Source organism: Mustelus asterias, chromosome 20 (assembly GCF_964213995.1).
Source record: "Mustelus asterias chromosome 20, sMusAst1.hap1.1, whole genome shotgun sequence".
Taxonomy (NCBI): domain Eukaryota; kingdom Metazoa; phylum Chordata; class Chondrichthyes; order Carcharhiniformes; family Triakidae; genus Mustelus; species Mustelus asterias.
In genome coordinates, this window is record NC_135820.1 from 58,117,634 (window position 1) to 58,405,991 (window position 288,358).

The 288,358-nt window shown below is 41.2% G+C and overlaps 3 protein-coding genes and 1 long non-coding RNA gene across 12 annotated transcripts in view; 2 read left to right on the top strand and 2 right to left on the bottom strand.

The window, feature by feature from the left end:
- Nucleotides 1-7,453, top strand: part of tm9sf4 (transmembrane 9 superfamily protein member 4) — a 46,884-nt gene extending 39,431 nt beyond the window's left edge. The window contains exons 17-18 of the mRNA XM_078236623.1: nt 4,684-4,773; nt 5,206-7,453. Of these exons, the coding sequence (XP_078092749.1) occupies nt 4,684-4,773; nt 5,206-5,355 (240 nt within the window). The 3' untranslated portion in view covers nt 5,356-7,453. The remainder of the gene's footprint in view (nt 1-4,683; nt 4,774-5,205) is intronic.
- On the bottom strand, nt 1,172-1,402 carry LOC144508561 (uncharacterized). The gene is made up of 2 exons (XR_013500303.1): nt 1,354-1,402; nt 1,172-1,284 (listed from the first exon to the last, which is right to left on the bottom strand). It is a non-coding gene; the product is annotated as an uncharacterized LOC144508561 (long non-coding RNA).
- A 16,887-nt stretch (nt 7,454-24,340) lies between the features above and the next one.
- plagl2 (pleiomorphic adenoma gene-like 2) lies at nt 24,341-151,878 on the bottom strand. Of its 5 annotated transcripts, none has more exons than XM_078236638.1 (5): nt 151,652-151,878; nt 55,603-55,729; nt 54,537-54,787; nt 46,482-46,612; nt 24,341-29,818 (listed from the first exon to the last, which is right to left on the bottom strand). In XM_078236638.1, the coding sequence occupies exon 5, from the start codon at nt 29,812-29,814 to the stop codon at nt 28,573-28,575; it is 1,242 nt and encodes a 413-aa protein (XP_078092764.1). In that variant the 5' UTR covers nt 29,815-29,818; nt 46,482-46,612; nt 54,537-54,787; nt 55,603-55,729; nt 151,652-151,878; the 3' UTR covers nt 24,341-28,572. The 5 variants fall into 5 exon arrangements, with proteins under 5 accessions (XP_078092764.1, XP_078092761.1, XP_078092763.1 ...); XM_078236635.1 differs by having other exon boundaries at nt 46,176-46,612; XM_078236637.1 differs by lacking the exon at nt 151,652-151,878 and adding an exon at nt 122,377-122,501 and having other exon boundaries at nt 46,176-46,612.
- A 78,839-nt stretch (nt 151,879-230,717) lies between these two features.
- On the top strand, nt 230,718-264,044 carry kif3b (kinesin family member 3B). Of its 5 annotated transcripts, none has more exons than XR_013500305.1 (9): nt 230,718-230,778; nt 239,322-240,774; nt 243,719-243,820; nt 248,632-248,754; nt 250,983-251,101; nt 252,561-252,682; nt 254,409-254,514; nt 254,754-254,941; nt 260,183-263,571. XR_013500305.1 is itself a non-coding variant. In XM_078236625.1 (9 exons), exons 2-9 carry the CDS (start codon nt 239,374-239,376, stop codon nt 260,262-260,264), a joined length of 2,241 nt encoding a protein of 746 aa, XP_078092751.1. In that variant the 5' UTR covers nt 230,718-230,778; nt 239,322-239,373; the 3' UTR covers nt 260,265-264,044. The 5 variants fall into 5 exon arrangements, 3 of the variants coding, with proteins under 3 accessions (XP_078092751.1, XP_078092753.1, XP_078092752.1); XR_013500304.1 differs by having other exon boundaries at nt 260,180-262,208; XM_078236625.1 differs by having other exon boundaries at nt 252,561-252,677; nt 260,180-264,044.
- The last annotated feature ends 24,314 nt before the right edge of the window (nt 264,045-288,358 follow it).

The window sequence follows — 288,358 nt, forward strand, 5'->3', positions numbered from 1 at the left end:
AGATAAATGTGAATGAATCATTTATAATCGCATTTTTAATGTGGCAAGCGGGCATCTGATTTGTAGAATAACTTAGCTGAGTAAGTTATTATTGTGGCTTAAAGCAGGGACCAGCTAAAGAGATTAATTAGATTTGCTTTAGAGAGGGTACAGAAAAGATTTACCAAGATGTTGCCTGGTATGGAGGGCATTAGCTATGAGGAGAGGTTGGAAAAGCATGGTTTGTTCTCACTGGAACGACGGAGCTTGAGGAGCGACCTGATAGAAGTCTACAAGATTGAGGGGCGTGGATAGTTGGAAGCTTTTTCCCAGGGTGGAAGAGTCAATTACTAGGGGACAGAGGTTTAAAGGAGATGTACGAGGCAAGTTTTTTTAACACAGGGTGGTGGGTGCCTGGAACTCGCTGCCAGGGGAGGTAGGGAGGTAGTGGAAGCGGATACGACAGTGACTTTTAAGGGGCATCTGGACAAATACAGGATGGGAATAGAAGGACATGGTCCCCAGATGGTTAGGGGGTTTTAATTCAGATGGGCAACATGATTGGTGCAGGCTTGGAGGGCCTGTTCCCTGTGCTGTAATTTTCCTTGTTCTTTCCTTCATTGGCATTTTTTGCTTTTCTTAAAACCTTTATATTGTTTCTCCCATCTCCCCATATCTCCACCATTGGCTACGGCCCACTGGTAGTTTGCCGAAGTGACCATTGTTTTTGAGAGTCAAAACAGTAAGTTTGGCAGGCTGGAGTGTAGGAGTTATCATGGTGACCCCGATTCTGCCCTCATACAAAATTTATGTGTGAAACATATCATCACTTCCCTATTTACCTGTTCGGCCCCTACCTCACACCCCCCCCCCCCCCCCCCCGCCACTCCCAACCCAGAGGCTGAGGCCAATTGCACCTTTATTGAAATCAGATTCTCCATTCCCTGGGTTCAAACCTGGGACTTTCTTGGTCTGTATAGTAAATTCGATAATGTGGAGTGAGGCACACTTTGTCCCAGTGAAAAAAGACTTGGTTAGATACAGCATTAGAGTAATGGCAGCTGCCTTTGCTGAAACTGAAAGAAGTGTGAATGTCAGACTTGACTGTCATTTGTTTCATACTCAATTCAGCATTGGTAGAATACTCCTGAGGTGGATTCAGATTTCTTTTGACAAAATGTTTAGAACAAAGAACAATACAGCACAGGAACAGGCCCTTCGGCCCTCCAAGCCCACGCCGCTCCCCGGTCCAGGATTGAATCCTGAATCCAGGATCCCCTCCCAATTTTCCAGCCTATCTACATACTAATATCCTATCCACCGAGCTGTCCCTCACAGCTACGATGCTTTGTTCATCACAACCTATTAGCTCACCCCCACCCCCCCATTCCAGACCATGTGATCTCCAGGGAGAGGCGAAAACTCAGAGTGAAAACCCCAGGGCCAATATGGGGAAAATAAATCTGGGAAATTCCTCTCCGACCCCCTGAGGCGATCGAAACAAGTCCAGGAGATCACACTGGCCCTGATCGGAAAATGCTTCCCAACCCGATTCATTTCCACTTCCACGAACACCATATGAATTCCCTGCCCCCGAGACAGGTTCCCAACTATCCGCAGTCTCGCTCTGTACTGGCACCAACAAGTTGATCATAGAATGAAGCCTTGAAACGAGAAACAAAGAACAATTAGCCCGCGTCACTCCCTGGTCCAAACTAAACCACTCTTTTGTATCCCTCCATTCCCACTCCGTTCATATAGCTGTCTAGATAAGTCTTAAACGTTCCCAGTGTGTCCGCCTCCACCACCTTGCCCGGCAACACATTCCAGGCCCCCACGACCCTCTGTGTAAAATATGTCCTTCTGATATCTGTGTTAAACCTCCCCCCCTTCACCTTGAACCTATGACCCCTCGTGAACGTCACCACCGACCCGGGGAAAAGCTTCCCACCGTTCACCCTATCTATGCCTTTCATAATTTTATACACCTCTATTAAGTCTCCCCTCATCCTCCGCCTTTCCAAGGAGAACAACCCCAGTTTCCCCAATCTCTCCTCATAACCAAGCCCCTCCATACCAGGCAACATCCTGGTAAACCTCCTCTGTACTCTCTCCAAAGCCTCCACGTCCTTCTGGTAGTGTGGCGACCAGAACTGGACGCAGTATTCCAAATGCGGCCGAACCAACGTTCTATACATCTGCAACATCAGACCCCAACTTTTATACTCTATGCCCCGTCCTATAAAGGCAAGCATGCCATATGCCTTCTTCACCACCTTCTCCACCTGTGACGTCACCTTCAAAGATCTGTGGACTTGCACACCCAGGTCCCTCTGCGTCTCTACACCCTTTATGGTTCTTCCATTTATCGTGTAGCTCCTCCCTACATTATTCCCACCAAAATGCATCACTTCGCATTTATCAGGATTGAACTCCATCTGCCATTTCCTTGCCCAAATTTCCAGCCTATCTATATCCTTCTGTAGCCTCTGACAATGTTCCTCACTATCTGCAAGTCCTGCCAGTTTTGTGTCGTCCGCAAACTTACTGATCACCCCAGTTACTCCTTCTTCCAGATCATTTATATAAATCACAAACAGCAGAGGTCCCAATACAGAGCCCTGCGGTACACCACTAGTCACAGGCCTCCAGCCGGAAAAAGACCCTTCCACTACCACCCTCTGTCTTCTATGACCAAGCCAGTTCTCCACCCATCTAGCCACCTCCCCCTTTATCCCATGAGATCCAACCTTTTTCACTCGCCTACCATGAGGGACTTTGTCAAACGCTTTACTAAAGTCCATATAGACAACATCCACGGCCCTTCCTTCGTCAACCATTTTGGTCACTTCTTCAAAAAACACCACCAGGTTAGTGAGGCATGACCTCCCTCTCTCAAAACCATGCTGACTATCGTTAATGAGTTTATTCCTTTCTAAATGCGCATACATCCTATCTCTAAGAATCTTCTCCAACAACTTCCCCACCACGGACGTCAAGCTCACCGGCCTATAATTACCCGGGTTATCCTTCCTACCCTTCTTAAATAACGGGACCACATTGGCTATCCTCCAATCCTCTGGGACCTCACCTGCGTCCAGTGACGAGACAAAGATTTGCGTCAGAGGCCCAACGATTTCACCTCTCGTCTCCCTGAGCAGCCTTGGATAGATTCCATCAGGCCCTGGGGATTTGTCAGTATTTATATTCTCTAACAAACCTAACACTTCCTCCTTTGTAATGGAGATTTTCTCCAACGGTTCAACACTCCCCTCAGAGACACTCCCAGTTAACACATCCCTCTCCTTTGTGAATACCGACGCAAAGTATTCATTTAGGATCTCCCCTACTTCTTTGGGCTCCAAGCATAAGTCCCCACTTTTGTCCCTGAGAGGTCCGATTTTTTCCCTAACAACCCTTTTGTTCCTAACGTATGAATAAAATGCCTTGGGATTCTCCTTAATCCTGTCTGCCAAGAACATGTCGTGACCCCTTTTTGCTCTTCTAATTCCCCGTTTGAGTACTTTCCTACTTTCTTTGTACTCCTCCAGAGCTCCCTCCGTTTTTAGCTGCTTGGACCTAACATACGCCTCTCTTTTCTTTTTGACCAGTCCCTCAATTTCCCTGGTTATCCACGGTTCTCTAATCCTACCCTTCCTATCCTTCTTTTTTACAGGCACATGCTTGTCCTGTAGCCCTAACAACCGTTCCTTAAAAGACTGCCACATACCAGATGTGGATTTACCCTCAAACAGCCTCCCAATCAAGAGCTGCCAATTTCTGCCTGATCCCAATAAAGTTAGCCTTCCCCCAATCCAACACCTTACCCTTGGGACACCACTCATCCTTTTCCATCACTATCCTAAAGCTAACAGAATTGTGGTCACTATTTGCCACATGTTCCCCTACCAAAACTTTGAAGACCTGACCGGGCTCATTCCCCAGTACCAGGTCCAGTATAGCCCCCTCTCTAGTCGGGCTGTCTACATATTGTTCCAACGAACCCTCCTGTACACATTTTACAAATTCTTCTCCATCCAGAGTCCCTGCCCTCAGCGATTTCCAGTCTATACCAGGGAAATTGAAGTCTCCCACTACAACAACCCTATTTTTCCTGCACCTATCCAGTATCTCCTGACATATCCATTCTTCCACTTCCCTTGGGCTGTTGGGGGGCCTGTAGTACACCCCCAACATAGTGACTGCGCCTTTCCTGTTTCTAAGCTCCACCCAGAGTGACTCGTTACACGACCCCTCTGAATTGTCCTCCCTCTGCACCGCTGTAATGTGCTCTCCAACTAATACCGCTACTCCCCCACCTCTTTTGGCCCCTCCTCTGTCTCGCCTAAAACACTTGTATCCTGGAATATTCAGCTGCCAGTCCTGTCCCTCTTTCAACCAAGTTTCTGTCACCGCAACCACATCCAAATTCCTCGTGCGCATTAAGGCCCCAAGTTCGTCTGTCTTACCTGCTATGCTCCTTGCATTGAAGTATAAGCACTCCAGACCTCCAGGCTCAGTGAGGTCGTCCTCCCCCAGAGTGCTCTTCTTCTTTGCCAGCCTTGTCCCAGCCCCAAGCTCGTCCCCAGCCTCCACACTTATAGACCTATTTAGTTGAGAAAGTCTTGGGATGTATTAAAAAAAACTTGAAATTTTTGTTTTAGTTCTAATGAAAACATTAACCTCTTTCTTTTGGCATTTCAGGATTATCGATGGTGGTGGAGAACATTCATGGTGTCTGGCGGATCAGCATTTTATGTGCTTGTTTATGCCATATTTTATTTTGTTAATAAGGTACGAATGACAAATTAAAACTTGATTCAGTTCTACTTTTAATTTTAACATTATGAATTTGTTAATCTACAGTTTCAGGATATACATTTTGAAAACTTTATTTTTCAGCACTGCAATTCAAAACTGTTCATTTAATCGGGGTGGCACAGCGCCAGGGACCCTGGGTTGGATTCCTGGCTTGGGTCACTGCCTGTGCCGAGTCTGCACGTTATCCCCGTGTCTGTGTGGGTTCCCTCCAGGTGCTCCAGTTTCCTTCCACAGACCAAAGAATATGCTGGTTAGGTGCATTGGCCATGCTAAATTCTCCCTCGGTGTACCAGCACAGGCGCCAGAGTGTGGCGACTAGTGAATTTTCACAGTAACTCCATTGTACTGTTAATGTAAGCCTACTTGTGAGACAAAAACTTAAAACAACTTTTTATTCTTTTCTAGCTGGATATTGTGGAATTCATCCCATCATTATTGTATTTTGGCTACACAACTCTGATGGTGCTTTCTTTCTGGCTGCTAACTGGAACGATTGGATTCTATGCTGCATACATGTTCATACGAAAAATCTATGCTGCTGTAAAAATAGACTGAAAAGACCAGCGCCACACTTGGAGTTCATGTATACGATGGGCCATCTAACTATAATGTTAATGGACATGTTGGCAAGCACCTCTTGATTCCGAAGAATATAATTTTGAAAAATTCCTTCAATTTAGGTATAATTGCACAATGTTCACTTTCGGAGCGATAAGGCAACAATATTGGGGGTCTTAAAAGGAAGTTTTTATATGCCAGTTTTGTTTTGAAAATAAATGCCCTTTTTTTTTGGAGAACAAAATATTCTGGATGCTACTTAAGCATTAATTATAGAAAACATTGATATTCATCCCCACCTTTGTTCCAGTATGTGTCATTGTGAGCATTCTACATAAAGAATTAAACTAGCTTTTGCCTACTTTATCACTGAGTGTTATTGTGCTGGACACTTTAAAAAAAAAATCTATTACTGGAAATATTTGTTGCCTCTTAAACAGTTGTATCTTAAAAGTTCAACCATTTGCAGTTAAGTCTGATATGGAAATTTTGATGTACAAATGCAACTATCAGATGTGAAGCCAGAGCCAATTCACAAAGGTCCATAGAAAGTCTATTGAGTGCCATTGATCAGTGAAATTCATTAATTGTACTTTCTATGCAGCTCCACTAAGCAGGAAAAAAATGTTCTTTTTAACAAGAGGTAGAGAATACTGGTAGCTGAAGAAGCAGCAGAGTGACCTACTTAAGTATATCTATAAACAGACAATGCCCATTCTATTTGAGTACTTTGAAGAAAGCTGACTTGCTCACAGAGAGGAATGACATGGGAATATGACGCCGAGGATTTGGCTGAGAGTTCTGATCGATGGATTTCCCACTCACTCCTAACATTTTCACAGTCAGTTGAAGAGTACCATGTCTGAACACATATGTTATTATAATCACAGTTGGGCCAAACAACTGAAGTGGACTATACACCAAAAAGCTGATTACAATTATTGTTCAGATGTAAATAAAGCAAGTTTTTTAAAATGTTTCTTTTTGAAGTAATTAAGTAAAAACCACGTAAACAGGACCCTTAGAATGGAAGCCTTTAAATCACTATAGGTGCAGATTCAAACCTGCTGCAGATTTGTGGGTTTGAAAATTCAAAAGTGTGGTTTATTAAGAGTTTGAAATCGCCTGTACTGTACTGACTAATGTTTTGGTTTGGACCTCAATTTACTGAGGCTGTTGTGCATTTTTAGATAATATATGTAGGCATAGCTGCAAAAATTCAGTAGAAGTATTAAAGTATTACCAAAGGCCTGACCGAATTTATATTGTTTATCACTTCCTTGATGGTTTATGTGATGGCTCATAAATAAAGCACTGAAGAGCTGCATTCAGAACAAACATGTTGCACTTTGTTGTCTGTATGCAGTGCATGTGCAATACAGATAGAGCAGTTTGTTCTTTATTTTAAATACTTAAGAGCTCTATAATCTAAACTGGCTTTTTGCATTGTGCACCTCGAGCCCTTTTCTTTTTTAAAAATTGAAGACCCAATATGCATTTTGTTTGGTCTCAAAATTTGGAAATGTAGGAAGACATCATAAACATCTTTTATTTGTATCTGGGCCTGCGGTCAAGATGGATGAGAAAATGAAGACAATAAGAAATGGAACAATTACCTAAGTGGCTGCCACCATGATTCTATTTACTAGTTTACTGATGAAGTATTACAAAATACTACACTGACTTCAATCAGTACAGACACATCTGAGTCTTTGGCTGTTCAATATATAATAAACCTGTTGATTTGCTTTTCTTGTACATTTTTCTCTAACAATAGTGGTAACATAGTCCTTGAGGGAGGGGGGAGAAGGGGTGATATGAAGTTTACTGTGATTTCAGTTTTAAGTTTTGTACATTTCTAAATATTTAAATACTTTTTTTGTAATTCTGCATTACATTCTTTTTTTCTTCTGTGGTTTCATGGGATCCATTTAATTTTTGTGTGACTTTAATGCAATGGTGTAAATAAAAGCAGTTTTGTACTTTTGCTTTTTGGTCATAGGCACTGTATGGACTGATTATGTAATTGTTTCAAAAGGCATGTTACTCTTTATATAATGTCCAGTATAAAATAAAGTGTGTAAACTTTCCTTTATACATTGTGCTGTGGTGTGTCTTGACATTGTGTAAATACTGTGATAGTAAATATCAGGGTAAAATGTTTGGATAGGCTTATGAAATTATCACTTTCTGGGTTTAGACAAAGTATACATTTCTCTAAACCTGTATCTAAGGAAGGATGTACTGGCCTTGGAAAGGGCCCAGAGGAGGTTCACAAGAATGACCATAGAAACCCTACAGTACAGAAAGAGGCCATTCGGCCCATCAAGTCTGCACTGACCACAATCCCACCCAGACCCTACTCCCATATCCCTACATATTTTACCCACTAATCCCTCTAACCTACGGCATCTCAGGACACTAAGGGGCAATTTTTTAGCATAGCCAATCAACCTAACCCGCACATCTTTGGACTGTGGGAGGAAACCGGAGCACCCGGAGAAAAAACACAGACACGAGGAGAATGTGCAAACTCCACACAGACAGTGACCCAAGCCAGGAATCGAAGCTGTGAAGCAGCAGTGCACTGTGCTACCGTGCCACCCATCCCTGGAATGAAGAGCTTGTCGTATGAGAAATGGTTGAGGACTCGGTCTGCACTCATTGAAGTTTAGAAGGTGGGGGGGGCTCTTATTGAAACTTACAGGATATTGCAAGGCCTGGACAGTGGACGTGGAAAGGATGTTTCCACTAGTAGGGAAAACTAGAACCAGAGGGCACAACCTCATCTAAAGGGACGATCCTTTAAACCAGAGATGAGAAATTTCTTCAGCCAGAGAGTGGTGAATCTGTGGAACTCTTTGCCGCAGAAGGCTGTGGAGGCCAGGTCAGAGTGTCTTTAAGACAGAGATAGATAGGTTCTTGATCAATAAGGGGATCAGGGATTATGGGTAAAAGACAGGAGAATGGGGATGAGGAAAATATCAGCCATGATTGAATGACGGGGCAGACTTGATGGGCCGAGTGGCCTAATTTTGATCCTATGTCTATGGTCTTATAAAAGAAGTATGAGTTTAACCCATTACAGTGCAAACTTGACCTGTCTTCCAGGAACAAAACTGTGTAATTTGTTTCTGCAAATATTGGTCAACATAGTAAAAACTGTTTTCAGCTAGGGAGGTACAGTGTGGAACTAATTTTCATACAGAATTAGAATATTGCTGATCTGAGATGTAGGAATGTATGTCTGTCACTCAGTCATTGCTTCATATGGGTGAGTTTGGTTTCTTCTTGGTATGCATTTAGATGGATCACTTTAGAAAACTGAAGCATGCGAATTTGGATCACTTGCTGTCTCAAGAGTTATCGTGAGGAAGCTGGAACAATGGGACTTTATACCCAAATGCTAAGATGCCATCTGGAATATGCACTTCATCTAAGCTCGATGTAGATGAAAGGAACAAAGCAAGGTCATATGCCCTTCTCAAATACTTATAAAATCAATTTTAACAGATTTGTTGAAGCCCATGAAATAAAAGGGATAGTGGCAGCATGGCTGAGCAATAGGAAATAGAAGTGGTGAACATTGGAGAAAGATGCACAGTGGGGTAGCCCAGGTGTTCGTGTTTGATCTATCTTAATGACTGAGACTTTGGTGTAAAGGACACAACTCCAAATTTGCATGTGATGCAAAACTTGGAAATATTGAGAACTGAGAGGATGATAGTGATAAACCTCAAAACAACTTAGACTGGTGGAATGGTCAGACAAGTGGCAGCTGAAATTTAATACAAATTTAATCTTGTTAGAAAGGAAAGGCAATATACAATTTTATAATGGGTGCAGGAGCAGAGGGACCTGAGGCCATAGTAAACTTATCCAGCATTTATACCAAACAGAATTTTGACAGTACAATTTTTTGTAATAAGTCGATCACTTTGTGTTCAAGTAATACATTTTTAAACGAAAACTAATAATAAATGGTAACACTATAGAGCTATTCTTAGGTTTTACATTGAAATTAAATTAGAGTTAATTTTGTTTATTATGCCTGAACAATATACCACACTTTGTATTGTATGCAGAGTAATATAATTCTTGCATTTTTGATTAACTGGCACCACCCATGGATAAAGATTTTACTGTATATGTTAAATTATTTAAGGTTGCAGGGCAGATTCAGAAAGGATTTAATAAAACATGTGGAATTTTGGACTTTAAAGAGCGGCACAGAATACTGAAAGTTCTGATGAGCCAGTACAAAGCCCTGTTTCAGCCTCAGCTGGGATATTGTGTCTAATTCTGGGAACTATGCTTGAAGGACAGGAAAGCATTAAAGGGATTGAAAAAAACGGGGGTAAATCATGAGGGTTCTGGACAGCGTAGATAAGGAGAAACTGCTATTAATGAAAGCTTTGAGAACCAGTGGAAACCAATTTTGGACGATAGAATGGGCCAAAATGTGCTGTCCAAACTAATGGCACTTGCCATTACATATACTTAAAACAAGCCCTGTGGACCCTGCAAAATCTTCCTTACAAACATCTGAGGGTTTGTGCCAAAATTGGGAGAGCTGCCTCACAGACTAGTCAAACAACAGTCTGACATAATCATACCTTCCAGATAATGTCATGGACAACACCATCATGTTTCCTGGGTACGTCCTGTCCCACAGGCAGGACAGACCCAGCAGAGGTGGTGGGAGGGAATTGGCTTGGGAGTCCTCAACATCAACTCTGGGCCCATGAAGTCTTATGGCACCAGGTCAAACATGGGCAAGGAAATCTGTTGATTACCACGGATCGTTATGCCCCCCCCCCAGCCGACGAATCAATATTCCTCCATGTTGAACATTGCATGGAGGAAGTACTGAGGATGGCAAGGGCACAGTGGTCAGGGTGGGATATTTCAATGCCCATCACTAAGAATGGCTCGGTAGTACCACCACAGACCAAACTGGCCAGTCCAAAAGAACATAGCTGCTAGACTGGAGCTACAGCACGTGGTGAGGGAACAAGAAAGTAAAACATACTTGACCTCGTCATCACCCTGTATCAGTATCAATAGGAGTGACCACCACCCAATCCTTGTGGAGACAAAGTACCATTTTCATATTGAAGATACACACTATCTTGTGTGGCACTGCTACCGTGTTAAATGGGTTAGACTTCAAACAGATCTAGCAGCTCAAGACTAAGCATTTAAGAAGCACTGTCGGCCATCAGCAGCAGAATTGTACTTGACCACAAATCTGTAACCTCATGGCCTGGCATATTCCCCATTACTACCAAGCCGGGGATCAACCCTGGTTCAATGACGAGTGCAAGAGGGTCTGCCAAGAGCAACATCAAGCATACTAAAAAAATGAGGTGCCCATGAAACTACAACAGGATTACTTGCAAGCCAACCAGCAAAGACAGCATGAAATAAAACTCAGCAATCCCATAACCAATGGACTGACAAATCCCCAGGGCCTGATGGAATCTATCCAAGGCTGCTCAGGGAGACGAGAGATGAAATTGCTGGGCCTCTGACGCAAATCTTTGTCTCGTCACTGGACGCAGGTGAGGTCCCAGAGGATTGGAGGATAGCTAATGTGGTCCCGTTATTTAAGAAGGGTAGGAAGGATAACCCGGGAAATTATAGGTCGGTGAGCTTGACGTCTGTGGTGGGGAAGTTGTTGGAGAAGATTCTTAGAGATAGGATGTATGCGCATTTAGAAAGGAATAAACTCATTAACGATAGTCAGCATGGTTTTGAGAGAGGGAGGTCATGCCTCACTAACCTGGTGGAGTTTTTTGAAGAAGGGACCAGAATGGTTGACGAGGGAAGGGCCGTGGATGTCGTCTATATGGACTTTAGTAAAGCGTTTGACAAAGTCCCTCATGGTAGGCTGGTGAAAAAGGTTGGATCTCATGGGATAAAGTGGGAGGTGGCTAGATGGGTGGAGAACTGGCTTGGTCACAGAAGACAGAGGGTGGTAGTGGAAGCGTCTTTTTCCGGCTGGAGGCCTGTGACTAGTGGTGTTCCGCAGGGCTCTGTATTGGGACCTCTGCTGTTTGTGATTTATATAAACGACCTGGAAGAAGGTGTAACTGGGGTGATCAGTAAGTTTGCGGACGACACAAAATTGGCAGGACTTGCAGATAGTGAGGAGCATTGTCAGAAGCTACAGAAGGATATAGATAGGCTGGAAATTTGGGCAAAGAAATGGCAGATGGAGTTCAATCCTGATAAATGTGAAGTGATGCATTTTGGTAGAAATAATGTAGGGAGGAGCTATACGATAAATGGCAGAACCATAAAGAGTGTAGATACGCAGAGGGACCTGGGTGTGCAAGTCCACAGATCCTTGAAAGTGACGTCACAGGTGGAGGTGGTGGTGAAGAAGGCATATGGCATGCTTGCCTTTATAGGACAGGGCATAGAGTATAAAAGTTGGGGTCTGATGTTGCAGTTGTATAGAACATTGGTTCGGCCGCATTTGGAATACTGCGCCCAGTTCTGGTCGCCACACTACCAGAAGAACGTGGAGGCTTTGGAGAGAGTACAGAGGAGGTTTACCAGGATGTTGCCTGGTATGGAGGGGCTTAGTTATGAGGAGAGATTGGGTAAACTGGGGTTGTTCTCCCTGGAAAGACAGAGGACGAGGGGAGACTTAATAGAGGTGTATAAAATTATGAAAAACATAGATAGGGTGAACGGTGGGAAGCTTTTCCCCAGGTCGGTGGTGACGTTCACGAGGAGTCATAGGTTTAAGGTGAAGGGGGGGGGAGGTTTAACACAGATATCAGAAGGACATATTTTACACAGAGGGTGGTGGGGGCCTGGAATGCGCTGCCAGGCAAGGTGGTGGAGGCGGACACACTGGGAACGTTTAAGACTTATCTAGATCGCCATATGAATGGAGTGGGAATGGAGGGATACAAAAGAATGGTCTAGTTTGGACCAGGGAGCGGCACGGGCTTGGAGGGCCGAAGGGCCTGTTCCTGTGCTGTATTGTTCTTTGTTCTTTGTTCCTGCCACATCCAGCCATGAATGGTGGTGAACAATTAAACAAATCACTGGAGGAGACTCCACATATATCCCCATCCTCAATGATGGGGACGAGCCCAGCACATCAGTGCAAAAGGCTGCAATATTCACAACAATCTTCAGCCAGGAGTGCTGAGTGGATGATCCATCTAGGCCTCCTGAGTAGGTCCCCAGCATCATAGATGTCTGCCTTCATCCAATCGCTGAAGACACTGAATACTGCAAAGGCTACAGGCTTTGACAATATTCCAGTAATAGTCCTGAAAAACTGCACTCCAGAACCTCCTATGTCCCCAGCCAAGCTATTCCAGTGTATTTACAACACTGGCATCAACACGACAATGTGGAAAACTGCCCAAGTATGTCCTGTACACAAGAAACAGGACAAATCCAACCCAGCCAATTACTGCCCCCACAGTCTATTCTCTATTCTCAGTAAAGTGATGGAGGGGTCAACAGTATTATCAAGTGGCATTTACTCAGCAGTAACCTGATCACTGACACAGTTTACATTCCACCAGGGTCACTCAAGTCCTGACCTCATGAAAACCTTGGTTCAAATATAGACAAAGGAGCTGAACTCGAGACGAGGGGAGAATGATCACCCTCAACATCATTAGAGCATTTGACCGAGTATGGCAGCAAGAAGCTCCAGCAAAACTGCCATCAATGGGAATCAGACAAATCCCTCACTGTTTGTAATCATACCGGACAAAGCAAGATGGTTGTGGTGATTGGTGGTCAATCGTCTCAGTTCCAGGACATCACTGCAGGGGTTCCTCAGGGTAGTGTCCCCATGTCCAACTTTCTTCAACTGCTTCATCAATGACGTTCCTTCGATTTAAAGGTCAGACATGGCGTTCAACACCATTCTCAACTTTCCATGTCCAAATGCAGCAAGACCTAAATACTATGCAGGCTTGGGCTGATAAGTGGCAAGTAACATTCGCACCACACAGGTGCCAGGCAATGATCATCTCCAATAAGAGATATCTAATGATCGCCCCTTGACATTCAAAGACATGACCATCACTGAATCCTCCACTATCAGAAGATATAGTAGTAAGAATTAAGGGCTATGGGGAGAGAGCGGGTAAATGGAGTTGAAATCAACCATGATTGAATGGTGGAGTGGACTCGATGGGCCGAATGGCCTTACTTCCGCTCCTATGTCTTATGGTCTTAAGCAATTTGAGTCAGCTGCACCATTCAATGAGATCATAACTGATACAAGATAACCCTCAACTCCTTTTTCCTGCCTTATCCCCACAGTCCTTCATTCCCTTACTGATTAAAAAAATGATTCGGCCTCTACAGCCCTCTGCAGTAAAGAATTCCACAGATTCGCTGCTCTCGGAAAGAAATTCCTCCTTATCGCTGTCTTCAAAAGGTGACCCCTTACTCTGATATTATGTCCTCTAGTCCCAGACTCTCCCACAAGGGAAACCAACCACTTAGCACCTACCCTGTCAAGCCCCCTAAGAATCCTATATGTCTCAATAAGGTCACCTCTCATTCTTCTGAACTCCGAGTACACCCTAACTTACTCAATTTCCTTATAAGAAAATCCTTCCGTACCTGGGACTAACCTAGTGAGCCTTCTCTGGACTACCTCCAATGCCAGTATATCTTTCCTTAGATAAAGGGGACAAAAACTGTTTACAGTATTCTAGGTGTGGTCTAACTAGTGCCTTGTATAGTTTTGACAAGACTTCCCCATTATTATACTCCATTTCTTTTTAAATAAATGCTGATATTCAATTTGCCTTCCCTATTCCCTGGGCGGCATGGTGGCACAGTGGTTAGCGCTGCTGCCTCTCAGCGCCAGGGATGCAGTTTGAATCCCGGCTTGGGTCACTGTGCGGAATCTGCACATTCTCCCAATGTCTGCGTGGGTTTCCTCCGGGTGCTCCCGTTTCCTCCCACAGTTTGAAAGCTATGCTGGATAGGTGCATTGGCCATGCTAAATTCTCCCTCAGTGTACCCGAACAGGCACCGGAGCGTGGCGACTTGGAGATGTTCACTAACTTCATTGCAGTGTTAATGTAAGTCTACTTGTGATACTAATAAAAAATTACACGCTGAACTTGCATGCTAACTTTTTGTAATTTATGCATGAGGACCTCCAAATCCTTCTCTGCTGCAGCTTTCTGCAGTCTTTCTCCATTTAAATCCTATTTAGCTCCTTTATTTTTCCTACCAAAGTGCATAACTTCACATTTTCCTACATTATATTCCCTCTGCGAAGCTTTTGTCCTCTCCCTTAACCTGTCTATATCCCTCTGTAGACTCTCTGCATCATCCTCACCACTAGCCTTCCCACCTACAAGCTTGGCAATAGTATAATCACTTCCCTCATCCAAGTCATTAATATGTATTGTAAATAATTGTGGCGCCAGCACTGATCCCCAATGCACTCCACTACTAACATTGCCATCCTAAAAATGCCCTTCTTATCCCAACTCTCTGCCTTCTATTAGTTAGCCATTTCTTTACCCTTGTTAAGATACTACCCCAAACAGCATGGACTCTTGGCTTATTAAGTAGCCTTCTGCATGGTAACTTATCGAATGCTTTCTTCTCTAAAATGTACAGCTGCAATTTTCTCTGCACCAACATGGGCGGAAACCTTGTAGTGGGAAACTGCATTCACCATTATCACTCCACTGAAATTGACAGCAGCTTGAGAAGTTCATACATGCACAGAAGAATGTGGCAAATCCAGAAGTTACAGTCAATGATTCCATCTCCCAAAGGCATGCTCAAGGCACTCAGACTGCAATCGATGGGAAATCAACTGAATTGACAAGAACTTGTTAACCCCATTCTGGAAACACTTGGAAAGTTTGTGTTTTGTTGAATGAGCTTCAACTGGGTTAACAGTGTATTAACTTCAGAATTGAGTATGTCAACAGCATTTTGCTTTTCACATTTGTCAGTCGCTACCTTAGCTGGGGTTTCTTCTCTCCAATAAATAAGGAGAATGCAGTGGGCTATAGTCGTTGTATTAGTGCAGTATTATGGCTTTCCACAGCAAAAGGAGATGATCAATCATTGTTTATTGATCAGAATATACAAGCATCATGCTTTGTGTTGTTGGATACTTATTCTGATAAATGGCAAGTGAGGAAAAGTGTGTTTCAATCGGACAATGTGCAAGATCTGGGACTAAGTTTGGGAGGTGGGGAAGTGTGACTTGCACTAGCCTGTAACACAACCACATTAGAGGAATCAACGTGACTGCAAAAGCATTCATACAAAAGGCGACTGATAACAAGCTCAGTAAAGACTTGGGCAAAAAGCCCAGTGTATCATTGGGATTGCATCTGTAGAACGTTACGATGATCGACATACTGCAAGCTATCATTTATTACTTCACACTGAAGACTTTCAGATAACTGCTTCAGGTTTCGAGGTGCCCAGATTACCAACACTCTCTCCAGGTCCCGCCAGGTCGACGCTGTAGTTAAGAAAGCCCCACCAATGCCTCTACTTTCTTAGAAGGCAAAAGAAATTCAGCATGTCCACTACAACTCCCACCAATTTTTACAGATGCACCATAGAAAACATCCTTTCTGGTTATACCACAGCTTGGTATGAATGTAGCCCAATCCATCACACAAATCAGCCTCCCATCCATTGACACTGACTACACTTCCCGCTGCCTCAGAAAAGCAGCCAGCATAATCAAGAGCCCCATGCCCCGGACATACTTTCTTCCACCGGGAAAAAGATACAAAAGTCTGAAAATACGTACCAACCGATTCAAGAACAGCTTCTTCCCTGCTGCCATCTGAGTTTTGAATGGTCCCATCATATATTAAGCTGATCTTTCTCTTCACCCGATCTACAACTGCACACTACATTCTACATGCTCTCCTTTCCTTCTCCCCAATGTACTCTATGAACGGTATGTTTTGTCTGTATAGTGCGCAAGAAACAATACTTTTCACTGCATGTTAATACATGCGACAATAATAAATCAAATCAAGTAACACAGGTGAGAAAATTCTGACGGTGACATGCAACTCAAAATATACACCTGCATGTTAAATTCAGTGATTCTCTGATTAGTTGCACGGAGGTAAGCAGCTACTGCTGAAGACCATCTAGACAAGACCCATCCAATTAGTTTCCTTATCCACTATTACTTCTTTAAATACATAACAGACTTACTACATATCATGAATAGTTAAGCATGATACTTAGAAGTGCCAACTAAAGTGTCATCAATACGAAAAATGGGCAGGAGTTGACCATTCGGCCCTTTAAACCTGTTCCATAATTTAAAAGATCACGGCTGATCTGATAGTAACCTTAAATTTGCATCCTGCCTGTCACCACCTTGCTTACCAAGAATCTATCCAACTCTATCCTCAAAGTATTCAAAGACTCTGCTTCCACTGACTTTTCAGGAAGAGTTCCAAAGACTCACAATCCTCAGAAAACTTTACGCCACATCTCCCTCTTAAAAGGATGACCCCTTATTTTTAAATAATGTGACCCATCGTACTAGATTCTCCCAAAAGACTAAATATCCTTTCCACATCCACCCTGTCAAGATCCTCTCAGGATCTTGTATGTTTCGATCGAGGCTCCTCTTGCTCTTCTGAACTCTGGCAGTTACAAGCCCAGCCTGTCCATTCTTTGCTCATAACGCAACACATTCATTTTAGTTATTAGTCTGGTAGACCTTCTCTAAACTGCTTTCAATGCATTTACATCCTTCCTTAAATAAGGTGATCAATACTGCATACACAAATCCAGATGTGGTCTCACCAGTGCCCTGCATAACTGAAGCATAATCTCCCTACTTTATTCAATTCCCTTCCTATACCTGTATGCTAGTCTTTATGCGATTCATGCACTAAGACACCCAGATCCCTCTGCATCTCAGAACTCTGCAATCTCTCACCGTTTAAATATGCTTCTCTTTTACTCATCAAGCCAAAATAGACAATTTCACATTTTCCCACATTATACTCCATTTGTCAGATCTTTGTTCACTCACTTATCCTATCTATAACTTTTTGTAACCTCTTTATGTCGTCTTCACAACTTATTTGCCCGCCTATCTTTGTGTCATCAGCAAATATGGCAACCATCCCATCCACACCTTCATCCAAGTCACTCATATAAATTGTAAACAGTTGAGCTCCTAGCACTAGTCTCTGTGGCAAACCACTCACTACATTTTGCCATATATGTCCACTCTGCTTTGTCAGCCAGCCAGCTAGCCAACCCTCTATCCATGCTAATAGGTTACCTCCATGAGCTTTTACTTTCTGCAAATAATGCCACTGAATAAATCAGTATTTCCAGTAGGTGTTCAGTACCCCCCTGGAACTTACCGAAGTTGCCATTCTTCATGCAAGTGCAGCTAGAGTATTTGCAGGTTATTTTGGTTGGAGAAGAGTTGATCCTGGTCCCTGTAATCAGATTCATACTTTACAACAGATCACAAGTTGTTTGATCATTTATGATCACTGGTGTTTTTCCCTTCAATCTGATATTTTGAGTCAATTATAAAGAATGCCACTTGAGAGCTTGGGGGAATCTGCAAAACTGGACTGAATTAGAAAAAAAAGGGCACAATTTAAAGCTGAGCAACAGTAAGTACATTTATAAATAACCCATGATTATTTGATCAAAAGGAATGAAATTAAAAGTAGAAGATATCAACATTAAAGGATCTTAATTTCATTAACTATGAGTATAGAGTATACATAATTCCTATAAGGCAAGGGGGTAATTTATACATCTATAAATTAAACATTTAATTGAAATTGAACAGCCGAGACCACAACAAACAATTAGGGAAGAGATAAAGGTACATGGAGAACTTGAAGAGACAATCAACATTTAAATAAAAGTGCAGTTCTGAGATCAGGCAGGAGGAATTGAAGGCCGGATAAGATGGGTTTGGAGTGAATACATGCAAATACACAGAGCATGGTGAAAAAGGCTAGTGAGCTGCTGGCACAAAAAGCCACGTGACATGATGAAATAGAGACAATAATGAAGATCTGACTCAAACAGGAGGAGGAATGGGAACTTAACTTTATTGGTTACAATGTATTCAGGAAAGAGAAAACGGGGCGATGGCAGTGCTGGTCAAAGCTACAATTACAGTGTAGAAAGTGGTGATAAGGATTCAAGAACAGATTCTATTTGGTTAGAATTAAGGAAGAATGAAGTAGCTATTGTATTGCTGGGCATACGCAATAGGGGACCAAACAGAAGGAGACAGAATTACAGAAAGACACAAGTACAAGAGTCATAATAAATGGGTGATTTCAACTAGCATAACAATGACTTAGAAGATAACATGGTGGAATTTCTGAAGGGTGTATGAGGACTTCCTTAATAAGTAGGTCTCCAACCCGAGAGAGGATGCACTGCTCCATCTATTTCTGGTTGGTCAAGCGGTGCATATTTCAATGGGGGAGCATTTTGAAAACACTGATGGCAAAATCATGAGGTTTAAAATAAGCCATGGGAATGGACAAGGAAAAGCCAAATATGAAAACATTCAAATGGCGCAGAGGTAATTTCAGTGAGATGTGAAGGACCTGACCTTCAGGTTTGAATCAAGATTGGCAAATAAATGAGCAATGGGAGGCCTTTAAAAAGGAGATAGTTCAGATCCAGAGTAGACATCTTGAAGGGAAAGGGGAAAGGCATTCAAAACCACAGATCCCTTGGTGACAGGGATTAAACTGAAACAGGAAAAGCTTTTAATAAATATATACAGCCAAAGGAAGAGTTGGGTTAATTAGGGACCAAAGTAGATTTTAAGAGAATAGGTCAAAGTTGAGATACTAAATGCACCATCTTCACTAAAGAAGAGGAAGTTGTCAATGTCACAGTAAAGGAGGGAATGGGGGCAAAACTGAATAGGATACAATAAAGAGGAGCTAAGTAAAAGGCTGGCAGCACTCAAAGTAGAAAAGTCATACTGTCCAGACATATCATAGGTTGGAGGGAAGTAAGGATGGTGATTGTGGAAGCTATAGCCAGAATTTTCCAATCCTCAGGTTGTGGAATAGTACCAGAGGACTGCAAAATTGTAAATGTTTCGCCCCTGTTCAAAACAAGATTGAAGGGCAGGTCGTACTCATCAGTCAGCCGAACGCAGATAATAATCAAGGAAAAACTAACTGGCAACGAGAAATGTAATTAATAAAAGAAAGTTAACATTGAAAGGCAAATGGTGTTTGACTACTATGATGAAATTCTTTCATGAATGAAGAGGTTGATCTTGTGTATAGGGTCTTCAAAAAGCATTTGATAAAGTGCCAGATAATAGACTTGTTAACAGAATTGATGCCCATGGGATTAAAGGAATGGTAGCTGTGTTGATTTAGCTAAGTGACAGAAAGCATTTGAGTTTGGGTACACAGACTGGAATTTCAAACTTTGCAGACGACATGAAACTCAGAAGTGTAGCAAAAAGTGAGTGGAATAAACAACAGATTTAAGGTGAAATGGGCAGACAGTTGAATTTCAATGCAGAGAAGTGTGAACTGATTCAATTTGAGGATGAATGAAGGGAGGCAATATAAGCTAAATGATACAATTTTTTTAAAAAAGGGTGCAGGAATAAACAGACCTGGGGTAGTATGTACACAAGTCTGAAGGTGGAAGGACAGCTTGAGAAGGCTGTTCAAATGGCATCCATGTCTTTACAAACAGAGTAAGAAGTTTAACAACACCAGGTTAAAGTCCAACAGGTTTGGACCTGGTGTTGTTAAACTTCTTACTGTGTTTACCCCAGTCCAACGCCGGCATCTCCACATCTTTACAAACAGAGGCATACGGCACAAAGCAAGGAAAATATTAAAATAGTATCTAGGCCCCAGCTGGAGTATTCAGGCCAATCCCAGACATCACATACTCGGGGGATACCAAGGCCTTATACTAAGGGGAGGTGAGAAGTTTTATTAGATTGGAACAAGAGCTGGAAGATTTCAGCTATTCAGGGAAACTGGAGTTATTTTCCTTAAGAACAGAGAATAAGAGGAGATTTAATAGTGGTGTTTAGAATCATGAAGTGTTTGATAAAGTAACGGAGGAGTGACTCTTTCTGGTGGCAGAAGCATGAGTAACCCAAGAAAGGAATTAAGGTAATTGGCAGACTTGACATGAGGAAATGTATTTTCATACAGCGAGTTATGATGATTTTAAATGCAATACTTGAAAGGGTGTTGGATGCAAATTCAATTAAATTCCAAAAGGGAACTAGATAAATACTTGAAGAAAAATGTGTACAGATATGGGAAAAGGCTGGGAATGGGACTAATCGGATAGGTCTGCTAAAGAGCAACCTCCTCTGCGCTGCCCTGGTCTTCAATTCTACCTATTGCAAACCTAGCTAAGAGCAGCTAATTTAGCTCAGAGCACAGATAGGATTTGGGCTTGTGCGGGCTGTTTTATTAAGCTGCACAGTGCTGCTAATAAATGAGGCACGAGGGAGTGATTTTTTTGTTTCAAAATAAATGCAACCTGAATCCCGGTGATTTGGGATGGTGAACACAGCCTTAAAATATCTCTATCCACCCACATTTAAAACTCCAGGAAAAATGTACAATCAACTTTCTAAAATGCAAACGTGTCAACCTACAATACATCCCCAATGACAACCAAAAAAAAATGTAGAACTGAGAAATCAACCTCAATTAATTACTTTCCCCGGGTCACTGCTTCAAGGTGACCACCAATTCTAAACCTCTTCAATGCTTTGGATTTTAGAATCTTTATTACAAAATTACATTCTGCAATTCAGTTTGTTTTCCTGCTAAAACACCTAGATATCAGAGACAACAACAAAATCATTATAGTGAGTGCAAGAAACAGACAAGAAATTGTCATGACTTACACCGCAACTGTCCAGACCCAATGTCCAATCAGTTGTATGACTGGGGGTGGGATGGGATGGTGAAAGGTATGCAAGTGTAATTTTTGAAGTAAGAATCATAAGGGTCATAGAGCTTTATACCACAGAAAGAGGCCCTTTAGCCCATCGTGTTAGCACCGACTATCAAGCACTTATCCGCTCTAATCCCATTTGTCAGCACTTGGCCCATAGCCTTGTATGCTACGGTGTTTCAAGTACTCATCTAAATGCTCCTTAAATGTTCTGAGGGCTCCCGCCTCTACCACCCTTTCAGGCAGTGAGTTCCAAAATTACACCATCGTCTTGGTGAAAAAGCTTTTCCTTAAATCCCCCCCTAAATCTCCTGTCCAAGCCTAAGCCCCCTAGTTATTGATCCCTCTACGAAGGAGAAAGGTTTCTTCCTATCTACATTCCTCAATTATTTATACCTCAATCAGGTGCCCCCCTCAGCTTTCTCTGCTCCAAGGAAAACGACCCCAGCCTAACCAGCCCAGGCAACATCCTGGTGATTCTCCTCTGCACCCTTTCTAGTGCGATCACATCATTCCTACAGTGTGGCAATCAGAACTGCACGCAGTACTCTCGCTGTGGCCTAGCATTTTATCCAGTTCTATCATAACCTCCCTGCTCTTATATTCTAAGCCTCAGCTAATAAAGGCAAGCATCCCATTTGCCACCGTAACTAACTTATCTACTTGTCCTGCTGCCTTCAGGGATTTTTGGCTATGCACCTCAAGGTCACTTTGGTCCTCGCTACTTCCTTCCATGGTGGATTTAGGAATTTTTGAAGATCGAAAAAATAGCTTTCGTTGTGCAAAATGTATTTAAGGGGTACTGGAGACATGTTGACTTGTTGATAACGTTTTAGTATATTTTCCAACGTGAACATGTTCTCTGATTCTTTTGACCTTCCATCGTTGTTATAGTCTTTCCCTTTTCAATTTTAGATTATATTGACATGTTGAAATTCAATCTAATCATGCAAGTTAACTCTTTGCATGCACGGGGCTTGTACGTGTGTGTTCCTTTGAACTGTGAGCAATGTCATTGGAGGTTGAATTTGCAAAATTAGAAAACCGAACTGAATTCATACAGGCTATGTCTGAGGTAAATCAAATGAACAGACCAAATAAAGTGTGCAGGAAGAAATGCCATCGAACGAACTATTTCACCATTCAGCTAATTTGAAATTTAACTGAAGTTTGAATCAAGTAATAAATAAGATGGAAATAAGGCTGCTACTCTTTTTTTTTGCAGCACAGTTTCTCCAATTTCAAGTTTTGTTTCCTTAGTGTAACTGCCGACACCTTCAGTTATGATGATTCATGGAGGAGATTTAGCCCCTTCCCCAGCCATTTAAAAATAGGCAAATATACATTACTGGTACAGACAGGAAATCCAAGCTAGCCACATGTACAGTAGTGAATCACTAACATGTATAATAGCATTCAACATTATTTAAATAAAACCATAGGTGTGCAAATGTGCTATTGCATCTAATAAATACAACATACTCATAGCTAATTAACCCTTGAGCACTACTATTCTCTTTTACATCAAATGAAAATTACAAAGCTGAAAGCTGTCAAAAAGAACATGTTCAGTATGGTTATATGAATGAACTGCATTGACAATAGAAAGAGGAACAGGAGTAGACAATTTGGCTCCTTCAGCCTGCTCCGCACTAAATTTCATCATGGCTCATCTTGACTTCACTGTCCCACTCACTCCAATGACGGAACGTCTGCATCCTCTGAGGTAGACAACTCCAAAGATTTGGATTTCCAAAGGCTCTTGAAGTTTCAATGTTTTGACGTTCCGATTGAGATTATTATTTCTCATTAGGAAGCTTCCTCGATGACGTTATCAAAACATCACACTATTTGAATTCTATAGTTCTTTGAAATGTACTGAAAACTTACAATTTGAAAAGAAAATGCAAATATCAAACCTGACAAAACCAAGAGGTTCGCAAGATTATTCCTCAAGTCAGCAAAGTAACATCACCCACAGTCAAAGAACATTGTGGAATGCCAGCTTCCCGATAACCGCAATTCCCGACAATGCCCAAGGATAGAGTATGAGGTGCATATCCTGTTTGTCCTTTTGCAATTCCTGTGAAAACTGAAGATGCAGAATATATCCAAGGGCTGACAAATAGCAGGCTTGCTGACTCCTTGCAAACAGCCGACTGTCCGTGCAAAATGTGAATGAAAACCACCAAACAGCAACTAGACTTAAGAACTTGGGAAATGAGCAAAAAAGAGACCCATTAAGCCTGTCAAGCTACTTTATGGTGTTGGGCTCATCCTCTAAATTGGCGAGTACAGCATTTCTGTGTCAAGCAAGGGAAGACAAGACAGATTACGAAAGAATACGCTTTCTGGCTTATCTACGGAATGTTGTTTATGCATTGTAATATTAAATTAATATTCAAGAATTTTTCTAACGACTGAAATTGGGGAAATGTTCTTGTTGGTTCACATGTAGTTGCTGACATTACTGGAATGGTGCCAGAGGATTTGAATAGCTTGGGTTTATCCAATGATCTGTATTGGGCATTCCGGATAAATATAGATCAATGCTGCAAAAAAACATCTCAGATCATTCCAAACAGAACAATTAGGCCCAATTTTCACAAAAGTAAAAAGTGCCAGTAAATAAATCAAGGCAGGCTAAATTAATGGATTGTGGGGAAAGTTGATCAAAAACAGATGTTTGCCTTGGTTCCGTGAATAGACAGGATGGATCTTTCTGGATGCAGTTAAAGGGATTTTACAGTCAAGGGCTGAATGACAGACGGGCAAAGTGTGACAGGTCCAGCAGAGAAGCTAGGGCTTTTACACAAAGAAAACCTTCCATCAGCAATCAAAACAAAGAGTCGCTTTAATCTATTAAAACTCATCGGATGATTTCCTTCCTTGACATCAAAATTGCAAAAAGGTTTGCATGTTAATATGTCACGCAGCACTTTCCACCTGAGATTAGGTTTCGCCTTCTCATAAAAAGTGATTGGAATCAGAATGAAGATAATGAACACTTAGTAATTCAAGCTCCATAGTTTAATTGCTCAAAAGTAACATGGTAGCAGTCAAAGTATAATGTACAATAAAGTAAAATATGTTTGCCGAAATATTTCTTTGGATCTACCAATACAAATGTCCAACAAAATTCAACTGCAGCAAATGAAACCTGATAAAACACTCATGTAAAAATATGTGATTATGTTGCTCTTTACCTGAAATACATTTTGTACAAATACCAGTAGTATGTAAATAAAATGCTATATAAAAATAATGATTACCATATGCAACAAGCATCCTGCTGTAACAGAATGCAGCATTCAAACACAAAATGCAGGAAAAAAATACTATTTACTACACAATGTATAAAGGACAGAAATTGCCTGCAGTTTTTCCAACTGCAATAATGTTTTACTATCTATTACTAATAATCTATTGACACTTTACGTGGACTTCATGCATTAAGTGTTTTACACATTCACTTTAGTCCTGGATGAAGATTGGCACATGGAAGTTTGAGGGGGAAAAAAACCATCTGAGCAGTATTTAGTGATTTGTGAAGGAGCAAAGAACTGTTTACAGTCTTCAGTCATCCACTGCGGAACAATCCAGCAAACACCATCATGTTGATTGTACCTCCATTCCCTAAGTCTGTGAACTTTCTTTAGGGGGGTAGGCACACTTATTTTTGAAAAAATATATATAAAGTGGGCAAATTACTTTACGTTGATCTGCTTTCATTCAGTCCCAAAATATCAGTACAAATATAGAACATGACACTTTTAATTGTAAAGAACTTTACAAAATACAGAGAAATTGTGCAACTATGGAAGCACACTGTCTATTGGCCATCTGATGTATAAACCATCGGTAAACATTGGTTAACACAGTGAAGAGAGATGTAGCGTGTACAACTCACAAATACAGTTTGTAAATCTTTGAACGCTGATGTAGAATTTCAGCATGAATTGGAACAAATCGGAGATTCCAGCACTCAGAATTAATCGTGAAAGAAAAAGATGAGAGTAGTTGTGGTTTTTACATTAAGTTGGTTTATACATCAGACATCCTACGTATTAAAGTACAACACAGAGCAGCTGAATGATAGTAATACAAAACACTGTAATGCTCTTTTATCATAATACTAATACATCTAACAAAACTCTAATGGCACTTAATTTTATAAAAGACTCATTACCAGTTTACGGTGCTGAAGAGATAACTCTCCTATAAAGGTTTCTGAAAGTGCTAGAACATAGTGAATTGGCCAGCCATAAGGGGAACTATTAGCCTTACAATGAATACAGCAATTAAAGTTCATTGAAAAATGCGTACTTGATCATTGTGCAGTTGCTCACCTGTGTGAATAAATTGATATGGTCACTTTGGACTTAAACCAAAGACATTTAAGGTGAACTAGGAAAACGTCTGTCCACAGGTAGTAGAGAGTTGCCCTCACTTGTTTGCTTCCAAGACAGCTATGACATAAACTATTTCCTTTTGTTGCAGAATAGAACGGAACATGGAAGTAATTCATAATTTTCCAATTGGTACCACAATCGTCTACATTTTAAGTTTTTCCTCCCAAAATAGTGAACTGAGGAAATCCACTCAAATATTTAGAATAGAATGTTTAGTAATGCCACACTACAAATATTGCTGTCACAATTTATCTTTTTTTAATCCCTCTTAGCTAGGAGAGGAATAACATTAAAATTCTGCAATAGAGCATTTTGGCAGTGATTTTAATCATTCCCTAATTTCATAAAAAATAAGATTTTATATATTAAAATATAGATATGGTTGATTTGCAAGAGTTTTCTTTATTGAATATTGTCATCCAGAACTAGCTTATTTGTGAATCAACTTCGGCAGTTTTTTTTCTGATGTTGATTCTGTACCAGGGGTGAAGTTGTGTCCACATTCACTGTAAGGCAAGTTTGGTTTTCTCCTAGGCTTAGAGCAAGAAGCATGCAATGAGGTGATGTGTTGTGTCTTTGTGAGTTCCTGCTCAGAGAACTGTGAAATAAGGATTCAAATAACTCAAAGCCTCTGATGGCCAGAATAAGGCACTGACAGAAGAGGCAAAACGGTAACAGAACTAAAATCTTTACATTAAAAACACAAGCATAACATAAAAATCTTTCTTGACGAGACCCTGACTTAATATAATCAGGGCATTCTTAAATCAAACACCCTGTTCTGTATCCTTTCTAGATCTCACAGCTCCTAAATACAAGGAAAGGAACAATATTTTCAAAGTAAATATTCACTACAATAAAAGTCTAGGTGATACTCAATGGACTTTAAAGGTTACTACGTCTGCAAGCCAAGAATGCACTTCTTGCAGACGATGGTTAAGAATTTTAATTAGTTTGATGTGTTTTAACTACTTAATTTGGAGCTAAATCTTCTAAAATATGCATTATAGTATTATACACAGATGTATATCATAATGTCTTTCCTTTTCTTGAAGTTACGTCTGGGGTTTAAATGAATACACAAAACAAAATTTAGGATTATTACTCAGATGTAAAAGGCAGGATGATTAAAATATCAGAAGCATTTGCGTTATAATTAAGCCACAATATCTCCCCATTAAACGGAGAATTGAGGATAGCCATTGTTGGTTTCTAAAGCTGATTTTTTTTTAAAAAGGCAAAATTAGTGTTGGAAGGAAAACGGCATCACACATTTACATACTGGCTATTGTGTCATTTCGCTTTATTGCTGAGTTTTAGGGTATGCCACAAATCTGGAAGCAAAGAATAATTCTGCAATAGTTTAGGAAAATAGAGCCAGACCTCTGTAAAAATAAATGTGCATCAAGCTAACTTTGATCAATTGGCTGTGACTATTTTTGTGCAATTATGTACCTTTGTTAGAAACTAATGTTCAAGTCTACCTTGCTTTAGTTCATTCCTCTTTCGACGCTGTTTGCTAAGACAGCGAGAAATGCATTTACCGTTACTTACAGGGAACACAAACAGGGGTGCTCCTGAAGCTAGTACTGAACAAGGTCATTGAGGTGCTTATTCTGTACCCTAGATAAGTCAGCAGTGAAATTTAAACCGCTGATTTTAACAACATGTTGCAACATTTAAGCTTTGCTGTAAATAAGCTACTGTTAATGTTCAAAAACTTCTCATCACGCCGCAGCAAAATAACTTAACGTATGAACCATGGATTAAAGTATTTGATCATAAATAGGTGATATCTATCCTCATGAGAAAAATGAAGCAATTAAGGAAATAAATAGGGATCGCTCCTGGTAAGATGAAAACTTTCGTACACCCCAGTATGACAAACGCAGCTGCAACAGAAAAATTTGCAAGGCTCGAAATTACTGCTGCCAACATTAGCTACTTAAAGTGTCGATTGAATTTTTTTTTTTGCCTGCTATTTTAACCTGTAATGACCATTTACTTAAAATACGTTAATGCCACCATTAAAATAACGAAGTGAGAAAGTCGTATGAATGAATATGCCAAGTATTTGCTCACCAATATTACCAACAGTAATTTCTGGGTGCTGCTCTTTGAACAATTACACAGGGTCAGCGCTTCCTGGCACATACAAAATGTCTGAATTTGTGGGGAGCCAAGGGTATTTTAACAATTTAGCAAGTCAATACTTTATTTGCAAAAGGACAATTGACTGGGCACATCTCACATTGGTGAGCATAATTTAAGTTTCACTGTGCAACTTTTGTTTCATGCAGAGACCTGTGTGTGTGACAAAATATGGTTTCAAAACACAATATGGACAGACAAAGCAGAGATTAATACACATTGCATAATGCTATAATAACTATATTACTTTTTTCCCATCCTTCACTAATTTTTTTCCCTGTAATTCTATTGCAGACTTTTAGCTCAGGAAGCAACTTCTCAATCGTAACAGATCTCCATGTATATTAGAAATAAATGAAACATGTAGCTATCTGGGGAGTAATTTTCACATTAAAACTCATCCACGTCTCAAGAGTTCTGATACGTTCAGCCCTCCTGTGGATTTGTATCCATGTTAGAGTGTAGAAAGCAAAAGACTTATTGTTTGTACATGCCTTGTCAGTTGCTAATAGATTGTTTTTTTTTAAAAAAACCCTCCATATTATGGATTAAACTGAATAACGGAAACTGCCTTATAAAAGCTTCTTCAAAGCTTGAGCTTCCTTTGAGTCCTTTGAGAAAGCTTTGTGCGCTTCATTAAAATTCCACTCCAAGCACAGATTTATTGAATAGAAGATCCAACAGCAGTTTACTGGAAAGCCTGGTGGAAACGTGGCAATGTTGTTGTGTTCAGACTGGTGGTAAAGACCGGAGACAATGGGTGAAGAGGCCCAAGGTTCAGACCGTTTCCAGATCCTTGGGAGTCCTGCAGCTGAGGCTGAAGAGAGGCAAGTAAAGACTGAGGCTCACTTTGCGCATAGCCCATTACCAGCCCCCCTGCTGAAACGGGTGGATTGTACGTAGGGTGGTTCAGTGGTAAGAAGCTCAGTAAATGTGAGAAGTCCATGTTTGCTGTACAGAGGGATTCAGTAATTATAGCAGGGCTTTTGGAAAGCAAATGTTCACCAGAAATGTCATCCAGAGGGCCACTTTGTGAATCTAAGCCTACTTTAGCTGGTGAAGACTGAGATTCATGGGATGAAAGTGGCAAACTGCTGTGCAAGTCCATTAAGTAACTTTCCGTTGGCTTTTCAGGCAAGCCAGTGGCATATGAGGTAGATCCAAGCTGATATTTAGAAGGGGGTTGAGGGGGTGCTGAATGAATTGAGGATGGGGCCTCCAATTGGCAACCCATTCCCATAGCTAGAGAACTAGCGACCAGACTATGTGATGATCCTGAATTTGTCATGGCTTGAATGTGTGGACTGTACATGCTCATTGGCAAACTAGTAAACGGTTTACCTACTGTCTCTTTAGAAGCCATGCACATCATTGGACTAAGTTCTTCCTTCACTGTTACGGGTGGACTGGAGTGAAGGAGACCCATCATATCGGATGGTTCAGTCTTAATTTTCAACAATTCCTGCGAATGACTCTTCTTCATGTGTCTTGTCAGGTGGTCCTTTCTGCCAAATCTCTGAGCACAATACTGACAAAGGAAATCTTTCCTGCCTGTATGGACTACCATATGTCTCCGAACATCTTTCCGAGTATAGAACCGTCGGTCACAGTGGTCGCACTGGTGCTTCTTCTCCTTAACTCCACTCGATGACTTGCCCGAATGCGTTTTCAAGTGCTCGAGCAGAACCTCTGTGCTCTCAAATGTCTGAAGGCACACTTTGCAGGTCAGGTCGCCACTGGTGGCAGCATGCAGTGCTAGGTGGCGCTTATATCCCAACTTGGTGTTGTAGTTTTTGCCACATTCTTCACACTTGAAAGCCTCTTTATTTGGGTCATGCGTCTGAAGGTGGTTCTTCAGATGGTCTTTCCGGTGGAACATTTTTTCACAGTAGGTGCACTTATGTGTTTTTTGTGGTGAATGTGTGGCCATGTGCCTAAATAAAATAATAGTGAAAATAATCAAGACTACGCACATTTCTCACACTAGCTTAAAATAAAAAATAAGTAGATCACATTAGATTAGATACATTTAATGCTGATTACAAATCAGTGCCAACTTGGTATTTAATCTCAATTATTTTCCATATGCTTATTGAAAGCAACCCTATCAAGCGATAAGCATAAAACATGTATATTCTTACGGATATTTTACAAAATAATAGTGTACAATTCAGTGCAATTATTTTGCCAAATTATTCTAAGCAAAAATACATAATGCAGTTTCTCAATTGTTACAACATGCAGCAAAAGATTAGGGAAAGCTTTCAACACTTTGAAATTAAAATGGAAAGCAGCATTGCATACTTTCCATCTCTTAAATCAAACACTTTCATTAATTACATTTTTTCCCTGAAGGAAATGATATAAAGATCTGGAAAAAGGAACAAAAAGCAGAACAGCAGAAAAATATCTTATCAGCTTCATGGTAACTCAACAAAGCAAAGTAATTTAATGTTCAATAACAGTTGCGTACATCACAATATTAGAATTTAGGCCTCTATTTTCAATACATCTGCAATTTAGAAAACACAGGAAAAGGTAGCCATGCAGAGCGAGATAAAGGGTGCCTACAATATTGAAGATAGCAAAGGAAGTGTAGACAGGGATCATTGGATACAAAAAGAGAGTTTGGGCTCTCGGGTAGCTGAATAATTTGATTATAGATTAAGCCAGGTGACATATCAGGGCATTTGGTTGTCAAGCTAGATTTCCAAACTAGGCCCAAATACCAACCAGATTTGTCTGCTGTTGTAGATAACCATTGTTTTACATTCCAGGCTTCACTATGTTCTGCCTGATATTGTTTTCCATGCCAATTTTATCATCCTCGCCTGAAGGTCTTGACTTTTTCACCCACAGGCAATTATAGCATTCTGAAGTGGCCATTATTCTTGTGTGAACATTGGCAATGACTAAGCATTACAGCTGAGCCAGATTCAGTAATCTCAATATTCATACATACAAACTTTCAGCACATGTCGCTGAATAATGGCCAAGATTGAAAATTTGGCTGGCAACTTTCCCAACTGTGAGACAAGGTGGTCAGTTGGTAACATCTTTACCTCCATACCAGTGAAATAGGCTGAATCAACATAGACTGGGGCCAAACCTGATTTGAAAAGCTTATGTAGTTACTGGATAAACTCATCGAATCACGAGGGGATCAGAGAGTTGCTCTAAGCTGATGTCGCACTCGCATTCCCTTCCAAGAAACACATTCAGCAGCAAATGGACAGACTCTCTCATAAAGAGCACCAGGAAAACTACTATCATGTGACACCAGAGGCAGTTGATAGCTTCACATATCTAGGTTCCACAATCACCAGCAATCTGTCACTCGATGCGGAATTCAACACATATATAACAAAGGCTGCAGCTGTTATGTCTAAGCTGAACAAGAGGCTGCAGAACAACAGCAGTCTGATGGCAGACAAATTTCTAGTCTAACAAGCCTGCATTCTCAGCATACCCCTATGGACAACATATACTAGGCAAGAGAAAAGGATGAATGGTTTTCACGTCTGCTGTTTCAGGCATATCCTCAGCATCCCTTGGCAGGACTGTGTCACTAAATCAGCGGTCCCAGAGCATGTTTATTCCATCAGCACGCACTTGTTGTTAAGCCAACTAAAGACTATTGGCTCAGCTGTGTTCATCAGATGTAAGATGGCCGAATACAAAAAGACCTACTGTAGAGTGAACTGGTGTCCACACCCCTGCTACAAGGACACCACCTGCAAGTGGGATATGCAGATGGCACTTATTGACACTGACAACTGGGAGATGGTTGCTGGCAGCCATGAGGGCAACACGTGACACACTGCTGCCTCACAGCGCCAGGGACCCAGGTTCAATTACGGCCTTCGGTCACTGTATGAAATTTGCATGTTATGTCTCCGGGTCTGCGTGAATTTTCTCCGGGTGCTTCGGTTTCCTCCCACAGTCCAAAGATGTGAAAGTTAGGTGGATTGGCCGTGTTAAATTGGCCCTCAGTGTCAGGGGGGCTAGCAGGGTAAATACATGGGATTACAGGGATAGGGTCTGGGTGGGATTGTTGTCGGTGCAGGCTCAATGGCCTCTTCCTGCACTGTGGGAATTCCATGATTCGAAGATCTCCTGGGACTGACTGTTTTGGAAGGGCATTGGGAGAGGACAGTAGAAATAAAAAGCTCAGTTGGCTGAGGAGAGGGTCCAGAGAGAACAAAGTCCAGTGAATCGTGCTGCTCTCAGCCTACTGTCTTCCTCTGCAGGAAAGGAGGCAGAAAGTGCAATCCCAGAGTGGGGCTCCCGAGCTACACCAGGTAATGCTCAACACAGAGGTGAGCACTGTGGCACAAATCTTCACCTCATGATACAGAAAGCTGTCATTAGGGCAAGTCTTCAAATGATGTTTTTGATGGTGGTTCACCAAACTCAACTCATTTTGATTTGGCATGGATATTTGTCTGCTGTCTAAATTCAGTGAGCAAGAGGATTGTATTTTGTCTCATGCGGGAAAATTGCTAAGAAGTTACAGTCGCCACAATAAATTTGGACAATTCTATCACAAAATGTTTTGGTGGGAAAATCATTGGAGGTTTGAATGAACAGTCTGCAGATTATGACACTGTTAAGACTGTTGTGCTTAATGCACACAAGCTGATTCCAGAAGCTTATAGACAAAAGTTTAGAAACTCGAGGAAGAAACAGATCAGTTTTTGTGAAGGAAAAAGGACGATGTCTAACTGATACAGCTAAGGTGGAACTGGGTTTTGAAAGTCTTAGAGTGGCATTGTTAATGGAAGAATTTAGAAATAATATTCCTTTTGGAGGAGCTACGGGATTTGGAAGATCATCTTGATCAAGTTAGCCGGAAAGACAATCTCTTGATCAATGGGACAAAACAAAGGTGGTGGGTAGAAAGACCGACAAGATTCTGATTAATGGAGTTCAGCTTGAACAGACTGATAACCGTCAACCTCTATCTAGATACCTCTAACTTGGGTCATTCATCATGGAAGATGCAAAGACTACCAAAGGAATCTGAGCTAAACTTAACAAGGGTCATGGCATTGTGAACTCACTTAAATGAGTATGGAGTGGCTACAGCATCTCAATTACAACAAAAATCTGTCTTCTGAAAGCTCTCATGTGGTCGGTGACAATGTACGGCTGTGAAAGCTGGACCATTAAGAAGTGATGAGCCTTGAATAAAAACATTTTGAAACAGAAGAGGTTTATGCGTGTTATGGATGGCCAAGTGGACAAATGAGTGGGTGCTCGAGGAAGCTGGTATTAAGAGGAACTTGTTTGATGCAGCGTTGTCACGGAAGCTAACATATTGTCAACTCGTGATGCGAACATAAGGGGACTGTTTGGAAAGAGGTGCTGCACCTGGGACAATACCTGGAAAGCATGCACAAAGGAAAACCTAAGATGACATGGACAGTTAATATTAGTGTGGACAGGTGTTGAGGGCAGTGGAGAACAGAATTTGGATTCTGTTTTGGAATCAAGCACCCTTTAGAAGATCATAAAGTTTCCAAAAAAACGGAAGCTGCAGTTTTGGTTGATAGTTACAAGTGGTCCCACAAACACCAGGTTGCAGCAAACCAGTGTTATAAGGACACAAAAACTGGAGAAAGAAGTCGACACTGAACAGAGCACTAATTATCTTGAAAGTGAAAAAGACAGATACTTCTCAGAGTAGTGAAAGAGATAAATGCAGCAGATAAATATCAAGGAGACTAAGATGTTACTTTTGCCATAAAACAGGGCACGTAAAGCCGATTGCTAGAAGTTGAAAGTGAAACTGGTAGCTTTTATGTGGGTGTCTAACGCTGCTCCAGTGAGGGAACCTTGTAACAAACTAAAATCTAATGTATACAGAGTGGGTGCAAATCAGAGCAAAAAATATGAGTTTTACATTTGAAGGTGAAGTAACAGCGGTTTGTCAGATAAGTGGATGGAAAATGTTATCTTTTGGCTTATAGGGTCAGCTCAAAGCTGAATGCTAACACAAGGTGTAGGTTTCTCTCCAAAGAATTCATTAATTGAAAGTATTATTAGTGGGCATTGATGGAAACTGTTTGCTTGTTCTAAAGTGTAAATTTAACCTGTGCTTTAGTCAATAAGTCTGTTATTGTTGGAGTGGTGTCTAACTTGTCTACTGACAATGTCAATTTCATTCTAGGAATTACCACGTGGGGCAGCGAGTGCTACCGTCATCAGGCAAGTCCATTAAAACTCTCAATATACTAAAGAATTCAGACACTCTGTAATCTTCTTAGAAAGTACTGCTAAAATCAAATATTCAGACTGAGAGTAAAGAACCCTTGAAACCTCCAACTGGCAATGAAGAGTTAAAGTCAAATGCAAATGAGCTGAATCTGTCTCTATTAAACATGTCTTCAGATTCTAAACCATGGAGGTCAAAACAGAACACAACAGCAAACTTCCAGGCTAATGGGTAAGTAAAGAAATGATGTGGAGATGCCGGCGTTGGACTGGGGTGAACACAGTAAGAAATCTCACAATACCAGGTTAAAGTCCAACAGGTTTATTTGGTAGCAAATACCATAATCTTTCGGAGCGCTGTTCCTTCGAAAGATGGACATTTCCACTCCATCTGACGAAGGAGCAGCACTCCGAAAGCTTATGGTGTTTGCTACCAAATAAACTTGTTGGACTTTAACCTGGTGTTGTGAGACTTCTTACTAAGTAAAGAAAGACTGCTTTGAAGCAAAAAGGCTTGTCGGTAGCTAATGCTGATGCAATGGAACTACGAGCAATATTAAAGTTTTAGAGTGGAAAGTAAAATTTCAAAATTAAACAGTTTTGACTTTTGTTTGGAAGGAATGGGACAAAGCTGAGTTTGAATGGGAAGACGCAAAACAGTAAGAGTAGAAAACAGAGAACTAATTTTCTTTTTTAAAAAGTACCTGGATTTTTAAAAAATTGGAATTTAAACAATCGCAACAAAATTCTGAAAGCAATGAAGGAGAACTAAATATTCTGCATTTAAACAGAAGACAGACAATTCGGATCGTTGGCTAACGGAGACATTTTTTTCAAATTTGGACATTAAAGAACCTATATCTCTGGAAAAGAATAGAGATCAAAAAGTAAAATCAAAACAGGATGGCCCAAAGACATTGTTTAAAAAGTCAACACCCAGAATGACAGCACAAGATCAGGCTTTTCAAAGGAATGAAAAGAAATGGTGAATCCAGTGGGTAAAAAGCATTGCAACAGCAAATTTCTACTGAGTCTCCAATTCACACCTGATGGGATTTAAAAGCCAGAAGGATTTTCAGAAGTCAATAATATTGTTCTTGACAAAATTTCCCAAACTGAATTAATTGTGCCACACACTAAAATAATGTGAACTTTGATCCTTATGAGAAAGGAGCTGCTTGTAACAAATCATTTCTCAGTCACGAGAGAGATTTTAAGAAATGTTGTATAAGAAATCTTAACTGGTACATGTATTGGATTGACGCAGGTTAGCAAGATGGACTGTTTAATGACAAAATTTGACAGCATGTGGAAGAGTGTTACTTAGTCCAAAGATGTGCGGGTTAGGTTGACTGGCCATGCTAAATTCACCCTGGTGTCAGGGGGATTAGCAGGGTAAATATGTGGGGTTACGGGAATAGGGCCTGGGTGGGATTGTGGTCAGTGCAGACTTGATGGGCCGAATGGCCTCCTTCTACACTGTAGGGATTCTATGATTCTATTATGTTTGTTGTGAAATAGTTATAAGTTGTGATATTTTGGTTAATGCCTATTTGATAAAGCTCACCATTATGGTAGTGACTTTTCATTCTTTAGGCGGAAAGTGGAACATTTATAAAATTTACAAGATTATGTTTTGGGACAGTTTTTCAAATTTAGGGTGAAATGAAGGGGGTCATGTGACCTGTTCTGGATCCAGGAGAGGGGGAGCAGCCCGGGACCAAAGGGGTTCTATGGTGTACTGTGCAGGAATGAGGGCAGAGGCGAGCAGTTGGATGGAAAACATCAAATTTGTGGGGGATTTAAAATGAGGCTGGAGGAATTGCCTAGCTTGGGCTAGAGGGAGAATCCCCAGGAAAAGAAAAGCTGTGAAAGACATTTCTAAGATTGTAAGCTACCAAGTTGAGAAAAATAAAGAACAGGAATGAACCCTCGGGAACTAAGTAATAATTGGGACTGATTGTCTTTTATATAGACAGTCAGTTTTCCCACAATGTATTCATGGCGTGTGTTTTTTTCATTTGAGCTAAGATAAGAAGGTATTCCTTTATGTGGTTTAAAGTATAGGTTGCCTAGAAAAAGAAAATGGACTTTGCCAATGTTTTTTATTCATTTGTTATAGGAGAAGTTTTAAAATGTGACACAAAAGCCCTGATTTTACCATCCTAGCCGCCTCGAAATTGGGGCAGGCGAGGCTCGCAGAACGGCATTCGCCATTGGCCTCGGGCGCGATCTTAAGAGCCTCAGGCAACCGTGCCGGTAAAATCAGGGCCAAGAAGTTTAAATCAGTCTCATAGCAAAAAACAAACACAAATAGAATTGGGCAATCTGAGATGCTTGGGCTATACTCAGTCACAGCCAATAGTTTGTATTGTGATTTTGTTGGGTTTACAGACAGATACATGGATATTTGACGTGGTTGATGAAACAACGCAATCACTGAAAAATTATTTCATTTTTAAACTTTCATTTAAATGCAGGTGAAGAGCAAATAAATTAGGAAATGGTTATTGTTTTGTGCAGCCAACATGGTGGAAATTCATGGATTTACATTCCAAGTTTTCAAAAATTCCAATGTTACAAAAACCAGCAATCCAGGTCACTCTGAACTTTTTAATCACTGCCTTGTCAGTGATAGAATTGTATAGTTCTGAAACAAGCCATCTGCTTCTACAAACTTGTAGGAACCTGACTAGCCTACAGAGTCTAGTAAAGTCTATTTGGAAGCAGCTTAAAGCTCGACTTTCAGACCATTTCTTTAGTTGTAAATGTCGATGAGGCAGATTACATGGCCATCTTAAAATCTTCTCTTACAGAATACCCAAGCTTCAACGTATCCCTCCTGATTAAGTATCCTTATTGCGAAGCTGTTCCACTGAATGGTCCCTTAGCATAATTCACTGGTTCCGAGTAAAGAGGTCCCATTGTATGTCCAATCGGTTGAAGTAGATGTATGAACTTCATTTGTGAAAACTGCAGAGTGTGGATGGAAGCGCAACATTCCTCTGTGAGCAACTTTAGTGACAAGACTAACCTAATTAGTTTGTACAAGTGACTTGATTCATTAAGATAGCAGATAGATGAATATCATGTCAAAGAATTAACACTAATATCACCATCTTAAATTTGTGCCGGTATCACTAAAGCCAGTTCACAAATCAAAGAGGGCATTCTCTTTGTGCTGAGTTACTTTTGGGGAAGCAATTTCTCATTCAGAAGAAGTTACATCTGAAAGGCAATCTACAACAATGGAGCCCAAACTCCAACCTTAGCAGACAGTTCTGGTCATAGCAAAGCAATGCTTTGAACAAGTGCCATAGTTTGGTAATTTCTTGAGGCCTATTATTCATCATGATTGCTTCATTGCAATCTCCATCGTGAGAAAGGGAGGGAGGCAGGATCAGCTTTTAACATCCACATCAACTTTCTGCAGAACAAGGGTCAGATAGATATAAAAAGCGTTTTTGTGGCAGCAAATCATTTGGAACAACAATATAGCGGAGAAAAAAAACAGTAATAGTGTTTCACACAATATATGGAAAGAGTGGGGCAATGTCCTTTGCACATTTTGTGTAATAAATTAATAAACCCATTTACAAAGAGTTTATGATTTTGTTAACTAGTGCAAAACAGAAAACTCATGGCAACACGGAACTGATTAGAAAACAGTCTAGAGTTCTAATTAATCAGGGATCTAGTCTGCATTTGAGGGCAATTTTATGGCAATTCTGGAGGTGAGGCATGTAGGTACAGCTGTGACACAGCTGCATTACTAACAGATTTCTTCAGGGATAAAAGCAGGTCAATTTTGGAGAGGGAGGGGGACTTGAAATGTTTTACTGGACTGTAATCTAATCAGTCTCAATTTTCAAACAATGTTCCACAATGAAAGTCCGTTTATTGGTCGGTGTCCAGGTGATTTTGTTAAGCAAAATTCGCAGCGCATTCCTACAGCTGGATAAAATCTTCAATTAAATTTGAATTTCAAACGATTAATGATTCTCCCAACAAATTTTCCGGTGTTATAATCTCTTCAGCAACTATTTGTCCAATTCTAAAATAGTAAATTGTCTGACTGGGAAAGTGTACATACAGAAAGCTTAACAAATCCCCATTACATTCCGCTATGTGCAAACTTACACAGGCTTCAACTCATTTTAAATGAACAAGGCTTTGCCTCTGTAAAAAATACCCACACAGTCAAGTAGTTCAAAGTCATTGAGATTTCACATTTTAACTTTGCTCGTTTAAACTTTTTCCCTCAAATCTCCTGACCTTATAAAACTGACCCATTTCAATGCTGGTTTATGATACAGAAATGCGTAAACTGGAAGAAAATAATGAAATACCAAATATAATAACCAGGATCTTATCACATTACAGTGAAATCTAGCAAATTGTACTAACATTTGCAGCATTTGATCTCATCCCCAGTCTGAAACGAAAGCAACTTAATTTTAAAAAAATGCATCTTACATTATTTCCAAAATTCAATTTAGTGGAGAAGCGAAATCATTCAAATTAGCAGCTTGTTTAAAAAAAAAACTAATTCTGTTGATTGTTCTTTGATCATCTGGAAATCTCCCACAGCAAAGCTCACAATAAGTCAGAAGGTGGGGGTTAGCTGGCAAGAAAAAATGATTGAGGTTTGGGATAGAAACAAGGTGAGCAAGGCAGGGGATCGGGTTTATAATAACAAATATGGTTATGGATGGAAAAATGAAATAAATAACCAGAGTGAAAGGAGATCCTGGGGGGGGGGGGGGGGCACAAAATAAATGATGAAACTGAAAAGGGGTAGTTTTTTTTTTTGTTACCAGAGAAAAGTAAAGAAATAATAAAGGTGGCAGAGACGGGACAGTTGCAAGAGGATTAATGAACGATTATTTTGTGATTATGGCCTCTAGTTTTGGAGCCCTTCATAGGAAGAAACATTCTCTCTATATCTATCCTATCTAACTCCTTTAGAATTTTAAAGACTTCAATCAGGTCACCAATCAGTTGCCCCTTTTCTGAAGAGAGATCCCACCTGTTCAGTCTTTCCTCAGAGTAATGAGTTAGTCTTTGGATTGGTTGGAGTTTGGAACAGGATGTTTTCTAGGTTAAGGCTGGGAAGTCATCATTCTTCCATTTAATTAATTTTTTGGATCGGAAACCAAAAATGCAATTGGTGTTTTTCCTCCCGATAAAGGGACAGGGCAAGGAAACATATTTTCTTTAAAGAATTGGCTACTTTTGGTAACTGCATCTTTTTTTGTACTGAATGCCGTTAGGGCAGGGAGCTCTGATGCAGTTGGATCAAAGAGGTGTAGGTGGCGGCAGCAGCTGGTCAAAGATAAATGAAGGAGCTATGGGGAGAAGAAGAAAAAGATACCAAAGGCTACACTGGAGAGAGACATATTGGGACCCAGAAGAGCAGTCTCTGAACTCAGAGGGCCATAAGTGAGGGGCTTTGATGTTTTGAGGTGAGTCAGCGGGAGATTCCACTACAACATTTACTCAGATGGCAGCAGGAGTAGGGGCAGGTTGGACAGAGGTGAATGGAGAAATGGAACTGCGAACAGGACATCACACATGCGAACAGTGAGGGGGTATAGGAGATGCAAGAGAAACATAGTAACAATGAATAAAGATGTAGCAGGCAAATTGTGATACATTAAAAATCAGCAGGACCTCAAGAGGTGCCTTCAGATTTGCAGCTCTTGGGAAGTAGGAAACAGAGGGAGAAGCAACACCCCACTACTACATTTGGAGGATCTGTGTATTGAGAGATTGAGGAGGAACCAAATTGTCATAAAGGCTCAAGGATTTTAATACGTTTTCGATTACATCTATTCTGCTTGTGGCAAATTCATTCTGTACTCAACTAGCCACATTTACATAATCTGTTTAAATCTTGCCCAATACATTAAGTCACTTGGCAAATGATCGCTCAGGTGTGACATGTTTTCGTAAGTAAAGCAGCATGGAGTAATCTCAACGCTTACATTTCCACAATGTCTGCATGCATAATGGTCCAATGGCAAGTCAAAAGGCAGTGTGCAGGTGCTTTTTAATGGTTGTGCGCTTTAACTTTGTGGTTACCATTTATGGATTATTTGCTAAAATGGCATGCAACGTGGATAAAAATGTCAGCCTTCAGCACAATAAAAACACCAGCGACATCATGCAGAGGGGAGCTGCTATTATAGCCAGCTCAGCCAACAACTTCTCCTGGCCAAGAGAGCAAAAGCAAACCCAGTCAATAATGAATGGCTCCAATAGGGCATAATACAACTAAGAGTGAACAGCTTCAACTAGGTTCAGGATGGAGAGAAGGGGCAGGTCCTTTGGTGCAAGTCAACATGCAGAGTGATCATGCTGAAGGAGGTGAAATGCTGTTTGCAACTACTGACCAAAAACTTAGAAGTTGCATTAAGATATGCTGTGTCTGATAAACCCATGCCGGAATTCCAAACTTGGGTGAACAGGGAACTGCAAAACTTTGCACTTTATAGCAGTAACTGCTTGTTAAGGAAATATGAATGTGGGAATACGTTTAGCTGTATTGTGAACATGATGGTTTCTACTAAAATCAATGCACGTGACTAAAAAAGTGGCACTGCAACCACCCTGTAGCTAATCAGAAATTTCTATTGAACAACACTGCTCAAGGTGCTTCATAGAGATATAATCAGACAAAAAGAGATGCTGATCCAATGAAAGAGGTAGTAGGAGTGGTTAGCGGGTTGGTCAGCTAGGTTTTAAAGGAGGATAGAGTGAGAGGTATAAAGACAGAGAATTCCAAATCATCGAACCAAAACTGCTTGAGGAATGACTGTCAGTGGCCGTGTGTGTCTGTTTTTATCTGTGAATATGGAAGCCATACATGACAGTGATGATAAGTAATACTTGGCTAGGGACAAGAAAGAGTTCTGGTTGAGCTAGAGTTTAGAGAGTGTAAGAGGGTGGAACATTGGCCAGGATGGCATTGAAATTGCAGAGACTGAAGGCGATACAGGCAATGGTTTAGAGATGAAGGAACATGGCTGAACCATGGACAGGGGGAGGCAATGCGACAAAGGAGCAGACAGACCAAATCTGAGAGTAATAGGATATGCAAACTGGAGCTCAGCCAAGGTGGCAAACAGTCTGATTCAACCTTAGGGAATGGTCAGGAAGACAAGAGCCAGATACAAATCTCAAGTCTATTCTGCCATTTCCAGGTTTCTACATCATGGCTCTACACAATAAAATGTTCAGTTCAGTCTTAAACATTTCAATTGACCCAGCATCCACAGCCTTGTGGGAGAGCGTCACATTTACATTTACGTGAAAAAGTGCTTCTGAACTTGACTCCTGAATGGGCTACCTCTAAATGGTCTCTCTCTAATTTTAAGACTGTGGCCTCTTGTACTGGAACCACATCCTCTCTCCTCCCACACATACTAGAGGAATAGCTTCTCCATATCTACTTCATCAAATTGTTTAATTATTTAATGATATTAATGCAAACACCCTCAACTTTCCAAACCCAGCAGAATCCAAACTAAGTTTGAACTACCCGATCTCATAATTTAACCTTTTTATCCCCGATTTCGTTTTTGTAAATCTATGGCCCTTCTTGGGCTAATTTATACTTGTGGAAGCTTAGTGTCCAGAAATCAATGTAACACTCCAGATGAGGTCTGGCCAGTGCTTTGTACAAATGAAGCATGTTATTCTCCACTGTGAAGTCTAATAATGAGAGATTGCCAAAAGAGTAGAAATAAGATACCAGGATATGGAGTTTTGGGCACCAAAGTCAATGGCTTCAGTTTTGTCAATATCTAATACAAAGGAACATGCAGCTTATCCAAGATGGAATGTTGGTTGGGCTGTCTCAGCCTTGAGACAACCGATGGGTTGAGAAGTGGTGGAGAAACGGAGTTGATGACATTGGTGTAGCTGTGGAAGCTGTCATCACAGGGCAGAATGTAGGATACAACATAGAAGGGGTCCAAAGATCGATCCTTGGGAACTCCAAAGGATAATGTGGAGACAAAAAGGGAAGCCACTAATGAAGATTGTTTGGCTATGATCAGAGAGAAAGCAAATAATGACAGTGCCACAGAGTTGGAAATGGAGGACGATGTGATCCACAGTACCAAAGTCTACAAAGGGGTAAATAGGGATGAGGGGGGGAGAATGCATCACAGTTATAGAGAGGATGTAATGTAATTTGTGACTTTTGTTAGGGCTGTTTCAGCACTGTGGCAGGGGACAGAAGCCTGACGGGAGAGATTAATAGATGAACATATGAACTAAGAGGAATAAGCCCCTCGAGCCTGTTCCACTATTCAATAATAGCCTGCCCCCAATAACTTTTTCACCCCCTTGTTTGTCAAGAATCTATCCACCTCTGCCTTAAAAATATTCAAAAGCTGTTTCCACCGCCTTTTGAGGAACAGAGTTCCAAAGACTCTCCACCCACTGAGAGAAAGAAATTCTCCTCATCTCTGTCTTAAGTGGGCGACCCTTTATTTTTAAACAGTGGTCCCCAGTTCTATATTCTTCACCAGGAGGAAGCATCCTTTCCACTTCCACCCTGTCGCGACCATTCAGGATCTTAAATGTTTTAATCAATCAAGTTGCCTCCAGTGGATACAAGCCTCACCTGTTCAACCTTTCCTCATAAGACAACTTACCCATTCCTTAGTTTAGTAAAACTTTCCTGAACTGCTTCTAATTCATTTACATCCTTCCTCGAAAAAGGAGACCAAAACGGTACACTGTACTCCAAGTGTGGTCTGACCGGTGTTCTGTGTAACTGAAGCATAACCTCTATGCTTTTGTATTCAATTTCCCTCAATAAATGATAAAATTTTATTATGTTTCCTAATTACTTGCTATACCCGTATACTAGACTCTTGAAATTCATGAACTAGGACACCCAGGATGTGGAGATACTGGTGTTGGACTGGGGTGGGCACAGTGAGAAGTCTCACACCAGGTTAAAGTCCAACAGGTTTATTTGGTATCATGAGCTTTCAGAGCACTGCTCTTTCATAAGGTGAGTGGAGAATTGGGTTCACAAAACATGGCATATGTAGACTGAGACTCAATTGCAAGATAATAGTTGGAATGCGAGTCTTAACTGTCTTGAGAGGGATAATCCCTCTCTCCACTCACACTGTCTGTACCTGTAAAGACTCACATTCGAACCATTATCTTGCAATTGAGTCTTGGTCTATGTATGCCGTGTTTGTGAACCCAACTCTCCACTCACCTGATGAAGGAGCAGTGCTCCAAAAGCTCACAATACCAAATAAACCTGTTGGACTTTAACCTGGTGTTGAGAGACTTCTTACTAGAACACCCAGGGCACTCTGCGTCTCAAGAGCTCTGCAATCTCTCACCATTTAAATATGCTTCTTTTTTATTCTTTCTCACATGGACAATTTCACATTATTCTCCATTTGCCAGATTTTTGCCCACTCGCTTATGTCCCTTTGTAACCCCCTTATATCTTCTCCACAACTTACTTTCCTACCTATCTTTGTTGTCAGCAAATTTAACACCATACCTTCCGTCCATTCATCCAAGTCATTTATATATAAATTGTAAAAAGTTGAGGCCAGCACTGATCAATGCAACACACCACTCATTACATCCTGCCAACCTGGAAAAGACCCAATTATGCTAACTTTCTGCTCCTGTTAGCTTGCCAATCTTCTATCCATGCCAATATGTTAGCCCCTACACCATGAGCTTCTATTTTCTGCAATAGCCTTTGACACTGCACCTTATCAAATGCCTTCTGGAAATCTAAAAATAGTACATCCACTGGTTCCCCTTTATTCACAACACATGACTCATTCAAAGAACTCCAATGGTTAAATAGAACTTCCATTTCACAAAACCATTTGCCTGAGTCTCTTGAATTTTTCTAAGTATCCTGCTACCACGTCTTCAATAATGGCTTATATCATTTTCCCCACGACAGCTGTTAACAGGCCTGTAGTTTCCTGCTTTCTGTCCCCCTCCCTTTTTGAATAAAGGAGTTATGGAACTTTCCCTGAATCTAGGAATCTGCGTGGAGTCAAAGCAAACATAGTCACAGATTTAGGAATAGGTAACCATTTCAAGGGCTTGAAATAATCTGACATTTATTGACAAAATGGTTACAGCACGGAAGGAGACCAGTCTGCCATCATTCTGTGCTGAACCTCTGAAGGAGCAATTTATCTAGTGTCACTATTCTCCCTGCCTTTTTAAAAATTCATTCTTGGGATGCAGGCATCGCTGGCTAGGCCAGCTTTTAGGAAGCGAGTTACCTACCGCCAAATTCTTAGCTTTGACCTACTCTTTTAGCCACAATATTTATATTACCCTTTCAGTTCAGTTTCTGGTCAATGGTAACCCTAGGATATTGATAATAGCGGATTCAGCCATGGTAATGTCATTGAATGTCCAAAGGCTTTTCCCCTTAGCCCTGCAAATGCTTCCCCCATCAGATAATGACTTAATTCCCTTGATATAATTTCTTTTGAAATTTTTGTTATACAAATGACCAATTTTTATTATACATTATTCATATGCAGGGTCCTGTCCTCAAACAAAAAGAAGATGCACAGAGGTCAAATTTAACAAAAACATGGGGGCCAATGGTTCTTTGATGCATTCTCTACGGCAACACTAGATTTGATTTGCCAAACAATCAGTCTTCTGTTTGCAGCATCATAAATTGGTGCTCCCATTTTTATTATTTGATATTCTTGCTTCTATCCTGATGAATTTAAAAAGTTCAACAGCATGACTTTTTTAAAAATGAAACTGTACATTGCTGGTGGACATTAGCCGTGTTCCTACAAATACCAACAGACAACCTGTGGTTGTTGGGTTAGGAGGTGCATCTTTGTAATGTGCATCACTGTAAATAAAAGCTTAGAGTTGTGTGTCAGGCTCCAGTTCAATCATTCAGCACCCGGATTTCTGGAACGCAACAACTGCTGGTAGAGAGTGGAACCGCCTGACATTCCAGGTCGTAACTGCACTCCTGCATTAACAGTAAAGCTTCTGAGATCCCCAGAAAGTGAGATCCCATCTTAAACTGTCAGTGATAGGGAGCTTTGGCCGAGGCTCCAATAACAGAGCAACTAACATTGATCTCTTAAAAATATTGAAGACAGCTGCACAGTCTACAATTTCCAGGAATACCAATGCTACACTGCTGAATCCTGGCTTTTGTTGTGCCATTTTTCTCTCCTTGTTATAACAGCAACGCAATTTTAAGTGGCACCAATGTTGCCTTTTTTCCAACTGACCTTTTTCCCCCTGCCCTTCACCTCTGTCACCTTAGAAATAAACTCGCTGTGAATTTTGCATCCCAGTATCACCTGGTACAAGAGTAGAAGCAACAAATAAATTGTATTAAATCGAATGCTGCCATTCTGGTTTGAAATATTTTCAGTGTATATGCTATGTGGCTAACAGGTACAAGACATGAAGTGGAATTTCAAGACATTGATCTGAATGAAGCCCAATATTTCTGTGATATGATACACTGTTGACTAATCAGTATGGTTTCTCATTGGATTCCAAGTCAATGCATTAGGCACAATTTGAAAGGCACATGTTTTGAAGTCATTTTTTTTTTTACACAATGTATGCCAGGAAATAAATTTAAGGTTTAATTTGTAACGATAGCCAAACAGCATATTATATCCTTGCTGTATTGTGTGACATCACTTTATGCAAGAAATCGCTGGAGCAGGCAATGGTCAGAAGTGGAGTGGTCTTTAGCAGATGGCTTGCAAGAATCCTCATTAAGCCTGAAGGAGGTGTAGATACTTAAGTTAATCCTTTGAGGACAGCAGTGGCATTTCTGTAACATTCTTTAAAAAAAATGAGTGATGTGTGAATTTATTACTAAGTAAGTATCGCTAGAGTTCGATAATATTGCAATTAAGTTTGGTAATTTGTTTACAATATTTCTTTCGAAACCATTTCAAAAATCTAAAGATTCACAATTAGCATCGAAAGTTGCGTCCTCAAAGGATTAAATACATTTGATAAACAGGTTTCAGGGCACTTTTCCCATTCAGCTTCCCATACCTGAGAAGTTTATACTTGGACACAAAGGCTTTAGTGCACTCCGGGTGTGAGCACGTGTAGGGCCTCTCTCCTGTGTGAGAGTATGAATGGACTTTAAGTTTGTCAACACTGCTGAAGAATGCTCCGCAGATCAGGCACTCAAGGGTTCTCCTTGGCTTTGACTCCTTCCCTTTCCATTTGGCTTCTAAAACCTTCTGCGTATCTTCCTTCTGTTTTGTTATTGTGATTTGACTTAGGTCATCAGTGGCAACAGCTGCCATTGCAGCCTTACAGGCCAAGTCCCTAGAAAAATGGGGCTTTACCCACCTTCTCGCTACCAAGTGTATTTCCTGTGTTTTCAGTCTGTGTATTATGATCACTTCCAGTTGATAGATACCTGTTGCATCCAGAGTTTAAGGCTGCTTCAGCAATGTGGGAGGAGTAGAGAAATTTTAGGCCTAAAAGTCAAATTAAATACAAAGATTAACATTTCTAAACATGACAATCATTACATTTGTGTACCTTCATTTATTAAATGTCTTTGGGCTAGCTATGACCAAAGATTCTACGATTCTCTGATAATCCAATGTGTTCAGGCTCCCATTCTGTTCTCATGAAGAAATGTATTTTTTACCAAAGGCAATTTTATACAAAATTATGTACATCTAGATCTGAAACTCATACTAGTCCTCTGTTAAAGGTACACGCACACCAGACTTTGTAAAAGCCATCTTCACTTAACATGCATCCAAGTAACTCATTACGAACATGCACCAGAGGTTGGATTGGATTGTGAACCAATTGACTCATGTCCAGAAGTTTTAGGAGTTGGTTCCTTTATGTACAATGAGCAAAATCATGCCGAAACATCAGAAAGAGGCCTGGTAGGTGTCTCTCCACATGGGAAAAATAAAATTAGAGACAAGTAACATACAAGAGCAAGTCAACTTAGGCTACCTTTTCAGCATCTCAGATCATTACACTGGCATAACGATACTGCAATGAGCTTGCTTATACACTGCTGTTTGGTTGGAAATTTAAAATGCGTGGAAACTACCTTAACATAAATAGCAAAATAACAAAGACATAAGAAGCATATACTGGAAATTTAAACAATTTAATCTAAAATAATGCACATGTTCTAATCTTTGAGAAGTGAAATCTCAGATTCTTCTGATAAAATTATAGCAGTATTTTTGAAGAATAAACTACTCCACAAAAACAAAATTGAAGTTGTTGCAAAATAATGAACAAAAGACATCAAACACCTTTCTACTGATAGCAGATGGGGATCAAGTCTTTCGGCATAATCCAGGAAAACATTACAGTACTTAAGTGCAGTTCTTTCAAAGCTGTCACCTTTCAGATGAGACATCAGGCATTGTTGACCCTGATGGCTTAAGTGCCATGTCACTGTTCAAAGAAAAGCAGAAAGTTCTGCTGATATTCTGGTTATCATTCCTCCCTCAACCAACACTATAAACAAGGTCACCCATCTCCGTGGGATATGTTTAATGGCTACTGTATTTGTTAATTTAACTCTCATTGCCCTTCAAAGGAACTAATTCAATACCAGAGGTTAAAGAAGCTAAGTAGTTATAGAAACGCAAGTCTTTCCTTTTGATCATCTGAACAGAAATTTCTGAATTTGCTTACTTTGGATATGGTGCTGAAGTGTTACTGGTGTCCTGGTCCAGAGGACAGGGAGGAACATACATATTATATGTGTGTGTGCGTGTGTGTATATGTACGACATCAGAGAAGTCGGCTGTTATCACTAAGACGACTCTAATGCCCCTTCCCGGAACTGCGCAAAGTCTCTTGACATTTCTCCTGAAGAATTCTGGCTACTGGAAATGGTTTGTCTGCAAAAGACAAAAGAAAACCTCAGGATTCCAGACCTGGGAAATGTATCCTTTTTCCATCACCCAAGAGAAGTGGGAGGTAAGTCACACGACTTTATCCAAGCTGTTAGAACCTGTAATTTTGCCATTCAGAAGAAAATCCACTATTTAACCTCAGAAGAGGACTCCAGGCAAACAGCCTATCTCAGTCTATTGTTTTACCATCGAGCAGATGGCAGCAGAAAGAGCACTGACCAGGCCTCATCTATAATGTGAACTACTGGAACATTGGAACTTTTGTATTTCTGCCTTCAAGACTAATTCAACCCTACACTCCTCCTCCCATTGTGGAAGATCTCACTCTGGTTTGCCAGGTCATCCAGCGACAGTTAGCATCTGACGGAATACTCCATTGGACTTTTCATCCTGGACTCAGATGAAACCATAATTTTTATCATGGTCTGCCTGATTCCCTTATCCCTCTTCCAGCATACGAATGCAAAAGGGGCGGATGTTGCAAAACCCCTTTCCCGCATTTCCTGTGTGTGTAAAATCAACCAAACCTCTTATTTTACCATGTCTCAATCTTGGAACACTCCAAACTGGAGAGTTCCGAAAAATACCCCACCACTTTTAAAAGGGGAAATCAGAAATCAAAAACACCTACCTGTTCACAGACAGGTGGTGAAAGGAAAGATCAGGGCTATTTAAATTAATCCACATCCTGTCTGTAAATCTGGCACTTAATGTTAATTTATGAGATACTGTATTGCTCTGCGTGCAAAGTTGAGGAATGTTTGATCTAAAATTCAGGGAAAGGATTGATCTTATGCTAATGGAAAAATCAGACTCAAAAATGAGAATTTGTTGCTGCTCTCAATATGAGCTACGAGATTCCAGGAACTTCAGCGCTGGTTTAAAAGTTTGAAAGATTTTGTCTTCCTTTAAAAACGTATTTAAATTGCTACTCACTTTTAATTCCCAGTCGTTTTTTTTAAAAACACACACTAATCCTTAGAATGACAGTAAATTTATTACAAGGACACCATCAATATGACTAAGGAATTGGTTGTTCGGAAGTGAGAATGACTTCAGCTGAATTGGTTTTCAAGGTTCCAATCTTCGTTCCTTGTCTGTGCAAGTGGAGTTATCCAATTAGCTCCATTACATTATAAAATTGTTCCTTTTTAAGTATTTGTAGGGGGAAAAAATCCTAATAGGTTAGAAAAGATTTTAAACTATTAGACATTACGACACAGACAGAACTACCAGCACTAAGATTAATGATTTTAAATCAAACTTATAAGCTAACAAGGGAGCAGTCTGCATACATATGATATGCAGTAAGAAATTTAAACAAGTGATAATGATTTAAGACGTATATGTTGATATTTTGAACGTATTAAATTACTTTATAAATGTATTTTTACAAAACTCATTGCTCGCTTTGGCCAAAGACATGATCATAGAGGGTAAAAAGACAAAACTACATCCAAAGGGAATAATGAAACCTTGGAAATATGCAAGTTTTTAAATCAGTAGAGTGTCTAATGGTAAAACATTAAGGACAAGTTCATGAATAGGATTGATTCACTGTCCAGATAGGATGGATGCATGCCCAGACACGGGACCTGGAGGGGAACGCGTGGGACGGTCAACTTTGAACTTAGTGACCAGGCGTCTGGTTACTAAGGGATACGGAAGGTTGAGTTAGCCAAAATGGGAAGATACACCCAGACTTTACGAACTAATTAAACACCATTATGTCAGATGGTGCAATTGGCTGGAGTATATGACAGGTATTATTGATGTATATTGAAGATGATTGATTCAAAGCTAATGGAAGACGGATGTATCTGATAAGAATATAATAGACCTTTCCTAACCATTGTACATCAGAATTCATGGGAGAGGTCAGGCTGCTCTCCGTTTGGAAGAGCCCCAACCCTTGGGCAACTTTTCCTAGCGGCTGCTGGTCAAATAAAAGATCCGTCTTTAAACTGAGACAGTGGCTTCGTGAGTCTTGCATTGTCTGAAGTTTCAGCAACATCCGGTCAACTCGCAAACTCTGTATTAATTAAATTATTTGTTGCATGTTAAAATTAAATTTGCTTCCATCACTCTTTTCAGTCAGTGTATTCCAGATTGTAACAACTAGCTGTGGGAAAATTGCGTTGCCTTTTTGCCAATTACAAAAAAATCTGTGTCGTCTGGTTATCAAAGGGTCATCCGGACTCGATACGTCAGCTCTTTTCTCTCCTTACAGATGCTGCCAGACTTGCTGAGACCTTCCAGCATTTTCTCTTTTGATGTCAGATTCCAGCATCTGCAGTAATTTTCTTTTATCAATACTTTTGCAAGGTAAATACTTTCTCTTTATTAAAACCATTCATGCTTTTGAACACCTCTATTAAATCTTTTAATCCGCTCTGCTCATGAGACAGCACCTCCAGCATTCCCAGTTTACCCAGATAGCTGATATTCCTGACTCCAGTATCATGCTTGTAAATCTTTCCTGTTCCGATGCCCACAAAGCCACTCCTTCATGGATCGAGACCCCTGGGAATAATGCCAGGCAGCAATAAAAATCCTATCAATTCATCAATTGGCACGCCTCTCTTTGAATGCCTTTTATAATGTTGTTTTCTTGACTGAACCTTTTCCGATTGCGTTTACCATGTTTTAGAACGTTGGCTTTAGAACAGGAGAACCATCCTCACTCAGTTGACAGCACAGAGATTTATGCTTGTAAAAATCATTCATCAAGTATTACAGTAGAAGGAAATTGCTCTCATTATGGTGTCAAAGGTAGCAGCCATTACAACCCTTTAATAATCATGAACAGATCTCCTATGGTATTGTTCATGGGTCGTCCGGATTTGTGATACTTCCATATTAACCAGACCTGCCCCTTTAAAGCCACTGCTCAGATATTACCTGTTGGGAATCCTGGTAACTGAAGTGTTATAAATTGGTGAGATCAACTGGAGCTCAGCAAGGTATTAGTAGGTTTCAAGGTCCAGATGAAAGAAATTCAGGATTTTGTTTTGTTTTCTTTCTTTATATTTCAAGTGAGAGATTTGCTGATTTATAAGTTTAGGAACTGGTGCAAACCATTAAAGTTACAAATTAATGTTAAGGAAACTTGAGTTCATGCCCATGTCAAGTAAGAGGCCACAAACATTCTGTCTCTGAAAAGTCTTTCTCAGAGCACCCCCCAATTCTTCATATTTTTGTTTGAAATGGGACACAGAAGATGGAATTTGACAGACAGGAAATGCAAATTAATGGGTTTGCAGATTTTGCAATCTGGACAAACCCATCAGAGGTGGTGGCACAGTCACCAGTCGAGAGGGAGTGCCTTGGGGGTTCTCAACATTGTCTCCAGGGGTTGTATGAAGGAAACCTCCTGATTAGCACCCACTACAAGTTGATGAATCGATAGTCCATCACATTGAATAAGCATCGAGGGCAACAAGGGCACAGAATGCACTCTGGATAGGAAATATTGTCCATCATTAAGAGCGGCCATTAATGGCCAAATTGACCAAATCCTGAAGGGCATGCAACAAGACCTTGACAATATTCGAGCTTGGGCTGATAGTGGCAAGCAACAATGTCCTATCCAAATGTCAGAGAGTGACCATCTCCAAGGAAAGAGACAATCTTACCATTTCCATTCGATGGCATTATCATCACTGAATTCCCCCAACATCAACATTGACCAGAAATCTAACTGGACTCGTCATATAAATACTCCAGCTACACAGGCAGGTCAGGAGCTGGGAATTTTGTGGCGAGTAATTTATTTCCTGACTTCCCAGTGTTTATCCACCTTCTTCTACAAGGCACATATCAGGAGCTTCCACTTGCCTGGAAGCAGATCCAACAACAAAGTTTGATGCCATCCAGGACGAAGCAGCCTGTTTAATTGGCACCCCCTCCACCTTAAAAACAAACTTCATTTTGTCCAAAATTATGCTGCTTGTGTCCTGTTCACCCATTACCCCTGAGCTCTTTCACCCACATTAGCTCCCAGCCCAGAAACGCCTACATTTTAAAATCCTTATCTCCAAGTCCTTTTGCTGGTTCACCCACTTCTTATCCCTGCAGCCAACATTCCCTGCAAACTGTGTGGCCACAACCTTAAAGTTCCCTTTTAAGTTATCACATGTGTACAGCCATGCACAACATTTAAATTGGCTGCACACTTAAACAGGTCACCCGCACACTTCAAAAAATGAGAAGGAATGATGCCTGTAACCTCATTCAACTGCATAATGCTCAAAAGCTTTGCCTCCTCCAACTCTGGCCTTCTATGCATACCTGATTTTAAATGCTCCATCAATGGTGGCCTTGCCTTCGGCTTCCTATGCCCTTGCTTCCTAAGTCGCTCCATTTCTCTACCTCCATCGCCTCTGTTAAAACCTCTCTGACAAAGCTGATATCAGCTGCCCTAATATCTGCTTATGTGACTTGTTGTCAAATTTTGCTCGAGAATTATTTTGCAAAAGCCTCCAAAAGTGCTTCAATGTTAAAGGCGGCATACAAATCCAAGTTGTTATTTTAAGGCATGTGCCTTTTGTCCACTGCCAGCGCTAAGGAAGTGAAACTTGGGCAGTCATCAATCAGATGGGAAGAACGAGCCAGGTAGGGGTGGCAGAATGAGCCTGCCTAGTTTAGGCTAAAAGCTGGCTGCAATCACTTGCGATTGTGGTGTGTTACACAGGAAGTGGCATTTGAAGAGTTACAGATATGTTGCAGGAACAAATTGATCATGATGCATACTACATGCAAAGAAAAAGCATTTTATCTGATGTAATTGCTCACTGATATTCAGCACAACTTAAAAAGAGAGGCGACCAAATGTTGAACCTACTATATGTGTTGATTTAAATATCAGCAGGTTGTCGGGCCTTCCCAATGATTTGTTTGAAATTCTAGCTGAGAAACCGGGCAGACACTGAACAAGGCTGAGATACTTGTACAAAGACACATTCTGAAGGGCACCCACAGTATACTAATGCATCCTTTGTAAGTGACAGAGTAACAACAGTAGATATCTACAATCCGGTCACCTACTACCCCCTTCTCAATCAGGGACAGGGAAAGTGAAAGCTAAACAAAAAAAAAGGGGGTAATGGAAAACACATGAATGAAGTAAAAAGACACATGGGAGGAAGGAAGATTTTGTATGCTGGAAACAGCTAATACAAAATAATGAATTATGTTTGATGAGGCTGGAGTGCATACAAATGAACTCATTACGTCTCCCAAAACACCAGGGAGCCAATGTAATGTTATTCCATTCCTTCTCCCACAGCTGAACCGGAATGTCAAAAATACTTCACTCAGGCTGCATTTCTTGAACTAACTGCATCTTGATTATCTGTACCCCAGGTCCAATGTTTGATCAATAACTAATCCCAAATAAGATTCACGGATCACCATTTCCTATTATTAACAATATTTTGTGACCCAGCTGGTTGACTGGTACAATATCACCATCACTTCCTTGGATTCCATTACATCTTACATTATTTTACGAGTCGGCCATGGCTTAGTTGGTCGCACTCCAAGTTGCAGATTTAATTCTCATGCCAGAGATTTGAAACACTGGGCTAACGCTCCAATGTAGAACTGAGGGATCAGTGCACTACTGGAGGAGCAATCTTCAGGACCTTTAAACCAAGGGCCTCTCTCAGATGGGAGCAAAGGATCCTGTTTGAAGTGCAGAGGAACTGTCCCTGGTGTCCAGGCCGATATTTATCCCTCAACAACTATCACAAAAACAGACTGTCTGGTCATTATCACACTGCTATTTGTGGAAGCTTGCTGTGGCTATTTAGCTGCTGTGTTTCCCACATTGCAACAGTGGCCACAGTCCCAAAGTACTGCACTGGCTGCAAAGTGCTTCTGGGACATTGAGGATGTGCAAAGTGTATAAATGCAAGTCTTTCTTTTTGTTCCCATTTTGAAACTCGGCCCTTTCTCTCCTGAGAGCTTTTTTAAAAATGGGTACCACATGCGTGGCCACTTGTTAGGTGACGGCTGTTGCAGTTTTAAAGGAACATCCTATGGTACGTCTACAGTGGCCTTACCTTTTGGTAAGGCTCGGACGAAGGCTCATCCAGACTCCAAATGTTGGCTCTATTCTCTCGCCACAGATGCTGTCAGACCTGCTGAGATATTCCAGCATTTTCTGTTTTCGTTTCAGATTCCAGCATCCGCAGTATTTTGCTTTTACCTTTTGGGTCTTGGCTACAAAATGTATCTAAAGCCATAAGGCAACCTCATCCTGGAGTATTCGTCTAAGAACGTGCTGCACATGATTACTATGGAGTGTAGGCTCCATGTTGTCCTTAATGGTTGTATATTGCCTACCATTCCTTGGCTGCTTGCATGAAATCGCTGCAAGTGAATCTGGGCCTTTATCAAGGAAAATGCCAAGCTTCGGTGTTAGTGAATGTGTGCTTACGTTAACAAGATATTTTTTGGATTAATTACAATGTGGTGAGAGGATAACGACCAGACTTACAGTGTAGTGGAGGCGTCATGGAGTGGAGGAACACAGGTCGAAATTCACCCCTGTACAATTATCCAGATCAGTCATAACTCTGTGGTCAAGTATTTGACCTGCACTTGGCATCTACCAAAAGAGGTAGAGTACGTTGCCAGGCCACCGCTCTACACTGCTGAACAACCACTTATAATTGGAAACAGCGGAGGCCTGGGAGCCAATTGCACGCCTTCTCTCTCAGTCACAGGAGATACATGGCCCAACACGATCTGCACAGGGAAAAACACAGAGATTTCAATCTGCCTCATGCAAAGAAATTAACCACCTAATGTTCAATGACCAAACTTCTTTAAATTTTGACTTTCAATTCCTGCGCAAGTGTAAGAAAGAATTATACCACCTTCTCAAAATGCAGAAAGGGCCCTCAATAAAATGAAACAGAATTACTCAGCACTGGAACTAATGCCTGACTGACAAGGAGTCTTTCACACACAAACAATATTGATTTGTCTCAGTTGGGTGACCGGTTGGTGATGAAGGCAAGGGTGCCATCCACGAGGGCTATGTAGCTTGAAGAGTCAACCATCCATTCTCATAAATCTTGCAGACTATTGAGATCTTTACTAGGAACTCTATACTGTCACAAAGCTTAAATGAAAAACTAGTGGCAAGCCTGAATTCTTTGGTATCCTATTACAAAAGAACACGAGGACAGGAGGAGGAGTAGACCACACAACCCCTTGAGCCTGCTCTTCCATTCAATATGATCATGGCTCAACTTCTGCCTCAACTCCACTTTTCTGCCACTCCCCATTTCCCTTGATTCCCTGAGAGACCAAAGACCTATCAATCTCAGCCTTGAATAGGTTCAATGATGGAGCATCCATAGCCCACTGGGGTAGAGAATCCCAAGATTCACAAACCTCCGAGTAAAGACATTTCTCCTCGTCTCAGTCGGCCTTTCCAGTTACGAGCAGCACAAATCAACTAATTTTACATTCAAAATTAAACGTGTTCCTTCAAGGACATTCTCTGTATTTTGGTAAAATACAAATGTGCCTATAACAGTAATTGACGAACTCACCTTTGGCATGACTTGCTCCACATGTACAATAATCTCCTTTAGCTCTGCCAAGACTATCCCTTTTCAGCCAGTTCCAACAATTCTCGTTGGAGGAGACCAGGAAGTGTTGCTGCACATCTTTACTGATCTAGACAGAAAACAAATTACCATCAATTAGAAATGTTGAATGATTTTCTTAATAAGCAGCAGGAAAGCGGCCCTGTTTATAATGTAATATGGTTATTTGTCATTGTTTCTTTTGAATGCACCTCTCAGTTACAATGCTGATTACATTACCCTGACAACACAACCTCAATCCTAAACTTATAATAGGCTCTTAATTAAATAATATCTTTGAGCTAGAAACGTTTTCACAGAGCCTTTCAAATGGGTCTCTGTTCCAACAAGAAAACCTCCTACCCCCAAGACCAAAGGAATTAGTTTCAAATATGATCCCTGATAATCATCAGAAATTGTGACCACTATTATCATTCACTCCGCTTTCTTTAAACACAAGGATAATTGCCAATGACCCATACCTCTACTTTCTTTGTAACCCAGTGCGGACAATTTGTCATGAGATATGTATAGCCACTTCCCGGATTGACTCATGCAAAACAAAATAATATTGGATTTCAGTTATCAGCTCAAGTCAAGCTGTAAAACAAAGAAGAACAACAGTGGGCTATTGCTAGCAGTGCTGCAAGGAGGGTCTTCGTTCCAAATCCCTGAGAGAAACCCAGTCGACACTTGCTCGTGACAGGATCACTTCCGTGATCTTGGAGAAACTCTCAGCTCTGCAATCCAGTCAAAATTCAAACTTTTCATTTTCATAAGCACTGCAATGCACTGCCAATCATCATTGGCTTTATCATATGACTGGCGTTCCTTTATAGGATTCAAACAGGACAGACATTTGCTCAAGTGGGGACTTTTGTGTTAACAAGATTCTATTGTACTGTGCTTCTTTATCAAGGAAACAGATCAGAGATCCCCTCTCAGACCGATAATGCTGCTGTTCTTTGGGTACATTTGCACATTTACAAATAAAATTGTATTTTGTGCAGCTTATGCTGTAGTTGAAGTCGTGCGTGATTGTTACATTGTAGTAACAATGTGGGGTACATATATATCGTGTTATAACATAGTTTCAACTGGAACAGGAAGAGTTATCTAGACCCACAACATCCCAGATCGCACTAAGTTTAATTCACCCTCCAAAATGGCCAATTCTTTACCTTCACTGCTGTTAGATCCAGAATAAAGAAATGAATCAAGGAATGAAAATAATCATTCAGTATATTCACTAAGTGCCGCCAAAATTGTTTTGGAATACCAAAAATAGATCCTGCAAGGATTTCAACAACTGGTTTTAAAAGGAAAATCAGAGTTAAAAATACAACACATTTTTCAAAATTTCATACACAAACCACCATGTTTCCCATCTTCTAGCCAAAATTTAAAAGCACCGCACTGGCACATTTGGCATGAAAACTTCTTTAAAAAATCTTAACAAGACATTTCCTAAAATTGTGCCAAGTACTGAATATATTTCCTGTTTCTGTTAATAGCACATTGTCTCCACTAGGTGGTAGGAGAACTGAGTGGATACAATTGCGAGGAAATTCACTACAGATCTCGGCTCAACTGTACTGGGTGCCACAAGGTGGTCATTAATTACATGCAAGATGAAGTCAAACCGAAATATGAATTTATTAGCAAATATATATATATGTGTGTATCTGGCCCCTTGAGCACCATGAATTTTGTCACTCCACCATCGGCAACCTCGGCCCCAGCCGATGGAATTCTCTCACGGTAGCACAGTGGTTAGCACTGCTGCTTCACAGCTCCAGGGACCTGGGTTCGATTCCCAGCTTGGGTCACTGTCTGTGTGGAGTTTGCACATTCTCCTCGTGTCTGCGTGGGTTTCCTCCGGGTGCTGCGGTTTCCTCCCACAGTGCAAAGATGTGCGGGTCAGGTTGATTGGCTATGCTAAAATTGCCCTTAGTGTCCTGAGATGTGTAGGTTAGAGGGATTAGTGGGTAAATATGTAGGGATATGGGCGTAGGGCCTGGGTGGGATTGTGGTCGGTGCGGACTCGATGGGCCTCTTTCTGTACTGTAGGGTTTCTATGATATCTTCAAGAGGCTATTTGAAACCTACCTCTTCGAAACCTACCTCTTTGACCAAGCCTTTGGTCACCAGTTCCACAATCTCAAATGGCTCAGTGTCAAATTCTGTTCGATATCCTTCTTGTCAAACACCTTGGGGCATTTTGTGTTAAAGCTGCTGTTTAAATGCAAATTGGTGTTGTATACCATTGTACATTTACATCTAAAATTGTGTTTTGTATAGCATATGTTGTAGTTGAAGTCGTGTGCCACTGTTACATTGTAGTAACTATGTGGGGTACATATATATGGAGACAATACACATCTTTTTAGCCTGTCTTGATGCTCTCTCCACTCCCATTGTTTTGTTTCTTAAAGACTGGATTAGTTGTAAGTATTCGCATTCCAACCATTATTCATGTAAATTGAGTCTGTGTCTTTATAAGTTCTGTTTGTGAACAGAATTCCCACTCACCTGAAGAAGGGGCTTAGAGCCTCGAAAGCTTGTGTGGCTTTTGCTACCAAATAAACCTGTTGGACTTTAACCTGGTGTTGTTAAACTTCTTACATATATAGAAGCCAGAATTCTCCCAAAAAAATTCGAAGTGTCGAATTCGCGGGAAAACTGGAGCAATCCACACTGACTTTTTTTTTTCAGTGGGAGTTCACACTAGAATCTCTCACACACAGTGCAATGCAGAGGCCACCAGCGTGAATATCATTACATGTCAGTGACCGGGGCCTATTCCCACCTGGGAAGCTGAAGCCAGTGGGCCTCTGCGCATACGCAGTGGCTGTGAACTGTCAGCCTCTGGTTTGCTGGCCCCCCCCACCTCCCCACACGCCTCTGCCAAAGCCCGATCGTGGCCCCCATGGCCCGATCGCAGCGCCCCCCCCCACCATTCCCTGCTCTCCCCCCACCCAGTCTTCACCACCCCCCCCCCCCCCCCCACGACCATTCCCTGCTCTCCCCCCACCCAGTCTTCACCCCCCACCCCCGGCCTCAATAACGATCCTTGGTCAGAGCTGGTGAAGGGTCATCCAGACTCGAAACGTTGGCTCTATTCTTTCTCGGTGTGGAGATGCCGGCGTTGGACCGGGGTAAACACAGTAAGAGTTTTAACAACACCAGGTTAAAGTTCAACAGCCAAAGTCCAAAGCTGTTGGACTTAAACCTGGTGTTGTTAAAACTCTTACTCTATTCTCTCTCCACAGATGCTGTCAGGCCTGCTCACGTCTTCCAGCATCTTCTGTTTTTGTTTCAGATTCCAGCATAGGCAGTATTTTGCTTTTATTACAAGAATTACAGGGTAGTTATTATGAAGTAGTTGGTGGAATTAAGTAGCACAGATTGAGTAACAGAATGTACAGCTGTGTAGTACATGTTTCATAGAAATATATGTTTTAAGAATTTTGTTTTGCAAACAGGTCCTGTTATGGTGGGTCTAACACTGGGGTCATCTACTGGGTGTGTCATCTACTGGGAGGTGTTGCACTATTATAGGGTTTTAAAATTAAAATGCAGCTCTGTTAAAAGCTGTCAAGAAAACAGAATGATGCAACACATTTTTTCCCAAGTCTCGGGAGGGCTTCAAAAGGTAGACGCCGAGAGGTTATTTATCGGACTCGAGAATCCTGAACAAAGGGTCATCGTCCCAGAATAAGCTGTCAACCTTTCACGACTGAGATAAAGAAGTTTCTTCGTTCAGAGGGTTGAGAGTTTTTGGAGTTCTCTACCCAGAGGGCCATGTAAGCTCGGCTATTGAATATATTCCAGATAGAGATTGATAGATTTTTGTAAATGAAGGAAATCCAGGGATATGGGGCAAGGTACGGGAGTAAAGTTGGTGGAGATGATGATTCATGATCTCATTGAATGGCAGAGCAAGCTACAGCGGGTCAGATAGCCAACTTATACTTCAACTTCTAATGTTGGTAACAACTGTTGTGTGCATCGTCCATGTAACATTTAAAAGATCCACGTACGCATGTTTTAGATTTTTTATGTTGGTCAGGCCTATGCACATGGTCAACAGAACTTGGGAGCTGAAGACAAGGGTCCCATGGGCGGCACGGTGGCACAGTGGTTAGCACCGCTGCCTCACAGTGCCAGGGACCCAGGTTCGATTCCCGACCTCGGGTCACTGTCTGTGTGGAGTTTGCACATTCTCCCGGAGTCTGCGTGGGTTTCCTCCGGCTGCTCCAGTTTCCTCCCACATTCCAAAGATGTGTGGGTTAGGTGGACTGGCCATGTTAAATTGACCCCAGTGGCAGGGGATTAGCAAGGTTGCAGGATGTTGCGGGATGTGTTGGGATTGCGGGAACAGGGCCCGGGTGGAATTGTGGTCGGTACAGACTCGATGGGCTTCGATGTGCCCACACAAAAAGTGAAAACACAAAAAGGGCACAAAAAAAACTCTGGGAGGCACGAGAGAGCAAAGGGATAAATAATGTCATCTGCTGTTCCGAAAATCACAATATTGAAACCATGGCAGCAAGTTGTTCTGTTTAGTTAATACCTAGATATGAGATTAGCATTATGCTGTGACTTCTGTCCTGCAATCTTGCTTTCTCCTCTTTTTAAAAAAATTATGTTACCACTTCTTCCTTTTTCCACCTGAGATAATAGTACTTGAAATACGAATACAAAAGCAAAACACTTCAGATGCTGGAAACCTGACACGAGAAGAAATAAATGCTGGAGAACTCCGATAATCAGGCAGCATCTGTGGAGAGAAACAGTCAACATTCATGTTGATGACCATTTCAAAATATCAAACCGTATATGAACTGGATGAATTATTTGTGAACTGTGTTTTTAAGGAAGTCAAGGTCCCCATTATACAGTTTACATTTATCTTGTATTGTTTACAGTTTTCCAAGTCAATGGCCCAGGTTTTGCGATCGTTGGAACTGAAGCCATCAGTGCTCAGCATTATTATGGTGGAAATCAGATTTTTGGCATCCACACATGCGTAGTAAAACATGGAAACCCGAGTTCCCCGATTCTCACCAGATTTTCCGCCCCAAGTCGCCGTTCTCTCCGACAGTGAGCACGGGCTGATTATCACCCAAAACATATTTTACTAAAGGTCAGTTGAGAGAAAATAGGAGATGTGCCTCAAACGTTTTTTTAATATAGTGTATAGAGGTGTGCCGTGATATACAAAAAATGTTGGGAACCACTGAAGCAGCTCTGATTTGGATACCCCATGAAATCTTCCACGATTAAAACAGCTAATTCGAGAAAATATGTCAACACCATTTCTCAACGACGACTGTAAAAGCCAATCAGAATCACCAAGATTGGTCAATCGCAGGGCTAAAGGGATGTAGAAAAAAAAGAGATCTAGTGGAAGCTGAATAATCAGGTATTATTTTCTGCTCCTTTTGATGGCACAAAAACCTCCGTTGGAAAGGCTTTAAGGTGTAGACTTTAGCATCCCAGTTAATCACTCAATCCACAAGATAAAGTTACGAGTTTGGAGAAAATGGTGTTTTCTAACCTTCAAAAGGAGGTGATGGAGAGAGGGCCAACTAGAAGTGCATGATATTAGCTAGTTAAATTTCAAGAGTGTTATTAGTTTAGCGACCCATATCTCGGACAAAACCCACCCAAATTTTTGTTGAAATTTATTACGTTTCAGGAGTAATAAAACTGTCAGATATTTGCACAAACCAAATGGTTTATTAATGCCCTTTATACGGAAGGAAATCTGTTATCGCCTATTAAAATGACCAAGTTAAAGAGCATAGCCATTGTTGAAAAAGGCTACCTACATGTTGGTCATGACGTCAATCCAAAATAATATGAAATAGTATAAATAATATTAAGAAATCCCCTCCTTCAGCCTCACCAACACACTTCTCCTTGCAAGATCCTCCTTAAAACTTTCAGTCACTTTCTGAATATGTGCTTCTTGGGCTTGGTGTCAATGTCTGTTTGATTGCACTTCTATGGGGTGCCTTGGGATGTTATTGCAGCGTGTAATGATGTTTATTTCCAGTCTAAGTAAAGGGCCAAGAGAGCGATGTAAACTAGAAATTGCTGTTGACAAAAAGACTGGTCGAGCTTCTAATGAATTGTGAGACATTGGTTTTAATGGGCTTATTTTTTAAGAAAGGTTGAGTGACTCCACTAAAACAAAAGAGGAATGTCATGCAAGTGTTCATTATTCAAATCACAAACAGCAATTCAAAGCCTTCTGTTCCATGATTTCAAAATCAAACGTTTAAAATGCATAGCTCCGTAGCGAGGAAAGGAAAGATTCCCATTCCAAGACTGCTTTTGACAATATTGGTTCACCCGTAAACCAAGCAAAAGCTTCTTCAGCATAAAATCTGTTTGATTAGCACACTCAATCTAGATAATCTCCCACCTGTTTCTGGGCTGCCATAGGCTCCACAAGAGGGACACATGCAACAGTGAAATCATCTTGTATTGGGACTGGAGCAGGAACTAATGGAATTATTGTAGATGCATGTGGCAGGCTTCATTCACAATTTATCTGGAATTAGAATTACAGTGAAATAGATACATTTATTTTCATCCTTAAATTTCTATCATTCTCCCTGGGGATTTTTTTCCTTATTTAGACAGAATTGCAGTAATTGTCTAACTTTAGGAAATGCATCAAATAAAGTGTAAAATTCAAATTGGTGGGCTGGAACATTCTCACAAATCTTGCTAGAAACAGAATCTCCTGCATTCAGCCACTCACATCCTCTGCATTAATCTCCAACTTTATCACATCTGCAAACTGCACTTCTGGGTATTTTAAACTTTGCCTCCAAAAAGTATAGATGTTGACCTGAACTTAAATCATTCAAAATCCTTCCTACATTACCCATATGAAATCTATAAACGATAAGGAAATGGCGCTTTGATATCCAAGTGCTGTGGGACTCAAAAGCCATGAAATGCCACCACAGGTGCCATATGAATGTCAAAGCAGGCGGCGGCAGCGGCAATCAGAGCAAAAATGTTCACCAAATTCAATGAGAATGTTATGCGCTAAGCACAAAATTAGCGAATACGTAACAGCAACTAGATCATGACTCCTTAAAGATTAGCGGCTCAGAAAAGTGAATCTAATAATGAGGACCGGTCCTTACACTGTTTAATTTCACTTAAATTTAAGTTCATCAAGGCAAATGAAAAACAAGAAAAAAACACACATCAGGGGAAAACATGTGGCCACCTTTGGTTCTCCTAAAAACAAAGATGGTATCAGGTTAAAATTGAATGCTATATATTATCTCCCCCATTGCTCTATTGAACTACCAAAGACTCATCAAGAAATGTTCCCTGGTAAGAATTGATAAAGCTAAATCTTGCTGGGGAAGGGAAAAAAAATAACAAATTTATGAAGCACCCTATCATGTACTCAGGATGCCTCTAACTGTTTCACAACCAATTAATTATTTTTATAGCGTAGTGGCTATTGTTATTTAGATATGTGTGACCAGTGCAACAACTAACTCCCTGCTCTTTAAATACCCTCATTGGATCTTTTACAGACATTGGCATCAGTTTAACATCCCATCCAGAAGACAGCTAGCCCAATGATGTAACTTTACACTGGTTCTGCATTGTAGCATCAGCCAAGGTGAACCAAATGGTCATGTCTTTGTTCTATCATTCTCTTATCTAATGCTCAAACATTCGAGGCCTAATCCCACAACCTTCTAGCTTGGAGGCATTGACATTTGATTTGGAAAGAAAACTTAATTTCTTGGGTTGTTTTGAGGTAAAAACAAAACCCAATATTACATTACACCTGTTCAGTTTCAAATTGAAAGCGATCATGTCGATTTTCATTTACGCTGTTTCAGACTAATCTGTCCGGAATGGCCAGAAAGATCATTGTATTGTCCTAAATTTCTACCCTCCCAATTTTAAGATCACTTTTACTTTCTGCCTTTTGACTAAAGCATTGGTATCAAAACTTGCAGCCCCCATGACTCCAATTTCTCAAACTCATTCCTAAAGCACACTCGCTCTCCTTTCAAAAATCTTCCCAAAATCTTTGCAACCATCCCTTAAGTTATCTTACTCACTCCATCCACGATTGTGTGCATGTCCCTGTCAATATAAACTACCACAAGACTCCTTTTTGCATTACATCCATTGTATAAATGCAAGTTATTGCAACTAGCACATTGATTGCTGACAATTTTCAATCGGAATGTCCTACACTTTGCCTTTTTCTTCATTAATTTCAGGCATTTAAAAAATTTAAATGCCGGTTGGAATACAGACTTATCAAAAATATATTTTTGGGCAGCAGACTCTCTGTAAACAGTAACATCTGCTCTGGGCTTCTCTTTTGTTTATGGTCACATAACCAGCTACTTTTGTCTTGCACAATAATCACTTTCGTCATTTAATTCCTGTTGTCCACCCTTTCACACAACTTCCCTTTTATTTTCTTCCCTGGCTCTGGTGTATTCCTGGTGTTGTTACTTGCTCATAAACTTAAACCTAACTTCTTCCAGTTGCGCTGAAAGGTTATCGACCGGAAATGGTCCCTCTGTTTCACTCTCCACTGCAGCTGCCTAAGACTTCCGGCATTCGGAGTATTTTGCCACGGAAACTACATTGGGCACCCAAATAAAAAAGTATGATGTGTGTAGAAAATATGTTCATTCATATGTTCAGCAGAAGTATTGTACAAGTAAATCAGAAAGTAAATACAGATTGTGGTCTTTTGCCCAGTAAATGGTCAGAGTACACATGGCTTTGTGACGTCCCTAGGTTCCATGGGCTAGTTTGAAAACATTGGCTGTAATCTATGTTGAGCCCATCCTTCTGCCCATCCTTTCCTTTTTCCCAGTATCCTTACCCTTGCTCTTGCGCAATTTCTATCCGCTACTTGTCCCACTGTCCCCACTACCTGGTCCCTCCTCCCTGAACATCTCTTTCCACCAGAATCTCCTCCCCCTCTTGCACATTTGATTCAATTTGAAGTGACCCTCAAGGAAGAGTTCCCACCAGGGATCGATAACATATCACAAATAGCAAGTGTCCAAAAGTTCTAATGGTATGTTGCCTGGGAGGAGCATTCTCGGGGGTCAAGTTACGTGACACCAGAAGTACAATGAGGCTAAACGAACGCTGTGCCTGTCCCACAGTACAGATATTGAAATCTGCCAATATGAATTTCACCAACCCGTTAATTCCCCTTTTTCATTGTTACCTTGATATTTTCAGAAAGGAACTGAAATTTCTGCATGGAATTAAGAGATATTCTGTGGGAAATGTGCGCCTTTCAGTAATGAGAAGAAAGTTGAAGATCACATTTAGAAGTCAATCCAGTTGTAGCTCCCACAGGACCAAGAGTAGGACATTCAGCTCCTCAAGCCTGTTCCACCAATTAGATGAGGCCAGATCACCAATGACTAGGTTGACTGAAAGAGCATAAATGAAGGGCTGAAAGCCTCAATAAGTCACTTCAGGGTAAAAATCAGATTCAACAGCAATCAGAAGGGTAAACTGAAAGCATGTTTCAGACTACAAGTGATCAATTTTTTTCCCCCCAATCTGTCTTATTGTAAAGACCTGTCACTTCCTTCCTCAGTCTCTGCAGCTGGAGTTCCAGTGTTGATGTAAGATTGTCTGGTTGACAGGGCCGCTGCTTAACTCCTCTTTCTCATTGCAAGCTAATGTCAGGACGAATAATGATTCTTCATCCTCCTCCACAACTGAGGCTGCTAAGCTGACTTCACTGCAGTAGCTCCTTCAGATGATTTTAATGATATGTGACTACCCATTAGCCCCTACCTCCTTTCCCTGTACCTTCTTCCCTCCCCAGCCCAGTGACTGCCTCAAAGATGTGCAGGTTAGGTGGATCATCCATGGAGCTATTAGGATAGGTCGCTACTTCGACGTTATGTCACGGGAGATGGACTTACACATGCTAAAAAGTCAGTTCAGCGGTGCGGAAATGAATCTGTTAGATAAAACTATGTGCAAGACAAGGTGCAAAAAGATGCAAAATACTCAGTAACCCTTAACGATGTTGCACACTTTTGTAACTGTTAGCTTGGTTCATTTGGTAATACATCTGAATGAGTCAGGAAGTTGCGTGTTCATGTCTTGCGATGTGTTTGAGCATACAATATCCCTTGATACATCTATGCATTACTGAAGGACTGAAGTCCTACCGGGAACACAGCTTTTCAATAGAAACACTGCTCAGATAGTTACAAAAAGTCAAATGGTACAATTTGAAGGGCATACATATATGCCATATTGACTGATATCTCCTCTTCCACCAAAAGGAAACAAAGATTATCTGGGCATTCATTTATTGGAGCCTGATAGTACAGAAATGAGTTATGTTTGCCCACATAGCAATACAGTTCAAGAGCAATCTATTGCTGTGAAGCCAGAGAAGACATTCTGAATATAGAGCTACATAAAAGCATTTTCTTTCTTTTGGCTAATAGGTCACAATAATTAATCTCTTAATATTTGAGAAAGCTTTTCCTTTCTATTACTAACGCAGAGATAGGAAATTCAACAATCTTAGCACCATTATATCCTACATTCACTCTAATGCCGGCATCTATACTTGGCAGTAAAGCTGTGACATTTTACATGCTGCACTAAGTTCTGCTTTTATGTTTGCAATACTATCACAGTCCTTGATTGAAATTGAAAAAAAAAGTTGCAGGATAACCCAATATTGTGACCACAGTTTCTTGAATAAAAACTTCTGGTCATGACTCAGTCCAGAAGCACAGCTTACCCAGTTGTTTAATAGTTGCTGGAGCAACTGACCACACATCTACCACGTCTCATTCAAAGCACTCCAGAACATCCACCTCATCGTTCGTTACACTAACTCCGCCACTAACACTGGAAGAGGAACTACAACCCCCAATATGGTCCAAAGCAGCTTTTGTTCACTGAAGCAGAAAGTTATCTTTTTCCTGCTTAAGAACTTCCATTTCCTCAGCTGGATTTTGTTACTGTTAGTCTGCAGCATCTTTTAACATTATTAGCATAGCAATGTTGGTTCGAGAAGCTTCTTTCTTCCCCACCACTCCCGAAGCATGGGCAGTGATAGCAAATGTTAAAACGGAATTAACTGCAGCTCATGAAATGGTTCCACAACCAAACAGATTCTGGAACTTGGGCAAGTGCAGAATATGACAGCACATCAAAGACTAAGCTTCAGAGCAAGCCGATACTTTAAATGCTATGAGAATAATCGCGAAATGTATCACTTCTTCAGAACCATGCTGCTGCAGCAGCAAAACTGTATACTTTGCAAATCAGTAAACCTCAAATTAATTCTGACAATGGCAATATTTGAAAAAAACGCAGCACAATTTTGCTTCAAAGAACTGTTTAAGGAAGAACTGTACATTCATATCCTGGAAGAACAGGTGTTAAATAATATTTGCAAACTGCTCCTGCTGGAAAATATTGCCATTTGATATGATTGGGTCACTTTATCAATTACCGGAGAAATTAACAGAGGAATATTTAACATAATCATCAGACACTTGTCTTGTCTTGTCATTTTAAGGCACGTATTTGAAATCAGTTAGTGTTTCTGCTGAAACAGTGGATAGAGGATAATCATACTTTAGCCTGTGGATATTGACAACATTGGCTGACATTGCCAGTGCTCCTGCTGTGTTGAATTCAGGTTTACCTAAAAATACATTCAAAACAAAAGAGATAGAAAGAAGAATACTAATTCAGTTCACTCATCCAAGATCAAAATAACGTTCCGAGATCATTACTATAGAATTCCTTCCCCCGCCAAACCCATCTTTTTTCGACTCTTTGAATCAGGAATTTGTCAATTTATTTTTTGACTGTTCCAATCACATTTAGTTCCAGCCTCATCCAGCCCAATTTGCTATTTTAACAACTTGTATCACCTTCAGTTGCCTCCCCGATCTCCTTTAGTGCAGTCAGGGTTGACTCTATCGCAGTCCAATCTTATTTCCCTTCTTCAAAGCTGTTTATTGACTTTTTTTCTCATTAAAGTTCGATACACCAACCTACTGTCATACAGCAGTAAAAGATACTTAATGTGCTTATATCCGTAAAGAATCCCCGTCAGCCTCAAGAAGTTGTCTGCTTTTAAATGCCAAGGCATCAGGGCCAAATGGATTCTAGTACACCAGCTTTTCTTTTATGACTTCAATCTTCCTTCCACTATCCAACTCATCATCTCTTTCACGAGCCATAGAGATTGCAGAACCAACAGAGCCCATTCAGCCCGTCATGTCAATGTTAGGTCTTCTTCTTTAGCTATCTAATCCGTTAGATAAATTAGATTAAAGTGGGAGCATTTGAACGGACTTTTTGTCCAGAGTATTAATGTTGAATTCTTTACGATAGTAGATGTTATTACTCAGAACTTGCAAGTAAACCTTTGCAAATGAAATGGCACTCTGAGCTCCACATTGCTTTGAATGGATCTGGTAATATTGGCAAGCTGTGTGTTACGTATGAATCATCTTTGTTATTTTGTTAACAATTCACCCAAAGGCAACTCTCCACATCAGACTCTCAATGGAGAAATGGCAAGAAACTCAAATTTCTACATGATCATTTCCACAAGTTGCCCTTTCCCTCAGTCCAGAAAAAAAGATCACCAATGGGGTTAGAAGAGCAGACCAAAGCACGCAGGAAGCAATGATATAATTGAAATCAAGACCTCTTAGGCAGCAGCAGCACTTCCTGTCGGCAGTCTAAAATTCCTCCAAAGCTTTAAGGAACTGATTTTAAACAGGAACATCAATGAGGAACAAGCTACAAGAGCTGGTCTCCAGCAGCAACAACCGTAACCTGTTTGAAGTAATGTGAAACTGAACAAAATTCTCAGGCCAAAGCTACAAACAAATGAAAAGTGGCTCGTCCCAACAATGCTGTTGGGAAGTAGCCTCAGTTCTGTTGAAACATCAGATCAACACGTACCCACAGATTGTTCACAAGGTGAATCTCTTCCCTGGTACAACACTGCTCAAGAAATCCAAGTGCCTATCAATATCCAAGTTCGTCTGCTTTTCTTAAAGTGGAAATATTCCCCTTGAATCTTGTACATACAAGTGTAGAAATCCCCCAAAAATTCTAACATTTTCCTCTCATCACCAATTTGTGCAGGAATATTATCACTGGAGAATTAAAGGGGCAGCACGGTGGCACTGCTGCCTCACAGCACCAAGGACCTGGGTTCAATTCCCGGCTTGGGTCATTGTCTGTGTGGAGTTTGCACATTCTCCGTGTCTGCGTGGGTTTCCTCCCACAGCCCAAAGACATGCTGGTTAGGTGCATCGGCCATGCTAAATTCTCCCCCAGTGTACCCGAACAGGCGCCGGAGTGCGGCGGCTAGGGGATTTTCATGGTAACTTCATTGCAGTGTGAATGTAAGCCTACTTGTAACACTAATAAATAAACTTTACATTTTGACATGCAATGCCAATCCAGTCGAAGGTTTGCATGACTTTACAGGGAGTATTTATAATGTTGGAGTTCCGTATTTGCTGAATTTACCAAATCTAACTTGCAATAAAGAGTACATAAAGCAAGGACCCAATGTCTGCACAATATAGATACAACAATACTGCCCCAGTTTGGTATCTGGCCACAGGACCAGAGTGTGTTGCCAGAAGTTGTTCAATTGCCTCATTTGGGTGTTCAAATGCATCTTCAAATACAATCTCTTAAACACAGTATCAGCAATCTCACATACAGCTCAATGCACCATACCCACAGCATTGATCAATCGACAATTAGGACTGACGTCCAACAACCAAATTCTTCCACCTTGCCCCTCACACACTAACGCATGCTGCCAGTCTCGCACCGATGTCTCATAATCTCTACATACTTGCAACTAATTCAGATTAGAGGCGCAATGCTCAAATATGTTGCAACACACTCATTGATGCTCTCCCTTGTGGGACACGGTTACATATAACAAAAGGGAGCAGCTGAGGTAGCTGGGAGACAGGCACAGCCACATTTCCTGAATCCTTTGCAGGAAACACAGCTTTGAATTAGCGTGCCAGCAGTAATGGAGGCTGTTACACTGGCATCACCGAGAGCGCCCAGGAAGACAGTACATCTTATTCACCTGCTGAAACCCAACTTCAACCTCATCCTGCTACCTGGCATGAAGTGCGAGCTACAGATGATGTGACCACGCACTCTTGCTCTGCACCCAAAACCCCTCCCTTATGCATTTATGTTTCCAGATATCGAAGATCAATTGTCTGGCCAGTCAGCACAACCTCACCATGAAGAACGCAAGAACACCTGATGAAATAGCATCATCGGCTGTCCCTCAATTGTGGATGACATCGACACAAGGTCACAAGTTTATGCTATGGGTCTTCATGTGGCTGAACAGGTCAATTCTCAACCAACAGAAGTGCAGGATTTGCTTTCTTTTCTATCCTTCTTGGCTGTTGTGTCTCAACATTAAGAGGCTGGAACACAAAACATGATGCAGCTTTGATAGATTGTCACCATTTTGAATAATGGAAGGAGTTGTTGCCAATCAATGTCAATGCTGCCACTCTTCAAGGAAAGCCTCAGAGTCTTTGAAGAGTTCTTCGTCCTCCCGGGAGCATTGCCCATTTGAGTTGAGGAAACCAGGTGGGGGAGATGCTTTTCGATCATCAGGATACAGCATCCCATGCATTAAAACCGATTTTTGCCCGTCTGCTTGTGGGGCGGACAGTCTTCCCGCTGAACCTAGAAACACGGCAGAGACAGTGCTGGTGGAATTCGTGTTTTTAAGTATCAGTGAGTCTCACACCCCTCTGGCATGGAACTATAATTGCCTTTCTTTCACTGTTGCTGGGTCAACATCCTGGAACGTCCTCCTTAACGACACTGTGGGTATACCGACACCACATGACTGCCACAGTTCAAGCAGGCAGCTTACCATCATCACCACCTTCTCAGGAGCATTAGAGATGGACAATAAATGCTGCCCTAGCCAGTGATGCCCACATCCCACGAAGAGACAAATAATACTTAGTATAGGTCTCACAGGAATGTGGTGCTGACAACTGCTTTATACATTAGGACTTTTGTTGACTTGGAGAGGTCTTTGTGGTTAAACAAACATTCATTGCTGTAGTCTGTAGGAGGCTGAGCTGACGTAGCTATTCTGGGTTAGATCCCATTAATGGTAGCCTTTTAAGAAAGGTTCCTGCCAAGGAATGTGAAGTGCTCAATATATTCGGATGTCTCTCCTTCAACAGATAGTGACTGACCAGGGATGGGTTGATATACAAGTTTTGCTTTGGCAACATTCAACAACAGGCCCAGTTTCTTGTATGGAGAACGGAAAAGATGAATAGTGGCTTGCCGATCTGGTGCAGAGTGGGCAACGACATTGCAGTCATCCACAAACTGTGGGTTGCATGTGTTGATGGTCAGTTTAGTTTTAGCACAGAGGTAACTGAGGTTAAAGAGTTTTCCAGCGAGGTGGTGTTTAATATTGAGAGCAGAGGGCAGTTGTTCTTTGATGAACTGAATCGACACTATCGAGTAGATTGCAAATACTATGATGTGGAGATGCCGGCATTGAACAGGGATGGACACAGTAAGAAGTCTTAGAACACCAGGTTAAAGCCCAACAGGTTTATTTGGAATTATGAGCTTTCAGATCGCTGCTCCTTAGACTTCTTCCTGTGTAAATATTATGGGGGCTTTCACAGCCTTACTTGACTCCATCCTGGATTTTGAAGGCATGAGTTGCAAATCTCCCAAGACACTTACAGTCATATTATGAAGCAATGGCAGGATTGCGTTGAAGTTTCCAGCAAATCCAAATCTTTGGTATGCAATCCACAAAACCTCACTATTTATTAAGTCAAATGCTTTGGTCCAGACAATGAATAGAATGAATAGTTCCTGCTGTTGTTGTTGACAATTTTCTTGGATTTGTCTCTAACAAAGATCAGCTTGAAGGTTCCTCTGGCAGGTCAATAACCACACTGCGCCCCCTGCCACTGGAAGTAGGAGATTCAAGAGTGCGTGGGTCAGGATTCTCCTAGCTCTGGACAAGAGGGAACTACCTCAATAATAGGTTCCACAACATGATTTATCTCCCTTCTTTCAGATAGTTACAATGTCACATTTCGAAACTTGGAAAGGGGGGTGTAGTCACAGGGGAGTTTTCTTTCAATAGTCCGGAGGATGAGTGCATGTCACCTTAATGTGAGCAAAAATCCCACCATTTTTGAAGACCTCAGCCGGAATACCCAGGGATTCCGGCTTGGTTGTTTTTCATCCGACTGTGCTCCAAACCAAGGATTCTACCACAGGGCACTAAGAAATATCCTGGCAAGTATCTGCTGCCACTGTGGTTTCATGGTTGAGTTGTCGAAATGTTCTCTCCAGCACTGACAGATGGCACAATCATCCTTAAAGAGAAAAAGACATTCTGTGATGATGGGGATTTTGTTAGTTTGACCTTGTGGCTTCAAAAACATTTTGCTCGTCATGGTGGTCGGCATATTGTTGGATCTTCCCACCACATGTCTTTTATCTTCAGGATTTGTCAGTAGGCGCCAGCCTTGAGCTGCTGGAATGCTGCCTTTGTGAGTTGTGGCGTTGGGTTGTTCTGCCAGGAAATGAAGGCTTTCCATTTTCCACAGAGGGGAGCGCAGAGGCAGGATTTAACACTTGGTGAATCACTGGGCACGAACGGGATGCAGCCAGGGCTTGGCGAAGGGGAAAGGGTTGTATGTGTGCCAGTTCAACAGAGGGCAGATAAGCTAAACGGCAGTGGACTCAAGATGATTGACTGGCATCCCAACCCCCATTCCCTCCATCTGCAAAATCGACTGGAATAACTCTTCCGGGCTCCCGCCAGCTAGAAGGACAATGGCAACAGGCACATGGGAACACTGCCACTTGCAATTACTTCTCTGAATTGCACACCATCCTGATTTGGAAAATATCACTGTTCCCTCACTGTCACTGGGTACGTTGAGATGGAATAACAGAATATGCTTACAATCAATAACTTTTCCTCTACAAAGAACAAAGCTATTAATAAAATTTATGCCTGCAAGTGAAGGTTCTGTGTTTAAATTATGTAACAGTACCTCCCTTGCTACTGCGAGTAGTTTCTCGTCTGTAAATTTAATTGAAAAGATGATAAGACTTCTATTCCCATTGTTCATGAAGTTCCAAGAGGTCCCATTGCCTTCACTGCACTCGAGTCAACTCACGCTTCCAACAAGTTATGGCATCAAAACTTTGAGCCGAAGGGCCCAAGAAAATCTTTAACACACACATTTCGCATCCTGTGCTACCCACTGTCTGTCTCCCCTAAACACCATGACAAGTCTGCTGTCATTGCCCGACTGCTTACTCTTTTAATCATATTGTGCTACAAGGGCACAGTATAATGTCATTTCCATAAATTCCGACACCTCCACTAAGTTTATTACTGTTACCTTTATGATCTGTACTTTTCTAGCTCTGCAAATCTTAATATTCAGAAATCAAAAATAAAACCACCCCGGCCTTGCATTAAACTTGTCCTCCCACTTATTGTTTCTAAATTTTTATCCTTTTTTCAAAGTAACGTGAAAAACTTTCACTCCTGGCCGATAAATAGGCAAATAAACAAAATTAATATTTATGCATATGTACAGATATCCAAAATAAAGTTTTGAGATTTATCCTTCATTTCTGGTGTCACACTTAAATCTCTGTACCACACTTCAAAACTAAATTAACGGAGGATCTGGTGCGGACAATTAGCGTAAACATACCTGAAGACAGCACAGCAAATAAATGGTGTGACTCTCAAGTGTTCCATCATCCTGTTCTTACAGATCAGCAAATTCTCCTGCAGCAATGTTCTAGGAAATCCATGAATGTGCACTAGGGATATGGCATCAACCGCTTGGCCTTTTGGCTAAGATCAAGCGTCAGAACAAGCCCAAGATGGAGTGCAATGCCTCAACTTGCCAGCTTGGATCTTGTTTGTCTCTCTTATGGGGACCATGAATTGGATTCAATTTGAATTTGATTTTTGGAGCAAGCAAGGAATGGATTTGGGTTTGCCCGGTCCATTCTGAGCATTGGCTTTGTACCTTTCAGGATGGAGTAAAAATTTTTTTTAAAAAGACATGGCATCAACTAAGTTAAAGGCGCTTTTTGGACTGCCCGAAACCTGTTGATCTTCCAGTGCAATGAATTGTCCTCAAGGGAGTGTTGCAGACTGGCATATTCCTAAGTTCACACACTCAAGTTTGGGATGGGGAAAGGCCACTATATAAGGCCATTCAGCCAATGTAGACCAAGGGGCCAGTAACCGTGTAAAACCTCTCAGACTGTATGCTGAATCCAAACAATATGTAACTGCATTGAAGCACCTCAGACTGCAACATGACCGAAGTATATAGTTTGAACAGAATTATACTCTAAGTAAAATACTGAAATGTTTCAATTACTTAATTGAAGCACCTGAAAGTGCATCTTGATCTCTGCAGAAAATATGAATATCATTGCACTTCATGACAATTTGAAATGTTTTGTAATGTCTCTTTCACATATTTTATGAATAAAGTATATTTTTGCAAAAAATGGTAGCATTGTGGATTAGACTTGGAGTAACAATCGGGATTTGAGTGTCAAAATGGCACCACAGCACTGGGGGGCTTTAATTACAATTAAATAAATAAATCTGAAATACAAAATATCGGGAATGATGGCCATGAAACAACCGGATTTGTCCAAAAACCCCATTTGGTTCACTAATGCCCTTTAAAGATAAAATGCCATTTTTATCCAATCCAGCCTATGTGACTTCGGACCCACAGCACAATTGTTGACTCCTAACTCTCTCTGAAATGGCCAAGCAAACCATTCAGTAGTATTGAGATAGACAACAAATACTAGCCTTTCCTAGTCTACAAAAAACGCAGCGCAACATATTGGCTCAGAAAGCTGTGAATTCTACATCTAAATCACCTATCTTTTGCATCCTTCATCTGATTTGAACCTCAATTCTCTTATCACAGATCTCTATCTTCTCTCCATTGTTTTAGATAAATAGGGGAGTTTACCGTTTCTTTATGTTTTGAATCGCTTGCTGTTATGACAGATGAGATGAACATTCTTTGTAGAATACATTATTGACCATAAACTGCTTACAGTTGCAGTGCCTCCCTTGTACAATGTATTCAACCATTTCAAGGCTGCTTTCAGATTTCATCCATTTGAAGGGGGTTATTAAATTTTGAGTTGTGCTGAGTAATAACCACAAACAGAAATTCAGACAGCAAATTCCCAAAGTAAATTGAAACGTAACGACGCAGTGCAGGGTCCCTCCCAACTGGATTCTGCATTGTTTATGCCAATAGATTGGCAAGGTTGGGACTTTTCTCCTGGAGAGAAGGTGACAAAGAGGAGACTTGATGGAGATGTGCAAAATCATAAGGGGGCTGGACAGAGTGGATAGGGAAAAACTGTTCCCGCTTGTAAAAGGATCAAGAAACAGGACACAGATATAGAATGATTTGCAAAAGATGCAAATATGGTGAGAGAAAAAACTTTTTCACACTATGAGTGGTTTGGGTCTGGAATGCACTGCCTGGTATGGTAGTGCATTCCAGTGGTTAGCACTGCTGCCTCACAGCGCCAGGGAGCCGGGTTCGATTCCCGGCTTGGGTCACTGTCTGTGTGGAGCTTGCACGTCCTCCCTGTGTCTGCGTGGGTTTCCTCCCACAATCTGAAAGACGTGCTGGTTAGGTGCATTGACCTGAACAGGTGCCGGAGTGTGGCGACAAGGGGAATTACACAGTAACTTCACTGCAATGTTAATCTAAGCCTTACTTGTGACTAATAAATAAACTAATTTAGGAAGTGTGATGGAGATTCAATTGTTGCATTCAAGAGAGCATCAGATGCTTATTCGAATATAAACAATGTGCATGAGTGTGGGGAAAAGGCAGGGGAAATGGCACTAAGCTATGATGTTCGTTTGTAGAGCCAGTGTAGACACAATGGGCCAAATGGTCTCCTTTTGCATTGTAACAATCGTGATTCTATGAATAGAAACTAAATGAATGCACAAACTCATGCTTGCATCTTGACAATTTGGTAGAACTACTTTGCAGACCGATTCAACAACAAATAACTCTTGCCTCTTGATTAGCATTACCCCACTCCTGAAAGTATAAAATAGCGTTTCTCATTTATTCATCCAAATGTAATGCATCACCTGTGCAAAGTTGTCATAGCAACGACTATGCTGTGACCTTCTTGCACCATAATAGGGTGTGCAATTGCAGCTGCCATCTGATCTTGGAATTCACGTATACTACAAAAGGGAGTTGGAAATTGGGCTTTTGGTTGGTAACAACAGAGCAGCAAACTGCCGAACTATCCACTGTCCAACATAGTTTGTGGCAGGAACACACATGAAAGGAGAAAAGCTGAACTACAACGGCTTATATAAATCACTTAGACATGCTTGCTTTTATGCATGTCTTGGTTTATCATTATAAATAGATTGATAATAAACTTCCAAAATTGCTTTGGGCTTTTTGGCAGAACGTTTTCAATAAAACAGACCCTGTATATAGCACATTATCAGTTCTCTCAGAAACATCCCAAAGTGGTTCACATACACAGTGAATTACATTGAGCGCTGTTGTGTATTCGTTGACATCGATAAAAGTCATCTATAATCTGAGTATTAGTCTAAACTAAGTTAACAAGAAACAGTGTAAAATTCCATAGATAGAAAGAAAAGGAAACTCTTCCATCGTGAAATCAGAAATCTCAGTTTATGAATTGTAACTTTTTCAACAACAGGTTCAAGCACACTTAACTTGCAAGTTAAAATACTTTTAAGTAGAAATAGAGCAGTTACTAATGTGCCGTCTAGATTTAAAGAAAATGCTTGCATTTATATATCATCCATCACATCTGAGAAACAACTTAACACACACTTTTGAAGTGCAATTGCTAGATAAGCAAATGCAGCAATCAATTTGTGAATAGCACAGTAACGTCCCACAGAAAATGAAATGATGAACCACCAGCAAATTTATTCTGGAGATGCTGGCAGGGGGGGGGGGGGGGGGGGGATTAATGTTGACCAGAACGCCAAGAGTATTTTCGGCTCCTCTTTGATAGTCCCACAGAATCTCGACATCTGACTGTGCCAACGGATAAGAACAGAAGAAACAGATCAAGAATCTACCGAGTCTCAAATGTATTCAACAATGGGGCATCCATAACTATCAGAGGTTAATAATTCCAATGATTCACAATTCGTTGTGTGAACAAAGTTTTTCCTCATCTTAGTCTGAAATAATCAACCCTTATCCTGTCGCTGTGCCTCTGTGTTCTAGATTCCCAGTAAGAAGTTTAACAACACCAGGTTAAAGTCCAACAGGTTTATTTGGTAGCAAAAATGCTACCAAATAAACCTGTTGGACTTTAACCTGGTGTTGTTAAACTTCTTACTGTGTTTACCCCAGTCCAACGCCGGCATCTCCACATCTAGATTCCCAGCCAGGAGAAACAACCTCTCAGTGTCTATCCTATCAAGCCCCTTTGGAATATTGTATCTTTCAATGTGATCACCTCTCATTCTTCTAAATCCCAGGCAGTATAGGCCCAATTCACTCAATCTCTCATCATAGGATAATTTTCTCATATCTGGCACCAATCTAGTGAACTTTTGCAGCACCACCTCCAATGCAAGTATATCCTTCCTTAGATAGGAAGAGAAAAATTATGCACAGTACCCCAGCAGTGGCTTCACCAGAGCACTGTATAATTGTAGCAAGACTTTCTTATTCTAATGCTTCTCTCGCAATAAAAACCAACATGCCATTTGCCTTCCTAATTGTTTGCTGCTCCTTCCTGCTGATTGTGTTCTGAACATCAACATTTACAGAGTGCACACCTTTAAAAAAATGTTTTTTCTGTTCTTACATGAATAACCTCTCATTTCCTCACGTCACCTGGTTGCCTACAACCTGTATATCTCTCTTTTCATCCCATCTCCTTCTCACAGCTTGAATGTCCACCTAGCTTTGTATAGGCAGCAAACTCAAATGCATTACTCTCAATATCTTTGTCTGCATCAAAAAATGCGGATTGTAGATAGCTGAAATCCCAGCACTGATTCTTGCAGCATTCCACCAGTTATGGCTATCAACTTGAAAATGCCCTGTTCATCCTTACTCTCTTGCTTCCTGTATGTTAACCAATCCTCTATTCATACTAATAGATTATTTCCACTTTATGCAGACTTATCCTATGTATTAGCTTTTTGTGTGGCATATTATTGAATACATTTGGAAATCTAAGTCTACTAAATCTACTGGTTCTCTTTTACCTACAGTATGAGTTACATCCTCAAAAATAACTAAGAAATAGCCTTTGGTAAAATGCTGTTGACTTTGATCAAACTATGATTTTCTAAGTGCATTGTTAAGACTTCCTTGTTAATAGATGCCAGTATTTTCCCAATGACTGATATCAGGTTAACTGGCCTGTGGTTCCGTTTTCTCTCTCCTTCTTGTTTGAATGGCAGTCTTACGTTTGCCAATTTCCAATCTGCTGGGACTGTTCAAAAACATAAGAAATTTTGGGAATTTGTAATGACTATTTCCTCTAGAATGTTAGGATGTAGGTCATGGGGATTCGTCGATTTTTAGTCTAAGTTTCTCCTGTATTTTTATATGCTGGTATTAATTACCTTAATTTCTTCAAACTGGGTTACATCTGTCTCTTTTACTGTGAAGACAGATAAAAAATACTTGTTGAACATCTCTGCCATTTCCTCAGTCCCCATGATCATTTAGGCTGTCTTTGCTAATGTACAAATGTTTATTTTAACTATTCTCTTTTTTTTTAATGTACTTGTGAAAGCATTTACAGTTTAAATTGGTGGATAATTTACTCATTTAATTTTATTCCCCTTTTCATCTCTGCAATCACCCTACGCTGGCTTTGAAAAAAAAATTCCCAATCCTGGGCCTTATTACTATTCTTTGCAACATTACAAACTCTAACACTATCTTCAGCTTCCTGAGTAAGCTAGTTAAGGATCTTGCTGAGACTTTTTCTCCCCTCAGTGGAATGCATTTTGATTGAACATTTTGAGTTGTACCTTTAAATATGCCCCACCATTTATTTGCCACCATACCCTTTTCGCCCTGTGGAGGTTTTGTGGTTGAGGTAGCACCCTGTCTCTGATCCAGAAGCTCTGGGTTCAAGTTCCACTCCAGGACATGTTGGCCTGGAATGAGCATTCATATCATTTGAGAGAATTGATAATCAGCCTCTAATCCTTCCAACTTCTCCTTTCTATTCCTCAAAAGGAAAAAAAGTGCAAAAAGGGTGGCACAGTGGTTAGCACTGCTGCCTCACAGCATCAGGGACGCAGGTTCGATTCCCAGCTTGGGTCACTGTCTGTGTGGAGTTTGCACGTTCTCCGTGTCTGTGTGGGTTTCCTCCGGGTGCTCCGGTTTCCTTCCACAGTCTGAAACACATGCTGGTTAGGTGCATTGCCCCAAACAGGCGCCAGAGTATAGTGACTGGGGGAATTTCACAGTAACTTCATTGCATATTAATGTAAGCCTTACTTGTGACTACTAAATAAACTTTACTTTTATAGGAAATAAACAAATCTTTTTGTCTCTGACAGTTATCCAGACTCAAAACATTAGCTCTGTTCTCTCGCCACAGATGCTGTCAGACCTGCTGAGATTTTCCAGCATTTTCTGTTCTTGTTTCAGATTCCAGCATCCACAGTAATCTGCTTTTATTTTAGATTTCTTTTTATTCTTTTAGTTTATGTAGTCAATCAACTCTCGCTGAAACCTATATAAATTGGCTTGGTTTGCGTTCAGGGTTCTTGTTTGGGACTGGAGTATGCCACTTTCAAATTTAGTATGGGATTCAATTATATTATGATCACTTTTCCCCAGAAAATCTTTTACTGTGAGATTACTAATTAAACCTGTCCCTCTGTTTAACGTCTCTTCAGGAAATGTAGCACACTCAAAAATACACTCAAGTGATAGCTTAAAGAAGAACTTGAATTTATATTGTGTCTCATCATATCTTGTGCTTGTGTATCATGAAGTGCTTCTCAAGCAGTGAATGAATTCTGAAGTGTAGTCATAGTTGCTACTTGAGCAAATGCAGCAACTAATCTGTGCACAAGGACCCAGAAGCTGCAAATGATGTAAGTGACCAAGTTTCGATCATGTTGATTGTGGGAAAAGTACAATGAGATATGATCCGAAACCAGCAAGCCAGCCTTCCATCCATTTACTCTGTCTACACTTCCCGCTGCCTCGGCAAAGCAGCCAGCACCCCGGACATTCTCTCCTCCACCTTCTTCCATCAGGAAAAAGATACAAAAATCAGAGGTCACCAACCAACTCAAGAACAGCTTCTTCCCTGCTGCCATCAGACTTCTGAACGGACTTACAGTCATAGCGAGGGTGCAGAGAAAGATCAACTGAATGCAAGGTAACACTACATTCTGCACCCACTCCTTTCCTTCTCTATGAACGGTATGCTTTGTCTGTATAGCAAGAAACAATACTTTTCACTATATGTTAATACATGTGACAATAATAAATCAAATAAAATCAAAAACTTCCACATTCGCTACACAAGTTATAATAAATACTGCTGTTTTAAGTAACTATTGATGTATTGATTAATATTGTCCTGGGATTTTTTTTTAAGTGACAGCTATGCTGACCTCACTAAATGAAGTGCAGGTTCCTACTTTAACATCTTGTTAAAATACAAGATCTGCTATTTGCCTCCAAATGGTTTCAGTTCTAAAAAACCTTTCGTAAATTCACAGCAAATGATATCGGCTGCTCAGCAAAAGCTTTGCAAAAGAAATGCTCTTGCTTCCATGTACCACAGAATGAGTTGCCCTGCTTTTGATTCAAATAGCTTACGGCAGCTTGTTTAATCTGCGTTGATGGCAGGAAAGCATTGAAAATAGATTATTTATTGCTCTACCGAGTTTCAATTCCAGAGATGTTTGGGACGTGCCGTACAAGAGAGAAGCAAGCTTCCGACAAGACAATCGGCCAGCTGTGATCTCGGGCAAAAGAACATCTCCTTAGAACTGCCACAAAAGCAAAACACTGCGGATGTTGGAAATCTAAGATACACTAACAGAAAATGCTGGAAATACTCAAGTCAGGCTGAGTATTACTGGAGCATTAACTCTGTTCCTCCCTCCACAGATGCTGCCTGACCTGCTGGGTATTTCCAGCATTTTCTGCTCTAAAACTGCCTCACTTAACTATGTTTTCAATATTGTTGAGGACAATTTGTTTTTGGATCGTAGAACTAATTCTACCAGAGGGAAGATTCTTGCACGTCCACATGCTTATACAGAGTGAAAGCTGGTGTGAATAGGTTGAGGAACTTACAGCTCTGCACTACATGTAAATAAAACAGTACCACATTTGTAAACTACTATAAAAGGGCAGAAGCATAAGATTTTCTTGATTGACTGATTGGTCTATGGATCACACTAGATCATTGGCTTCGGATTCACTGCTTCTCAGATTTTAATCTCAGGAGTGGAAATAGGATCTTCGACAGTTTGGGTTCCAAGGTAGAGATAATCATAGTGGGTAAATCTTCAAAGCAATGCGTTATTGTATTGATACAAAACATTAGAAGACTTCAAACCGATTTCAAAATCAGGAAGGAAGATTTGGAAGAACAAGTGTATAATGGCTCCCCCAAGCTCTCTACACAAACCTGTCAAGACATACCATTTAGTTCAGGGCAGCACAGTGATTAGCATTGCTGCCTCACCTGGGTTAAATTCCCAGCTTGGGTCACTGTGTGGAGTTTACACATTCTCCCCGTGTCTGCATGGGTTTCCTCCAGATGCTCCGGTTTCCTCCCATAATGCAAAGATGTGCAAGTTAGGTGCATTGGCTATGCTAAATTCTCCCTAAGTGTACCCGAACAGGTGCTGGAATGTGGCGACTAGGGGCATTTCACAGCAACTTCATTGCAACGTTAATGTAAGCCTACTTGTGACCAATAAATAAACCTTAAATTAACTTTAACTTTAGTTGAGGGAAATATAAAGCTACTTTTAAAAGTCAGCTCGTGAGATTTGTCAGATAAATTTGCTGGATTTCCTTTGTTAAAAAGGTAGCCCAGAAGATGTATTATTTCTACTGGCCCTTCCCAACTTTTGTCAGTCTTCTTCGGAGCAGGAATTGCTCTGTCCCATTGGTAGCAATGCATGCTGCTTTCAGTCTGCAAGTCACAACGTCATGCTAAACAGCTATTTTCTCTATAATGCTGACATGCATACCAGCCAAAGCATGGCCATTTTGTGCATGTGGAGATTGCTGAGCCCCATATGCAGTTTATAAAACCATAATGGCTTCACTTCAAAAGTAATTAACTGGTTGTAAAGCACTTGGGGATATCCTGAGGAAATGCTATTAATGTGCATTTATCCTTTCCTGCAGCACCTGCTGTAACATATTGCTGCTAATCACCTTTACTATACATAATCTCAGAAAATAATTGCCAATTATATTTTCCAATAATATTCACCCAAAATATGCAAGTGGGTACTGTATCTTTTGGGAAAAAATATTAATGGCGCATGTAAATATATATGCCCAGAAGCTGGACTAGAATGATAGAACAATGTTAAAAACCTCAACATTTAAAATAAGTTATACTACTATATCTACATTGTTCTTGAATTTAATGATATATCTGTATATTGTTAGAATAAACTAGCTCTCTTACGCTCGTGTTTTTGGATAGTCTAATCTGCAGTCTCAACATGTTGTTCTTTGCTACAATGGGAAAAGCCCCAGTATTTACTCATAGAATACCTGCAATGCCATTCGGCCCATCAAGTCTGCACCAACTCTCTGACAGAGCATCTTACCCAGACCCACCCTCTGACCTAACCCATAACCCCACATATTTGTCCCTCTATCTCCCTTAAACTGCACATCTTTGGAGTGTGAGGGGAAACCGGAGCCCCCGGAGGAAACTCACGCTGACACGTGGAAAACGTGCAAACTCCACACGGTCACCCAAGGCTGGATGGTTCTCTTCACAAGTGCAGTCGTCCTTGGTGCCAGTTAGTGAATCTACACAAATGCTCACTGTGGTTTAAACATCCTTCCTATAAAGAGGCCCCAAAAGTGCAAATAATTGTCTTCAGGTCTGGCATGCGCAAAATTACCACTTCTGCTCTTGCAATCTGGGTTCCACTTTATAAAGGCAAAGTTATTTTTATTTGTTCACAGGATGCAGGTGGCACTGGCAAAGCCAACATTTATTGCCCATGTAATTGCCCTTCAAAAGGCACCAGTGAGTCATTTTCTTGAACCCCTGCACTCTATGTGATGTAGGTATACTGCAAGTGCTATTGGAGAGGAAGCTCTAGGATTTTGACCCAGCGACAGTGAAGGAACGATGGCCAACATTAGTTGCAGATCACTGTGTTATGTGGTTTGGAGGGGAATTTACAGGTGGTGATGATCCAATGCATCTGCTGCCTTTGTCCTTTGAGATAGTAGAGTTGCAGATTTAGAAGGTGCAGTCGAAGGAGCCTTGGTGTGTTGCTGCAGTGCATCTTGTAGATGGCACATACTGCTACCACTTTGCGGAGGGGGTGGATGTTTATAAATGGGGTCTCAATCAAAGGTGCTTTGTCCCGGATGGTGTCGAGCTTCTTGAGTGTTGTTGGAGCTGCACTCATCCAGGCAAGTGGAAAATATTCCATCACATTTCTAACTTGTGACTTGTAGATGTTGGACAGGCTTTGCGGAGTCAGGAGATGACTTACTCATCACATGATTCCCAGCTCTGACCTGGTCTTGTAGCCATGGCATTTATATGGCTAGTCAAGTTCAGTTTCTGGTCAATGGTAACCCCTCGGATATTGATAATGGGGGACTCAGTGATGATAATGCAATCCAGTGTCATGGGGAGATAGATGTCTAGATTCTCTCTTGTTGGAGATAGTAATGGTCTGGCACTTGTGTGGCGCAAACGTTGCTGCCAATTATCAGCCCAAGATAATGACAAACTATCGTATTAACATATGCTGAAATATTCTGCACCTGACTGAAATGTAGTGTTCTGGGAGCCGCAGGTACCAAGTGTAATTAGCAATTTCTTGAAGACTGACAAACGCTGTCTTTGGGAAAAATACCAACTGAAAGCCCAAGCTTTTGAGACAGATCAAAGGCACAACTTTAATGACGGTACTCCTGACAATGCTGAATTTATGCTGCATGCTGCATGTGCTTTAAGTCGATAATTAAGAACAGTTGTCCCCAACTGAGGAGGGATTAGAGGTTCATTACTAGAACACAAAAAAGGTGCTCAGACACAGAAAGTAGATCTTGGTGGGCAGGGGGCAATTTCAAAGTTTGTGGCTGACACAAAACTTGGAATTATTGTAAACTGAAGAGGACAGTGTAGAATTTCAAAAGGTCATAGGTTAATGGAGGGGGCACACTGGTGGCAGATGTAGTTCAATGAGAAGTGTGAGGTGATGCATTTTGGTAGGCAGAACATGGAGAGACAACATTAATTAAGATGTAAAGTTTTTAAGGGGGTGCAGGTGCGGAGGGTGCTAAGTGTAGATGTGCATAGATCACAGAAGGAGGCAAGAAAGGTGGAGAGAGCAGTTAATAAAGTATATAGCATTCTGGGCTTTATTAATAGGGGCATAAAGTACTCGCGCAAGGAGGTTATACTGAACAAGACCCTAGTTAGACCTCAGCTGGAATATTGTGTAACATTCTGGGTGCCACACTCTACGAAGGATATGAATGCATTGGAGAGAGTCCAGAAGTGATTCACAAGAATGATTCCAGGCATGAGAAGCTTCAGTATATTGGAGAGGTTGGGAATGCTCTTGGAGAGGAGAAGGCTAAAAGATGTTGAAAATCATGAGGGGGCTGGACAGAGAGAGGGAGAAACTGTTCCTGATCAAGAACGAGAGGGCACATACTTAAATTGATTTGCAAAGAAGCAAATGTGATGCGAGAAAAAACCTTCTCACACAGCCAGTGGTTCAGATCTGGAATGCACTGCCTGGAAGTTTAGTGAAGGCTGGTTCAATCGAGGCATTCAAGAAGCAATTAGATGGTTGCTTGAATAGAAACAATGCGCAGAGTTACGGGGAAAAGGCAGGGGAATGGCACTAAGTCATAACCCTCGTTTGTGGATCCGGTGCAGACACAATGGGCCAAATGGCCTCCTGTGCTGCAACAGTTCTGTGATGCTGTGAATTGGAAGCCTCTGTGTATTTACTCTGCAGTCTTGCAAAGTGGTGTAGAGACGGAAAAACTTTAACCTCAAAATCCCAGAGACTATATTGTGCGTGCATTTCTCATGTCAACGGACTTTTTGGTTTTGACGAGCATTCAATTTCATTGCAAAGACTCACTGTTAGACCAAATTTTCACCGGGGATTTTCACAGTAACTTCGTTGCAGTGTTCACGCAAGTCTACTTGTGAGACTAACAAATAAAACTTTAAAACTGGCTGCTGCCCTGAAAAGGTTTTGGGAAAGCAGTCACTCCCAACTGCTTTCCTCTCAAACACAAGACAATCAAAGAACAAAGAACAATACAGCACAGGAACAGGCCCTTCGGCCCTCCAAGCCCGCGCCGCTCCCCGGTCCAGGATTGAATCCTGAATCCAGGATCCCCGCCCAATTTTCCAGCCTATCTACATACCAATATCCTATCCACCGAGCTGTCCCTCACAGCTACGATGCATTGTTCATCACAACCTATTAACTCACCCCTACCCCCCCATTCCAGACCATGTGATCTCCAGGGAGAGGCGAAAACCCAGAGTGAAAACCCCAGGGCCAATATGGGGAAAAAAAAATCTGGGAAATTCCTCTCCGACCCCCTGAGGCGATCGAAACGAGTCCAGGAGATCACACTGGCCCTGATCGGAAAATGCTTCCCAACCCTAGTCATTTCCACTTCCACGAACACCATATGAATTCCCTGCCCCCGAGACAGGTTCCCAACTATCCGCAGACTGGCAGATCATAGAATGAAGCCTTGAAACGAGAAACAAGGAACAATTAGCCCGCGCCGCTCCCTGGTCCAAACTAGACCACTCTTTTGTATCCCTCCATTCCCACTCCGTTCATATAGCTGTCTAGATAAGTCTTAAACGTTCCCAGTGTGTCCGCCTCCACCACCTTGCCCAGCAACACATTCCAGGCCCCCACGACCCTCTGTGTAAAATATGTCCTTCTGATATCTGTGTTAAACCTCCCCCCCTTCACCTTGAACCTATGACCCCTCGTGAACGTCACCACCGACCCGGGGAAAAGCTTCCCACCGTTCACCCTATCTATGCCTTTCATAATTTTATACATAATTTCATAATCGGGCAGCACGGTAGCATAGTGGTTAGCACTGCTGCTTCACAGCTCCAGGGACCTGGGTTCGATTCCCGGCTCGGGTCACTGTCTGTGCGGAGTTTGCACATTCTCCCCGTGTCTGCGTGGGTTTCCTCCGGGTGCTCCGGTTTCCTCCCACAGTCCAAAGATGTGCGGGTTAGGTTGATTGGCCAAGCTAAATTGCCCCTTAGTGTCCCGGGATGCGCAGATTAGAGGGATTAGTGGGTAAATATGAGGGTTAGAGGGATTAGCAGGTAAATATGTAGGGATACGGGGATAGGGCCTGGGTGGGATTGTTGTCGGCGCAGACCCGATGGACCGAATGGTCTCTTTCTGCACTGTAGAGTTTCCATGGTTTCCAAATGCAATAAAGCAAAAGACAGGAGTCTCCACTGTTACTGAAGTTCAGGATCACCAAAACATTGGATGCAGATTTCGGTACAAAGTCAGGATTGTTGATAGGTCGTCTGAAAAGTGTTGCACTTTTATCTCATTTGAGAAACAATTCACAAAGCAGGTCTATATTAGCAATTGTAGGCACTTGAACCTGAGAAATCCATGGGGAATAATTAGTCAGTGTGATTCTAAGCATCATTATGTAACTAAAGGCCCTCGGCAAAAGAATCGTGTTTTTGAAGCAACAGATAATGCCAACACCGAGAATGATGGTGGCAACTGCGTGAAGGAATTGCACTGGTCACTGAGAATGTGAGTCTGGTGCTAGCAGCTGACGAAGCACCATGTGCATCACATACTTATATTCTGGGGTGCGAAGCCAGAGGGACAAGATATGATCGGTCAGGAGTGAGCTATCGATAGAAAATCTGACCCTGATCAACAGAAAGGGGCCATTTTGTACAGAGGTCAGGTGCCTAAAATGGGTTCCGGGTGTTGTACCATCCAGAAGGATCAGATAAAGGTGGGACAGGCCACAAAATCTACTGGGCAAAATAAGAATGAACTGAAAGTCCAGGATGATGGACAAGCAAGGAAGGTCATGGGCTGGGAGAACGGAGTACAAGAAAATAAGGAAGCACTGCCCAATTTTTAATAATGGTTTGGGCGATTAATCCCAGGTAAGGACACATTCACGTACAGTGGACAGGGCCTCAGGCAGGGTTTACAGGGGGTTGAACAGTAGGGACCCAGAAAGGCTTTAACAGGTAAGATGGGGTTGCAACTTGGATGAGACGACATAGTAGAGTGGTGAATATTGAAGACAAATGAGGCAGTAGCAGGAGCCCCATGACTGAAAGTTTTTTTTGGTCACAGCTGTAGCAGAGAATAAAGATATATATGAGGCTAAACAAAAGGAGTTGGAGTGTTATGGGGGGAGTTCAGTCATTGTTAATGGTCCCAAATCAGGATCCATTGGCCAAATCAGGGGCCAAAATTATTACAAAACAGTATGGGTCTAAGATGACTTTACACCAATGATTGTATTTGGAGAGCAATAGCCCACCACAGTCAGGAGGGCGAGGAACTCAGAGAGATGCTTCTGGAGAGGAGACAGAGCAGCTCCAAAGTCTGATTGGACAGATGGGTTGGTGAGACACACAGATAAGGCTGGAGGTAAGCTTTGATGTTCTTGAACTGAGTACTACATCAAACATCCAAACGACATGATATCTGAAAGGTGAACAAATTTAAACAATTATAGATGGAGAAATGTGGATTGAAGTTTCCATATTTGGAATCTAGAATTGATTGTGTTCAGTGACATCTCTCTCGCAAGCCTTGCTGATTGGGTACAAGTGCAGTGGCTTTCATAATATTTCTTATGGGGGTAAAATACAAAGTTTTGTTCCTTGGCTTGGGAAGCAGAGTAACAAAGCGAATAGTAAAGAAGCATCCTGGCTGCAGAGACTCTCACGCTAGCTGCTTGACATGGCATTATTTATACATAAAACTTTAGCAGTAACACTGCAGGGAGGAAACGATAAAGGAAATGTCCCAATAGAAAGTGATGTTGACAATCAATTCCTTTGGGGTAACGTACACTCCACGGGGTGTGAGAGCAAAAGAGGGTTGCAAATTGATTTCACAAGTCCTAAACAAATGGCGGAGAGAAAGGAAATCTCTAAGCTCCAATGGGTTGATGCAAGGCATCAGTTATCAGATTGTTTCAGCAAAAGGATTGCTTGTCGTCAAAGCAATTGTTGGGGTTATTTAGAAGAGGGGCGTCTTAGGATGTGAGACACGAAAATGAGAGGCTTACTCTTCTGTCCTCAATTTCTATTCTTGATAATTATTTTGCCTGAAAAGAAAATACACTTGTATTTTTTTTCCAATAGGAAAAAGGAAGGGAATCATTTTCCTGTTAAAATGGTGCTGCAATGAAGCACTGGCTTGAAGTTGGGAATTAAGAATAGCTGTCCCCAGTTTCTGAGGAGGCATCGGGGCTTCATTATTCAAGTATTGGGCGTTAGAGGGGACTGGAAGAGTCAGTGTAGTCTTGGAAATAAACTTGCCTGAAGATACAGGCTGGCTTCAGACTCTCTCTTTCTTCAGCTTTGCACTTAACATTCAAAGACAGAAAAGCGATTTTATAAGCAAATTTGATTATGTACGTGGAGATAAAATTATGGACGTTTTAAAAGCTTTGTTGCAGAAAAATATTGACTCAATTAATTTTTTAAAGCATTTGCAATTTGCCAGATTAAGTTTAAGGGAATTTTTAAATGCAAAACATGTTTCCTTTGGGAAAGTTTTTTATATTTCACCCAATCAAGAAGCATGGTCAACATGAATCACACCAAATGCCATTACTTTTATGAATATAAACTTTTACATCTCCTGCGGCATTGCTCATGCTGAATCAGTCATCTCTTAAGTTCAGGAGGGTTACAAAATGCAAAAGTCTTGACACAAACTCCTTTAAAGGTGTAAAGTTTATTGGACATGTCAATTAAGAGACTGCAAAATCCTGGTCTTCATATTCTGGAGAGCCTCTTACTATTTTTCTTGAAGTCTGACAAAATTAACAATTAAGTTTAAAACATTTGGCAGAGAAAATATATGGTGTACGATTTTTATATAAAATACATATATATTTCACAGAGTGGCATGGCTGGCACAGTGGTTAGCACTGCTGCCTCAGCGCCAGGGTCCGGGCTCAATTCCGACCTCGGGTGACTGTGGAGTTCGCATGTTCACACCGTGTCTGCATGGGTTTTCTCTGGGTGCTCCGGTTTCCTCCCACATTCTAAAGATGTGCGGGTTAGGTGCATTGGCCAATATAAATTCCCACTTGGTGTCAGGGTAAATTTGTGGGGTTACAGGCTCGATGGGCCACATGGCCTTCTTCTACACTAGGGATTCTATGATTTCAACGGTAAACTGTAGTATTATTTTATGCTCAAATGCAGTCAGCAAAGAAGCAGCGGCCACAGAATGATTTGACTTCAAGTTTATGTGAAAGCTAAAGATACAAAACTGTTAGTGAAATCCAGCAGCATATAATAATTATACACTAACAGTGCACACCAAGGTTCACATGATGCTAATCTAATAGCTGCATTTTGCCATTTGTGGCTGTGTTTTGTAGAAAAAACCCATTTTTATTCTTTATACTACACATCAAACCTAATGTCTGCATTCTTTGCACATGGAATTCTGTAATTCAAGTCCAACTTCACTTTTTTTCCCCCAAAGAATTAGATAGAAATCACAATAGGTCATCCCACTCCACTAGTTCACATTGTTATTTATGCTCTCCACAAACAGTAGGCCTAACCCTGATCTGCCCGTTTCCATATCCCTTTTAACTCTCTTTTTAACCTATTCCCAAAAGTTGACAACTTCTGCTTCAATCACCAACTACTGCACTATTTGCAACTTCCTTTAACATGTTGCAGCAAAGGACTCATCACAAGGAGAAGGAACATCAAAAACTGACAACTGACCCAAGTCAGATTTGTAACCGAATAAAAATATTTGCTTATGTTGTTAATGAGGGGGTCAGTCTACCTGTCCAACATCCAGTCTCAGGTGCATTAAAAGTTCCTTTCAATGACGACAGCTCCTCTCCAGCCAGTCTTTGAGGCCAAATATGACCATCGATAATACTGGCATCCAGTAAAATTCTGGAATTTAGTTTTAAACCCCAGCTCAATCCAGTACAAAACTGTTTACAAGATTGCCAGCCTGCACACCCAGAAACTCTTATACATACACCCCTGTGCCATGATCAGTTTCAATTATGGTAACAGTATCTGTTTCCCTGATGTCCCCCCGGTGTTAATGGCGGTCCTTGACATCAAGGCAACATTTGACCGAGTGTGGCATCAAGGAGTCAATGGGAATCACGGTGAAAACTCTGCTGGTTAGTGTCAAACCTGGCACAAAGGTGGTTGGAAGTCAATCATCTCAATTCCAGGACATTACTGCAGGAGTTCCTCAGGGCAGTGTCCTAAGCCCAACCATCTTTAGCTGCTTCATCAATGACCTTCCTTTCATCATAAGATCAGAAGTGGGAATGTTCAGTTATGATTGCACAATGTTCAGTATCATTCGCAACTCCTCAGATACTGAAGTCATCCATATTCAAATGCAGCAAGACCTGAACAATATTCAGGTTTGCACTGACAAGTGTCAAGTAACTCTCATGCCACACAAATGCCAGGCAATGACCATCTCCTTCGAACCAGGGTGGTTGCAGAGGGTGGTTTTTCAAACTGGAGGCCTGTGACCAGTGGTGTGCCTCAGGGATCAATGTTGGGTCCACTGTTATTTGTCATTTATATTAATGATTTGGATGAGAATTTAGTAGGCACGGTTAGGAAGTTTGCAGATGACACAAGATTGGCGGCATAGTGGTCAGTGAAGAAGGTTGTCTAGGATTGCAATGGGATCTTTATCAATTGGGCCAGTGGGCTGACAAATGGCAGATGGAGTTTAAGTTAGATAAATGCGAGGTGATGCATTTTGGTCGATCAAGCCAGGGCAGGACTTACTCAGTTAATGGTAGGGCACTGGAGAGAGTTATAGGACAAAGAGATCTAGGGGGACAGGTTCATAGCTCCTTGAAAATGGAGTCACAGGTGGACAGAGTGCTGAAGAAGGCATTCAGCATGCTTGGTTTCATTGGTCAGAACAGTGAATTGCACTCTAATTAGTATTCTGTAACTTGATGTTGTGTCTCTGTGCACTGTTGAAGAACAGATTTTCACTCCATCTGACGAAGCGCTCCGAAAGCTTATGGTATTTGCTACCAAATAAACCTGTTGGACTTTAACCTGGTGTTGTGAGACTTCTTACAGAACAGTGAATACAGGAGTTGGGATGTCTTGAAGTTGTACAAGGTAAGTCATAGAAATCATAGAAGTCATAGAAACCCTACAGTGCAGGAGGCGGCCATTCGGCCCATCAAGTCTGCACCGACCACAATCCCACCCAGGCCCTGCCCCCATATCCCTACATATTTACCCACTAATCCCTCTAACCTACGCATCTCTGGACTCGAAGGGGCAATTTTTAGCATGGCCAATCAACCTAACCCGCACATCTTTGGACTGTGGGAGGAAACCGGAGGAAACCCACGCAGACACGAGGAAAATGTGCGAACGCCACACAGACAGTGACCCAAGCCGGAAATCGAGCCCAGGTGCCTGGAGCTGTGAAGCAGCAGTGCTAACCACTGTGCTACCGCGCCGCCCATAAGGCCATACTTGGAGTACTGTGTACAGTTCTGGTCACCTTATTATAGAAAGGATATTATTAAACTAGTTAGAAAAGATTTACTCAGATGCTACCGGGACTTGATGGTTTGAGTTATAAGGAGAGGCTGGATAGATTGGGACTTTTTTCTCTGCAGCGTAGAAGGCTGAGAGGCAATCTTATAGAGGTCTATAAAATAATGAGGGGCATAGATCAGCTAGATAGTCAATATCTTTTCCCAAAGGTAGGGGAGTCTAAAACTAGAGGGCATAGGTTTAAGGTGAGAGGGGAGAGATACAAAAGTGTCCAGAGGGGCAATTTTTTCACAGAGGGTGATGAGTGTCTGGAACAAGATGCCAGAGGTAGTAGTAGAGGTGGGTACAATTATTTCTTTTAAAAAAGCGTTTAGACAGTTACATGGGTAGGATGGGTATAGAGGAATATGGGCCAAACACGGGAAATTGGGACGAGCTTAGGGGTTTAAAAAAAAGGGTTGGCATGGACAAGTTGGGCCAAAGGGACCTGTTTCCATGTTGTAAACCTCTATGACTCATTGCCCTTTGACAGTCAATGGCATTACCATAGCTGAATTCCCTATTATCAACATTTGGGGGGTTGCCATTGAATAGAAACTAAACTGGACTAGCCAGTTACTATGGTAACCAGATCAGGTTAAAGGTTAGGAATCCTGCGGAAAGTAACTCACTTCCCGACTCCCCAAAGCCTGTCCACTATTGACTAGGCACCAATACATAGTGGGAGCCGTGTGTACCATCTACAATGTGCATTGCAGGAACTCAACAAGCCTCCTTAAACAATACCTTACAAACCCAGAACAGCTACCATCTAGAATGACAAGGGCAGCAGACTCATGGGAACATCACCACCTGGAGGTTCCCCTTCAAGTCACCCACCATTCGGACTTAGAAATATATTGCTACTCTTTAATGTGTTGGGTTCCTGAAACACTGAACACAAGGACTTGCAACGAACAGTAGTTTACTCACTAGCTAAGCAGCTACTACATGCTTTTATCTGCGTGTTTTGGAGACTTTGTGGTTTTGCTGCTTTGGTCAAGCTCCAATTCATTCATCTTACTCACCAGCTGCCATGTTCATGGTAGCAGAGGAAGGCTGCTGTGGTTTGATCTACAGCATGTAGCAAATTGATTCCATTTTCCACACAAGCAGTTCAATTAAGGGTGTTACCAATACCTGTTGGAGCTGGGCGCACCCTGTACAGCAAACACTACTGTTTCCCACCTGAAATCTGTGCTTATTTTTCCGATTGTTCATTTAACATGCAGATGCTAGTGGCTATTTATAATGTAAAATCTCTCTCTCACAGCAGCTGTTTGCAGACTAGATCACTGTGGGCCCCGCAGACTATCTGATCTCTGACTAGTTCATCACTGAGGGTGCTAAGTGCACATTTCTTTGCTAAGACTTTCAAAGTGGTCTTGTACATAAGAACGAGGAGCAGGAGTAGGCCATCTGGCCCCTCGAGCCTGCTCCGCCATTCAATAAGATCATGGCTGATCTTTTTGTGGACTCAGCCCCAATTACCCACCCATAACCCTTAATTCCTTTACTGTTGAAAAATGTATCTATCTTTGCCTTAAAAACATTCAATGAGGTAGCCTCAACTGCTTCACTGGGCAGGGAATTCCACAGATTCACAACCCTTTGGTGAAGAAGTTGCTCCTCAACTCAGTCCTAAATCTGCTTCCCCTTATTTTGAGGCTATGCCCCCTAGTTCTAGTTTCACCCGCCAGTGGAAACAACTTCCCTGCTTCTATCATATCTATTCCCTTCATAATCTTGTATGTTTCTATAAGATCTCCCCTCATTCTTCTGAATTCCAAGGAGTATAGCCCCAGTCTACTCAGTCTCTCCTCATAAGCCAACCCTCTCAACTCCAGAATCAACCAAGTGAATCTCCTCTGCACCCCCTCCAGTGCCAGTATATCCTTTCTCAATTGTAGGATTACATTGACTCACCTGCTCTTTCGTTTGTTGAATGAAATGAATGCGTGTTGACGATTACATTTTATACCCAAAAGACAAATAGTCTCAAATTTTGAGGAATTATTTCAAGCTTCTCTTTCTTTCCGAAAACAAATGAATTTCTCAACAGCTTCGAGCCCACTATGTTTAACGCTGTGCAAGCTCGTTCCTTTTTCAACCTGTCAGATAATGCAGCACTGCAGTAAATGCGCCACTCTGTTGAACTTCTCCAACCGTTTGCAATGTTTTCATCCAAGACGGGCGGGTCGATGAGGCAAAGTCCTTGTGTCATATTGCCTGCTCCTGACACCATGCAAATGTGCTGAGTTACATAAACATTGACAACGAGGACTTGTAACAAACAGGAGTTTGTTCACTAACTGAGCAGTTTACTCCATGCTTGTACTCTCTCCTCTTGCTCCCTGGGAGAATTCCTGCACTCCTACCACCCATTTTGTCGCCGCGTCATCATGTGACCACTTTGCTGACACGCTCCTTTACTGTCGCTGAGCCAAAAACCTGGGAGTTCCCTCCCTAACAGCACTGTGGGTGTACCTACACCACACAGGACTACAGCGGTACAAGGCGGCAGATCACCATCACCTTCACAAGCGAGAGAATTAGGGATCGATAATAAATGATGTCCGAGCCAGCGATGCCACATTCCATAAAAACTCCTTAAGCTTCAAAGTGGCCAAATCCCACCAGATGCAGTCACAAGTAAGTTTGATAGTTGAAGCAGTCAAGCCCCTAATGCCACTGAAGAACACTTTTTTGAACAAATTATTTTTGTGCAAGTTGTCCTTGCATAGCATTATCTGAGGTGGTATATTGAACAATTAAATTATTCCAAGTTGTTCCAGTAAAGATCAAGTTCAGCTCCCACAGCTAGCTCGAAGCTTGTGATTTACAGACTGTACATGGAATTGCCAATGACATGTAACTAAATGGGGGCTGAAGCCATTATCAGGAATGAAGATGCTTCTTTCCATTCTGCAGCACCGTACATTCCCCAGGGTGGTGGTGAAATTAATGCAAATGTAGTTTTAATCAAACTTGCATTTTTAATATAAGTTGTGCTTGATTTTCAAATTCCATTCAGGGGCTGAAATGTTGGTGTGATGTTTTTAAAAATTCCAACATGGACAGCTGAGGGACTTGCGAAATAACCTGCTCCCATCCCTTAACTCGCAAGCAATAAGAATGCAAAACGTAGCCCAGCTACAATTCTCTCGGCGACTTTGTCAGGAGATAACTCAGAATTAGCAGATACCGTCTCAAAGCAACACACAGAATCCCTACTGTGCAGAAGGAAGCCATTTGGCCCATCCAGCCTGCACCGACCACAATCCCAGCCATCCCCTATCCCCATAACCCCGCATATTTACCCTGCTAATCCCCCTGACATTAAAGGGGCAATTTTAGCATGGCCAATCAACCTAATACGCACATCTTTGGAGTGTGGGAGGAAACCGGAACACCCGGAGGAAACCCACGCAGAAACGGGGAGAACGTGCAAACTCCACATAGACCGGCGACCAAGGCCAGAATTGAACCCGGGTCTCTGGCGCTGTGAGACAGCTAATCAATGTGCCACCGTGTCACCCAATATTGCAATAAAATTACTGCTGATTAGGGAAGAAATAAGTCCTCTTTCTTGGCAGTGCATGTCCGCATCCTTGTACGCTGCTACAATGTTGCTCCAAAAAAAAATCGATAACATTTCTTTCTGGTTGCGGATGCTTCTGACTATTCATTTTTAATACATTATACATACAAGGTTTGAGAGCGTCCATCTCACTTTGAATATCACATTTCAAGGTTCAGAAATATTAAAACAAAAATACAATAATCTCATGATTAAAAACAGAACTGGCTAATTGCTTTTGCTGCCATGGTTTACAGGTTGATCTGGAGCCAGAAGTGTACATGCCTCTGAAATCTGTAAACATCCTTCACCAGTGTTATGGTTCCAGCTATGAGACCGCTGGACAAGCTGGCTTGATAAACCATAGTTATTTAAAGGTGATCAAATGTGGATGGACCAAGGATAAGGAAAGAAGCAGCAGGACTCTTAAGGTTAAACTAAAACACCAAAAGGATCTTTACAAACTTGAACAGAATAAACACAAGCAATGATGTATATCTCATTTGCTCAGTGTTCCTATTTAATGATTCTAAATAATGTGAGCTTCTACCTCCAACAGACTTAGCCCAGCTTAACCTTTTTACTGTGGCTTTCACTCTTTTAAACACTTGCCTTTTGCTCCAGGTCTGGCTGCACCGCTTGATGCTATTTCCCAATGGCAAGTCAGATATTGGGAATTGTACAATATGTGACTCACATACTGTAGATGGACTCACCAAAAAACATCCCACCATCTACAAAGCACAAGTCAGGAGTACGATGGAAGACTCTCCACTTGCCAAGATGAATGCATCTACCACAAGACGCAAGGAGCTTAACGCCATCCTGGACAAATCAGCCCACTTGATCAGCACCCCATTCCAAACATTCATCCCCACAGCTATTGGCACACAGTGAATGAAATGTGTACCATCTACAAGATATACTGCAGCAACTCACCAAGGCTCCTTCATTAGCAGCTTCCAAACCTGCGACCTCTATCACCCATAAAGACAAGGGTAGCAGACGCATTTGGAACACCACCATCTGCAAATTCCTCTCAAAATGAACAACATCCAGACTTGGAACTATATTGCCATTCCTTCACAGTCACCGAGTCAAAATCTATGGGACTGCATCCCGAACAGCATTGTGGATGTGTGCATCATACACCACGTGGACTGCCATTGTTCAAGAAAGTGACTCACCACCACCTTCTTTAAAGTTAAAGTGTATTTATTAGTCACAAATAAGGCTTACATGAACGCTGCAATGAAGTTACTTCCCCTTGTCGCCACAGTCCGGCGCCTGTTCAGGTCAATGCACATAACCAGCACATCTTTCAGAATGTGGGAGGAAACCGGAGCACCCGGAGGAAACCCACGCAGAAATGGGGAGAACGTGCAAACTCCGTACAGATAGTGACCCAAGCCGGAAATCGAACCCAAGTCCCTGGCGCTGTGAGGCAGCAGTGCTAATCACTGTGCCACCCCAATGGCAATTAAGGATGGGCAATAAACATTGGCATTGCCATTGCTGCTCACACCCCAAGAACAAATATTTTAAAAATCACACAAAGGAAAGAATGATGCAGGTCGTACAAGATAAATTAGCAGCATGGAATTATTGTAATTTACGAGATGATAATTTTGTTCCCTCAGCATGGACTCGTTGGCCAGTTTCTGTGCTATACATTCTATTTAAGGATTTCACATGGTTGAACATTTGCTGGAATTCCGGTCAGAGGTCAGGATTGTTAAATCATAAAATTTTCCATAATCGACTTGCCTTAAACACCCAGTTTGCTTAATTACCCCCAAGACAGTTACCTCAATCTTATGGTGAGTACTTAGTGATTATGGAAAAATCAACAAGGAGGAAGGAAGTATTATAAGAATTAGAAATGCTAGACTTTATGTTTTAAATTGTCTCCTTTAATTTAAGGTAACATGGTTTGCAGAGGGAGACAAACCCATCTGACCACGGGCACAGGAGTCTCGGTCAAAAATTATTGAAAGTAAGGTACAAGTTTTACATAAAAACTAGACACAAAAGATGAGACAGCTGGTCTTACTGTACCCAGATCCAGTCAGACAGACAGATTTGGGGAAGCCATCATACAACAGGTGCAGCTATGACATACAGAAGCAAAGGTTTGATTTTGGGTTAACCATCAAGCACAGTGCTGGTGACGATGGATTCCCAGTTCAAGAAATTATACTTCTGAAGATTTAAAGATAAAAGGAGTTACAGCGTTGCCTTGTTGCTATGATATCTTTGCAGGACAAAAACACTGTTACACACGCATGGGGTTCTAAATTGAACTGGTTTATCCTGGTTTGTATTATATACACATACGTACAAATAGGCACAAAAGGGTGCCTTTATGCTTCTTCCTCTTTCGTGAAAAAGTTACACAATGTTCAAAATCCATCCAAATTAAATACATTTCTTGCATTTTTTAATTTTGTACAAATCATACTTAACTACTGGTTTCCCATTCCTTAAAGAATATTTGCTTTCAGAACATGGGGAAGGACCTTAATCTATCTGGGCCTGAATCTGATCACAAGTTTTCTTCAAAAAGAACTGATTTACCCTTAACTTTCAATTGAAATTTCCCTTTCCCATGACTGCCTGGCTCTGATTGGAATCTGATTTGGTTTCATATATATCTTGCATTGCAATGATTTTGGCACTCTAATCACGCACCAACTATCCAATTCATCAGACCCGTATTGATTCTTCCCAACTTCCATTTCCATTGTGAACCGTTTGAAGTTAGAACGTGATCTATACACACAAACCTAACATTTCCCCTGATAAACCTCTTGACCAAATATGTGCTAGGATCACATATTTTCAAGACTCTTCCTGGTAACCACTTACGATGATGCTGATCTTTCACCTTAAACTTCTGATTCAACTTCTGACTTCTTTCTCTCACTCTGACCCTATCACAAATCTCTTTCTGCCTGGGTTGTTTCTACAGACTGTGTTAAATGCGGCTTCGGCAATGAAAACTTCCTTCTAGGCTGTCTTCCAAGAAACAATTCAGCTGGCATGCTGCCGGTAACAGCGTGTGGTGTGTCCCGATATACAAACAAACATTTTTGCCAGTTTGTAATTCAATGACAACTGACATTTTCTTCCAATTTGTAACTAGCAATTGCTTCACAAGAGCATGATTAACAATTTGTATTGTGCAGTCTGCTGCTCCGTTTGAAGCAGGGTGATCCGGTGAAACTCGAGTGCACTTTACCCAGTTTCATTCTCATGAATTTTACAAATTCCTCTGAACAAAACTGAGATCTATTGTCGGACACAATTTCCTCTGGGAACCTATAAGCAGCAAACTATCGACACAAAAGATTAAGCATTTGGCTAGCTTTTTTTAAAAAACTTAACTGGAAACTTTTCAGTCCACTTCGAACAGCTGTCTATCACAATGAATAGCTGTTGCCCAACAAATTCTGCAAAATCTACGTGCAACCTCGGCCATGCTCGAGCTGGCCGTTTCCACTGTTGCAAAGTTAGCGGTGGCAGCTTCTTTTCTACTGCTTGACATGAGCTACACTGCTTTACTGTGTCTACCATGTCCTTATCTAACCTTGGCCAAAGATGGCTTCTCGCTCAACTCTTGGTCAAGCTCATCCCTGAGTGTTGATCATGAAGCATCACAAAGCAACTGCAATCTGCAGCCATCAGGAAGTTCAACCCTGGCTCTACCATCTCAATCCTTATCCACTGACAACTCATTCGTATGCATACCAAATGGAGTATCTGTGTCAACTACGTGTGCAAAGAAAAAAAACATCCACCCTGTTGGGTTCTAACTCAGATAGGGCTTGAAATCTGGACATTGTATCTGCATTACAATGATCTTCTGATTATCAGTACGACATTATGTACAGACAAGCAGACAAAAATCAGAGCCCATCTTGGCAATCAGGTTGCAGCTCAAGTGAGCACTGGAGACTTTCGATTCAAAACAGCTGTCAGTGGCTCACAGAAACTACCAAATCAAACTGCAAAAAAGCAAAGACAGCCCGAATTTTACCTCCCCGCCGCCACAGGAATTGGACCATGGATAAGTCCGTTGTCCTCGGGTGGGATTTTATGGGTTCAGGGCAAGCAAGGCCGTAAAATCCCGCCCATAATCTCATGTTCTATCGGAGCATAATTTCACCCACTGGCAGAGTGAGTGAAGCAAATACAGTAGTTCGTTCCTCATGACCATTATCCAACACATGAGAAATCACAATACCTACTACATTTGTGGAGGCATCATAGGCCAGCTGAATTTTTTTGGACACATTGGTACACTGCCTGTGCATTACATCGAGTAATTGACTTTTACACATCTGAAACGCTCCGTCACATTCCTTTGTCCAATTCCACAGAACACCCTTTCTCAAGAGTTCACCCTATGGCTGTAATAAGGTTGTAAAATTTGAGATGAATTTACTTTGGCAATTCACAATACCCAAATACAATCTGAGTTCAGAGATATTCTGGGGGTGTGGCACATTTCTTGTTGTTTGAATCTTACTCTCAGTAGAGTAATCCCTACCCTATGACCTAAATCTGTACCATTTTGTGAAATATTTCGCAAGTGTACACCTTGTTTTTCCACCTTTTTCAATCTGCGCTCAAGAATCTGCCTGTTGAAGCTGAAAATGTACGGCGACCAAACAGTACACTACTCGCTGAATTCCTGCAAAGCCTGGTTCATCACCCATTGGAAAATTCCAACGGCTGATGAAACACCAAAGGGCAGCCTATGAAACTGAAAGAGACTCATATACTAATAGTCAAAACTCAAGCAGCAGAATTTTCAGATCGAACTTTGAAAAAAAAAATCTGGTTTTCTGACCATGTTGTGAACAGATTCTCCTTGTTGGGTAAATATTGGATGGATGACATTCTGCTAATCAGTTTCTTCTTAACAAGGCTCCCCATGTCTGCGTGGGTTTCCTCCCATAGTCCAAAGAAGTGCGGATTAGGTGGATTGACCATGATAAATTGACCCTTGGTGTCAGGGGGATTAGAAGAGTAATACGCGGGGTTGCAGGGATCAGGCTTGGGTGGGATTATTATCGGCTTGATGGGCCGAATGGCCTCCTTCTGCACTGTAGAGATTCTATGGTCCTGAGGCTGGGGTTTTTCACTCTTCACATTAATGGGCAATTTTGGACACTGCTCCTTGTACATGGATCTGACATGCTTCCTATTTTGTGTACTTTTTTCTCCTCTGTAACTTTGTAATTCTGTATGATTTCTCCAGCTGATACTGACTCATCTTTTCATAGTATAGCGATTCTGGAATCAGAAACTAATGCTCCCATGTTGATGTCTCCATGTCTACCTGCGCTCCATCCAATGTTACTTGAACCAGGATGTCCTGCGAATTTCCACTGGACAGCATTGTGCTTTGGATCATATGGGGCTCAAGTGATGCATCATTAACACGTTGTTCGACAACTGTATGCAGTGACTGCCATCTCCTCCAGCCAGCGGCTTTCTCTATTTACATTCCTTCAACATGCTTTGGCAAGGTGACCCATCTTCTCACAGTTGTTGCACTCTGCCTTTAGAAATAAACAATTGTGCGCCTAAAGTTGGCCTAAGCACCACTAACAGGACTCCAAGTACCATAACTACTGCTACTGTTGGGGCCTTAGGCTTACTCCATTGCAGCTTACTCACTTCAGCAGATGACTGGTGGTTGTTACTCCGACTTCTCTCGAGTAATGTTCCACTTCGCCCATGGACAATGCTGCTTGGCAAGCAATGGCGAAAGCTAAATTAGGCAATATAAGCAACATATTGCGATTGTGCTCATTTTTTTCAAACCAAACACAAATCTGTCCCGCAATTCTCCAATTCTACAACAGATGGACTTTTTTTTTAAGTCTCCAATGCCCCACTAGGCAACAATTCCTTATTCCAAACAAATAGTTTTCAGCAATCTCCAATGGTTTGAGATTATAGTGCTGCTCATAAAGTGTTCAAAAGTGTTTTATCTTTTGGCTTAGTGGTGACGAGCAAATTCTTGAGTTACAAGAATTTGCTCGTCACCTGCGGTGAGCAGGTTGCCCAATGGTGAGAGGCTGAGTAAACTGGATCTACACTTCCTGGAGTTTAGAAGACAGACAGGTGATCTCATTGAAAGACACAAGAGGCTGAACAACCTTGACAGAGTAGACACAGATGCTGCTTCCACTGGCTGGCGAATCTAGAACATGGGGGCACTGCCGTAGGATAAGAATTCAACCATTTAGGATCGAGGGGTTCTTCACTGAGAAGAATCTTTGGAATTCTCTACCCCAACAGGGTTGTGAATGCTCCACCATTGAATATACTCAACACTGGGATATGTTCATCTCTCAGGCAATCAAGGGAGTGAGCAACAAAGTGGAGTTGAGACAAAGATCAGCCATGATCATATTGAATGATGGAGCATACTCTAGAGGCCATATGATCAACTCCTGCTTCAAGATCTTATGTTCTTAACAGAATGCGGAGATAGCAGAACATATTGCACCATGAGCTAACAACAGAAATAAAATTGTTGTGTCAATGGTGCCCATGGGTAATACAAGATAACATTGTCAGTGAAGAATTAACCAGATCAATGTGTGATATCTACATACAAGGCAGTGAATTACAACATAGCAAAAGAAAAATAATGCATAACCAGACATACCACAGGTTCCAGTTCATGGATCAAAGACAACGTGTGGTGCGAGGTCACAAATGCTATTTTATTTTAGGTCCTACCAAGCATGCCATCTTTAAAATGTAACAAATATCCCAGTAAGACTTTTAAAGAAAATTAATCATGGCCTGAACAAGTGTTAACAACTGCAGCTTGATGCAATAATGCTACCTCTTGCTGACTAGCTCGGGTTCAGATAATGAAAGTGAACCACATGAACTGTATTCATATAGTTATGTGGTCTGAACCTCTTGCCACCTTGTAATTCATGCAATTATCCATTCAGCTATACAAGATCCTTCTCAAATTTCTATATTCATAATGTGAAAACGAATGTCTTTATTTTAGGTCAAAAGGTAGGACGTGGTTTTTAAAGATATTAAATATCCAAACACTCACAGGATAATAGATAGCAGAGAATGATTACAAGGCTGTCATCAAATCAAGATGATCAGATGGCATCATGCACCATGGGAACGAATCTCTTGCAGTTTATAAGTGTTATTTGAACCACGCGATTACATTTCAGCTTTGAATTGGTCCCTTCTGTATGTTGTTGTTTGCGCGACATTTTAGCTTCCAACATTAAGCTCATAAGCCTTATGATTTTGTCCGTAGCCTCAAGGTAGGAAGCGGCAGACTGGTTTCATGTGGACATGATGTGGAGATGCCGGCGTTGGACTGGGGTAAACATAGTAAGAAGTCTCACAACACCAGGTTAAAGTCCAACAGGTTTATTTGGTAGCAAAAGCCACTAGTAACCACACTATCTGTAACCCCCACAACTTGCCTGGGCTTGCAAAATCTCACTAACTGTCCTGTCTGGAGACAATACACATCTCTTTAACCTGTGCTTAACCCTCTCTCCACTCACATTGTCTGTACCTTTGAGACTTTATTACCTGCAAAGACTCGCATTCCAACCATTATTTTGTAAATTGTGTTTGTGTCTTTATATGCCCTGTTTGTGAACAGGACTCCCACTTCCCTGACGAAGGAGCAGCGCTCCAAAAGCTAGTGGTTTTTGCTACCAAATAAACCTGTTGGACTTTAACCTGGTGTTGTGAGGCTTCTTACCGTGTTCATGTGGACACTCAGCAACCATTCTTGTGAAATGCATTTTTCAAGTGAGATGTGTCATCATGTTGAACCAACCACCCAAAAGAAAAACACCTACTGCCTCATAAGCTTTAAAAAGGGAGTTGGCCTTCACATAGGATATTTCCTATGATCCTTCATCCAAATTTTGTGTTGCTGCTTTTTATGATTCATCAATAACTGACTGAGGTTAATACCTAAAGGCATCATTATCAGAAGTTTCCAAAGGAAGTTTGTTCAATGTATTGGGAGGGGAAAAAAATACATATCCAGTATTTTGCAACGTGGTCACATTTTCTTGCAACAGCTATAATAAGGGACGGGATTTAGCAAAGATTCACCCCTTTTGGAATAACTAATACATTGTTGAGAAAGCAAAATATTGCAGATGCTGGAAATCTAAAATAAGGCATTGCATAATGTTTAGGATCCTGGAATTAAATGAGAACATTAACCAAGACTCGCCTCATTTAGATTAGAAATTTCAAGTTTCTGTTGTTGCCAAGTTCTATTTCCCTCAAGTTCAAATGCTACTGTGCACATACATGACACATGCCTACATACATAACATTGTAAAGCCAAGAAAGCAGAATTGTGCATATCCCTTCTAACTGCCCGAGACGCATTTAAGATACTCTCAACATCTTTCAACTTGCACATAATCAAACTACCATTTATAGAATGCTTAAATCATTTTGCAGAAACCTCACATACAGTAACTTGCAAGTGCAATCGCTCTTGCTCGGCAAAAAAAATGCAGCAGTAAATTTACATACAGCAAGACCGTATAGGCAGCAATGAGGCAAAGCAGCAGACGATCCAATTTTGTACAGTATTGATTCAAAGGAATAATGGCCAGGAGAGCTCCCTGAGCCTCTTCAAGTAGTGCCAATGGTCATTTTAATTTATTTGAACTATCTGAAGTAAGGCTAATGTCTCATCATTAATAAATAACCCAAGGGCTGAAGATAGGCCAGATGAATCCGAATTCTCTTCAGCCATTCTGAAATAGATTTTCATGCTGAATTCATGGCACCATGGCCATGAAATTGCCATTAACATCCCCATGCACACAACAGCATCAAACTTAGCCAACGTGGCAGGACAGATCATCATAGACTCATGAATGAAGGAAAGACTTCCGCGGAGCTGATTTGTTGCAGCGAAAAAAAATAAACATTTCATCGAAAAAGTTGTAGAATCCTGTCCATTTATAAGAAGAGTTTCCTGAACTGTAGACTGACGGCTGAATTATTGCATCCCATTAACCTCAAGTTCTTCATTAATGCATTCAAAATCAATCCACAACTGCTGCTAGAACTGAAAGTTAAAGGGGGCAATTCTCCCAGCCCGCTGAGCTGCTTCAGCAGGTCAGGGGACTCAAGCGGAGTCCTGGGCTCCCTGCTGGGCGCCATGGCCTCTGCGCGTCTCTGGCCACCAGATTTCCGGCGCCGTCAGCTCCGCGCCAAAAATAGGCACAGAGCTTTATAAAATTATTCAAATGAGAATTACCATCCCATCTGCGGCCTCGGAGAGAGGCCGGTGATCGGGGAGCCAGAGATCGAGGTGGGCAGGGGGGGTTGAGATTGGCCCAGACATATCCCAGAGGCCAGCAATTGGGAGGGTGAGGGGTTTCCACGGCCAGCAACGTGGGGTTGCGGGGCTGGCAGTGCGGGGCTACCGCGCATGTGCCAATCTCCACCATGACAGATCGGTGCAAGCGCAGTGGCCCGCTCAGCGCTCTGCTGCCGGCCTCTCCAGCAGGAAGCGGCCCTGCTCCCAGATTTTTTATGAGATCCACGCTAGTGCACTCTGCGGTGCACACAGTGAGGGAGAGTCATTTTGAAAATCCTGCCCAAAAAAAAGTGGCGTTTACCCCTGTTTTTACGCCAATTCGACACTTAATTCTTTTGGGAGAATCCCACCCAAAAAGTTTGTTCTGTGCTGAAAATGGTCTGCAGATCAGGCAGCATCAGCACAAAACAGATACATTTTGGACTCTTCATCAGAGTAAAACACGAACCAAACAAGGGGACATAGGAATTAGAAGCATCAGGAGGCAGATTCAGCCCTTCAAGCCTGTTCCGCCATTCAATCAGATTATGGCTGATCTCGCCCTGGTATATCAAATCCACCTCCCTACCTGCTCCCAATATCCCTTTTTATTAGAAAAACATTTATCTCAACATGAATTAATGCCCAATCTATTATTAGATAAATAATTATAGTAAAGAAAGACCTTCAATAAATTTTAATCGGCATAATTAGCATTTTATTAAAAACATCTGAAAATATCTCAGGACTGGGATCCAAGGCTCCTGGGGCATTCTCAAGTGAATGATGATTATAGCATAGAAATTAGATTATCACCTTCCAAGAGTGAAATCACTGACATGCAGGCACATCAACAAAACAATTAACACTAGTAAACCCAAGGCAATCAATGCCAATGACAGAATAAAGTGCAAAACACCCAGTGTCTTTGAGGCATCCAGCACTGGACTGATTGGCTGGGGTGATATTTCTCAGAAGACTAAGGAAATTTGGCATGTCAGCTATGACTCTCACCAATTTTTACAGATGCACCATAGAAAGCATTCTTTCTGGTTGTATCACAACTTGGTCTGGCTCCTGCTCTGCCCAAGACCGCAAGGAACTACAAAAGGTCGTGAATGTAGCCCAATCCATCACGCAAACCAGCCTCCCATCCACTGCCTCGGTCTACACTTCCCGTTGCCTCGGCAAAGCAGCCAGCATAATTAATGACCCCACGCATCCCGGACATTCTCTCTTCCACCTTCTTCCTTCGGGAAAAAGATACAAAAGTCTGGGGTCACGTACCAACAGACTCAAACAGCTTCTTCCCTGCTGCTATCAGGCTTTTGAATGGACTTACCTTGCATTAAGTTGATCTTTCTCTACACCCTAGCTATGATTGTAACACTACATTCTGCACTCTCTCCTTTCCTTCTCTATGAACGGTATGCTTTGTCTGCATAGCGCACAAGAAACAATACTTTTCACTATGTCAATACATGTGACAATAATAAATCAAATATCAAAGGAAGGAAATCGAGTAGAAATGCAATCACACTTGCCATTCAACTTGTTTTAAATTAAAAAATGAGTTTACAGTTTGATTCCCAATATCCTATGTTTATGTGCTTCTTTAATCCAATAAGGCATTGGAATTTACCAGTGCATTCATGGGGTGCTTATCACAATGTCACGATGACATGTCAAGCCTAGAAATGGGCTGTCTGCTGTCTTAATTAGTGGCCATCTAAAGAAACAATAATTTAAAAAACAAACTACCTTTTATCGCTCAATGAGTTTCCTCATTTCACCTCAAAATGGAGTTAAAACCCCTCAAATTAATTTTGTTATCACATGTGTGTGTACTTGGGCAAATCAGCTTTGAAGATCGACAGAAAACCAAGTGCTATGAAGATAAAGCAATTGTTAAACATAAATTGGAAGAGAATATAAAAGCAATGGATTCTTTTCTGTTTGTAAAACTAAAGATAAAGAAGGACCAGATTCATTCTTTCACCCTGACAGTGTTTGTGTTAGGCAGTATATCAATGAAATGAGTCATCCCGTAAGTACGATGATGATTCAGACATTGCTCAGTATTTGATGATTGAGAGGAAGTGCAATTTACCGTGACCACTCTTATCAAATTCAGAAATGTAAACTGTCTGGCTTAAGAGATACTAAGAATAAACTGCCTTCATTAACTAAAACTTTCCAGGCTTGAAAAGCTTTGAGCTATTTCCTTCACAAAAGGACAAGTTGCAGAAATTCTTCTGTTTTTGATTTTCAAGAGCCTTGTTTTAAGTTACGCATCACACTGACATCAAGTATGAATTTCCTGGCGCAATTACTTTCTGAATCAGCACTACCCACTTACTGCTGAGTTCCGCTGTGACTAATCAGACACTAATAAAACGTTTGAAATTCAGGAAGTAACCATAACAGTATATTTTACTACAGCCAGAAAAACAAAACTGATTCATCATATTCACGTTTCATAATTTTGATTGTTTTTTAAAGGCACAATGTATTGCGCACTCTATCCTGCTTCCTGCTTGTTAAGATGGCACATCACCACAGACCAGATGGGATTGGCCTTGGTTTTGTTTTCCATTCCCCTAACACCCACAAATGTTCTTCCTTCCCTCTGCAGGTGATAATTCTTGCTAGTGTAGAGTTCAATTGGCATGCACAGCCCTTGGCCATCTGAATATTCTTTCTCGGCCAGCCCGGAGAGTTCAATATTAGCAGGCTGTCCAGCCCCAGAGATCATCATAGCTAACCACGATTCACAGAATCCCAACAGTGCAGGAGGCGGCTATTCAGCTCATCGAGCCTGCACTGATAACAATCCCACCCAGACCCTATCCCCATAACCCCGTGTATTTACCCTGACACGAAGGGTCAATTTAGCAATCAACCTAACCCTCACATCTTTGGAGTGTGGGAGGAAATCCACACAGACACGGGGAGAACATGCAAACTCCATGCTGACAGTGACCAGAGGCGAGAATTGGACCTGGGTCCCTGGCGCTATGAGGCAGCAGTACTAACCACTGCGTCACCATGACTCTTTCCTCCATCAATGTCTATACATGGACTATACAGGAGAACCACAGAAAAGATTAACTGCTGTTAGAGCGCCAAGTGGCAAATTGATGTTAAAGTGCAAGAAAGTGATAGTAAAGTAAAAGATAGTAAGAGTAATAAGAGGACCTGGCAACAGTTGTGATAGAAAACTATAATATACAGTACAAATCCCTATAAGTTAGCAGGCACGAGAGAATACAATATTCATACGGTATGGTGTGGGTAGGAAGGATAGAGTAGACTGGAAGGAGATAGGATAGTGTTATATGTTAATAACCTCTTTAGTCGAACAGAAAAATAATCCTGGTTGAGATAAAATGTTGCTTGGACTGGACAAAAGATGAAACGAATGCTAGCGATAGGTTGACTTGGCACGCTTGCAGCAGAAGGAAGACAGCTGGTTTTCAGAAGAGATAAAAGTATGCAAAAATAGGGAAGTTCTCTTGGGAACTTCAATCAACCAAATATAAATTGGGAATACCCAAGTGCTGTGGAGCATCAACTGGTAACCATAATGCAGAACTGAACTGTAAGGGAAGCCACAGAGTGCACAGCTCAATGCATTAACTGCATAATCTCAGGCAAAAGGTGGGAATCCTTACCTTACATCCTTTCAGCACTCACTCTGTTAAGACACCTCTTCAATGAGATCGACTCTCATTTTCTAAACTCCACCAGATACAAGCCCAACTTATTCCAACCTTTCCCCTTAAGATATCAGCAGTCAGTCAAGTGAATCTTTTCTGAACTGCATTGAATGCACTCATGCAGGATCAGTAAATTTGCTGATGACACTAAGATTGGTGGAGTAGTGGATGAGGTGGAGGGCTGTTGTAGGCTGCAAAGAGACATAGATAGGATGCAAAGCTGGGCTGAAAAATGGCGAATGGAGTTTAACCCTGATAAATGTGAGGTGATTCATTTTGGTAGGACTAATTTAAATGTGGATTACAGGGTCAAAGGTAGGGTTCTGAAGACTGTGGAGGAACAGAGAGATCTTGGGGTTCATATCCACAGATCTCTAAAGGTTGCCACTCAAGTGGATAGAGCTGTGAAGAAGGCCTATAGTGTGTTAGCTTTTATTAACAGGGGGTTGGAGTTTAAGAGCCGTGGGGTTATGCTGCAACTGTACAGGACCTTGGTGAGACCACATTTGGAATATTGTGTGCAGTTCTGGTCACCTCACTATAAAAAGGATGTGGAAGCGCTGGAAAGAGTGCAGAGGAGATTTACTAGGATGCTGCCTGGTTTGGAGGGTGGGTCTTATGAGGAAAGGTTGAGGGAGCTAGGGCTGTTCTCTCTGGAGCGGAGGAGGCTGAGGGGAGACTTAATAGAGGTTTATAAAATGATGAAGGGGATAGATAGAGTGAACGTTCAAAGACTATTTCCTCGGGTGGATGGAGCTATTACAAGGGGGCATAACTATAGGGTTCGTGGTGGGAGATACAGGAAGGATATCAGAGGTAGGTTCTTTACGCAGAGAGTGGTTGGGGTGATGAATGGACTGCCTGCAGTGATAGTGGAGTCAGACACTTTAGGAACATTTAAGCGGTTATTGGATAGGCACATGGAGCACACCAGGATGATAGGGAGTGGGATAGCTTGATCTTGGTTTCAGATAAAGCTCGGCACAACATCGTGGGCCAAAGGGCCTGTTCTGTGCTGTACTGTTCTATGTCCTTTCTTAAAATCAGAAGACCAAAACTGATGCGGCCTCAACATTACAACTATAGCAAAACATGCCCTCGTCATATTCTATTCCTCTTGCAACAAACACCAATTTGCCTTTCTAATCACTTGTTGTACCTGATTACCAACTATTTGCAAGACTCATCAGTGATAATCAGCAGGCAGTTTCCTTGCCCATATTTAACCTAATACCATTCAACTTTATGGGGTCTGCGGTCATTGTTGAGGAGTAATTCCCACCTGGCTGCATACCAGTGTGCCGCCACCTCTGGTGGGTCTATCCTGCCAGTGTGACATGACATACCCAGGGATGATGATGTCTGGGACAATGTGAGCTATGATTCCATGAGTATGATTATGCCAGACTGTTGTGTGACAAATCTGTGAGACAGCTCTCCAATTTTGGCACAAGTCCCCAGATGTTAGTCAGGAAAACAGTGTCAACAGGGCTGGATTTGCAGTTGCCATTTCCAGTGCCTAGGTTGATGCAATATATTCTCATAAAATCCCTATGGTACAGGAGGCGGCCATTCAACCCATCAGCCTGCCCGACAACAATCCCACCCAGGCCCCTTTCCGTAACTTCACGTATTTACCCTGCTAATCCCCCAGACACTAAGGGGCAATTTAGCATGGCCAATCTACCTAACCTGCACATCTTTGGACAGTGGGAGGAAACCGGAGCACCCGGAGGAAACCCACACAGACACGGGGAGAACGTGCAAACTCCACACAGTCAGTCACCGAAGGGCAGAATTGAACTTGGGTCTGGCACACCTGCGGCTCCAGACGCACAGCAGCTAAGGATGGCAGATTTCCTTCCTTGACATCAGTGAACCAGATGGATTTTTCCAACAAATCGAAAATGGTTTCGAATCATCATGACTGAGACTAGTTTTTTTGATTTCAGATTTATTTTTGAATTTAAATTCCACCAGCTGCTCTCGTGGAATTTGAAGACAAATTTTTTAAAACAATCGACAGTGGTTTCCAAGTACAAAAGTAACCTCCTTTAGTTTGCATACCAAAATGCAAAACCTCGCATTCAAATTCATTTGAACACAGATACATCCATTCTTAATGTTTAATAATATCTTTTTGTATTTTGTTGCAGGAACAGGCCATTCGGCCCACTGGTCTATGCTGGATGTTTACATGCTACACAATCCTGCTATTCCATCTGCCTCATCTCAGCCTTTCAGCACATCTTTCTACTTCCTTTCTTTTCAAGTACTCCCCCAATTTATTTTTTTTAAAACAGTATCTAAGCTGATCGTTGTACTTGGAGGTCAATCATCTTCGTTCCAGGATGTCACTGCAGAAGTTCTTCAGGGGAATGTCCTCAGTAAAATCATTTTCAGCTGCTTCATCAATGACCTTCCTTCCATCTTACAGCCAGAAGGGGGGATGTTTGCTGACAATTGCACAAATGTTTAGCACTATTCACGATTCCTAACACCATTCACATCTTAACTATTCTCTTCTATTCTAAAGCAATTTTCCGACTGGATTTATTGGGAACTATCTTGCATGTATGGCACTTCATTTTGGATTCTCCCACAAGTCGAAACATCCTCTCTACAATTACCTTGTCAAAATCATTCCTAAATTTGAACAGGTCATTTATTTTCTAAAGAGAAATTGCCCAATTTGTTCAATCTTGTTTGATAACAATAACATCTCAGTTCTGGTACTATCGCTGCAAATTTTATTTTGCAAGCTTGTTTTCTCATTTGCTTAAATGTGACCTAAACTATCACCGAATGCAGTCTCTTTAAGAAGGGTTGTAGAAATAAGCCAGGGCGGCACGGTAGCACAGTGGTTAGCACTGCTGCTTCACAGCTCCAGGGACCTGGGTTCGAATCCTGGCTCGGGTCACTGCCTGTGTGGAGTTTGCACATTCTCCTCGTGTCTGCGTGGGTTTCCTCCGGGTGCTGCGGTTTCCCCCCACAGTCCAAAGATGTGCGGGCTAGGTTGATCGGCCATTCTAAATTGCCCCTTAGTGTCCTGGGATGCATAGGTCAGAGGGATTACTGGGTAAATATGTCGGGATATGGGGATAGGGCCTGGGTGGGATTGTGGTTGGTGCAGACTAGATGGGCCGAATGGCCTCTTTCTGCACTGTAGGATTCTATGATCTACAGACCAGCGAGTCTCACATCACTGGTAGGGAAACTATTGGAGAAAATTCTGAAGGAGAGAATCTATCTCCACTTGGAGAGGCATGGTTTGATCGGGGATAGTCAGCATGGCTTCATCAGAGAGAGGTCATGCCTAACAAATTTGCTAGAGTTTTTTTTTGAGCAGGTGGACAGGTATGTAGATGAGGATATTGCAGCCGATGTAGTTTATGTAGATTTCAGCAAAGTCTTTGACAGGGTTCTACCATGGGAGACTTATAAAGAAGGCAAATGCATATGGAATACAGGGTAATTTGATACGGTGGATTCAAAATTGGCTTAGTTGTAGGAGACAGAGGGTGATGAGAAAGGCCTGTTTAATGACTGGAAGCCAATGTCCAGTGATGTACCACAGGACCTGTGCTGAATCTCATATTATTCATCATTTATATAAACGACAATGATTATGTGAGGGATAGGATTAGCAAATTTGTAGATGACAAAGATTGGCTGGGTGGTTAACAGTGAGGCGGAATGCCTTGGGCTGCAGGAAGATACAGGTGGGATGGTCAAATAGGGGGATAAGTGGCTGATGGAAGTTAACCCTGAAAAAGTGAGAGATGATGCACTTCGGAAGGAGTAATTTGACAAGGAAGTATTCAATGAACGGAGTGACACTAGGAAGTCTGAGGAACAAAGGGACCTTGGTGTGTTTATCCATAGATCTCTGAAAGCGGAAGGGCATGTTAGTAGGGTGGTAAAAAAGACATATGGGACACTGGCCTTAACACGCTGTCTGGGAGGGTGGTGGAGGCAGGTTGTCTCACATCTTTTACAAAGTATCTGGATGAGCACTTGGCACGTCACAACATTCAAGGCTATGGGCCAAGTGCTGGCAAATGGGATTAGGTGGGAGTTCAGGTGTTCCTCACGTGTCGGTGCAGACTCGATGAGCCAAAAGGCTTCTTCTGCGCTGTATGATTCTGTTGCATTTATAGAGTTGGAGATATACTTGAATTGCAGAGGAGGGCTGTGGTTCAATCACAAATGCTAAAAACTTAAGAGCACAGAAAAAGAAACTGTCGCTTTGTATATATCAACTCGTGGAAAAATATTTACAATTCAGCGAGGGAGTTCAGCAGTTATATGGTTAAGATTACTGCTGTGCTTCGAGGCAATTAGAAACATCAGCAGAAAATGACTGTGCAATTCACAGGGGAAAGAGTGAACCGAACGGACTTCCACTGAGCATAAAAATTAAGAGGGAAAGAACAAAACGGGAAGTGTTTAACGCAGCTTGCCGCACCTTGCAATTCACCGCTGGTCTCATCTCTTCTCCTGAAGCTTCTTTTAACAGATATGAAACTTTTTCATTGGAGCATGCCGGCTAAATACTTTGGCAAGCACCATCGCGGCTTCTATTTTTGATCAGCGTGGTATTGTTTGTGCTCAGAGCAGCTGGTCGATGATTACATAGCTGGGCACTGGTTTGCAGATTGAGACATTTGTCACTGATTGGATCCAGCCCAACTTTACAATCTTCTCCATATCCGTACTGCTCAATTCTGGCGATAAAGAAACAAGATTTCCGTTTCCCTGGAGAATGCTTCTGCTTTGTCCTTAATCACCTCTGGGCTGAGCTGCAGTCATCGTCGTCTTGGGTGCGAGGAGTTCACTGCAGTTGTGCCCTTTTAAGGTCTCCAATTACATCCCCTACATCAGTGAGAACACGGACTTGTGGTGGCGCAAGCAGCCATGAAGTGGGGAACCCCACAACGTTTAGCAATTGCTGGCGCGTAAAACTTTAATTGCAGCACTTAGAAATTTCCTTTGCGTACAATGCCAACCTAAACAATGTCAATCACCCTGCTCATTTATCCTTTTATCTTCTGATGCCTAATGCAATTTCCATACTAGATATCAACCAACATTACAGTATTGCCTTTCTCAAATATAAAAATAAACTACATTGTGGCGCTCCAGGGAAGAACAAAGCATGCTGCTTTATGCAACAACCCAATTACTCCTTGCAGCCAGCTGTGTTCTCCCCTGGGCTGCACATCTGTTTCATTAAATGTACCAAAATGTGTTTTGGAAAAAAACAAAAAACTTTACACCAATCACTTGTGCAAAAATGTTTTCAAATTGTGAATTGCCTTTTGCTTATTTAGCAAATTCTTTTTGTATCATTGCCTTTTGGCAGACAACTTATGTAAACAGTTTGCACCTAAAATATTCTGGCCAACATTCAGGGAGTGTACACTTTCTGTGATTCAAGTTGGAGAATCCCACTTTATTCTCGCACTGAAATCTACATGGGGAGGTTACCCACACACACGCAGATGGACGTGCATATACAGATATACACGCACACATCTGCACACGCGCACATGGACATACATATACAGATATATGCACGCACGCATGCATACGTATCTGCACATGGACATGCATAGACAATTATATGTGCACACACACACTTGCACACAATATATAGATATGGCAATCAATTTTGAGGCATTACAGTCGATCCAAGAGTGTACACAATTCTAAAACCCGAACATTCACAGAGCCAGTTATGAGTTTCACTATATTGATGAACATTTCCTGACTTCTGATAAGTAGGAAATGTGTATGCAACTGTCCTCTAATGACAGAGCAAATTGAAGGCCAGGAAACGGTAACAGCACTCGAAGTCAGCAACGTGAATTGTCAATTTTATTACTGCTGCCAGCAACTTGAACCAGATTTCCAAGCAGCATTAATGAAGGGGCCATTTTACAACGACCCTGCTGAGCTACTGCTCTTGCCATTAAAGACCGACTGATACCAATTCTGCCGAGCCAAGATCAAGGAAGCCGTTTTACAGGAACTAATGTATTACACGAGCACTGCAATAATGGTTTTACTGTACTTCAGGGCAATGCCGTGATTGAAATACTCTGAGGTTTCATCTCTCAGCTGATTGCTCATTCTGAATTAGTGCATTCCCACGTCTTTATGAATTAAACACAGGCTTCCTTCAAATTAGTGAAATACCTACAGCAATTACTATATTTATCCGAGTGTAGATCGAGTAATATAAAATTCAATGACTTTTCGAAAGCTGTAGTACAAAGCTTTTCATCAGACAATTGATTTCACTGATCACCATGACTCGATGAGGTGAGACTGACTGCCCCTGGCATCATACAACATTTAGCCGTATGTAGTCTCAAGCAGCCCGAGCAAAACTGGAGTCAGTGGGGATCAAAGGAAAACTCTCCACTGGTTGACACAAAGAAAGATTGTGGTGGTGGTTGGACATCAATCATCTCAGCTCCAGGACATCACTGCAGGAGTTCCTTAGGGACTGTCCTCAGCCCAATCATCTTCATCACTGACCTTACTTCCATCATAAGGTCAGAAGTGGAGATGTTTGCTGACAACTGCACAATGTTCAGTACCATTTACAACTCCTCAGATACTGAAGCTGTCCATGTCCAAATGCAGCAAGACCTGGACAATATCCAGGTTTGCACTGACAAGTGGCACCAAAGTGCCAGACAATGACCATCTCCGACGAGTGAGGATCTAACCATTGCCCTTTGACATTGTGACATTATCATCTCTGAAACACCCACCATCAACATCCTGGAGGTTACTATCAACCAGAAACTGAACTGGACCAGCCATTCTGCAACGAGTAACGTACTTCCTGACTCCCCAAAGCCTGTCCACCATCTACAAGTCGCAAGTCAGGAGTGTGGTGGAATACTCTCCACTTGCCTGGATGAACAAAGCCCAGCTCCAAAAGCACAAGAAGTTTGACACCATCCAGGACAAAGCAACACACTTGACTGGCACCCTACCACCAATGCACAGTAGCAGCAGCGTGTGCCATCCACAAGATGCACTGGAGCAACTCACCCAAGCTCCTCCAACAGCACCTTCCTAATGTGACCTCTACTACCTAGAAGGACAAGGACAGCAGATGTATGGGAACATTACCACCTCTAAGTTCCCCTCCTCCATGCCATTCCTTTACTATCACTGGTTCAAAATCCTGGAACTCCCTCCCTAACAGCACTATGGGTGTACTTACACCACATTGACTAGAGATTCAATAAGCTGGCTCACTGCCACCTTCTCAAGGGCAATTAGGGTTGGGCAGAAAATGGTGGCCGAGCCAACAACACCCACATCCCATGAAACAATCTTTTTTGAAAACCATGATTTCGAAATCAATCTCAACCAATCTCAACCTTAAAGGCGGGTAACTATAGGCCGGTCAGCTTAACGTCTGTAGTATGGAAAATGCTGGAATCCATTATTAAAGAGGAGATAGCAGGGCATCTGGATAGAAATGGTTCGATCAATCAGACGCAGCATGGATTCATGAGGGGAAAGTCGTGCTTGACGAACATGTTGGATTTTTATGAAGATGTGACTAGGGCGGTTGATGGAGGAGAACCGGTGGATGCGGTGTTTTTGGATTTCCAAAAGGCGTTTGATAAGGTGCCCCATAAAAGGCTGCTGAAGAAGATTAGGGCACACGGAGTTGGGGGTAGTGTGTTAAAGTGGATTGGGGACTGGCTATCCGACAGGAAGCAAAGAGTCGGAATAAATGGGTGTTTTTCCGGTTGGAGGAAGGTAACTAGTGGCGTGCCACAGGGATCGGTACTCGGGCCGCAACTATTTACCATTTATATAGATGATCTGGAGGAGGGGACGGAGTGTAGGGTAACGAAGTTTGCAGACGACACAAAGATAAGTGGAAAAGTGAATCGTGTGGAGGACGGAGAAGATCTGCAAAGAGATTTGGACAGGCTGAGTGAGTGGGCGAGGATATGGCAAATGGAGTATAACGTTGATAAATGCGAGGTTATACACTTTGGAGGAAATAATAACAAATGGGATTACTATCTCAATGGAAACAAATTAAAACATGCTACCGTGCAAAGGGACCTGGGGGTCCTTGTGCACGAGACGCAAAAGCCCAGTCTGCAGGTACAACAGGTGATCAAGAAGGCAAATGGGATGTTGGCCTATATCGCGAGAGGGATAGAATATAAAAGCAGGGATGTCTTGATGCACCTGTACAGGGCATTGGTGAGGCCGCAGCTGGAATACTGTGTGCAGTATTGGTCCCCTTATATGAGGAAGGATATATTGGCATTGGAGGGAGTGCAGAGAAGGTTCACCAGGTTGATACCGGAGATGAGGGGTTTGGATTATGAGGAGAGGCTGAGGAGATTGGGTTTGTACTCGTTGGAGTTTAGAAGGATGAGGGGGGATCTTATGGAGACTTATAAGATAATGCGGGGGCTGGATAGGGTGGAGGCGGAGAGATTCTTTCCACTTAGTAAGGAAGTTAAAACTGGAGGACACAGCCTCAAAATAAAGGGGGGTCGCTTTAAGACAGACTTGAGGAGGAACTTCTTTTCCCAGAGGGTGGTGAATCTCTGGAATTCTCTGCCCACTGAGGTGGTGGAGGCTACCTCGCTGAATATGTTTAAAGCGCGGATGGATGGATTCCTGATCGGTAAGGGAATTAAGGGTTATGGGGATCAGGCGGGTAAGTGGTACTGATCCACGTCAGATCAGCCATGATCTTATTGAATGGCGGGGCAGGCTCGAGGGGCTAGATGGCCTACTCCTGCTCCTATTTCTTATGTTCTTATGTTCTTAAACAGTTAGAATAACCAGACTATTAACAGGCCTGGGTAAGTCTGATTTAGTTATGCCATTGGGCATCAGGAATCAAGATCATGTTCAGGGCTGGAAAGGATAGAGAAAGGAGGGGGGGGGGACAGGGCGAGGGACAATAAAGGAGGAGCAGAAGTGGGCAATATCCTTCATCGGCCGTGTGGGTTGAAGGTAATAATTTGGATTCTTACCGGAGCCACAAACAAATTGGCACAGGGGGAAAAAATAAAATGAGTTGAAAGCATAGCTCACAGATTAGAGTCGGAGAAGTGGGCTTTGACTCATGTGGCACTGGCACCAGTACTGAGAAAGAGTGGGCTGTATCACTGGGATGGTCTTCACCTGAACCATGATAGGATCGGTATAATGGCGAATCATGTAACTGGGGATGTAGAGAGGACTTGGACATAATAGTAGGGATGAGGGTTCAAGACGAGAGATTGGAAAGATAAAGAGAAACCCAGGGTAGTGATAATAATCAAATTGCGACAGGAAGGGACAGAATGTACAAACTGCAGCAGCAAATAATCTCAGGGTTGGGAAAACTGGTAAAAAGACAAAATTGAATCTTCTTGACCTGAATGCAGGCAGCATTTGGAATGAGATAGATGAACGGATGACACAAATAAGTATGATATGATACCATTCCACGACATGGTTGTCAAGGTGATCAAGACTGGGACCTGAATATTATGTGGCATTGGGCACTTCAGAACATCAGGAAGCAAGGAAAAGGAGTGGGGTAGCTCTGTTAATCAAGGGTGATATCGGTATGGTGGCGAGAAATGATATTGGTTCAGAGAGTCAAATTGTACAATCGGGTTGAGCAGACATAAGAAATAGGTTATGGGGACAGGCAGCAATCCAATCAGCCATAATCTTATCAAATGGGGGCATAGAATGGAATGGCCTACTCCTGCCCCCATTTCTTAGGATCTTAATAAAGATCAAACCTTCTTATTCCTAAAAATTCCACTCCAGTTGAGGAGAAAAACGAGATTCTCATTGATACACAATACACATGAGCAGTCTGGGAATGGAGGGATACAAACGAATGGTCTAGTTGGACCAATGAGCGGCACAGGCTTGGAGGGCCGAAGGGCCTGTTTCCTGTGCTGTACTGTTCTTTGTTCTTTGAGGGCAGGGGGCCCCCCGAGGAGAGAGATATAACATACCATGGGCCACAAATCTTACGTTATCACATTCTTAGGTTTAGCCATGCGTGGGTAAAGGCAGGGGGTGCGGTTGTTGCAGTTAGTATTTTACTGTCAGATAAAGTTGACAACATTTTAGTGGTGATGGAGGTGAACTTGGAAGTGTCACAGAAGGGTTTGGTACATAAGGGGTTAATGCAGGGCTGAGTGCAGTATCACCCATCTGTCGGAAGGCACCTGACCCACAGTCAGTCTGGAGATGGACACAGTCGGGTTAAGACCTAGAATGGGGTCAGCTCCACCCCTACACCTTCTACAATAAATATCTACATAGTTATGAGTTGCTAACAAAGACTTGCTGCTAACATACTCCAGGCTCGGAGCCTATTTCAAGTTGTCCAGAGCGGGATTCTTTAGAAAAGGTAAATACAGCAAACAGACTCAACACGATTAGGGCTGTGGGCTGTTCTTGAGGGATAAAAGATGTTCACTCTTGGAACTAGCCAGGAAAAGGAAAGCTGGGAGAAAGTCAGAAGTCTTAAGTTTACATCCAAAATCCCTACAATCTCATTTCCGTGTTTACTTTCACAAATTACACTGTTAGACTTCACCAATAATTCCGAACATTTTCCTCTGACTTCAGTTAAAGTGGAAAATAGGATCATTCTGCTGTGCAGCCACCTGGTGGCTGGGGTGCAGTACTGCAAGATGCAGCAACACTGCGCAATTTCTGACCTAACAATGCAGAGTACGGCAAAGCCCCACCACAAAGTGCCAATTACACATGTGGCAGAACATGAGCACATGTAAAACCTTTTAAGAATGATTTCTGCCCATGTTAGAGCATGATACAGGAGTTTCAATGGATTTGTAAATGGAAGGTTATGACCCAACTATCTTAATGTTAGACAGAGGGGGGGGGGGGGGGGTGAGAGAGAGGGGGAGGGAGTTGACAGAAATATTCCAATTATATAATTTAAATCATTTTGCTTTAAATTGCCCAGACAACCCCAGCAGCTGACATGCAATGTAGTTGGTCCACAACACAGCATGCAGCATCTCCTCTTCCACCATTATGCTAGTTTCCATTGAGACCATCAGCACCTGTGTGCAGTTGAGCAAGAGCTTTACACTCCTGTCCAGCAACTAAATTGTTATCCATTTCCAGAAATTTGTTGTGATCTGTTTCCAGAACTTTGTTCAGTAACATTTAGTGAAAAGCTTCAAAATCTGTTTTCAGTCATCCCGAGGCTAAACGAGTTCGCTGGCAGCACCGTCCTTATTCCTGCTGCTCCTGCCTGCACCCGCTCCTGCCTACCCCCGCTCCTGCCCGAACCCCGCTCCTGCCCGACCCCTGCTCCTGCCTGTACATCTGAGGTGTTTAAAAACCATGAACGGCACATGCCCATGAGAAAATGTAACAAGTGTTTTTCACTGTGAAATCACCAGTCAGCTGGCTCATTCATTTTGATTCCACTCATGTGAACTGAATAATAAATTAAATGCTCAAGCTAAACTAACAATAGTCAGGAACCGCATAGCCTTGATGAATTGCTGGACTGAATCAAGCCATTTCTCAAACGGTTAAAAAAACAAATCCACCGGTCTGTCCTAAACCCTTCTTAAGCTGAAGTTGGCAATTTGATCAGAGTGCAGTTCCCCATAGGTGTCCTCCATCATCTCAGCCACATCAGCACAATTCTATGAACCTTGTTTGAATCTGGGGCGTTCCAGACCCGCATGTTTCACTGCACGAGTGGTGGCGGCGGTGGGGGCAGGGGGAGAAGACCTCAGAAAACATTAAGGACAAAAAATAGATGAATGCACAATAGCAGGAAAGACAACTCCCAAAGGAAAAAAGGCAGGTCAGAAAACAACATGATAGAGATTCGAAAGGAAACCTGCTAACAGTGCATAGATGGAATTAAAAATGCAATGAAGGTTGATTGTTTAAATAAAAGCCAAGATGCTGGAAAATATTCACCATCATCACCATTGGCGATATTTTCTGATGTTGATTTCTTGTCACCTTCCCAAAGGGCTGGAGCTGGGGATTCGCAAGCAGTTGCCAATCAAAGGGAACTGCCCCAGGAAGTAGCCACTTCTGGGCCCAATTTGTTACACCTCTTCCCCAAGGAAGGTGCACTGGACGGGACAGGAGAGGTCAAATGGGCAAAGCTCGCAAGACAGAGAACTACCATTTAGCAACCCCCCCCCGCCCTTACTGTATCCATCATGCTTTATCTATTTGCCCGAAGGCAGCATATCCAACTCTCATTCAATGTGAGCAGTGCCACAGGGGGTGGACGAGTGTAAAATTTATAAGAACAGACTTCTGACGATTGCAAGCTCAGAGGGCTGCCTGTTGTTGAGTGCAGAGAACCAGAGCTTTATAACCCAACATTAGGCATCTCCAAACCGGTCATGCTCCAAGTTGCCCATGCACATTATGGTAATATCTACAGTTAAATAAAAGGCTTATTTGCAGCTGTACTGCAGGCTTTCCGCCATCGGTGGTAGCCACTCGACTTGCTGAATTTTAATTTAACCCCTCCACTGCACCCTTTGTACATCATGAAAAGCTTTCAAAGTTGCATTTTCTCAGTGGTATTAATGCATGAAGAAGCGCTTTCATTTGCTGTCAGACCAGACTGTTTGAAATGCATGTCTTCATTGCAAACTAACCTGCGGCATTAATCAATACCTCATTTAATAGTTACCCATAAAATTAAATTCCACGAAACAAAAATGACATGCTCAATTTTATCTGAAAAAAGATATTCTTCTGAGATTGACAGCTAAAAGGCCTGCCCGCCTTCTCCAACGTACAACCTGGAGATTACTCAGTGAAATCATCCTACAAGCCTTTTGTCTGGAGGATGGGATATACAGGCTTGGATTTGCACTGCACAATTTGCAGGCAGAGATCTCTGCACAATTATCAGAAATGGTCATGCTTTCCCTTTCCTGACTCAAGAGCCCCCAACTGTTGTTGTGTGCAACTCAATGGGCATCAAACCTAAACTATTCTTTGTCTTTTAGGCTCAGGGATGGAGACTGGGGGAAGGGGGAGGGGCGCAAAGAGAGATTTCCTGGCTCTCTCCACAGTGTGGGGGTGGGAAGCGACTCAGCGTTGCCCATTGGCAGAGCCTTCAGGCCCCTGGCACTGCCAATGGGATTTCCCATAGATTCTACCACCAGGAAACTCACTACAATTGAAAAACCATTTAATAGCTGATGCGATTAGTGCATCACCATCACCATCGCATCACCAACCTGACTTCTGACTTGCAAGTCTGTAAGTTGGCTTCTGTAATTAACTTTATGGTTAATTAATTATTCTACTTAATGATATTTTACGGTAGTACGGCCAAATACAAATGATTAAATGAAAAACTGCTGCAAAACCTCCACCCTATCCCCTGCAAACATGAACACCAGTGTTTTACTAACGTCTGATAAACAGCATTAATGCTGCAATGGAAACACTGCAACTCATAGTGCAGATGGAGGCCACTTAGCCCACTCAGTCTGCACTAACTCGCCAAAAGAACATCTTTAGCCAGGCCCACCCCCCCCCGCACAACCCCATTACCCTGCGCATTTACCATGGTCACTCCACCTAGCCTGCACATCTTTGGACTGTGGGAGGAAATGGGAGCACCCGGAGGAAACCCACACAGACACAGGAAGAACCTGCAAATTCCACACAGACAGTGACCCAAAGCCAGAATGACTCGATCTCTGGTGTTGCGAGGCAACAGGCATTTGTGGCAATAAATCACAAGTTTTCAATGCAAGTATACAGCTACAGAAAATACTACATCAATGAATAATTAAAATAAATGCAAAAACCTGATGACGGGCACATCATGGTGGTACAGTGGTTAGCACAGCTACCTCACAGCACCAGGGAGTTTGCACGTTCTCCTTGTGCCTGCTCCAGTTTCCTCCCATACTCCAAAGATGTGCAGGTTAAGTTGGTTGACATGCTAAATTGCTCCTCGTCAGGGGGACTAGCTCGGGTAAATGCATGGGTTTACGGGGATAGGGCCTGGGTGGGATTGTCGTTGGTGCAGGCTTGATGGGCCGAATAGCCTCCTCCTGCACTGTAGGGATTCTATGAAAGTCTGATGGCTTATGGAAAACTTTGGATTCCCAGACTCGAATATATCAGCTCCAAAGTTGGTGATTTGAATTCAAGACTTTTGAAGGAGCAGTGGCTCTGACTCCAACAAGTGCTATTTACTCTCAGAATCTCACAAGAAAAATGACTGCTCGGCACAAGCTTCAACCTCGGTTAATGTTATCCTTGTGGTGTTTTCTTCAAAGCTGCGTATAATACAAACTTATACTGCTTCAATTTCTGCAAAGGAAGAAAACATTTATAGGGCCAGTGTCATTTTCTAAATAAGCTGCTTTGTAACATCTGCATCAACAGCTGCCAACTACAACACCCTCTGAATGCACCTGCAGTATGTTGACCATTTCCCTGAACTCATTTCTGGTTAGAGTGGGTCACTTTTCCCTGTCAGTATTTTGCACAGTCTTAAGTATCAATAAATTGTTTTCTTGAATTGATCATTAATTACATTAATTGCGGAACGGTGGCACAGTGGTTAGCACTGGTGCCTCACGGCACCAGGGACCCGGGTTTGATTTTGCCTTGGGTGACTGTGTGGAGTTTGCACATTCTCCCACATCTGCGTGTGTTTCCTCCCACTGTCCAAAGATGTGTAGATTAGGTGGATTAGCCATGGTAAATGCGTGGGGTTATGCGGAGAGAGAGGAGTGGGCCTGGGTAAGAATTATAGAATCCTACAGTGCAGAAGGAGGCCATTCGGCCTATCGAATCTGCACCAACCACAATCCCACTCAGGCCCTATCCCCAATAACCCCATGCATTTACCCTAGCTAGCCCCCTGACACTAAGGGGCAATTTAGCATGGCCAATCCACATAACCTGCACATCTTTGGACTGTTGGAAAAAACCAGAGCACCCGGAGGAAACCCACGCAAACACGGGAAGAATGTGCAAACTGCACACAGACAGTGGCCAAAGCTGAGAATCGAACCTGTGACCCTGGCGCTGTGAGGCAGCAATACTAACCACTGTGCCGCCCCGCCACCCTGAGATGCTCTTTTGAGAGAGTCGGTGAAGACTCAATGGGCCTAGTGGCCTCCTTCTGCACTGTAGGGGTTCTATGGCTTATATAGTTAGATCAAAGCAAATTAGTTATCATTAAAACTGTATAAGATATAACTCAACAATAACGTGATGATTTAACCCAGAAAGCTGTTCTGTCAGCTTGAGGGAGGGCAGTTGGCTACAACATAAAAACTCCCTAACCTGTGGTAGATACAGTAAGAAGTCTAACAACACCAGGTTAAAGTCCAACAGGTTTATTTGGAATCGTGAGCTTTCGGAGCGTTGCTCCTTCATCTGGCGAGTGACTCACCCGAGGAAGGAGCAGCACTCTGAAAGCTCGCGATTCCAAATAAATCTGTTGGACTTTGGTGTCATGAGACTTCTCATCTCCACATCTGTGGTAGATAAATGCTGTGGGATCTTGTACATCAAACTGAATACAGGGGATCAGCTCTTCATGTCTCATTCAAAATATGGCGCCTCCAAAAGGGAACATTCATCATTAGACTTAGAATTCCAGATTTTTTAAAATTCAAATTTCACCATTTGCCGTGGCAGGATTTGAACCCGGGTCCCCAGATCTTGCTCAGTGTCTCTGGATTACTGGTGCAATGACATTTCCACTGCCTCTCCTAAATCAAACAAGAGATACTCGATAGTGTGACAACTCATTACACTTGAGTCGACAAACATGGTAATTTCTGGGGTTGTAAGAATAGGAGAAAACAAAAAGTTCAATTAATTGAATTAAGATCCAAAGTACACAAGAATAAATTAACCATATCATAATTACAAACACTAACGATTAAATTTGGGACATTGACTCCAGTACTCTGAATTTATAAATATCTATTAATAACAGACAAGGCTAGGGACTGCTGGCATTTAGTCCTACAGGCTTTCATTTAGAGAACTGAAATTCATGACACAGCAATCTAACAGCAGCCTAAATCAAGATTCAGCACCAAAAGCAATGAAAACCAGAATGTGCAGTGTAAAGCAAGCAGCAGCTGTAAGGCAGACTGGGGAAGTGATGGTCTAATGGTATTATCGCTAGACTATTAATCCAGAAACTCAGCTAATGTTGTGGGGACCGGAGTTCGAATCCCGCCACGGCAGATGGTGGAATTTGAATTCAATTTTTAAAATCTGGAATTAAGAATCTATTGATCGCCATGAAACCATTGTCGATTGTCGGAAAAAACCCATCTGATTCGCTAATGTCCTTACGGGAAGGAAATCTGCCGTCCTTACCTGGTCTGGCCTACATGTGACTCCAGAGGCACAGCAATGGGGTTGACTCTCAACTGTCCTCTGAAGTGGCCGAGCAAGCCACTTAGCTCAAAGATGACTAGGGATGGGCAATAAATGCTGGCCAGCCAATGATGCCCATGTCCCATGAAAGAATAAAGAGAAGAAAAAAAATTTGGTTAGCTCATTTTGCCATCTTGTGGGGTGCCCCAAGACGCAATTGGTTTGCTGACAGCAAATGAAAATGTTAAATTCTGCCCAACAGCATCTGTCCCATGTTTTTTTTTGGAAACATAGAATGTTTCTTTTGCCATTTCCACAAAAGAGAAAATCTAACAACAGGTTTATAGCATCCGTAAAATATTTCTGGGAGCAGTGAAGACATTGAGTGCGTCACATTTTATGTTTCAAGGTGCAATTTTTTCATTCATCACTAAGCCTGAGTACATAAATTTATTTTGTGGTGATTTAGGGTTAAAAACACAGCATAGGCCAACTGAAAGACATGAGACTGGAAACGGGACATCACGCAAGGTAAACCATCTGATGGGCAAAGACTTCTAAATATTACCTAGAGAATCCTCAGATGCTGATGTTTTGAAATGAAAAATGGGATTAAACAGAATGGTTAGAAAGATTGACATGTGCCAGGCTAGATTTTTAAGTCTGAATCTCTTTCAATAAAGTTGAAGGAAATGATTGCTAATTTCCTCCCCTCTTCTCCCAAAAGATGGCTCAGAGGATCATTGCTTCACTGGGATTTGCAAAGCTCCATCACCTTGCCATTGTGCAAGTGAGCAATGGTCGTGAGAACTGGCTGCCTGTCCTCTGAGATGGGCAATTGTGGGAGAGCCTGATGTTATCAACAATTGTTTTTTTTTGTTGTCAACAGTTGTTTCCTTCTAGCAGACGTTACGAGGTAACAAACAGCAGCAAGAATCCAGGCCAATTTTCTTGCCAACTCCAAAACCAATCGCATCTAACTTAGCCTGGACTGGAAACTTCACCTGCAATCTCCCGGGATGATATGACTCAGCTCCTTGATGGGCAAGCTTGGAGAGCTTTGGGGAAAGTTCTATCAATACAGATTTTTAAGACTTTCGCTCAGTTGGATCTCAGCTTTACTCATTTAAAGACAAAAACAGCAACATTTCAAATGATCAAAAGCGCATCAACCAGAACCTGCCCAATTTTCCCCCACAGGTTAACATGAAAACAGATTAGACATCGATCAGCCTCTCATCTTTGGATTCGAATCTAGTCCTTAGATTCTGAGTAAAAAGTCTCTTATGTCGGCCAGAGAGGATTTTGAGTAGTCTCAGTCAGGGCAATAACTCGCATCATAAAACTGCTCTGAATTCAGCAGTAATTGGGAATGCTCACAGATGGAATCAACGATGCTTAGCCCCTGAAATGGAGAAACGTGGTGCAGTGGCAGTGTTTTACTGGTGGATTTAACTCACATTGTTGGAGCGTGCATTGGGCCAGGGAGTTCCAGAAGCTGACACCACCCCAATGCAAAGAGTTATGTTCCCCAGCACTAACATCCGCCACGTTGATCGGAAAAAACACGAGACAAATCGCAAGATGTTTTGCAGCCTGGGAACAAGTGCAAGTAGCATCACCAGGCAAGCATTCTTATTTTTGCACGCAAGCAAGTGTGGAATTCGCTACCCCAAAGTGCAGTGGATGCTGAGACAGTGAGTAAGTTTAAGGAGGAGTTAGACAGATTTTTAATTGGTAATGGGTTGAAGGGTTATGGGGAGAAATGGGGATGAGGAGCATGTCAGCCATGAGCAAATGGCAGAGCAGACTTGATGGGCCAAATGGCCTAATTCTGCTCCTATATCTTATGAGCTTATAAGCCTCAACGAGTTTTATGTGCAAGTATATAATCTTCAAAACATAATACCAACACCTGAATCAAATTGCTCTTTCCTCCATTTTAATGAAGACATTTACCTATTTTAAACAAATAAATGGGTTAATGCCAGTCTTCAGATAAGAGGGGAACATGACATAAATGCATTGTGTTTATCGAGTATTACTCAGAGTTCCAGGCTTTTATATATTTTACTAATTGATTAAACCAAATTGATGAAACACTGAACTGGAATTATGTTAGCACAGTACATTTCTGCACATGACTATTGTATATTCATTCCTGTTGCCAAGTTTTACAACACCACTGGAATATTGTACAAACTCAATTTAATTTCCAATCTGTTTTGTGGCATATTACAAAGGAACTACTGCCTACAGGGACGTAAGCTTGAGGGAAGCAAGGCATCATTACCTCATTTGGCACTATTTAGCAATACTAACAACTACTGGTGGTAACAAAAAGCCAAGCTCTTGTAACTCGATTTGTTCCATGGGTAATGGGAATTGGTGGTGTGTTGCAGAACATGAAGTTTGATGACAAAATTATTTCCAGTCCCATTCACACAGCATTACAGCAGCATCAATTCAATTTGAAAATCTGTATTTGTACAATTCGTTACTATTTCTCTTAGGAAGATACTTCAAACACAGTGGAAGTGCAGATGTTGGTACATTAGTCAATGTTGTATACTGTGTCTAAGGTGACATACAAGAGTTGAATGATGCATTAATTTATTGTTGCTGTGTTTTTTTTGAAGATTGTAGAGTTGCACCTGGAAAACACCTTGTTCCTCTTCAGATAGCACAGTAAGAAGTCTCACAACACCAGGTTAAAGTCCAACAGGTTTATTTGGTAGCAAAACCTCTTCAGATAGCACATAGGACCTTTTATGCCCACCTCAGCAAGCAAAGAAGACTCGAGTTTAATCTCCCACTTTCTTAAGGTGGATCCTCTGAGGGGATCCTAGAAAATCATGGGGATTTTCACAGTAACTTCATTGCAGTGTTAATGTAAGCCAACTTGTGACAATAACGACTAAAAACTCAGCGTGGTTCTGAAATACCATATATGCAAGTCTTGGAGCGATATCATGAACCCATAATCTTCTGTTTCAGAAGAAATTTTCCCTACAAGAATCCAAACTGACAAATAAAAATTGGCATGCAATTAAGTTTAGATTTTTAAAAATCAAACATGTTGGAAAGCAGGCAAAAGTTAAAATGCTGACTACAGTGGAGCTTGGTATTGCATTTTATGCAAAAGTGGCTAAACCACAGCCTGTGCACCAAGTATCAGTCCAGGCTTAAAGCCTGCGTCACTAAATTTTAATGTCTTTTCATATTCCTTACTTGCTGTTTATCCTGTTTGAATATTGTGGTCCAGAAGGTTCATAATGAGCTGATCTTAGCATTGTACGTTCACAACACCCAGCTCCAGTATCTACACCACCCCCGTATTCTAATGCCGTAGGAGTCACAATCTCCCCCCCGTTAAACAGAGGAGACCAAAGTCATTGTCTTTGGTCCCTGTCAACTCCCTGCCCTCACCACTAAATCCATAATGCTCTCTCCGACACCCATTTCAGAGTGAACCTGGCTCTTGACAAAAATGGCCACCTCCTTTCATCTCTGTGACACTGCTAAAACTCATGCTTTCTGGCCTGTAGTTTCCTGTTTTCCCTCCCCCTCCCTCCTTTCTTGAACAATAATGTTACATTTGCCAACTTACAATCTGCTAGAATTGAGGGAATTTTGGAAAATCGTAGCCAGTACATCTATTCACTCTGCAGCTCTCTCTTTTAAAACCCGAGGATGTTGGCCATCAGGTCGTGGGAATTTGATGGATTTTAGTCCCTTGGGTTTCTCTGATGTTCATTTCCTCACTCTTTTCTGCCCCCAGATTACCATTTATTGCTGGTGTGCAACTTGTGCCTTCTGCTTTGAAGGCAGAGACAAAATATCCGTTTAACGTCTTTGCCATTTCCTCATTCCCCATGGCAATGTCTCCTGTCTCTGCTTCAATGGGATCAATGTTTGCTTCAGCTACTCGCTTCCTTTTTATACATTTGTAAATGCTCTTACAATCGATTACGCTCATTTTATTTTTTCCCTTTTTGGTTAATTTCTGGTGGCTCTTTGCTGGTTTCTAAAACACCCCTAATCATCGAACCTGACTACCTTTTCCTGCAACATTATAAACCTTTTCTTGAATCCAGTACAACCTTAATCTCCTTGGTGAACAACGGGATGGATCCTTCTTAATGAGTTCTTTGTTTTTCAATGGAAAGTACTTTGTTGGAATATTTTGAATTGTTTCTTTAAATGTTTCCCACTATTTATTCACGGTCATACTATTTAATCGATTTACCCAAACAACAGCTCTGCGCTCAAATCCATGACATTGGCTTTATTTTTAAGACCTGATTGGTGATTGGAATATTTGAAGTATTTTGCATTGCTTTTGTTATAAACTTTGATATTTTGCTGTTTAATGCTTTATCCAACTGCCAACCAACTACGAGGGGCCTATAAACTACTCCCACCAGCATTTCCTGACTCTTGCTACTCCTCATCTCCAGCCAGACTTACAGAAAATAAGGCATAAAAATAAATTGCTGCAGAGTGAGGTGAGAGTGGCGAGGAACACGTCAGATATAAAGAAGCGGGGCTCATCTATGGTTCATGGGGTGGCACAATGGTTAGCACTGCTGCCTCACAGTGTTAGGGATCCGAGTTTGATTCCCGGCTTGGGTCACTGCCCGTGTGGAGTCTGCACATTCTCCCAGTGTCTGCGTGGGTTTTCTCCGGTTTCCTCCCACAGTCCAAAAGATGTGCTGGTTGGGTGCATTGGCCATGCTAAATTCTCCCTCAAGTGTACTCGAACAGGCGCCAGAGCATGGCGACTAGGGGATTTTCAGTGATTTCATTGCAGAGTTAATGTAAGCCGATTTGTGACTGCGAATGAATAAACTTAAACCCAATTACTAACCAGGCCCACCCAAAACCCTACCCACATGCAGGGAAAATACAACACCAGCAAAGAAATGTAGCAGTGAGGTACAAACAGGAGGATGAAGCACAGCCTAAAAGCACACTTACAAAAGAGGAAATCCAGGCAGACTCGGGGAGAACGTGCAGACTCCGCACGGACAGCCACCAAAAATGGCGCCAGAATGACAGTAAGAAATGGATAACGAGCAGATTTGGGGTGAACTGTGACATAAACATCTGGATCGGCTTCTAAAATATTTCAAAATTATGTCTACTGGGGTGTTAGGGAGAGGGCAAAATTCAAAACCAGGTGCGGACTTGCATCATTTGATCACTGCCTTCCATATTTGTTAGGTCCAAGCAAATTTACATTCTGAGCGACATCACTGAGAAGGTGGTGCGAGAAGTTCTTGAAAACTTTGGGCTCAAGTCAGACTGGGGTAACAGACAGAAAAAAGGCTTTGGATATTAAGGTTGTACATAGGGCAAGATCAGTTAAATAAGATCACAAAGTAACTTGCATGTATTAATCGGTACAGAAATTCTCAAGTACCCTCCGATTGTTATAAACAGGGACATTGAACTCAGAGGAGAAGCACTCCCCTGGTCTCCATTCAGTTATGGAGACAGTCATTTAGAAATTCTATCTTTGTGCCTCATTTCCATTTCTCGTCATTGTTCACCGTGTTTGGGTGCATGCTGAGAGAAACCATTTTGAATACAAGTGTTAATTAAAATTCACCCCCAGAACAAACCCATTTCCTTTTTCTAAACAGGATACAATAACTCAGTTTGCTAATCTCCAGCAGTAAACTGGGGAACCCTCCTCAGAAGGGAGACACAACGACAGATGTGCTCCAGCAGTGATTGTACAGCTTCAGGCACACTGCCAACAGGCACTCCTCCAAGAGAGTCAGCTCTGTATCAATAGTGGATAATGAAGCCTTCTTCAGGCAACAGCATAAGCTAGCAATAAAATGGCATAAAGCCACTCAAAAACTAGAAAATTGCTGTGTTACTTCGTGCCAGTTGCAGAACTACGTAGAGACAGCAAAATTAGGTTGACAAAACTGAAGCCGTTCAAAACACATGGGACCGCTAACTTGTATCACTGTCTAACAGCGTATTGGTGAGTTAAGGTCATCTGACTGTCTGGCAGAGAGAAAATAATAGAAGTCTCTTGGAGAAGGGCAGCAACCATTGGACACAGACCAAGATGCCACTACCACACACAGGGTCAGTATTGTTCGCTATTATTCATCTTCTCTCTCAGTGCATTTATCATTCAATTAAGTCTGTGTTCACACCAAGCTCAGCAGAAAAGAGCCTTCAATCAGACAGCAAACCTTACCAACACCATACCTCAAAGTGGTTCATAGTTGTCACTTGAGCTTTGTCTTTCAGCAAAAGAGTACTGTTTGCAAATGTTTGGCAGCTGTTTTGCTCCTCAAGGGGGATATAGGAGTGTTTGTCTATTACAGCAAAATCTCATTGCTTTTTAGTTGAGGAGTTTAATTCATTCAATTTGATCACTCTAGCCTTTATGCGTTTTGTTTTTCAGATCATTGTACTGTACATACTTCAACAGGAAAAGTTTCAAACGCACAGATACTGAAATAAAAGGGTCTGGAATATAACTGCTATACCAAGATGCTTTGGAATGAAGAGGTGCATTTTCAAAAAAATGCAGATATTATTGCCTGATAAACTTCAATGAAGTTCCAAACAAACCTTTGAAACTCAAAGAATGCTTTAACTACAATGCAGATCTACAATCAGGTCATGTTGGACTCCAGGCACGTGCAGTTGAGGACAAAGCTACATAAACAGCCCGAGTACTTGGCAGAGAAGTTAGACAGTGTTAACAATCTAGAAGCGAAATGTGAAAATCTTCCACGTTAACTAGTGTGTAGCTTTTTTGTCAAACTGGCAATATATTGGGCTTGGATTCAATATTCGGTCTTGTCTTTCACGAATTTAGCCTAACCCTGGTATAATCTTAATTTTCGGTAATACGCTTCAGGATGCATCACTGTCACATCCCAGTTGATAAAAATGAAACAATTCAGTCTTTGCTTCGATATCACAAGATGTTAGAACGTTGAAATTATATCATGAAAGAATAAATTTGACATGATTACTCCCTGCTACTTTGGTGTAAATGTATTCAAAATAAATGAGTTACGTGCCTCAACTGGAGTGAGAGAGTGCGGAATTTCAAATGACTTGCGTGAACCTTTCTGTTCTCATGACAAATTAATATTGGTGGCAGTGAAAACATTTAGATTTCAGGAGACCCAATTCTGGTATTACCAGATTTCCCCGCAGTTGCAGCTAGCTGAAAGCCAAATGCAAAAGCACCAGGACTTGTTAAGATTGAGTACCACAAGGACCAGCTGCTGAGCTGAGCAAACTCTGCTGCCTTACAGTGGGCTTGGGAGTCAGTTGCACCAGACCTGCAGTTGGGTAGCCTGCACCATTGAAGCAACTTTCCAGACAAGTGCATCAGTACAATTACTGAGCCTAACCATGTGAAGGAGTTGAATGACAAGATTACTGAATAACTAGCAAGTAATAAGCAGTTTTTCTTAAAAAAAACCTTGAGTTTGTCTTTATGTCCTTTTATGATAAGTTAGTGTTTCTGGTTGAAGGCATCTTTTGATTGACTGTTGAAATACTTGTTGGGTTGATGATTACAACATTGAAATTAGTGTCTGATATTATTATTACTGAACACACATGGATCAGATTCCTCTGTCCACTATTTTCAGAGATGTAAAGCTACTTAGTATAAAGAGAAAACACTGTAGGAATGCAGTTGCCTTCTAATATCGGCGACAAAAATTTCTAACTTTTGATCCACTGCTCATTCAGGTTCTTCCATTCTCAATCAGTTCCATCAAATTACTCGGGTCAGTAACTCGCTCTTTTCTCCCCTGGTCCCCCGGCAGTCACTGCTGTCATGAAATGTTCATCATTTAGACAAAAATAACAGACGGAATCTGTGTTATGATGAACTCTTTTCGGTACTTGAAGTATTGCTGGTGAGAAGACTCCCTCCATGTCACCTTATATTTGTAGAAACATCAGACTGGAGCAACTCTGAAACAATTGCCTTGATTTTCTTTGCTGCCCACTTATCAAATCATTACTCCATCATGGCAAGAGTAGATATCAAATACGATCAAGCACAGTCTGTTCGATCAGTTAAAAAAAGACTCTTTACTTTGCACTCCTTGAACTGCCAAATTTCCTCCATCTTGTGTAAGGGTCTGTAAAATCTCCAACTCATTTACCGAATCTGATGTTTCTGGATTGTATAGCATTCTGGTAGCACATGTGCTAGTGTTTTTTCTGCCCACTTTCATTGTCTCCTTCTTTCAAACAGCCATCTCATGCCCTTGCAAAGGAATTGATGGATTTTGCCTCAATGACATAACTACCTTCAGTAAATCAAATCTGATCTCACCATAATTCTTTTTATTTAAACGTTGAAAGTTTATTGATTAGTGTCACAAGTAGGCTCACATTAATACCGCAATGAAGTTACTGTGAGGATCCCCTAGTCGCCACACTCTGGCGCTTGTTCAGGTACACGGAGGGAGAATTTAGCATGATCAGTGCACCCAACCAGCACATCTTTGGACTGCGGGAGGAAACCGGAGCACCCGGAAGAAACGCACACAGACATGGGGAGAACGTGCAAACTCCGCACAGACAGTGTCCCAAGCCTGGGAATCGAACCCAGGTTCCTGGCGCTGTGAGGCAGCAGTGCTCACCACTGTGCCGTCCCAAATGTGTCTTATCACAATCTCACTGCCCTGTAGAAACATCGCATCACTATTCACTACTTCCATTTCGACTTTGGATAGTTGCCACTTATCTTTGGTCAGTGCTGAGCCTGAAGCTGAACCCTGCACTCTGCTGCTATTGTAGAGTTGCTCGAAACATTAAAATCAATCACACAGCTCTAATTATTTCTTCGAACAAAAGAGAATGGCATCAAAAAATACAACACAACCACAAGTATTATCGAGATAAATAAGCTTTTCAAACAGCAGCTTTCCTCGGATCCGGGTCACTTGTTGCCAAACAAGAGGGAATGGTAATTGTATTTATTATTTGCAGGGGGGCAGGGAAAGGGTTGAAACACTAAAGTCAAATCACCAAAAGTATCCCAGCTAAAAGTTTTAAGCAGCCATTCAGAAGCGAGACTAATCTTAGAATGACCGAGGCTGACTTCTTCAAAAGCAGGCTTAAAACCACATCCTTACAAATGTTGGAGGGAATTGTCATTGTCGAGGGGATTTTTTTGAAGGGAGGGGGCAAGTGGTTTAAGTTTCTGGTAGCAACAACGCACACCAACTCACAGTTGAAAGAAGAGTGCTTGGCGGCCAGATTATGCTTGTGCTGCAGCTCCATGTTGTATCGACTGTATCATGACATTTTTTTTAAATTCTGGAAATTGGCTTATACCATCACAAAACTGCGCACCCCTTTGCTTTCACATCCGGTCCAAGTGCTTTACCAGATAACAGCATGCTCTCAGCATTGCTACCTCCCCCACTTTGGATTAACAAGGCGAGAGTCCACTCATTCACGGTTCAATAGGTGGAAAATTTAGCCTATAATTCCCATATCCTAATTTCTCTGTAAGCTTCAAGCAAGACTATTTAGGTCAGCTTGGTGTAAACAATTTGCTCCAACTATCTCCTCTGCTCCTGCTCAAGGACAAGAATTATATTTTTATTTTATTTAATCCAATTCCTACATAGGCAACCAGAACTGTATTATCACAGGGGAAACTCAAATCAATTTGGATCAGCACAATTCAAATTGGAGTTTAATTTGGTTAGCTTATGGCGAGAGTGTGATGCAGAATAACAATTCAATCCCCCATACTGGCTGTGGTAGTTCATGGAGGCCTGCCTTCTTAGCTCGCCCCATGCTTGATTCTCAAGTCATATCACAGAATCATAGAAACCCTACAGTGCAGAAAGAGGCCATTGGGCCCATCGAGTCTGCACCGACCACAATCCCACCCAGGCCCTACCCTCATATCCCTACATATTTTACCCACTAATCCCTCTAACCTACGCATCTCAGGACACCAAGGGGCAATTTTAGCATGGCCAATCGACCTAACCCGCACATCTTTGGACTGTGGGAGGAAACCGGAGCACCCGGAGGAAACCCACGCAGACACAAGGAGAATGTGCAAACTCCACACAGACCGTGACCCAAGCCGGGAATTGAACCCAGTTGTCTCTCTTGCTCAATGGGCCAAAGGGCCTTTCCTGCACTCTATGACTCTCTCCCTCCCTCTCTCCAATGAAAGGGAGATTTCTGTGATCCTTAGTGGGCTATGGCTAATTACTGTGGAGGTACAATAGATTCTCAGTGTCAATGAAGCAAAGGAACAGCAGACATCAACTTCCTCTCCAATAATCTTTCAAGGCTCTGCTTACTTTTAAAAAACCGCATTAATCTGCGACTACTTGTGACCGAATTTTGGCAGAGGAAACCAGGATTCCTGACACTTGAGCTGCTGAAGCAACACGCATATTACAGAAATCAGAATCACAGAATTGGTACAGCACAAGGGCCGCCATTCAGCCCATCACATCTACACAAGCTCTCCGAATGAAGTAATTCACCAGGGTGTCAGTCTCCTGACTTCTCCTATTATGCCTTTAACCTAGAAAAACGTCCCCAGGCACTAAAAATGCTCCAAGTATTCTAACTGTATCACACCATGAGGTAATGTTTACAAGTTGCCACTCCCATTCAGAACTTCTCACAATACAATGTGCATAGAGGCACACACATTTTCCTTCCATCAAAGCTAAATTCCCAGTATACAGCCCCATTGCACAAAGTAAAGTGCAAAATTTACTTGACGGGAATATCGATAAATGATATAAAAAGGTTCAACTGGACTGCTGCCGCCAAAATGATAGAAAAAGGTCTCACTTGATTCCCAGTCTCAAATTCATAGAATCCCTACAGTTCAGAAGCAGGCCATTCAGCCCATCAAGTCTGTACCGATCACAGGCCCCATTCCCGTAACCCCACGCATTTACCCTCTGATCCCCCGACACTACGGTCAATTTAGCATGGCCTAACCCACACATCTTTGGACCGTGGGAGGAAACCGGAGCACCCGGAGGAAAGCCAAGCAGACACGGGGAGAAAGTGCAAACTCCACACAGACAGACAGTGACCCGAGGCCGGAATTGACCCTGGCGCTGTGAGGCAATAGTGCTAACCACTGCGCCACCGTGCCGTCCTGTGCTGAGTCTGCTGATCTCAGTCAGGTTAACTGCTGGAGTATAACTGGCCTCTCTGCACCTGGGTTCTGAAGGCGAGGGGATGGTCAAGGTTCCTCGGGTGGATGCAGCTATTACATCAAAGACTATTTCCTCGGGTGGATGGAGCTATTACAAGGGGGCATAACTATAGGGTTCGTGGTGGGAGATACAGGAAGGATATCAGAGGTAGGTTCTTTACGCAGAGAGTGGTTGGGGTGTGGAATGGACTGCCTGCAGTGATAGTGGAGTTAGACACTTTAGGAACATTTAAGCGGTTATTGGATAGGCACATGGAGCACACCAGGATGATAGGGAGTGGGATAGCTTGATCTTGGTTTCAGATAAAGCTCGGCACAACATCGTAGGCCGAAGGGCCTGTTCTGTGCTGTACTGTTCTATGTTCTATGTTCCTGTTCTGAAAGCAATCCAATCACCCCAATGGAAAATGCTCATTGTATGAAGGCCTGATAAAATCAAAGTTGGTGCTGGTTAGCTAATCCTTACAGTCAAACAATCTGCTGACGCTCCATTGTCTAGGTTCACCCAGAAAGGATGGCCACCAGGTACAGGAGGGTTGCTATTATCTGTGACACTGGGCTCCAGCTGAGTCAACACCTTCAGCAGAAAAGAGAATGGAAAATTTCATGGAGCAAGGTGAACCTCCAGCAGCTTGGTGTACAAAATGTTTTACAAACAGTTGCTCCTCACTCCCAGATTTATTACACATGGATTTGCAAAGTCCATACTATATCCAGGTTCTAGTACTGTTATTATAGAAGATGGCTAATTTTCAGTGGTTTTAAACAATTCATGTTTCTCTCAGAACAGTGAACAAGTGTGGATGGAATTGTGGACAGAAAAACTAATACAAACACTGTCACTACCTGAACTAAAACTTAACAGAAAGGAATGGAGGTGGAATTCTGAACTCCCAACAGTTACACCAGTCTTTAAGAGGTTTCTGTACTCCCTGAAAGTCCATTTTCATCTCCAATTTGATTTGTCATATTAGTACACAGTGAAAAGTATTGTTCCTTGTGCACTGTACAGACAAAACATACCATAGGAAGGAAAGGAAAGGGTGTAGAATGCAGTATTACAGTCATAGCTAGGGTGTGAAGATCAACTTAATTTAAGGTTGGTCCATTCAAACGTTTGATGGCAGCAGGGAAGATGATGGTCTTGAGTCAGTTCGTACATGACTTCATACTTATATACCTCTTTCCCAGACCCAAGAAAGTAAAGAGAGTACGTGCGGGGTGTGTGGGGGCTTTGATTATGCTAGTTGCTTTTATGAGGCAGCGGGAAGTGTAGACAGAGTCAATGGATAGGAGGCTTGTTTGTGTGATGGACTGGGCTTCGTTCAAGACCCTTCGTAGTTCCTTGCGTGCTTGGACAGAGCAGGTGCCATACCAAGCTGTGATACAACCAGAAAGAATGCTTTCTATGGTGCATCTGTAAAACTTGGAGAGAGTTGCAGCGGACATGCCAAATTTCCTTCGCCTCCTGAGAAAGTAGAGGCGTTGGTGGACTTTCTTAACTATAGTGACGGTGTGGAGGGACCAGGGCAGGTCATTGGTGATCTGAACACCTAGAAACTTGAAGCTCTTGACCATTTTCACTTCATTCCCTTTGATGTAGACAGGGGCATGTCCTCCACTTTGCTTCCTGAAGTTGATGACTATCTCCTTTGTTTCGTTGACATTGAGGGAGAGATTGTCATTGCACCAGTTCACCAAATTCTCTATCTCTTTCCTGTACTATGTCTCATCATAGTTTGAGATCCGACCCACGACAGAGGTGTCATCAGTTCTAAGCTCTGCCCATCTACTCCAGTTCCTTCCCTATTCTTGCTTGCCCGTTTTCCTGATTTATATCCTCCTACAGTTATATCCATTTATCTCCCAACATTGCCATCCCCTGTTGTTGGACGAATCCTTCTGATCTGTACAAATCAGATCCAAGGTTTCTCTTGCATGACTTGTTTCCCTGCATTCAGTCAACGTCAAACTTGAATAGCCTCTCATCACCTTTGTCAAGATTTTCAAAGCACTTCCTTTCTCAGCATCAATGATCTTCCAACAAAAATGTAAATTTGCATTGTGTTGACTGTTACTAACTTTCTTTTAAGCTTACTGTTGCAATATTACCATTCCGTTGTATATACTGCAATCAAACAAAAGAGGGCTTATTGGATGAACAAGTGGTAGAACAAGCTGGAACAATCACTTCTTTGAGGATAAGTGAAGGAAACTCAATAAATTTAATTTGTTTTGACTTCAGTTAAGGCTTTGACACAGTGGGCATAGAAAATTACTTCACAAAATTGAAATTCAAAGAAAGACAGAGGGTGTGAAGTAGATAACTCATCAGGTTAGGACCATGGCAGGGATAGAAAACAAAAATGGAGGGAGCAAAACATGAAGTTCTTGGTAAGATGGGCACGGATTTGAGAAGCAACACATTCATGGAACGGAGAGAGGAATGGGAGGTTGCAAATAGGCTGGTAGTTTGCAAGGATGGTGGGGGTCAAAGTCTGTTTCTTAGAGGAGAGGTCTGCTGATGGCAGATTTAAAAGGAAAGGGGGACAACGCATGCACAGAGAAAACCGTTAATAATATTCGCTAATGAAGAGGAGAAGTTGGGTGCTCACCAGATTAGTAAGAGTAAAGTGAAGGGAACCGGAGGTGGGTCTCATGAACAAGATAACCCTGGAGAGGGCATAAGGAGAAATGGGGGAGAGAAACAAGTTGACGAGCAGGAAAATGTGGAGGAAAGGTATCCAACCTGGTTTCCAACTGAAGTTCCAATTTTTTTTTAAATGTGGAAAATAGTTCACAAAAACAAATAAATGTGCCTCAAGTGAAATGAAGCCTTCTCTCTGCAATCACCTTTGGAAGCCTGGAGTACAGTATATGATTTCTCCATTAATTATGGAGCTACCAATAATGGACTAGAAGTTGCGGTCAGCAGCCAAACAATAACACTCGTTACTGACCACAAAAAAAGCTGCTCATAAAGATCTAGCGATCTTTAAATCTAACACCAGGCCAAGTGAGTCCAAAGACGTCCAGCCACAGTGCTGCTATTGAGCAGGGTGGTCAAACATGTTCTAATAGACAGCCAACTTGGAAGTAAAAACTATTACGTTTCTTCACGTTTAATTTTTAAAAAGTTATATATAGCACAATAAATGTGGGGACATACATATGAAATTAAGATAGTAGCTAAAGTGTCAAACAAACGTCAACTTTTCAAAAGATTTAGAATTGTTCATGAAGGAAAATGTTAATGACAATAAACAAATGTAAAATTGCTCTTTCAGGTCTAGTGAAGCCATTTGGCAATAAATATAAACTTAGTACATCATGAAAATCTGAGTTACAAATCATTCAACAAGATGTAACTTTTCCAAGGGCTTTTACAATGTGACTAGCAGCACAAGAGAATGAATGTTCCTGTCAGTTTGCTGATGTCTAATTGGTGACAGATCGGACATGCGAGGATACCTTCCTCAGTGCTCCCTGTAGGATGTGCAGAATCACTGATAACAGTTCAGGATGTCCACATTTAAACAGCACATGTGCCAACTTTTGAAGTTTCTCTTGTTTTCAGCGGAGTCAGGATGGCAAACACCCAACAGTTTTACAATCACCACAGAATGTTTTATTGTGGATGAGACTCTGGTATATCAGGCAATGTTATAGTGAGAGGTATGGAATTAAAAGCAGGCACATGTGTCCATGAATAAATCCATGTGTCCCCACAGTTTTGTTATTCGCAAACCTTTTCTGTTAACGAGCTCTTTCTGGTTAGATTAAGTTTCTTTTATCCAGAGTATGTTTTTAATAATGATAACCTAAACAACAGGAAGATGTCTTAAAGCAATCTGCATTAATGAGAGCCTCCATGGGCTCCCAACAGAAAAGGCAAAGAGAAAAAATGGAGGTGGTTAGGACAAGGGACGAAAGGGAAAGTAAAAGGTTTTAATTTTGTTACTGAGAAGGGAATTGGTACAGCAAAGGAAGTGGGCAAGAAATTCCAGAAAGTAGGAGCGCAGCGATTTAGAATCAACCATCAAAACAGTGGAGGGAGTGCTGAAATATGGAGCATCCCTTCCCCCCACCCACCACCACTCTCAGCCAAAACCCCAATCCCTGAGTATATTCTCTCTCTCTCGCATCCGGTGAATGAGATATTTGATGTTTAAGTCCATCTTTAATACAAATGCAATTAGAAATTGTAACAACAGTTTTCAACTTTCACCGTTCATAATTAAGCTAATTACAGTGCATAGATGAACTTGTGTTCGATATTCACTTTCTGCATTTTAATCCTTCACGTCTGACATACCCTCAAAAGAGTAGGCTGTGCACAAAATGATTCTTTTAAAGCCTTCAACAACATTTACATGTAATAAATACACACACAAACCAATTAGTTAAATTGGAAAAATGATTGAAGGATTGAGTGCAGCAGTGGATTCAAGCATTGGCTGCCCTTTTACTTTTGGGATCCAGGTTTAATTTCACTGTAGACGAGTGCTGAATCTGAAATTAATTTAGCCAGTATCTCAACACTGATTTTTAAATGACATGATGAGATGAACACATTGCACTCATAATTCAACATCCAGCAGGTACCATTGACCAGAAACTGAACTGGGCTAGCCATGTAAATACTGTGGTTATAAGAGCAGGTCAGAGGCTGGGAGTCCTGTGGCTTGTAACTCACCTCCTGACTCCAAAAAGCCCGTCCACCACCTACAAGGCACAAATCAGGCGTGTGATGGAATACTCCCCACTTGCCTGGATGGGTGCAGCTACAACAACACTCAAGAAGCTCAGCACCAGCCAGGACAGAACAGCCCACTTGATTGCTACCCCTTCCACAAACATTCAATCCCTCCACAACCGACGAACAGTGACAGCAGTGTGTACCATCTAGAAGGTGCACTCCAAGAAGGACCAGTGCAGCAGATACCTGGGAACACCAACACCTGGAGGTTCCCCTCCCAAGTCACACATCATCCTGACTGATGGAAATAGATCACCATTGCTTCACTGTCACTGGGTCCAAATTCTGGAAATCCCTTTCTAACAGGACTGTGGGTGTAACTGCACCTCAGGGACTGCAGTGGTTCAAGAAGGCAGCTTACCATTACCATCTAAGGGGCAACTAGGGATGGGCAATAAATGTTAGCCTAACCAGCAATGCCCACATCCTGTAAGTTAATTTTTAAAGAATTGACCCAAGGACAATCTCATTTCAAGTTTCACTCTCCTATAGTTATATTTGACTCAATGTTAATGTTGCGTACCTCATTTTAATGACCAGAAAAATGTACCTAATTATAGAATCATAAAACTTAACAGCATAGGAACAAGGTATTTCTCCTACCACGCCTGTGCTGGTGTTTTTCCCCCATATAACCCACCTAATCTAATCACAGGCTTCTATTTACTTGTCATATCTATAATATTCCAAGTAATTATTTCATCCCCTTTTAGAACTAATGGATTTTAACAAGCAATGTCAGAGAATTTCACCTGTTAGCCACATTGAGTGAGGGCATCATTATTAACCTTTTCTATTGCCCACGTACCAGGTTCAAAGATTAGAAATCTTGAGATGTACAAGATCGCCTTAGATGAACTCCAAAGCTGTTTTTGTCTTGTGAGAATGCAACGTTAAAAATTGGACAGTCTCCAGTAGGCAAACGGGATGAAACTTCCACCCTGCTTCATTTCAGTTGCAGATTGAACAAACTCTCCAGATTTGGGCTGCATTTATACTACAACGACATATGGTGCAAAACCGCCCAGATTGAAGCCACATTGTAAATACGGCTTTTAATGATTATTGGACCTACTTGTATTTCCAATGTCCTTCCCAATGAATTACTAGTTTCATGTTGGGGGATTTTCCCAACTGATGTGTGTCAGTTTTTGAGCAGTGAAGTCACAAGCCTGCCTGGAAGCTGTGCATCAGTACCACACAGCAACTTGCATTCAGCACTGCAAGCAGGTGAATGTGGGCATGTCAAACACACTATGGCTGTGCCACATCTAAATTCAAAGCTGCATTTGTGAGCAAAATCCCATTACGAATTTCTAATCAAGGTGTTGTTGTCTAAATATTTTCACATACTCTCCTCACAAAAATGTGAAGGAACTGAGAAGTGAGACAAGTACACAGGAATTACAAAGGCACATGTGGCAGGGTATGTGCCTCTTATGATGTTAATCTTTCAGCTGACCCTTGCTTATTCTGGCAAACAAAATACAAGTAGTATTTAAACCACAAGCACAACAACAAGAAGTCGCTACTTCAAGATGTCAAAAACCCGATACCACCTCAAGAATGTTTCTTAACAAACTTCATGCATTTTAAAAATACATCCTTCAAATAGCCTCTGAATATAGTGAAAGATGCACAATACAGAAACGTCTATAACTCAACTATCTTTTCAAAACTGAAGGCAAATTTAACTGGGTCTATTGCTTACAATGATAATTATCAAGCAAAATGTATGTATATTCTATTCAGTCAACAAAATGAATCCATGGTGAAAAGAATCGACACTGGAGATGCTTGATGACTCATGTCAATACTTATGAACACATTTTAATTAGTTCTGTAAGAATACTGAACATATTAAGCATTTGTCCATTAGTATTACCAATAATTATTTCTGGGCTGTTTTGTACAGTTAAATATTTGTGTAATGCATGTCTGAGATCTGTTGAAGTATTAGCTCCTCCAGGTATTCATCTTCCCAGAGTGCACTGATAACCGGTCAACAGGTTGCCACTAAAAATCACACTCATTCAACAATCTTTGGGGAATTGACATCAATGGTTTCGGTGATAACTGTTGGTTTTCATACTCACATAACTACTTTTCACATAACTACTTTCATTCTTAGAAATTTAGTAAACACAATTCCTGCTCCTGTGTATCTGGTGATATTCACTGATTGAACACATCACTTCTACAAATTACTCCAGAAGCTCAATTAACAATTAATTCCTTTAACTAGTCTCCCTGCTCCTCCCCCTCCACCAAATAAAGTCTTGACCATTCTGTTTAATATCACTTGCATGTTCTTGGTAAACTTGTTCAGTTTTGAGAGAAGAAATACCCTGGAACCATGGAAAAGCACAGGAAAGTTCAATTCCACATACGCACATGTCTACGCGCAACATACATACTGTGCATCAATCTCCTTACAATCAGAAATGGGAATATAATGGTACATCAAGAAATATTCTTCTTGAAAGCACAACAGGTTCAAGTGGAAACCCTTTGACACAAAGAATGCCAATGTGTTTTAATCTTCAGCTAAAATATAAAACAATAAATAAATGTAATGAAATTTTTACACACAGCATGGAAATCTGAGATAAGATGTCCATAAATCCATATCCAATGTTTAATCCATTAACTACATCAAAAAAAAACTAAATCTGTAATCAGAGTTTAATATAATTGGTTATCTGCATGGTATTCAAGAATTAAGATTCATTTAATGCAAAGTTATAGTTCTGATGAAAGTGGCAAAAATGTAGCACTTGATTTCAGTGAAGCATAGATTAAATGGGAAATCTAAAAAGGGCGTTCAAAGAAATGAAATAAACATTTTTCGGCAAGATTGTTTTCACATGCTAGCAAATTTGGAGCATGTGGACAGTGACTTGGGATTATAAGAAGTAGTTGGAAGTATTTTTCCGCGAAATGGAGAGAGTAATTAAAACATGGAGTGCTTTATCACAAGTGGCTTTTAAGGGAGAGACCATAACTTCACTTATAAACAAAAACAATGTTAGGTCAAACAGTGTCTGTATAGGAGAAATGTAGACAAAACTTTCAAGGCAAGGATTTTCCCAAAATATTCTCCTTTCTTTTCTCCTTGCTGATATGGATAAATCAGTTATGGAATTTCAACTTTTTTTTTCATTTTGAGGGAGGTTGGCTAATTAAATTAAATATTAAAGGAAACAAAAGTCTGGGCAAATGGGATTGCAGTAGACAACACTATTAAAGAGCTAAATGTCAGCACAGATATGTTGGGCTAAATGACAATAAAGCGTACTGCAATTTCTACGGATCCTATAAAAGTAACAATATTATTCAAATCACTTTCACATGCATTTCAGAATTAAATATTAAGTTTGTGGATTACTGATCTATCATCATTGTGACAACAGCCTACAAACCTTTTTAACCTAGTTTTGGACACACAATAAGAAAAGGATTATTTAACTGGTCAGACAAAAGGTTTATGAGAATTAGTGCCATTCATTTGGACGTTTCTATTTCACAATGCTACACCACAGGAACTGGGGCACACAGGCAATGTGAACAGTTCCATAGCACGATGTTATCTGCAAATTCCACTTGTGTCCCAGCTGCTTTTGCTAAGAATCCCTGCCCTGTCAGGGTCAAGTCCAGTTTTTCCACCATATTGTGTCCATCCACTTACATTTATAAAATACTACGACTTACAGAGAAAGCACCCAGGAGAGAAAAAAAGCATCATGAATTACATGTCATAGGTTTACTTCAGCTGCATTTTATGAAATTGCAAACTATAACATGGTACAACGTTGGAACAATTGCTCAGTTAACTGGGTAACCAAACATTGCTGAGCATTCACTCAGAGTTAAATGGGGGATGGTTACTTGAGCAAGTGTTTTCTATAAATTATTCAACTTTATACACAGGTTATAGTTCTTGTGTTTAAATGATGGCAGTACATTTCCAAAATAAATGCCAGAAGTTTCAAAAAAATACAAGAAATTCTTTAAAGCAATCAATGCAAGTTTTTTTGAACATGTTCATATTTAAATAATTTTACTGCACCATCTCAGGCTCCAAGAATCAAATTCACAAAGATACATTGAAAGCAAACATTTATACCCTAACCAAAATTCCTGATGACTCAATAATACACAAGATGTCAACCTAGGTAGTAAAAGCATTCTGAAAACCAAAATGTGCAAAGGACTGAAAATTTAGCCCTCGTACTTCCATCACAATTTACTTCTTACTGCAGCTTTGGAAAATGGGAGTAAAAAAACTTGTCATGGTCCATAACAGTACACCTTACGATGTGAATAAACTGCAGACCTCGGGTGAGCTGAACAGACGAGACATTTACGAGAATGGGAGTAATGTATTGTTGACACTGCACCCCTTTTTGTCAGAACAAAGCCCTTAAATACGTCTACTCTGACTAACTGACCAAAAGTGCTATCAGCATATTAATCAAACTAGAATCATTTTCTGTGTAAAATAAAAATCAATAATCCAGGAATGAAATTAGGAACCAGAAACCTTTTAAAAAATTATATATCTAAAAACTACCATTCACTGTCGAAGACAAAGGCAATGGATCAGTGCAACATGATTGGTCAAATTTGAAGAAAAGGAAGTTGCCTCAGAGAGCGTTGTTGCATCAGGAGACCATTACAAATATTCATTGTAGAACTCTATTTTTAATTCCAGCTTTTGTATAATTTGGATGTTGAGTGCATGCAATGGGGCAATCAAGGTGGGGGCAACAAGGAGATAGTTGAAGGGAAACAATGCTCGACCAATTTTAAGAAGGAAATATCAACAATTTCTAAATGTCACTGAGTAAGAAAGCTTCTTCACTAAGAATACTGAGGCACGTGGGAACCTTTTTACTTGTAAACGCGCAAGCTGAAAGGTTTATTTCCAAAACAAATGTGCCTTTGTCTTCATTCTAAAATTAATTTTCTTGATGGCAGCTTTTTAACATTTCCTGAGGTCTTCCTGAAATAGTTACTATTCGATCACAGGTTAAGCTCATCTGACCATGATTAATACATAACATTCTTCAATCTTACTCATACGTCATGCTCCGAATGCACTTAATCATATCTATGGTACCAAAAAGGATTTTTCAGCAACAGATTCAAGTCCATTCCATTTCCTTTATTATGTCAAGTCAATGCCAAAAATCATTTTTATGTTTTAGAAATTATATACACGAAAGATTTTTGGATCGTATTGACTCAGATCTTTGGCCAGTTTATTTGCTACAATTGTGTAAATGTATCCTTTCAATTTACCAGTTTACTTGCAAATAAATCTTCACCTGTTACAGAATCCAAAAATAGCATTCTTCTACCTTAGCAGTCGCTATCAATTTTTAGTTCTTTTGATGTATACTACACACCACAACTTTTATCTCCTGAATTTCTAGTAATCGTTGCTACGAAAACTGATGAATTTCCATGTTACAACCGTACAAAAACAACTTCTCCCTCATAGCCTCATTGCCGATTGCAAGTTGCAAATTTAAAACTTAGTTTCACCAAAACTCCAGCTATGTCCATGAGGTATTTATGCACAGTGGCACAAAACATGGACTACAGGAGTCAAATCACAGTAACTGTCAAGTCTTGAACAAATTAACAAACTTGTTCTTTCAAAGTGACTCATCGCATCAGTCAGAAACATCACAAGGTACTTCACAAAGAACGAACTGCATGGAAAAGGCGGCTTGGGACTGAATTTTATCTGGTTGATTTGTTTCTTAACTTACTGAAAATGCTGTTTAAAAACACCACTGTTTCATTGCATGTCTCTGGCTGGTAACTTCAGTTCCTGATGCCACTACCAGAGTATGCTTCAAAGCTGCTAACTAATCTTATAATTGTACAACTTTATTCAGAAAATCATGAATATTAAGTTAAGTTACTGTGCATTTCAGTAAGTTTCATACTGATTAATTCATTCGTTAGCTGGCTGAAAGCTTTCAATCAACTGCCTAATTGGCTCGTGAAAACTAAACCAAGATTATCAGCTCTGACAAAATTTAAGAATGACAATTTCCACTGTTTTATGGTTATACACATTTTGTTCTTTGTCACGTCAACAACTTAGTTTTGAAATAAGAACCCAGAATCCACTTTTGCTGGGAAAAGTTCTCTATATTATGAATATTCAATCAGACTCCAACACATCCTGTCCTTACAGCAGGAGTCTACACATGCTCCCAGTCAATTTCCAGCAAAGTGATTCACAGGAAAACACATTTTCAGAGATCTGGGATACTAATCTGCCAGATAACATGCAGTACAAAGCTTAGCTAATCTTTTGAGCATTTGAAGATAATTGCTGGTATCTGGCTAAAGATACAGTATTTCTCTTATTAGCCTTGATAGTTTGGATTATCAGTAATCAAACTTATCTACAGATAAGTCTCTCTCACTGTGTATAGTCCTTATTTAAGGTTACTGATGATAAAAGGTGCTAGAACAGAAACTGGATACTGACAGCAGCATTAAAACTTCATTTACCAAGAAAACATTTGTCTTCTGAATGTGTCATATCCTGCACCATATCAACAATGCTATATGGACACATTGTTAGAATGCAAGTTACACATTAAAATAATTAACAGATTCTGGAAAACAATTAACAGCCTCATCCATTCCACCTGTACCCAAGGTTTTAACATAATTTGCACAAAAGTTTTTTTTTTAAAAAGAATCTCAACAATGAACTTCAAAAGGTCATGTTCAGCCAAGCTCCCTAAAACTTTTAAGAAGGATCCAAATCGAATGTACACTTTCCAAGATAGCTACTAAACAAAAAACTTCAGACAATTTAGTAGTCAATGTGCAAACTGTAGAAAGCAAGTAGTTAACAAACAAGATGTATTTCTTTATAATAATCTTAAAGCAGACTGAAGAATAAATTAAAAAGAATCCAAGCATGGCAAAGTACTTGGAATGTTTCAGCCTGTGGATAAAGCTGAAATCTGCAAATTTCGATCGAGAAAAATCACAAGAAAGAATAAAACACTAGAAAATTCTACTTTCTCCCAAACTACCTTAGAGAAATGATTGCTCAACATGCAGGCACAATGTTCATTTTACTACAATTTATTCTTTTTAATAACTTTGAATTTTAAAATTTAAATCAAATATTTGGAGCCATTTCCAACAATTCTTGTCACAGTTTTCATTCACAGACAGAAACAAAAAAGCCAGCAAACAGAAAATTAGCAGTTGAAGATTCTAACCAAGTTTCTGAAAATCCAAATACATCACCTTATTTCATTCTACAAGCCTGTTCTCTCTGTTGTTCGAAAGTGAACAAATCACTTTTAACAACCTTACATTTTCACAATTATTTTCACTGTTTCAGAATTTTTCCTCCAGTTTCTTTAAAACTAACAAAGTAACTGAAAAATGTTTAAGTAAAAGTAGTTAAAAGATTATTTCATCGAGAAATGTTTTCAATTTTCAGTTCATTTCCTAATTACAGATTGAAAATATCAATCTGTCAAAATTAGACCTCAGAAGCATCAGTTTGCTTGTTGGAACCACAAACTGTAAATCGGAAAACAATTACAAATGGATGATTCTTTGATTCTTAACTTTGGTTGAAAACACTGAACTTATTTACAACAGAGAAATGTATTTGCCTTTTTCATTGCTGGAGTTGTATTATAAGTGCAGTTATAGAAAGTGTTTCATCCAAACACTTGAAAGTCACTTTCAACAAATTAATTTTGTAAAGCATCTGAACATATATTTAAGATTCCATGTTTCATCTTTATATGCTATAGTTTAATGAGTAAAACACCATGACAGCTGGCCATATATGGATTGAAATCATTATGCAGAAGAATGGAGACTTAGCTACAATCTTTTGTGATAGATAATTGAAATACATATAGTGTATCATTTAAAATATACTACTGTGTTTTGAGATTCTTAACTAAGTTTGTTAGTTTTCATTTTTTAGAACTGAAATTTAATCTAATTTGAAGCTTTTAAAAAACAATTACTCTAATATTATGGTTAGTGTTTTGGAAACATCAATAGTCCACTACTTAGGTAGAATTTTACACCGTTCAAAGTTGGTTATATTTGAATTTGATCTGATCATGTCTTTTTTTTGCACTGGATTTATTTACAATCTAATCATTTTAAAAGATACTGCACTTGTGAACTTGATAACTTCTCTACAACTTGCACTGAACAAATGGCCAAATTGTTCTGATGAAACGAAATTGATTGAAGCATAAAACTATGTCTTAAAATTCCACAATTTTTCATACTTACTACATATCATACACATAGAAATACACACACGTAAGAAGGTGAAGGGTATTTAATGTTACATTTTCTTTTATTATTTCAGGTATGGTTAAATGCAAATGATAAGCAACAGTCCAAACAAAAAAAATCTATTTCTCACTTGTTAATATTTGAAAGATAAAGGACACAAAAATTTACACTGATAAACAGATCAATCCCAACAACTAACACTCAAAAGCTTTGTCAAATCAACTTTGCAGCAACTTAAAACTTTTTATAAGTTTCAAAATTTGGCAATTTACAGCTACATCACATGACATATAGAACTCCAACTAAAATGATAAAATACTGCATGTAGTGTCCTAAAGGATTGAATAAACCAAACTAAATATACCTTATTGGTACAACTTTAATATTTCTAAGATGATCAGGCTTGAGAGTTACAATTTTGAGATTTGGTTCAGACACTTCTTTAGAATACAGTACATCTTAATTGTTTGCTTTGTTCTTTGATTTCCTTCATTCTTTTTAAATTCATGCAAATCGTGGGCTTTAGCTAGGCATATTGTAACAATTCATAACCAAAGTTCATAGATTCCAGAATACAGACAAGTTCAACTCAAACTTATGATTTGAAACATCATTTTCTCTGACATTTACAAATATTTCACCATTACTGCTAAATTCAATTTTGATATTTCTATTCCCGTCTTTTAAAGCTACCATGCATGTTCCATAAAAAAACAACAACTTGTCACATCTGATGGATTAAGGTTAGCACATTGGAATATTAAAAAAGAGCAAAAACCTAAAATGAATTAACGTATTTGTTTATTTCCAATATTTAAAGTTTGATATTACAACTTGTATGTTATACTCATGCCAACGTTCAACAAAATTCCTTAAATACAATCTAGCACTTCGTCCTACTTAAAAGCAACAAAACATCTGATACAAACATCTTCAATTAGTTTGTCAACAACGAGAAATAGTTACCACATCACACTTTGCAACAGAACAGACCAATTTATTGAACATCTCTTGGAGAAAACAAAATGTTACATGTTCAAGACTGTCAGGTAAACATGTTACTTACTCATTCTTTCAGAGGTGTCTTAGGAATATCTTTAACTATGAAATTGGCAAGACAAAGCACATTCCTTATAAACATATATATGTGAACACAACAACAAGCTTTGGTAATGTCTGACCCACAACTTCAGTACCAATTGGAAACAGCTAAGTTTCAGAGTCACACTCTTGAAATTAAAACACTAAACTAAACCCAATCGTTACAAAAGTGCTCACCTTACATCAATAGTCATTAACGTTTTGTAAATTAACAGATTAAAGTGTTTATTTTTAAGTTTCAAACTGAAAACAAGCCCAACGCGGCTTCCACTTCATCAACGTTTGCAATGGCTAGAAACTAAATATTTAAACTTTTTACAGACAAACAATTAAAGAATAGTATCTTTAAATACCCCATTTCTCTCCAGTCTCCCTTACAACTAAACGAGCTCACGTGTTGCTACACATACTGGACTAACGACGAAACAGCTTTTCATAAAACACAGGACAATATTTCTATCTCTTCGGTGGAATGGTCGATGGAACTTTAACGGGGCACCGGCGCCAAAACAACTCCAGAGTAAACAAGTGCAATAGTTATCCATCTTAAAATAAAACGATGCATTTCTTTCCCCTCCGAAAGGTTTTGAGTTATCTGCATATATTTTGTCACAGCCCCGGCAGCGTGACCACCTCCCTGACTCACAGCAACAAAACCGTAATATGAGCCACACACAAAAAATAACTAGTTAATGTTAACCAACCCAGAACGTGTAACTTTCTTTTAGAAGTTGGAAGGGGGTAGTAGGGGAGGAGGGGGGAAATAAATCCTCAAACGTAAACAGTCTGGAAAGCGTCGGAAATATTTACCGACTCCTCCACACCGACTTCCCAAAACGAAATTCAAAAACTTTTCAAAAACTTTTCCCCAATTGCAAACTTGGGCAAAAATAAAAATCACACTGCAATTCAACAACGCGCAGTGGGGCATCTGAAGATAAAGTATTGGAGAGACTCCCCCAAAAGACTTTTTCTTTTGGGATCACGTAATTAAAAAAAAATCACCAAAAAAAATGAAGATCTGGCAAAGGGGAGGGGGAGGAGGAGGGGGGCGGGGGGAACTCTTGCGAATTAAAAAGTGGGATTTGTTACTATCTGGGAATACATTTGTTGGGGGGATGGGGGGAGAGGGGTGGTGATTGTAATTGGCAAACCTCTGTTGTAGGGGGTGCAGGGAGCTTGAGTGTATAATATAAAAAGGAGCTCACTCACTCACTCACAAACACACACACACACAAACTGCCCAGCAAAAACTTCCCAGGACTTCACTAGTCAATTTCATCCCCACAACCCGCACCATTCGTTCCAGCAATTGGCACAGACTCACCGCCGTTGACCCGGCATCTCTTTCCGATAGGTTTTTGCACGCCAGCTCCACTTTCCAAATTTTGGAAATTATTTTTCTCTATTTTTCACGGCCTAAAAAAAATTCTTTCCCCCAGCTTCTTTTCAGAAGCCATTGTGCGGAGGATGCTGGGAGTGACGTCAGGGGGTTTCGCAACATTTCGAGGCTGTTGCAGTTTCTGGGAGTCCAGGAGGTGGGGGGTAATGCAACCCCTCCATCCATTCATCACTCACTCCCTCCCTCCATGCAGAGTGCTGCCACCACCACCAACCACTACAACCCCCCCTCCCTCCACACTGGTAACAGGCTATTGCTTCCTTTGTGTGTGTGTGTTTCTTTTTGCAATTGGGTAGAAAGAGCCTGGCATCCAAAAACAGCATGCAAAGAAAGGGATGTTGAGGAATCGTCCACAGCTCCACGCTGGCGGGCAGCATTGGACAATCCATTCAAACGAATGGGAGCGACCAAACTTTTCTTTCTCCTCAGTGGTTGCATCTGGAATAAGAGGAATGGACTGAGCTTCAACAGTTGGATATGTTTTTGTGGCAGTTTAAAGAGCAGGAAAACTCCCTGGGATGATCTCTGGGTGTTACCTCAATAAGAGGAGCGGAGAACACAGGTAGGACTTGGATTGTTGGTTATTATGTCATTGGGCACATTCGAATTCAATGCAAAAGGATGGCCAAATCGTGTGTTTGTTATTAAGACTGACATATGGATGCAGGTTTTATCGAATCTTATTCATTGGAAGAGGCATTTTTTAATATTAGTTTAAAATGTTTAAATTTTCAAAAATAAATTTTGGTAGCTGTCACCCTTGACGGTTTGTACAATTTGGTTTCAGCTCCAATCTGCCTCACCTTTTGTGATAATCAGTCTCAGATCTAACGTTTTTTCTCAATGTACCTCAACTGGAGACTTGGCTGCAGTTGAAAGGCATGGACAGCAATTAGAATTATACTTTATTCAGGCAATGAGAAGGTACTACATGAAGAAATAAAGTCTACTATTCACAGTAATACCAAGCAATTTATATTTGTTTTACATGTACACTGGTGTTATTTTCCTGTCAATGCACAAGAATGTTTAAGCTAGTGTTAAGGTCGTGGGTACAAGGCTGCTGAGGGATATTTCAAATTTTAACATTTCCTTGACTGCTGCTCATTGGCTATTAATACTGTAGACACATGTATAAACTAAAGTCCAAAAAATAGCAAGACGGTTATTCTTGGTTCAAAATATTAGGAATAAATGCTTTGGTCCATTGATGCCACAGATATACAGACATCATACTTTGCTTGAAAATAACCGGAACATTTAAATGGAAGCTCCTACAAAATATGTCAGTCAATGAAATTAGTGGAATAAATATATTGAAAGTTAATGAGAGGACCACTGGTTATAAAGTTATTGTTGCTCAATGTCTCATTCACACATCAGATCAGAGTTTGGATGCTTTTATACTGTCCATGTATCATTTTGAAGTTTACATTAGGCAGGAGGTAGATTGTGCCCCTTTCTTTGTATATAGTACGATGCATCGAATGTCTTTGGCCTTTCAACAATTGTAGCAATGGATGCCGAGGGACAGATTTTAGAAGGCACCTGTGACAAATTCAACAAATGCTCACAAACACTATTACGTTTATGTTAATAATGCATGAGTAATGGCAACAGATTTCTGCTGGACTGCACAATTTCGGAGAGAATACGTGAAATCTGAAAATTTGACCTACTTAATTTTACTGATGCACAGATATTAAGTGAACTGCTGTCTTCTTGTTGATGGTTGAACCATAGAAATGATTCAGTAGTTAGAAACTAACAGTTACAGGGATGCTCAATGATTCCTATCAGTGCTCCTTGACGAAATTATGTTTTTCTTTTCATTTAAAACAAGTTGTATGGGAATAACTTTTCAAGGATTCTTTACAAATTAGCAACAATGTTCAAATCTTTAACCAGGGAAGACACTGAGAAATTGGTATGCAGAAATATTGTTTCGGTTTATTGGAGCTATCAAGTTGAATTGCATTGTCATTGTATGACTGAACGAGCCTTAACTCTCAAGAGTTGGGACATGCAGACAGGTACCTGCATCTTAATAATGTTGTTTTAAATACTCCTGACACGGGGTAAAAGCCTCTTGCGTTATCCACAAATTGGAAAGTGTAAAGTTAATAGCAATTATGAATGTCCCAGCGAATATAATTTATGCAACATAATTGTAAATGCACCAGAAGAATCAGAATACACTACCAATTACAAAAACAGAACCAGTTATACTATCATCTACAACAGAATTAGAATACCTTATTAAATTCTAGTAACAGAATTCCAATATGTGCAATAGAATTACTACATATTAACAGATATTACACAGAATTAGAACAGTACAAATATTTTAAAAATAATTTGAGAGCAAATAACCGCATTGTATATTTGATACAATATTCCAAATCCAATGTAATCAGAATCTGTTCCAAAAACCAAATAGAAACAGAAGACTGACATTGTACCATATTGCCACAGCTGAATCGAAACAATGTACCAAATATCCATAAAACAATGAGCAAATGACACTAAATATGCAGAATAGAATACAAAACTAATACCAAAACACAGAACAGATTTCAAACTTATTATTGAATATTCAGAAAAAATTCCAAATACAGATAGCACAATCAGTATCTAGTACCAAATAACTTCAGTGGAACCAGAAAATGGTGACAAGTACTTATTGCAGAATTATAGTTTTGCACCCAGTACTCTGTACAGAATTATTCTATGATACCAAATTTCTACAAGATTATTAATAGAAACTGCAAACGTCTAATAATTGGATTATACATAATACCATATACCACACAAAAAATAGACTATGATAAGAAATATCCAGAACAGAATCAGGATATATCTTCAGAATTGGAACATTGGAGAAAATCTTCAGAACAGAATTGGAACACCATGGGACATGCCCAGGATATAATTAGAATACTGTACTCACTGCCCACAACAGAATTGGAACAAAACATCAAATGCCCCACATACAAAAGCAAAACACTAAGTGCTGTATGCTGGGAATCAAACAAAAAACTAAAAATGCAGGACGGGCAGCATCTGTGAAGTGAGAAACAGAGTTAATGCTTAGGTCACGAACAGTTTAGGTCACGAACCAAATAAACATTGAATTGAAATTTTAACAGAATTGTTAAACAAAACTTTTAAGCTGTTGACAAAACCCTTCTTGGTTTTTGGAGCACAAGTGTTAATTTGAATTTAATCTCGATAATATATTTTCAGAAAAAAAGGTCGTCGGGTTCAGTTTTTGCATTCCATACATTGTAATATCAGAATAATTAATTTCAGTTTAGACAAAGTGTACATTTCAGATACAGTAATGTATGTGTTTTTCCATAAAATAGATAAATTATTTTACGCACGGTATTTTCTGTTTTGTTTGACATATATTACATTATACAGCACATCTGCAAACCACCTTACTAGTCATATATTTCCTTCTTCTGATCTTATGAGGAAAACAGTGCTTTTCAGATTGTAAATGGATAAAGGGCACAATTGGATAAGGCACCAAATAACCATGGATTATTTGAACAAACCATCAAGGAATGACTGCTCAGTCACAATGATGAATAGGATAATCTGAATCAGAATATGGTTCAAAATATAGTATCAAGTACATGAAACAGAACCAGAACATCATGATATTTTCAGTCAGTTATGGCTATTTAATATAACATTTGAATTTTTCTGTGGCGATTTGTTACCATGTTCTGATTTTGTTCTGAGTACCTGATATCATTTTCTGATTCTGTTAAATTCTTGTTTCAAATATGTTGCTGTTTGATATTATATTCTCATTCTATTGGGAGTATTTGTACATGACACAATCTATCAAAATGGGAACCAGAATTTGATGTTAAATGCCTGCGAACAGAAAATGGAAGCCAGAACCAAATACTAAAGGCAGAATTTGAACACCATCGAAATGTAGAACTAACTATTAGCAATACCTTACCAAGAACCTGCAACATAGTTGGAATATTATGCCAGATACGACTGTCTCGGAATATATTACTGAATAATCAAATCTGTGTCAGAATATCGTACCAAATACTCATTAGAATTATAGTTAACAGATTGTGTTTTGTGGCTGAACCATAAATAGGTTTCACAAAATGGTATTAAGTGCCCACAGTAGAGTTGGAGGATTGTAAAAAATCAGAAAATTGTACCAAATAGCCACAACAGAATTACGATATATAATGAAAACGTGCCCGAGAATGAAAAAGTATTGCACAAAACTCACATCAGCATCAAAGTACAACAAAAAATCTCTTAAAAGAACTAGAACATACAAATACACATATTTTGTAACAGAATTTGATTAAAAATGCATAGAGCCAAATTAGAACACAAAAAAGAAGATACTAAAACATCCACAGCAGAATCAGAATATGGTATCACAAGCACAACAGAATTAGAAAGCTGAACAAAATATCCATCACATTGTCAGATCACCAGGATATGGGAATGAATACTAGAATCAGACGGTGTTACTATATATCCATATCAAAATCTCAACATTGGAACAAATACCAGAAACATAATCAGACCAACCACAGCAGGATTAGGAGAGTGAACGAAATGACCAAAACTGAATTCGAAAATGGTCCAAACAACAGGAAAAAAATTAGAATAAAGTATCAGATCCTCCAACAAAATCTGTACATAGCATTGAATATCCAGAACACAATTAAAATATCGTGCCAAAAACCCACAAACAATGAAAACTATTTGTCCGAAACTCACCAAATAATTTATTTTAAGAAATAGGAAATGCCTACAATATTACAGAATTGAATTCCCACACAGAATGAAAATATACAAGGAAATATAACTCATTACCAATATGCTACTAAATACGAAAAGCAACATGAGAATATAGTACAAAATACTCACAGTGCATGAGGAATATGCTACCAAATCACCACAACTGAATTAGACTGTAATATTAACCACCCACAGTAAGATTAGACGAATAGCTCAAAAATATTTTTAACATAATACAGACTAATCAAAACAGAATCAAATCTTCAAATTGACCTCCTATGACAAAATTAGAACATTGGAGAAAATCTTCAGAACAGAATTGGAACACCATAGGACGTGCCCAGGACATAATTAGAATACTGTACTAACTGCCCACAACAGAATTGGAACAAAACACCAAATGCCCCACATACAAAAGCAAAACACTAAGTGCTGTATGCTGGAAATCAAACAAAAAACTAAAACTGCAGGACGGGCAGCATCTGTGAAGTGAGAAACACAGTTAATGCTTTAGGTCACGAACCTTTCGTCAGAACCAAATAAACATTGAATTGAAATTTTAACAGAACTGTTAAACAAATCTTTTAAGCTGTTGACAAAACCGTTCTTGGTTTTTGGAGCACAAGTGCTCATTTGAATTTAATCTCGATAATATATTTTCAGAAAAAAATGTCTTGTGGATTCACTTCTCACATTCCATACATTGTAATATCAGAATAATTAATTTCAATTTTGACACAGTGTACATTTCAGATACAGTAATGTATGTGTTTCTCCATAAAATAGATACATTATTTTATGCACGGTATGTTCTGTTTTGTTTGACATATATTACATTATACAGCACATCTGCAAACCACCTTACTAGTCGTATATTTCCTTCTTCTGATCTTATGAGGAAAACAGTGCTTTTCAGCTGCTCTTTCAGGAACTAGCCACAGACCTTATCAAAGCAGCTGATTATAATATGAAAGATGCACATACAACTTTGATAGGCAAGAAAAGGGGCGGCACGGTAGCACTGCTGCTTCACAGCTCCAGGGTCCCGGGTTCGATTCCCGGCTCGGGTCACTGTCTGTGTGGAGTTTGCACATTCTCCTCGTGTCTGCGTGGGTTTCCTCCGGGTGCTCCGGTTTCCTCCCACAGTCCAAAGATGTGCGGGTTAGGTTGATTGGCCAGGTTAAAAATTGCCCCTTAGAGTCCTGAGATGCGTAGATTAGCGGGTAAATATGTGGGGGTAGGGCCTGGGTGGGATTGTGGTCGGTGCAGACTCGATGGGCCGAATGGCCTCCTTCTGCACTGTAGGGTTTCTATGATTTCTATGAAAAGACCAGCTGGTTCATCAACTCTGTCCCACACCAGGATAGAAAATATAGGAACATCGAAAATGGTAGCAAGGGTAGGCCATTCAGCCCCTCGAGCCTGCTCTGCCATTCAACTCGATTATAGCTGACCTGTGACTGCAACGCCATTTTCCCACATTATGCTTAGATTATTGGATGCCTTTACAATCTAAAAATCTTGATGACCAGATCATCATGTTGAAACATTTCTTCCTGCCCCTTACTTCCCCATCCACCTCTGCAGCTGACTAATTTTCTGGAAGAAGCAAAATAAAAATGGAGACAAAAATAAGGCCATTAAAGGGGAAAGAAAGGACTTTGGAAAATTCCTGCCCTACCCCCTCAGGCAAATGAAACTAGTTCAAATGTTCATATGGAATAGGTGTTATGAATAAAGAGAATTCTGTGCTAACACAAATACATAATAACTCAGACACACACATATATATTTGTCATGTTTTCATTCATTTATCCTTCCCCAGTAATTATGGAAATTATAAATATATTAAATATTAACACTAACATATGTTCTAAAAAACTGAATACGCAAAAGAGATAATGATTTGACAATGCAAAATATATCAAATCACATGCAAGACACTGGCTCTGGTAAAATGTGCAATATATAATAATCATCAACATGTTAAAATGTTGAGTATGAAAAATACCAGCTTCATAAAATATATTTTGATATACAAATATACATTTATATATTAAAATACAGAGCATCTTAAAATACCAGGCAGTTAACTTGATTTAAGAATGTATCAGATAGCTTATAAAAAGCTAATTATGAAAAATATTTGCTAAGTAAAAGTTCAAAGAATGTAAAAGAAGTGAATGTACACTATGTAAAATCACAGAGATGTGAAAATAGACATAAAGGAAACTGCTCAAGATGCAAAATGATCAAATGTAAATGAGTAAAAATTATAGATATGTAAGAATACTGAGTACAAAAACACTGAAGCTATAAAAACACCAGATGTGTAAATTAACAGATATTTTGTGATGTTAGATATATAAAATCCCAATTTTTAAAATGCTTGATATGCAAAATTGCTCTATGTGCAAATATATAAAAATATTGAACGTGTAAAACTACCAAAACATCAATTTACACTGATGTGTAAAAATACTCAATGTAAAAGCAAAAGAAACAGGATTTGTAAAAAAAAAGTTAAATTTTAAAAAAAATATTGATTTAGAAAAGTACCAGATGATATAAAATTCTATGTAGAATACAGAGACAAGTGTGGAAGATGCCAGTGATGTAAAAATATCAGGTATATAAAAATTCTGTGTAAAATTAATTAAAATTGCAACCACACTAGATATGTCAAACAGTTGACAATTTAAAACAGGGAGTTAGTTATATGAGAATACTGAATGCATTAAGAAATCCACATACTCAGTTTATAAAAATACTAGCAAACAAAAATAGTGAAAATGTAAAAATATCTGATGCTAGTATTGCACTGAAATGTTAAATCTGTGCATACAGGAGATATGTAAAAAAATAAGATAAATGGAAAATACTGTGCGTAAAATTGCAAACTTAGTCCAGAATTTTATTATGTATATTATTAGTTTTATAATTTATAAGTATTAGCAATATAAGAATTATTGAAGATACTCAGTGTCAGATATGCAAAAGTGCTGCAAGTTTCAGGTGTATAATAATGGCGGAAATAAAGCAAAAACTGCTCCATTTGTAGAATGCAATGAAATGCCACTGGGTTTCTGCCAACCTCCCATCACAATTCTGGCAGAACTGCAGGAGAAAACAGCAAGGACCCAGCTGTGCGGTGTCCCCACTGTTTCAGGGTAGTCTTTTCAGGAGCAGAATCACTGCCCACCCCTGAGAAGCAAAATGCATCTGGGCAGACCCAGGCATGGCCCCTGCAGTGGGGATTCCTCACTGGGAGTATCTCGTCACTAAGTCTCTTAGATTTTCAAATTATTTTGTGAAAATAAAAATCTTGATACCAAATTATATTAGGTTAATGTACAAAAATATTAATCCTTGAACAAGTTTCAGCAATTTCAATTCAACAACCAATGATTAACAGAATTAAGAAGTCTCTTTATTTCCCCTTCACAGCTTGACAAGCCTTCTGAAGTAAAATAATTAAATTAATTTAAAAATTAAAATTTTTGTTATAAATTCTGTTTATCCTCCTGGGTCTTTGATGGGGTTGTTCATGATTTTGACTCATACTGCTGGAGGTAAGCTATTGGTAAACTCCATCTTTTATTGAACATTATACTAACGATGTACAATGCAGACTCAGCTCGAAGCTCTACATAGAACTCTCTTTCTCCATGCATTATTTGTCATGTGATCTTATGTTATTGATGATGTGGACTATATATTTACATATTTGACATTAATCCTTTAAACTGCATCTCTCCCCAAGTCTCTGTTTCCCATACATGTATTATTTACATTTCTCTACATCTCTCCCCACCCCTCCCCCGCCCATTCAAGTCTTTGCCTTCATCTGTGCTTCACAGAGATAAACATTGAGGTGGTTTCACCAATGTGCCCGGTCTTGTTTTCACCTCTCTGAGGTTTCATACGATTCATGTTCCCCCATGTTTTCCTTTGAACTTTGTAGAGTATTATGTAAATCATCAGAGACTATTGGTTTTCTGTACAGGTTGTCTTCTTCATCATAACGTTGGTTAGTCCATTCCATTGATGGTCTTCTTGTGCATATATAAGCGTGCTTCTGTTTCTTCTCACGATCCCATTTGCAGCCTCCATGAAATAAGATCTTAGATTTTGTGTCTTTTCCAGTACATGATCTTCTTGATTCTGTTCTCTAATCCAGACTGACTGGTTAGAGAACTGGTAAAACATGCACCCTGCGGTGTTGATTGAGGTTCCTGGTTTGATTTGCAATATTTACTCTCCTTCTCCTTTACTCTCCCTATATCAGTTGCTTTTAGACAGGGCATGAGAGTTTGTGGAAGGCCAGGAAGTTGAATCTGCAGTCTTCACGTTAGAAGTACTGACAGAGCCAAAGTAGTGTGGAACAGTAGCTCTGCAAACCTAAGTTATATCATCATTCTTTTTCATCAAAGCTTTTACCATTCTTACTCTTTTTTTCTGGCCTCTTCATCTGCTTGTGGGTACCTGGGTGAAATAATTATGATTTGATTTGATTTGATTTATTTTTGTCACTTTGTCACATACAGTGAAAAGTATTGTTTCTTGCACGCTATACAGACAAAGCATACCGTTCGTAGAGAAGGAGATGAGAGAGTGCAGAATGTAGTGTTACAGTCATAGCTAGGGTGTAGAGAAAGATCAACTTAATGCAAAGTAGGTCCATTCAAAAGTCTGACGGCAGTAGGGAAGAAGCTGTTCTTGAGTCGGTTGGTACGTGACCTCAGACTTTTGTAACTTTTTCCTGATGGAAGAAGGTGGAAGAGAGAATGCCTGGGCTGCGTGGGGTCCTTAATTATGCTGGCTACTTTGCCGAGGCAGCAGGAAGTATAGACAGAATCAATGGAGGGGAGGCTGGTTTGCGTGATGGACTGGGCTTCCTTCATGACCCTTTGTAGTTTCTTGCAGTCTTGGAAAGAGCAGGAGCCATATCAAGCTGTGATACAACTAGAAAGAATGCTTTTCTATGGTGCATCTGTAAAAGTTGGTGAGAGCCATAGCTGATGTGCCAAATTTCCTTAGTCTTCTGAGAAAGTACGAGGACAAATCCATAGATTCCTTGAACCATTCATTCACAAACTGTAGACTATTGTCTACAGAGTTGGGAATGTCTGTAAAAATTTCTTTTTCTGAATTAATGTCTGCTTCTGAGGCTGTACCATGAAGACATTTAACCTTAATCCATCTGGAGTAATAGTCAACAACTATGAGAAATGTCTTCCCCTTGAATTCGAAAAGGTCCGTTCTGAGACATTCCCAAGGTCTAGATAGGAATGAGGATACCACCAGCAGTTCATTTTGCTCTTGGCGATGGGACCCTCAGGTTATGCAGCTCAAGATAATTTCCTCCAGTGACCTTGAGATTCCTGGCAGCCAGACTGAAGGTTATGTTCCAGCATGACACTTTGTAATGCCGAGATGTCCCTGATGTATTCACTGAAGAATCTCAAGACTGAAGATTCTTGGTACGACCAACCTGTCATCATAAATTTGCAAATCATCTGTGACACTGAGATGTCTTCATTGCTTGAACTATTAGTTTAGGATGAGATTGTTTGTAACATGTTCTGGTCATCCACTTTTGCAGTATTCTCTAATTTTAGAACATTCTTCACATGATTTTTGTGCTTGTCCGATTTTAAGCTGGTAGGAATTTTGTAGTCCATGAGGTATATAATTCTATATTCTTATGTCCTCCTGACCTTCCAAAAGGAATGTGTGACAATGCATCTGTTGCTGTTTGTTTTGGACATGTTTGCCCATCGTTTTCTTGCTTAATACCAGCTGCTCTTCCACGTAATGGACTTATGGTTCCTTCACCTGCTGTTATCGGAAAAGATTTTGGTGCTCCTGCTTCAGGCCACTTGTTTGATCCTTCCCAAGACCTCTCAATAATTCTGGAAATTATGTCCTGTTGAATTTTTCTAGGCTTCCCAATTCATCAACTTTATGATAAAAGCAAAATACTGCAGATGCTGGAATCTGAAACAAAAGCAGAAAATGCTGGAAAATCTCAGCAGGTCTGACAGCATCTGTGGAAAGAGAATAGAACCAACGTTTCGAGTCTGGATGACCCTTCGTCAGAGCGGACGTCAGTGCCTGAGTATTTTCAACGCTTCTGTTTTCTTTTCATATTTAAATTGCTGGATTGTGCTAAAGTGCCGCAAATGGATCGGCTTCTGGTATTAACTGGTGTTCTTTCTGCACGTTTAAATGCTCCACATGCAGGAAGAAGCAATAAATGTAGGGGTTTTACAAGGGGCATTCGGAGAATAGTTTGACCATCAAATGTTATACCATTGTTCCCTGTGGGATAATGTACATTCGACCATGAGTGTGACTGAAAAAAGGTTAAGGATTGACCTGGCTCGTGTAAACAAATGGCTGGAAAGAAAATACATCTCCAAGATAAAATGGGTCACGCAAGTCAGATTGCTTTAGGCAAAGGAATGGATGTAGGGAGACGATTGGAGGTCCTAGAAAGGGATGACTTGTATTATGAAGTGGTTTACAGAATATGGAAATCTTTATTCTCTTTTTTTTTGTTTTGAAATATGGGGCTGGAGAAGTCTGGCCATGGTTTGTGAGTTATCAAGGGTTTGTTTTAACAACAAGCTGGGAATCCGTTGAGGGCATGTTCATTGTATTATTACGGTTACATCGGTGGAGGGCACTGATCGATAAAGTACTTTGGGTACATATAAAGGGAGACTTCTGTTCGTTAAGGAGAAGGCAGACTTCTATGTTCTGTAAATAACTCTAGTATTAACTAAAAGATGGGCATCTAGTTTCCTAATTTACCATCTGGCTTCAGAATAAATGAACAAAAAGTCCCGAATTTCTCCTGTCTTTTCTCATAACTCAGGCCATTAAGGTCAGGAATCAGCTTCATGATGCAAGGAGTGCCAAGCAAGTGGGCTGCTTTGTCCTGGTTGGTGTCGAGCTTCTTGAGTGTCGGTGGAGTTGCACTCATCCAATCAAATGGAGAATATTCCATCACACTCCTGCCTTGGCAGCATGGTGGCACAGTGTCTGCGTGGGTGTCTTCCGGGTGCTCCAGTTTCCTCCTACAGTCTGAAAGACTGGTGAGGTGCATTGGCCATGCTAAATTCTCCCTCAGTGTACCCGAACAGGCACTGGAGTGCAGGGGATTTTCACAGTAACTTAATTGCCGTGTTAATATAAGCCTACTTATTACACTAATAGACTTAAAAAGCTCTGCTACTTCCATCTTCTCCTCTATGTTTGCCTGCCTCTCTCTCCCCTGCATTTCTGTGTCTCTCACCATAGAAGCAGAATCAGCGAGAGTGATAGGGTCAGGATTGGCAAATTGCAAACTCATGCGCACATACAAACATACATGCTTCCACAATGCAAAGCAGCACAGCATATAAATGGAGGGGTGAAATTTGTCCACAGCACAATCATTATTCTCCATCTTGTGCTGCTGTCCAGGAAGCATTTCAGCCCCACGACCTTTTCTAAACCATGTTGCATTATTGTCTTATGATCATTGCTGTTCCTATCCTATTGATGTGGAGATGCCGGCGTTGGACTGGGGTAAATACAGTAAGAGTTTTAACAACACAAGGTTAAAGTCCAGCAGGTTTATTTGGTAGCAAATGCCATTAGCTTTCGGAGCCCTGCTACTTTGTCAGATGGAGTGGATATCTGCTCCCAAACAAGGCACACAGAGATACAAAATCAATTTACAGAATACTGATTAGAATGCAATTCATTACAGCTAATCAAGTCTTAAAGATACAGACAATGTGAGTGGAGGGAGCATTAGGCACAGGTTAAAGAAATGTGTATTGTCTCCAGATAGGACAGCCAGTGAGATTCTGCAAGTCCAGGAAGCAAGCTGTGGGGGTTACCGATAGTGTGACATGAACCCAAGATCCCGGTTTAGGCCGTCCTCATGTGTGCGGAACTTGGCTATCGGTTTCTGCTCAGCAACTCTGCGCTGTCGTGTGTCGTGAAGGCCGCCTTGGAGAACGCTTACCCGAAGATCAGAGACTGAATGCCCGTGACTGCTGAAGTGTTCCCCAACAGGAAGAGAACAGTCTTGCCTGGTGATTGTCGAGCGGTGTTCATTCATCCATTGTCGTAGCGTCTGCATGGTTTCCCCAATGTACCATGCCTCGGGACATCCTTTCCTGCAGCCTAAACCGGGATCTTGGGTTCATGTCACACTATCAGTAACCCCCACAGCTTGCCTCCTGGACTTGCAGAATCTCACTGGCTGTCCTGTCTGGAGGCAATACACATTTCTTTAACCTGTGCCTAATGCTCCCTCCACTCACATTGTCTGTATCTTTAAGACTTGATTAGCTGTAAAGATTCGCATTCTAGTCAGTATTCTGTAAATTGATTTTGTGTCTCTGTGTGCCTTGTTTGGAAGCAGATATCCACCCCATCTGACGAAGGAGCAGGGCTCCGAAAGCTAATGGCATTTGCTACCAAATAAACCTGTTGGACTTTAACCTCTTACTGTGCCTATCCTATTGCCCAGTGTTCAGGGACTGCATCTCAAGTTATTATGGTTCTGGACGTTCAACCACTGGAAATCAACATTTAATTTCTTTGGCAACTTTATCTGAGGGCTTTGGACGGCAAAGACTGAGAAGCTTCTGGAAAAACATTGACAGTTAGTGTTTTTTATATTTGTTCTGTGGATGTGGGCAACACTTGCAAGGTAATATTTATTGCCCTATACTATTTACTCTGAGACCATTAGGATTGAGTTAGGTTTAATGACAATTTAGCAGATGCTATAATTTTTCAGGTACTAACCAACAATTTACCAGATTTATTGAGGAGGGAGGTCAGGGCTTGCAGTGGCAACTTGAACTTTTGACCTCTGAGCTGTAAGTCCAGTAACATAACCAAGAGGCTGCAAAGCTATATGCAAATACTCCAAGCAGACACCCTGTGGCATTGCTCATAGTAAATCAAAAATGGGATACAATTGAGACCAGACCAAATGTAGCACTGGTGAAGCTACACTATACACAAGACCTTTAACATATGAGAGATTGATGTTAAAATGTCATATGAAAACAGCTCTGAGAATTAAAAATAGCTGAATCTCTGAAATTTCCAGATATGTGATAACAAATTTTTTGTAAAACTATGGGCAGATCTCAAGATGGAACAAAAGTTTAGATGTAAAAAAAAATACACCAAATTTGCAAACTTACTCTCAGAGGTTTTCCCTCTTTTGGAAATTTCCATTCTTCCAATAAATAGTTTTCCTCAGGAATTCTAATTTACTTAGCAGTTGAGCTAACAAAGTGAGCAGAAATGTATTCCTTAAACCAGTGGTTCCCAAACTATGGTTCATGTACCCCTGGCGAACTGTGAGCCACCTCTCAGGAGTACAGGGGAGAAATTGCCTGATAGTGACGGATTCTCTCATGCACTGCTCCACTTGCATTCACTCTTCCATGCTGCCTTCTTTGTTATCCCCCATTTCACTCTAACTTGTTACAATTTGCATTAAATTAGGAGCTGCAGACTCCCAGTCACCAGCACTGATGGCACAATATGCAATTAATTGAAAGAGTCTTTTGTGTTTGCTGGCAGCATTTGATGGGGTTTAAATATTTTGGTGCATGGGGCTGCCATTGACTTTGTTAAGGTAGTTTCAAGTTCCGGGAAACACTTGCCTCAAACATGTGCTGGTTAGGTGCATTGGTCATGCCAAATTCTCCCTCAGTGTACCCGGAGTGTGGCGATTAGGAGATTTTCACAGTAACTTCATTGCATTGTTACTGTAAGCCTACTTGTGACACGAACAAAATAAACTTTAAACTTTGCTATGAACGTTACCAAGGCCACCACTGCTCAGCTGTCACTGGAGGAGGTGGTGGAGGCAAGTCGCAAATGTGCTGGAATATTCCTCAATGTGTTTAGTTTTATATAAAAAATCCTGGTTGTTATCCAAGATTTTCTCTTTCTTTGTGATTGTCTTTTCTCTATCTTTCAAGGTGTTAATTTTGACTTTTAAACTAGTTTTTTGGGAAGAATTGAAATTATTTTATATATTGAAACCAATCATTCTGTTGAAAATCCTGATTTATTTTCACCAAATTCACAAGCTGACAGATCTGAGCTATTTGTAAAATTGATGATTTTTTATTCAGTGCAGAAGAATCCCAACTTAAATCTGAAACACGTAACTTGATTGGGCAGCGCAGTGGTTAGCACTGCTGCCTCACAGCACCAGGGTCCCGGGTTCAATTCCAACCTCGGGTGACTGTGTGGAGTTTGCGCTTTCTCCCCGTGTCTGCGTGGGTTTCCTCCAGGTGCTCCGGTTTCCTCCCACAGTCCGAAGATGTGTAGATTAGGTTGATTGGCCACACGTGAATTGCACCTCAGTGTCAGGGGGGATTAGCAGCATAAAAAAATACGCGGGCCTGGGTGGGATTGTTGTCAGTGTGGACTCGATGGGCCGAATGACCTCCTTCTGCACTGTAGGGATTCTATGATTGTATGAACGTCACTTAAAAACAGCATCATTCAAGTCTGAAATGTTTTAATCTAAAATGGTAATAGCCGAGGGAACAAGATATTGAAAGCAACTGTGTAAAAGCAATCCGACTCTTAGATGTGGTTGACATTAAGTACAATAGAACGCATTAAAGTAATGCATGTGGAGGAAGATAGAAGTTCAGTTCAAAACTGGCTATGCTGTTGATGGTAGGTATAGTGGTTTCAAAACCAAATGGAACCCAGTGCTGAGAATTGCACTTACTAAAACCAGCAATGAGCCAGTTTGCTCCACGTTCTTGAACTTTGCAGCATCTGAAAATGTTTCTGGGAAATGTCAAATATGAATGAATGATCAAAATTAGGAGTCTTAATTATTGATAGTTAATTTGGGTCAGTGGAACTGATCGGCAAGATCTTTTCTGCATGTAGTGAAATATAAACTGCTGGGTCCACCACACTTTCACAAATTCTTCTGCAGTACCTAAGCCTCAGGACTTCTCAATAAAAGAACAACAGAGCCTCCTGGGCATCTCAACTGATAGTGTGGACTCAAGATTGAGTTCCAACAAAAAAGCAGTTGGCAGAGATTTTGGTCTAACAGTGAACAGAATTCCCTGAATTGTCAGCCGGCGCTGCCCAAGGTTTTGCTACCATTTGCTACAACTTAGCTGCGTGAAAGTAGATTTCCGTCACTCGCTGGAGTGAAATCAAAATATTATAAGAGCCTTTGTGTAGAAAGCAACTTGCAACTCAAACTCTCACCTGTCATTCCAAACATCATACATAGATGCTCTCAAGTAGACAACCTCATCCATCACATTAATCACGAGTAGTATTAATAGAACATTGTAGAAGTGGATTATAATTTGTACATTGTGGAAAAGGGGATTAAAATATTAATTCCATATGTTGGTCAGGGTATGCAGGCAGCTGATAGACTTGGAAGCAGGTAGGCAACAAGAAACATTTGGGACCTCTGCCTCCTAAGTTAACCTTTGGAGTGCAGGTATCGTTCTGGTAAACCTATGCTGCACTCCTTCTGAGAGTAACGCATCCTTCCTAAGGTATGGTGGCCATAACCTCTTGCACGACTTCAAATACTCTCTAACCAGGGTTTTGTACAGTTGAAGTATGACTTCGACCCACTTTTATTCCAGTCCTTGAGTTATACAAAGACCAGTATTTTGTTAACCTTTCTGACATTTTAATGATCTATGCAACTGGATTGCAATCCTGCCTCCCGTCCCTGCCGACCATATTTAATTGGACCACCCTGGAATGGAAACCACCTGGTCATGGGCATTTGTCGCTCTTTGATGCCATTATTTTCTTCATTACTGTAACTTTGATTGTGGTAATTTTGGTGAGTCCCTGACCTGGTATGGAATTTATTGATGTGTGTATTTTGATACTAGCTTTTCACCATTTAGAAACTACTTTGTTCTATATTTTTAGCTACTAAATGGATTACCTCATTTTCCAAAATAGAAATCTATTTGCCACAGCTTTGGCCAATTGCGTACTATATAAATATCTCTTTGTGATGTTATACTTCCATTGCTCCTGTTGCCACCTCTATTGTGTCATTGGAAAATTTGGAGATGTGGCTTTTTATCCCATCACCTAAATCACTATTAAATATTGCATGAGAAAAGGATGCTGATTAATTAGTAAGTCGGTTCTGCTTGGTCTAGGCACTGTTATGGTGAATACACCGAGGAGCAATATTGTCCCCCATGCTTGTGTCTCATTCAAGAAAGGGTGCAATGTCTGGACATCTGTGTTGCAAGATGCAAAACTTTGACAGCATGCCTCTTTTTTTCAGCAATACTCAAGTTCTGTACTAGCACGAATAAAAACAGTAAATAGTTGAGGCCCCACCCAGATCCTTGTAGGGCAGCACTCCTCAGTTGGAATTCTTACTCATTGTCCCTACTTTCTCTCTGTTGCCACTCAACCAATTTCCTAACCAAGTCAAAAGTTCCTTCTCAATTCCGTGCACTTCAACTTTAGAAAGCAGTCCATTATGAGAGACTTTTCAACTGCTTTCTAGAAGTCCGGATAAAATTCAAAGCCGTTGTCTCTGTGCATGACATGAGTCTCCTCTTCGAAGAATTCAATCAGGTTCACCACATGATTTCTCCTTTACAAATCCATGCTGGCTCTCTGAGCAGCTGAAAATTTTCAACGTGTTGGGCAGGATTTTTCCAGTCGTGCTCTCCCCTAAACTAGAACATCCCGCCTGAGGTCAACAGACCTTTGCATTGTTCCCCCCCCCGACTACGATTCCCATGGTGGGCAGGATGGGGAAACCCCCCCCCGCCCCCCGCATTCAGTCAGCCCTTTCTAACTTAGAGATTGCAGTCATTTCTTGATAACAGATGTTATGTGAACTGGTCTGTAATTCTCTGGTTTCCCTCCGTCACTTGATTTAAATGAGGGCGTGACATGCAATTTTTCAATTTAAGGGAACAGTTCCCGCACTGAACTTTGGATAATTATGGAAAGAGCATCTGCAATGTTCGCACCCACTTCCTTTAAAACCCTGGGGTGGAAACCATCACCTGCTCATGGACATTTGCCGCTCTTTGGTGCCATTGTTATTTTGCTTGTGTTAATTTTAGTGAGTCTCTGATCTGGTATGGAGTTTTTTAAAAATATTTTCAATTAGCATTTTATGGTAGCATCAATGAAATTATTGATGACAACAGTTGAGATTAACAAGGATGAAGAAATATTATCTCTGAAAACTGTCTAGGGATGTTTTATTATTTTAAAGGCATTATATAAATACAAATTATTATTGCTGAAGACGTAACATGGATCATTTAACATTTATATCTTACTGTTTAATTTAAATAAGATTTTTCCTTCTTTATTTCTTGTTTTGTACAATTTTATGGAAAACAATCAACCAATAATATGAAACAGTGCTAAAAAGCTATTTGAAAAGTAAGCCTGATATTCAGAAAATCCTGGTTAGAGAGCATTTATCAGACTTTTATCATTGCACACAATAGGATACTGTGCAATGCACAGACTGCAAAACCTGTGCATTTTATCTCCAGTAAAAAGTTTAACAACACCAGGTTAAAGTCCAACAGGTTTATTTGGTAGCAAAAGCCACTAGCTTTCGGAACAGGCTGTCCCTTCGTCAGGTAGAGTGGAGAAATGCCCACAAACAGGGCACAAAGATACAAACTCAATTTACAGAATAATGATTGGAATGCAGTCTTTACAGCTCATCAAGTCTTAAAGGTACAAACAATGTGAATGGAGGGAGCATTAAGCACAGGTTAAAGAAATGTGTATTGTCTCCAGACAGGACAGCCAGTGAGATTCTGCAAGTCCAGACAAGCTGTGGGGGCTACAGATAGTGTGACACGAACCCAAGATCCCGGTTGAGGCCGTCCTCATGTATGCGGAACTTGGCTATCAGTTTCTGCTCAGCGACTCTGCACTGTCATGTGTCGTGAAGGCCGCCTTGGAGAACGCTTACGCGAAGATCAGAGGCCGAATGCCCATGACTGCTGAAGTACTCCCCAATAGGAAGAGAACATTCTTGCCTGGTGATTGTCGAGCGGTGTTCATTCATCCGTTGTCGTAGCGTCTGCATGGTTTCCCCAATGTACCATGCCTCACGACATCCTTTCCTGCAGCGTATCGGAGCGGGGCGGCACAGTAGCACAGTGGTTAGCACTGCTGCTTCACAGCTCCAGGGACCTGGGTTCGATTCCCGGCTTGGGTCACTGTCTGTGTGGAGTTTGCACATTCTCCTCGTGTCTGCGTGGGTTTCCTCCGGGTGCTCCGGTTTCCTCCCACAGTCCAAAGATGTGCGGGTTAGGTTGATTGGCCATGCTAAAATTGCCCCTTAGTGTCCTGGGATGCGTAGATTAGAGGGATTAGTGGGTAAAATATGTAGGGATATGGGGGTAGGGCCTGGGTGGGATTGGGCCGAATGGCCTCTTTCTGTACTGTAGGGTTTCTATGATGATTTCTTCTATGATGTATCAGGTAGACAACGTTGGCCGAGTTGCAAGAGTATGTACCGTGTACCTGGTGGATGGTGTTCTCACGTGAGATGATACCATCTGTGTCGATGATCCGGCACTGCATTCCAATCATTATTCTGTAAATTGAGTTTGTGTCTCTGTATGCCCTGTTTGTGAGCATTTCTCCACTCCACCTGACGAAGGGACAGCCTGTTCCGAAAGCTAGTGGCATTTGCTACCAAATAAACCTGTCGGACTTTAACCTAGTGTTGTTAAACTTCTTACTGTGTTTACCCCAGTCCAACGCCAGCATCTCCACATCATTTTATCTCCGAGCAGGTTTCTGACACGGGCAGCAGGAAACTATTCTGATTTTATCCAGGCCACATTTGAAAGCTGCATGTCCACTTCCCATCCAGAGCAAACATGGAGGTGGCAGAGAGAAGCTGGCAAAGATGGCCCAACAACTTCCAGTTAAGGATCTAGTCAGGGATTGAGGGGGGGTGGCAGCGTGGAGAGGTATGTGGTTACAAGTCCAGGACAGGTCTCAGCAGAAAGCAATCAGCAGAGTACAGTCAGCAACCTTTATTGTCAGGCCGAGAGGAGCATGTGGACTGAACTAAAGAGCATCTTTTACCTTCAGACCAGTCAGAACCCGACATCTGCCGAGCCATGTGGCTTCCCTTCATTTCTCTAACTTCATAAGGCTCTTGCAAGTGCCTCATCTGCCTGCAAAAAATAAGAGCAAAATGGTTAGAATCGGAATGGATAAGCAGCCTTTTTTTAAAAATGTCCAATTGTAAATCCAGTAAATTTATGACAGCATTTTGAATATCACAGCAATCAGTAACTCCTGTGCTTCCTCATATTGTTACCATCCTGTTTGGCACCATTGAATGTTTAAAGAAGAAATGCAAGCACCCAACAATTAACCAACAGAATTACGCCACAAGATTTCACATTTTTCAACAAAAATAAATGTTTTCATATATCAAAAAGCATTAAATAAAGTAAGTTTACAACTACATATATTATGAACTCAGTTCTACCTTTTACTTCCCACCCACCTAACAGCTCCCCTATCTTCTGACATCTTGCAGGTTCATCAACTTTTCCTAGAAACAACCCAAAGGTATGCCACAGCCCTTTTGAATTCACTTTAATTCTCCTCAGTATTCCACCTGTCCTTCAGGGTAAAATTCTATCCAGGTCCTTCCATTCGCTTTTTGGCTTCTTGATTCTCCACCCTTTCCTTGCAGAAGTGCCTCAGTTCCTTGTTCAGGTTACTGGCAGAAATCCAACTTCTCAGGCTAACTCTGCTGATTGCTTTCTGCCGCAAGGACCACTGTAGATTTTTTTTCACAAGCTGCAGACCAGGCAAATCTCCCCATTGCACCTTCCCTCACAAAATACAAACTGAGCTTGAGCCCCACCTTCGTGCAGTGCAGTGAACGATAAATATTTTCTCTGCTTGAAGTGCAGGCCTAACTGACTATCATATTCTGTTGGCTCTCTCAATCCATAAGATGCAGTCGACACCAAAGCAAAGCTACAACTTTTGTCTGTTTCCAAACTGAACTATTTGCTCCTGTCAGCAAACAAACAGAAATAAATTAAACAGAAGAACCTTCTAATGAAGGCTCCACCCTAAATCACCATCTCTAAGGCAATGTGTTCTACATGGCCTGTTCCCAGGTCAAAGTGCATATTAACTACTTTTTAATTCCAAAGTTTTCCTTAATTCTGGGAAACCATATGAATAACTTATAGTTCTAACAAATGCTTCCCAGATTAACTGGCACTATTATGAATAGTAAGAAGTCTCACAACACCAGGTTAAAGTCCAACAGTAACCTGTTGGACTTTAACCTGGTGTTGTGAGACTTCTTACTGTACTTACCCCAGTCCAACGCCGGCATCTCCACATCATGACTATTATGAATCTAAGAGCACGCTCCCTGCTTTACATTGAAAAGTTCCAATTCCCAAATTAAAAGTCATATTCCTAAAATTAAGTATTATATTCGAAAACATAATCTTGAATTAAATGTTCGCAACAATATCATGATAATCCTCTTGAGGTTGTAAACTCCTTTACTCTCAATGCATCATGCTCCGAGTTTAAATTTTGAGAGTGGACATTTCAGATTTTAAGGATTTGCTCAGAACAACTGAATTGGTAGAAAATGGTGTCAAGATAGATTGTTGATACAATGCCATTTAAATGCATTTTCCAATCTGGCATTTTGTTTGCTACAGGTTAGTCCAGTAATGCATGTACATTGATAAATTGACCGTGTGTGTGAAATTCCTTGGTACAAGATTAAAATGTACAAACATACAATGCCATGAAGAAATATTCATTGGAAGTGAAACAAATTAACATTTGTTCAAAAGGGCATTCTATGCAAAGCCATTCAAAGTAAGCAATCTCTTGTGGAGTTGCCTCAATGGTTTGCTGGTTGTAGGATTAGGCAGTACAATTGATGGTATTTGTTAACACAATCGTTTTGACATTGTTAAAATATGATTTATATATAAAAAAGACCTATGCTTTCAAGAACATAGACAATCTGAAACCAAGTAAATTAGTTAAGTTGCTCAAGTTATTGTAAGTAAATGTGTAAAAGATCTATTTTGATAATTATTGCAGATTTACTGGAGCACATCAGTGGAATTCAGTACCTTGAAGGAAGGATCACCCTTCAGAAGTAATTGGAAGAAGGTAAAAGACCAGCATGGAACTACTAATATCTTAGCCCTGCAACTGCGCTGCTTAATTCATTTATTTCAAAAGCATATTTTGTATTCTGCTTGGTACCTGTACTTCCTATTGATTTTTAAAATAGAAAGATTACAATTTCATTTTCACAATCAATATTGTGAAATTTCACTGCACAGGCAATCCTTTTTCCACAGCTTGCTATCATTTCTGCACCATTTGCTTAGGGTTGCAAAACAGCTTGGGTCCATAATTTGCTATCAAGGTGATGCTGAGGCAATGACACAGTTGCACACCGTGTTTACTTAGCTCCCAGATGTCTGATTTCCCTCACTGCCAAGTTTCAGCTCAGTTTCAGCAACTTGCAATGTAAAACTGTTTCAGTCTAAATGAGCAAGGGCAAGTCTAACTAATGGCAGATGCCATTTGATTCACTCCTGCAGCAGTTATGGCCCATTATGTTTATGGGCGGCACAGTGGTTAGCGCTGCTGCCGTACAGCACCAGTGACCCGGGTTTGATTTCCGGCTTGGGTCACTGTGAGGAGTCTGCACGTTCTCCCCGTGACTGTGTGGGTTTCCTCCGGATGCTCCAGTTTCTTCGCACAGTCTGAAAGATGTGCTGGTCAGGTGCATTGGCCATGCTAAATTCTCCCGAACAGGCGCCAGAGTGTTGCAACTAGGGGATTTTCACAGTAACTTCATTGCAATGTTAATGTAAGCCTACTAGTGACACTAAACATTAAATAAACCTTAAACTGCTTTATTTTTCAGTCAAGTATTAACACATTAATTCATACATTAATCCAGTTAATACAGCCATTCCGACTATTACATAATCTCAAACTAATACAGTATTTAAAAACTAATACAGCCCCTCAAACTAATAGCCTCTCAAACTAATACAGTATTTAAATATAATATAGCCCTTCAAAGTAATAATCCCTCAGATTAATACAGTCAAACTAATACAGTCCCTTTAAAATATTGACACCTCAAACAATACAGTGATTAATAAATCACCTTATACTAAAGCATCTGTCCAGTTTAAACAGCACCTCAATCTGTTGAAGCTTCTGAAAGGAAAACATTCACACACCCCTTCACACTCACTTTAAAGTCCATGGCTTGTTTCAGTATGTGGAGTGACTCTTTGGAACACTTGGATGAAGTCTTGAAAAGATGTACGGATATTTATAGGTTTAAAAAATATATAAGAATTAAATTTTTTGGTTATATAAATTTAAGTAAAAAGATGGTGGTACTGTTTATATAATTTATGGAGGTTCTTATTAGGATAATACAAACACAAAAATAAAAAAAACTATGTGTCTGGGAACAGGAAAACTATTAAATACTTGAATTGCATTTATGAAAAGGGATAGTGATTTGCAATTTTATACTTCCTACTCGTTTTCGATCATGTATGTGCTGTATATCATTTGGTATTTTATTTTTGTATTGTATAATGTAATATTTTAAAATGTTGATGCGTTCCAAATAAATAATTACTTCAAACTAATCAACCCCTCAAAGTATATAGCACATCAAAATAATAAAGCACTTCGACTAACATATCAGCTGTTTCGTCAATGTCCTTTCTTCCTTATTAATAAATATTCTTTATGTTCCTGATGGAGTCTGCAGTGAGCATCATTACAAGTATCTCAAAATAATACTGTCTCTGACCAGCAAATCAACTGAAACTGAGGTCCCCACACGCTGAGTATCCACCTCTCTCAATTTACACCCATTCAAATAATAATCTGCTGCCTTATTTTTGCTACCAAAATGAATAACCTCACATTTATCCACATTACACTGCATCTGCCCACTCACTCAGCCTGTCCAAATCATGCTGAAGCACCTCTGCATTCTCCTCACAGCTCAACTTCCCACCCAAATTTGGAGATAACACATTTCGTTTCCTCGCCCAAATCATTAATACATAATGTGAACAGTTGGGGTCCTAGCACAAATCCCATCAGTACCCCAGTGGTCACTGCCTGCAAATCGGAAAAAGACGCATTTATTCCGGCTCTTTGCTTCTTGTCTGCTAACCAGTTTTCGATCCATCTCAGGACACTAGACACAATCACATGCATCATAATCTGCTATGCGAGACCCTATCAAAAGCCTTCTGAAAGTCTAAATAAACCACATCTACTGGTTCTCCCTGGTCAACTCTACAAGTTACATTCTCAAAGAATTCCAGTAGATTTGTCAAGCATGATTTCCCTTTCGTAAAACCATCCTGGCCCTTAAAGTCTTACCTTCAGGAAATCTTTACCTTCAGGTCAGAGTCAGAGAGCAACCTTCTCACATCTTCCTTCTATCTACTCCTTTGTGAAGATTTCCTGCAGCCATTGAAATCCCCTCTGTCAGGGATCCTGTTTAATACTGTGGAGCCCCACCCATCTTCACTGGTCAGGAAACCTATCAGCGGGGTGGGAATAACACAAGTGAGTTCAGCAGCCACAGCTAAGGACGTTTGAACAGTCATCAGGTTCCTGAACCTGACAGGTCCTATTGTCTTGGCTGGGACTATAAGAAATTTCCACCCCTCTGTCTCAAGCAAAAATATCAAATCAAACAAAAAAGGTATCTCAAAGTAATAAATCAAATCATCCTTATACAGCTATGAACACTTCTCAAACTAATAAAAGATCATAAAAAATGAATAAAACTAATAAAAGTCCAAAGATGTGTGGGTTAGGTTGATTGGCCATGCTAAATTGACCCTAGTCTCAGGGATTAGCAGGGTAAATATGTGGGGTTATGGGAATAGGGCCTGAGTGGGATTGTGGTCAGTGCAGACCTGATGGGCCGAATGGCCTCCTTCTGCACTGTAGGGATTCTATGATTCTAATACAGCCCCCGGCCTCTCAAGCTAAAACACCAATTTAAACTAATAAGATTGACAAGGATGGTACCAGAATTGCAAAGTTATATCTCGCCTCCTCTGTGGATCGCCACCATGACCCAACAAAGAGGCTTGTGCATTCTGACAACAATCCCCTGAGCGATGTCAATGGGAGCTCCTTACCCCTGGTCGGGTCACCCATAGCAGCAACATCAAGGGGAATGTGACCTAAAATGTCCTCGGTGGCAGAGCAGGGGACGGGAAAGACTGTGCATCACACCAGCTGCAAAAAAGATGGAAGCTGGCTGCAGCAGCAAGATGGTCCCAGTCACCAAAACCTGAGCACCAATCATCAAGATTGAAGATGGGCAGCATGGTGGCACAGTGGTTAGCTCTGCTGCCTCACAGTGCTGGGGACCTGGGTTCAATTCTTGGGTTGGGTTACTATCTGTGTGGAGTTTGCACATTCTCCCCGTGTCTGTGTGGGTTTCCTCCGGGTGCTCCAGTTTCCTCCCAAAGTCCAAAAATGTGCTGGTGAGGTGGATTGGCAGTGCTAAATTGACCTTTAGTGTCAGAGGAGCTGGTAAAGGTAAATGCATGGGTTTGTGGGGATGGGACTTGGGTGGGATTGTGGTTGGTGCAGATTTGATGGGCCGAATGGCCTCCTTCTGTACTGTAGGATTATATAATTTCTTGTGGACAATGTTCCCCACATTAAACAAAATCACACACAGACTTCTACCAGGGTTTGTCAGCCAGATCCAGTGCAAGATTGACAACAGGGACAGGGCTGTGAACCTGCGAGTACTGAATCAAGAATCTGCACACAGGCATCAGATGCATCAAAGTTGTTGGACTCCAGTTTTGGGACAGAGGTGTCTTTGGACAGCAAAACCTGACTGAGCAGTCCTCTTCAGGATTCCTTATGCTCACATCAAATGGGGAGGGGGGGCTGGAAAAGTTGCTCCAACACTGAGCTCTTTCACCTTCTACTGGCTGAGGAACCATATCCAGTGGATCATTACCTTTGCGGTCATAGAAAAAAAGCTTTTTTTTAAAAGAAGCCCACCATTGACAAGGAAATTCAACACTGAATCAGCTGCTCCTGTTCAGCCTTCTACCGTCTAAGGCAGCGAGTGTTTGACCACCAAGACCTCTGCAAATCAGCAAAGGTCTTAGTGTGCAGAACAATCTTCACCACGCTCCTGTATTGCAGTGAGACCTGGACAGTGTATCGGTGACATTTAATAGTACTGGAGAAATTCCATCAGCAGTGCCTCTGCTGCGTCCTCCAGCATCAATGGGAGCACCATCGAACACACATTAGTGTCTTTCTTGAAGCCAGCTCCTTATGCATTCAGGCAAAACCCTGACAGAATTAACTTTGGTGCACTGTCACAGGGTCTGGGTGGCTGAAAAAGTCTCCTCTACCAGGCCCTGTTCTCTCGACAATTAAATGGCCAACATTCCAAAGATGTGCGGGTTAGTTTGATTGGCCATGATAAATTGACCCGAGTGTCAAGGGGATTAGCAGGCTAAATAAATGGGGTTACGGGAATAGGGCCTGGGTGGGATTGTGGTCAGTGCAGACTCGATGGGCCGAATGGCCTCCTTCTGCACTATAGGGATTCTATGGATTCCAGGGGAAGACAAAGAAAATCCTTCAAAGACACTCTGAAGCTCTCCTTGAAGCATGACAGCATTGACCTTAATGATTGGAAGGAGCTTGCTCTCTTTCATTCAGAATGGTGGCAATTTGTCCATCAAACTGCATCACCTTTTGAGTCCCAACCTAGAGTCATATTGTTTTACAGCACAGAAAGAGGCCCTTCAGCCCATCATGTCAGCAACAGCCACCAAGCACCTATCTATTCTAATTCCATTTTCCAGCACTTGGTCCGGAGCCTTGTATGCTATGGCATTTCAAGTGCTCATCTAAATGCTTCTTAAATGTTGTGAAGGTTCCCGCCTCTACCACCCTTTCGGGCAGTAAGTTCCAGATTCCCACCATCCTCTGGGTGAAAACGTCCCTCAGAATGATGAGACAAAGGGACGGCAGAGTGGGAAAGAAAAGGAAGCAAATCCTGCACTCTGGATCCCATAACCTGTTGTAAAACCTACCGTGTGTGCCCAAAGATATGCTGCTCGAGAATTGGCCTGTTCAGTCACATGAAGACCCATGGCAGAAACTCGTACCCTGAGGAGACATCATCCTGGAATCGAGGGGCATCAGACAACGATGACCTATCAGGAAATGTAGCACAGGCAACGTCTCTATCCTCTTGAACAGGGAAGGCTGAGCATTTACCTTGCAGAGGATTTTAAAGTTATGAAAGGTTTTGATAGAATGGACACAGTGAAAGTGTTTCCACCAATATGATTTACACCAAGAAATCAAATAAAGAATTCAGAAGGAACATCCCTACCCAGTGAGTGATAAGAATGTGGAGCTTGCTACCACATGGAGTAGAGAGGCGAATAACACAGATACATTTAATGGAAGGCTAGATAAGCAGTTAAAGGAGGAAATAGAGGGTTACGCTGATAGAATGAGATAAAGGAAGCTGGGAGGTGGTTTGAGTACAGCATAAATGCCGGCATGGAGTAGTTAGGCTGGGTGGGCTGTTTCTGTGCGTGGTATTTTCTGTAATTCCACATATTTTAATTGCTCACATGTTGGCTGATGGAAATCATGTTTGTGCTGCGTCAAGGGAATTTAGTTCCACCCTGTCACTGGAACTCAGACTCGGTCTTGAACTGGCTTGTAAAACCTTTGCTGAGGTTTCAGCTGAGCATAGGGTTTTGGAAATATTTCTATTTTGTTTTGTATCCTAAGAACAATGGTCAAAATCTTCCGGTCTCTTGATTGTCAGAAACTGGAAATCGTGACATGAAGACAAATGTGGGAATTGCCCGGGAAGTTTAAACTCCCAATGAGCATTTCACTGTTTCAGGGACCTTCCGTGAATGTCTCTGCCTCGGAGCTAGAGTCAAAGACTTGGGAGAGATCTGTGGTATTTACCCAGACAGTTACCCAGGAAATAAAGTTTAAAGTTTATTTATTAGTGTCACAAGTAAGCTTACATTAACACTGCAATGAAGTTACTGTGAAAATTCCCTGGTCGCCACACTCCGGCACCTGTTCGGGTGCACGGAGGGAAAATTTAGCATAGCCTCTCCACCTAACCAGTATGTCTTTCAGACTGTGGGAGGAAATTGGAGCACCCCGGAGGAAACCCATGCAGACACGGGGAGAACGTACAGACTATGCACGGACAATGCAAAAGTCTGAAGTCACATACCAACCAACTCAAGAACAGCTTCTTCCCTGCTGCCATCAGACTTTTGAATGGACCAACCTCACACTAAGTTGATCTTTCTCTACACCCTAGCTATGACTAACACTACATTCTGTACTGTTTTCCTTCTCTATGAATGGTATGCTCTGTCTGTAGAGCGCGCAAGAAACGATATGAGTACATATGACGATAATAAATCAAATCAAAGACAGTAACCCGAGGCTGGAATTGAACCTGATCCCTGGTGCTGTGAGGCAACAGTGTTAACCATTGTGCCACTGTGCCACCCTAAATGCTAGACAGATTAAAACCTGTCTAATGTCTGGGTAACTGATGCCCCTCCCACGACCACCCAACTGCCCCACTAGCCCAACCCAATGCCCCAACCACCTGACAACCACTCGACTTCCCCCCTCAACCTGATCTGATCACCCCCCTCCAAACCTCACCCAACCCCGTTACCCATCCAAGTACCCTGCAGATTTGACCACCCAATGACCAGTCTTTAGCAAAACAATCACAAATTGTGTAGTACAAAATAAATTTGAGGAACACAGTCAGTCCACTGAACAAAATAAAATTTACTTTTACTGTCGGTTTATTTTGGGAGTTGTCCTAAAATATATTTAATAACTGTAAAAAGAAACAAGATGAGCTAATAAAATAAATGTGATCTTCGTAAGCAAACTATTATCAACCCTGAAGTTATTGGATACTGGTTTCAAAGCACGCTATCCAAATATGGCCACAAGGTTGATGCAATTCTTTAAGCAGAAAGGACAAGTGATTTGATGTATTGCTGTAACGTATTGGTACAAGGAAAATGAAATAAAAAACAAAGGTGCTGGAAATATTCAGCAGGTCCAGCAGCATCTGTGACGAGTTAGTGCTTCATGTCCTTTCTTCAGAAAGTGAGCTCGCTCAGGGTTGAAACACAAATAATCGATTCCAACAAGAGGTTATTTGGCTTAAAAATGTCTAATTTTAAAAGCCAAGTCAATCACTATTTTAACAGCGATGGGTTTTCACAATAAAACATTGCAGGAGTGCGGTGACAAGCATGTTAAGAAGTCTTACAACACCAGGTTAAAGTCCAACAGGTTTATTTGGCAGCAAAATCGCCAAGGCCATCCCCACACCCCCACTTCTTGCCTTCAAACAACCACGCAACCTCAAACAGACCATTGTCTGCAGCAAACTACCCAGCCTTCAGGAGAACAGTGACCACGACACCACACAACCCTGCCACAGCAACCTCTGCAAGATGTGCCGGATCATCGACACGGATGCCGTCATCTCACGTGAGAATACCATCTACCAGGTACACGGTACCTACTCTTGCAACTCGGCCAAAGTTGTCTACCTGATACGCTGCAGGAAAGGATGTCCCGAGGCATGGTACATTGGGGAAACCATGCAGACACTACGACAACGGATGAATGAACACCGCTCGACAATCTCCAGGCAAGACTGTTCTCTTCCTGTGGGGGAGCACTTCAGCAGTCACGGGCATTCAGCCTTGGATCTTCAGGTAAGCGTTCTCCAAGGCAGCCTTCACGACACATGACAGCGCAGAGTCGCTGAGCAGAAACTGATAGCCAAGTTCCGCACACATGAGGACGGCCTAAACCGGGATGTTGGATTTATGTCACATTATCAGTAACCCCCACAGCTTGCCTCCTGGACTTGCAGAATCTCACTAGCTGCTCTGTCTGGAGACAATACACATCTCTTTAACCTGTGTTTAATGCTCCCTCCACCCACATTGTCTGTACCTTTAAGACCTGGCTGGCTGTAGGGATTCGCATTCTAATCAGTATTCTGTAACTTGATTTTGTGTCTCTGTGCACTGTTTGAGAGCACATTTCCACTCCATCTGACGAAGGAGCAGCGCTCTGAAAGCTTATGGTATTTGTTGCCAAATAAACCTGTTGGACTTTAACCTGGTGTTGTGAGACTTCTTACTGTGTTCACCCCAGTCCAACGCCGGCATCTCCACATCGTGACAAGCATTTGACAGGGAGAATTGCAAAAAACCTGTCTAATTTTTCTTTCATTTAATTGAATGGAGAAGGGGATCAGAATTCCCCATCTGATATTTCTCCCAACACTCAACAAGGACCGGGTGGTAAAGATGAATCGCTACCCAGTAACAGTGAATATCTACACTGTAATCTCTGTATATTATGTTAATCTTTGCTAGCAATTTTGGAGATGTTTATTAAAAAGTTTTATGATGAGCAGGGTACAGTCAGACAAGATTTTGTCACATTTTGTCTTGTAAAGAGATTCTTGGGGAGCGACCTTACCTGCCGTTCATGCAACACTTCCTCTGCAGCGAGGTCAGAGAATTTGGCGGCCAGCCAAATCTTCGTCTACTGCGGCAGGACGTGAATGGTGTTAAGATTCCGCCAGTGTTTGGAATTGAAGAGCAGCAGACATTAAATAGACACGTGCTTATTGCGTTTGAACCACTACATATATAAAAAAATTCGGCTTGAGGTGAGTGCATGGTTCCTGGGTTTCAATTTGGGATGTTGAAGATTAATTTTGGGGTTTTCTGATTGTCAGAACAAGTACATCTGAGATCCAAATCAAATAAGAAAAAGTGAAGTTTTCTTTCGGAGCTGTTTCAGACTACATGATTCACTTCAGCTGGACCCCAAGCGCCAACCACTTACCCAGATTTATTCTATTCCACAGCACTTGAGTTTGTTTGATCCCTCCATACCATTATTTCAATCCAGTTTCTTTCCTCTGTATTGCCAAAATGTTTTTGTGAGCAATTTTGCTATAAAACACTGGGTGAGTGCGGCTCCAACAACATTGAAGAAACTCAACACCATCCAAGACAAAACAGCTTGTTTGATTGCCGCCCTCCCCCCACCCCCATCCATCAGTTTAAACATTCACTCCCCCCCATCGTTGGCAGCATTGTGTCCAATTTATACAAGTGCTGCAGCAATTTAGCAAGGTTCTTTCGACATCAAACCCAAGATCGATGCCACCTTGAAGGATAAGGGCAGCAGAAACATGAGAATGCTACCACCTGCAATTTCCCCTCCAAGCCGCACATCATCCTGACTTAGAACTAAGCCATTGATCATTCACTGTCGCTGGGTCTAATAAAGAACAAAGAACAAAGAACAGTACAGCACAGGAAACAGGCCCTTCGGCCCTCCAAGCCTGTGCCGCTCCTTGGTCCAACTAGACCAATCGTTTGTATCCCTCCATTCCCAGGCTGCTCATGTGACTATCCAGGTAAGTCTTAAACGATGTCAGCGTGCCTGCCTCCACCACCCTACTTGGCAGCGCATTCCAGGCCCCCACCACCCTCTGTGTAAAAAACGTCCCTCTGATATCTGAGTTATACTTCGCCCCTCTCACCTTGAGCCCGTGACCCCTCGTGATCGTCACCTCCGACCTGGGAAAAAGCTTCCCACTGTTCACCCTATCTATACCCTTCATAATCTTGTACACCTCTATTAGATCTCCCCTCATTCTCCGTCTTTCCAGGGAGAACAACCCCAGTTTACCCAATCTCTCCTCATAGCTAAGACCCTCCATACCAGGCAACATCCTGGTAAACCTTCTCTGCACTCTCTCTAACGCCTCCACGTCCTTCTGGTAGTGCGGCGACCAGAACTGGACGCAGTACTCCAAATGTGGCCTAACCAGCGTTCTATACAGCTGCATCATCAGACTCCAACTTTTATACTCTATACCCCGTCCTATAAAGGCAAGCATACCATATGCCTTCTTCATCACCTTCTCCACCTGTGTTGCCACCTTCAAGGATTTGTGGACTTGCACACCTAGGTCCCTCTGTGTTTCTATACTCCTGATGACTCTGCCATTTATTGTATAACTCCTCCCTACATTATTTCTTCCAAAATGCATCACTTCGCATTTATCCAGATTAAACTCCATCTGCCACCTCTCCGCCCAATTTTCCAGCCTATCTATATCCTGCTGTATTGCCCGACAATGCTCTTCGCTATCCGCAAGTCCAGCCATCTTCGTGTCATCCGCAAACTTGCTGATTACACCAGTTACACCTTCTTCCAAATCATTTATATATATCACAAATAGCAGAGGCCCCAGTACAGAGCCCTGCGTAACACCACTGGTCACAGACCTCCAGCCGGAAAAAGACCCTCTGTCTCCTATGGCCAAGGTAAGAAGTTTAACAACACCAGGTTAAAGTCCAACAGGTTTATTTGGTAGCAAAAGCCACACAAGCTTTCGGAGCTCTTAGCCCCTTCTTCAGGTGAGTGGGAATTCTGTTCACAAACAGAGCTTATGGCCAAGCCAGTTCTCCACCCATCTAGCCACTTCTCCTTGTATCCCATGAGCCTTAACCTTCTTAACCAACCTGCCATGTGGGACAAGGTAATATCTGGAGCTCCCTTGCTAACAGCACTATGAGTGTGTCTATGTCGCAAAGACTGCAGCGATCCAAGAAGGTAATCAAGGGCTGGTCAATAAATGCTAGCAGCCCAACTGATGCTCACATCCCAAGAACAAATTTAAAAGACTTTGAAAAACATCACAATCAGGAATAAAGAGAAAAGCATTGTTCTGTGGTCGGGTTTCTAGAACAACAGCTCACTAATTACATATTTGATTGTCACATGTATTAGTATACAGTGAAAAATATTGTTTCTTGCATGCAATACAGACAAAGCATACCGTACATAGAGAAGGAAAGGAGAGGGTCCAGAAATCTTTTATTTCTCTAATTAATTTGATACTTACCCATTTCTCAATTCAGGTAATCTACATCTGCTGAAACAATGATGGAACCTTGCTTAAAAAAATCTCCAAATTGGCTTTTCATATGCAAAATAGTTTTAGTGCATCAGATTTGGTAGTTCAAAATATGAAATGATACATAAAAGATGTTAAAAAAAAACATATTTTGGCTCAATCCCAGAAAAGTCAGCGGTTTTATTTCCATAACAAATGCACTCTGCTCCATATTCCCTTCATCTTTTCATACCAAATAATGTTATTGCAGAATGCATACAACATTTATTTATGATTCAATCAAAGAAAATGGTTTCACTTTAATTGGCTTCCTGTGCAGTACTCCTTCCTCAGTAATTAACTTACAAGTGTTTAAATGTTTGTGTCTGCCATCACCTTTTCGAAGACAAACAGGATGCTAGGAGAAAGCTGATGAGACAAAAGATATCATTCAATAATCTGGGTGATAATCTCGTGCAATTACAATAATCTCTCCCTCAATGTCGGTAAAACAAAGGAGATAGTCATCGACTTCAGGAAGCGTAGTGAGCGACATGCCCCTGTCTACACCAATAGGAATGAAATGGAAATGGTCGAGAGCTTCAGGTTTCTCGGTGTCCAGATCACCAATAACCTGTCCTGGTCCCTCCTTGACAACGATATAGTTAAGAAAGCCCACCAACGCCTCTACTTTCTCAGCATACTGAGTAAATTTGGCATGTTAGCTACGACTCTCACCAACATTTACAGATGCACCACAGAAAGCATTCTTTCTGGTTGTATCACAGCTTGACATGGCTCCTGCTCTATTCAAGCCCATAAGAAACTACAAAGGGCCGTGAACAAAGCCCAGACCACCACCACGCAAACCAGTCTCCCATCCATTGATTCTGTCTACACTTCCCGCTGCCTCAGAAAAGCAGCTAACATAATTAAGATCCTACGCACCCCGGACATTCTCTCTTCCAACTTCTTCCGTCGGGAAAAAGATACAAAAGTCTTGAGGACATGCACCAACTGACTCAAGAACAGTTTCTTCTCTGCTGCCATCAGACTTTTGAATGGATGTACCTTATATTAAATTGATTTTTCTCCACACCCTAGCTATGACTGTAACACTATATTCTGCACCCTCTCTTTTCCTTCTCTATGAACGGTATGCTTTGTATGGCTTGCAAGAAACAATAATTTTCACTGCATACTAATATATGTGACAATAAATCAAATCAAAAAGTGATACTGACGTGGATTCATCTTGAAACTATAGAGAAAAAAGAGAAATGAATTCCTCTCAGACATTGCCCTTTTTTTCTGAGGGTTGTGTACTGATGCACAGTTTTGTACAAGCACTGAACTTGCATTTATATCCAGAATCGGAGCACAACTGATTGTCCTGTGACGTAGGGTAAGATTCCTCCTGGACATGGTAATCTCACACCACTTTGGTCTGACATTGCATGAAGTATCAAACATGGTTTCTAAAATTCCCTGGAAATTTGTTGGACCACCTGGTCAGTTCTTAAATCCACCTGATCTTATTTAAATGTTTAGAGGGCTCGAAATTTTTCTTCTTCACTCTTGTAGTATTTAACTTTCTACTCAATGGGAGAGAGCCCTGTGCATCCAGATTTTCAGGGCTCCTTGATACCAAGTTGATAAAGGTTCTCGCAGGGCAAGAACCAAACGAGGCAAATACAGGCTGACAGTGGCACACTGGTTAGCACTGCTGCCTCACAGCGCCAGGAGCCCGGGTTCGATTCCCACTTGAGTCACTGTCTGTGTGGAGTTTGCACGTTCTCCCCGGGTGCTCCGGTTTCCTCCCACAATCTTGAAGACATGCTGGTCCGGTGCATTGTCCCAAACAGGCGCCGGAGTGTGGCGACTGGGGGATTTTCACAGTAACTTCATTGCAGTGTTAATATAAGCCTTTCATGTGACTAATAAATAAACCTTTTTTTTAAAAACACAGTCGTGGCAATGTGATAGGATGGAATAGTCACTAGGTTGCAAGAGAAATTGGGAAATTGTGTAGTTGTAGTTCTAAAAGACCTCTGCTGCTTTGGAACAGATTTTATTTTAAATGTGTTTTCATAGACCCAAGTATTATTCTTTACAAACCCACTAATTGCATGGTGTCATCCTCAGCTATCAAAATGAAAATAGTTACTTTTGCCTGTAGGGAAACTGGTGCTGTCATAAAGGACTGAGTGTTGACTGCGGTTAGGGAAAAAGCAGTGAATAATTAGAAACTTGTAGAACAGCTGGTTTGTTGTAATTGCTTTATTTCCCCAATGATTTGATGTGTACCACAAAAAAAATGATGCTTTTTTCTGAACATGTGGATAATTTGGACTTGGGCAAACAGAATGCAATACTGAAATTGGCTGATGACACAAATTAAGGGGTTTGGTAAACAGTGAGTGAGGAAAACCATTAAACAAATCTTCAGAAAAGCACTGACAGGTTTGTAGAATTAATAGTGGGGAAACTGATGCAATTCATTGCAAAATATGAGATCCTTAATTGATTCAAGAAAGCCAAAGAATCTCCAAGATACTAAAGGATGCAGATGAACAGACATCTTGGGTTCATGCACATAATTCCCAAAGAGTTGTAGCTTGGTAAAGCCATGAAAAGGCACTTTTGGTGATATGAGTAGGGGCATCAAGTAAACGCAAAAGGCTAATAAGATTTCTCCAGAGCAATGGTTCAGACGCAATCGGAGTCGTGTGCACAGTTTTGGGATTCCCATTATCGAATGGGGATTAATCCCACAACGCATGGAGCATTGCTTCACCAGGATGCTAACACAGCGAAAATTATTGTAACGTGGAGAGATTTCAGATCCTTTGCGTTATTTCCTCTGGAACAGAGACATCAGGAAGAAAATCTAATGATGCTTTTAATTAATGAAAGGCTTTCAAAGTAAGAATCGTTAAAGTTTTGTTGGAAAGACAGCAATGAAAAGTTAGCAATTTTAAATTGTCATTAGCGATTAGGTGAAAGATCTTTACATAAGTCGTTTAAACATGGAATACCTTGCTGCACAAGATAATTAAGGTCAGGATCAATACACCTTTTAAGAGTAAAGTGGGTGAGCATTTGAAGTAGAACAAACACTTTTGAGAAAGCGTGGGGCAATTGAATTAGTTTTGGATTGTTCTTGCAAGAACTTGCAGAGACACAGTGGTGGCAGTCACCTCTGTGTAAACTCTTATTCAATGGAAGTGATAAGGTGCTTCCTGGACACCTTGCTGAAGTACCAAATAAAGAAAATCACTTGGTTCCAAACCCCAGACAAACCAACAGGTCATTTCAGATACCATTAGCTTTGCCTCCATGGCCTTAAAAACTACCAATATTGATCATATCAGAATTGAAATAAAGATTTTCCCCATCAGTTAAAAATTAAAAATCAAAAATTAAAAATCAGTTAAAAAATTAAATGGGTTGATAAATTTTGACATCTATTTTGTTGCTCAGTTAATTTATTTTAAAATATTGTATAACACGATAAAAGGAATCTATTGATTAGCAGCACTGTACTTAATGGACTCTACGGTGCAAATTATCATCAATAAAAGTAGTTATTAACCTACAATGCATTGACTTACTTCCTTTGTGCCATGCAGCACAGTAATTGCTCCAGCTAAGTATCTTGCTTATACCATTGATACTTAGGGCGGGATTTTCCGACCACGCTCGCCCCAAAACCAGAAAATCACACCCGAGGTCAACGGACCATTCCATGGTCCGCCACTCGCCTGCTACAATTATTGTGGTGGGCGGGACGGGAAAATTCCACCCTTGGTGTTTCAACAAAATATCCACAATAAATAGAAACACATAAAAGATGTTAAAGTGGATCCCAATCCTTTGTACCCATTGGATTTTGATATGAGAGCAGATGGCGGGATGAGGATGAGAATAGCAGTCGAGATTTAGATTTTAGTTGGGCTCATCCTTCTACTAAATCCACCAGTTGTAACCTCACAGAATCCATAAATAGTGGCTTGGGTTAGCATGCCCTTACAAAACAATCTTTTGGTGATTCCCTGATCTAAAGATTCGGCTGTGGCTCAGTTGGTCGTAGTCTTGCCTCTGCACAACAACACTCTGGGTGCAAGTCCCACACTTTGAGTTGAAATCAAAATCAGGGTTGATACTCCAGTGCAGTACTCTTGGGACTTCAGCACTGCCGGGAGCGCCACCTTTCAGATGAGATGTTAAACCATAAGGACTGGGAGCAGGAGTAGGCAATATAGCCCCTCGAGCTTGCTTCGCCATTTAGAACGATCATGGCCGGTCTCACCTCAATGGCTCCATTTGCCAACTCTGGTGGGTGTAAAAGATCCCACTATTCACAGAAGTGCAGGGGAATTATTCCTCATGTCCTGGTTAATACTTATCCCTCCATTAACATCACAAAAGAATGGAATATCTGGGCATTATCACATTGCTGTTTCTGGTACTTTACTGCGGATAGATTGGCACCACATTTCCTGCATTACAATGACTACAGTTCAAAGTCTTTCTTTCTTGATATCTCAGCCAACTCACTGTTTGGAGAATTGTAACGCGTGCATACAATGTGGCATTGAACCACCAAATTAACCATTAAAATTTGAATGTTTTTGGCAAAAACGATTTGTCAGTTACATGAAAACAAAGGGGTAATCAATTCAAAAAAAATGAAGGCACTTCATTGAAATTCAATTTCTACAGGGACAATAATTAAGAAACATATACATTCTAAATTATTGATAATGTTATGGTTCTAAAATTAATCACTTTGAAAATTGGACCATTTTACAGACTTGTACATTAATTGTGAATATGTTTCAAAACTTCAATATTTAAACTTGAAACTTTAACTCTAATCCATTGACTCTGTCTACATTTCCCGCTGCCTCGGCAAAGCAGCCAGCATAATTAAAGACCCCACGCACCCGAGACATTCTCTCTTCCACCTTCTTCCTTCGGGAAAAAGATACAAAAGTCTGAAGTCACGTACCAACCGACTCAAGAACATCTTCTTCCCAGCTGCTGTCAGACTCTTGAATGGACTTACCTTGCATTAAGTTGATCTTTCTCTACACCCTAGCTATGACTGTCACACGACATTCTGCAATTTCTCATTTCCTTCTCTATGAACGGTATGTTTTGTCTGTCTTGCATGCAATGTATGTTATGTTAATATGTGAAAACATGTGACAATAATAAATCAAATCAAATCAAAATTCAGTTGACAATTTAACAAGAGTTGCTTCATAATCTTTGGTTACATTTCTCCCACACACTGGGTGGAATTTTGAGCTTGCGTTAACCGTCAGCGCAAACAGCGATGCAGGCGCAAAGATCCACAAGAGTCAGGAAACTCATTCTCTCCAGCAAGATCACCTTTCCTGATTTTTCACGTTCCTCGCCGGTGATGTAACAAGGTTCCCACCGAGGAAGCTCAGGAATACATCAACATATAATTAGCAAGGGATAAAAGCAAATTACTGCGGATGCTGGAATCTGAAACCAAAAGAAAAAATGCTGGAAAATTTCAGCAGGTTTGGCAGGAGAGAAAAGAGCTGATGTTTCAAGTCCTCAAAACCCTTTGTCAAAGCTAAAAGGCACAGAAAGCGGGAGATATTTATACTGTAAGGTGAAGGAATGAAAGATGAGTCATGGCCTCAAAACCAAGGGGAAAGGCTGCGAATGACAGTCCATAGAGAGAATAGAAGGTGTGAATGGCCAAACGGCAGAGAAGCTGAAATCTGAGGGTAAGCTGTGACAGATGAAGATGTCAGGGGGAGGGGCGATGTGTGGGAAAGAGGTAAAATTGAGAAAAAGGGGGAGAAAAGATAAGGAAAGAGGGATAAAATGAGGGAAAGAGTGGGTGAAGAAAAATAAAGACGTTAAAGAAATAAAAGGCAGAGATCAATTTAAAAATGAAGTAAAACAAAAACAAAGGGGTCGAGGTGGGGTAGAGCTAATTATCTGAAGTTGTTGAATTCGATGTTGAGACCGGAAGGCTGTAACCGGAAGATGAGATGCTGTATCGGCCGGTCTCAACATCGAATTCAACAACTTCAGATAATTAGCTCTACCCCACCTCAACCCCTTTGTTTCCATTTTATTTCATTTTTAATAATTCTCTACCTTTTATTTCTTTATTGGCTTTCTTTATTTTTCTTCCCCCCCCCCCCCCACTCTTTCCCCCTATTTTATCCCCCCCTTTCCTTACTTTTTTTCCCCCTTTGCTTCCCCTTTCCCTCTTTTTCTCAATTTTACCTCTCTCCCACCCATCTCCCCCCCTCCCCCCGACATCTTCATCTGTCACAGCTTAGCCTCTGATTTCAGCTTCTCTGCCGTTTAGCTGTTCACACCTTCTATTCTCTCTATTGACTGTCATTAGCAGCCTTTCCCCTTGTCTTTGTGGCTATGACTCATATTTCATTCCCTCACCCTACAGTATAAATATCTCCCACTTTCTATGCCTTTTAGCTTTGGAAAAGGTTCATGTGAACTCTAAACGTCAGCTGTTTTCTCTCCTTACAGATGCTGCCAGACCTGCTGAGACTTTCCAGCATTTTCTCTTTTGGTTATATAATTAGCAAGCCCTCCTGCAGACTGGGTTGGTCACCTTGCTGGCTGGATATCTGCCGATCGAGGGTAGAGGGTCTCCAACCTCTGCTCGACCTCCTCCAACATCTTGCTGAGGACTCCCTTGGTAAAGCATGGTGCAGTCTTTATGTTAGCCATCTGCCCACCTGGACTTGGAACAAGTACTGGGGAAGCATTTAAATGGTGTACCCCACTGATTGCACTGATTTAAGTTGTAACGGGGTGAGAAAATCAGAGGCAGGCCACTGCAGCCACGGCATGAAATTCATGAAAAAAAAGGGTTCTGTTAAGACGGCTAAATATACGACGACTTTTCCCCCCGATGGTGCCAGTGGGATTCTTCCCGGTTTTCTCAGCAAGACTGACACTGAGAGAAAAGAAAATCAGAAAATTCCACCCACTGTTTCTCTTGGTTGGTCTGCATCCAAGAAGAGCAGTCAAAGGACCATTTTGTGAGTCTGTTCCTAGATGCACAGGACCACACATGACTGCTTGCATGTGTATAAATCATTGGTGTGCACTCAGATGGTCACGGATTATGACCACAGTGTCCATTAGTTCACTAGAAGTTCTTGGGCAACTGTCACTGCAGAATGTCAAGTGCTTCCTTGAACTAAGTTTCAAAGTTGACTTTCAGAAGTCTTAATGGACATTTGCCTTTACATTGGTCAGGGGTTGCACCGATGTTATGCCATCAAAACACAGTTGAGGTTTTGCTATTTAACGTGGCTGTGATTACAAAGAGGATGATTGTGGATCCTATATGTTGCTCTTACAAGAGTAAGGCATTCCTAACGCATGATTATTTTCCTTGTGGAAGAATCATGTGGCATGCAATCAATCATGTCCCAACTGTGATTTTAATCTAAGGGTTTGCTGTGAAATTCTGTTTTCACAGAAGTCATTAATTTATGGAATTAATTGCCTTGAATTGATTTCGCATGTGGGGACCTAGACCACACCAGTGCCTTTGCACAAAATAAACAGATGTTTAATTATTACACTGAACTAAAATTACTCAGCAAAGTGCTGCAGATAATTGGCAGGGTCACATGACTGAAAAAAATAACGTGTCCCAATATATTTTACTCGAGTGACAGGATTGAGGGGTGAATCTTCAGTCTCCATCTTAGGACAATTTAAACTGACAGCACAGGGTTGGTGCTCCTGACTTGATCTGGTCAAGTTAAATTTTAAACTGCAGGTGCCAAGGACTTGAGCTGCAAGCTAATGTATTCTCCATTTAAATATGATGTGATCAGGGTTCGACTGTTAGTTTTACCTGAGTGGAAGATAATGAGTTCCCCCATCAGGTCAGAACTAATGACAACAAGTAAGAGAATGAGCAAAGGTGGCAGAGCAAGTTTGCATATTCGCCCCGTAGCTGAGTGGGTTTCCTCCAGGCGCTCCAGTTTCCTCCCACAGTCCAAAGATGCGCAGGTTAGGTGGATTGGTCATGCTGAATTGCCCCTGGGTGTCCCCAGGATGTGTAGGTTAGATGAATTAGCCGTGGTAAATGTGTGGGGTTATGGGCTCAGGTGGGAGAAAGGGTCTGGGTAAGCTACTCTGTCAGAGAGTCGGTGCAGACTCGATGGGATACTGTCGGGATTCTATGAAGATGAAGTTTTGAAATACACTATGCCTCTTGTTGGTCTTTGAGGACAGTATTGGATGTGCTATTTGCACATCATTTGAACTAGAGACAGGCTACTCTGCTCCCTGGTGTGATTTAGAAGATGCTTGGCGCTGACGACTGCTGTGTTTTAGAACCCATGAGAGGACCACATGGGCCTCTCATTGGACACCACCCCGATAACTCAGTCGCCCCCAGTGCTGAACCTGTTGTTTTCAAGCCATCCCACTTTCTGGCCTTCCCCCACTGAGGCACGACCCTCCTTCAGCTGCGATATGGACAGCAACCTAGGAAGGAGGAAATGGGAAGCGCTGCCTACATACCAAAGAGAGTGCTTGCTAATGAATTAAACTGAGCTTTCTGCGGTCCCGCTGCATGTTTCATACCAGTCCGCCGGCAGGGAGCCAGGAAGATCAGAATTCAAAACTTAGCTGCACGAATCGCACTTTCCAGATTTTGAGCGCGCACCATCATTTCCGCCAGAGTGTGGGCTCAAAATCGCCCCATAATCTTTTCAGATGACAAACAGTTAAAATGCTTCGAAACAGCAGGAGCAAAATTGCAGGCAAACAATGACGAATAAGCAAATAATAAAATTGACCTGAAGTAATATGGTGAACTGGGAAGTAATGCAAGCTTACATGTCTGAAAGTTATTTCACGAAAAGGAAAAACTTGCCCGTTTCATGTCTGAACAGGTTCGTTTTCTGGAGATTGGTGCAACAAAGGCATTATCATGACACTTAAGTTAACATGACAAGCAAACAGGAATGTCACAGGAGACTGATAAAATCGTCTCCTGTGACGATGGTAAATACTATAGTTGTTTAAACTCTAAACAATGGAATTGAGAGTCCAGAGAATTGAGAGAAATTCTACCTTGTTTACAGTGAGAGATAGAAGTAACACGAAGTTTACACAGAATATGGGACAAAATTGGACAATTTCACATCATCTGAAAGTCAGAAAAATCAGAGGAAAATAAATTCAAAAAGTGAATACTGTCATCAGGAAATTGAAATTTTAAATCTTGCGCAATCTGTGACATCTATTGTATTTGTTGAGTAAGAATTGCTGAGGAAAATATCTCTTGGCAATCTCCTTTGACCAAAATTAGAAGCTAAAAGTACGTTTTATTTTTGCTACTTCCCCTGCTCTACTCATCCACTTTGTATCCGGTCCTCTGCTACTGAGCAACAAACTCCAATTGATTAAATAGAAAAATCCCTGATGTAAAAAGGTTGAGAATTTTAAACTAAATAAAGTTAAAGATTGCTGTCTGTTATCTCACCTTCCTTCTCCCATTTACACCTTATAAGGAATTAGGACATTAAGTCAGTATCATTTCTTGCAAAGTTGGTTTATATAAGACATGAAGTCTATCAGTTTAGGAGTTCGGTAATATAAAACAGAACAGTAATTTCTGGAAGACATTTTAGAAGGTACTCTTGAACACTTGGTCTCAATGTTTACAGTAATGGAACTTGGGAAATTCCAACCAACTACATCTTTTGAGTAATTAGCTGGAATGGGGATGATGAAAAACATCAGTACTAGCAGAGCGGTAGACAAAACAAGGATAGGAGAGAGGTTTATAGTGGATTGTAGCAATTTAGATTTTCATAGTGAAGTGATAGAAAAATAATGCTTTGCTGCCATCAGGCCAGGTTCTTATTTAGGACATGAATTACACTTCATTTATGTAGCACCAACTAAGTTTGCAACGATTATTTTTTTTCTTGCTTAAGCAAGAAAGTTCTTTAAAAATGTGAGAAGTGAGAAGCTCGGAGGATATTGTCTCTGACTCAAGACTCTAAAACGAAGGATCCCAGTGTCAGAATAAGGCATTGGCCATTTAGGACTGAGATAATGAGAAATACCTTCACTTAAGGATTGTGAATCTTTAGAATTCCCTACTCTAAAGATCTGTGAATCCTCATTGCTTATATTCAAGACATAGACTGATACGTTTTTGGGTACTGAGGGAATCAAGGGATTAGTGCAAGGTGAAATTGAGGTGGCTAATCAGTTATAATTTCGAAAGGCTCACCAACAAAGAACCAAATGGCCTTCTCCGACTTCCTATTTGTCAAAATGTTAAGGCTTATTCATTATCCAGCGAGTGAAACTTAATGCTGAGAGAAGTCTTAATTACCGAACAACCTCTCTGGTACTAAAACATTTATTTTGCAAGTGTGGAGTCCCATTACTTTGGATTTAAAATGGTGAAGTATTTATTTCTACTTTGTTGTTCTTTTATTTTTATTTCTTTGTATTAATTATTTCCCTCTTTATTTCATTTTCTGAATGTGATTTGACATTGAACTAGCCTACACTTTTTCGTTTGGGCTCTCTGCATGTCTCAATGAGGACTGCGTATTCTGACTGATTCATGCTGTAGCCTTCCCAGTTCACGCACACACCATATGTGGGTTTCCTCCGGGTGCTCCGGTTCCCTCCCACAGTCCAAAGATGTGCGGGTTAGGTTGATTGGCCAAGCTAAAATTGCCCTTAGTGTCCTGGGATGCGTAGGTTAGAGGGATTAGTGGGTAAATATGTAGGGATATGGGGGTAGGGCCTGGGTGGGATTGTGGTCGGTGCAGACTCGGTGGGCCGAATGGCCTCTTTCTGTGCTGTAGCGTTTCTAAGATTCATACATACCCTATAGAGAACATCAGACACCTGATGGTCCAATGCTGTTGGGTAGAAGCACACAATAGGTGTAAGCATCATTAATTCGTCATTGAATACAAAATCCAGGCCAATTATTGTCCGCAATTTACATACAAAACAGCACATAGAACTAATGTCAAAGCAATCAAAATGTAGCTGCATTCAGAAAGTTTCTGCTTGAACTGGTTGTTATTGCTTTATTGCCTAAAATAAATCAAAGAAATAAATAGAAAATATTTGGCATTTCAGAGTTTTGTGCTACCTAAAAGAGTTCAATTTGTGAGCGTGCTTAGGAAATACATGAGTAACATCATTTTTACTGGATAAGTAATTATTTTTCTTTCTATGTTAGTCGGACGTAATTTCTGAGTTGGCAGTGCATGGGAAATTGTGAGCAGTGTGTTAGTTATTTCCCAATGTGAGCTGCCATTAAACAATGTTGCCCAGCTGAAACATGGACTCTAAAAATAATAACTATCAAATAATGGGCTGAATCCTCTGAGGAGTGGCAGTCACTGCCAGATTGCCACTCTGCTCTTATTTACTCACCTTGCACCGGAGCTCCGTGTTTCTCACTCGGATTTCCGAATGGGAGATCCTCAGAAATATTGAGTGTTGAGTTCTTCTTTGTAGTGCAGGATCATAGAGGGAAGTCAAGCTACACCTGCTGCCATGTTCCAGTAAGTTTAAGTGTCCCAAAGTCACTTTGAGCAGCTGGAGAGAGAAAGTAAGTGGGTAAAGGGGTGGTGTAGCAGGCGGGAGAGGTGATATAGTCATAGTCATAGTCATAGAGGTTTACAGCATGGAAACAGGCCCTTCGGCCCAACTTGTCCATGCTGTCCTTTTTCCCCCCCCAAAACCCCTAAACTAATCCCAATTGCCCACATCCCTCTATACCCATCGTACCGGTGTAACTATCTAAATGCTTTTTAAAAGATAAAATTGTACCCGCTTCTACTACTACCTCTGGCAGCTTGTTCCAGACACTCACTGCCCTCCGTGTGAAATAATTGCCCCTCTGGACACTTTTGTATCTCTCCCCTCTCACCTTAAACCTATACGGTGCCTGATATTTGGTTGAGGTGGTAGGGTGGGCCGTTGGGTAGTCAGGTGGCTGGGAGGGTGTTCGGGGTGTGGGAAGTCAAGTGATTGGGGTGTTGGAAGTGCAATCAGGTCGGAGAGTAGTAAGGTATGTGGTAGTTATGCTCATAGTATAGTTACTGGTTTCAATCCTTCTAAATTTTCTTGGGTAACTTTTCTGGTGAGTGAGACGGAACCATTCAAAGACCTGGAAACTAACACAAAATGCCCAGTTGAAGTTTCCTGGGTGATTCCTACAGAGTCCTTGCATTGGAATTTTCGAAGGATCTCCCAATGCATCTTGCAGGGTACCTCCATCTGGAAACTGGAAGACCTGAGCCAATAAGTTTGTATCTAATGTGCATTTCCTACTTATTGCATTCACTTCTCTGTGATTTTTGTCAGTCTTGGATGTCGCCCGTATTATTACTGAGATGCAAATTCTCTGTATTTGTATTATACTTGTCTTTTTGGTCCACCCAAGTAGTGCTGCTGCTTTTCCAAGTTCCATCTCCCTGGCCAGTTTGTTGTATGTAAATTTAAATTTATATATCATTCAAAGTCAAAAGCAACCTCCTAGGCTCCACCTGAAAATTGTAAAAAAGACTGGTATGATTCCCGATCAGGTCAAGCTACAGCACCTGTTCTTTTTCTATGTCTCCTCAGAATAAGAGAGCTGAGATCAGTAGAGCAAGGAATGGAATGCTTCAACATCTTCTATCTCTGGACCAACCTGCCAAGTACATATCTCTGTTGGTTTTGACTTTGACATACAAATCTGAAGAAGCACCCAATATTTCAACTTCAGTCAATTTTACTCAGACCATAATATTTTTCTTGTTAAATTTCTTTGCGTTTAGGTGTCCATTTTCCACTTAACACGGCGGGATGAAATTCCCCCTTTTACTGTAAATGGAGTAAAACTCCCTCATGCTGTCTGAAAGAAGTAGATAAAAGCAAAATGCATTGCAGTGCAGTTCACCAAACCAAACTTTGCCACCTCCTATTGTTTTCTTTCCTTGAGTTTCCTCATCACAATAAGGGCAATGCATTCAGAGTTTGTTGCAACAAACTCTGCAAACAGTCACCCCGGGGCCTTGTTTTAAGTACAGCACCTCAAACTTAATTAATTTATAAGAAATAAACTTGTTTTGCCTGTCACCGTAAGTATGTAATCTAATTGTATTGTTGAGAAATAGTACAATTTGTTTTCAGAAATGCTAAGGACATATCCAGCAGATATCATGATTTTAAGGATCTTGTTCTTAAGGATCCAGTTTTGTGAAAAGGCAGAAGACCTGGATCATACCTCTCAACTACAATAGTAAGTTCAGTTGCTTGTGAAGTTTTGACAGTAAAATTCAATGATTTGCAGGTAGTTTTCTACAAAAAGTACTTCAATAGATGAATTGAAACCTTATGAATTGGAATTTGACCTAAACCCAACCTACACTGTGCACCAACGCTGACAGGCTCACCGTCCACACCCAGTATTTGTTGATTTGTTACACAAGTCTGTTATCAGTGGCTACCACACCAAGTATCATTCATGTAAAACCACAAGACTTGATGCTAGAGAGTCAGAGGAAGGAGTTATGGGGAAAAGCTGGAATAGGGTGACTGCAGAGCTGTGGGCAAGAGTAAACAGTATAGAAGAGTTAGATCAAGTACACTAGTTTAAACTAAGCCATATCAATGGCACGAAGGTGACACAGGTTCAAACGACTGAAAACAAATCTAGTCATAATAAAAGGAACAGGAGTAGGGCATTTAGCCCCGAAGCTGTTCTGCCAGTGAAATCATAGCAATCTGCAACATAACTCCATATACCCCACTTTGCCACACAACCATTGATACTGTTAGCTTTTGCCCTCTACCCGTTGACATTGTTGACTCACATAAATCCATTCACCTCAAACTTAAAATTTACCATTGATGTGGCTTCATTTGCTATTTGCAGAAAAAGAGTTCCAAACTTCTATCACCCTTTGTCATTCGGAAATTCCTCCTCATAGAGCGATTAGTACATGGAATGGAGTAATACAGGGAGCAAAGAACACCATTCAACAGTTAATTCAGGCACAACTTAATGCTGTGCTCAGAGAAAATGAGGATACTACATAATGGAGGAACAAAGGGCGGCCAAACTTCTGTATCAATCTTGAGATAATTTAACCATGAGGAGAATAATCCCAAGTTTTGAAATGCACCACTGATTCATTCTTGGGATGACGGTGTCACTAGCTAGGCCAGCATATATTGCCCATCTCTAATTGCCCTTGCTCTCGTGAGATTCAGACTAATAAATTGAAAACTGTGCCCCGGGAATATGCTGCACCTGCCTGTCTGAAAATCATGAATGACAATATTGTTAAGAAGATAGATCTGGTCCTCGGGTTGAAGTTCTGAACTGGAAAAAGGCCAAATTTGATGAAATGAGAAGGGATCTGGGAAGTGTGGATTGGCACAGGCTGTTCTCTGGTAAGGATGTAAATGGAAAGTGGGAGGCCTTCAAAGGAGAAATTTTGAGAGTGCAGAGTTTGTATGTTCCTGTCAGGATTAAAGGCAAAGTAAATAGGAATAAGGAACCTTGGTTCTCGAGGGAGATTGTAACACTGATTAAGAGGAAGAGAGAGTTGTATGAAATGTACAGGCAGCAAGGAACAGATCAGATGCTCGAGGAGTATAAAAAGTGCAAGAAGCTACTTAAGAGGGAAATCAGGAGGGTTAAAAGAAGACATGAGGTTGCTTTGGCAGACAGAGTGAAGGAAAATCCAAAGAGCTTCTATAGGTATGTTAGGAACAAAAGGATAGTGAGGGATAAAATTGGTCCTCTTGAAGACCAGAGTGGTAGACTGTGTATGGAACCAAAAGAGATGGGGGAGATACTAAATGGTTTTTTTGCATCCGTATTTACTGAGGAAACGGACATGGAGTCTACGGAAATAGGGCAAACAGGTAGGGAGGTCATGGAACCTTTACAGATTAAAGGGGAGGAGGTGCTCGCTGTCTTGAGGCAAATCAGAGTGGATAAATCCCCAGGACCGGACAGGGTATTCCCACGGACCTTGAGGGAAGCTAGTGTTGAACTTGCAGGGGCCCTGGCAGACATATTTAAAATGTCAGTATTCACGGGTGAGGTGCCAGATGATTGGAGGGTGGCTCATGTTGTTCCGTTGTTTAAAAAAGGTTCCAAAAGAAATCCGGGAAATTATAGGCCAGTAAGTTTGACGTCGGTGGTGGGCAAGTTATTGGAAGGTGTGATAAGGGATAGGATCTACAAATATTTGGATAGACAGGGACTTATTAGGGAGAGTCAACGTGGCTTTGTGCGTGGTAGGTCATGTTTGACCAATCTATTAGAGTTTTTCGAGGAGGTTACCAGGAAAGTGGATGAAGGGAAGGCGGTGGATGTTGTCTACCTGGATTTCAGCAAGGCCTTTGACAAGGTCCCTCATGGGAGGTTAGTTAGGAAGGTTCAGTCGCTCGGTATACATGGGTAGGTAGTAAATTGGATTAGACACTGGCTCAATGGAAGAATCCAGAGAGTGGTTGTGGAGGATTGCTTCTCTGAGTGGAGGCCTGTGACTAGTGGTGTGCCGCAGGGATCGGTGTTGGGTCCATTGTTGTTTGTCATCTATATCAATGATCTGGATGATAATGTGGTAAATTGGATCAGCAAGTTTGCTGATGATACAAAGATTGGAGGTGTAGTGGACAGTGAGGAAGGTTTTCAAAGCTTGCAGAGGGATTTGGACCAACTAGGAAAATGGGCTGAAAAATGGCAAATGGAATTTAACGCAGACAAGTGTGAGATATTGCACTTTGGAAGGACAAACCAAAGTAGAACGTACAGGGTAAATGGTAGGACTCTGAAGAGTGCAGTTGAACAGAGGGATCTGGGAATACAGGTACAGAATTCCCTAAAAGTGACGTCACAGGTGGATAGGGTCGTAAAGAGTGCCTTTGGTACATTGGCCTTTATAAATCTGAGTATCGAGTATAAAAGTTGGAGTGTTATGGTAAGGTTATATAAGGCATTGGTGAGGCCAAATTTGGAGTATTGTGTACAGTTTTGGTCACCTAGTTACAGGAAGGATGTAAATAAGGTTGAAAGAGTGTAGAGAAGGTTCACAAGGATGTTGCCGGGACTTGAGAAGCTGAGTTACAGAGAGAGATTGAATAGGTTGGGACTTTATTCCCTGGAGCGTAGAAGATTGAGGGGAGATTTGATAGAGGTGTATAAGATTTTGATGGGTATAGATAGAGTGAATGCAAGCAGGCTTTTTCCGCTGAGGCTAGGGGAGAAAAAAACCAGAGGGCATGGGTTAAGGGTGAAAGGAGAAAAGTTTAAAGGGAATTTTAGGGGGGGCTTCTTCACGCAGAGAGTGGTGGGAGTGTGGAATGAGCTGCCGGATAAAGTGGTAAATGCGGGGTCACTTTTAACATTTAAGAAAAACTTGGACGGGTTCATGGATGAGAGGGGTGTGGAGGGATATGGTCCAAGTGCAGGTCAGTGGGACTAGGCAAAAAATGGTTCGGCACTGACAAGAAGGGCCAAAAGGCCTGTTTCTGAGCTGTAATTTTCTATGGTTCTATGGTTCTAAGAGTCCGTCTGTTGTTTTTGAACTTGTAAAGTGGAGGAGAGGGTGGGACAGAGTGGGCAACCTTCTGACAGTAGGAAATATGGAACTGTAGTTGCACTTCACAAAACTACAGTTCCATTTGATCTCTTAGATACGAGTTTCCTTGTTTAACAGGAATACAACTACTTGGTAAATGCATCAGAGGATAAAGGAATGAGAGTATGCACCTCACTGATGGGGTTTCCTTGGAGAGGAGTCATAATCAGTTTTAACATCTCGTTGCAACTGGGAGTAACTGACCATCATTGACAAGTGAAGAACTTCTAAAGGAATTGTGTTTGTCATCTTTCAAGGAAGGATGAACTCCAACTTAATCTTGTGGTGACTCAAGAAATTATCTAACAATTTTGAAACTGCCATCAGCAAGTATTTAAACTAACTAAATTTGAAGTTAGAATTGATAATTCTATGCTAGGTCTCTCTGGTGTGGGAGTCTGAAACACCCAGTCATTCTACAGCCAAAGGGCAAGGAAACAAAGAGAAATTAACCTCCTTTTAATGATTAGCTTAATCTTACAATTAAAGTAAATGCACGGGAGATTAGAAATACATTGGTGGAATTATAATCCAAATCGTCTTTAGAAAATTTAGACATCAGAATGATTTAAAAACTAAAGATTAACTCCGGATTATAATTCCATTTTAAAAGCTAGGTAAAATTCCTCATGCTATCTGCATGTGTTACAGTCTCGACTGTCCATCAAGGAATTTCTCAAATTCATTTTGTTTCTCTAATTGACCGTGTACCATTTACCTTTCTGCAATCTGAGGAGATTACATGAGGGGCAGCATGTTGGCACAGTGGTTAGCACTGCTGCCTCACAGCGCCAGGGACCTGGGTTCGATTCCCGGCTTGGGCCACTGTCAGTGTGAAGTCTGCACGTTCTCCCCGTGTCTGCGAGGGTTTGTCTGCGTGGGTTTCCTCCGGGTGCTCCTGTTTCCTCCCGTAGGCTGAAAGACGTTCTGGTTAGGTGCATTGGCCATGCTAAATTCTCCCTCAGTGTCCCCGAACAGGCGCCGCAGTGTGGCAATTAGGGGATTTTCACAGTAACTTCATTGCTGTGTTAACGTAAGCCTTCTTGTGATACTAATAAATAAACTTTAAGAATGATGGTGGGTTTGTGTTTGAGTTGAATGAGTGCCTATTTGCGATATTCCAGGCATTACGATTGTATAATGGACAGGACCAATTGGCCTCTTCCTGCCCATTGATTTTATGTTTGTATGCAAAGCTCCAGGATTCCCAAAAAAAACTTTTCCCGAAGAAGATATAGTTTGCTTCTTCGGATCTCTTACTTTACATTTAATTTATATTGTAAAAACTGCACAGCGAAGTAATTCATTGTCTGTGAAGTACTTTGGGATGAGCTGGTTTATAGGATCAGGTACATTCCTGAGCACAAAGTGCAACACAGCAGGAAGCGCCACCTAACGGCTTGCTGCCACACAACATCAGGAACAGTTTGCTTTCCAACAGGTGGAGCAACTCTCACATACTTCAGGTTTGCAGCCGTTTCCATCAGCTGAAATATAGGTGGTTGTTACTGAGCCCACTATCCTGGGACTAAACTCTGCAACACATCTGCAATCATTTTTTAATTCCAATTATCCATTCCAGTCATTAACAATAATTATTTTGGTTGGATTATGAAAATTTCCCTAACTTTCTGGTTTCAATACAGTTTTCTTTGTGTAGTTATTTCCATACTTTCAATGTGTAATAATGTTATTCAAATAAATTTGGAATAATTATTTAAACACTGAACTACTTAACTACTTATATGGTGATACCCATTTCAAAGCAAAATTTTTATATTCTCACATTGGTTACATTGACTGCATAGAACGCAATGATTGATAAATTATTGTCCTGTCTCATTTTTTAATTCAAATTTTTTGTTCATTCAGACAGATGAGGGTGGCACGGTGGCATAGTGGTTAGCACTGCTGCCTCACAGTGCCAGGGACCCGGTTTCGATTCCAAACTTGGGTCACTGTCTGTGTGGAGTTTGCACTTTCTCCCCGTGTCTGCGTGGGTTTCCTCCGGGTGCTCCAGTTTCTTCCCACACTCCAAAGATGTGCGGGTTAGGTGGATTGAACATGCTAAATTGCCCCTTAATGTCAGGGGGACTAGCTAGGGTTATGGGGATAGGGGCTGGGTGGGATTGTGGTCAGTGCAGACTTGATGGGCCAAATGGCCTTCTTCTGCATTGTAGGATTCTATGATTCTATGATGATATCACGGCAGCTGGGAGACTGGAGTTCAGAGAAACCCAATGACAATGCCAGCTTGCTGAGGTTGGTGGTTTGTGAAAGAATTGGAATTATGCCACGAATAGAGATGGGAACGCAGCTATGTGAATTCTGTGGGACACAGTCCCAGGAGAAAAGATTGAACCATCGGGAGTTATTGAGGTACTTTGAGTCAGGGCAACTTTTGAAGGAATTCAGAGATTAGGGCTGGAATTCTCCAGCCGTTCACCTCGGCAGGATTCACCGGCAGTGCACTCCTGCCCACAGGTTTCCTACCAGCGTGGGGTGACGTCAAGGGAATTCCCATTAACAGCAGCAGGATCAGAGAATCCCGCCGCTAGCAAACAACTAAGAAAATAAGGATTGAGAGTTCAGAATTAAAATCCAATGAGGGATAATTTCAGAGGCCAGCGAGCTGACCGACTTTGTAAAATCTGCTTTTCCAGTGGTGTGGATGAAAAGGCATGCAGAGATGAATCAGTTTTGTAGGTGATGGTACAAAATTTCCAATAAGTTAGATGGGGCCTAGTTGTCCAGCCTGGCCAGGGCTTGCTTCATCATGGCTTGCCAGTCAGATGTTAAACAGCAGACTGGAGCTTGCAGCTTCAGGAAGGCAACATTAACCTGTTCAACAATGCACAACCTTGAGTCATGAGACCTTGCCTCACCACAACGAAAGATCTTCATCCCATGTCTGGAAATTGACTGTGTGTTCCAGGCAGATAATGTCTCACCCGTTATGGGTTGAAAGGGGTTCTATTTGTCAAGGGCCTGGTCTTTGCGAAGTCACTATCTTCGGATACTTTCAGGCTCTGCTAGCAAGCGTGGTTTGTCAAATGCAAATGACCTTCGGGTAGTTCCATTTGAACTTGGGCTGTACAGTTTAATGTTTAAGTTTAAAGTTTATTTATTAGTGCCTCAAGTAGCTTACATTAACACTGCAATTAAGTTACAGTGAAAATCCCCTAGTTGCCACACTCCAGCACCTGTTTGGGTACACTGAGGGAGCATTTAGCATGCCCAATACACCTAACCAGCACGTCTTTCGGATTGTGGGAGGAAACCAAAACACTCGGAGGAAACCCACACAGATAAGGGGAGAACGTGCAGACTCTGCCCAAACACTGACCCAAGCTGGGAATCGAACCCGGGTCCCTGGCGCTGTGAGGCAGCAGTGCTAACCACTGCGCAGTCTCAAGGTGGTCTGGGAAAAGCTTAGAGATGACGAGGTGCGGCATTCTCAAAACTGCAAAGTGACACATAGTACTCCAGCTGTGGCCTAATGAGCATTTTATATAGCTCCATCATAACCTCCAGCACATATCCTAATCCTCAGCTAAAAAGGCTAGAATCTAATATGCCTTCTTAACCACATTGTCTACCTGTCCTACTGCATTCAGAGATCTTTGGACTTGCATCTCAAGGTCCCACTGGTCCTCTGCACTCCCTAGCATCCTACTGTTCATTGTGTATTCCTTTGCCCTGTTAGTCCTCCCAAAATGCATTACCTCACACTTTTCAGGGATAAATTCCATTTGCTATTGTTCTGCCCATCTATGTCACTTTCTTCCTCACTATTACCACACTACCAATTTTCATGTCATTTACAAACTTATTGATCCTACTTCCTACTTTCACATCTGGGCCATTAATGTAGTCTACAGTGAGGGATTCAGAACTTTTATCTTTCCTTAATGTAACCTCAACTGCCAGAAAAACAACTTGCCCATCAGTTCTTTCCCTTGTAGCCTCTATTCCTGCAGCAGGGCAAGACCAATCTCTGAAGATTAAAAAGTTTGAAAGCAAAAAGTAGCAAAAGAGCAACTCTTTCCCCTTCTGTACTGAATTCCCACTGTACTCCAAATTCCAAATTACACACTCACTCTGGCTGTGTCTCACTCAGGATGTGCTCTCTCCCAACTGCTCATGTGTGAAGGCGTTGGTTCTTCTATTGAGGCTGTTGTTCAAAGTTCTGTCTGGTTCTGACTCTGTTCTCCTTGAAGCACTGTTGTAGAAATCTAACGGCATTCGGTAGAGATTATGGCCAGAATTTTAGTGCGGCACGGTGGCAAAGTGGTTAGCACTGCTGCCTCACAGCGCCAGGGACCCGGGTTCGATTCCTTGGGTCACTGTCCATGAGGAGTCTGCACATTCTCCCCATGTCTGTGTGGGTTCCTTTGGGTGCTCCGGTTTCCTCCCACAGTCCGAAAGACATGCTGGTTAGGTGCATTGGCCGTGCTAAATTCTCCCTCAGTGTACCCAAACAGGCACCAGAGTGTGGCGACAAGGGGATTTTCACAGTAACTTCATTGCAGTGTTAATGTAAGCCTACTTGTGATGAATAAATTAACTTTACTTTGCCGGCACGCCCGCCCCGATTCCGGGGGCGGGCGAGACTCGGACAATGGCACTCTCCATTGGCCTCAGGCGGGGCCGTACGAACCTCGGGCGGACATGATGGTAAAATTTTGCCCTACGTCTGCTGTAAGAATGTCAACACATTTTAATTCCGGAAAACAGTGTTCAATGCTTTATGGAATACTGTAGAGAGAGCAAGTGTGAAAGACAGCCGCTCTCTCTCACAGCGAGATACATCTGAGGTCAAAAATCCAGCAGTTCCACACAGGAGCAGCGTCATTGTCTCTTAACCAAGTTAAATTTTTTTAATGTCCCAACTATTAATTCCTGAATGATTCATCCTTCATCTTGATAAGATAGGAAGGAGCTGTTCAAACCCATGGTGCCATGGTCTCTGTTGGGGTCTCCATAGATGTAGCGCCTCCAAGGAATGCAATGTGACTTCACAGGTGCAGATCAGCAGCTACTTTGAGCCAGTGTCCTTTTTTTTAAAATAAAAGGTCTATCAGTAGGACCAACTGAGGGAATTGTAAATTATTATTCCTGATAGCACATCTTCATAACACCTCCGCCACATGGGGGATGAAACAGGACTTGCAGCACATTTCATGGCTAAGGGCCATTTTCATTCTAAGTGCTGAATCTGGGTGCAATTCAGATCCGACTTGGAAATCTGCTTTCAGGCGTCCCCATACACATTCAGCCTGAAAAACAAATCGCGAGTCTGAATCACGCTGTGTGAAATGATCGGAGCTCTGGTCTGCGCATGCGCAGTTAGAAAAAATTTGAAAAAGTCACTTTGCTCCCGGGCCGGAGAAAGCGGCCCGGGAGCAAAAAGCGGGAGCGATGGCCCCCACAGACATCACTGTCCCCCTTATCCACCCACCCCCCTGCTATCCAGGCCGATCACGATCCCCCTGCCCCCTTCCCCCCTACCGATCACCCGCAGAGTGGCAGCGGACCCCCCCGGCCCCCCCCGTCCCTCCCCACCAGAGATCCATCTGGCCTCTTCCCCTCCCCCCGAAGAATGATCTGGCCTCATTCCCTCCACCAGAGAACAACCTAGCCTCACTCCCACTCCCCCCTACCCCCCGAGAATCTGGCCTCATTCCCCCCCTCTCCCATCCCCAGAGAACGATCTGGCCTTACTCACTCTCCCCCCCCCCCAACTTGAGAACGATCTGGCCTCACTCCCACCTCCCCTCAGAGAACGATCTGGCTTCATTCCCCCCCACCCCAGAGAATGATCTGGCCTCGCTCCCCCCCCCCGCCCCCGAGAACAAGTGGATGATCAGCCATGATCGTAATAAATGGCGGAGCAGGCTCACAGGGCCAAATGGCCTCCTCCTGCTTCTATCTTCTATGGTTTCTATGAAATGGGCAGCTCAGTGGTTAGCACTGCTGCCTCTCAGTGCCAGGGACCCCGGGTTTGATTCCCGGCTTGGGTCACTATCTGTGCGGAGTCTGTACATTCTCCTCGTGTCTGCGTGGGTTTCCTCCAGGTGCTCTGGTTTCCTCCCACAGTCCAAAGGACGTGCTGGTTAGATGCTGGTTGGCCATGCTAAATTCTCCGTCAGTGTACCCGAACAGATACTGGAGTGTGGCAACTCCCAGTAACTTCATTGTAGTGTTAATGTAAGCCTACTTGAGACACTAATAAATGAACTTATTGGAAAAGATTATTCTTGCGTTAGATTTCTGACTTTTCTTGCCTTTATAGGGACGGGCATAAACGATGATATTGATTTAGAACTCAGTCCCTATTTCCTTCTTAAGATTCTGATGAGGCAAAGTCTGAAGGATCTTGTTTTCTTCATATTGCTAATAGCATCGGGGCTGTTGGTCACTTGTGGGGGCAAGGAGATTTTGTCGTTCCCATTGGTTCCACCCAGACTTCTCAGCAGAACTGCTCTTGGAAAGCAAATGTAACTATAGGGCTCAACTGTTCACTGTCCACCCCCAAAACCCATGAATTAAATTGTTCAAACTACCTCCAAAACCCATGAATTAAAACCCATGAATTAACTCGTTCAATCCCAGGCACTTTTACAGATCTGATCCTAGGATGTTAATTGGTTGTAACTTGATTTCAAACCCTGGTATGGTGTCTGGACTCGCTCCCTGCACCTCACCTTTAGTGGACATTGCCCATACGCTGCTGAGTTTGTTGAGGTTTAACACCAGAGATTGCTCACTTGATCCACCAGTGGGTAACTCCTCATGGATTTCACTGGTGTACTCCTTGTGGCTTCCCCAAGTGCTGTCTGTTTTCAGGTGTGTTACCTGCCCTTCCACTTGGGAATGGGTTTTGTCCTATCCCAAAGAAATACCAGAGGATTGGAAAACTGCCAATGTGACACCCCTATTCAAAAAAGGGCGGGAGGCAAAAAGCAGGTAATTATAGGGCGATTAGCCTAATATCTAATGTTGGAAAAATGTTGAAATCAATTATTAAGGAAGCAATAGCAGCACAGTTGGAAAATTCTAATCAAGCAGAGTCATAAATGGGAAATACTGTCTGATTATTCAAGAAAGTCTCAACCAGAGTGGAGAGAAGGGAACCAGTAGATCTGTATTTGGATTTCCAGAAGGCGTTTGACGAAGTACCTCCCAAAATTATAAGTCATATAAAGGGCCCATGGCATTGGAGGCATGGATAGAGAATTGGCTAATGGCCAGGAAACAATGAATGGGGACAAGGGGTAGACGTGAGCAATGTTGGATCAGCCATGATCCTATTGAATGGTAGAGCTGGCTCAAGGGAATGGACAGCCTATCCTGTTCCCATTTCTTATGATCTATTCCATGTCCTTTGGAACATTACTGCCCCCTGGTGGCTCTTCAAGAAAGTGAAGCATCACTTTGCCAGCTTGGAAGTTTTCCTGATCCTCATTTAGATCAGAAAGTGTGTGCTAACCAGACTCCTGCTTTATTCCCTTCATACTGTCCAAACTCCATGGGGCCTTCTGTCCGTCCTTTTTGGAAGTACCATCCTTCAACCTGCCAGGTCATTCCCCATGCAAATTGTCTCCCGCTTACATGGACACACCTGGGATTACACTTGCTGTATACAATGCGAGCTGACTTCTGCAAGCTAATACTTACCAGTGACACCTCTACAGTTTCTCCCAGGAGATGTGTCTTAATACACTGGAATTTACTCTGCTGTTGGATGGAAATTCTTTAGTCTCTCCCACTAGCAAAGTTTGCAAGCAGCCCGTGTCTTGGAGAATGCTGATCCCCTTCTCTGGTTTTCTTGACCAGTTAGGGATAACTTTCCCCTTAAAATAAAGCCTCTGCATAGTTACTGATAGCATCTGTGGAGAGAGAGTAGAACCAACTTACACTTTACAGCCTTCTGGACTGAACATTGAATTCAACCATTTCAGAGCATGAGCACTCCCCTCCATCCCATTTCCATTTATTTTATTTCATTTAATTTCATCTCATTCTCCATTTTATCGCTCTCTTTCTTTCCACACTCCCTCCCCCCCATCTTGTTCAAGCCAACTGCCACATTCCTCAGGCAGTCCTTTACCGAGCTGTACCTTTGTTTTGCCTTTCATGCATTCTGATCACCTTATGGACACGTTCAACAGCTTCTCAGCCTTCTCCATGCTCATTTACATTCCCTCTGTCCAATTCCACCACCCCTCCATACCCTCATGGTATAAGTCTCTGCTGACTCTCTTTCCTCTCAGCTCTGACGAAGGGTCATCTGGACTCAAAACGTTGGCCCTATTCCCTCTCCACAGATGCTGTCAGACCGACTGAGATTTTCCAGCATTTTTCTGTTTTAGAACAGAACTGCGTCTGCCTTTCGCTGAGTGCAACCAGTTTTCAACAGGACAGACCTCAAAATACTTTTCAATTTCCACAGTTTCCCTCATATATTGCCAGCTTCTTTAGGTGGGTTTCAAAAACACTTCCATTTGAAATTCTCACCCTACAAAAACTTCTATATTAATCAATTTTCACTCCCAGGAGTATGTCGCTAAAAAACAAAGAAAATCTTCAAGCTCACTTTTCCCACAGTAGGAAAGTTCACCCTGACATCTCAATCACCGAGTCTTTCTTCAAAATCTTCGAGCTATTGGTCTAGCTTTAGCCTGAGTCTGGAAGCATCTTTTCTGTGTATATCCACCTATGGATATACACAGATACCTATGATGAGGCTGGTTGTTCCATCTGGTATTTCAATGTATGCACCAAATTCTTTCCAACTCTATTTGGCATCCTTTATTAACTGGGTTTCCAACAGCTACAAAATACTTGATCATGGGGCTCCTCCTCCTAGTGGTTTTTCTAGCCTGTTCTATGGCCCTGGTTCCTGTCAAACTATGACCTCACTTGTGCTGCTCTTTTTCTAGACTGCTACCTCACAATTTTTCCTGCATGTGATCAGAGTCCCTTTTGCTCCTCCATAATCTTATCATCGGGTCTGGTGCTCTCAGAACTCACTGCATTTCCTCGCCTTCCTCATCTTGCCAATCCATAGAGCTGATCAATCCTTCATCCTGCACGTTCAGCCAATACCTGCACTTACCAGCGGCTTTTCCGGTTCTCCCGATAATGGCAACATCCCTCCACACATCGACCTATGTTACCCTCGTTCCTACTTTGCGTAGTTGCCCCTTGGATGAATAGTCTTGTCCTGTGCTTCAATGTCACATAGTGGTTAGCACTGCTGTCTCACAGTGCTGGGATCCGGTTTCAATTCCTGGTTTGGTAACTGTCTGTGTGGAGTCTGCACGTTCTCCCTGTGTCTGTGTGTGTTTCCTCCAGGTGCTGGAGTTTCCTCCCACAATCCAGAAGACGTGCTGGTTAAGTGCATTGGCCATGCTAAATTCTCTCTCAGTGTACCCAAACAGGCACCGGAGTGTGGCGACTAGGGGATTTTCACAGTAACTTCATTGCAGTGTTAATGTAGGCCTACTTGTGACACCAGTAAATCAAGTAAAGTAAAATTTATTTATTAGTCACAAGTAAGGCTTACATTAACACTGCAATGAAGGAAAAGTGAGCTTGATGAATTTCTTAGCTTTTCAGCGACATACTCCTGGGAATGCAAATTGATTAATATAGAAGATGTAGTAGGGTGAGAATTTCAATAAGCTTAAACTCTTCAGTCCTCCCTCCAAAAAAAGAAATGGTTGTAAAGCAATCTCCCATTAAAGTTTTAATTTGCACTGCAGATCTCAAAGGAAAGCAATTTCACCTGTTTCAGCTGATGCTGCCAATGATGTGGAGGTGCCGGCGTTGGACTGGGGTGGGCACAGTAAGAAGTCTCACAACACCAGGTTAAAGTGAGTCACCTGATGAAGGAGCAGCACTCCGAAAACTTGTGCCACCAAACAAGCCTGTTGGACTTTAACCTGGTGTTGTGAGACTTCTTATGCTGCCAGTGAGTTTACCCTATTTGTTTCATTCTAAATTACTCTTGCATCCATGACACACTTTATTTTTGGAATTTTAGGAAACCTCATTTACATATTTTTAACGTTGTTGCCTACAGAATCCGCAGATTAAAATGAAGACATTCATTTATATTGCACACTTGATGACCTTTGGCCCAAAGCACATTACAGCCAATGAAGTGCTTTTGAAGTGTAGCTCCTGTTGTAATTCAGGGAGATCCAAGGTCCAATTGTGGTGCACTGAAAGAGTGGCCCAGAATATCAGTAAAATTATGTAACATCAGGGCCTTTAAGATCATATAAAATGGAAATGGGTCGGTATTTGGAAGATAAATATTATAATGCTGAAAGAGCAGGGACATGGAGTAAGAGTAGACAGGTTTCAGTTTAAGGCACCTCTTCCATACTGAAATTTCTGTGACAAATAATCCATGCACTTTTCTTTTTTAAAACCCTGTGAAGATATAATTTTCAGCCTTTTAGCTAAGATCAAGCATCGGATCAAGCCCTAGATCGGGTGCAATGTCTCTTCTTGTCAGCTTGGATCTTGTTTGTCTCTCTTGTGGGGACCCTAAATTGGATTCAATTGGAATTTGAATTTGATTTTTGGGGCAAGCAAGGAATGGATTTGGGTCTGCCCGCCCCATTCTGAGCATTGGCTTTGTAACTTTTAAAGCTGGAGGAAAAATAAAATCAAAAACTGTTTTGCTTAAGAAATATTATTGCTAACTAAATCCCTTTAATTCGTTCGATAAACTCTTTTTATTGTATCTTTAGTTGCAGAATTGTACTTTCTGTTCCTATCCTGTTTAAAGCCAGTCTCATGCTACGTGACAGCAGAGGGCACTGTATACACAGTTAAGCTCAAATAAAATTACTATCGAAGACTGTCTTAAAAACCTTGACTGATTTTTGATTCCATAGAGCATGCATTGAAACACGTATCTCTTTAAGATGCTCTATTATTCTAATTACCTCATCTAAGGATGTATTTAAAATTCTAAACACTTTCCAGGAAAGCACAGAGTTAATTAATAGCAAAGCATAATAAAAATGGCATAAAACAGCAGGGAACGATTCTGCTTTTCTGCTGATTATACTGATCAAGGTGACTTCAGTCCATGGCCAGTTGTGCGCAGCCTCATCTAACTGCGATGGGCATCAGTATAGTTTATTCATGCAGTCCCTTTCAAGTGATGGCTGGCATATTTGAATCAATTTTTTTTGCTTTTATGGATCATGTCAAAGTGGATATATTGGGTCAGAGTTAAAGAAGTGCTGTGCAGCAGTTGATGAATAAAATGGAAACCAGACCAGCAGTGCAGTTTGTTATTGCTATTCATTGTTTGAAAATTGAAGGAAAAATATCGAATTACGAAGTAGAAATTTCCTAACTGACTGCATGTCACTAGTTTTTCAACTGTGAGTTAATATTCTGCGATAAACAGGCAACTTATTTAATAGATTGACTGCTTATCCAGTGTTCTTCATTATTTGGTAATAATGGTGAATCAAGTTGTGGTTAAATCCTTTGAAAATAAAAGATTTCCAAATGTTTGCATGAAGAATTATGAGGCTAGCGTTGGTAACATTGGGTCAACAAAACTTGACTCATTACTGGACATCCCTCAGCCCCCTTTGAATAGGTGGGTTCTGCCTCTGTTGGAATGGTAGATAGAATACTATGGAATGTCCACAGAGAGCATTCATCTGTTAGCATTGCAAATCATGTTTTACAATCCTATTGGGAATTGTAGATTAACAACAGCACCTTACATTAACACTGGTACATTTAACACATTTAAATCTCAGGTGAGCCTGGAAGACTTGGGTTAGAACATAAAACATAGAACAGTACAGCACAGTACAGGCCCTTCGGCCCACGATGTTGTGCCGAACCTTTTCCGAAACCAAGATCAAGCTATCCCACTCCGTATCATTCTAGTGTGCTCCATGTGCCTATCCAATAACCACTTGAAAGTTCCTAAAGTGTCCGACTCCACTATCACAGCAGGCAGTCCATTCCACACCCCAACCACTCTCTGAGTAAAGAACCTACCTCGTACATCCCTCCGATATCTTCCACCACGAACCTTATAGTTATGCCCCCTAGTAACAGCTACATCCACCCGAGGAAATAGTCTTTGAACGTCCACTCTATCTATCCCCCTCATCATCTTATAAACCTCTATTAAGTCGCCTCTCAACCTCCTCCGCTCTAAAGAGAAAAGCCCTAGCTCCCTCAACCTTTCCTCATAAGACCTACCCTCCAAACCAGGCAGCATCCTGGTAAATCTCCTTTGCATTCTTTCCAGTGCTTCCACATCCTTCTTATAGTGAGGTGACCAGACCAGTTATTAATTTTATGTAAAAGCCAAACAGGCTAAATGTGAAACAGGAAAAAATGCAAAAGCAGCAAATCTAAAATAAAACAGAAAATGCTGGAAACATATACCAAGTCAACCAAACCTTAAAGATTAACTTGACTAAACTTCCGAAGATAAATTCAGCTGAAAAGAATGCTGGGCTACCCAACCACCTGTCTGCTGCCACATCCCATTTTTTGATTTCGAGATGCAGGGCAGGCTCTTAGCTGAATCTCCAGCATATAGAGGAGGTCACCTTTACGCATGGGGAAATTGGCAAGACAGCAATAGCAAAGAGGATGCTGTCTTGAAGGAGGTAGGAGGCCCTTGAAGATGTTTTTACTTACTGCTGAAAAGAGAGACATGGTGCCAAAACGTTTCATCTTGCATCTGGAATATTGCAAGAATGCCAAATTTCAAACCATCACAACAGGTTGAAAAGGAAGTTCTGCCCACCATGCAATTCTGCAACATTGTGCGTGGATTTCAGTGCTGGTATGATGCAAGGTACATAGGCTGGATGTCCCAACAATTGGCTGAATGAATCAAACAGCATGTTCCTTTGGTTGTTAGAGTACCGGTCATATTCAACTCATGTACCTGCAAAACTCAGAACAAAACATCTATTCTGTCATTGGACAGCACTTGCTGTACAATCTTGAATGTGCTGATAGCAACACAAGCAACCAATTTAAGATAGTCATTCCAGCATGCAATATATGCTTGCTAGAGGTGATATACGTTCATACACAAGGACCCTTTTCTGCAAACAAAAGTCAGGCACCTTTTTGAATTACCCAGGAGCTTGTGGGGCCTACAGTTTTTACATGCCCTGGCCAATCAGAGTTGACTTGCCAATCACTCAGTACCCTTTTCTCCTGTAGTATAAATCATTGTCATTGTTTGAAATTTGGCATTCTTGTGTTTGTCCTGATCAGTGAAAAACTTCACCAACTTGTCTCTATTTTCAATTTTTTTTCATAACTAAGTGATCAGATCTTCATGAGCCACAGATGCTTCAGGAAAAGGGGCTGGAAGACAAGTAAAGATGCCCACATCTATTCCCTCTCTGTCCCAACAGTACCATTTGTGGACTTCCCGTGGCTTCTTCCAATTATACCACCACTCCTCTCTTGACATTCCTAGGATTAGGTGTGTTCCTGGGCTCTGTGACCTGCTGTCAATTGGAGGTCGTCAAGTTTCAGACAACCAAAATCTTTGCTGGCTGGAAGATTAGGGGGGCATAAAGGGCAGCATGGTGGCATGATGGTTAGCATTGCTGCCTCACAGCGCCTGGGACATGGGTTCGGCTTGGGTCACTGTCTGTGTGGAGTCTGCACATTCTCCCCGTGTCTGCGTGGGTTTCCTCTGGGGGCTCCGGTTTCCTCCCACAGTCCGAAAGACGTGCTGGTTAGGTGCATTGGCCATGCTAAATTCTCCCTCAGTGTACCTGAACAGGCGCCGGAGTGTGGCGACTTGGGGATTTTCACAGTAATTTAATTGCAGTGTTAACATAAGCCTACTTGTGACACGAATAAAGAATAAATAAATTACGTTGATGCTGGAATGGGTGGGAAGCGCGAGGTCAGCCACCTTGCTTTGTTTTTCTTTTCCAACTGCCATGCCACACTTCCTCAGAACTGAAATCTGAATGATAATATAACATTTTTATGTGGTTGGGATAGAAGAAGAGAGAATTGACCAATGTGGCAACAGAATTAAGTAAAAGGAAAAAAAGTCTTGCAAATGTTGGAAATCTGAAATTAAAAACATAAAACATTGGATAATCAGTCAACATTTTTAAGGTGGTGAGGATGAACAAAGAAGGTTTGGGCTGAATGGCCTGCTGACTGCTTCATCGAACACCATTAGATCAGGTGAAAGGTCAACAGTAGGATCATGGAAAAACATTAGAAGAATAAAAGGAGCATGCCAATAAAGTAGTGAAAAGGCCCAAAACAAATGGATCTAATATTTCATTCTACAGTACATGCCATTAATTTGCCACTTTTTAAATGTTTTCTCGCAGTTTCCAATTTTCTGAGTATTTTTGGTGTTTGTGCTGGAGACAAATCCCGCCTTTTAACAACTGCGGGGTAATCTTTCCTGTCTGTGCTTTGTGTAATGAAGTCATCAAGCCACTCATAAAGGAATGGGTTTGTGATCTTATAGCATGCAATTCCCAGCAACCAGCCACTTCTACGGATTTGTTCCTTGTACACAGCTTCATCCACCAGGAACTGATATATGTATATATTCGGGAATTCAGATGCAGAGAACAGAGGGTGCGACAGCTTTCCTTTCAACGGGTGGACATTCCTGCCAAACTCTGTGTGTTCCTCATGGGCAAAATCTGTACAGCTGGGCTTGGTTGAATCATGTGGAGCAGACGGAGGAATTCAGCAAGTGATTGCCAACTTAGTGATGGAGGCTGTTCACTCAAGCGGCAGCTCCTTCCCATTGAAATCACCAGAAATACAGTTGGAGACAAAGCAGCTATCGCCTGTAACCAAAGATCCCATTGCTGTTCTGGGCATGCTGCATAGGTCATAAGTAAGATCTGTCTGTCCCTGGCCAAAGATATGAAATCTGGGCTCCAGAATGCCTTTATTTAAATACACTGAATAATGGGATGCATTCATAATTTGAAAAAATATTTATTCTTTCGAAAATTGCAATCGTAAATGCACCATAATAATTTTATACATATGTATATTTTAGAGCTTCTAGTTCTGTCCTCTTACTCTTTCTTTAAATCACTGTTAAGTCAGGGAGCAAAGTTAAATGATGAAAGAGCAGCGCTCTGAAAGCTCGTAATTCCAAATAAACGTGTTGGAATTTAACCTGGTGTTGTGAGACTTGTTACAATAAAGGAATGGGTTTGTGATCTTATGGCATGCAATTCACAGCAAACAGCCTTATTGGTGAGACACCGTGAGGTGGCCCCATTACCATGGCAACATGCTAACTTGGTTAGATATGTATGACAGTGTCTTACCTCTCAAACAAGTCCCCAGCTAACACTGATCCCATGTATTAAGAAAAATAAAACAGAAACAGAAAATGCTGGAGAAACTCAGCAGGTCTGACAGCATCTGTGGAGAGAGAATAGAACTAACGCTTCGAGCTTGGATGATCCCTTGTCAGAGCTAAAGAGCTTAAGAAAAATCATCTGGTTTATTCGGTCAAGTAACTTAGTGCCCCTGCTTATGATGAATTTAACATTTTTGAAATGAGAGATTTCAGTCTCTCTCATCCAGTTGTACATTAGCTTCCAACCAACAAACATTTCTCAAGAGTTATGGAATTTCAAGTCCTTCAATTTCGACTGAAGGTTCAATTTTCTTTCAACGGAAAGTGAGCACAAATTATAACAACACAAAAATATGACTCAGAAGTCTCCATGTAATTGCTCAAACTATAATGTTGTTCTAGAAACCACAATGATTGTGTAAAGATATCACTTAAGGAGCGGGGGGGAAAAAACAAATTAATTAACCCCACTTGCCAATAAAGTGGACCACAGTGGGCTATCTTTATGTAACAATGATATGTTGGCATTCTGTGCTGATTTTCTAAATGGTTTGCATTTACATCATGCAGTTTTATGCCATTGTATAGGTAATTATCCAATTTCATTGTAGGTTTTTTGCTGCTTTTGAAGACAGCTGGGAATCATTACTTGGACCAGAGATTAAATTTAAATTACTCTGCCAGAAAGATACAGCGACCCTGATTTAATTTTGCGATGTTAGGTAATAGCCATGTACTCTCAACAAGGATTTGCAATTGAGAGGGACACAGAATGGGAACTTGACACCATGGTGTTATAGTTCCATTTCTGATTCATGTTTTTTGAGTACAGCTCCCTGCTGAGAGTGGACAAGTTTAGCCCACTGTTTGCATTATTTTGCATCATCTTTTCTGTATATCGCAACAAGGTTAATTTCTACCACAGCATGAAGGGCACTGGAGCACCAACTGATTGTGTTGTGTTGCGAATCTTTAGTTTGTGGTCCATGTGTTTTAAAATATAACTTGCTTTTTTTTTTAGGAATTAAAGCTTGAGGTTGAAATTGGAGAAAACCTCATTTGAAACTGGTAATAATCCACACGTAAGTGCAAATTAAATAAACTTGGAATTTATTACACTTAAAAAATTTGGGCCACATTGATTTAAGAGATGAACATCTAGAAAGGTTTGATCACTAAAGAATTGGATACATGACTTCCACAGTTATTCCAGTAAAGGATGTGTTATTCATGCAGTTTCCTAAATGTAAGGCATGCTTTGTAATTAAAAGGCAGTTAATTTGTATTTCTACAGGATAAAGGCTATGAGCGAGATTCTCTGGCCTCCCCTCTGCATTTTTATCAGTGGCGGGAGGAGGCATCATGTTGGCTGATGGTGGGATACTCTGGTCCTATTGCTGGCAATGGGAATTCGCATTGAAGCCACCCCACCCCGTCGGGGAACCCATGGCAGAGGCTGTGCCGCCAACAAAACCAGAGAATCCCGCCAGTGTGAATGACCAGAGAATCCTGGCTTAGGTGTATCGTCTCATCATTGAGATGGGTGGAACTTAGGGAGAGTCACTGGTTTTAATTTATCTGGGTATCAAGCTGAGAGTTTTAGTTGCATGCAGCTTGGACCTGGTATATACAGTTTGCAGCTCACTAATAAAAGATAGCTAAAGTGGCTGTGGTATGGACAAGGTGGGGGGGGGTAATTTAAACAGCCCTGATTTCTCCTCCCACCACTTTTTCATAAACAGAAAGGTGCGTTAATTTGTTTCCCCTTTTGTAAGCGGTGGTGCATTTCCCAACCCCTCAATTTTAGTGTGATCCAATTTCTATTAATAACCGCACAGCAACCCGTGATAGGATGAACTCAGAGGGTTAGTTTATTTGCACAATCTCAAATCATAAGGGGTCACTACTTAGTACTTAGCCCCTTGTGCACTCAAACAATAAAAGAGGGATTGAGAAAGGAAAATATTTACAGGGCAATGACCACAGTGAAAATAATTATTGTTTCAGGATAGTCCAGAATCACAGTCCATTGGTGTATTCTTTCACAGAGGTCAGCAGGCTGAATTGATGTTAGATCATTCGCTTTTTCAGTAGAGATCACTTCCGCAATGAGACAGGCAAGCGGAAATAAATCAGTTTTGCAGAGAATGGTCCAGAAACAGTGTAGATGGGGTCAGTTATTCAGTCTGGATAGACCTTTTTCTGTGCTGCTGCTTGTTAGATGAGAAAATGGCAGAGTAAGCTTTTGTAGCTCCACAAGGCGATAATACTGCTTCCAGCAGAAGAAGATTCATATCTCATGACTCTTATCTCTCCACAACACCTTTGACAAAGGATGTGTATTCCTTGCCTGGGTCCCCAAGATGGTTAAATGTCCCAGCCGTTAAGAATTGAAAGGAAGGTTGTAGGGCTCTTTATGCTGGCAGACTAGCAGAATCTGGTCGGCCAGCCTTGGTTCTGAAATGCAAATGGCGTTTGTATCGTTTTCTTTGAATTTGCTCTCTGAAGCCCCCAGCGAGGTCATTAGGGTCTCTTCAGTGGTAACAAGGTAAGCTTCCTCAAAACTGCCAAATAGCCTTTTTGTTCAGTGTCACGGATAGGCATTCTAAAAGATCATTTTCCAGTTTTTTAAATTTTAGAAATTAGGCATGAGGATATATATATTATAAAAATATAGCGTGCATGGTGTTAGTTAGACGTGCACTATTAGCAGAGAAAAGGCTAATTTAATCATTCCTGCATGAGGGGTGTAATTTCAGTTTGAACTTCATAGGGAAATAGGAATTATTCGAACTGTCAGCTAGTAGTGTCTATAGTGTCCTCAGAGTCTTGCGGTAAGAGAAAGCAACCAAGTTAGCTTTGAAGTGTTGAGAAAATAACCAGACAAGGAATCAAGATATCCACAGTCAGGAGATGGTAAATGGAAGTTTTAGCTTGCGAATAGCTGAAACTGAGGAGAATTGAAGTAGATTAATTGATACTAACTAGTAATAAATTCCAGAGGATTGTGGCATACGTACAAATGGTTCCGATAGAAGTGATAACCTTTCAGATGTTGCAACATGTGAGGGAATTCTTGGGGGAATGAAGAAGCGCAGAGTATAATGTATGTGAGTATATGAGAGTATAAGATATAGCATTAACTTGAACACATTTGCTTTGTTTGATTTGTTCTATATACAATAAAGTTTGTGTTTTTCTTAAACGTAAAATTTTGTGGCATAGTTCTATTGGTTAAATCAATGGGTGTTCAGAGTTTTTGTTAAATGTTCGTGGTGACTAATCAGATTGTAACAGTTGGCAATTGAGTTAAATAGTCTCAGATTCATGGAGTGATTGCAGCACAAAAGAAGGCCGTTCAGCCCATCCTATCTGTGGTTGCTCTTTGCCAGAGCAAATTCACAGGTCCCATTCACTCGCCTTTTCCTTGTTGCCCTGCATTTTTTTATATTCAGTTAATTGTCCAATTCCCTTTTGAGAGCAATGAGTGAATCTGTCTCCACCACATTCTCAGGAAGTGCATTCCAGATCCTAACCACTTGCTGCAGAAAAAACGTTTCCTTGTGTCACCTTTGGTCCTTTTGCTTAAATTATTGTCCTCTGGTTCTCATCCCTTTTGCCAATTGAAACAGTTCCTCTCTATATACTCTGTCCAGATCCCTCATGATTTTGAACACCGCTATCAAATCTCCTCTTAACCTTCGCTGAGGAGAACATCTCCAGCTTTTCCAAACTACCTACATAACTGAAGTTCCTCATCCTTCAAGCAATTCTCAAACCATCTTTTCTACATTCTCTAGAATACCTTCACATCCTTCCAAAAGTGTGGTGTCCAGAAGTGGACACAATATTCCAGTTGTGGCTAAATCAGGTTCATCATAACTTCTTTACTTTTATAATTCTGTGCCTCTGTCTATAAAGTTGAATATGCCACAAGCCTGATTTTCGCACTTTTGGGCACTAGTGAGAATCTAGGAGTGTCAGGGCCAGAGGACAGCGGAGCTTCTGGATCTCACTCCAGCTGCCCCTCCATCCCATGGAGGGGCACAGGAGCCCCCGAGAACCCAAAAGGAAGAGGATCGGCAGGAGTACAACCCAGGCCTCTCCATCCAGGGAACTCTGGGCATCTCCAGCTGATCTACCCCCCACACCTTGTGAGCGACACACCTCCAGCCCCTGACACCGAGGAGGGAAGCAGTCAAACATCCGTTCTGCCTGAGATCAGGCCTGGATCCTCAAGTTCGCGGCTCCTCAGGGGATGCCCACCAAGGTCATCTCAGGCCTAAGTGCCTCAGCCTCAGCTGATCCTGGGGTTACATCTAGATGTAGTGGGAAGGTCAGGAAAATTAAGAAACCATAGGCATTTAGTGGGTATGAGTGAATAAGGACACAGGTGTAGATTCGTTACCATTTCGTTTTGAAAGTTTGGCATTAAGTTTCGCTTTCACCCACAGAGCCTCCACCTTATCTGTTCTTATCACCGAGTTTGGGGGAACCACCATGCTCACCCGGTGCCTCATCCCTGTGGAGTGTAAGAATGGCAGTGGTATATCCCTCCCACACCAGCGGCAAAGTAAGAAGGTGCTGCTTCTGGCAAGCCCACCCCCACACCCCCCCAACTCCCCCATATCCCCCTCCATCATGTAGCTGTCATGGATGCTCCCAGGGAAACAGGCATACACTTGCATGAAGTACACCGTGTGGTCACAGACGAGCTGCACATTGAGGGACGAGTATCACTTGTGGTTCATGAATGGCGCCACGTGTCACCCTGGAGCACGCAGGGCTACATGTGTACAGTCATTCAAACCTTGCTACCAGGGCAAGCCTGCTAAGGTGGCAAAGCCCATGGCCCTGCATCTTGGCTCTCCTGGTCCCAGTCCAAGTCCAAGTTGATATACATGTGAGCCCTTGCGTAAAGGGCATCCTTAACTTCCCAGATGCATTTGTGTGTGGTCGACTTGGAGATGCCACACAGGCCGCACATGCTGCCCTGGAATGAGCTACTCGCATAGAAATTCAGAGTGGTTTTGAGTTTAAGGACCACAAGCAGTAGGCATCCTCTCATTCCATGTGGTGCCAGCTCTTACCAGGTCTGGCAGACGTGGTCCACCGTCCCCCAGGACAGACGCAGCCTTCTACGGTACTGCATCTCTAACATCTGCAAGTAAGATGACCAATGTCAGAATACCCTCAGCCAGTACCTAAGCATCTGTGGTGCTGCTCCTGGAACAGCGACAGGCCCAGCCTCTCCCTCCTCTGCAGGGCCCTGGTCCTGACCACATGCCACAGCACATCACTGTCTCTGCCACTGCTCTATGCCAATAAGTAGAATAGCCAGCTTGACAGGCTCCATGATCCTCCGGACCATGCACTGTAAAGAAGAGAAGACCACAATGAGTCCCGACCCTCCTGTTTCGATTCCTCTGGAACTACCACCCAATGACAGCACACTCAGAATGTAGTATTACAGTCATGGCTAGGGTGTAGAGAAAGATCAACTTGGTATGAGGTAGGTCCATTCAAAAGTCTGACGACAGCAGGGAAGAAGCTGTTCTTGAGTCGGTTGGTACGTGACCTCAGATTTTTGTATCTTCTTTCCAGCAGAAGAAGGTGGAAGAGAGTATGTCCAGGGTGTGTGGGGTCCTTAATTATGCTGGCTGCTTTTCCGAGGCAATGGGAAGTGCAGACAGAGTCAAGATGTATCCCTGAACATCATAAACAATATATTTTTCCACTTGTCTCATTGCTGTTTTGGGACTTTGCTGTGTCCAAACATGCTGCTGTATTTCTCTACATTCGAACAGTGACTGTACTTAAAACATATTTAGTTGTCTGTAAAGTGGGGTGTTCAAAAGATATGACTACAAATTTTTGTTGGACAATTTAACTCATGGCATATTCCCGGAACTTCTTCGACTTCAGGAAGCATAATGGAGGACATGTCCCTGTCTACATCAATGGGGACGAAGTAGAAATGGTCGAGAGCTTCAAGTTTCTCGGTGTCCAGATCACCAGCAAGCTGTCCTGGTCCCTCCGTGCTGACACTATATTTAAGAAAGCCCACCAATGCCTCTACTTTCTCAGGAACCTAAGGAAATTTGGCATGTCCGCTATGACTCTCACCAACTTTTATAGATGCACCATAGAAAGCATACTTTCTGGTTGTATCACAGCTTGGTATGGCTCCTGCTCTGCCCAAGACTGCAAAAAAGTGCAAAAGGTCGTGAACGAAGCCCAGTCCATCAAACAAACCAGCCTCCCATCCATTGACTCTGTCTACACTTCCCAATGTCTCAGAAAAGCAGCCAGCATAATCATGGACCCCACGCATCCCGGACATACTCTCTTCCACCTTCTTCCATCAGGAAAAAGATACAAAAGTCTGTGGAGATATACCAACCGACTCAAGAACATCTTCTTCCTTGCTGCCATCAGACTTTTGAATGGAACTACCTCGTATTATGTTGATCTTTCTCTACATCCTACCTATGACCGTAATACTACATTCTGCACTCTCCCCTTTCCTTCTCTCTCTACGGTATTATTTGTCTATATAGCACGCAAGAAACAAGACTTTTCACTGTATACTAATACATGTGACAATACTAAATGAAATGAAATCAAAAATCTGTTCTCCATAGGTAATAGAGATTGGTTTAGTTGAGCTGAAGTTTGTGGCAATCTAGTTGAAGTGATCAAAATCTTGATAAGATTTCTCAGAATTACATATGGAAAGGTGTCTATTATTGGTGAATCACTATCATTGTGATATAGACTTAGACTTAGTAAAAGAAACGTAAAGCGGAAGGTTTGAAGATTTTTCGTGTAACAGGATTAGGATTTGGGCTACATTATCACATGAATTTCCTAAAGCTACATTCATCAGAAAATTCAGTTTTGTTTGTGTCAAGATTCTTGAAAGAAAAAGATTTAAAAATCAGATAAATAAAGATTAAAGAAGCTTGGATAAAATTAAGTTTAAAGAATTGGATGAATGGGAATTGATATGAATGCAGCTGCCTTGAGGAGTTTTGATATGCAAATCAGCTTAGCAGCAGGGTAACAGGTATTTAAGTGGAGAACAATGTAGTATAGAATTGTATGTGCTAAATCTACAAAAGATAGGAGTTCAAAGCGGAGACATAAGAATGAACTTCACACTTACATGCCCCTCGGGCAACTACGGATGGGCAATAAATGCTGGCCAGCCAGCGATGCCCATGTCCCACGAATGAAGAAAAAAATTGAATGACTTCTAGGGTGAGTTATTTAGGTCGAAGGAGATCAAATGGATAAACAGCATATCAGTAGCAGGATTAGCTCTGTACTGCAGGAGAAAGCACAGTAAGAAGTCTCACAACACCAGGTTAAAGTCCAACAGGTTTATTTGGTAGCAAATACCATAAGCTTTCGGAGCACAGCTCCTTCGTCAGATGGAGTGGATATCTGTTCTCAAACAGTGCAAACAGACACAGAAATCAAATCAGAAATCAAATCAATGACGAAGGAGCTGTGCTCCAAAAGCTTATGGTATTTGCTACCAAATAAACCTGGTGGTCTTTAACCTGGTGTTGTGAGACTTCTTACTGTGCTTACCCCAGTCCAACGCCGGCATCTCCACTGCAGGAGAAACACAGTAAGAAGTTTAACAACACCAGGTTAAAGTCCAACAGGTTTATTTGGTAGCAAAAGCCACACAAGCTTTCGGAGCTCCAAGCCCCTTCTTCAGGTGAGTGGGAATTCTGTTCACAAACAGGGCATATAAAGACACAGACTCAATTTACATGAATAATGGTTGGAATGTGAATACTTACAACTAATCAAGTCTTTAAGAAACAAACAACGTGAGTGGAGAGAGCATCAAGACAGGCTAAAAAGATGTGTATTGTCTCCAGACAAGACAGCCAGTGAAACTCTGCAGGTCCAGGCAAGCTGTGGGGGTTACAAATAGTGTGACATGAACCCAATATCCCGGTTGAGGACCTGCAGAGTTTCACTGGCTGTCTTGTCTGGAGACAATAAACATCTTTTTAGCCTGTCTTGATGCTCTCTCCACTCATGTTGTTTGTATCTTAAAGACTTGATTAGTTGTAAGTATTCACATTCCAACCATTATTCATGTGAATTGAGTCTGTGTCTTTATATGCCCTGTTTGTGAACAGAATTCCCACTCACCTGAAGAAGGGGCTTGGAGCTCCGAAAGCTTGTGTGGCTTTTGCTACCAAATAAACCTGTTGGACTTTAACCTGGTGTTGTTAAACTTCTTACTGTGTTTACCCCAGTCCAACGCCGGCATCGCCACATCACCACTGCAGGAGAAACACAGTAAGAAGTCTAACAACACCAGGTTAAAGTCCAACAGGTTTATTTGGTAGCAAACGCCACTAGCTTTCGGAGCGTGCTGCTCCTTCGTCAGGTGGACTGTGTTTACCCCAGTCCAACGCCGGCATCTCCACATCACCACTGCAGGAGAAAGACAGCTGATGAGCACTGAAGATCATAGTTATGCCCAGCTAGAAACAGAAGCTCTCCCAAAAGCAGGATCCGATGCTAAAACCTCAGAGAATCTTTACTGAATCAGAAGAAGGGCTTCCAAAAATAAAGATAACTTGTGTGTGGTAATTATTTGCTGGATTTGGCTCAGAGAGTTAAACCTTATGTGAGCTAACATTTCAAGTTCACATGATCCTTTTATCAAAGCGAAAAAGCATAGAAAGTGGGAGGTAATTATACTGTAGGATGAGGGAATGAAACGGTAAGAAGTCTCACAACACCAGGCTAAAGTCCAACAGGTTTATTTGGTATCAAGAGCTTTCGGAGCATTGCTCCTTCATCAGGTGAGTGAAGGAGCAGCACTCCAAAGGAGCAGCTCACCTGATAAAGGAGTAGTGCTCCAAAAGCTCGTGATGCCAAATAAACCTGTTGGACTTTAGCCTGGTGTTGTGAGACTTCTTACTGTGCCCACCCTAGTCCAACACCGACATCTCCACATCAAGGGAATGAAAGATGAGTCATAGCCACAAAACAAGGGGAAAGGCTGCTAATGGCAGTCCATAGAGAGAATGGAAGGTGTGAATGGCCAAACGGCAGAGAAGCTAAAATCAGAGGGTAAGCTGTGACTGATGAAGATGTGGGAAGATGACGATCCTGCTCCCATGCCCACATGTCTGTCCTTGGCTTGCTGCAATGTTCCAGTGAATCTCAACGCAAACTGGAGGAACAGCATCCCATCTTCCGGCTCGGCACTTTACAGCCTTCCGGTCTCAACATCGAATTCAACAACTTCAGATGATTCGCTCTACCCCACCTCGACCCCTTTGTTTTCATTTCAATTATTTTTTAACTGTTCTCTATCTTTTATTTCTTTATTGTCTTTCCTTATTTTTCTCCCCCCACCCCGCACTCTTTCACCCTATTTTATCCTCCCTTTATCTCATCCTTTGCTTCCCCTTTCTCTCAATTTTACCTCTCTCCCACCCATCTCCTCCCTCACCCCCAGATCTTCATCTGTCACAGCTTACACTCTGATTTCAGCTTCTCTGCCGTTTGGCCATTCACACCTTCTATTCTCTCTATGGACTGCCATTAGCAACCTTTCCCCTTGTTTTTGTGGCTATGACTCATCTTTCATTCCCTCACCCTGCAGTATAAATATCTTCCACTTTCTATGCCTTTTAGCTTTGACAAAGGGTCATGTGGACTTGAAACATCAGCTCTTTTCTCTCCTTACAGATGCTGCCAGACCTGCTGAGATTTTCTAGCATTTTCTCTTTTGGTTTCAGATTCCAGCATTGGCAGTAATTTGGTTTTAAACCTTATGTGATAATTATTTTTGGACAAGGGACATTCCTAGAGTTTCGGAACGTAGATAGACATGGAATGGGGGTTGATTCAAGCATGTGCATGTAGCCTTTGTAGTTACATGCACTTAGTTTTGTGGCGCATTATTTACAATTTAATAAATATTCTTTTACTTCAGTTATTACAACAAGACTGAGCCTTTCCTCACTGGTTTACATATCTATCCTCACATTATACCAAACTGCAAAGTAAACAATTAAGAACCTGCATTCCAAGTAATCCTTCTGGTTTTTGGGAAACCCTTGCATCGAACATCAGCGGGGTTCCTAACATTTAGAACATGGAACCTTTTATAAAATGGGTTTCCCAGTGAAGGCAGCAACTGTTTGCAGATGTTGATGTTTACTTAAAGGCCAACAGTGCTGCTGGCGTTGAAAAGCCCTGGGTGAAAGTTGTGCTTGTAATTATGCTGTGTTTTTTTCTGGTGAAGTTACCATTCATATTTGTGCTTAAACTAATTTGTATAATCACGATGTGGAGATACTGGCATTGGACTGGGGTAGGCACAGTAAGAAGTCTCACAATACCAGGTTAAAGTCCAAGAGGTTTATTTGGAATCACAAGCTTTCGGAGCGCTGCTCCTTCATCAGGTGAGTGGAGAGGTTGGTTTCACAAACAGGGCATATATAGACAAAGACACAATTGCAAGATAATGGTTGGAATGCAAGTCTTTTCAGGTAATCAAGTCTTTATAGGTAAAGATAGTATGAGTGGAGAGAGGGATAATCACAGGTTAAAGAGGTGTGAATTGTCTCAAGCCAGGACAGTTAGCAGGATTTTGCAAGCCCAGGTCAAATGTTGGGGGGGTTACACGTAGTGTGACATGAACCCAAGATCCCGGTTGAAGCTATTCTCATTCGTGCGGAACTTGCCTATCAGTTTCTGCTCAGCAATTCTGTGTTGTCGTGTGTCTTGAAGGCCACCTTGGAGAACACTTACCCAAGGATTGGGGGCCGAATGCCCTTGATTGCTGAAGTGTTCCCCTACTGGAAGGGAACACTCCTACCTGACGATTGTCACGGGGTGTCTGTTCATCCATTGTCGTAGTGTCTGCTTGCATGATCACAAAAGTAAAATCTACTATAAACCACTTCAACCAGGCAGCATATTGGAATGCAATTGTTTATTTTGTCTTGCATTTAAAAATTGGTTTATCACAAAAAAACTAAGATTTTTAAGAAGGGTATTTGGTTCACCTCCCACGAGTAACCTCATTTATATCACTGAAAGTGCATTTAAGATTTACAGAACCGTTTAATAGTTTCATTTTTGAACGCGAATCAGCTGCTTAGTAAATTATTTTATAATACTTTTCAGCTGCTTAGTCAATTACTTTTTAATACTTAAACACTTTAAAACAAAATATATCTATTAGTGCCTTTGTGTCTAAAAAAGGAAACAAAGTTAATGTGCAGAGCCTCCTCGAACAGTGTAAACTCTGTTAATATAAAAGCAAAATACTGCAGATGCAGGAAATCTGAAATAAAAATAGACTCTGTGCTCCATCTTTTCCTGGGAGTGCATCTTCCAGGGTGATCTCATTTTACCAGCACTAAAGATCAGGGAAATGCAATTCACACACAAGGTAACTGGTGTTTTTCAAATTTCTTGTTCATTTACACTGGTTTGGTTGGTTTAAAGGAATTGGACTAGGAAAACCTACACAAAAAAGCAGGCATCGATGCTTACATGCTGGCTATTAATCAAAAAGGAGCAAAATTATTTTATGGAGTTAAAGTATCCCTTCATAACATTTCACTTCAAGCACTGCTGAATTCCACTCTGTCTAGAAATGTTTCCAATTGCCTCTCGAACCCATTTGTACTGCTTGCTTCGATTTACCTTGCCGGGCACCTTTTCTCATGGTGGCATGGCACGGTGGCATAGTGGTGAACACAGCTGCCTCACAGCGCCAGGGCCCTGAGTTCAATTCCAGCCTTGGGTAACTGTCTGTATTGAGTTTGCACGTTAACTTGCACGTTTCCTCCGGGTGTTCTAGTTTCCTCCCACAGCCCAAAGATGTGCAGGTTAGGTGGTTTGGCTGTGTTAAATTGCCCCTTTAGTGTCCCAAGGTTCGATGGATTAGCCATGGTAAATGTGTGGGGTTACAGAGATAGGGTGGGAAAGAGGGCCTGGGTAAGATGCTCTGTCAGAGAGTCGAATGGCCTCTTCTGCACTGTCGGGATCTATTCTCTGTTCTCTGAACTGAATGGCTGTTGAGTTGTGATATTTCAGGACATTTATCTACTCCCTGATTTCCCGAACTAAATGTGCCCTTTTCACTCCAGCTGCAGGTTTGGAGACATATGAATCGCTCAAAGGAACCAGCACACCTGTGCCAATCTCTATTTCTTTTTAGAGAAGCTGCAATTTAAAAGCGGCTTTTTACTCTTTGAGAGGAAAAAAACACCTAAAGTCTCTTTTCCTTTATAACTTTCCAATCACTGGGTCAAAATCCTGGAACTCCTTACCTGGGTGTAAATTGAGAGAGGTGGAAAATCAACAAGACCCTGGAGTCCTCGTGCATCAGTCACTGAAAGTAAGCATGCAGACAGTAAAGAAGGCAAATGTTGGCTTTCATAGCGAGAGGATTTGAGTACAGAGATAGGGATGTTTTGCTGCAATTGTATAGGGTGTTGGTGAGGCCACATCTGGAGAATTTGTGTGCAGTTTTGGTGTCCTTATCTGAGGAAGAATGTCCTTGCTATAGAGGGAGCACAGCAAAGGTTTACCAGGCTGATAGCAGGTCTATCAGATGAGGAGAGAATTCGGTTAGGATTATATTTATTTGAAGTTTAGAAGAGTGAGAGTCTCACAGAAACTTATAAAATTCTAACAGGATTAGACAGGGTAGATTCAGAAAGAATGTTCCCAATAGTGGGGGAGTACAGAACTAGGAGTCATAGTTTGAGGATAAGGGGTAACTTTTTAGAACTGAGGTGAGGAGAAATTTCATCACCCAGAGCATGGTGAATGTATGGAATTCACGACCAAGGAATGGAGTTGAGGCCAAAACGTCTGATTTCAAGAAGAAATTATTTATAACTCTTTGGGGCTAAAGGGATCAAGGGATATGGGGGAAAGTGGGGGGGATCAGAATATTGAATTCGATGATCAGCTGTGATCAAAATGAATGGGGAAAAGGCCAAATAGCCTACTCCTGCTTCTAGTATCTATGTTTTAACAGCACTGCGGGTATATCGATTCACAGTAAGAGTTTTAACAACACCAGGTTAAAGTTCAACAGGTTTATTTGGTTTATTTGCTACCAAATAAACCTGTTGGACTTTAACCTGGTGTTGTTAAAACTCTTACCGTGTTTACCCCAGTCCAACGCCGGCATCTCCACATCAGGTATATCTATTCCACAGGGACAGCAGTGGTTCGAGAAGGCAGTTCACCACCACTTTCTCAAGGGCAACTCAAGGACTGGCAGCATCTGTGGAGAGAAAAACAGAGTTAATGTCTTGAGTCTTTGAAACTGCAGAGAGGTGGACATGTAATTGGTTTTGCACTGTTGAGAAAGTTGGAGCAAATGGAAGGGCAAGGATGGGTTAGAGGTTGAGGGAAATTAAATGACAAAGATGTCATGGGCGTTTTTTGTTAGTTTTCTTTAAATGACACTGGGATAACACAGTTTATAGTTTAAATGGTTTAAAGTTTATTTATTAGTGTCACAAGTAGGCTTCATTAACACCAACGAAGTTACTATGAAAATCCCCCAGTCGCCACACTTTGGCACCTGTTCGGGTACACAGAGAGAATTTAGCACGGCCGATGCATCTAACCAGCACGTCTTTCAGACTGTGGGAGGAAACTGGAGAACTCAGAGGAAACCCACGCAGACATGGGGAAAACGTGCAGACTCTGCACAGACGGTGACCCAAGCCAGGAATCGAACCTGGATCCCTGGCGCTATGAGACAGCAGTGCTAACCACTGTGCCATGGAAAAAGGCATCTGTTAGCCTTTGCCACAGTGAGGCAACTTGACAAGGTCCTATGGTGTTGATTGCAGCCTGAGGCGCTCCGGCTCCGGATCGAACGCTCTCCGGGTTTTGGCTCCCACTCTGAATCCGGCTCCGCCTCTGTAATCCAGCTCCGGGGTTTCCTTCTCATCCGGGGCAGTGTCGCCGGTGCCGACTCTCCTGCGCTAATGGCTGACCGCCGCTGAGGGAACAGGTAGAGCCGCAGAAAGGCTTCAATCCGCCTCCTCCCCCGGGGCCGCTCTCCCTCTGCCCGTGTGGGTGCTCCGAGAGGCCGAGGAGGGCGGGGACGCTGCCCCGGCTGCCGAGTGGGCGTCCGCCGGCTGTGTCTGTGGAGCGGCCGGGCGCCTTGTTTTGCCGTTGCTAGGCCGCTGGTGATGGAGAGGCACCCGCGGGATGGGTGGGGGGGGGGAGCTCAGGTGAATGCGGGCAGTGGCTGGAGCTCACTGCAGGGCCCCGGGGCAGGGCAGGGGAGTCCAGCCAGGAGTGAGGAGGGTTGGTGTCGGGGAGAATGTCTTGTCCAGGACTGATGGGGGTGGGTGCTGAGGAGTATGTCTTGTCCAGGAGTGAGGAGGGTGGGTGTCGGGGAGAATGTCTTGTCCAGGAGTGAGGAGGGTGGGTGTCGGGGAGAATGTCTTGTCCAGGAGTGAGGAGGGTGGGTGTCGGGGAGAATGTCTTGCCCAGGAGTGAGGAGGGTGGGTGTCGGGGAGAATGTCTTGCCCAGGAGTGAGGAGGGTGGGTGTCGGGGAGAATGTCTTGCCCAGGAGTGAGGAGGGTGGGTGTCGGGGAGAATGTCTTGCCCAGGAGTGAGGAGGGTGGGTGTCGGGGAGAATGTCTTGTCCAAGAGTGAGGAGGGTGGGTGTCGGGGGGAATGTCTTGTCCAGGAATGAGGAGGGTGGGTGTCGGGGAGAATGTCTTGTCCAGGAGTGAGGAGGGTGGGTGTCCAGGAGAATGTCTTGTCCAGGAGTGAGGAGGGTGGGTGTCGGGGAGAATGTCTTGCCCAGGAGTGAGGAGGGTGGGTGTCGGGGAGAATGTCTTGCCCAGGAGTGAGGAGGGTGGGTGTTGGAAAGAATGTCTTGCCCAGGAGTGAGGAGAGTGGATGTCGGGGAGAATGTCTTGTCCAGGAGTGATGGGCGTGGGTGTTGCAACAATTCTCTGTTTCTGGTGGCAGAGGGAAGAAAGAGCAAAGACTGGGCATAGTGTTGGCAGAGAAGTTGGAAGGTGTAAGGCTCAGCGAATTTCTGGCCATTGCTGCCTCCCCTGGTTATTACTCTCAATTACTCCTGTGATCCTGGTTTACCCCTGGCATGTTTTGCATGTTCTATACACCTGATCTTGAATTATCAGTCAAGTGCTTTCTCTTCATTTTTGTAGTATATTTTATGCTGTGACAATTTTATGTACTTTGTGACATGTTCAGGTTTATCTAAATCCACCATACTGAGATTTCAATTACTTTAAAGGATTTCCCATGGTTTTCTGGGTGATTCTTCTACATGGCTGCCTAAAACTAATTGTAAAAGTCAGTTTGCATTGTGGTAAGCATAACTCTACCACATTACTTCATTTTACTACAATAACCAGTTAACACTTCACTGAAAACAAGGTCATTTCAGTGAGTCCAAAATAAGATCTTCAACTGTAAACCTGTATTTTACTGCAACACATGCTGTTTATTCCTATTGTACTATTGTTATCTCAGTGATTTGGGAAGTAATATCAGCCAGAGGACTGAGAATATATGTGGTGATTCCACTGCACTAAAAAAAATGCACCCTATGAACTCGAGCGTGGCTTAGTTGAATCCTTGTAGCTGTTTTCACAGGGTGAGGCCAGATTTATACCTTGCTCTTTGAGATATTCTCCTGTAGGCCGTTTAATATTATTGGAGACTGGTGCATTCCCATTAAAATTGAAATACAACTGGAATTTTGAGACTGGGATCAGCCAAACACTGGAGTTAATGGATTTTGTTTTGCTGCAGAGTCAGTAGTCTTTAACACCTGCAGAAGTTTAGTGTTGGTGCAAAGTTCACATCATGCTGGTGCGAAACTCGTAGTAAACTTAGTTTTGTTGCCACCTTTGTACTGAAGTATATTTAAATCCCTACATTGAGCACAAGTTGAAGGCTGTATAGAATATTGGTTATGTTCTCCACATTGCAATTTTTAAAGTTAGCATGAACAGAAATTAAAAGCGCGATCAGCGGATACTTTACATTGGCATTGGACATGGTTTGTTATTGTACGTCAGACTCACTCATACTATCGATAACCTGTTGTGTCCTGCAGAATTGATTAATCTCGTGGGTGAAGGTATTCTAATGTCCTGTTTATCACAGTCTGTTCAATTGATTTAACACTTTTAGTTCTATAATTTGAAATCCTTTGAAAGTTCTCTGTAATATGACTTTGTCCTTGTAATTTCATAACATCGGACTTTTATTTCCACTCCTGTACAGTGCAAATTATATTTGCTTGTACAGTAAGGCAAATAAATACACAACGGTGCAAGAAATTCCCTCATTGATTACAACTGTTTCCATAGCAACCAACAGTGTAAAGGCACAGAATCCACAAACGTTTCTTTTACTGGAATCATTCGTATTTCTCAGACTTCTGTGAGAGCAACTAATGCCTCTTATAAATTGAGTTTGTCTGATATATTGATATTTTTGTATCCCTAATTCACTCGGTCTATTGGCTCCAGTTGCTTTGCACCATAACTGTAGGATGCAGTATGAGAATTTACGTTCCGTTTTCTCATTCCTATCCCTCTCAAAGGGGCCTTTCTTATTCCCGAGAGTGTAATTAGGATGAAATCAAGGTTCTCAGATGTATTATATATTGTAATTTGTTCAGCTTCTCGTTTATTCTACTTTGAAATTACTTTTCTCTTCCCCTTGCATTGGTACAGTACAATGGGTACGTGAACAAAAATCATTTTCTATGATTTTATTTAATTTAATGTAATATTTATTATGGTGGCTGTAGGTTTACTTCAACTTTCTCTATCCAATAAAAAATGTGTTTTATTCCCACAAGTATGGTAGCAGAATCTTTGAGGCACAATTTAACTTCTAGATAGCCAGATGAACGGAGTGGGAATGGAGGGATACAAAAGAATGGTCTAGTTTGGACCAGGGAGTGGCACGGGCTTGGAGGGCTGAAGGGCCTGTTCCTGTGCTGTATTGTTCTTTGTTCTCTTTGTTGTGTTGGAATAGCTCTGGAGTATTTGGTTGCTAGCAGGAAAATTTAAATTTAGATGTTTATGAATTGATTCAATGGGTGGAACTGTGAGTTAAGAAGGGCAGTGGGTTCCATTTCTTACTCTCCCCTTTGCCTTACTAATGAGCAGTATTGACCCGCTCTGAAAATCAGTTATTGCGAATACAAGTAAGGACAGTAATAAAATAATGGGAAACTTTTAAAATCAAAATTTAGGTTAGAATAGCTCAATCTATGAATACAGCATCCAATATGAAACTAACTTTGCAGACTGGAAAAATATTGTACCAGGTTCAGATCCCAGCCTCTTGTGAGTTAATTATTTCATCGTTGCAAGGATCCGATTATTAGTCTCGGCAAGAAAAAAAAGCGTTCCTCTTCTTGATTTTCAGTGACTTCTGCATGAGAGAGTGTGCATGTAGCATGGCTGAAGACTAGCCTCGTCATTGCTACATTGCCTAACTCGTTTGCTAAACCGCCAAAACCCTGGACTCACTTATTAAGAGGCACAGGGAGGCAGCAGGATTCATAGAATCATAGAATGCATCTGGCTTGTTGAGTCCATGCCAGCTCTCTGCAAGAGCCATTTAAATGGTCCCACTTGCCCACTCTTAGCTGTACCATTTTTTTTTTGTTCAGCTGCTTCTGAAAGCAACAATTAAATCTGTCACCACCACACTCTCAGGCACTTTTGCTCATAATGATATTGGTTCTTTAAGTCTTTTCTGCAACCTTTATGAAGCCTCGTACCTTCCTTGAAGTGCAGTGTCCAGAATTAAACACAATCCCCAGTTGAGGCGAAACCAGTATTTTATAAAAGCTCATCGTAGCTTCCTTATTTTTTATGTTCTGCCGCTGTTTATAAAGCCCAGGATTCCATCTGCCATTTTAACCACTTTCTCCCCCTGCCATGCTACGTTCAACCATTTATGCACATATACCCACTAAAGAATGCTCTTTAGAATTGTAACCTTCATATTGCCTCTGTGCACTTTTCCTTCCAAACTGTTCCACTTCACACTTTTCTCTATTAAATTTCACTTGCACTTGTCTGCCCCTTCCACCAACCTGTCTATCAAGAAAGGCAGTGGTCCGAGTACCGATCCCTGGGGAATCCCACTGTATACCTGCTTGCAGTCCAAAAACAAGCATCTTCCACTGTTGTTACCTGTCACTCAGCCAACTGTGTATCCATATGGCTACTGTCCATTCATTCTGTGGGCTTCAATTTGTTTCATCAAAAAACTCTAAATCAAGTTGGTTAAATACAATTTGTCTTTAATAAATCCAAACTCGCTTTCCTTAATTAGTCAATTGTTCTCCAAATAACTGTTACTTTTGCCCGAGATGAACATTTCTAAGAGCTTCCCTACACTGAGGTTAAATTGACTGGCTTGTAGTTGCTGGGTTTATTCTTGCATTATTTTAAGAACAAGGGTTTAACATTTGCTATTCTCCAGTCCTCCCCATTGGCACGAGCAAACGGCTCCATAAAGACATTGGTCCCAACTAAAGTGCGACCCTCCCAGTCTTTACAAGTCACATCTCTCCCTGAACCAGTCCCAATATCTCTGGAATCTAAAGCCCCCACTCCTACATCACCATCAGCCACACATTCATTCGCGATATCCTATATAACCATTAGCATGTGATAGTGACAGCAATCTGAAGATGGCTATCCTTGAAATGCTGCTTTTTTTAGTTTCCTTCCTTTCTCCCTAACACATGCCTGCAAGGCCTCATCTTCAGTTGTTGATACCAGTCTGCTGTTCACCCTCCTCTCTCTGTGCTCTGCAGTCACTTAGTGACATGCTTGATCCTGGCACCAGGGCTACACTATACCATCCTGAAATCATATCTCCAGCTGCAGAAACACCTGATTCTTTCCCTAACTATTGAATCCCCTATACAGTTTCCAGTATTCCTCCTGAACCCCAGGACAGCTGAACCACCCATGGTGCTGTGGACTTGGCTTAACTATACTCTGCAGAGGAACAATTACTTTCATCAATATTCAGAGCTAAATAGTGATTCGAGAGTGCAGTTAATTAATGGTCTGGCAATCACCCATTTCCTCTCTTCTTGCACTCTCTTCAGCTGCAGGTGATCACCACCTGAAACATGTTATCCACAAATAATGAGTCTTGCAGCTTCAGTGCAATGATGTCAGCTGCTGCCCAAACTGTGAAACTCAGAGCTTGAGCACCTCCAACTGATAACAACACTTGCACCTGTGGTTGTCCAGGACACGGGAATGGTCCTGGAGTTCCCACATGGAACAGAATGTGCACTCCATAGGACTGCGATGCCTCTGCTTATTACACCAACTAACAACAGTAATAATTAAAGATTAAAAAACACTTGGCGGCGAATCACTGAACAAGTTGCTTAATCTCTCTTTTTGGAGCCTTTGTATCTGGGCTCTGATTCTTGAACAAATCAATCAGATGTTAAAAATACCAAAGGTAAGGATCCTTAACCTATGCAATTGCCTTAAAACCCTTTGGCTCTGCTTCTCACCCCTCTGGTCTTGGTTGTGATGTTACTTTTAGATTTTGGCTCCAACTGCTTTTGTTCGGCCTCCAATCATTGCAGTTTTTAAAATCCCTGCTCTGCTCCTGTGACTTTCTATCTGGGTTTCACTCTCCTGATACACTTTTTCAATCTCTGCTGTGATCGCATTCCTTTATATCTAGCCTCAAATCTCCAGGCATGCTTTTTGGAACCAAATTTTAACATAGACCTTTGCCTGCAGGGCAGGAAGAAATCTGTCTTGGGAAAGGAAAAAAGGATTTTTGCATATATCTATTATATTTAAAAGTATAAACCTCTTCAGTGAATCAGTATGTAAAAGCTATTTGTTCCTTGTCAATAGAGATGTGTGGGTTAGATTGATTGGCCGTGCTAAATTCCCCCTTAGTGTCAGGGGGCTAGCAGGGTAATTAAATGGGGTTATGCGGATAGGGCCTGGGTGGGATTGTGTTCGGTGCAGATTTAATGGGCCAAATGACCTCATGCACTGTAGGGATTCTATGATTCAATGAATAAAGAAAATCTTGATACTACTGAACATCAAAACCCAATATTGTCGCATGATCATGTGGTTTGTTTGCAAGAGCTGGGCTTTCATTTCATTTATCAAGTATTAAGAAATCAAATTCTTGCTCTATAGATTAATACACTCGAGTTTCTTCTAAAGCAATAAAATATTTCAGAATAGAAATATAAATGATAGATCATGACATATTCTCAGCTCTTTGTGTTACCATAGTGTGGACTTAATTTTAAATATAAATTTCTTATTCCCCCCCCCCCCCCCCCCAATTCCCCCCATGAGAGTGAGGCTGTGGTAAACTTGGAAACATTTTAGATGCAGCTAGAAATTTAGACTCGTGGATTTAGTAATACCTGGAGTGAATTATATATAGAATTATGGATGATTGGGAGTGAGTAATATGTTTAAAATTATCCCAGGGGTGCAGACTATGTTGCAAGCCATGGGGGGAAAGCGCAACTTTAAGTAATCAGTTTATTTAAGATTTATTTCAGCTACTATAGAATGCTGTAGTGAAATTGCAATCTCATTTACTGAAATTTAGCCAGAATTTCTACTGCCTGAATCAAATTGTGAATACAAAATTAAAGTGCATTAGCTAACATTTATCTAGAATGAAAGTAAATATATTTTATGATGTAACCCTATTGGATGGAACTCATTATCAATATTGAGAAATGATTCAGTCCTGGGTCAATACACGTAATTGTGAAAACAATGAGCTGTCTTCACCCTGAGGGCATCTTGCATTGTTTTGTGTGGCAACACTGTTGTGCATAAATGAGATCGATTAAGAACGTATTCAGTAGCTCTAAAATGGGTATCATTTAGTTGTTGTGGGCCATCAGTAGCAAATTGTATACCATTATAATCTGTAACCTCATAGCATGACATGCCTCCATGCACGCTGAGCAACTTGCTATTCATGGATTTCTGCAACTACACAACCTGCGCAAACTTTGCAACCCATCCACATCGTCACGATTTGCTTAAGCACAAGGTTCCTTCTAATTTTTGTTTGGAATGTGAGAGCAATTTTTATAAGTATGTAGCTGCCCACACCTCGTCTGCATGGATATTTTTGGGCAGCCCCCAAGCCATACAGCTAAATGGAATATTGCTTAAGCAGCTCACAGAAAAAGGAGGTTTCATGAACATCCCTATTATCAATTATCCAGCATGAGTGCGAAAGACAAGGCACCTAAGTTCAACCAAAAGTGCAGAGTGACTGATTCTTGGCATTATCCTGATGTCCCCACCATCCTAGACACCAGTCTAAAGCCAGGCAACAGTTGGGTGTACTGGATACAGCAAAGGTCCCTGACAACATCCTAGCTGTATTACTTAATCCCTGTGTCCCAAGTCAAAATCTTCAACCACCCTACTTAATGACATTGGAGGCACATTCATAAGAACATAAGAAATAGGAGCAGGAGTAGGCCATCTAGCCCCTCGAGTCTGCCCCGCCATTCAATAAGATCATGGCTGATCTGAAGTGGATCAGTTCCACTTACCCGCCTGATCCCTATAACCCCTAATACCCTTATCGATCAGGAATCCATCTATCCGTGATTTAAACATATTCAACGAGGTAGCCTCCACCACTTCAGTGGGCAGAGAATTCCAGAGATTCACCATCCTCTGAGAGAAGAAGTTCCTCCTCAACTCTGTCCTAAACTGAGCCCCCTTTATTTTGAGGCTGTACCCTCTAGTTCTAGTTTCCTTTCTAAGTGGAAAGAATCTCTCCATCTCTACCCTATCCAGCCCCTTCATTATCTTATAGGTCTCTATAAGATCCCCCCTCAGCCTTCTAAATTCCAACGAATACAAACCCAATCTGCTCAGTCTCTCCTCATAATCAATACCCCTCATCTCTGGTATCAACCTGGTGAACCTTCTCGACACATGGACGGTAGTTGTTCAAGAGTAAGGCCCATCATCACCTTGTTAAGGACAGCAAAGAATGGGCAATAGATGCCACCAATGCCCACATCCCTAGAGTTAATAAAATAAAAAGCCATGTATGAAGAAGTGCGATCTTGAACAGAAGAGCATGAATGCCATTGTATGAGGAAAAATTGAAAAATAAACTGATTTCATCTCTTGCTTTACAGTTGGCAAAATCATGCTTAAAAGGTTGTAACTTAAAAATGTTGTATTAGCAATATATTTTTGAACATGGGCATTTTCCAAATATTTAATGCAAATATTAGCTAGGAAAGGGATCAACTTCAGAAAGCTACCTTGCAATCGGCAAATTAGTAGCTAGGCAATGATAACCAAGAACTCGCTTCATATTAGATACGACATTCTACATTTAACCTTCTATAGATCAACCTTAATGAAGATTTTTAAGAATATCATTAGATTTTGTCAATGTGACACATTGCCATTAGTTTGTTTTGTAGACTAATTGAGTTGAGTCAGAGATTGATGTGTGTCAAATCTCTTTTACAGGTTCTCACTGGCAAGAGCATTTCTTAGCATTTGAATTTGATCACAACGCACGATGTCGAAGTTAAAAAGTTCTGAATCGGTTAAGGTGGTGGTGCGATGTCGGCCAATGAACGAGAAGGAAATTGCAGGTGGCTATGGAAGAGTTGTTGATATCGATGCAAAACTGGGTCAAATTTTGGTGAAAAACCCCAGAGGAGGTCCAAGTGAACTACCCAAGACTTTCACATTTGATGCTGTGTATGACTACAATTCCAAACAAGTAGAATTATATGATGAGACCTTTCGGCCTCTTGTGGAATCTGTTCTATTGGGTTTTAATGGGACAATTTTTGCTTATGGACAGACTGGAACAGGGAAAACATACACCATGGAGGGACTTCGCACAGACCCTGAAAGGAGAGGTGTAATCCCAAATTCCTTTGAGCACATATTCACGCACATCTCTCGATCACAAAATCAGCAGTACTTGGTTAGGGCATCATATCTGGAGATTTACCAAGAGGAAATAAAGGATTTACTTGCAAAAGACCAAACTAAAAGGTTGGAGCTAAAAGAGAGGCCAGACACTGGCGTATACGTCAAAGACTTGTCTTCTTTTGTAACAAAAAATGTGAAAGAAATTGAACATGTTATGAATGTTGGTAATCAGAATCGGTCCGTTGGTGCCACAAACATGAATGAACACAGTTCTCGTTCCCATGCTATCTTTGTTATAACAGTTGAATGCAGTGAAATTGGACTTGATGGAGAGAACCATATCCGTGTGGGAAAGTTAAATTTAGTAGACCTTGCTGGAAGTGAACGACAAGCTAAAACTGGAGCTCAAGGAGAACGGTTAAAAGAAGCAACAAAAATTAACCTTTCTCTCTCAGCATTGGGCAATGTAATATCGGCACTTGTTGATGGTAAAAGCACTCATATCCCCTACAGAGATTCAAAACTAACTCGATTGCTTCAGGACTCATTGGGAGGGAATGCCAAGACCGTTATGGTGGCAAATATTGGTCCTGCTTCCTATAATTGTGAAGAGACACTTACAACTCTACGATATGCGAATCGTGCCAAGAACATCAAGAATAAACCACGTGTAAATGAAGATCCAAAAGACGCACTTTTGAGAGAGTTCCAGGAGGAGATAGCTCGGCTGAAAGCTCAACTGGCAAAGCGGGGTGTAGGCAAGCGGAAGAAGAAGAATCGAAAGAGGCTGGGGGGAGAAGGAGAGGAGGATATAGAGGAAGACGATGGAGATGGGGAAGAAGATGAAGGAATTAAAAATGAGCCTGACTACTGGAGGGAACAACAGGAAAAGCTGGAGAGAGAAAAGAAAGCCATTCTGGATGACCACAGCTTAGTGGCAGATGAGAAACAGAAGCTTTTGCGTGAAAAGGAGAAAAAGATGGGGGATGTGCGGAGAGAGAGGGAAGCCTCAGAGACTCTTGCCACTAAAATTAAGGTATAGTAATAAAATACTGCATGAATTATTGGTTAATCTGAATTGTCATTGGTAATGCGTCGAAGCTTGATTTGAATAGTTGACTTGAAAAACACATCCGTTGAGATGGAAAATCTGTGTCAAGTGACTTGATATATATCTTGCACTGTATTATGCAAAGTATAATGTTTGGCACAAAGACATCGATGTGGGGTTCGATGCAATCTCACAAACTGTTATGAAAGAAGGTTGCTACAATGCCTGCCCATCTTAAGTCAGCAGGGAATTAGGAAATGGAGCCAATATATTGGTTTGAAATCTGTTTCTATTTCCTGTGTAAATAGGGTATAAGTAAGATAACAGAAATTTTGATGATTTTTGCTCAGTTGTTAGGTCTACTATAAAGGACTGTACTAATTGAAAAGTAAAATTATTTTTTGTTATAAGTATCTCCCTTAGTTGCTAGTGAATATAAATAGTTAATTAGCATGACTAGCGTTGCAAAACTCAAGCCTTTAGCAGTGAATTACAGAAGTTTCCCTAATTCTAATTCCATTCGGATTCTTCTGCACTCCATACCAAACGAATACACGTTTATAACGCATTTGTGGAATTAACTTTGAATAAGTTTTATTCTTTTTCTCACCAATCCTTGGAACCTATGTTGGAAATGATTGTCTGCCATGACTAGAATGATGTGATTCAACATCAAAAAGATGGCACGTGGGAAAGGTTTCTTTTGGTCTACCAAATGTATTAGTTCTTAGTACAGATTTTGCACCTATCTTTGTGACTCGATAAACTTGTGTTTTGAGTTTCAATTTGGTCTTGCAATCATGTCCCATGAAAATTCAAGGTTATGTATTTTTTCAAAACACTATTTGAAATTGTAGACATAGACACAGGAGTCAAAACTAAGTTAAGCTTCAGATGGAGTAGAGTTAGAGGGCAAGAAGTTTTAAAGACATACATTTTGCCCGAATTTTTATCAATTCCTGTGTCCAAATTTATAATGGAAACTGCACACGCCTGTATGAACTTTGTAACAGTAAATTAAAGATATTGCAGCATCTCCACTGCCAGAAGAGTGTAATTGCAGGTGTTAGACTTTTACCTAATCAATTTATTTTATAAATGCAAACATAGGATTTTTATGACGGAAAACAGTGATAGGAAGTGCATGCAGAGGTAAGATTTCTAAAAATATATATTGCTAGTTAGTTTCCCAGATTGCATTGCACAGATTAAATTAGAAAGTTGGTCACTATCCCATCCGCCTCTGTTGTTTTAGCTTTTCTTCATACTTTCTTCATACATTTCTTTCTCACTCTGTAACCTGTGCACCTTCTGTCTCACACTGAGAGAGGTGCAAAAGAGAAACAGTCACCTTAGCAAGGGATGGAAGTGTTGAAGAGTGGAAAATCTGTCACTGTGCTGGGATGAATTTAGCATTAGAAACTTACATGGGGAGGATCATGAAGGTCAGTAATCTGCCTTGATTGTAGGGAGGGCTGTTGGGAGCAGTGATTGAGAGTCAGCATTCTGCCTTGGTATGAGGATCTGTTGAAAGCTAGTAACCTGGCACATGACTGAGGTTATCAGAAGCTAGTAATCTGGGTATGTTATACAGGTGCGCATTCACATGAAGAATAATTTGCGGTTTCAAAGAATAACAGACACTCATGGAATTCAATCTCCAAAGCACCATTGAAAATTCCAAAGTTTCCGACTTAATAAAGCAAGAATTGGACTTAGTCATTGCAAATCAATGGCCTGGATGACATAAACACCTCTGTTATAAAATCGAGTAGTCTCTGAATCACTGAAAGCTACATTACTGAAAATGAAAAATATTGACCAGTAAATTTGTTGGAATTGTAGCACCTGATTCTTGTCATTGGGTGAAATGTCTGCCAAGAAATATTCAGAAAGTTGTAATTATTGCATGTTTGAAATAAAACAGCAAGTGTGTCAACAGAAAGGTGAGTCAGAATTTCAGAGGTAGGCCATCAGTCAGAACCACGATTTCTTCAACAGCAACAGCTTTGGTTTACGTTGAGAAAATCCCCAGGCACTTTACAGAAGCACAGTGAGACCTAAAGGGGCATTTGGAAGAGTGACTAAAGTCTTAAAATGTTTTAAGGAGTATCTCAAAGGTGAGGTGGGAGTAGGGATTCAAAAAGGTTTAGCAAAGTTATAGAGTGTAGGGTCTAGACTGCTGAAGGTATAACTACTATTGGGTGGAACGATGGAAATAGAAATCACACACTAATTAGCCATTATTTCTGTCTAGCATTTCTAACTTTGTTTGGCTTTTGTTTTGAAGTAGAGGAAGATGCAGGGTATGGAGAGTGATCGGACAAGTAAGATTAGTTTTAAATTGATTTAGTATAGAGTCAGCGCAGGCACATTGGGACAAACTCCATGCTGTAAACAAGTCTATTTGAATTGTCCTATTTCTACAGTTCTCAAATTTTGCCATTGAGTGGTTCTGTACCAAAACACAACAATTCCTGTGGACAGCAATGAATCTATTTACAACTAGAGAAACATTTATGTAATTCACGAATTACTTCATTACTGAAAGCTTGAATTTTGCAGCATTAATAATACTGGTCAAGTAACCAATTTTGTTTTCATTTTTGACCAGTGGAAAGTTCCTAACTTAGTTTTAAATGAGAGAAAAATATAAGTATTTAAAATTAATGCTAATCTCCTTTACCAAGGATAAAACACTAGTAGGAAATAAAAATATTATTTGCCTTCAAATTTGCTTACTTTTCAGTATTGTTGATGCTAAAATATTGTAGGCATTTAGAAGAAAATGATCAATTCATAACTTTCAGGTACTTAATTTCAAAGAACAGGATAATCTCCACTTAAGAAATTACTGGTTAATATTTGTGCATTCTATTTACCCAAGGCTAGATGGTAAATAATTATATTTTACTGATTCATTCAATAGGCAATGGAAAGCAAACTTCTAGTTGGAGGCAAGAATATTGTTGATCACACAAATGAACAGCAGAAGGTTCTGGAGCAGCGGCGTCAAGAAATTGCAGAGCAGGTAACTCGGGCAGAGAGCAAAGATTTGAAAGCAAAATACCACTCGTTCTAGAGACTTGAAATCAAAAATTCTGGATGTTCTGAGCCTGACCTGTTGAGTATTTCCAGTGTTTTCTGATTCGATTTCAGCAAACATTCAAAACTGTTTTTAAGTTATGAGTTAGAAGTGAACTGCTATAAAGGGTTTAAGATTGTTTGTTTTGGTTGCTTCACACCAAGACCAAACATTTATGATCTAGGAATAAGAGCATTGTTTATTTTACATGTACTGCTTTGGTTTCGTAACTCCATTATTGTAGGAATTTATCATTCCTTGCTCAGTTAAAAATGAAATGGCCCATAATTGGATTCTGTGCCAATGGCAGATTTAGTAATAGTCACATCATTTGCCAGGCTGTGGAGAGCCATTAGAAGGCATGAATATTGTGGATCACACAAATGAACAGCAGAGGGTTCTGGAAGAGAAGTCCTAGTTCTTTTAAGTATTTTATCCAAGTCTTCAGAAAGAAACTTAGTCAATAAAAAAAAAAGATTATTCTTGTCACCCATTTTGACCTGGTTATTTTGGACTCTGAACAGATTGATCAAGAGCAAATAGAACAAACAAGGAGGCCATGCAGCCCATCAAGTCTGTGGCAGCTCTTCAAAGAGCTATCCAGTTCGTCCCACCCGATTGCTTGATTGGCAAAATCCCTCAAGTTTCTTTCCTTCAAGTGCCCATCTAATTTCCTTTTGAAATCATTGTCTCTGCTTCCACCATCCTCATAGAGTGTGAGTTCAAGGTCATTGCCACTCAGTGTTAAAATGTTCTTTCTCCTCCTCACATACCCCCTGCATCTAATGACCAAAACCTTAAATCTCTGTCCCCTGGTCCATAAGCTCCATATGTTATCAGCTAATAGGAATACCTTTTCCTTGTCTACTTAATCAAAATTTGTCATGATCTTGTATACTTCGAACCTCCTTTGTTCCAAGGCAGACAGTCCCAACTTCTCCAGCCTAATCTTGTAGCTCAAATTCCTCATCCCTGAACCCATTCTGGTAAACCTTCTCTACATCCTATCAATAACCCTCACTTCCTTCTGAAAGTGTGGTGACCAGAACTGGATGCAGTACTCTGGTTGGGGCCTAGCCAGAGCTTTCTATAGATTCAGCATAACTTCCCTGATGTTGTACTTAATAACTCTATTTGCAAAGCTCAAGATTCCAAATGCTTTCCTAACCACACTTAGTATGTTCTACCACTTTCAAAAATCCATACACATGACCCTGCACACTCTTTAGAACTGTGCCATTAAGTTGATACTTCCTCTCCCTATCTCACATGCCAAAATACATCACCTACTTCTCTGCATTAAATCCAGTTGCCCCTCCCCTGCCCATTCTGATAGAACATAGAACATTACAGCGCAGAACAGGCCCTTCGGCCCACGATGTTGCACCGACCAGTTAAAAAAAAACTGTGACCCTCCAACCTAAACCAATTTCTTTTCGTCCATGAACCTATCTACGGATCTCTTAAACGCCCCCAAACTAGGCGCATTTACTACTGATGCTGGCAGGGCATTCCAATCCCTCACCACCCTCTGGGTAAAGAACCTACCCCTGACATCGGTTCTATAACTACCCCCCCTCAATTTAAAGCCATGCCCCCTCGTGCTGGATTTCTCCATCAGAGGAAAAAGGCTATCACTATCCACCCTATCTAAACCTCTAATCATCTTATATGTTTCAATAAGATCCCCTCTTAGCCGCCGCCTTTCCAGCGAAAACAATCCCAAATCCCTCAGCCTCTCCTCATAGGATCTCCCCTCCATACCAGGCAACATCCTGGTAAACCTCCTCTGCACCCTCTCCAAAGCCTCCACATCCTTCCTGTAATGTGGGGACCAGAACTGCACACAGTACTCCAAGTGCGGCCGCACCAGAGTTGTGTACAGTTGCAACATAACGCCACGACTCCTAAATTCAATCCCCCTACCAATAAACGCCAAGACACCATATGCCTTCTTAACAACCCTATCTACTTGATTCCCAACCTTCAGGGATCTATGCACACATACACCTAGATCCCTCTGCTCCTCCACACTATTCAAAGTCCTCCCGTTAGCCCTATACTCAACACATCTGTTATTCCTACCAAAGTGAATTACCTCACACTTCTCCGCATTAAACTCCATCCGCCACCTCTCGGCCCAACTTTGCAACCTGTCTAAGTCTTCCTGCAAACTACGACACCCTTCCTCACTGTCTACCACACCACCGACTTTGGTGTCATCAGCAAATTTGCTAATCCACCCAACTATACCCTCATCCAGATCATTAATAAATATTACAAACAGCAGTGGCCCCAAAACAGATCCCTGAGGTACACCACTTGTAACCGCACTCCATGATGAATATTTACTATCAACCACCACCCTCTGTTTCCTATCCGCAAGCCAATTCCTGATCCAATTTCCTAGATCACCCCCAATCCCATACATCTGCATTTTCTGCAGAAGCCTACCATGGTGAACCTTATCAAACGCCTTACTAAAATCCATATATACCACGTCCACTGCCTTGCCCCCATCCACCTCCTTGGTCACTTTCTCAAAAAACTCAATAAGGTTAGTAAGGCACGACCTACCTGCCACAAAACCATGCTGACTATCACCTATCAATTCATTACTCTCCAAATAACTATAAATCCTATCCCTTATAATTTTTTCCAACATCTTGCCGACAACAGAAGTGAGACTCACCGGTCTATAATTCCCGGGGAAGTCTCTGTTCCCCTTCTTAAACAATGGGACAACATTCGCTAACCTCCAATCTTCTGGTACTATACCAGAGGCCAACGACGACCTGAAGATCAGAGCCAGAGGCTCTGCAATCACTTCTCTTGCCTCCCAGAGAATCCTTGGATAAATCCCATCCGGACCAGGGGATTTATCTATTTTCAGACCCTCCAGAATATCCTGCACATCCTCCTTATCAACTGTAATACTGTCTATTCTACTCCCTTGCAACCCAGTGTCCTCCTCAGCTATATTCATGTCCCCTTGCGTGAACACCGAAGAGAAATATTGGTTCAATGCTTCACCAATCTCCTCCGGTTCCACACATAACTTCCCTCTGCCATCTATAACTGGCCCTAAACTTGCCCTAACCAACCTGCTGTTCTTGACATACCTATAGAACGCCTTAGGATTCTCTTTAACCCTATGTCCTGTTTTAGTTGATTGGAATCACCCTCACTCTTTGCCATTCCTCCAAATTTGATAAAATTGGCAATTTTTAAAAAAGATTTGACTCTCTATTCCAATATCCAAGTCAAGTATAGAAAGCAGTGGTCCTCACACTAACCCTTAGTGAACAGAAGTAAATGTGGCATCCTCCAATCTGAAAATTGACCATTTACTATGACTGATATTTTCCTTTTTTCTAAAGCCAGTTTTTATTGACACTGTCACTGACCATGCTATTCCATGAGCCTCCATTTTGTTAACTAGCCTTTTTATGTGGTAGTTTCTTTAAATCTATAGAGCCATAGCATATCCTTTAGCAACTTTCTTTGTAGCCATCAAAAAAAATCAGTGAGATTGGCCAAGCAGTCACAATTTTATCAATGCATAGTGGCTCTCCTTAGTTTTCTGAGTGTTTATTGTTTTTTTCCAAGAATATTGTTCTGAAAACTTTATGCAACACTGTTGTTAAACTAACTGACTATGGGTACTAGGACAGTCCTTGCACCCTTTCTGGAATAAGGGTGTCTAATTTGGCACTTTCCAATCCACTGACACCTTCTTTACATTCTCCCACCCATCCAGAATCTCGGGAAAATTGGAACATTATGGCCAAACCTTCAGCTATCTTCACCCACACCTCCCATACAACCTGGATGCAAACCATCTGGGCCAGGTGACTTATCCACCCTCGGCTTAGCCAAACTTTCCAGTACCACCTGCCTTTCAATTTTCACCCACTTTTACCAAGTCTGCTTCTCCTGATTACCAATCTAAACTTAAAATGTTTTAAATATGAGATAATTTTACCACTTTTTAATTTTAAATTGTGCATATTGTCTAAGTATCAGTGATCTTCAGCCAAGTTAGTAATAAACCAAGGGGCCTCTGCTCTGATTACTGCAGAGTCCATTCCTATTTGGGTCCTAGTTTTTACCAAGGGAAGTGCAAAAACAGACCACCTCTGGTGACTAATATGGTCATTTTCCACAATTTGGACTGGCAAGAAAAGCAATTCAATCTTTCCTCAGTCCATTAACCATCCACTAACTAAGGAAATTGATTGGCTATGTGATGTCTCAACAACTAGCCTGAAACTTCTTGGTGCTTTCTTTCCTGAGTGACATTAGGGAGTAATCAATCACTCCCTTTTCCTTTCCCAGTGAGGCTGCTGTCTCTTCTGTTCTCCCTTTCCTTATCACTAAGCCTGAGCCTCAATTAACTGTCAATAAATGCTGACTAATGTAGGAGAAAGATAAAAAGGCTGATTATAAATAAAGGCAGGAGACATTTGTGAGAAAACTATCAATGGGTTGTTTGTTGTTTTAAAAAATATTTTACCGGCCATGCCATCACAGAATGAAGTTCTGTCTAGAAGTATTATATGGTCACCTGTCCTAATATTTCCTGATACATTCTTTGTCAAGTTCTGTTTAATAATACATCTCTGCAGCACCTTGAAATGACTTGCTGCATTAAAATGTTAGTGAGTTATTGTTCTTGAGAAGTTAATGTGCAAATTGAAGATAAGTTCTGAAAAGCTTTCCTCCAATATCTTCCGTTCTGACTATTTTCTGTTAAGAAACGCCGGGAACGTGAAATGCAGCAGCAAATGGAGACTCAGGATGAAGAGACACTGGAGCTGAAGGAGACGTACAGTTCTCTCCAGCAAGAAGTAGATGTCAAAACTAAGAAGCTGAAAAAGGTAACGTGAATTTCAAAGTTCTATGGTAAGTGACTTCCTTCAAATAGATACACAAAATAATGGAAAAGCAAATGTAAAACTTTAAAATGCAAGTCTAAGAGACTGTATGTAGTAAAATATGAAATCACAAGTGTATCCATAACTAGCAACTTAGCATGTTTGTTGCTTGTAGTTATTAAAATAGTAGGTAATTCTCAATCAGATTCTGACTGTCTGAAGCTAATTGACAATACGTGACTGCAATGAAATTAAAACTTTAACATATCCCAAGTAATTTCAGTACTTCAACGTCTAAGAGAAATTCAAGGGGAAGATTCCTAAACCAAAAAATAAATTATGCTTGCATTGTCATTTCAACAAATGATCCTGAAGAATGGGAGGGTGCATGGTCAATCCAACTGCCCCATCCCCACCTGCAAGAGCTTCTAATCTTAATCCTTTCTCACCCGAGTAGGTGTGTGTGTGTGTGGAAAGAGTGACTCCACATTGCTGTCCTGCATCTTCTAAGCAGTCTGCTCATTGGTTAAGAATGCCTACATGGAGGTCATTGACCACAGCTATAAGGCTCACGTGGCTTGAGAAGAAATTTGAGGTCTTGAAAGGAAAACATGTTGTTAAAATAACTTTACAAACATTGCATCATCTGTATTTCTACCCTTTCATCATCTATTTTTCACTTACATTACAGAATACCAGATTCTTTCCTCTACCTTGGGTGAAAAAAGACCCAAGTAGAGTTGTCAATATCTTTACGATCCTCAGTCCCCTTCTTTACTTGATAATCAAGCTTCCTTTTTAAGATTCCAGTTGACTCTAAATTAAATAACTCTGGTATCTGTTCTGTCCAACCGTTACCCTGTGGATAGGAAATACATCCTCCCAATCTGCAACCTTGCTTGAATTTTATACTTGTGTTCTCTATTCCTATGTTCATCTTTCAAATTGAACAGCTCACTTAAATTCAATCTTATCTGTAGTTTTCAATATTTTTAAGACTTGCAACATGATCATCGGCAGCTACTGATGAAAGGAACAGATAAAAAAAGATGGGTCTACTGGTCCATTCAGCCTGTACCACACAAATGTGGTCACTTGAACATCACAATACATACTTTGAAGGAATCAAAATAATTTATTACACCCTATCTCCCTGTTCAACCCTTGCTTTTGCTTAAAAACGTACTTTCGTTATTTGAATCTATCTTACAATCATCTTTATCACTCTTAACTGAACCCTTTCTAACATTTTGAAGTAGGATAGAAAAGGTGCATGTACTTTGGAATTGATATCCTATTAATCTGTGCAATATTAATAAGAGTTCATCTTTTCATAGAACTCAGTAACCTGATCATTGATGTCTGCTTCACGCTGACTAGTTATTTGCAGGGTAGAGATTACTAATTACTTCCAAATGATTTTCTTTTTGTTCTTCTGCCTGTGGATTTGAAATGGAATTATTTAATGTGACATATATTTGGTGGGATTTTTTGCATATGATTTATGCCCACATTAAAATCCATCTGCTTATCTTAATCCATCTACGCAGTTAGTATAAGCCTCTCAGAAGATAATCACCTTTCTACTCATAACTGCCTATATGTAAGATTGGAAATAGTTTTGCCGTTAATAAAAGTAAAATCATCTCTGGTCTGGTGAAGATCTCGAATAAACACAAAAATAAAAGTTGAGATATATTTACAGTATTTCTGTTTCTCCCTGACAAACCATTGTGGTAAATTTATTTCAGCACTAAAACTATTGGTTATAGTATGAGGATTTTCATATTTTCAATTAATTTATGGCCACCATATTCAAATTAATATTTGTATAAGACAATTGTAACATTTATAATTTTGTCAGAAAATAACTCTGGATGTATAAGGCAATAAGTAACTTTATAATAAACTTGAGAGGTTTGCATATTGCTATTGTGTTTTATGTTAAAATATAGAAACTGGTAATTGCATGATAATTGGTTTTCATTATTTTTTTCTGCATCTGAAGATGTTACATTCGATGAGATACTCTGGTCACAAAGAAATTTCATCCAACAATTACGGCTCTCAACATTATAAAATGTCATTAGGTATAATTGTGTTGTATGGTGCGAATTTATTTTTAAGGAAGCCCTTTTTCAAAAACTAAAGCTTCTGTGCTAGCCCAGTGACTATTTATAAGCAGTCTGATGAATATTGCGCTTAGTAGTTCTAACAATTTCTTTTGTTAGTTATTTGCAAAGCTCCAGGCAGTAAAAGCTGAGATTCATGATCTACAAGAGGAACACATCAAAGAACGACAAGAACTGGAACAAACACAGAATGAGCTAACCAGGGAACTCAAACTTAAGTATGTATCTGGTATTGGAGAAAAGTATACTTAAACTCCCTTCTTCAACTATCATACTTGAAAATTCTTCCAGTCAGTCATTAGTTGTTTATCATAGGTTTGTTGGATGCTATTTGCTTGTTACCAAATTTCACCAATCTCTATAACCTGAATTACTCCACTGGTGTGGAGCATTGAAACAAGACTTTGTCTGAAGAATATGAAGAGACAGTATGAAGTAAAGGGAGAAACTCTAAAAGATATACCGGAACAAAGGAACCTAGGTGTATATGTACGTAAGTCATTGTAGGTGGCAGGGCATGTGAGAGCAGTTAATAAAGTGGTATCATAGGTTTCATTTCTAGGTGCACTGAGAATAACCGTAAGGAGGTAATGTTGAACTTGTATAAGACAGTGGTTAGGCCTCATCTGGAGTACTGCATTCAGTTCTGGGCACCATACAAGAAGAAGGATGTGGAGGCATTGGAGAGAGCTCAGGGGCGATTCACAAGAATGATTCCAGGGATAAACAGCTGTAACTATGGAGATAAATTGGACAGTTTGGGTTTGTTTTCCTTGAAGAAAAGAAGACTTGAGAGGAGACTGGGTAGAGGTATTCAAGATCCTGAGGGATATGAACAAGGTAACTGTTGAACTGTTCCCTCTCAGGACTACATCAAGAATTGGAGGGCACAGATTCAAAATAGTTGGGCAAAATTGGGTAATGTGAAGCAAGATTATTTCACCCAGAGAATGTTGGAGTCTGGAACAGACTTCCTGAGGGAGTGCTGGAGGCAGTTTGATCGAGGTATTCAAAAGGGAATTTTATTGCTATCTGAAAAAGAAAGCAAGGTTATGAGTGTAAGGCAGGAGAGTGGGACTAGGTAGAATGTTCTTTCAGAGAGCCAGTGCAGACTTGATGGCTGAGTGGTTTCCTGCGCTGTAAAGATTCTGTGACTCTGTTTTAATAGCTTCTGAGTTTATTGTGTTAACTTGCGACGTTAAGATGAAATTTCAAGAAAGTTGACCTTATTTCCTTTGGAAAAGAATGTATTTTGGAAGGATCAAATTGAAGCTTTCAAAATGATAATGGATTTTGACATTGATCCAGGCAAATTGTTCTTTATACTGTAAAGATCGAATACCAGACAATATGTAAACAAAAAATTGGAAGGAAGCTGGACAGAACAACATCTTATCCTCAGGATAATAGGACCATGGAGTAAAAGATGAGTCAATTTTAAAAAGATTTTAATTTCTGATCACTAAAAGTGACTTATTTTGTCTCCCCTCCCCCTAAGTAGAATTGATAGTAATAGTTTTGTAATGAAGAAATCCAGTGAGAACGATTTTGCCCATCGTTGGATATATAAATTTCTTGTTATTATTCATGGGTCTAAAAATTATTTATTTTACATTGGCTTAAAGCTAATCTTTCACATGGGTCTGAACAAAACACTTTTGAATATTTTCTTTTAAGGCACCTTATAATTGAGAACTTCATACCTTTGGAAGAAAAGAATAAAATAACGAACAGAGCTAATTTTGATGACGAAGAGGACCAGTGGAAGACCCAGCCAATTACACGAATTGAAGGGTCTGGTTAAGTATTTATACTTGCACAGATTTTCATAGAATTTGTAGCATGGGAACAAGCTCTTCCGTTCAACCTGTCCGTGTCAGTGTTTATGCTCTTTCCCCCACCCTAGCCACTCCTACCCTCCTTCATGTAATCCGATCTGAATTTCCTAATAGTCAGAGAGTCTTAGAGGTTTACAGCATACCAGACAATATGTGAACAAAAAATTGGAAGGAAGCTGGACAGAACAACATCTTATCCTAAGGATAATAGGACTATGGAGTAAAAGATGAGTCAAATTTAAAAAGATTTTAATTTCTGATCACTAAAAGTGACTTATTTTGTCTCCTCTCCCCCAAATAGTTGTAGCTTTTTGTGTTGAACTCATCATGACAGTCACAAAAACACCAATGTCAGGGGAAACAACAACTTTAAACTGTATGAGAAGAGGGTGCTGATTGGTTGGCAATGGACTCTGATTGGTGAAGGCATTGCCATGGAGAGTGCATCAGTTGATGGTGACTGACAGTTAACTACCAAGCATTGTTTGAAATTTAAACCAGGCAACTTGAATCTGGTCAAGTCTGTGCCCTGAAGAGTGAACAAGCGAAAGGGTATCACTGATTTTGTTTAGCTGAAACAGGGGCAATGTGTGCACGTGTTCTTTCTGTCTGCAAAGAAAAGGCCCTGTGTATGAATATATGTAGTTTCTAGTACACGTAAATGCGCTACACTGTGAGCCCAACTAACAATCTTAAATTGGTTGACAGCATAACTTTTAACACACAGGATTACTAGGTGAATGTTGTCCAATTGTGGAATCGCATCTAATCTTGAAAACTGTTTTGCAAGCAGGGGCTGGTTGTGTGCAATGTGGACTTTGTCTGTTGCAGACAACAGAAGGGACATGCTGCTTGATACAATCTATCAGTCTTTGGGACGTATGGCCCATACACCTAGCATCATACTGGCACTGACAGTGATATATGAATTTCAGTGAAAAAAACTATTTTGGGGTTGACTCGGTTGGCTGGATGGCTGGTGTGAATCACAGTGGTGCCCACAGCATGGAATTTAAACCCCATCATGGCCGAGATGGGATTTGGAATCTGTCCCCCTTCCCTACCTGCGGTGGAGATGACGACACTGTTGGTCAGACCTGCCCTCAGGCAGAGAACTGAAGAGGAGGAGATTGTTGATGAATTAATGGATTATTCAAGCCATTTCTATCTGCCATTTTCCTTTCAGTATCTGAAATTTGAAGTCCACTTTAAACAAAACAAAAATTGCATATTTCACAGTAGCACATGATCAAATTTCAATTGAATTGCTTGAGAAAAGGAAACAAACATAATGATTTACACACTTTGTTTAAGCACTTTGTGTTACTTGCTGTTAATATTATACACTCAACTATAATTGGTGCATTTTACATGTTATCTTGCTATAGATTTCTAACTTTCAAAATGATAAGAAGAACACATACACACACTATATGGCTACTTTTGTTAAGGGACAACCTTTAAAAGTCTGAGTGTCATTTAGTAAATGATTTGAGTCATGACAAATTGGTGACCTTGCTGTTACGCACTACAAGACATGGACACTCATATTGTTATAAAGTAGTTAATTTGGATTAATTGAGAAATACCCCAGGAAATCCACCACTTGTAATAAATAAAGATTAAACAAAAAAAGCAACATCTATCTTTTCAGTATTGGAATATTTTTCATCTTTATAACTCCTAGCAATCAGCAGATGATGAAGCGACCTGTGTCAGCAATTGGATACAAGAGACCACTTAGTAGTTATGCAAAAATGGCGTTGATATCAAGATCAGACCCCAGATACAGGGTGAGTAAGTGAGACTGCATAAATTATAATTATCCCTTTTATGGTCTGTGCTGCTAAAATATTGATCATTAAAAACTAATGAGTATATTTATAAAGTGCAAAGCTAAATTGTACCCATTGCTGATGTGCAGAAGTGACTTTTATCCATATACTAATGCTGTGTCGTTTATCCTGTGCTGTAATCTTGCTGTGTGAGGTTGCCTTATTTATTTGTGCTTATTATTCTTGTTCCTTTACAGGCTGAAAACATCTTACTCTTGGAACTGGACATGCCCAGCCGAACAACCCGGGACTATGAGGGACCAGCCATTGCTCCAAAGGTGCAGGCAGCACTGGAAGCTGCTCTGCAAGATGAAGATGAACTTCAAGTTGACGCCTCTACATTTGATCCTCTAAGAAGTGGCAGTGCTAGAAAATCGAAGTCCAGGTGACCCGCAGTCACTTTATGTTTTAAAATACATAATTGCTTATTTTTTCTTCATTATGAAATGTCTCTTTGCTGAATTAGATGGATACAAATTCGAACAGGGAAGTGATCTCCCAATATGTTAAGTTATATAATTGCAGATCATGAGGTGGGCTTCATTTTTTATTGTCCTTTTGAAAAATTTATTTTCAATTTGCAGACTGAGTGACAAAATTGTTTATTGAGTAACTCTGTCCCTTTAATAAACTCAAACTAAACATACATAATATATATTACAAGCCTTGCATCTGCAGATAGATCCCGTCAACATTTTCCATTGTAAATTCTTGCATCCACATTTACAACAGAGCTGCCTCTATAAGTTTGCGCTCAATACAACATTCCTCCACATCATTGATGCTTCAGAATTATTATATTAAATGTTTCTATCACTATTCATCACAGGCCAACGTTAATCACCTATTCTTAAGGACTCCCATGGATATTTAGGGTTTTGAGCCAGCAACAATGACAGTAGCTTTCCATTCAGGGTGGTTTGTGATTTGGAAGGGAACTTTAAGGTAATGGTGTTCCTACATACCCACTGCCCTTGACCTTCTAGGTGGGAGAGGATGCAAGATGCAGCAGTGCTTCTTGTAGATAGTACACATTTGCTTGATGCAATGGTGATGGCAGGAATTAATGTTTACAGGGGTGAATGAGGTGCCAGTCAAGTAGGTTGCTTTGTTCTGGATGATGTCAAGCTTCCGGAGTGTTTTTGGAGCTGCACTCTTCCAGGCAAGTGGTGAATATGCTATCATATTGCTAATTCGTTACGCAGAAGATAGGCTTTGGAGAGTCAAAAGGTGAGTCACTGCAGAACACCTGACCTCTAAAAGCATTTGTAGCCACAGTTATGGGATTGGTCCAGTTAAGTTTCTGGTCAGTGGTGACCCCCAGGATGGTGAGGGTGTGGGATTCAATGATGGTAATGGTGAGATGGTCATCGCCTGACGCTTGTGAGGCAAGAAAGCTACTTGCCATTTTTTAGCTCAAGCCTGAATTTTTTTCAGGTCTTATGACATATAACCATGGACTATTTCAGTATCTCAGGAGTCATGAATGATTCTGAAAATTTTGTAAGCATCAGCAATTGTCCCCACTTCTTACCTTTAACATAGGAAGATCATTGATGAAACAGCTGATGATGATTGGGCCTAAGACACTGCCCTGAGGACCTGGGCAGAGATGAGTATCTTCCAACAAACACAACCATCATCCTTTGTGTGAGGTATGACTGTAACCAGTGGAGGGAGAGTGTGTATGTGTGCATTCCCGTCTCCGTTCCCCTGATGCCCAGTTCAGGTCAACAGGGGATCTGTGATACCACACGCAGAGGCTGCCTTGATGTCCAGGGCACTCAAATGCACCTTGGCTCCAAGGCTGTAATGCAATTTGGAGCCCAGTACCCATGGTAGAACCCACAGTGAGCAGGTTATATTGATGAATATGTGCCTCTTGATAGCACTGTCGACAATACATATCATCTCTTTGCTGATGACTGAGAGTAAACTGATCTAGCAGTAATTGGCTGGTTTGGAATTGTCCTTTTTATAGACAAGACATACCTGGGCAATATTCCACATTGTCAGGTCTGAAACAGCTTGGCTCGGAACTGGCTTGTTCTGGAGCACAAATTTTGAGTGCTACCCCTGGGATGTTGTCAGGACCCATAGCCTTTGCTGCATCCAGTGCCTTCAGCCATTTCTTGATGTGGCGTGAAATGAATTGACTTAAGACTGACATCTATGATGCTAGGGTCCTCGGGAAGAGGCTGAGATGGAGCATCCACTCTGCATTTGTGGCTGCAGATGATTGGAAATACTACAGACATGTCATTTGCACTTGTGTACTGGGCTCCCCCATCTTTGAGAATAGGGCCCACTTCTCTGGTTTGTCATTTAATTGCCCACCATCTTTCAGGACTGGATGTGACTAAAGACTGTCAAGTTTTGATCTGTTGAATGTATAATTGCTTAGCTGTGTCTATCACGCACTGCCATTTATCACGCATGTAATCCTGTGTTGTAACTTCACCACGTTGACGACTCACTTTTACGTATGCCTGTTGCTGCTTCTGCATGTTCTGCTTTCCTCATTGAACCAAGTTTGATCCCCTGGCTTGGTAATAATGATGGAGTAAGGAATGTGCCAGGCCATGAGGTTACAGATTGTGATTGAATACAATTCTGCTACTGCTGATGTCCCACAGCATCTTATAGATGCCAGGTTTTGAGTTGCTAGATCTGTTGTTCATTTATCTCATTTAGCACAATGATAGTACCACACAACATGATGTAAGATATCCTCAGTGTGAAGATAGGACTTTGTCTCTACGAGGGCTGTGGAGTGATCATTCCTACCACTCCTACCATGGACAGATGCTTCTGTGAGAGGTAGATTGGTAAGGATGAGCTCAGGTAGGTTTTCCCTTTTGTTGGTTCCCTCACAAGCTGCCACAGGCCCAATTTGACAGATACATCCTTCAGGACTCAGCTGGTTCAGCCAGTTGTGGTGTTACCAAGCAAGTCTTGGTGATGGACGCTGAAGTCCCCCACCCAAAGTACATTCTGTGCTTTGCCTACCTTCAGTGCTTTTTCCAATTGGTGTTCAACATGGAATACTGATTCATCTGCTGAGGGATGACAGATGGTGGCAGTTAGCTGGAGGTTTCCTTGCCCATTTTTTGAATTAATGCCATTAAACTTCATGGGGCCTAGAGTTGATGTTGAGGACTTCCAGGGCCACATCCTTCCAACTGTGTATCACTGTATTGCTGCCACCTTTGGACGTGCCCAGGGTGGTGATGGAGTATTCTGGCAGAGTGAGTAAGGCTATTGCTTGACTGATCTGTGAGGCAGCTCACTCTATTTTGGCACAAGCCCCCAGATGTTAGCAGGATCGAGTGGGCAAAGTGTGCCTTCATTTCTGGTGGCTGAGTCAACACCAAGTGGTTAGTACAGCTATATCCTTTAACTTGGCTGTAGCAGTTTGATACAACTGAATGATTTGCTTGGCCATTTCAGAGGGCAGCTAAGATCCTGCACATTTCTGTAGATCTGAGATGAGCTAGACCAGTGAAGGACATTAGCGAATCAGATAGGTCTTTACGATAATGGGCTGGTTTAACAGTTCCAGATTTATCAATTAGTTCAGTTTAAATTCCACCAGCCGCTGTGGTGGAGTTTGAATTTGTCTTCTCTGCTGCATTAGTTTTGGTCTCTGGATCACTTGTCCAGTAACATTACCACTCTGCTGCAGTTCCCCTGGGCCTAAATTTGACTGTTTAAATTCCCCAGCTGCTGCGGTGGGATTTGAATTCATGTCTCCGGATCATGATTCTAGGCATCTGGATGACTGGCCAGTAACATAATCACTGTGCTACCGCTCCCCCACAAATTTCTATGTCCTCATTTACAATAGAAATTAAGAGAAGTATAAATCTAAGAACATATTGTATGATTTGAAAATTGTGTGGTCCAAATATCCATTTGCTTTTAACTCTACTTCACTTGAAGACTATCCTTTGTTATGACTCACCATATTAACTTCACAGGCAATTGTTGAGTGTTACTTACTAACAAAAAAACTTAAACATTTTATTTCTATCCTGTCTTTTTGGTCCTCATTCTGTTTGTTTTTCTATTTTGCTTTTCTTCCTTTCACACCTCATGATCAAAACTTCTAAATGTTTTATATGGTTTCTCCTTGATCTAGATCACATTGTTCATTTTGGAAGTGGGGGAGTAGTTTTTAAAAATGGTCCTGATTAGTTCAAAAATGACAGCCCGTGCCACCATCTTTATCGGGGGCAATGTGCAGCCACCATTTTATAGGGGACAGTATTCAGCAATGTAAGACTCAGTGTTACTGAGACTGCACTCACTCCTGCTCTGCTTCCTGGAGTCGCTCGGCGCAGACAGAAATGCAAGTAGATGGTAGGTTTCTGTGAGAGTGATAGACTGTATTGCATATCCTCATTCTCTTCTACCACACTGCTGCAGGCTCCTGCAATGACATCATTGGTTTTCTGTGCATGCAAGGAGCAGTGTGTGTGCATAGGCTAGTATCGGCAGCTATCCCTTGCAACCATCTTGCATTAGCAGGAAACGCATTGAAGAAACAATATCCAAAGACCATTTTGTTGTTAAAAACATGGATTGATTGATTTAGTTGTACAATACCTGCAACCAGGTCATTTTTTGACTAATTTCATTTATCAATGTCACCAACCAAGTATAAATGCCGAAGACCCCTTGAGGAATAATGCACATGAGTAAACTCATTCCATGCAAAATGATTTGCAACCTTTTTGTTTCAGAGGCCGCACTCTCTCGTTATAAATCTTCCATTGATCTCCTGTAACTCAACAAGAATGTTTTCTTCAGTCATGCAGTTGAACATACATTTATTATTTTGTTTTACTTAAATGTGAAATGTTTTGTTAGTGGTCAATCCCAAGGCAATGACCATGTCCAGCATAAAAGAATCCAACCACCTCTGTTTGACATTCAATGGCATTACCACCGCTGAAGTCTCCACCATTAACACCCTTGGGGTTACTGTTGTCCAGAAATTAAACTGGACCTACCATTTAAATACTTAGGCTACAAGAGCATGTCAGAGATTCAGAATTCTGGATCAAATAATTCACTTCTTGACTCTCCATCCTGTCCACTATCTACAAGGTACAAGTCAGGCGGGTGATGAAATACTCCCCTTTTCCCTAGATGAGTGCATCTCCAACAACATTCAAGAAAATTGACGCCATCCATGACAAAGCAACATACTTGACTGGCACTCCATCCAGCACTTCAAACATTCAGTCCCGCCACCATTGGCACACAGTAGCAGCCATGTGTACCACCCACAGGTTGCACTGCAATAAATCGTCAAGCCTCCTTTGCCAGCACCTCCTAAACCCATGAGCTCTATCACTTGGACGAACAGGAGTTGCAGATGCATGGGAGCACCATCACCTGCAAGTTAAATAACTACGTTTTAAATCTGTATGAATTCGTAGAGATTCTTTATTATTGGTACTTGTTCATAGACGCGTGTTTCTGTTTATTTTAGATACTGTGTTTACTGTTTCGTACTTATTTCATTATTTGGCGGGGGGGCGGGGTGGGTGGGGAGCTGTACATTATTTGTGAAGAATGCATTTTACTAACTCAGTTATATTTCTGTTATTTCCAGCAGGCCTAAAACTGGGAGAAAAATTGGTCCTTCATCTTCTGGAACCCAGCTCTACCCTCAGTCGCGTGGCCTTGTTCCCAAGTAAACCTATTCTCATGAAGATACAATAACTTGTCAGCAGGGAGAAAAGAAATAGAGACAAGTAAACTTTATCTCCTGGTCTCATTTTTAGTGTGACCTTACACAGATCAGAAATACAGCTCGGATTGAGATTTAATTTACATTTTTTTGTTTTTACAATCTAAACCATTCCACTGCTGGACAAAAACTGCACTTCCTAGGTATCCACAACTCTTAATCTAACAAAATTATCTGTTTCGTAATATAACCCAAGTGGATAGTGCCACTGCTTGCTGCTACGGAAACACATTACCCTATATATATCAAAAGAATACCTCACATTTTACGAGGAAATTTATTGTATTTTAAAAATTTCTTTAAAATGCTGCATAACTTTGCTGTTTTTAATTTATTAGATTTTCTTGTTGAAAAGTTGAATGTAGATAGAATAGATTTAAACTTTTGTTAATGTATAATTGGTATTTTTCATACATATTTTTTATTACTGCTTAATTTGAATGTTAAATGTATAGTTTGATTTTCTTTCAGACCCCAAGACAACATGTCGTAAGAAACAGTAAAAATAATCTGCCCAGTGGTCTGACATGATGAGGCACAGTTAGCAATTGTTGCCTACTTAGGAGATAGCTGTGTGTCATCCAACATCAACCTGATTTGTATTAGTATACATTAACCTCATAAAAAGTCAATGTTGCTTCTCCAAAGCATATATTTAAAAACTACAAATCAGAAACCTATTAACCAGACTGTAAACGTGGCAGTTTAGTTCAGCAGCAGGGAAGTGATTCAGGAGCAAATATGTTTAAACTTCTGGAATATTCCACCAGTGCAAAGTCACAAATCATTTTTACATTGTTGATTTCAATTCTAGATAACACTAATACACCATCTTACAAACAAAATTTCATGTTATTTTTTTTAAGTTCCATTTTTAGATTACCAAGACAGTCTCCTGACTCGGCATCCGACCTTGCCAAAATATTTTGGTACTTCTAGTCTCATCTGGACCTAATAAGATGCTACATTGTCACATAGTTGCTACAAGGAAAATGTGGCACTAAGTCCATTTGGTTACTGATGTGCAGCCAATTATCTGCAACACTCGGAGTCTTGTTTGACGGAATCACTGATTTGGAAAATCGAACATACTGATTTCCATGCCTAACCTATTATTCATTAAATAAGGCTTCCCAATAGAAATGTGGATTTGCAAAATTTTCCTCAAATATGTACAACATTTGGGGTCAGTTTGAGTTTGGGTGCATGTCTAAAAGGCTATGGGTATTCATCCTGAAATGTTTTGTGTTTTTTGCAGTTGGTGCTTTTATTGCAATATTTGGCTTGTGTAAAAGCACAATGTCCAACAAATCTTTACAGGTCAAATTACATTGTAGCGTTAAAAATCAAATAAGGAATTGAGAATATGAATGGGGATGAGTGAAAGTTTAACTGAAAACTGAGAAGGAAATGACCCCGATTTTAAGATAAATTAGGGAGGGAAGTGATGTTAACATTCTTACGTAAGTCAGGACTTTTGTTGTATCACAGAGAGAATATGCTATTGTTGCTCCCTGGAAAAGTGTTGTTAATAGTAAAGAATATTTAAGACATTAAAAAAACTCAATGTGATCTTAGATTGGACTGTTCTAACCTCATTTTATGACCTGCTTAAATTTGGAGTCTCTCATTCCTCAAAAGATCTCACCATTCCAGTATTAACTGGAACTCCCATTTTACATTAAACAGTATAGTCACAATTTGTTTTACCATTTCAATATGAAAATGTGGGGAGTCTTTATGCATATTGATACCTTATATTTGCAGTCATGAAATCAGTGTAGGTAGAGTGGTAATTTTCCATTAAAGGCTCAAATGTATTGAATTTTGACATTTTTTTGGCACTGGTCACAGACTGTCTTTTTAAAACGTGCACATTTGTTGGACTCTTAAACGGCTTCATTGTTATTTTTCAAACCACTGTATCAATGCTAACTAGAATAAGAGAGAGATTCTCAAATGCTGATTTTGGAGAGTTTAAAAGTGCATCTTTACAAGGTTGCAGCAGGGCATCTTAAAACGTGGAGTTAGTTTACTGAGTTTCGACCTAATTCTATTATGCACTCGGCTTCCAATGAAGCTTTATAGAGGAGCAAACAGAAAAAGGTTTTACCACTCGGTGAATTTCACAGGAGAAATCTCTTCTGTTTAAACAGATTTGGCTGGGCGAAAGCGAAACAGGTTTTGTGAAGTTGCAACAGTTTTCCTAAATATTATCTCTATGTGATCAAGAGGAGATTTAAGTCACCAAATTCTTAGCATCAAGTAATTCTGATTTTAATTATTAGTTTTTAAATTAAAAGGCTGCTTAGCATCACAATCTAAGGTGATTAATATGTTTGTTACCATTTTCACTGTGAACAGTCCATACAGAAATGTATAGAGCATTAGTAATGAATTATACTATTGATGCACTAATATTTTAATTTTGTGTAATCCTAAACTGCAAACACAATGCTAATGTATGATAACTTTTTGTTCCAAGATTAATACAATTTTGAATTGGTCAGCAAGTATGAATCACTAGCACCTGTTTGGAGGCATAAATGTAGGTTGGAGACCAGGTCATGGAAATGCTACTATTATGCCAATGGTGTGCTGTTACACTATTGCTAATTCTCTTACTGCAGCATGTGTCAACTTCTGACTCCCTGAAATTGAGAGAGATAATTTATATGCTGATAAAAGGTGGTTTCCAAATCTCCTGTGTATATTGACTTTTAAGTTACCAAATTGGTGTAAATCTAAATAAACATTTTCTTAATTTTGTTTGCAACAAAAAAAACTAGTTTCTTCCAGATTTATCCAGCAAATCTGGAATAATCACAAAATTGTAATGTCAGCTGCTAAAATAGGTAGTCTTCGAATATTGAAGCAAAAACAAACAGCCAAAACTTCAGTAACTTCACTTTCAACCAGAAAAAAAAACCTTGATTTTTTAATTTCATTTAAGCCAGCGATTTCTAGTGTCAGTATAATCCTGCATGTAGTCTGATATATGAAACACATATTATGAATGAAGATAGTGTCCAAAGCAAGAGTTGATATAATTGACTGCATATGTTGGAAGAATAAACAAAATCTGCCATCTCGCACAGAGGTTTGAGTCCCAAATTTCAAACTGAAGGGAATGTCCTTTATTTAAATGATATATAAATTAAAATTATCTCAGCATCTTGTACTTATTTTTTTTAATCCTCTGTTTGTAAATGCACACTGTAAATGACCTTAAATAAACTTTCTGAAGCAGTTACAACTTAAATCTTCAACGAGTTTAGTTTTCTACACCTGCATAGCTTTCACTTTGGAACAACCTGAGAACATGTAAGGAATTACAGAAATATAAATTCGCAAACAGTAATGTACAACCAAATGAAAAATTCAAAGTGTAATTCCGTGAACTACGTGCAGTGATTTGCTAAGTATTATGCATAATAATGTGAAAAGCTAAGTGCACTTTGCCTATTAAATTTTCACAGTTGATAGCATCTTGCTATCTCTCCACATTGTTAAATCAATCGTGAATACAGTCAGCTATTATTGATCAGTTTTAATGTTGGATGTGCTTCATTTTGAAGAAGTGATCGTCTCAATGTGTACCATTTTTTCAGTTGCTTCTATTTGCTGTTTAAATGGAACAGCATATGAATGTTGAAAATAATTTTGTACTCACCCAGTTTGGTCAAAGCGGACATAATTATATATGTTTTGATTTTCCTGTGGCTACAATTATAATTCATGTGTGAGCAACGGTTTTATTTGTGAAGCACCTTAACATAATAAGATATCCCAAAAGCACTTCACAAAAGCAGCCCAAAACAAAATTTGACACCGAGCTACATAGAGACATTAGGGCTGATGACCAAAATCTTAGTTAGAGGTAGGTTTAAAGAAGTGCCTTGAGGAGGGAAGAGAGGTGCAGAGGATTAGAGAGGGGATTTCAGAACTTTAGGGCCTCAGCAGCTGAAGGCATGGGTATCAATGCAGGCACAATTAAAATGGGGGATGCCCAAGAATCCAAAGTTAGAGGAGTGCTGATATCTCCAGAGGGTTGTGGGGCTGGCGAAGATTACAGAAAAAGCGAGGAGCCATGGTTATGGAGGGATTTGAAAACACGGATGAAAATGTTAACACTGAACCCATTGCTTGTAAGTCAACAAGTACAAGGTGATGGTAAATGGGATTTATTGCGAGATAGCTCATTGCTGCAAAGCTTTGGATTACCTCATAGGGTTGAATGTGGGAATCTGGTCACTGTGTGTTGGAATAGTCAAGTATCAAGCTAATGTTGCCATTCATGATTTATGCTCACCATCCCACCTTGTTAACTTTCACAGTATGTTTCTCATTTTCCCTTAACCTGGCATAGCTTGTGATGGACCGACAAGTGGGTTGGAAACACCATTGACTTGAAACATCAATCACCAGTGAAGGCTGATCATGTCAGGCCTCTGTCTGCTCTGCCAAACCTGTCTTCCACCATCCCCCCCCCCCCCCCAAGAACATTTTGAAGAGCATATAAACCCCCCCCCCCCGGCCCCCATGCCCACTCCATCCTGTCCATCAACAAGAATAGCGAAAATCTATTAAACTGTTTCTGTTACTATCCTAGCCTTGGACTTCCATCTCTTTCTTTTCCAGCCTATATTTTTCCAAACTGATCTTGCCCATGAGAGCCTTCAATTGCTTACTTGACCACAAAATTGGTGACTGTCCAACTTTCCTTCCTGGCAGCTGATTTTATAAATGGCCATTCCTTTTCAATTCCTAAGAATTCATATGGGACTCAAAACATTAACTCTTGTTTCTCTCTCCACAGATCCTGCCAGACCTGTTGAGTTTTCCCAGTACTGTTCTTGTTTCTTTTCAGCTGCTGATCCCCTCCTTTTCAGAATAAATCATTCTCTCATCCAAACAAAATCCCACCCTTGACCCTTCTGTAGTTTCAAACTATCATCCCATCCCCAACATCCCTGTTCCTGTAAAGTTATAATCCACTCTTCCACTGTCAACCTTCCAATTGTGCCTGCTGAAGACCTATCCATGGCCTATCATAGAAACCCTACAGTGCAGAAGGAGGCCATTCGGCCCATCGAGTCTGCACCGACCACAATCCCACCCAGGCCCTACCCCCACATATTTACCCGCTCATCCACGCATCTCAGGACTCTAAGGGGCAATTTTTAACCTGGCCAATCAACCTAACCCTTCCTTATCGATATGTCAAAATCAATGTCTACATCAATGGCACCCAGTTCTGCATTTATGCTACCTCCAATTACTTGGCCAACAACATACAAAACTGAAAGACCGGCTGATCCATCAAGCATGTTTTCCATGTCTAAGAAAGGGTATTCTTGCCCTGGAGGCGATACAACATTGGTTCCTTAAAATCTGTTACTGGGATGAGGGGGGTTCTTTGATAATGCGTGACTGAGTTAATTGGGCCACACTCTGGGGTTTAGAAGAATGAAAGATGACTGTACAAGGGTTTGAGAAGGTAGACACTAGTAGGTTGTTACCCCTGGCTGGGGAACCGAGAACATGTGGGCACAGCCTCAGGATAAAGGAAGGATCATTTTGGCTGAGGTGAGAAATTTCAACATTGAGGGTTGTGAATCTTTGGAATTCTGTACTGCAGGCGATTGTGGATGGGCCATTGTTGAATATATTCCGTGCTGGAATAGCTAGATTTTATGTCAATCATGGAATGCAGGGATATGGGGAGCAGGGGGAAGAGTGGAGGAGGATTAGCCATGATCTTATTGAATGAGCAAACTCAAGGGGCCATATCCTCCTCTTATGTACAGACCCCTCCTGATTTTAAAACACTGCACCTTGAACCAAGAAGAATCTCTAATTAGTGCAATGAATGAAGAGGTTAGTAAGCTTACGATGCATTGAAACAAAATCACCATGGGGTATAATTCTGCCACAAAGTTAGCTGCCGATTGACCTGCTTTTTGAAAATGGCTATGAAATTTGAGTCTTTGAACAATCACCGAGGTTTCAGGTTGTGGTGATTCTGGACCAGAACAGCTAAATCCACAAATTCAATCATCGCGGGTTTCTGTGGTGTGGCCAGACTCCTCACCAACTTAAGTCTTTGCCCCACACACTGAGGAGAATCGAGTGTCTCTTTGCTGCATTTTCTATTCTAATTGCTAAAAGGAAATGCTGCAATCTCTCCACGTGTTCAGCCAAGTCCATGCTTCTCTCATTAAACTCACCAAACACCCCAAACATAGCCATGGCGTTGCTAACTTGAAATTCTGTCGAATAAACCACTGTATGCAACTTTGTGTTGCTACGCTGAACATAAATGTTTTTTGCCATTTTCTCCTCGTCAGCAAAATGATGTGACAACTTGAACCTACAATGAAGGTAAGAAAGGAACACATAGTAAAAGAACAATATATAACAAAGTTTACAAACAGCAATAACTAATCAACAGTTACAAAAACAGGAGCAGCTAGAACACAGATCTTGCTTGCAGAACACTCTTGCAGACTGATAAAGCCCACGTGTTCAGAACTCCCAACAGATCCGAGTAAAACAATTGTATAGGAGAAAGGATTTTAAGAACACTGTAATCAAAATGACACTCTAACAACTATATAAATGCAAGTCTTAAAAAAAACTAATTGTTTGCAGCCTGCTGGGAATAAATTGAGCAGTCCTCAAAAAATGGATGAAGACAGAAATTTGAAGATTGATAAATAATTTATGAGTCTTACAAGCTGCTTGAAATATTGGGGATGAACATGGAACACAGATGTTGAGCAGAACAAGACTACATTTTTCAGTGATCAAAATTAGAAATCGGAGGTATGAAGTAGCAGAGCAATTAAAAGATGAATAAAACGGTGGAGAACTTGACTGTTCCCAAAGCGTATTTACTTGGGAGGTTGGGGGGAGCTATTGATTTGTCATCCAACAATTGGAGTAGAACAGATAGCCGAGAGGATTTCGAAATGGACAGGCAAAAGTCATTGATTGCTTAAGGATACTGAAGACGAATAAAACACGCCAGTCAGATGGCTAAAGGACAGTTTGGAAAATTTGAAATATGTACAATCATTAAAAATTCATGCAGTACAAAAAGATCCTGCCAAATAAAATAATTTTTAAAAAACTGCAAGTAGAAGGATCTACAACAGAGTTGCTCAATAAAAAGAACATAGATTTAGAAAGGGACGGTCTCAGAAAGACTTAATTTCCTTGATGCTATTTTGGAACATCCTTTAATATTCAGGTAGCTTATTTGGAATCCCAGAAAGTAAAATTCTGCAGGCTAATAAAACTATTAAATTGTGCAAATCAGGAATGGAGAGGCGATGGCCTAGTGATATTATTGCGAGAGTATGAATCCAGAAACTCAGCTAATGTTCTGGGGACCTGGGTTCGAATCCTGCCATGGCAGTGGTGAAATTTGAATTCAATAAAAATAATCTGGAATTAAGAATCTACTGATGACCATAAAACCATTGTCAATTGTTGGAAAACCCTATCTGGTTCACTAATGTCCTTTAGGGAAGGAAATCTGCCACCCTTACCTGGTCTGGCCTACGTGTGACTCCAGAGCCACAGCGATGTGGTTAGCTCTGAAATGGCCTAGCATGCCAATCATAGAATCATAGAATCATAGAAACCCTACAGTGCAGAAGGAGGCCATTCGGCCCATCGAGTCTGCACCGACCACAATCCCACCCAGTTCAAGGATGACCAGGGATGGGCAATAAATACTGGTCAGCCAGCGACGTCCATGTCCCACGAATGAATAAAGAGGAATGGTAGACTAGATAAGAAGTCAGCTACATAAATGATTAAATGTAGAAAATTGTACTTGAAAGCTTACAAAATTGGATTTGTAAACAATGCTAGCAGAGATTGCATTGTGGTAAAGGGGATACAATGAACAATTTATAAAATGATGTTTACCAATTATGCAATTTGATAGGCAAATTAAGATTAGTATTGAAAACTATGAAGTCTTGTATATTGGGCAAAACAATGAAAGATGAAGGAATAGAGCAAAGTAAATATAATTGGGAGACTTCGAAAGGAACCTGGAACAAATAAGGACTATTTTTCAATGCTGATCATTTTAACTAACAATTAAATGTTAACATACATTAAAAAAATCATAAAAACAGAAAATGCTGGATAGAAGAATTCTATCTTTTTCAGTTCTCTGCCTGAAGACAGGTTTAACCCACAGTGCCACGACTTCCAACATGGGTGGGTCAAGGAGGCAGGTCCCAAATTCATCCCAATCAGGACGGGGATCAAATCCCCTGCTGTTGACGCCAATCTGATCCACATCAGCTGTACAACCAGCTGAGGCAATGGGACTTGAGCCCAGAGGTTTTGGCTCAGAGGTAGGGTTGCTACCCATTGCCCCACAAGACCTCCTATAGAGAGGCATAAATCAACGAACGTCATGCTGAAGGTTCCTCATATTCCAATCGATTATAAAAGTTAAGTTTTACAATACAATGTTCGGAACACATTCCATTTTAGGTTGCCATGCTCCATGGCATTCACTTGGTGAAGAGATTGCAGAAAAAGACAAAGGAAGGGATGGGACTCATTGTGTATATCAAATATTAAGTGGTATAGAAATAGTGAAACCATAATGTATTAAAAGGTAGTAATATGGTAAGAGAGTATTCATTTATATTAATGCAACATAAGTTTATAATGACTGATGCATGTTTGGATTAATTTGCAGTAAAGATTTAATTTTAATTCCAATGTATGTTCGGGATATTTTGGGATAGTGGAGAGCTCAATAAACCAAATTACTTCTTCTCATTCTTAACTTTTTTTAAAATTCTGTAAATTATTTGTACCAGACTCTCGTATGTTCGACCTGTAGCTTTTGATTGTTATTTTCCCTCTCCTCTCTGTTTTAAAGGGAGCTCACTGAAATTTATTTCATTGTCCTGTTAAAATATGAAACATTCATCCATATTTAATCTTCAAATGTTGATGAGTGGATCCAGCATATTCACTTTACCAAGTTTATTTATTAGTGTCACAAGTAGGCTTACATTAACACTTTAATGAAGTTACTGTGAAAATCCCCTCGTCGTTACACTCTGGCACCTGTTTGCACTGAGGGAGAATTTAGCATAGCCAATGCACCTAAGCAGCATATCTTTTGGACTGGGAGGAAACCGAAGCACCCGGAGGAAACCCACATAGACACGGGGAGAATGTGCAGACTCCGCACAGACAGTGACCGAAGCCAGGGAATCGAACCCGGGTCCCTGGCACTGTGAGACAGCATTGCTGACCACTGTGCTACCGTGTCGCCCCCAGTTAAACAGTTAAAGGAAAACAAAACTTGCATTTATAAAACACCACAGGATGTCCCAAAACAATTTACAGCCAATGATGTACTTCTGTTTTGAAACATAGTCACTGTTATAATTTTGCTTTCAATAAAGTCATAATCTCATTAAATGCAATGACCTATTCTCTGTATTTGCTTTACTTGAGGTTTCATGGTTTCAGTTAACAGCAAACTAGAATGTGCTATGTGAGCAATCGGTTATCATTTTAACTCTCCTCAATGTTCAGGATTTTCTGCAAAAGCATAATTTTGTCTGCACCTTTTCACTCCAATATGTTTGAGACATAAAAAACTTTTGATTACCGATAAATCTTGCAGTCTCTGATCATCAGTCTTGTTCGTGTTGCTCCTCTGTCTACTTTCAGTCCAATCTCCTGTTCTACATTTAATACCTTCCCTCTGGTTTCCCTTTAGCCTATCACTGCTGATGATGATGGAAATAAAAGTGATCTTAATTTCTTCAAATTGTTTCTTTAAATTAATTAAGTTTCCAAACAAAGGTGGATAAATTGGCCCTAAGCTCTTTCTGTGTTCGTTTCCCTCCATCAGGCAGGTTAACATTTTTCTGTTAAAGATTCTTCATTTTATTAATTTATTGGATCTAGTAAGATATGCTTTCCTAGAATTTATTGTGAATTAGAAGTAGAATTTATGCTTCATAATTATCAAGCCCCACAAGTGTCAGGAAATGACATTCAATGGCATTGCTATCATTGAATGCCCCACCAGCATCATCCTGGGGCCATTGACCTGGGGACAGTCAAATACATACTGTGGCTACTAGAGCAGGTCAGGGGCTGGGAATTCAGTGGCATGTAACTCATCTCCAAGCCACACACCAGTCTGATCTGAAACCATATCACCACTCGTTTTGATCCTTGAATCAAAATCTTGGAACTCCCTTTCTAACAGCACTTTGGGTGTACCTCCACCACATGAACTGCAACACTCCCAGAAAGCTGCCATCTTTTCAAGGGCTATTGGAGATGGGTAATAAATGTGGCAACATCGCCCATATCCCATGAAATAATTTTTAGAAATGTTGTTTTAATGGAAAATAAACTTTGCAAAATATGATCCTCAAAACATTGTTTAAAATCCTGGAATTCCTCTGTAATAAAAACAGAATTTATCTCAGTATAAATCATTATTAATGGGGTTGAATTACTCAGCTATGATCAACCTGTCCCTCCCACCACTCCTAATAAAATGAATCCTGCACTTCACAATGTCAGAAGATTATCTTCCTGATAACTGTTCAAGAATGCATCATTTCGCTCTGTCAAACCTAACCATTTCCCGGGATAACCTGCGCGACTCTTATTGAGTGGAATGAGCGTGAATGTGTTAAGTTTTCTGCAAGTCCAAAAAGGTCAGGTTCCTCCTTTTGTTTGTTACAGTAAAACAGGATCAGAGCCCAGTGCTCTCTTGACTTTATAATAGTAATACTGATTCCAACATAGGTTGTCACATGGTTTTGTGGATAAATCTAACCTAAAACACCAAGGAAGAAGAAATCAGCAAAGGATTACCCCAAGAACAAGATGAGCAGATTCACCAATGCCAGCAGTCAGTTTTACAAAATTGTTCTGGACTGCAATCAACAGTTTAACTGCAGTGAATTAATTCTGCATATGAAACAGTCTATTATTGAGTGTTATATGCAGATAACCACTTTTGAATTTCACCTTTATGAAAATTCATCTTGTGGACATAAAATCACTGAACTCCCTAAAGCAGGAGAAACAGAATCTGCAGAATGCTGAGGCAGAGGGATGTGCATCAACACAACGCCAATAATTTTCCAATAGTGACAGAAAATAAGATTAACTATACCGTGGAGAATTCTGAATGGCAGACCATGTAATAGGTATTAATCTCTTGAAATGAGGCAGGTAAATTAGTTCTCATGAATGGATTACAACACTGACTGTCAGTCACTATTCTTTTCATAACAATCATGCCCTTTTAAATTCATTGTTTAGAATCTTTTGCATTTTTAAAAAAAACCATAGTTGACTATCCGGTGGAAATAATGTTTCTCTTTGACACCAACAATGTGAAGATGTGTTTGACATTCCCATTCTCAAGGACCACATGTGTGATACAAACTGTTGTGAATTTAAAGGAATCCATTAATACTTGCTGCGGACTGGCAATTCCCAGTCTTGTATAAGTCTCTTTATCCAAAAAAAGCAGAGCGTGACTACACGTAGCGGGTGATCTTGAGCCCGCGTTCGCCGTCCTTGCGAATGCCAGCAGGGGCTCGAGATCTGGAAATTGCAGATCTCACCCGTGAGGTCGCGATTTTGGATCTTCCCCACCCCTCGCTGGCGATGTCATCAGGTTCACATCCATAATGGACGTGATCCCCCCTTTATATGAACTTCAATACATTTGAATGGGTGGCACAGTGGTTAGCACTGCTGCCTCACAGCGGGTGAGTTATCCAGAGTGTTTCTCTCCAGATCCTACTAAAGATCTGACAAAAAAAAGTCAAGGTGTTGTGTTTCACATTGTTTTGCGGGGGTGGGTCTCAACTCACCGGCAAAACACAGCTGCACTGAAATTGGGGTGCTATATTTAAAGGGAGCCCTGATCATAACCTGATTCCCGGCTTGGGCCATTGTCTGTGTGGAGTTTACACATTCTTCCCGTGTCTGCATGGGTTTCCTCTGGGTGCTCCAGCTTCCTCCCACATTCTGAAAGACGTGCTGGTTTGGTGTAATGTTAATGTAAGTCTTACTTGTGATTAATAAATAAACTTTTTTTAAACTTTTAACTCATTAACCCCTCCCCATACATTGACACCCCGCAGTACATTGATACCGTGCCAGCATAAATCTGTTGTGGGGGTCTCCCCAGGGGTGTAAAGTTAAGTATAGCCCCCAGGGGAGAGGGACATGGCAGGCAGTGGCATGTCAATGCCCCTTGGCACAGGTTGGCATTGCCACGTTGGCATCATGCCCATGCCAACCCAGCAATGCCAACCGGTGTCAAGGGGCAGGTCCAATGAGAGCTTCATGTGGGAGGGAGGTGTTCATTTAGATTTGGTCGTGGGCCGGGAGTGGATGGAGGAGCAGGAGATTCTGGCAATGGCCGTTGGCACGGGGTGGGGGGGGGGGATGGCAAATGATCGGGGGGAGAGAAGTGCCGACTCTGATTGGGGGTGGAGAGGGGAGCGGAGCCCCTCAGATCTCTGTGGTGGGCTTGCGGGGGGGGGGGGGGGGGGGGTGGTTTACCCAGGTTATGATCAGGGCTCCCTTTAAATATAGCACCCCAATTTCAGTGCAGTTGTGTTTTGCCAGTGAGTTGAGACCCCCCCCCCCCCCCCCCCCCCCGCGCAAAACAATGTGAAACACAACGCCTTGACTTTTTTTTTGGCAGATCTTTAGTAGGATCTGGAGATAAACACTCCGGTTTTCTCACCGGAAACAACACTCTGCCATTTTCTGTTAAGATTCCCCCAATATGCCACCGATATTGAGAATCAATTTATTTCCATGAATAACTTGGGAGAAAAAGGAACTGCTGAGAGATCCTGTTTTGAATTCTGGCCAATCATTCCATGAAAATTATTAACATGAGTAATTCTACCCTCTCACACTCTTTTCCTGGTCGGCTTTTATGAAGCTGTCCTTCTCAAATTCAGCACATTGCAGGCTCACAATTATGACCAATCACAACTAAAATTCTATTGAATGGTAACTGAATGAACTAATAAATACTACGTAGCATTTACAAATAATTTATGCTCTTTTTCTTCCTATTGAAATGTGCAATTCCTTTTTTTCAGGGGGTCATTTTGTAGTATTTCCCTATTACTACTGAAATTAATGCAAATTACAGTTTTTATTCATTCACAAGTTGTGACATCACTCGCAAGTGCACCATTTATTGCCCATTCCTTTTGCACTTGAAAAGATAGTGGTGAGCTGCCTTCTTGACTGCTGCAGTCTAGGTGGTAAATATATTCCCACAGTGCTGTTGGATAGGGAGTCCCAGGACTTTGGCCCACTGGCGATGAAAAAAATGGTGATATTTGTGTGACTTGGAGGTGGTGGTGCTCCCATGCACTTGCTGCCCTTGCTCTTATAGGTAGGAAATGCCATGGGTTTGAGACGTGCTGTTAAGAAAGCTTTGGTGAGTTGCTGCAGTGTATCTTTGGGACTGCTGATAAGGTGCTCTTGTGTAGAATGCACATGGTATAGAGAGTGAACGGTAGTGGATAGCATACCGATTAAGTGGACTGCTTTGCCATCAATGGTGTCAAACCTCTTGCATGTTCTTGGAGCTACACTTACCTGGACAAATGAGGATAATTCCAACCTACCTCCACCGTGCAGGTGTTAGAAAACACTGAGTTAGGAAATGAGTCACTCACTGCAGAATACCCGACCTCTGACATGCGCTCGTTGTCATGTATTCATACGGCAGATTGAGTTACATTTCTGGTCAATGGTGACCCCAGGATGTCAACGCTGGGTGTTTAAATGATGAGGATCATGCTATCATTGAATAAACACAGTATGAAATTCCTCACTTACACCTTGGAAGATCTGCATATATTTCATAGTGGAGGAAGATTATTGCATTGCCATCCCAATTTAATAATTAGCTATTTTAGAAATCTTTGCCCACTTCAACATAAATTGACATTTTGCAGGAATGGCATGAATGCATTTTGAGAATGAAATAAACTGAGCAACATTTAGTATATTTATCAACTTTAGACGTAATAAGCTGACATGTTGAAATAAAGAGAAAATGTAGGGTCTACATTTTTTATAAATACAAAAACACTCAAGTAATGAATTACATTCAAACAATCGTCATGAAGTTTACTTCAAGAATTCTGAGTCTAATCTCAGCATTACATGAACAAGCACTTAAAATAAAATTATAACATCATAGTTTTAATTTGTATCTCACTTGCTATTCTTTCTTAGTGGGACTGAGACCTCTCCCTGTATATTTTTTATCAAATAAATATAAACATCCTTACACTCTAAACTTTTAAAAAATGGGAGAAAGATCTCTTTATTCTTTACTGGGTAATTTTAGCTCCATTTTCCTCGCTGCAGCATTCAGTTGCTCTGTAGTAAGGCCCACTAAAGCTTCACCATGCAGATTTTATTGTTTGACCCACATTAAATTGCATCACATAAAATTGCACCTCATTATCTCTGAAGAAAAACTAAATACAAATTAAAAATTCAGAGAGAACTATACAAAGACCATCTGCATTTCCTAACCAGCAAAGCAAACCTGAGCTTGTCTGTCTGTTAGGACAAAGAACCCAACAACCATCCTTTCAATGATTCAAACATTTAGCCATCTCGGGGACCCAGACAGGGGACGCACACCCTTTGTTAATGACATGGTGGAGAGGTGGGAGTCAAGCAATGTGAACCTCTAGCTGGTGGAACCAGTTATATTGCCTTGTTCTATTGCAAATTCGGACTGCCATTTACCATCTCAGGTGAGCAGCCTCAAAAAGGGGCCCTGCTCAGATTGAATACCTGGTCCCATCTACACTGCTTCTGCTGGAACTTCAGTACTTTCGCCAATAAGACTGGTCTATCTCTGCATTGTATGAAGTCGATTCCACTAGAAAGGTGAATTATACAGCATTGGTTTCCAACCTATTGACCTCTGTGAAGGAATACCTCATAAGACTTTGATTCTAGACTCTGGATCCATGTGAAACAATCATTCTTTTTTCTGTCCACTTTGCCCTGTTAATATTTACTTTCTCAAACCTCTTTTATTGTATGTGTGTACAGAGTGCTATGTTGTGATACCCCTCCTGTATTTTGAATGTGTGCAAATAAACTATCCCTCTGAGTTCATCCTATCATGAGTTTGCTGTGGGATTATTACTTAGACAGCAACTTCCAAACCCATGACCACTACTATTTAGAAGGGCAAGGACAGTAGATAGATAGGAACACCACCACTAGGAGGTTCCCCTCCAAGTCACTAACCATCCTGACTTCAAAATATATTACCACTCCTTCACTGTTATTGGGTCAAAATCTTGGAACTCCCTCTCCCAAAGCACTGTGGTATTTACTCCACATGGACTGTTCAGGAAGGCAGCTCACCACCATCTTCTCAAGGGCAATTAGGGAAGGGCAACAAATGCTGGCCTAACGCCCACATCCCATGAATGAATAAAAATAAATAGAAATTGGATCACACCACAAGCAAAGTATTGGAAAATATGCCACTATTTATAAAGGGGGAAGAAAATCATAAATGCCTCCTGTTTATGGGCTAGTGATGAGAGGAGAAATCAGGGCTGTTTAAAGCTTGCCCATAACAGAAACTGGGGGCTCATCCAGGATAATATATTTGAATTTGACCAGAGTCAAGGTTGAGACAAGCCAAATCTGATATATAAGAACCAATTGGATGCAAAAAGGGGAAAACCCAGAGGATGGAATGAACTTCAAAAAAAATTGTAAGTAACTTAGCACAGCAAATTCCTTTTCCCTTCCACTGAGAACATTTTGATTGATTTGATTGGATTCATTATTGTCTCATGTATTGGTATACAGTGAAAAGTATTGTTTCTTGCGCACTATACAGACAAAGGGATAAGGGAAGGACAGAGTGCAGAATGTAGTGTTACAGGCATAGCTAGGATGAAGACATCAAAAGACAACTTTTGGTGCCCAATGTGGGTCAAAAAATAAAATTTGAATGGTGAAGCTTTAGTGGCCCTTACCGCAGAGCAACTGAATGCTGTAGCTAGGAAAATGGAGTTAAAATTACCCAGTAAAGAGAAATGAATTGAGCCAGTTGTTGATAGAACAGATGGATCTCAAGATACCAATAGAGCAGGTGAATAGAATATTCCAAAAATGTATAAATTCATGAATTGGATAGTAATTACTCTAATTTGTCTGGGTCATAATAAGTATGCTGGTGAGAAACATGGGAAAAATTATGTTAATTCTGTAATGCTGTAAGGTGAAAGGGTAATCTCAGTGAAAGGAGCGAGAAGGACTGTGAGAAAGAGCCTTGCACTGTATGCAATATCAGAGCCCACAGTGGATGAAACTCAAGTTACGTTATATACTTTCCCTTCGTCTTTATTTCTATGACTAGGAAATTCCTGTGCCATTTGTGTTAAGACCAAAAATTGGGAATTCTCTCCAGTACAGCAGATGATGGAGGCTTCACTTACTTCCACAGGGTGACTCTGTCAACCTTACTTGTATTCACTTTTGTCCAAGAAACACGTGTTGGAGCCAGAAAATCATTCCCATGGCAAATTCTCTTATTGAAATGCTCTAGTCAGTAAATCTATTTGTTAATGCATGTGTGGAATCAGTCCAACATGTGAATAAAACAAATTGCTTATTTTGGAAACCATTGTAAAGCTGTAATACTCAATTTAATGTTAAAGACAAAGTGTTTAGCAAACATGCTGTCATTTGTATAGAGTTGCATGATAGCATACTAGTGAGTCATGTCATTGTGCAACATAGAAAATTACCTCAGCAGCACAACTCAATAGTCCCGAAAATCATAGTCCCAATTTTTACCCTGAGGGAAGATCTTTGGGTTGGATGTACATTTTACCTGATTTGTGCTCCATTGACTTCAATAGAAAATAAAATCCAGCAGGGTGTAATATGGACATCTAGCCCAAATCCAACCTATTCTACCTAGTGGATTAGATCAAAACAGTGGCATATATCTCTCAGCTACAATGACAAAATGCTATCTGTGTGGAGTTTGCACATTCTCCCCGTGTCTGCCTGGGTTTTCTCCGGGTGTTCCGGTTTCCTCCCACAATCCAAAGATGTGCGGGTTAGGTGGATTGGCCATGCTAAATTAACCCTAGTGTCAGGGGGATTAGCAGGGTAAATGCTAGTGGGACTGCGGTCAGTGCAGACCCGATGGGCTGAATGGCCTCCTTCTGCACTGCAGCGAGTCTATGATTGCGCATCAATGGGGAGATAGTTCACCAAGCACATACATAAAAGAATGATGAGGGAGCCTATAGTTAAGGGTTTATTAAAACCAAGAAGCGTTGTTAACTAACCAGCAGAGGAAACTTCTACTAATTTAACTCCAAGTAATGCGACACTGACTGAGACAATAATTTCCTTTTGGTAAGCTTCAATCAACGTCGGAGTAAGAAAGTTTGTTTGATTTAACATATTCAGTTAGCATTTTCTGAAAGGCCTTGATGTAATCAAACGATGTTGCCAGATAATCCGGATTGTTAAACTGTCATTTACATCTGATTCCTTAGAATTATGAAGTCTGAAGTAGTCAATTAGTTGGAGAAAGCACCGAGTGAACACGGTTAGCTGGATAATGTAATTGCTGTTTCATTTCAGTGCTTTGAATCCCAAGTAGGAAAATATAAATGGCAGTCTGCTTCCAACCTCATGAGGGCAGCAGGGTCACAGAGAAAGTAATAGCAGTTACATTCATTATTCAGAAGCAAGCAGTTGATCATGTTTTCTCAGTCTCAACTACCAACTGTCAACCCATAGTTTTGGAAACAGGGCAAACAAGCCCCAGGGCAATCTTGTATGATGAAAAATTTACAGAACTCTTCAAGAGTGTGCACAGAATCGTTACAGTGTCACATGCAATAATTACCCAAATGACCAAGTGTTTGTTTGTGTGTCGCAGCCTATTTCTGTAATGCAAAGGCATTTGATCTAACGTCCTCTGGAACCGAGAAAGACACAAAGTTAAATCGTCATTTCTCTTGCTGGGCTGCTCTGTCACCGTGGTACGCTAAAAATTAAGAAAAGCCAGCAGTAAGGTAAATAAATTAGAGAGAACAAAGGGAAAAGGTTGAGCTGCTAAGAAAGAAAAATTGTTGACTGAGGGAATATATTCAAAAGGGAGAAATTGGGTGGCACAGTGGCACAGTGATTAGCAATGTTACCTCACAGCGCCAGGGACCCGGGTACAATTCCAGTCTTGGGTCACTGTCTGTGTGGAGTTTGCATGTTCTCCCCATGTTTGCGTGGGTTTCCTGCGGGTGGTCCAGTTTCCTCCCACAGTCCAAAGATATGCGGGTTAGATTGATTGGCCATGCTGAATTGTCCCTTAGTGTCAATGGGATTAGCAGGGTATAATATGTGGGGTTGCACGGATGGGACCTGGGTGGGATTATTGTCAGTACAGGCTTGATGGGCCGAATGGCCTCCTTCTGCATTGTAGGTATTCGATTCTATTCTATTCTAAAAAAAATCGAATGAGCATCTCTGGTACTCTTCAACATCCACTTACGATAAGCTTTGAACACCCACACTTTGTCCTCTTCTTACACACTGGTAAGCCTTGGAATGTCACCAGGGAAATATACCATAGGGTCATTGATTTGATAGAATTATTCTCTTTTCTGCTTTTACAATGAGCTAAATATGGAAATTCAGCGATTAAATTCAAAAATGCAGGCAATTGCACATAAAATCCGATTAGTCACCAACTGTCATACATATTCATACCGTGACTCAGCTCAACCAGCTGGTATTTTAATAACATTGCATAAATTTATAATAATTATTAGATTTATTTACCAACTTATCATTCTGTCTTATCTGACATGATTCAGTAAAATGTCTTTGTTGATTAAATGCTTCCCCCTGAAAAGAATAAGGTGCAATAGGTGATAACCTGGAGAGAAAAAGATTGCAGCTCAGACAGAGCAGGTCAGTTCTGTGTTGTAACCATTCTATGATTCAATGTGCTTTTTCTTGAGATTAACCAGCTATGTTCAAAATTATAGGATAGTATGTTCTTAAAATGTTCAACTAATGAAAACAATTGTATTTTTCTTATTTCATGAGATATATGCACGAAATGTGGGTGTTCTCAGCTTATCGTAAGCGGATGTTGAAGAGTACCAGTGATGCTCATTTTGGATTGTTAAAAACTTGCTTGTGGATGATGTCACCAGGTGGCGACACGTAAATGGAAAATAGGCCTGTATTTGTTGCTTATCCCCAATTGCCCTTGAGAAGGGGATGGTGAACAACCTACTGCTGCAGTCCATCCAGTGTCGGCACACCCACAGCATTGTTCGGGAATTACCCCACCAGGCACATTTATTCGCAGAGAAACACATCAGAAGCATGTACCTCCAAACCCACCGACCACAATCTAAGCCTGTTCATATTTATAGGATGATGTGGAGATGCCGGCGTTGGACTGGGGTAAACACAGTAAGAAGTTTAACAACACCAGGTTAAAGTCCAACAGGTTTATTTGGTAGCAAAAGCCACACAAGCTTTCGAGGCTCTGAGCCCCTTCTTCAGGTGAGTGGGAATTCTGTTCACAAACAGAACTTATAAGACACAGACTCAATTTACATGAATAATGGTTGGAATGCGAATACTTACAACTAATCCAGTCTTTAAGAAACAAAACAATGGGAGTGGAGAGAGCATCAAGACAGGCTAAAAAGATGTGTATTGTCTCCAGACAAGACAGCCAGTGAAACTCTGCAGGTCCACGCAACTGTGGGAGTTACAAATAGTGTGACATAAATTCTGATTCTAGGATCGCATGATAAAGACTCAGGAGGAAAAAAGCAGAAATATTTATGTGAAATAGTGTGACATAAACCCAATATCCCGGTTGAGGCCGTCCTTGTGTGTGCGGAACCTGGCTATCAGTTTCTGCTCCGCGACTCTGCGCTGTCGTGTGTCGCGAAGGCCGCCTTGGAGAACGCTTACCCGAATATCAGAGGCCGAATGCCCGTGACCGCTGAAGTGCTCCCCAACAGGAAGAGAACAGTCTTGCCTGGTGATTGTCGAGCGGTGTTCATTCATCCGTTGTCGCAGCGTCTGCATAGTTTCCCCAATGTACCATGCCTCGGGACATCCTTTCTTGCAGCGTATCAGGTAGACAACGTTGGCCGAGTTGCAAGAGTATGTACCGTGTACCTGGTGGATGGTGTTCTCACGTGAGATGATGGCATCTGTGTCGATGATCCGGCACGTCTTGCAGAGGTTGCTGTGGCAGGGCTGAGGCATATTTATAGGAGCACAGGTGAATCCTCAGTTAATGCCCACCACAGGCCTACCCACAGAGTACAATTAATATGGATTTAACAAGAGTCACGCTAAGCCAGGTGATTATCATTCTCGCTGTGGAATAAAGGAAGGAGGAAAACTTTGAAAGTTCAATTTAGATTTGGTGCTGACCTTCCTGCTCCATTTTTCTCAGTGCATCATACTGGAGCTGCTGGAAATGAACAGGTTCCCTGCAGATAATCCAGGCTGTAAAATTATAATGCACTTTTACAACGGAGGTGATACTACAGTGATATTTCAATTATAGAAATATTTATTTGTTTAGCTTAAATCATAGAATCATAGAATCCCTACAGTGCAGAAGGAGGCCATTCGGCCCACCGAGTCTGCACCGACCACAATCCCACCCAGGCCCTACCCCCACACATTTACCCGCTAATCCCTCTAACCTACGCATCTCAGGACTCTAAGGGACAATTTTTAACCTGGCCAATCAACCTAACCCGCACATCTTTGGACTCTTTTACTTGTGAATTGCATTTCAAAGTGCTAAAAAGTAGACAATTCAGTTTTCAAACGTTAGAACAAGTGTCATAAGCACTTAATAAAGCTTGCCGTATTCACATTCTAATATTCTACGATCCTCTATGAAGTTAGGTGACTGCCGTATTTTAAGAATCTTCGGTAAGCTTTTGGGATCATAGCAAATGCTGGTAACAAGAGTGGAAACTGCACTGAAACAAGATTTGTTCTGAATTCTTTTTTTCCCTGCTTACGCCTGCCATCTACCATCACAGTTTTCCTGCTCAGCAAACAGTGATATTGGTTTCTGTGCATCAATGTTGACTCTTAGGTGACCTTGGTACGCACTGAGCCTTTCAGCTGGGCAAGCTGGCCACTACAGCCTTACAGTTCACTCACAGTGCATCTGCTTCCTGTTGGTTTAGCAGGGCAACTTTAAAGCACTTTTCTGCTATAAATTTCAACAGTACTATTTCAGTTGGGAAGAAGAGGCCACAGAAAGGAAATGTGCGTGTTTCGTTGTTGACTTTTGTATACACAGCCAATAGAAAGAGGACATGTTTCTATCAATGTGTGAAAAGTTCTTTCTGCACATTAACTTTGACCTTAAATGATCAAGTACATACTTGTAATGCTTTATAACCAAAGACAGGAATATATTTTTAGTTGTGCATTGCATTTATTTAAGCAGTATGTTGCATTTTGTACTGTACTGCAGACTTTTCTTGTGCATTATCATCTTTCACTGATACAAAACAAGTTACAAATAATGTACCGTGGCTCATGTGCGAAACATTAAGATAGACCAAAAAAGCATCAATTAAAATCAGAATAGTGTATTGGGATTGTCCCTTTGTATTTCTGGATTCATGTATTTTTTTATCTGATATCGGTAAAAGTAACGCACAGATTTTTAAAATCAAAAGAAAATTCTCACATACGTTCATGCACATCCTGATTCCAGAATTGGTCACAATAAAAGGCAGTAGTTGTGGGGAGAATGCTGCATTGTTAAGACAGCGTTAAACTGTCCGTTCATTCAAGAAGGTGTGAAAGGTTTTATTACTGTTTGCGGGACATTGCTGTGTGCAAAATGGCTGATGGGTTTGTCTTACACAACTACACTTCAAATGTAATTAATTGTCTTTGGATATTCTGAGGAAACAAAACGTGTTCTAAAAACAGAAATTCCTTAAAAAAAAAATCTATGTCAGAGTGGAATTTTGTAGGCTTGGTAGAAAGGGCTGTTTTAGCAACATTTGCACCATGCCCTGGATAAATCTTAAATCAGAATCTGTTGGAATCAGCAACTTGATGTGGCCTCTGAGGATCATAAATACCTATGCAGCCCATAAAAACAAATCCTTGGAGATCCTGGCTTTATACAGATATGCGTTTCAGTTGAGGAGTTGGGAAAAGTTTCAAGAGTTTTATTTTATAATTTTATTCTTGATCATTCAGCTCCCTTAGGACATTATTTCAGGGGAGAGTTTATAGTTATAAATTATACATTGTCGATTGGAGGGATGGAGCTCAATATATCATATGACTTTTCTCAGTCAATATTTGTATTTGTATCCATACCAATAGGGAAGTAAGCCAAGAAGTTCCATTCATTCTGAGTCCTATTAATCCATTCATTAACCAGAATTTAATCAGACTGGTTTGTCCTCATAAATTATGTTTAGGCATGAAATTATATCATGCTATCCAGACGTGTTGAAAGTAATGTTAAGAGGCATTTTTTTGCTTGATTGATTGCTTTTCTTGGTTCTTTTCATAGAAATCACAAAAAGAGGAGACTATAATATCCTGGAATCCAACTATTAAAGTCAAAGTTGTATTGTGCCACCATAGCTGCAGCATTTGCAGAGGAACCATAAACTATTTGGCACAAATACAACTAACTCCCCCAAGGAAAGAATCAGCCGTTTAAGCAAAGCAACACCACATGCTAAAAATAGGTCCCTGATCCCAGACTGAACAAAATAATTACAAGCACTTTCAGCTTGACATCTGTTTAAGAATCCACTATGTTGAAGAATGCCAGCTTGACTCATTTGAGAGCAAGATGTCTCTGGCTCAGAAGGTTGACATTCCTATCCAGTACTGATGGAGGGATGCACTCCTAAAATTGACAACTCGTTGAAAGAAAATCCAGGAAATTTTCTTCACAGATGCGTAATATGAGCGAGTGTTGAATTAGCCAGAAACACTGTAGATGCAAAATTAATTAAGTGAGAACTAAGAATATTAAGGGATAAGAAGAAATAGCAGAGAGCCAGTGTAACAAAATGTTTGATCAGACTTTATGGACCAAACAGCCGACCCTTGTTTCAATGTTCCTCTTTTTCGGCTAGAATGAGACATCAGAACTACGTCTTATCAATTGGAAGATAAACCTGCTAAGGCACGATTCAAAGAGTAGAGAGTTTTCCTGCTGTCCAACATTCCTCCCTGAATTGAAACAAACTAATTATAAATCAATGGAATGTGGGATACTGCTTTTTTCTCTTTCATTCTTGGGATGTGGGTGATATTGATAAAGCCAGCATTTAATGCCCATCCAAAATTTCCCTTGAGAAGGTGGTGGTGAACCACTTTCTTGAAATATGTCATCCATCTGGCATGGATACACCCATAGAGCTGTTAGAGAGGGTGCTCCAGGAGTTTGACCCAGTGACAGTGAAGGAATGGCAATGCAGTTCCCACCCATTATCTTTGGAATTCTAACTTTGATGCTGTTATATATTTTGTTTATATGTAATTTTCTGGAGCTGAGGAACTAGGAGCAGGAGAAGGCTATTTGTCCATTCCAGCCTGCTCTGTCATTCAATAAGATCATTGAATCATAGGGCAGCATGGTAGCACAGTGGTAGGGCGGCATGGTAGCACAGTGGTAGGGCGGCATGGTAGCACAGTGGTAGGGCGGCATGGTAGCACAGTGGTAGGGCAGCATGGTAGCACAGTGGTAGGGCGGCATGGTAGCACAGTGGTAGCGCGGCATGGTAGCACAGTGGTTAGCACTGCTGCTTCACAGCTCCAGGGACCTGGGTTCGATTCCCAGCTTGGGTCACTGTCTGTGTGGAATTTGCACATTCTCCTCATGTCTGCGTGGGTTTCCTCCGGGTGCTCCGGTTTCCTCCCACAGTCCAAAGATGTGCAGGTTAGGTTGATTGGCCATGCTAAAAAATTGCCCTTAGTGTCCTGAGATGCGTAGGTTAGAGGGATTAGTGGGTAAATATGTAGGGATATGGGGGCAGGGCCTGGGTGGGATTGTGGTCGGTGCAGACTCGAAGGGCCGAATGGCCTCTTTCTGTACTGTAGGGTTTCTATGTATCATGGCTGATCATTTGCCTCTGCTCCTCCTTCCTGTACACTCCCATATCCCATGATTCAGTTCATATTCAAAAATCTAGCCATCTCCACCTTGAATATAATCAATGACTGAGCACCAACAGCCCTTTAGATAGAGAATTCCAAAAATAATACACTGAGCATACATTGATACAATTAATCTGATTGCTTACCATTATTAATCTGTAAGTTAAATAGCAATTTTGCAATGACCACTTGTGTACAGTAAATCAAGACATTGCTGCCCAAGAATGCATTGTTCCTTCAGAAACTGTGAAATAATTGTATCTCACCAAGACATTCAACTGTGAAACAGCTTAGGCGGTGTGAAATAACTGTATTTAATGTGTAAATTGGTGCTTAATAATGTGCTATTTGATGTGCAATAAACTCACCAGGAAAAAAACCATCAAATTATTGACCATTCCAATTTAAGTAGCCCTTTTAACAAAGTGATAAATCTTAATTACTGACAAACAACCTCTCTGTTATTGATGTGGATTTTCATTCCTTCAGATTTAAAAAAGTTGAAGTTAAAAGTTAAAGTTTATTTATTTGTCACAGTAAGGCTTACATTAACACTGCAATGAAGTTACTGTGAAATTCCCCTCGTCGCCACACTCCAGCACCTGTTCGGGTCAATGCATCTAACCAGCAAGTCTTTCAGACTGTGGGAGGAAACCAGGGCACCCAGAGGAAACCCACGCAGACACAGGGAGAATGTGAAGATACCACACAGACAGTGACCCAAGCCGGGAATCGAACCTGGGCCCCTGGCGCTGTGAGGCAGCAGTGCTAACCACTGTGCCACCCATTGTGTAACTGTTTTTTTACAGAAACAATCTTTTCCTTTTTCTTTCTTTTTTTTATTTTTTTCTCCTAACCCAAACTTACATTCCCTCTCTTCACTTTGCTTTCTGTACTTGAATTTACATTATATTTAATATTCTATTCCTGGTTTAGACTCCTGGCTTCCTATGAACAATCTTTCAATTTGATTGGCTAAAGAGATACACAATTGTTTGTGTTGTTCACACGGTTACTAAATGGGATTCACTGTACATTTTTACATTTAGGGTGGCACGGTGGCACAGTGGTTAGCTCTGCTGCCTCACAGCGCCAGGGACCCGGCTTTGATTTCCGGCTTCGATCACTGTGTGTGCGGAGTCTGCACATTCTCCCCGTGTCTGCGTGGGTTTCCTCCAGGTGCTTCGGTTTCCTCCCACAGTCCAAAAGACATGCTGGTTAGGTGCATTGGAGATGCTAAATTCTCCCTCAGTGTACCCGGACAGGCGCCTGAGTGTGGTGACTAGGAGATTTTCACAGTGACATCTTTGCTAGTTAGCTGACAGGATCTTCCAGTAAAAGCTCATAGAAAGTCAATGGGCAAGTTTAATAAACAACTAGTGTTGTTTGTTAGTGTTGACCACAAAATCTGATCCATAACACCAATTACTATTATTGTACTTATTTCAGCATATGAGTGGCCATGTGTTTGAGACCTTGGGATGGGCAAAGCTGCTTTCTTCAGTTTCCTATCTTGCACCTTTATCTTAAGCATTGTGTGCTGCAGTTGGTGAGACAGGAATCAAGCTGTACTGAGCTCCTAACATACAATTTAAAAACATTTTCCACCAGTATTTGAATATAGGAATTAGCAGGGGCTTGACACTTCTATCTCCACTCATCCATCTAATTATTAGTAAGCTGTATCTGTGGATGACCTGATCCATATCCTTTATTATAGCAACACTATTATGATATGATAGGTGGTAATTGCTGAACTGCCCAATTTCCAAAAAGAAACTTAAGACAAGCTATTACAACAATTTTTATGTTATAATGAGAAGGAATCGGCAGGATTCTGCAGGCAGGAGCAGATATTTCAAACCATTCCTGAAGATTGTAAATGTTAATTTTAAACTGGGATTTAAAAAAGAAAAGAAAACTTAAACACACAAGATTACATTTACACGACTAACAGTAGGTTGGCAAAGATTTCCCAAAAGATTTCTGAATCGTTAATCCCAAGCTAAATATCCCATTTTGGCAAAAGTCCTCATAGATTTTCTTGATAGAATTTCCAGTAAAAATTACCACCAACATCCACTGTTGCTACAGGATCGTTGAAGGTGGCTCCAAGCTGCTTTCATCACAGATCTGTTTCCGCCCACATGCTCTTTGGATCTAATAGCCACACTTATTATACAGCCTTCAGTCTTTCTTTAAATATGTTTACCCGTCCCTCTTTAAATCTATTGTTTTTACATCCCTTTGGAAATTCCCAGAACATAAGGATCTTTTTGGTTATTACTTTTGGGTAAAAATTAAGCTTAATGCTTTGCTTTTTGTATTTACAATCTTTAGCAAATGCACATTTACTTTTTGAAATGCAAGCGTTAATTTCGAGTCACCTCCCTTATCTTCCTAATGCAAATTTCCATTCATGCTGCTCCCTGGTTTTCCATCTTAGTCCTGCTCATCTCCACCTCAAAATATTTGCTTCCACAACTAACCCTTTTATGATGTTTTTAACCTTGCAGTCTAACTGTCTCCAATCTAATGAAATTAATCACACCCACTCACACACAGGCCTGTTTCACAGTATATCACAGTGATATTGGAAGAATATTAAAAATATGCTATTTTTCATCACATTTCTATCCTTATGGAAAAATGAACTGTCATAATTCAAAAAGACGGTTTCATTTTCTCAACCCATTTCTTATTATTTATAATACTTATCTATACACACTAATCTATTACACAATAAGATTAATGCATTAACATGACACAATAAACAAGTCTCTTGTATCAGTAGAGTTCATTCCAATCCATTTCCCACATTTCAAATGTCCAATCTTCTTTGAACTTTAAACTCTTGACAACGCATTGGCAATTAGATTTTATCTACCAGGCGGCACGGTGGCACAGTGGTTAGCACTGCTGCCTCACAGCGCCAGGGACCCAGTTTCGATTCCTGGCTTGGGTCACTGTCTATGCGGAGTCCGCACATTCTCCCCATGTCTGCGAGGGGTTTCCTCCCACAGACCAAAAGACGTGCTGGTTAGGTGCATTGGCCATGCTAAGTTCTCCCTCAGTGGTACCCGAATAGGGCCCAGAGTGTGGCGACTAGGGGATTTTCACAGTAACTTCTTTGCATTGTAAATGTAAGCCTACGTGTGACACTAATAAATAAACTTATCTGCCAGCCACATGCATAATTTGTAAATTAAGCAATTGTAATAATAAACTCCATTTGAACAGTCTGGCATTTTCAGTTTCAAAACTTTTCTCAAAATTTCAAAGGATTGTGCGCTGTGTAAATGATTGTTTCTGAAGAATTGCTTGCATCAAGAACTCCAAAATGCTGCAATGCTGACCTAACATTTCTTTTTTTGATGGTTGCGTATCTTTTCTGTTGTATTCAGCTTCCATGGAAAGTATCCCACCAGCTTTTGAATTCCTGTTTCATATTCTTGTGGAAACACAGCACCAACACCCACTTGCATCGATAGCCGATTTAAACTGCTCGGCATAATTAGATGCTGCTAAAACTGGCATAGTCGTCAATACAATTTTTAAACTGTCGAATGCATTGTGACAGTCCAATGTGTCCATTGACATTTCTTGTTTTTTAAAAAAATGTTTCTGTCAGTGGAGCAATCACACTGCTGAAATTTGGTACAAACTTCTGGTAAAACCCACTCATACCGAGAAACATCAAAATGTCCCGTTTTGTTGTAGACACTAGGAATTTTATGATTGCCTTTACTTCACTCA

What these genes read in the sequence shown, in the direction of transcription:
- plagl2 (XM_078236636.1), bottom strand. Translation starts at nt 46,435, where the DNA reads ATGGCAGCTGTTGCCACTGATGACCTAAGTCAAATCACAATAACAAAA. An exon ending in TCCAAGTATAAACTTCTCAG is followed by an intron (nt 29,819 to 46,175) that starts GTATGGGAAGCT and finishes TATTTTATTTAG; the next exon opens with GCACATGGCCACACATTCAC.
- kif3b (XM_078236625.1), top strand. Translation starts at nt 239,374, where the DNA reads ATGTCGAAGTTAAAAAGTTCTGAATCGGTTAAGGTGGTGGTGCGATGT. An exon ending in CTCTTGCCACTAAAATTAAG is followed by an intron (nt 240,775 to 243,718) that starts GTATAGTAATAA and finishes TTCATTCAATAG; the next exon opens with GCAATGGAAAGCAAACTTCT. An exon ending in GATCAGACCCCAGATACAGG is followed by an intron (nt 254,515 to 254,753) that starts GTGAGTAAGTGA and finishes GTTCCTTTACAG; the next exon opens with GCTGAAAACATCTTACTCTT.